Genomic DNA, 280,140 nt, shown 5'->3' on the forward strand with positions numbered 1-280,140 from the left:
GACTACTAAGGGAAAATTGGACTGCTACTCCACAATGGAGGTAAGGAAGGGTATTTCTGGAATTTGAGTGAACCCTTAGAGGGTCTTTTAGTATTACCATGCCCTGTGATAAAAGTTAGCAAAAAATACAACAATCTAACTCAGGCATAATTACTAATGACCTAGACCCTTCAGGGAATAAAGGTTTGGGCCACTACACCAGGTAAAGAACCATGATCAGATGAGGTGCTTGCTGAAGGCAAAGGGAATACTGAGTAGGTAGTGGGAGAAGGTAGTTATAAATACCAGCTACAACCATGTGACCAGTTACAGAAACAACGACTGTGATTGTCATGAATATTTGATCCTGTGAATCTGTGTATATGTATCTTTTATTTATTCCCTCCCTTATTCCCTTATTATGTAACACAATATGTATTGGCTTTACATTATAATATTTGTGTTATTAATTTTATTAATGCTATAGGATATCAATGAGAAGGGTAAACAACACAAGAACTTTATGTCCTCTTCTGGGGAAGGAGTTAGTGTATTTTCAGTTGTATACATAATGGTTGTATCATGTTAGGTGGAATTATGACCATGTTATTGTCTTGGTTTTTGGGGGGTGGGAGATTAAGTGTGGATTAAGGAGATGCATTTGGGTGCCAAGTAGACAAGGGATGGATTTATAATGGTTAATTTTATGTGTTAACTTTACTGTGCCACAGGGTGTGCAGATTAAATATTATTTCTGAGTGTGTCTTTGATAGTATTTCCAGATAAGATTAACAGTTAAATAAATAGACACAATAAAGTAGATTTTTTAAGATTTAATTTTATTATTTTGGGGTGAATTCGGTCTTAGTTGCTGCGCACGGGCTTTCTCTAGTTGTGGAGAGTGGGTGCTACTCTTCGTTCTGGTGCATGGGCTTCTCTTTGCTGTGGCTTCTTGTTGCAGAGCACAGGCTCTAGGCGTGCAGGCTTCAGTAGTTGTGGCGGGGGCTCAGTAGTTGTGGCACGCAGACTTAGTTGTTCCATGGCATGTGGTATCTTCCTGGACCAGGGATTGAATCCATGATCCCTGCATTGGCAGGCAGATTCTTATCCACTGTGCCACCAGGGAAGTCCCATTTTACAGTTGACTTTTTAAATTTATCTTTTATCTTGCAACTTTACTAAATTCAGATATTAGTTGTGGTTTCTGTGAGTTCCTTGAATTTTCTATATAGACAATCATCTTCAAATAGGGGTAGAGATTTTTCCATTTTTAAAAAAATTTTTTAATTATAATTGATTTAAAATATTGTGTTAGTTTCTGGTATACAGCAGTGATTCAGATATATATATATATATATATATATATATATATATATATATATATATATATATATATATTCTTTTTCAGATTCTTTTCCATTATAGTTTATTACAAGATATTGAATATAGTTCCCTGTGCTATATAGTATGACCTTGTTGTTTATCTATTTTATATATAGTAGCTTGTATCTGCTCATCTCAAACTCTAATTTATCCCTCCCCCCTTTCCCCTTTAGTAACCATAGTTTGTTTTCTATGTCAGTGAGTCTGTTTCTGTTTTGTAAATAAGTTCATTTGTATCATTTTTTAGATCACACATATAAGTGATATCATATGATATTTGTCTTTGTCTGACTTAATCGCACTTAGTATGATAACCTCTAGTTCCTTCCATGTTGCTGAAAATGGCATTATTTTATTCTTTTTTATAGTTAAGTAGTATTTCATTATCCGTCCATGGACGTTTAGGTTGCTTCCATGTCTTGGCTATTGTATATAGTGCTGCTATGAACATTGCATGCATTTATCTTTTCAAGTTAGAGTTGCCCCATATATATGCCCAAGAGTGGGATTGCTGGATCATATACTAACTCTATTTTTAGTTTTTTAAGGAAACTCCATACTGTTTTCCATAGTGGCTGAACCAATTTACATTCCCAAAAACGGTTTCTTACTTTCCAATTTATATGCATTTTATTTCCTTTCCTTGCCTTATTGCTGTACCTCAGACTTCCAGCATTGTTTTGAATAAGAGTGGTGGGAGTGAATATACTTACCTTCCACCTTATCTTAAGGGGAAAGCATTCAGTTTTTTATCATTAAGTATAAATTAGCTGTAGATCTTTTGCAGATGCTCTTGATCAAATTGAGGTAATTTCCTCTATTCCTAACTTTCTGAGAGTGTTTATAACAAAATGGGTGTCAAACTTTGCAATTAATTTTTGCATCAATTGTTGTGTTTTGTCTTTCTTAATTTGTTAATTTGGAGGATTACAGTGATTGTTTCTCAAATATTGAACCAGTCTTGCATTCCTGGATTAAACCCACTTAATCATTACACAACTTTTCATATGTATATATAACTCAGTTCTCTTTGCCTACATTCTGTTAAGGATTTTTTTGCACTTATATTAATGAGGAATATTAATCTGTAGTATTATTTCTACATACTATGTGTGATTTGGGTATCAGAGTAGTACTGACTTAATTCAATAAATTGAAAAATATTCCTTCCTCCACTATTTTCTGGATGAAAAAGTGTAGAATTAATGTAATTCTTCATAAATATTTGATAGAATTGCCCAGTGAAAGCTTCTGGACCTGGAGATTATTTTTTTTTTCTGGAGTTAAAATTATGAATTCAATTTCCATAATAGTTATAGTCCTATTCAAATTATGTTTTATATTGGATGAGATGTAGTAGTTTGTATTTTCCAAAGAATTGGTCCTTTTATCCTGAGTTATCAAATGTGAACATAGAGTTGTTCATTGTATTCTTATCTTCAAGGTCTATAGTAATAATTCCTGTTTCATTCCTTTTCTTTCTTTTATTTATTTTTAATTAAATTAAAATTGACATACTGTATTATATTAGTTTTAGGTGTACAACATAGTGATTTGATATTCTTATACATTACAAAGAAGGAACTTCCATATTGTCTTCCACAGTGACTGCACCAATGTATATTTCCACCAACAGTGCATGAGGATACCTTTTTCTCCACATCTAACCAACATTTGTTATTTCTTCTTTTTGATAATAGCCATCCTGACAGGAGCGAGGTGGTGTCTTACTGTGGTTTTTGTTTTGTATTTCCCTGATGATTAGTGATGTTGAACATATTTTTATGTGATTGTTGGCTATCTGTATATTTTATTTGGAAAAGTGGCTATTTTTATTAGATTTTTCTTTTATTTGATATTGAGTTGTATGAGTTTTATTTTTAATTAGTTTCTGCTTTATAACAAAGTGAATCAGTCATACATATACATCTGTTCCCACATCCCTTCCCTCATGCATCTCCCTCCCTCCCACCCTCCCCATCCCACCACTCCAGGCAGTCACAAAGCACCGAGCTGATCTCCCTGTGCTCTGCGGCTGCTTCCCACTATCTATCTACCTTACGTTTGGTACTCTATATATGTCCATGCCTCTCTTTCGCTTTGTCACAGCTTACCCTTCCCCCTCCCCATATCCTCAAGTCCATTCTCAAGTAGGTCTGTGTCTTTATTCCCGTTTTACCCCTAGGTTCTTCATGACATTTTTTTTTTAATTCCGTATATATGTGTTAGCATACGGTATTTGTCTTTCTCTTTCTGACTTACTTCACTCTGTATGACAGACTCTAGGTCTATCCACCTCATTACAAATAGCTCAGTTTCGTTTCTTTTTATGGCTGAGTAATATTCCATTGTATATATGTGCCACATCTTCTTTATCCATTCATCCGATGATGGACACTTAGGTTGTTTCCAGCTCCGGGCTATTGTGAATAGAGCTGCAATGAACATATTGGTACATGTCTCTTTTTGAATTATGGTTTTCTCAGGGTATATGCCTAGTAGTGGGATTGCTGGGTCATGTGGTAGTTATATTTGTAGTTTTTTAAGGAACCTCCATACTGTTCTCCATAGTGGCTGTACCAATTCACATTCCCACCAGCAGTGCAAGAGTGTTCCCTTTTCTCCACACCCTCTCCAGCATTTATTGTTTCTAGATTTCTTGGTGATGGCCATTCTGACCGGTGTGAGATGATATCTCATTGTAGTTTTGATTTGCATTTCTCTAATGATTAATGATGTTGAGCATTCTTTCATGTGTTTGTTGGCAGTCTGTATATCTTCTTTGGAGAAATGCCTATTTAAGTCTTCTGCCCATTTTTGGATTGGCTTGTTTTTTTTGTTTTTTTTTTTTTTGCTATTGAGCTGCATGAGCTGCTGATAAATTTTGGAGATTAATCCTTTGTCAGTTGCTTCATTTGCAAATATTTTCTCCCATTCTGAGGGTTCTCTTTTGGTCTTGTTTATGGTTTCCTTTGCTGTGCAAAAGCTTTTAAGTTTCATTAGGTCCCATTTGTTTATCTAAGTTTTTATTTCCATTGCTCTAGGAGGTGGGTCCAAAAGGATCTTGCTGTGATTTATGTCATAGAGTGTTCTGCCTATGTTTTCCTCTAAGAGTTTGATAGTTTCTGGCCTTACATTTAGGTCTTTAATCCATTTTGAGCTTATTTTTGTGTATGGTGTTAGGGAATGATCTAATCTCATACTTTTAGATGTCCCTGTCCAGTTTCCCCAGCACCACTTATTGAAGAGGCTGTCCTTTCTCCACTGTACATTCCTGCCTCCTTTATCAAAGATAAGGTGACCATATGTGCGTGGGTTTATCTCTGGGATTTCTATCCTGTTCCATTGATCTATCTTTCTGTTTTTGTGCCAGTACCACACTGTCTTGATTACTGTAGCTTTGTAGTATAGTCTGAAGTCAGGGAGCCTGATGCCTCCAGCTCCGTTTTTCGTTCTCAAGATTGCTTTGGCTATTCGGGGTCTTTTGTTTTTCGAAACAAATTTTGAAATTTTTTGTTCTAGTTCTGTGAAAAAATGCCAGTGGTAGTTTGATAGGGATTGCATTGAATCTGTAGATTGCTTTGGGTAGTAGAGTCATTTTCACAATATTGATTCTTCCAATCCAGGAGCATGGTATATCTCTCCATCTATTTGTATCACCTTTAATTCCTTTCATCAGTGTCTTATAATTTTCTGCATACAGGTCTTTTGTCTCCTTAGGTAGGTTTATTCCTAGATATTTTTTTCTTCTTGTTGCAATGGTAAATGGGAGTGTTTTCTTGATTTCATTTTCAGATTTTTCATCATTAGTGTACAGGAATGCCAGAGATTTCTGTGCATTAATTTTGTATCCTGCTACTTTACCAAATTCATTGATTAGCTCTAGTAGTTTTCTGGTAGCATCTTTAGGATTCTCTATGTATAGTATCATGTCATCTGCAAACAGTGACAGCTTTACTTCTTCTTTTCCAATTTGGATTCCTTTTATTTCCTTTTCTTCTCTGATTGCTGTGGCTAAAACTTCCAAAACTAGGTTAAATAAGAGTGGTGAGAGTGGGCAGCCTTGTCTTGTTCCTGATCTTAGTGGAAATGCTTTCAGTTTTTCACCATTGAGGACAATGTTGGCTGTGGGTTTGTCATATATGGCCTTTATTATGTGGAGGAAAGTTCCCTCTATGCCTACTTTCTGCAGGGTTTTTATCATAAATGGGTGTTGAATTTTGTCGAAAGCTTTCTCTGCATCTATTGAGATGATCATATGGTTTTTCTCCTTCAACTTGTTAATATGATGTATCACATTGATTGATTTGCGTATATTGAAGAATCCTTGCATTCCTGGAATAAACCCCACTTGATCATGGTGTATGATCCTTTTAATGTGCTGTTGGATTCTGTTTGCTAGTATTTTGTTGAGGATTTTTGCATCTATGTTCATCAGTGATATTGGCCTGTAGTTTTCTTTCTTTGTGACATCCTTGCCTGGTTTTGGTATCAAGGTGATGGTGGCCTCGTAGAATGAGTTTGGGAGTGTTCCTTCCTCTGAAATTGTTTGGAAGAATTTGAGAAGGATAGGTGTTAGCTCTTCTCTAAATGCTTGATAGAATTCGCCTGTGAAGCCATCTGGTCCTGGGCTTTTGTTTGTTGGAAGATTTTTAATCACAGTTTCAATTTCAGTGCTTGTGATTGGTCTGTTCATATTTTCTATTTCTTCCTGATTTAGTCTTGGCAGGTTGTGCATTTCTAAGAATTTGTCCATTTCTTCCAGGTTGTCCATTTTATTGGCATAGAGTTGCTTGTAGTAATCTCTCATGATCTTTTGTATTTCGGCAGTGTCAGTTGTTACTTCTCCTTTTTCATTTCTAATTCTATTGATTTGATTCTTCTCCCTTTTTTTCTTGATGAGTCTGGCTAATGGTTTGTCAATTTTGTTTATCTTCTCAAAGAACCAGCTTTTAGTTTTATTGATCGTTGCTATCGTTTCATTCATTTCTTTTTCATTTATTTCTGATCTGATCTTTATGATTTCTTTCCTTCTGCTAACTTTGGGGGTTTTTTGTTCCTCTTTCTCTAATTGCTTTAGGTGCAGGGTCAGGTTGTTTACTCGAAATGTTTCCTGTTTCTTAAGGTGGGATTGTATTGCTATAAACTTCCCGCTTAGAACTGCTTTTGCTGCATCCCATAGGTTTTGTGGCATCGTGTCTCCATTGTCATTTGTTTCTAGGTATTTTTTAATTTCCTCTTTGATTTCTTCAGTGATCACTTCGTTATTCAGTAGTGTATTGTTTAGCCTCCATGTGTTTGTATTTTTTACAGATATTTTCCTGTAATTGATGTCTAGTCTCATAGCATTGTGGTCGGAAAAGATACTTGATACAATTTCAATTTTCTTAAATTTACCAAGGCTTGATTTGTGACCCAAGATATGATCTATCCTGGAGAATGTTCCATGAGCACTTGAGAAAAATGTGTATTCTGTTGTTTTTGGATGGAATGTCCTATAAATATCAATTAAGTCCATCTTGTTTAATGTATCATTTAAAGCTTGTGTTTCCTTATTTATTTTCATTTTGGATGATCTGTCCATTGGTGAAAGTGGGGTGTTAAAGTCCCCTACTATGAGTGTGTTACTGTCGATTTCCCCTTTTATCCTGTTAGTATTTGCCTTATGTATTGAGGTTCTCCTATGTTGGGTGCATAAATATTTACAATTGTTATATCTTCTTCTTGGATCGATCCCTTGATCATTATGTAGTGTCCTTCTTTGTCTCTTCTAATAGTCTTTATTTTAAAGTCTATTTTGTCTGATATAAGAATTGCTACTCCAGCTTTCTTTTGGTTTCCATTTGCATGGAATATCTTTTTCCATCCCCTTACTTTCAATCTGTATGTGTCTCTAGGTCTGAAGTGGGTCTCTTGTAGACAGCATATATATGGATCTTGTTTTTGTATCCATTCAGCCAGTCTATGTCTTTTGGTGGGAGCATTTAATCCATTTACATTTAAGGTAATTATTGATATGTATGTTCCTATTCCCATTTCCTTAATTGCTTTAGGTTCGTTATTGTTGGTATATTCCTTCTGTTGTGTTTCTTGCCTAGAGAAGTTCCTTTAGCATTTGTTGTAAAGCTGGTTTGGTGGTGCTGAACTCTCTCAGCTTTTGCTTGTCTGTAAAGGTTTTAATTTCTCCATCAAATCTGAATGAGATCCTTCCTGGGTAGAGTAATCTCAGTTGCAGGTTTTTGTCCTTCATCACTTTAAGTATGTCCTGCCACTCCCTTCTGGCTTGTAGCGTTTCTGCTGAGAGATCAGCTGTTATCCTGGTGGGGATTCCCTTGTGTGTTATTTGTTTTTTTTTTCCCTTGCTGCTTTTAATATGATTTCTTTGTGTTTACTTTTTGACAGTTTGATTAATATGTGTCTTGGCGTATTTCTCCTTGGATTTATTCTGTATGGGACTCTCTGTGCCTCCTGGACTTGATTAACTATTTCCTTTCCCATATTAGGGAAGTTTTCAACTATAATCTCTTCAAATATTTTCTCAGTCCCTTTCTTTTTCTCTTCTTCTTCTGGAACCCCTATAATTCGAATGTTGGTGCGTTTAATTTTGTCCCAGAGGTCTCTGAGACTGTCCTCTGTTCTTTTCATTCTTTTTTCTTTATTTTGCTCTGCAGCAGTTATTTCCACTATTTTATCTTCCACCTCACTTATCCGTTCTTCTGCCTCAGTTATTCTGCTAATGATCCCATCTAGAGTATTTTTCATTTCATTTATTGTGTTTTTAATCGATGCTTGATTCATCTTTAGTTCTTCTAGGTCCTTGTTAACTGTTTCTTGCATTTTGTCTATTCTATTTCCAAGATTTTGGATCTGGGAAATAGAATCTTGGATCATCTTTACTATCATTATTCTGAATTCTTTTTCAGGTAGGCTGCCTATTACCTCTTCATTTGTTAGATCTGGTAGATTTTTATCTTACTCCTTCACCTGCTGTATGTTTTTCTGTCTTCTCATTTTGCTTATGTTACTGTGTTTGGGGTCTCCTGTTTGCCGGCTGCAGATTCGTAGTTCCCGTTGTTTTTGGTGTCTGTCCCCAATGGCTAAGGTTGTTTCAGTAGGTTGTGTAGGCTTCCTGGTGGGGGGGACTAGTGCCTGTGTTCTGGTGGTTGAGGCTCGATCTTGTCTTTCTGGTGGACAGGTCCACGTCTGGTGGTGTGTTTTGGGGTGCCTGTGGCCTTATTATGTTTTTAGTTAGCCTCTCTTCTAATGGGTGGGGTTGTGTTCCTGCCTTGCTAGTTGCTTGGCATAGGGTGACCAGCACTGTAGCTTGCTGGTCGTTGACTGAAACTGGGTGCTGGTGTTGAGATGGAGATCTCTGGGAGATTTTCGCTGCTTGATATTATGTGGAGCTGGGAGGTCTCTTGTGGACCCGTGTCCTGAAGTTGGCTCTTCCACTTCAGAGGCACAGCACTGACTCCTGGCTGCAGCACCAAGAGCCTTTCATCCACACGGCTCAGAATAAAAGGGAGAAAAAGTAGAAAGAAAGGATTAGTAGAAGAAATAAGAGAGAGAGAAAGAAAGGAAGAAGGAAAGAAATGAAGGAAGGAAGAAAGAAAGAAAGGAGGGAGGGAGGGAGGAAGGAAAGAAAAAGAAAGAGTGAAAGGAAGAAGGGAGGGAGGGAGGAAGGAAAGAAAGAGAGAAAGAAGGAAAGCAGGGGTGGAGGGAGGGAGGGAGGAAGGGAAGGTAGAAAAAAGAAAGAGCAGGTAAAGTAAAATAGAATAAAGTATGAAATATAGTAGCGTTATTAAAATTAAAAAGTAATTATTGAAAAAAAATGGACAGATAGAACCCTGGGATATATGGTGGAAGTAAAGCTATACAGAGAGAATCTTACACAGAAGAATACACATACACATTCACAAAAAGAGAGCAGGGTAAAAAAATCAAAAATCTTGCTCTCCAAGTCCGGCTCCTCAATTTGGGATAATTTGTTGTAAAAAGAGGAAAAGGGTGAGAAGTCTGACATCTTGGTCTCTAAGTCCACCTCCTTAATTTGGGATAGTTCGTTGTAAAAAGAGGAAAAGGGGGGAAAGTCTTAAATCTTGTCCTCAAAGTTCACTTCCTCAATTTGGGATGATTCGCTGTCCATTCATGCACTGCACAGACGCAGGGCACATCAAGTGGACCGTGGAGCTTTAATACGCTGCCTCCGAGGCTGCAGAGAGATTTCCCTGTCTCTTCTCTGCTCTCACAGCTCCCGGGTCTCAGCCTTGGACCTGGCCCCGCCTCTGTACGTAGGTCGCCGGAGGGCATCCGTTCTTTGCTCATACAGGAAAGGGTTTAAAGGAGCCACTGATTCGGGGGCTCTGGCTCACTCAGGCAGAGGGGAGGGAGGGGCGCACAGTGTGGGGCGGGCCTGCGGCGGCAGAGGCCAGCGTGACATTGCAGCAACCTGAGGCGCTCCACGCACTTTCCCGGGAAAGCCGTCCCCGGGGCCCGGGGCCCCGGCAGTGGCGGGGTGCACAGGCCCCCCGGAAGGCAGGGCAGACAGTGACCCGCGCTCGCACCCAGGCCCCGCGGCGGCGGCAGCAGCAGCCCCAGCGTCCCACGCCCGTCTCCGGGGTCCACAACTTTAGCCGCGGCTCGCACCTGCCTCCAGCGCTTCCCCAAGCAGCCCTCTTAATGCCCTCTCCTCGCCCACCAGGAAACAAAAGGGAAGAAAACGTATCTTGCCTCTTCGGCAGCTCCAGACTTTTTCCCCGGCCTCCCTCCGGGCTAGCCGTGGTGCACTTCAGGCTCTCTTCCTGCCGCCAGCCCCAGTCCTCTCCCTGCGCTCCGACTGAAACCCGATAACAGCTCCCAGCCCCGCCCGCCCCGGTGGCCGAGCAGAGAAGCTTCTCGGGCTGGTGTGTGCCTGAGGGCACCGATCCTCTGTGCGGGAATCTCTCTGCTTTGCCCTCCACACCCCTGTTGCTGTGCTCTCCTCCGCTACTCCGAAGCTTCCCCCTCCGCCACCTGCAGTCTCCGCCCGCGAAGGGGCTTCTAGTGTGTGGAAACCTTTCCTCCTTCACGGCTCCCTCCCACGGGTACAGGTCCCGTCCCTATCCTTTTGTCTCTGTATATTCTTTTTTCTTTTGTCCTACCCAGGTATGTGGGGAGTTTCTTGCCTTTTGGGGGGTCTGAGGTCTTCTGTCAGCGTTCAGTAGGTGTTCTGTAGGAGCTGTTCCACGTGTAGATGAATTTCTGATGTATCTGTGGGGAGGAAGGTGATCTCTGCATCTTACTCTTCCGCCATCTTCCTCCCGGACCTGTATGAGTTTTTATGTATTTATCAGATATATAAACCCCTTATCAGATATAACCTTTATAAATATCTTATCCCATTCAAGTGGTTCCCTTTATGCTTTACTGGTGGTTTCCTTTGTTCTGCAAAAGATTTTTATCGATAGTTTGATGTAGTCCTTTTGTTTACTTTGCTTTTGTTTCCCTTACGTGAGGACACATATCAAAGGAAAAAAAAAGTTTCTAAAGCCAATGTCAAAGAGATTACTGCCTACGTTTCTTTTAGGATTCTTCTATTTTCAGGCTTTATATTAAGTTTAATCCATTTTGAGTTAATTTTTGTATATAGTATAAGAAAGTGGTCCAGTTTCATTTTTCTGCTTGTAGTTGTCCATGTTTCCCAACACCGTTTATCAAAGAGACTGTTTTTTCTACATTATATATTTTTGCTTCCTTTGCCATAGATTAATTGACCATATAAGTGTGGGCTTATTTCTGGGCTCTCTACTCTGTTCCATTGATCTATATTTCTGTTTTTTTTTTTTTTTGTCAGTACCATACTGTTTCGATTACTATAGCTTTGTAGTATAGTTTGAAATCTGGGCACTTGATAAATCCAGTTATGTTCTTCTTTCTCAAGAGCACTTTGTCTATTTGAGGATTCTGTAGTTTCATACAAATTTTAATTTTATTTGTTGTAGTTCTCTGGAAAATGACATTGATATTTTGATAGGATAGCATTAAATCTGTGCATTGTTTTGTGTAGTATGGACATTTTTAATAATACTGATTCTTCCAATCCATGAACATGATATTTTTCCATTTATTTGTTTCATAAATGTCTTATAGATTTCAGAGTACAGGGCTCTTACCTTCTTGGTTAGATTTTCTCCTAGGTATTTCATTCTTTTTCATGCAACTGTAAATGGGATTTTTTTCTTCATTCATCACTCTGATAGTTTGTTATTAACATATTGAAATGAAACTGATAACTACAAATTAATTTCATATCCTGCAACTTTACTGAATTCATTTATTACTTCCAATAGTTTTTTAGTGGCGTCTTTGGGGGTTTCTATATATAGTATCATGCCATCTACAAATAGTGACAGTTTTACTTCTCTCATTCCAATCCTATTATTTCTTCTTCTTGTCTAATTGCTGTGACTAGGACTTCCAATACTATGCTGAATAAAAGTGATGATAGAGGAAATACTTGCCTTGTTCCTGATCTTACAGGAAAAGCTTTAATCTTTCCTCCATTGAGTATGACGTTAGCTGTGAATTTTTCATATATGGCCTTTATTATGGCGAGGTATGTTTTGATACCCACTTTGTTGAGATTCTTTTTCCTTAAATGGATGTTGAATTTCATCATATGCTATTTAGATGATTATATGATTATAATCAACTGTTTTGTTAATGTGGTGTACAACATTGATTGGTTTTTCAGATGTTAATTCTTGCTTCCCTGGAATATTACTTGATCAACATGTGTGATTTTTTAATATATTGTTGAATTAGGTTTGCTAATATTTTCTTGAGAATTTTTTGCATCTATGTTTTTTAGTGATATTGACCTACAATTTTCTCTTTTTGTACTGTTTTTGTCTATTTTTGGTTTCACAGTAATCCTGGTCTCATAAAATGAGTTTGGAAGCATTCTTTCCTCTTCAAATTTTTGGAATAAATGAGAAGGATAGACATTAAACTTTCCTGAAGTGTTTGGTAGAATTTACCATCTGGACCTGGACCTTTGATTGTTGGAAGAGTTTTTATTACAAATTCAATTTCATTCCTAGGACTCAGTCATTTTAGATTTTCTACTTTTCATGATTCAGGCTTGAAAGATTATGTTTAAGGAATTTATCCACTTCTTCTAGGTTGTCTAATTTGTTGGCATATAGTTTTCATAGTATTCTCTTATGATGCTTATCTTTTCAAAGAACCAACTCTTAGTTTCATTCATCTTTACTATTGATTTCACTTTCTTTTGTTTCATTTTCAGATTTTATTTTCTCAATTTCCACTCTGATCTTTATAATTTCCTTCCTTCTATTAACTTTGGGCTTTGCCTTTTTTCTTTTTGTTCTTTTAAATATAAAGTTATATTTTTTGTTTGTCTCTTCAGATAGACTTGTATTGCTATAACCATTTCTCTTAGAATTCTTTTTGCTCAGTCCCATCAATTTTGGAAAGTTGTGATTTCATTTTCATCTATCTCAAGTATTTTTCAATTTCCTTTTGATATGTTTGTTGAATCATTACTTGTTTAGTAGCATGTTGTTTAGTCTTCACGTTTACTTTTTTCCAGCTCTTTTCTTTTTTTTTTGGAATATATTCTTTTTATTTCCTCTAATTTTAAGAGAATTTTTTTTTTTGGTTTTCAAAGTTTATTTTTATTTTATTTATTTATTTATTTATTTTTATTAGTTTCTGCTTTATAACAAAGTGAATCAGTCATACATATACATCTGTTCCCACATCCCTTCCCTCATGCATCTCCCTCCCTCCCACCCTCCCCATCCCACCCCTCCAGTAATGGTGAGCACTCTGGACTCTGAATCCAGCTCTTTTCTTGTAATTAATTTCTAGTTTCATATCACTTCGTTTGAAAAGATGCTTGATATGATTACACTTTCTTAAATTTAGTGAGACTTGTTTGGTGACATAATGTGTAATCTTTCCCAGAGAATGTTCCATGTGCACTTGAAAAGAATGTGTATTCTGCTGATTTTGGTTGGAAACTTCTGTATTTATATATTAGGTCTATTAGTATAATGAGTTGTTTAAGGTCAGCGTTTCCCTATTGATTTTATATCTGGATGATCTATCTATTGATGTAAGTGGGGTATTAAATTCCTCTACTATTATTCTATTGCTGTCAATTTCTCCCTCTATTTCTGCTAATAATTGTTTTATATATTTAGGTGCTCTCATATGCAGGGCATAAATATTTAGGAATGATATATCCTGTTCTTGCATTGACCCCTTTATTTATTTATTATGTAATGCCCTTATTTGTCTTTTGTTAAATGCTTAGTTTTAAGTATATTTTTATCTGATGTAAGTATTGCTATCCCAACTTTATATTTCAGTTTGCATGGTATATTTTTTCCATCCTTTCACTTTCAGACTGTGAGTTCGTTTTGGTTTAAAATGAGTCTCTTGGAGCTTCTGGTTGGTGAACACTGAGAGATTTGGGAAGAGTGGGGCATTAGCACAGGACATGGAAACTCCATGCCCTTTCCCCATACCTTCCCACTGCGTGTCTTTAACATGGCTGCTCGTGCATTACATCCTTTTATAACCAACCAGTGATCTACCGTGTGGCTGACAGAGTCTTGTTGCTCTGGCCGGGTGTCAACCCTGTGCCTCTGAGGTGGGAGAGCTGAGTTCAGGACATTGGTCCACCAGAGACCTTCCAGCTCCATGTAATATCAAACACTGAAAGCTCTCCCAGAGATCTCCATCTCAACACTAAGACCCAGCTCCACTCAAAAACCAGCAGGCTACATTGCTGGACACCTGATGACAAAAAATTAACAAGACAGGAACACAACACCACCCATTAGCAGAGAAGCTGCCTAAATTCATAATAAGGTCACAAACAACCCAAAACACACCACCAGATGCATACCTGCCCAGCAGAAAGAAGAGATACAGCCTCATCCACGAGAACGCAGGCACCAGTCCCCTCCACCAAGAAACCTACACAACCCGCTGAATCAAACTTAGCAACTGGGGGCAGACACCAAAAACAATGGAAACTACAAACCTGCAGCCTGTAAAAAGCAGACCTCAAACACAGTAAGTTAAGAAAACTGAGAAGACAGAAAAACACACAGCACATGAAGGAGCAAGGTAAAATCCCACCAGACCAAACAAATGAAGAGGAAATCAGCAGTCTCCCTGAAAAATAATTCAGAGTAATGACAGTGAAGATGATCCAAAATCTTGGAAATAGAATGGAGAAAATACAAGAAACATTTAAAAAGGAACTACAAGAAGGAAAGAGCAAATAAACAATGATGAACAACACAATAAATGAAATTTTAAAATTCTCAAACAGAAATCAATAACAGAATAACTGAGGCAGAAGAAAGAATAAGTGACCTGGAAGATAAAACATTGGAAATAACTACCACAGAGCAGAATAAAGAAAAAAGAATAGAGGACACTCTCGGAGAACACAGAGACAATATTAAACACACCAACATTCGAATTGCAGGGGTCCGAGAAGAAGAAGAGAAAAAGAAAGGAATTGAGAAAATAGTTGAAGAAATTTTAGTTGAAAACATACCTCATATGGGAAAGGATGTAGTCAATCAAGTCCAGGAATCACAGAGAGTCCCATACAGAATAAATCCAAGGAGAAACACACCAAGAAAAATATTAATCAAACTATCAAAAATTAAACACAAAGAAAAATATTAAAAGAAACAATGGCAAAAAACAAATAATATACAAGGGAATCCCCATAAGGTTCACAGCTGATTTTTCAGCAGAAATTCTGCAAACCAGAGGAAGTGACAGGTCATATATAAAGTGAAGAAAGGAAAAAAGCTACAACCAACATTGAGCTACCCAGCAAGGATCTCAATCAGATTCGAGGGAGAAATTAAAACCTTTACAAACAAGCAAAAGCTAAGAGAATTCAGCACCACTAAACCAGCTTTACAACAAATGCTAAAGGAACTTCTATGGGAAGGAAACACAAGAGAAGGAAAAGACCTACAATAACAAACCCAAAACAATTAACAAAATGGTAATGGGAACATACATATCAACAGCAACCTTAAATAAAAGGGGGTTAAATGCTCCAACCCAAAGGCATAGACTGGTTGAATGGATAAAACAACAAGAACCATGTATATGCTGTCTAAAAGAGACCCACATCAGACCTGGGGACACATACAAACTTAAATTGAAGGAATGGAAAAAGATATTCCATGCAAACGGAAATCAACAGAAACCTGGTGTAGCAATTCTCATATCACACAAAGTAGACTTTAAAATAAAGACTATTACAAGAGCCAAAGAAGGGCAGTACATAATGATCATGGGACCAATCCAAGAAGAAGATATAACAATTGTAAATAGTTATACGCTCAACATAGGAGCACCTCAATACATAAGGCAAATGCTCACAGCCATAAAAGGAGAAATCAACAGTAACACAATCATATTAGGGGACTTTAACACTCACCTTTCACCAGTGGGCAGATCATCCAAGATGAAAATAAATAAGGAAACACAGGCTTTAAATGATACATTAAACAAGATGGACTTAATTCATATTTATATGACATTCCATCCAAACACAACAGAATACACTTTCTTCTCAAGTGCTCATGGATCATTCTCCAGGATAGATCATATCTTGAGTCACAAATCAAGCCCTGGTAAATTTAAGAAAGTTGAAAATGTGTCAAGTATCTTTTCCAACCACAATGCTATGAGCCAAGATATCAATTACACGAAAAAATCTATAAAAATAAAAACATATGGAGTCTAAACAATACACTACTAAATAACCAAGAGAGCACTGAAGAAATCAAAGTGGGAATCAAAAAATACCTAGAAACAAATGACAATGAAAACAAGACGACCCAAAACCTATGGGATGCAGCAAAAGCAGTTCCAAGAGGGAAGTATATACCAAGACAATCCTACCTAAAGAAACAAGAAACATCTCAAATAAACAACCTAACCTTACACCTAAAGCAATTAGAGAAAGAAGAACAAAAATCCCCAAAGGTGGCAGAAGGAAAGAAATCATAAAGATCAGATCAGAAATAAATGAAAAAGAAATGAAGTAATCAATAGCAAAGATCAATCAAACTAAAAGCTGTTTCAAAATTGAAACGACTAGCCAGACTCATCAAGAAAACAAGGGAGAAGACTCAAATCAGTAGAACTAAAAATGAAAAAGGAGAAGTAAACACTGACACCGCAGAAACACAAAGGATCATGAGAGATTACTACAAGAAACTCTATGCCATTAAAATGGAAAACCTTGAAGAATTGGACAAGTTCTTAGAAAAGCACAACCTTCCAAGACTGAACCAGGAAGAAATAGAAAATATAAGCAGACCAATCACAAGCACTGAAATTCAGACTGTGATTAAAAATCTTCCAAGAAACAAAAACCCAAGACCAGATGATGTCACAGTCGAATTCTAACAAAAATTTAGAGAAGAGCTAACACCTATCCCTCACAAACTCTTCCAAAATATAGCAGAGGGAGGAACGCTCCCAAACGCATTCTATGAGGCCGCCATCACCCTGATACCAAAACAAGACAAAGATGTCACAAAGAAAGAAAACTAAAGGCCAATATCACTGATGAACATAGATGCAAAAATCCTCAACAAAATACTAGCTAACAGAATCCAACAGCACCTTAATATGATCATATACCATGATCAAGTGGAGTTTCTCCCAGGAATGCAAGGATTCTTCAGTATACCCAAATCAATCAATGTGATAAACCATATTAACAAATTGAAGGAGAGAAAACATATGATAATCTCAATAGATGCAGAAAAATCTTTAGGCAAAATTCATCTTCCGTTTATGAAGAAAACTCTCCAGAAAGTAGGCATAGAGAGAACTTACATCAGTATAATAAAGGCCGTATATGACAAACTCACAGCCAACATCATTCTCAAAGGTGAAAAATTGAAAGATTTCCCCTAAGATCAGGAAAAACAAAAGGTTGTCCACTCTCACCACTATTATTCAACATAGTTTTGGAACTTTAGCCACAACAATCAGAGACAAAAAAAGCAATAAAAATAATACAAATCAGAAAAGAAGAAGTAAAGCTCTCCCTCTTTGCAGATGACATGATACTATACATAGAGAATCGTAAAGACTCTACCAGAAAACTACTAGAGCTAATCAATGAATTTGGTAGAATAGCCAGATACAAAATTAATGCAGAGAAATCTCTTGCATTCTATACACTAATGATGAAAATTCTGAAAGAGAAATTAAGGAAACACCCCCATTTACCATTGCAACAAAAAGAATAAAATACCTAGGAATAAACCTACCTAAGGAGACAAAACATCTGTATGCAGAAAATTATAAGACACTGATGAAAGAAATTAAAGATGATACAAATAGATGGAGAGATATACCATGTTCTTGGATTGGAAGAATGAACAATTTGAAAATGAATCTAGTACCCAAAGAAATCTACAGATTCAATGCAATCCCTATCAAACTACCACAAGCATTTTTCACAGAACTAGAACAAAAAATTTCACAATTTGTACAGAAACACATAAGACCCCAAATAGCCAAAGCAATCTTGAGAAAGAAAAACGGAGCTGGAGGAATCAGGCTCCAGACTTCAGACTATACTACAAAGCTACAGTAACCAAGACAGTATGGTACTGGTACAAAAACAGAAATATAGATCAATGGAACAGGATAGAAAGCCCATAGATAAACCCACACACATATGGGTACCTTATTTTTCATTAAGGTGGCAAGAATATACAATAGAGAAAAGACAGCCTCTTCAATAAGTGGTGCTGGGAAAACTGGACAGCTACATGTAAAAGAATGAAATTATAACACTCCCTAGCACTGTACAGAAAAATAAACCCAAAATGGATTAAAGACCTAAATGTAAGGCCTGACAGTATAAAACTCTTAGAGGTAAACAAAGGCAGAACACTCTATGACATAAATCACAGCAAGATCCTTTTGACCCACCTCCTAGAGAAATGGAAATAAAAACAAAAATAAACAAATGAGACCTAATGACAGTTAAAACCTTTTGCAAAGCAAAGGAAGCCATAAACAAGATGAAAAGACAACCCTATGAATGGGAGAAATTATTTGCAAATGAAGCAACTGACAAAGGAAAAATCTCCAAAATTTACAAGCAGCTCAGGCAGCTCAATATCCAAAAAGCAAACAACCCAATCCAAAAATGGGCAGAGGACCTAAATAGACATTTCTCCAAAGAAGATATACAGATTGCCAACAAACACATGAAATGATGCTCAACGTCATGAATCATTAGAGAAATGCAAGTCAAAACTACAATGAGGTATCACCTCACACCAGTCAGAATGGCCATCATCAAAAAATCTGCAAACAATAAATGCTGGAGAGGGTGTGGAGGAAAGGGCACCCTCTTACATTTTCAGTGAGAATGTAAATTGATACAACCACTATGGAGAAAGGTATGGACCTTACTTTGAAAACTAAAAATAAAACTACCATGTGACCCAACAATCCCACTCCTGGGCATATACCCGGAGAATACCATAATTCAAAATGATACATGCACCCCATTGTTCATTGTGGCACAATTTCCAATAGCCAGGACCTGGAAGCAACCTAAATGTCCATCAACAGAGGAATGAATAAAGAAGATGTGGTACATATATACAATGGAATATTACTCAGCTGTAAAAAAAAAAGGACAAAATTGTGCCATTTGCAGAGATGTGGATGTACCTAGAGATTGTCATACAGAGTAAGTCAGAAATAGAAAAACCAGTATTGTATATTAATACCTATATGTGGAATCTTGAAAAATGGTATAGGTGAACTTATTTACAAAGCAGAAATAGAGACTCAGACTTTGAGAACAAACGTTTGGATACCCAGGGGGGAAGTGGGGTAGGATGGATTGGGAGATTGACATTGACATATATACATTACTGTGTATAAAATAGATAAGTAATAAGAACAGACTGTATAGCACAGGGAAACCTACCCAGTGCTCTGTGGTGGACTAAATGCGAAGGAAACCCAAGGAAGAGGAGATTATATATATATATATATATATATATATATATATATATATATATATATATGGCTGTTTCACTTTGCTGCACAGCAGAAGCTAACACAACATTGTAAAGCAACTATACTCCAATGAAAAATAAATAAAATAAACAGCAATCTTTTGATGTTCCTACTACCTGGTCCTTGTTGCAAAACTCCTATATATCCTGGATCCTCCCTTACCTCTTCAGATGAGTCCTTCAGAACTACCTGAGAGGCTAACTCCCAGGCATGAAATCCTCAGAAAGTCCACCAAACGAAACAACTCTTAACTTTTATAGGTTGTGCGTTTTTTTTTCAGTAGACAGTATACTTTGAGAATCACTCTTGTGAATTTCTCTTCCGGGGAAGGCTGTAAGGGTTGTGAAAGTGCTGCAGTGTTTGCTAAGGGGACTTTTGTGTGTAAAGTTTACCAAGCAAGTAAGACATTGTTTTAGGAGAGCTGTCTCAATCCTTTCCAGACTGGACTGTCTAGATTTTATGTGTGGTTTTTATTTGTTTAGGGTTTTGTTTTTACTAGAATTGAGGTATGAGTAGGGGAGGGGGACAGTGTTGGGGTAGCAAAGTATTACGTATCTCACCTGTGGAAACATACTGATTTTCCTTATGGAAAGCTAGGTAAGAAAAGAAAATCAGGAGATAAGATACACAAAAGCAGGGAGAGAATTAACATTGTTATTATATGTATTAGTCACTTAATCCTCACAAGAGCCCTATATGACTCCGTATTAGATCTGTTTCTTTAACTTTAACCTTTGTTTTCTATTGTTTTTGCTACAAGTTAATCATAAAAGGATTTGCCTATAGCTTAAAGTAAACATAATGGCCCATATCTAAGAACCCTCTCCCCCATGCCTGAAAGTAAAACTAAAATACCTTTTCAGCTCACAGGAAACATCCTGAGCTAGCTTACCTGTGAATGGCTACAGGAAAGAAGAAATTAACACATCTCCTGGAGTCTGGCTGAAACCAGGAGACATTTGCAACAACTTATGGCCTTTTTACCTTCCCTTCACACCACCCCCCTCTTTATTCTATAAAAGCAATTAGCATGCAGACCCTGGGAAGATGGTCCTCTAGGACATTTGTCTGCCATCTTCTTGGACTCCTGGTTTTCCGAATAATGTCGTTATTCCTTGCCCCAACACCCCATCTCTTGATTTATTGGCAATGAGTAGAATGAGCTTGGACTCAGTAACAGAGGCAAATGCTATTGATGACCCCAGTTTGTAGATAATGCACAGAGGATTTACACAACTTGCCCATAGCCACCAAGCTACTAAAAAATCTGATTATGCTAGGACTTGAGCTTGGGATTCTGACTCTAAAACCCATGCTCCTTTTTGTACACTATCCTGCCTCCCCGGGGGAAAATTCTTTTCAAGAACATTTTCTAACAGCCCTTCTGCCTAATACTTTCTTTTTCTCTACCCTCTACAATTTCTTCCTCAAAGGTAGCTGAGAGAAGAGAGAAAAGATTTTAAAACATAAGATTTAGGAAAACACTGAAGAACATAAAAACCTACAATACCCAAGAAAACACTTGCAGAGACTCCAAAGCTGACATCAAGGTTAATGGGATATGGGGTTGGACAAAGGGGGAAAAATACTTTTTCAGTGCCAATTATCAGTGACATTGGGACAGGATCCATCTGCGATTTAATTCATTCCTACACACAACAGATATTTATTGGACACCTACTATGTCTTAAGCTCTCTTCTAGGCACTGATCATTTAGTAGAGAATGCAATTGAGAAAGTCCACGAAGGTGGAAATCCTATTCCAGTGCAGAAAATATACAAGCAAAAATAAATAAATGAATAAAAACCAACAATCATGATGCATAGTGCTAACAAGAAACTGTAAAGTTGTATAAGAGGACAGATTGATGGAATGGGTTCTGGTTTAGCTAGAGCTGTTAGAGGAAACTTCTCTGAGCCCTAACACCTAAGGAGAAATTGTGGCTTGGCAACCAAGGCCAGTGGATGCCTAGAGCTTTGTAGAGGAGATTCTGAAAACTAAAGTTAATTAAGGGGGCTCAGTCAAGGCTTCAAAACAGGAGAGTGGGAGAGTCGTTGAATCTAAGCAGAGGCGTTATTACAAAAGGTATTTAGAAACAGGGATAGAATTGTTACCTCCACCCCACCTGCAGGAAGGTAACAGAAATGCAAGAGTGATCTCAGGGGTGCAGCTTTTTTCTTCAAGAGGCATTTAGTCAGGAGAAATGTGGTGAACATGACTGTAAAAGTGTAGATCAGAAAGAGAGAGATTAGATAGATGTATGGATCTTTCCAGAGGTTCATCTAAATAAGTTAAAGGCAAACAGGGGCCAAATCCAGTTCAGTCCTATAACAAATAGGGCAGGTAACCACAAAATGATTATAGGCCATATTCATTTTATTACAGTTTTGAGCATATTTCTCTCCTGAATGTCAGTGCCTTGGAGGGAAACAAAGAAATATCAGGTACCCAAAGGACCTGGGAGAAGTGGACTAGGTACACACCTTTTTCATCATTGGTAACACTGTTGGGGTGGGAAGTTATTGCCACTGATAAAGTTGCTGAAATACTTGGGTCTTTAGCATCAGGAAAAATGCAGTCTAAACCCTACTGTCCTAAACCCTACTGTCACAGAGTCCAGGAGCTGTTAGTTATATAGTCCAGAAGCTTTAAGTGACCTTGTCAGATAAATTCAAATAACAAGGGGCAGTTGAGGCCACTTGAGCTGTCCTCAAATTTAAAGTGCTGTTGAGATAATCAGACATAGACAAACAGAGGGCTATATAGAATCTAGTTTCCTGAAACCTATAATCACACTAGCATATCTTCAAAAGATTAGGGAGTAGGTGTCATTGAGGGATGTAGGGAGAATGGGGAATGCATGAATGAAAGAGCTGGCTATACAATTTGATGAAGGAAACCAACTTGAGTTCTGTACCTCTTTCCATGCAACATGTCAGCATATCACCAATGTTCTTCCACAGATGGTAAATTTACCTTTCAGGATTTTTGGTGGCCATAGATGTGGCATAACATCTCCCAGTGTACTGCTACCTGTGATGTGTACAGGGGCTCAGGGGAGGTGTTATTCTCCTTAGCTGCCAAATGTTTATGTAATTTCTAGGAAATTCATTGTATCATTATAAGAAAAATGATTCTACCTCATTTCAAGTCTCCTGGTGTTATTATAATTCAAAATTAATCACTCTCTTTTTCTCAGATCTGGTATGTGATCCTGTTTTTCTCCAATTACAGGCATGTACTCACTCACATACACATTTTTAATGAACATGTTAGAGTCAATTCCTAAGACAGTTCATCCTTTTCTTTAATAAATCTGAGGTCTATATTTTACAGACCTATATTCATAGACCTATGGGTCTATGTCTACAATGTAGCATAGGTGTCTCTGTTTACATATGTATTAAAGAATATAATGACAATGATCCAGGTGGAATGCCTTCACTGAAAGTCTGTATAGGCTTCTTTACTAATTAAATTTGCATAAACTGGTCCTGCTGGTGAATCAACAAATGACTCAAAGTGACAATTCCTCTTTCATTTATAGATGTCTCAGCTTTTTGCAGAGTCCCATCTTCAAGCTTAGAGATGGAATTTTTGAAATAATCATGTCATCTCTCAGGAGATTAGATTGAATTCAATAATGACTTAATCTCTGACCTTCCTGGCAACCCACAATGCTAACTGCTTTTACTCTATATTTTGATCTTTAAATTATAATTCAGTTCATTAAATATGCACATGGAAAGGTAAATAGTCACACCACAAAGAAAACAAGTACTACCTATCTGTATGACTTTCGGCAAGCCTCATAACTTCTCTAGCCAAGCCAGGAAACGGCATACCTACTGGACCTATAATTCCTAACCAGCAAGGCTATGCATCATCAGAGACTGAATTCATTGGAAAAGTATTTTATTCATTCATTTACTTATTTAATTAGTGCTCATAGAGCACCTACTACATGCTGGATACTTTGCTAGGTTCTGGGAACAAAAATATAAACTAAATGATACCAGTCTTCAAGAAATATACAGTCTAGGAGAGAGGGGAGGATAAGTAGAAAAACAAGGTCAATAAAATCATGAGTGCTATTATAAAAATCTGTACATAGCAATAATAAAAATTATGGCTACTATTTACAGAGTATTTACTACATAACAAATATAGTGCTAAGTGCTAGGTGCTAAGGGTAATAATGCCAAAAACTAAAACTTAAAATGTGCTATTATATCTTCAATTCTGGAATAGTTACTATGCTTATTTCCATTTATAGTTGAAGAAACTGAATCACAGGAAAGTTAAATAATTTACCCTAGGCTGCCAAACAAGAAAGGCTTTTGATCCAAATAGTTGGGCTCTAGGATCTGTGCATTTAACCACTACAATATTTAGCCAAAGACAGAGTCCTGGCACTTAAATGCTTAAGTCTTTCAGAGAAACATATACAGTCAAATAAGATAAATTACACTGTGGTAAACAGAATTCTAAAAGTGTCCTCTCAAGATTTCCATTCCCAACTTATTCAATTAAGCAATAATCCAGGTTCTGCTGTGAAAGCAGGTGTAATTAAGGATACTAATCAGCTGATTTTTAAATAAGGGCTAGTTGGGCTATATTTGTTATGTAGTAAATACTCTGTAAATAGTAGCCATAATTTTTATTATTGCTATGTACAGATTTTTATAATAGCACTCATGACTTTATTGACCTTGTTTTTCTACTTATCCTCCTCTCTCTCCTAGACTGTATATTTCTTGAAGACTGGTATCATTTAGTTTATATTTTTGTTCCCAGAACCTAGCAAAGTATCCAACCCTGGGCTACCTGGGTTGTCCCAAAGGGTCCTTAAAAGCAGAAAAAGAAGTCAGAAGAGTCCATCAGGGAGATTTGGAGGAAGTGGGAAGCAGGAGAGATGAGGTAGAAGGAGAGGTCAGAGAGATTTGAATGAAAATAACTCACATTTCTGGTACTGGCTTTAATAATGGAGAAAGAGCCAAAGAATGCAGGTAGCCTCTAGAAGCTGAGAACAATGTCCAATTAACAGCCAGCAAGGAAATAGAGGCTACATGGAATTTAATTTGGACAACTACATGAACAAGCATGGAAGGGGATTCTCCTTCAGAGCCTCCAGACAAGAGCCAAGGCTGGCAAATACCTTAATTTTGGCCTTGAGGTCAGAAGCAGAGAAACCAGACAAGCCACTCTGTGCCTAGACTTCTGACCTATAGAATTCTGAAATAACATATTGTGTTGTTTTGAAGACACTATGATTTTGGTAATTTTTACAGTAGTGATAGAAAACCTTATGGATACTCTGAAGTTTGCCCTGAGTGAAGCAAAAAGGAAAGTGTAGTCATTTTCCCCTAGAATGTTGAGAGGAAACAACATAACATAAAGGAGGAGTCTGAGTCTCCAAGTTACTACTCCCTAAAATGATAGAAATAGGGAGTTGGGGAACTGTATATTCTCAAAGATCCCTTCCAGATTTAAAATTCCAATTGTGTAATTATATTCAATTTGAAATACTATGATATGTTAATGGCTTTATAATGTTTTGGATTATTGAATCATAATTTCCGAGTAATAGAAGCCTTAAGGTTTATCTAATTCATCCACAGATCTAATACTTGAATGCTCACAGCAACTCCATTTTTTCATGCATTCATGCTCTATTTATTCAATGAATAGATATTAAGCTACTGCAATATACCAGGCCCTGTGGGTAAATGACTCTCTCCCCCTCCCCAACCAAATGATATAGCATTTGAAGCCAGAGGCTGTCATGTTGAAGGACCCTCCAAAGTTATGAAAACCTTGTAAGTATGTCTTAATATGAACAAGTAATATTCCTCTACCCTCTTCTTATACATCAGGAGTCACACATTCAAATGCCTTCAGAGAACATACAGGTAATGTAAATGAGCGAAGGGGAGTAGGTGAACTACAAAAGGGAATGCTAAAGAAAACTGAGGCAAACAGGAGAGCATATGTTTCATCTAAAGAGGCAGACACTACATATCTTCAGCCAAATGTTGCCATGCAGAGATGTGAGCTCAGTATTAACTAAAGAACAAGATAGCATGGTTAAAAGTGTAAACTCTGGGGCTTCTCTGGTGGCGCAGTGGTTGAGAGTCCGCCTGCCGATGCAGGGGTATGGGTTCGTGCCCCGGTCCGGGAAGATCCCACATGCCGTGGAGCGGCTGGGCCCGTGAGCCATGGCCGCTGAGCCTGCGCACCCGGAGCCTGCGCATCCGGACCCTGTGCTCCGCAACGGGAGAGGCCACAACAGTGAGAGGCCTGAGCACCAAAAAAAAAAAAAAAATGTATAAACTCTGAAGCCAGATTCTCCGAATTAGAATCCTGGCTCTGCCATTTACCAGTTGTGTGACAAAATGCCAGTCACTTAGCTTTTCTGTTCCAGTTTCCTAAATTCTAAAATAATAATAATGATGGTATCTTCCACATAGAGCTTGTATGAGATTTGAGTTAATTAGTGCTAAAGGGCTTAGAAGAGTAACTAGTGCATAATAAATGCTCAACACATATCTTCAGAATTTTTGAGAGAAGTCATAGACAAGTTTTCTCAAGAAACCTCTCAATTTTAAAATGTTTACAACTACCAATTTTTACAACCTTTATGTAGGTCTAACAAAATGTATCTATATGCCAGATTTGCCTCCTCAAAGTTTCACTTTGCACACCAAGGCCGTTGGCTCTCCCCTCTTTACATTGGATGATTAGCTTATGCTACTAGGGCAATGTGAGCCGCCTGTTTTGGCATCTCTTCCCCACCATGTCCTCTCTTCTCTATCAGATGCAGCATGTTTTCCTCCTCCAACATCTTCCTCCCATACATTGTCCTTTTAACTTTACACTTCACCCTTCCATTTCAGATATCCACTACCTCATGCATACATATGTATTATCAAGTTGCCACATATGCATAGCCATTGCAACAGTCTCACTTGTCTTTAACTGCCTTCCTCTTTCCTGTGAATCCTCAATGTCTTACAAACTTATCTCAAGGAAGTCTTCTATTCGTTAGTCTTCGATATCACATGGGAGGCATAAACGAACACTGGTAGATAGTACTGACTGAAAAATAATACTGGTATTAGATCAAAGAAATGTAAGCTTTAAGTTTTGAGATAAAATTATTCAAGCACCCAGTTCTTCCAAATCAAAGCAAGATGCCTAAAGGAGGGTCTTGTATACCCAATATTATGTTTGGAGACATATTTGGAGATAATGTGGAAGTAATTTGGACATTACATTTGGAGATTAATGATAGACAGGATATTTATACACCATAGTAAGGTAAAATTTATAAATTCAATGCAAAAAAAATATAATTCAAAGAAAAAATCCAGAAGTACATTGAAAGAATAACATGCCATGACTGAGGAGGATTAATTTCCTACTTATAAAAAAAATCACACAGCTAAGATGCCTGGTTGCACTTAAAATTCAAGACCACAAACCTCAAACTGGTTACTTAGTTCTGTCTGACATCTTACTATGTTTCCCGGTAGGTCAGCTTACCCACTCTTCTCAAATATCTCATCTTCTTTCCCACTCATTCTCAGCTAATGCTACCTCATATTTCATTGAGAAAATAAACAGCATCAAAATTTCCTTTTACTTTCCCCACCTAAATGGAATCTCTAAAACTGCTAGCACCCATCTATTTCTGCTCCTATGAAAGACCAGTTCCAAACTTGTATGCTGGACACTATACCCTCTCATCTTATCAAGAACTTCACTCTGTTCATTAAAGTCCCTCTTTCATATATCACCATTCTGTTCCTTTGTCCTATATCATTACTACTAGCCTACAAATATGGTCTGATATATCCTATCTTACCAAAAAGTAATTTTCTTCAAACTGCACAAACTACTTTAGCTTCCAAGCTATTTTTTTTAAATATTGGAGAGTTATTTCCACTCCTGTTACACTTTATTAGCACACTTTCCCTCTTCAATCCAGTCCAATCTGACTTTCTTCCCAATTACTCCACTGAAACCACTCACAGCAAGGTGATTAATGACTTCTATGTTGTCAAATATATTGATTAAAATTTCTTTCTTTATCTTAAATGCTTAGAAACATTCATTTCAGTGGCCCAGTCTCTCCTTCTCAATCTCTCTCCTCTCTTGGTTCTTGTAATATCAAACTTTACTGGTTTTCTTCCTGACAAGTTGAACACTCCTCGGTCTGTGCTAACTGCTCCTCTTCCTCCAGAACTCTTAGTGTTCCATGACTCAGTCCTGGGGTTTGCCTTTTCTTCTCTTCTTTTTCTTAATTGAAGTATTGTTGATTTATAATACTGTTTTAGTTTCATGTGTACAACATAGTGATACAGTATTCTTGCAGATTATATTCAATGACAGGTTATTACAAAATATTGGGTATAATTCCTCATGCTATAACAGTAAATCCTTTTTGCTTATCTATTTCATACACAGTAGTTTGTACTTGTTAATCCCTGATTTGTAAATACACCTAATTTGTCCATCTCCCATCTGGTAACCATAAGTTTGTTTTCTATGTCCGTGAGTCTGTAGACATAGACTGTGTGAGTCTATGTCTCACAAATAGTGATATTATGTGTGATATATATAAGTGATATTATATAATATTTGTCTTTCTCTGTTTGACTTATTTCAGTGAGCATAATATTCTCTAGGTTGATCCACATTGCTGCAAATGGCAGTATTTCACTTTTATTATGGCTGAGTAATATTCCATTGTATATGTATATCACATCCTCGTAAACACATCATCTGCTGATGGACACTGGGTTGCTTCCATTTCTTGGCTATTGTAAATAGTGCTGCTGCGAACACTGGGGTGCATGTATCTTTTCAAATTAGTGTATTCATTTTCAGATACATACCCAGGAGTGGATTTCCTGAAGCACATATGGTAGTTCTTTTCTTAGATTTTAAGAAACCTCCATTCTGTTTTCCACAGAGGCTGCACCAATTTACATTCCCACCAACAGTGTAGGAGGGTTCCCTTTTCTATAGATCCTTAGCAACATTTCCTATTTGTAGGATTTTTGATTATAGCGATTTTGACCAGTGTGAGGTGATGCCTCATTGTGGTTTTCATTTGCATTTTCTAATAATTAGTGATGTTGAGCATCATTTCATGTGCCTGTTAGCCATTTGTATGTCTTTGGAAAAATGTCTCTTCAAGACTGTTAGCAATGTTTCGATTGAATTGTATTATTTTTATTTTTTATTATGTTAGTTTCATATGTAGAGGAAAAGGATTTGGTTATTTTTTTCAGATTATGTACCAGTATAGGTAATTACAAGACATTGACTCTGATTCCCTGTGCTATACAGTAAACCCTTGCTGCTTATCTTTTTTTATGTAGTTTGTATCTGTTAATAACATACTCCTAATTTGTCTCTCCCTCACTGCCTCTCTGCTTTGGTAACCATAAGTTTGTTTTCTATGTCTGTGCATCTGTTTCTGTTTTGTATACGAATTTATTCGTATTATTTTTATATTCCACACGTAAGCTATATCATATACTATTTGTCTTTCTCTGTCTGACTTATGTCACTAAATATAATATTCTCTAGGTCTACCCATGTTCCTGTAAGTGGCAATATTTCATTCATTTTTATGGCTGAATAACATTCCACTGTATATAAATACCAGTCATCTGTTGAGGGACACTTAGCTACTGTAAATACTGCTGCTATGAACATTGGGGTGCATGTATCTTTTTGAATTAGTGTTTTTGTTTCTTCTGAATAAATACCCAATAGTAGCATTGGTGGATCATATGGTAGCTCTATTTTTAGTTTTCTTAAGGAAACTCCATACTGTTTTCCATAGTGGCTACACAAATTTACATTCCCACCTGCAGTGTACAAGGGCTTACTTTTCACCATACCATCTCTAGCATTTATTATTTGTAGATTTTGTGATGATAGCCATTCTGACTAGTGTGAGGTGATAACTCATTGAGGATTTCATTTGCATTTCTCTAATAATTAGCAGTGTTGACCATATTTTCATGTGCCTCTTGGCCATCTCTATGTTGTCTTTGAAGAAATGTGTATTTATGTCTTCAGCCCATTTTTCAAATGGGTTAGTTGTTATATATATATATAGTTGTGTGAACTGTTTCTATATTTTGGATATTAACCCCTTGTTGTTCATATGGTTTGCAAATATTTTATCCCATTCTGTAGGCAATATTTTAGTTTGGATGATGGTTTCCTTTGTTGTGAAAAACTTTTAAGTTTAACTAGGTCCTATTTGTTTATATTTGCTTTCATTGTCTTTTGCATTGGGAAACTGCACTAAGAAAATATTGGTATGATTTATGACAGAGAATGTTTACCTATGTTCTCCACTAGAAGTTTTATGGTGTCATGACTTATATTTAGGTCTTTAAACCATTTTGACTGTATTGTTGTATATGATGAGAAGGAGTGTTCTAATTTAATTGATTTATGTATAACTGTTCAGCTTTCCTAGCACCACTTGTTGAACAGACTGTATTATCTGCATTGTATATTCTTGCCACTTTGTTGTAGATTAAATAACCATATGTAGGTGTGTGCATCAATCTAGGCTCTGGATTCTGTTCCATTGATGGACATGTCAGTTTATGTGCCAATACCATGCTGTTTTCATTATTTTTTAACATCTTTATTGGAGTATAATTTCTTAGAATGGTGTGTTAGTTACTGCTTTATAACAAAGTGAATCAGCTATACATATACATATATCCCCATATCTCCTCCCTCTTGCATCTCCCTCCCACACTTCCTATCCCACTCCTCTAGGTGGTCATAAAGCAACAAGCTGATCTCCCTGTGCAATGCGGCTGCTTCCCATTAGCAATCTATTTTACAATAGGCAGTATATATAAGTCCATGCCACTCTCTCACTTCATCCCAGCTTACCCTTCCCTCTCCCTGTGTCCCCAAGTCCACTCTCTATGTCTGCATCTTTATTCCTGTCCCGCCCCTAGGTTCTTCAGAACATATATTTATTTATTTATTACAGATTCCATATATATGTGTTACCATACGGTATTAATTTTTCTCTTTCTGACTTAACTTCACTCTGTATGACAGACTCTAGGTCCATCTACCTCACTACAAATAACTCAATTTTGTTTCTTTTTATGACTGAGTAATATTCCATTGTATATATGTTCCACATCTTGTAAATCCATTCATCTATTGATGGACACTTAGGTTGCTTCCATATCCTGGCTATTGTAAATAGAGCTGCAATGAACATTTTGGTACATGACCCTCTTTGAATTATGGTTTTCTCAGGGGATATGCCAGGTAGTGGAATTGCGGGGACATATGTTAATCCTATTTTTGTTTTTTTAAGGAACTTCCATACTGTTCTCAATAGTGGATGTATCAATTTACATTCCCATCAACAGTGCAAGAGGGTTCAGTTTTTTCCACACGCTCTCCAGGATTTACTGTTTGTAGATTTTTTGATGATGCTCATTCTGACTGGTGTGAGGTGATACCTCATGGTAGTTTTGATTTGCATTTCTTGACTGATTCGTGATGTTGAGCATCCGTACATATCTTTGTTGGCAATCTGTATATCTTCTTTGGAGAAATGTCTATTTAGGTCTTCTGCCCATTTTTGGATTGGGTTGTTTCCTTTTTGGATATTGAGCTGCCTGAGCTGCTTGTAGATTTAGGAGATTATTCCTTTGTCAGTTGCTTCATTTGCAAATAATTTCTCCCATTCGTAGGGTTGACTTTTCATCTTGTTTATGGATTCCTTTGCTTTGCAAAAGCTTTTAAGTTTCATTAGGTCCTACTTGTTTATTTTTGTTTTTATTTCCATTTCTCTAGGATGTGGGTTAAAATGATCTTGCTGTGATTTATGTCATAGAGTGTTCTGTCTTTGTTTACCTCTAAGAGTTTTTTAGTGTCAGGCTCTACATTTAGATCTTTAATCCATTTTGAGTTTATTTTTGTGTATGGTGTTAAGGAGTGTTCTAATTTCATTCTTTTACATATAGCTGTCGAGTTTTCCCAGCACCACTTATTGAAGAGGCTGTCTTTTCTCCATTGTATATTCTTCCCTCCTTATCAAAAATAAGGTGACCTTATGTGTGTGGGTTTATCTCTGGGCTTTATCTCCTGTTCCATTGATCTATATTTCTGTTTTTGTGCCAGTAACATACTGTCTTCATTTCTGTAGCTTTATAGAATCATCTGCAGCCAGGGAGCCTGATTCCTCCAACTCTGTTTTTATTTCTCAAGATTGTTTGGCTATTCGGGGTCCTTTGTGTTTCCATACAAATTGTGAAATTTTTTGTTCCAGTTTTGTGGAAAACACCAGTGCTAGCTTGATAGGGATTGCGTTGAATCTGTAGACTGCTTTGGTTGGGTCATAGGGTCATTTTCACAATGGTGATTCTTCCAATCCAAGAACATTGTATATCTCTCCATCTTTTTGTATCATCTTTAATTTGTTTCATCAATGTCTTATATTTTTCTGCATACAGGTCTTTTGTCTCCTTAGGTAGGTTTATTCCTAGGTATTTTATTATTTTCGTTGCACTGGTAAATGTGAGTGTTTCATTAATTTCCCTTTCAGATATTTCATCATTAGTGTATAGGAGTGCAAGAGATTTCTGTGCATTGATTTTGCATCCTGCTACTTTACCAAATTCATTGATAAGCTCTAGTAGTTTTCTGTTAGCATTTTCATGATTCTCTATGTATAGTATCATGCCATCTGTAAACAGTGACACTTTTACTTCTTCTTTTCCAAATTACATTATTTTTATTTCTTTTTCTTCTCTGATTGCTGTGGCTAAAACTTCCAAACCTCTGTGGAATAATAGTGGTGAGAGTGGACAACCTTGTCTTGTTCCTGATCTTAGAGGAAATGGTTTCATTTTTTCACCTTTGAGAACGATGTCAGCTGTGGGTTTGTCCTATATGGCCTTTGTTTTTGTTGAGGTAAGTTCCCTCTATGCCTATTTTCTGGAGACTTTTTATCACAAATGAGTGTACAATTATTTTGGAAGCTTCTTCTGCATCTGTTGAGAAGGTCATATGGTTTTTATCCTTCAATTTGTTAATATGGTGTATCACATTGGTTGATTTTCATATTTTGAAGAATCCTTGCATTCGTGGGATAAACCCCACTTGATCATGGGGTATGATGCGTTTAATGTGCTGTTGGGTTCTGTTTGCTAGTATTTTGTTGAGGATATTTGCATCAATGTTCGTCACTGATATTGGCCTGTAGTTTTCTTTCTTGGTTACATCTTCATCTGGTTTTGGTATCAGGGTGATGGTGGGCTCGGTGAATGAGTTTGGGAGTGTTCCACCCTCTGATGTATTTTGGAAGAGTTTGAGAAGAATGGGTGTTAGCTCTTCTCTAAATGTTTGATAGAATTCGTCTCTGAAGTGATCTGGTCCTGGGTTTTTGTTTGTTGGAAGATTTTTAATCAAAGTCTAAATTTCAGTGCTTGTGCTTGGTCTGTTTATATTTTCTAATTCTTCCAGGTACAGTCTCGGAAGCTTGTGCTTTTTAAAGAAGTTGTCCATTTCTTTCAGGTTGTCCATTTTATTGGCATAGAGTTGCTTGTAGTAATCTCTGTTGATCCTTTATATCTCTGCAGTGTCAGCGTTTACTTCTCCTTTTTCATTTTTTTTATTAGTATCTGCTTTATAACAAAGTGAATCAGTCATACATATACATCCGTTCCCACATCCCTTCCCTCATGCATCTCCCTCCCTCCCACGCTCCCCATCCCACCCCTCCAGACGGTCACAAAGCACCGAGCTGATCTCCCCGTGCTCTGTGGCTGCTTTCCACTATCTATCTACCTTACGTTTGGTAGTGTATACATGTCCATGCCTCTCTTTCGCTTTGTCACAGCTTACACTTCCCCCTCCCCATATCCTCAAGTCCATTCTCAAGTAGGTCTGTGTCTTTATTCCCATTTTACCCCTAGGTACTTCATGACATTTTTTTAAATTCCATATATATGTGTTAGCATATGGTATTTGTCTTTCTCTTTCTGACTTACTTCACTCTGTATGACAGACTCTAGGTCTATCCACCTCATTACAAATAGCTCAGTTTCGATTCTTTTTATGGCTGAGTAATATTCCATTGTATATATGTGCCACATCTGCTTTATCCATTCATCCGATGATGGACATTTAGGTTGTTTCCAGCTCTGGGCTATTGTGAATAGAGCTGCAATGAACATTTTGGTACATGTCTTTTTTTTTTTTTTCTATACACATTAGTTTCAAATATTTTTGTCATGAGCATATTGGCTTTTTTTTCTTTTTCTTTTTTTATTAGTTTCTGCTTTATAGCAAAGTGAATCAGTCATACATATACATCTGTTCCCACATCCCTTCCCTCATGCATCTCCCTCCCTCCCACCCTCCACATCCCACCCCTCCACGCGGTCACAGAGCACTGAGCTGATCTCCCTGTGCCCTGCGGCTGCTTCCCACTATCTATCTACCTTACGTTTGGTAGTGTATATATGTCCATGCCTCTCTTTCGCTTTGTCACCGCTTACCCTTCCCCCTCCCCATATCCTCAAGTCCATTCTCAAGTAGGTCTGTGTCTTTATTCCCGTTTTACCCCTAGGTTCTTCATGACATATTTTTTTTAAATTCCGTATATATGTCTTAGCATACAGTATTTGTCTTTCGCTTTCTGACTTACTTCACTCTGTATGACAGACTCTAGGTCTATCCACCTCATTACAAATAGCTCAGTTTCGTTTCTTTTTATGGCTGAGTAATATTCCATTGTATATATGTGCCACATCTTCTTGATCCATTCATCCGATGATGGACACTTAGGTTGTTTCCAGCTCCGGGCTATTGTGAATAGAGCTGCAATGAACATTTTGGTACATGTCTCTTTTTGAATTATGGCTTTCTCAGGGTATATGCCTAGTAGTGGGATTGCTGGGTCATGTGGTAGTTATATTTGTAGTTTTTTAAGGAACCTCCATACTGTTCTCCATAGTGGCTGTACCAATTCACATTCCCACCAGCAGTGCAAGAGTGTTCCCTTTTCTCCACACCCTCTCCAGCATTTATTGTTTCTAGATTTCTTGGTGATGGCCATTCTGACTGGTGTGAGATGATATCTCATTGTAGTTTTGATTTGCATTTCTCTAATGATTAATGATGTTGAGCATTCTTTCATGTGTTTGTTGGCAGTCTGTATATCTTCTTTGGAGAAATACCTATTTGAGTCTTCTGCCCATTTTTGGATTGGCTTGTTTTTTTTTTTTTTTTTTTTTTGCTATTGAGCTGCTGATAAATTTTGGAGATTAATCCTTTGTCAGTTGCTTCATTTGCAAATATTTTCTCCCATTCTGAGGGTTGTCTTTTGGTCTTGTTTATGGTTTCCTTTGCTGCGCAAAAGCTTTTAAGTTTCATTAGGTCCCATGTGTTTATTTTTGTCTTTATTTCCATTTCTCTAGGAGGTGGGTCAAAAAGGATCTTGCAGTGATTTATGCCATAGAGTGTTCTGCCTATGTTTTCCTCTAAGAGTTTGATAGTGTCTGGCCTTACATTTAGGTCTTTAATCCATTTTGAGCTTATTTTTGTGTATGGTGTTAGGGAGTGATCTAATCTCATACTTTTACATGTCCCTATCCAGTTTTCCCAGCACCACTTATTGAAGAGACTGTCCTTTCTCCACTGTACATTCCTGCCTCCTTTATAAAAGATAAGGTGACCATATGTCCGTGGGTTTAACTCTGGGCTTTCTATCCTGTTCCATTGATCTATCTTTCTGTTTTTGTGCCAGTACCACACTGTCTTGATTACTGTAGCTTTGTAGTATAGTCTGAAGTCAGGGAGCCTGATTCCTCCAGCTCCATTTTTTGTTCTCAAATTGCTTTGGCTATTCGGGGTCTTTTGTGTTTCCATACAAATTTTGAAATTTTTTGTTCTAGTTCTGTGAAAACTGCAAGTGGTAGTTTGATAGGGATTGCATTGAATCTGTAGATTGCTTTGGGTAGTAGAGTCATTTTCACCATGTTGATTCTTCCAATCCAAGAACATGGTACATCTCTCCATCTATTTGTATCATCTTTAATTTCTTTCATCAGTGTCTTATAATTTTCTGCATACAGGTCTTTTGTCTCCTTAGGTAGGTTTATTCCTAGCTATTTTATTCTTTTTGTTGCAATGGTAAATGGGAGTGTTTCCTTGATTTCACTTTCAGATTTTTCATCATTAGTATATAGGAATGCCAGATATTTCTGTGCATTAATTTTGAATCCTGCAACTTGACCAAATTCATTGATTAACTCTAGTAGTTTTCTGGTAGCATCTTTAGGATTCTCTATGTATAGTATCATGTCATCTGCAAACAGTGACAGCTTTACTTCTTCTTTTCCGATTTGGATTCCTTTTATTTCCTTTTCTTCTCTGATTGCTGTGGCTAAAACTTCCAAAACTAGGTTGAATAAGAGTGGCGAGAGTGGGCAACCTTGTCTTGTTCCTGATCTTAGTGGAAATGGTTTCAGTTTTTCACCATTGAGGACGATGCTGGCTGTGGGTTTGTCATACATGGCCTTTATTATGTTGAGGAAAGTTCCCTCTATGCCTACTTTCTGCAGGGTTTTTATCATAAATGGGTGTTGAATTTTGTCGAAAGCTTTCTCTGCATCTATTGAGATGATCATATGGGTTTTCTCCTTCAATTTGTTAATATGGTGTATCACGTTGATTGATTTGCGTATATTGAAGAATCCTTGCATTCCTGGAATAAACCCCACTTGATCATGGTGTATGATCCTTTTAATGTGCTGTTGGATTCTGTTTGCTAGTATTTTGTTGAGGATTTTTGCATCTATGTTCATCAGTGATATTGGCCTGTAGTTTTCTTTCTTTGTGACATCCTTGCCTGGTTTTGGTATCAAGGTGATGGTGGCCTCGTAGAATGAGTTTTGGAGTGTTCCTCCCTCTGCTATATTTTGGAAGAGTTTCAGAAGGATAGGTGTTAGCTCTTCTCTAAATGCTTGATAGAATTCACCTGTGAAGCCATCTGGTCCTGGGCTTTTGTTTGTTGGAAGATTTTTTATCACAGTTTCAATTTCAGTGCTTGTGATTGGTCTGTTCATATTTTCTATTTCTTCCTGATTCAGTCTTGGCAGGTTGTGCATTTCTAAGAATTTGTCCATTACTTCCAGGTTGTCCATTTTATTGGCATAGAGTTGCTTATAGTAATCTCTCATGATCTTTTGTATTTCTGCAGTGTCAGTTGTTACTTCTCCTTTTTCATTTCTAATTCTATTGATTTGAGTCTTCTCCCGTCTTTTCTTGATGAGTCTGGCTAATGGTTTGTCAATTTTGTTTATCTTCTCAAAGAACCAGCTTTTAGTTTTATTGATCTTTGCTATCGTTTCCTTCATTTCTTTTTCATTTATTTCTGATCTGATTTTTATGATTTCTTTCCTTCTGCTAACTTTGGGATGTTTTTGTTCTTCTTTCTCTAATTGCTTTAGGTGCAAGGTTAGGTTGTTTATTCGAGATGTTTCCTGTTTCTTAAGGTGGGATTGTATTGCTATAAACTTCCCTCTTAGAACTGCTTTTGCTGCATCCCATAGGTTTTGGGTCGTCGTGTCTCCATTGTCATTTGTTTCTAGGTATTTTTAAATTTCCTCTTTGATTTCTTCAGTGATCACTTCGTTATTGAGTAGTGTATTGTTTAGCCTCCATGTGTTTGTATTTTTTACAGATCTTTTCCTGTAATTGATATCTAGTCTCATAGCATTGTGGTCGGAAAAGATACTTGATACAATTTCAATTTTCTTAAATTTACCAAGGCTTGATTTGTGACCCAAGATATGATCTATCCTGGAGAATGTTCCATAAGCACTTGAGAAAAATGTGTATTCTGTTGTTTTTGGATGGAATGTCCTATAAATATCAATTAAGTCCATCTTGTTTAATGTATCATTTAAAGCTTGTGTTTCCTTATTTATTTTCATTTTGGATGATCTGTCCATTGGTGAAAGTGGGGTGTTAAAGTCTCCTACTATGAGTGTGTTACTGTCGATTTCTCCTTTTATGGCTGTTAGTATTTGCCTTATGTATTGAGGTGCTCCTATGTTGGGTGCATAAATATTTACAATTGTTATATCTTCTTCTTGGATCGATCCCTTGATCATTATGTAGTGTCCTTCTTTGTCTCTTGTAGTAGTCTTTATTTTAAAGTCTATTTTGTCTGATATGAGAATTGCTACTCCAGCTTTCTTTTGGTTTCCATTTGCATGGAATATCTATTTCCATCCCCTTACTTTCAGTCTGTATGTGTCTCTAGGTCTGAAGTGGGTCTCTTGTAGACAGCATATATATGGGTCTTGTTTTTGTATCCATTCAGCCAATCTGTGTCTTTTGGTGGGAGCATTTAGTCCATTTACATTTAAGGTAATTATTGATATGTATGTTCCTGTTCCCATTTTCTTAATTGTTTTGGGTTCGTTATTGTAGGTCTTTTACTTCTCTTGTGTTTCTTGCCTAGAGAAGTTCCTTTAGCATTTGTTGTAAAGCTGGTTTGGTGGTGCTGAACTCTCTCAGCTTTTGCTTGTCTGTAAACGTTTTAATTTCTCCATCAAATCTGAATGAGATCCCTGCTGGGTAGAGTAATCTTGGTTGCAGGTTTTTCTCCTTCATCACTTTAATTACGTCCTGCCACTCCCTTCTGGCTTGCAGAGTTTCTGCTGAGAGATCAGCTGTTATCCTGATGGGGATTCCCTTGTGTGTTATTTGTTGTTTTTGCCTTGCTGCTCTTAATATGATTTCTTTGTGTTTAATTTCTGACAGTTTGATTAATATGTGTCTTGGCGTATTTCTCCTTGGATTTATTCTGTATGGGACTCTCTGTGCCTCCTGGACTTGATTAACTATTTCCTTTCCCATATTAGGGAAGTTTTCAACTATAATCTCTTCAAATATTTTCTCAGTCCCTTTCTTTTCCTCTTCTTCTTCCGGAACCCCTATAATTCGAATGTTGGTGCGTTTAATGTTGTCCCAGAGGTCTCTGAGACTGTCCTCTGTTCTTTTCATTCTTTTTCCTTTATTTTGCTCTGCAGCAGTTATTTCCACTATTTTATCTTCCACCTCACTTATCCGTTCCTCTGCCTCAGTTATTCTGCTATTGATCCCATCTAGAGTATTTTTTATTTCATGTATTGTGTTTTTAATCGATGCTTGATTCATCTTTAGTTCTTCTAGGTCCTTGTTAACTGTTTCTTGCATTTTATCTATTCTATTTCCAAGATTTTGGATCTGGGAAATAGAATCTTGGATCATCTTTACCATCATTATTCTGAATTCTTTTTCAGGTAGACGCCTATTACCTCTTCATTTGTTAGATCTGGTGGATTTTTATCTTGCTCCTTCTCCTGCTGTGTGATTTTCTGTCTTCTCATTTTGCTTATGTTACTGTGTTTGGGGTCTCCTTTTTGCAGGCTGCAGGTTCATAGTTCCCGTTGTTTTTGGTGTCTGTCCCCAGTGGCTAAGGTTGGTTTAGTGGGTTGTGTAGGCTTCCTGGTGGAGGGGACTAGTGCCTGTGTTCTGGTGGATGAGGCTGGATCTTGTCTTTCTGGTGGGCAGGTCCACGTCTGGTGGTGTGTTTTGGGGTGTCTGCAGACTTTATGAGTTTAGGCCACCTCTCTGCTAATGGGTGGCTTTGTGTTCCTGTCTTGCTAGTTGTTTGGCATAGGGTGTCCAGCACTGTAGCTTGCTGGTCGTTGAGTGAAGCTGGGTGCTGGTGTTGAGATGGAGATCTCTGGAAGATTTTTGCCGTTTGATATTATGTGGAGCTGGGAGGTCTCTTGTGGACCAGTGTCCTGAAGTTGGCTCTCCTACCTCAGAGGCACAGCACTGACTCCAGGCTCCTCAGTTTGGGATGATGTGTTGTCTATTCATGTATTTCACAGATGCAGGGTACATCAAGTTGATTGTGGAGCTTTAATCCGCTGCTTCTGAGGCTGCTGGGAGAGGTTTCCCTTTCTCTTCTTTGTTCTCACAGCTCCTGGGTCTCAGCTTTGGATTTGGCCCCGCCTCTGCGTGTAGGTCGCCGGAGGGCGTCTGTTCTTCGCTCAGGCAGGACAGGGTTAAAGGAGCAGCCTCTTCGGGGACTCTGGCTCACTCAGGCCGGGCGGGAGGGAGGGGCACGGAGTGCGGGGCGAGCCTGCAGCGGCAAAGGTCGGCGTGACGTTGCACCAGCCCGAGGCGCACCGTGCGTTCTCCCAGGGAAGCCGCCCCTGGATCCCGGGACCCCGGCAGTGGCGGGCTGCACAGGCTCCCGGAAGGGCGGTGTGGGCAGTGACCTGCGCTCGCACACAGGCTTCTTGTCAGCAGCAGCAGCAGCCCCAGCGTCCCACGCTCGTCTCTGGGCTCCGCGCTTTCAGTCGCGACTCGCGCCCATCTGTGGAGCCCCTTTAAGCAGCACTCTTAATCCCCTCTCCTCGCGCACCAGGAAACCAAGATGAAGAAAAAGTCTCTTGCCTCTTCGGCAGCTCCAGAGTTTTCCCGGACTCCCTTCTGGCTAGCTGTGGCACATTAGCCCCCTTCAGGCTGAGTTCTCGCCGCCAGCCCCAGTCCTCTCCCTGCGCTCTGACCGAAGCCCGAGCCTCAGCTTCCAGCGCTGCGCGCCCCGGCAGGCGAGCAGACAAGCCTCTCGGGCTGGTGAGTGCCGCTCGGCACTGATCCTCTGTGTGGGGATCTCTCTGCTTTGCCCTACCCAGGTATGTGGGGGGTTTCTTGCCTTTTGGGAGGTCTGGGGTCTTCTGCCAGCGTTCAGTAGGTGTTCTGTAGGAGTTGTTCCACGTGTAGCTGTATTTCTGGTGTATCCGTGGGGAGGAAGGTGATCTCCGCGTCTTACTCTTCCGCCATCTTACCCCTCATTCTCTCATGCATTCTTATACACTAATGATGAAGAATCTGAAAGAGAATATAAGGGAAAACTCCCATTTACCATTGCAAAAAAATGAATAAAATACCTAGGATTAAATCTACCTAAGGAGACAAAATACCTGTATGCATAAATCTATAAGACACTGATGGAAGAAATTAAAGATGTTACAAACAGATGGAGAGATTACCATGTTCTTGGATTGGAAGAATCAACACTGTGAAAATGACTATACTACCCAAAGCAATCTACGGATGAGGTCAATCCCAATCAAACTATGAATGGCATTTTTCACAGAACAAGAACAAAAAATTTCACAATTTGTATGGAAACACAAAAGACCACGAATAGCCACAGCAATCTTGAGAAAGAAAAATGGAGCTGGAGGTATCACGCTCCCAGACTTCAGACTATACTACAAAGGTACAGTAATCAAGACAGTATGGTACTGGCACAAAAACAGAAGTATAACTCAATGGAAAAGGATAGAGAGCCCAGAGATAAACCCACGCACATATTGTCACCTTAACTTTGTTAAAGTAAGCAAGAGTATACAATGGAGAAGAGACAGCATGTTTAATAACCTCTGCTGTGGTAAATGGACAGCTACATGGAAAAGAATGAAATTAGAAGACACCTTAACACCATGCACAAATATAAACTCAAAATGGATTAAAGACCTAGGTGTAAGGCAAGGTACTATAAAAGTCTTAGAGGAAAGCATAGGCAGAACACTCTATGACATAAATCACAGCAAGATCCTTTTTGACCCACATCCTAGAGAAATGGAAATAAAAACAAAAATAAACATATAAGACCTAGTGAAACTTAAAATCTTTTGCACAGCAAAGGAAGCCATAAAAAGACAAAAGGACAACCCTCAGAATCGGAGAAAATATTTGCAAATGAAGCAACTGATAAAGGATTAATCTCCAAAATACACAAGCAGCTCATGCAGCTCAATATCAAAAAAACAAACAACACAATCCAAAATTGGGGAGAAGACCTAAATAGACATTTCTCCAAAGAAGATATACAGATTGTCAACAAACACATGAAAGGATGCTCAACAGCACTAATCATTAGAGAAATGCAAATCAGAACTTCAGCGAGGTATCACCTTAAACTAGTCAGAGTTGCCATCATCAAAAAAGCTAGAAACAATAAATTCTGGAGGAGGTGAGGAGAAAAGGCAACTCTCTTGCACTGTTGGTGGGAATGTAAATTGATACAGCCACTATGGAGAACAGTATGGAGGTTCTTTAAGAAACTAAAAATAGAGCTAACATACTACCCACCAATCCCACTACTGGACATATAATCTGAGAAAACCATAATTCAAAAATAATCATGTACCATAATGTTCATTGCAGCACTATTTACAATAGCCAGGACATGGAAGCAACCGAAGTGTCCATTGACAGATGAATGGATAAAGAAGATGTGGCATATATATATATATATATATATATATATATATATATATATATTACTCAGCCATAAAAAGAAACGAAATTGAGTTATTTGTAGTGAGGTGGATGGACCTAGAATCTATCATACAGAGTGAAGTATGTCAGAAAGAGAAAAACAAATACCGTATGCTAACACATATATATGAAATCTAAAAAAAAAAAAAAAGTTCTGAAGAGCCTTGGGGTAGGACAGGAATAAAGTTGCAGACCTAGAGAATGTACTTGAAGACACGGGGAAGGGGAATGGAAGCTGGGACGAAGTGAGATATTGGCATGTACTTTTATATACTACCAAATGTAAAATAGATAGCTAGTGGGCAGCAGCCGCATAGTACAGGGTGATCAGCTCAGTGCTTTGTGACCACCTAGAGGGGTGAGATAGGGAAGGTGGGAAGGAGATGCAAGAGGGAGGAAATATGGGGATATATGTATATATATGTGTATATATATATATATATATATATATATATATATATACACATATATCCCCATTATACATATATCCCTATATATATATAACATATCAGCTATATACATATATATACATATGTGTGTGTATAGCTGATTCACTTTGTTATAAAGCAGAAACTAACACCCCATTGTGAGCAATATTACTCCAAGAAAGATGTTTAATATTATTTTTTTAAAAAAGAAATATTTGTGCACAAAAAAAGGTAAAAGAATACCCCCATTGGTAATATATGACTATTTACATCTGCTTTTAAATGTTCCAACCTTGGTTTCTGCTAACAATTATTCTAGGATCTTTAATTTGTTTATCCTCAGCTTCAGAAATATTTTCTTTTTCCATTGTCAGGCCTTACACTTAGAAGAAACCTAAATTCTATTGAGTGGACCACTATTTCCCAAAGTGTGTTCTGTGGAACACAAGTTCTACATGATATTATAGAGTCTAATGGTCACATAAATACCACATAGCATGTTTGCCTCTTGTAGAGTTACAATGCACTTTAGAGTGATAAAGAAACTTGTTTGACTGTGTTTGATCCCAGCGTTTCCCAGACTTATTTTGGAATCACTTTTTAAACCTATTAACCTCTCTTATAACACATACACATATGTGTGTGCATATGCACAGGCATGTGTGCATGTATACACACACACACTTTGAGAAACCTTGGAAGGAATACTAACATTGATGCCCTACACAAAAAGTCCTCAAATATTCTCAGAAAGGACCCTCATTCTTTTCTGGAGATAATTTCTGAAGTTCTGATAGGCTAAGAATTCCCCTTATTTCCTTGCTTTGAGCGGTTCTAATGCACTTGTAAACATATGCATGATTTCCTTGTTTGTTGAAAAGTGTGGCCACCCATTTGGTAGAGCTGAGAATACTTAAAAGAATTTTCTAGTGTGGATAAACTAGAAAATACCTGACTACCTGTTTCATTTCCCAGCTTCAGAGTTGGTAATTGCTGTTGCATTTCCTTCTCATGAGACTACTTAGACTCATGTAAACTTAGTAGTGGTATAAAATGAAAGTAAAGTAAACCTAGTTTCATGGTACAAAAATCTTATAGGATGCTTTAGCACAAAAAGTGTTCTGTGGTCTAATAAGTTCAAAGAGCACTGTATAAGAGTGAAGTAAGTCAGAAAGAGAAAAGCAAATACTGCATGCTAGCACATATACATGGAATCTAAAAAATAATAATAAAGTTCTGATGAACCTAGGGGCAGGACAGGAATAATGATGCAGATGTAGAGAATGGACTAGAGGACACGGGGAGGGGGAAGGGTAAGCTGGGATGAAGTGAGAGAGTAGCTTTTACAAATATACACTGCCAAATGTAAAATAGATAGCTAGTGGGAAGCACCCACATAGCACAGGGAGATCAGCTCGGTGCTTTGTGACCACATAGAGGGGTGGAATAAGGAGAGTGGGAGGGAGACACAAGTGGGAGGGGATAAGGGGATATATGTATACATATAGCTGATTCACTTTGTTATATAGCAGAAGCTAACACAACATTTTAAAGCAATTATACTCCAATAAAGGTGTTTTAAAAAATAAGAGACATGTGTTATAATGTAAAGCAGGCCAATCTACATGTAATAGGGATTCCAAAAGGGGAAGAAAGAGAAAATGGTATTGAAAATATATTTGAAGAAATTATGACTGAAAAATTCCCAAACCTAAGAAGGAAACAGATACAGGAAGCACAGAGGGTCCCAGACAAGATGAACCCAAACAAACCTACACCAAAACATATTATAATAAAAATGGCAAAAGTTAAAGAAAGGATTCTAAAGGCAGCATAAGAACAACAGAGAGTTAATTACAAGGGAACCCCCATAAGTCTACCTACTGATTTCTCTAGAGAAACACTGCAGGCCAGAAGGAGTGACAAAATATATCCAAAGTCTTGAAAGAGAAAAACCTGAAACCTAGAATAATCTACCCAGAAAGATTATCATTTAGAATAAGAGGAGTAATAAGGAATTTCTCACACAAGCAAAAACTAAAAGAATACAGCAATACTAAGCGTATCCTTAAAGAAATAGCGAAAGGTCATCTCTAAAGAGAAAAGAAGCAAGAAGATACAGGAAGGTGGAAATCACAATTGGAAAGTAAATCACTTAAATTAGCCAGTATACAGATCAAAAAGAAAAGAAAAAAAATATTTGTGAAAGCAATGATAAACACAAGGAACAGCAAAAGGATAAACATGAAGATATAAAAAGGGACATGAAAATCAAAATGTGAGCAAAAAGATAAGAAAATGCCGATTCTTTTTCTTTCTTTTAGAATGTGTTTCAACCTATATGAATATCAGTCTAAAGCAAGCAGATATAGGAAGAAGTTAACATACTTGAAAAACAGGGCAACCACAAATCAAAACCATACAGAAAATTCAAAACATCTTAAAAAAAAAAGAGAACACAAGCATAAAGTAAAAGGAAATCATCAAATCACAAAAAAAGAAAGAAAAAAGAAACAAAGAGTCAACTGGGAAAACAAGGTTTGAAATGTCAATACATACATATGTATCAATAATTACATTAAATGTCAATGGACTGAATGATCCAATCAAAAGACATAGAGTGGCAGACTAGACAAAAAAAACAAGAGCCTACATTATGCTGCCTACAAGAGACCCAATTAGGTCAAGGGACACACATAGACTGAAAGTGAGGGGATGGAAAAAGATATTTCAGGCAAATGGAAATGACAAGAAAGCAGGAATTGTAATACTCATATCAGGCAAAATGAACTTTAAAGACTATAAAGAAAAATAAAGGACACTATATAATGATAAAATGATGAATGCAAGAAGAGGATATTACACTCATCAACTTATATGCACCTAATATAGGAGCACCCAAATATATAAAACAAATACTAACAGACATAAAGGGAGAAATCAATTGGAATACAATTATAGTAGGAGTCATTAACACCTCACTCACATCAATTGACAGATAGTCCAGACAGAGGATCAATAAGGAAACAGAGATCCTAAATGATATAATAGAACAGTCAGACTTAATTGATATTTTCAGGACTTTACATAGCAAAAAATCCAGAATACAAATTATTTTCAAGTGCACACGAAACATTCTCTAGGACTGACCACATACTAGGGCAAAAAAAGTAGCCTCAACAAATTTAAGAACATAGAAATTATTTCAAGTATCTTCTCTACTACAATGGAATGAAACTAGAAGTCAATCACAGGAAAATAAATTAGAAAAAAATGACTAAATGGAGACTAAGCAAATGCTACTAAAAAATTGTTGGTTCAACAAGGAAATCAAAAAGATACCTTGAGACAAATGACAATGAAAACACAACCATAAAAAATCTGTGGGATGTGGTAAAAGCAGTTCTTAGAGGGAAGTTCACAGCAACACAGGCCTTCATCAAAAAACAAGAAAAATTTCAATAAACAACCTAACTTACCACCTAAAAGAATTAGAAAAAGAAGAACAAACAAAACCTAAAGTCAGCAGAAGGAAGGAAATAATAAAGATCAGGGAGTAAATAAATAAAATAGAGATTTAAAAAATAGAAAAAATCAAGGAAAAATGAGCTCATTATTTGAAAGGGTAAACAAAATTGACAAACCTTTGACCAGGTTCACCAAAAAGAAAAGAGAGTGAACCCAAATAAAAAAAAAATAAGAAGAAGAAATTGAAAAGGAGAAATCTCAACTGATGCCAAAGAACTACAAAAAAGCCATAAATGAATACTATGAACAATTATATGCCAACAAATTTGACAACCTAGAAGAAATGGACAACTTCTAGAAACATACAGCCAACCAAAATTGAATCAAGAAGAAATAGATGATTTGAACAGCCTAATCTCTACAAGTGAAATAGAATCTGTAATATAAAAAAAAAACTCCCTACAAACAAAAGTCCAGGACCAGATGGTTTCACAGGTGAATATTCAGAACATACACAAAAAAAAAATTATACCAATCCTGCTCAAACTCTTCCAAAAGTTTGAAGAGGAGGGAACACTCCCAAAGACATTCTATGAAGGCACCATCACCCTGTACCAAAACCAGAGAAAGACACCACCAAAACAGAAAATTACAGGTCAATATCTTTGATGACTATCAATGCAAAAAATTCTCAACAAAATATTAGCAAACAGAATCCAACAACACGTAAGAAAGATCATACACCAAGACCAAGAGGGATTCATCTGAAGTTCACAAGGATGGTTCAACATTCATAAATCAATGAATGTAACATACCACATAAACAAATGAAAAGTCAAAAACCATACGATCATCTCAATAGATGCATAAAACGCATTTGATAACATTCAACATCCATTCATGATAAAAAAAAAAAACCTCTTACCAAAATGGGTATACAAGGAACATATCTCAACATAATAAAAGTCATTTATGACAAACCCACAGCCAATACTCAATGGTGAAAAGCTAAAATTCTTCCCATTAACATCTAGAACGAGACAAGGATGCCCACTCATCACTTCGATTCAACATATTATTGGAAGTCCTCGCCATAGCAGTCAGACAAGAAAAAGAAATAAAAGGTATCCAAATTAGAAGGGAAGAGGTAAAATTGTGACTATATGCAGATGACATGATACTATATATAGAAAACCCTAAGGACTCCACACAAAAACTACTAGAACTAATAACGAAATTCAGCAAAGTTGCAGACACAAGATTAATATACAGGAATCTGTTGCATTTCTATATATTAATAAAGAAATATCAAAAAGAGGAAGAAAAATATAAGCCCATTTAAAATCACATAAAAATATAAAGGACATTCACAGAAAGATAGACAAGATGAAAAGACAGAGGTCTTTGTACCAGATGAAGGAACAAGATAAAACCCCAGAAAAACAACTAAATGAAGTGGAGATAGGCAACCTCCCAGAAAAAGAATCCAGAATAATGATAGTGAAGATGATAATGGACCTCGGAAAAAGATAGGAGGCAAATATCGAGAAGATGCAAGAAAATTTTAATGAAGACCTAGAAGAATTAAAGAACGAACAAACAGAGATGAACAATACAATAACTGGAATGAAAATTACACTAGAAGGAATCAATAGCAGAATAACTGAGGCAGAAGAACAGATAAGTGACCTGGAAGACAGAATGGTAGAAATCACTGCTGCAGAACAGAATAAAGAAAAAAGAAAGAAAAGAAATGAAGACAACCTAAGAGACTTCTGGGACAACATTAAACACAAAAACATTTGCATTATAGGGGTCCAAGAAGGAGAAGAGAGAGAGAAAGGGCCATAGAAAATATTTGAAGAGATTATAGTCAAAAGCTTCCCTAACATGGGAAAGGAAATAGCCACCCAAGTCCAGGAAGTGCAGCGAGTCCCATACAGGATAAACCCAAGGAGAAACACGCCGAGACACATAGTAATCAAACTGGCAAAAATTAAAGACAAAGAAAAATTATTGAAAGCAGCAAGGGAAAAACAACAAATAACATACAAGGGAACTCCCATAAGGTTAACAGCCGATTTCTCAGCAGAAACTCTACAAGGCAGAAGGGACTGGCATGATATACTTAAAGTGATGAAAGGGAAGAAGCTACAACAAAGATTACTCTACCAGGCAAGGACCTCATTCAGATTCTATGGAGAAATCAAAAGCTTTACAGACAAGCAAAAGCTAAGACAATTCAGCACCACCAAACCAGCTGTACAACAAATGCTAAAGGAACTTCTCTAAGTGGGAAACACAAGGGAAGAAAAGCATCTACAATAAAAACCCAAAACAATTAAGAAAATGGCCATAGGAACATACACATCGATAATTACCTTAGACGTGAATGGATTAAATGCTCCAACCAAAAGACACAGGCTTGCTGAATAGATACAAAAATACGACCCATATATATGCTGTCTACAAGAGACTGACTTCAGACCTAGGGACACATACAGACTGAAAGTGAGGAGATGGAAAAAGACACTCCATGCAAGTGGAAATCAAAAGAAAGCTGGAGTAGCTATACTCATATCAGAAAAAATACACTTTAAAATAAAGAATGTTACAAGAGACAAGGAAGGACACTACATAATGATCAAGGAATCAATCCAAGAAGAAGATATAACAATTATAAATATATATGCACCCGACATAGGAGCACCTCAATACATAAGGCAACTGATGACAGCTATAAAAGAGGAAATCGACAGTAAAACAGTAATACTGGAGGACATTAACACTTCACTTACACCAATGGACAGATGATCCAAAATGAAAATAAATAAGGAAAGAAAAGCTTTAAATGGCACAATAGACCAGATAGAATTAATAGATATTTATAGGACATTCCATCCAAAACCAGCAGATTACACTTTTTCTCAAGTGTGCACGGAATATTCTCCAGGATAGATCACATCTTGGGTCACAAATAAACCCTCAGTAAATTTAAGAAAATTGAAATAATATCAAGCATCTTTTATGACCACAAAGCTATGAGATTAGAAATGAATTACAGGGAAAAAAACGTGAAAAACACAAACACATGGAGGCTAAACAATATGTTACTAAATAACCAAGAGATCACTGAACAAATCAAAGAGGAAATCAAAAAATACCTAGAGACAAATGACAATGTAACACGACAATCCAAAACCTATGGGATGCAGCAACAGCATTTCTAAGAGGGGAAGTTTAGAGCTGTACAAGACTACCTGAAGAAACAAGAAACATCTCAAATAAACAATCTAACCTTACATCTAAAGGAACTAGAGACAGAAGAACAAACAAAACCCAAATTTAGCAAAAGGAAAGAAATCATAAAGATCAGGGCAGAAATAAATGAAACAGAAGCAAAGAAAACAATAGCAAAGATCAATAAAATGAAAAGCTGGTTCTTTGAGAAGAGAAACAAAATTGATAAACCATTAGACACACTCATCAGGAAAAAGAGGGAGAGGACTCAAATCAATAAATTTAGAAATGAAAAGGAGAAGTTACAACAGACACCACAGAAACACAGAGCGTCATAAGAGACTACTACAAGCAACTCTATGCCAAAAAAATGGACAACCTGGAAGTAATGGACAAATGCTCAGAAAGGTATAACCTTCCAAGACTGAACCAGGAAGAAATAGAAAATATGAACAGATGAATCACAAGTAATGGAATTGACTCTGTGATTAATCATTTTCCAACAAACAAAAGTCCAGGAGCAGCTATCTTATCAAGTGTATTCTATCAAACATTTAGAGAAGAGCTAATACCCATCCCTCTCAAACTCTTCCAAAAAATTGCAGAGGAAGGAACACTCCCAAACTCATTCTATGAGGCGACCATCACCCTGATACCAAAACCAGACAAAGATACTAGAAAAAAAGGATGAATATAGATGCAAAAATCCTCAACAAAATACTAGCAACCAGGATACAACAACACATTAAAAGGATCATATCCTTTTAATAAATAAATCCCTGGGATTTATCCCAGGGACAAAAGGAGTCTTCAATATATGCAAATTAATCAATGGGATACAACATATTAACAAATTTAAGAATAAAAACCATATGATCATCTCAATAGATGCAAGAAAGCTTTTGACAAAATTCAACACCCATTTATGATAAAAACTCTCCAGAAAGTGGGCATAGAGGGAACCTACCTCAACATAATAAAGGCCATATATGACAAACCCACAGCAAACATCATTCTCAATGGTGAAAAACTGAAAGCATTTCCTCTAAGATCAGGAACAAGACAAGGATGTGCACTCTCACCACTGTTATTCAACATTGTTTTGGAGGTCCTAGCTATGGCAATCAGAGAAGAAAAAGAAATAAAAGGCATACAAATTGGAAAAGAAGTAAAACTGTCACTGTTTGCAGATGACATGATACTATACATAGAGAATCCTAAAGATGCCACCAGAAAACTACTAGAGCTTATCAATGAATTTGGTAAAGTTGCAGGATACAAAATTAATGCACAGAAATCTCTTGTATTCCTATACACTAATGATGAAAAATCTGAAAGACAAATTAAGGAAACACTCCCATTTACCATTGCAACGAAAATAATAAAATACCTACGAATAAACCTAGCTAGGGAGACAAAAGGCCTGTATGCAGATAACCATAAGACACTTATGAAAGAAATTAAAGATGATACCAACAGATGGAGAAATATACCATGATCTTGGATTGGAAGAATCAATATTGTGAAAATGACTATACTACCCAAAGCGTTCTACAGATTCAATGCAATCCCTATCAAATTAACAATGGCAATTTTTATGGAACTAGAATAAAAAATCTTAAAATTTGTATGGAGTCACAAAAGACCCCAAATAGCCATAGCAGTCTTGGGGGGAAAAAAACAGACATGGAGGAATTCAACTCGCTGACCTCAGACTATACTACAAAGCTACAGTAATGAAGACAATATGACACTGGCACTAAAACACAAACATAGATCAATACAAGATAGAAAGCTCAGAGATAAACTCACGCATCTATGGTCAACTAATATATGACAAAGGAGGCAAGGATATACAATGGAGAAAAGACAGTCTCTTCAATAAGTGGTGCTGGGAAAACTGGACAGCTACATGTAAAAGAATGAAATTAGAACACTCCCTGACACCATACACAGAAATAAACTCAAAATGGATTTGAGACCTAAATGTAAGACCAGACACTATAAAACTCTTAGAGAAAAACATAGGAAGAACACTCTTTGACATAAATCACAGCACGATTTTTGATCCACCTCCTAGAGTAATGTAAATAAAAACAAAAATATACGAGTGGGACGTAATGAAACTTAAAAGCTTTTACACAGCAAAGGAAACCATAAACAACAGCCCTCAGAATGGGAGAAAATATTTGCAAATGAATCAACAGACAAAGGATTAATCTCCAAAATATGTAAACAGCTCATGCAGCTCAATATTAAAGAAACAAACAACCGAATCCAACAATGGGCAGAAAACCTAAATAAACATTTCTCCAAAGAAGACATACAGATGGCCAAGAAGCACATGAAAAGCTGCTCTACATAACTAATTATTAGAGAAATGCAAATCAAAACTACAATGAGGTATCACCTCACACCAGTTAGAATTGGCCTCATCAGAAAATCTACAAACAACAAATGCTGGAGAGGGTGTGGAGAAAAGGGAACCCTCTTGAACTGTTGGTGGGAATGTAAATTGATACAGCCACTGTGGAGAATGGTATGGAGGCTCCTTAAAAAACTAAAAATAGAATTACCATATGATCCAGCAATCCCACTACTGGGCATATACCCAGAGAAAACCATAATTCAAAAAGACACATGCACCCCAGTGTTCATTTCAGCACTATTTACAATAGCCAGGTCATGGAAGCAACCTAAATGCCCATCGATAGATGAGTGGATAAAGAAGTTGTGATACATATATACAATGGAATATTTCTCAGCCATATAAAGGAACGAAATTGAGTCATTTGTTGAGACGTGGATGGATCTAGAGACTGTCATACAGAGTTTAGTAAGTCAGAAAGAGAAAAGCAAATATTGTATATTAACACATGTATGTGGAACCTAGAAAAATGGTACAGATGCACTGGTTTGCATGGCAGAAATTGAGACACAGATGTACAGAACAAGCATATGGACACCAAGGCGGGAAAAACCGTGGGGTTGTGGGGATGGTGGTGTGCTGAATTGGGCGATTGGGATTGACATGTATACACTGATGTGTATAAAATTGATGACAAATAAGAACGTGCTGTATAAAAATATAAATAAAATAAAATTCAAATGTTAAAGACAAAACTAATACTAAACTTTCTTTGGGTTATTTGTATGGAAATATTTTAATATAAATGCTTCAGACATTACATGAAATTCCTAAAAATCTTATATGTTCTCGTATAATGTTATAGGTCATAATTCTAGTTATTACTTTAAAATGTATATCTCAGAAATAACTAAATATATGTCTCAGAAATAACTAAATTTCCTTGTCAATTGCATTATTATGAACTTTCATGAAATCTTTTACTGTGGTCATTTTTAAGTCTTTTGTCATTTACAGACAGTTCTGGGTGTACTCTGATGCTGGGTGTACTCTGGTGTCAGAGTCTTTTCCATGAATTCAAGGAATTCATGGAAAAGACTCTGACAAGTACAGGTTTCTGATAACTGACTATACTGCTGAACTGAATGAATAAGCATTTTCAGAACTCTAATGGAAAACTGATGAATTCATAAAAGTGCTAACAAAAGGTCAAGATGAAAAAAAGATTAATTACATGGGACCCAGTGAACTGATGAGGATGGTTATAACTTTTGTGACATTCTGTTTGAATAAAAAATGTGATATAAATTGATGTATAAAGAACTTAATGTAAAACAAACAAAAAACCCAAATAAAAACAGAAAAAGAAAATAAGTTTAAAAATGCGTGACTGGTAACTTTTAAAAGTTGTGAATCACTGTGCTGTACACCTGAAATGAACATAATGTTGTGAATCAACTCTACTTCAATTAACAACAACAAAAAAAAGAATAAAATGCCTAGGGATAAATTTAACCAAGGATGTGAAAGACCTATACTCTGAAAACTATAAAACTCTGATGAAAGAAATTGAAGCTAAAAAAAAGGGACAATATCCCATGCTCTTTGATTAGAAGAATTAATATTGTTAAAATGGCCACATTATCCAAAGCAATCTCCTATCAAAATACCCATGCCATTTTTCACAGAACTAGAACGAATAATCCTAAAGTTTATATGAAACCACGAAAGACCCAAGATTAGGAAAGCAATCTTGAGTAAAAAGAACACAGCTGCTGGTGTAACCCTCCTATACTTCAGAATATACTACAAAGCTACAGTTTTCAAAAAAGCATGGTATTGGCACCAAAAGAAACACATAGATCAAAGGAAAAGAGAAGAGAGCCTGGAAATAAACCCATGCCTCTATGGTCAATTAATCTATGACAAAAAATGTAAGAATATTCAGTGGATAAAAGACCATCTCTTCAAAAAATGGTGCTGGGAAAATTGGACTGCCACATGTAAAACAATAAGATTAGAACATTCCCTCACACCATACACATAAATAAACTCAAAATGTTTTAAAGACCTAAATGTAAGACAGAAAGCGATAAAACTCTTAGAACATAGGCTGAACGCTCTCTGACATAAATGGCAGCAATATTTTCTTGGATCAGTCTCCTATGACAAATGAAATAAAGGCAAAAATAAGCAAATGGAACCTAACTAAACTTAAAAGCTTTTACACAGTAAATGAATCTATCAACACAAGAAAAGAGTACCTATGGAATGGGAGAAAATATTTGCCATTGATGCATTGACAAAGGGTTAATATTCAAAATATAAAAACAGCTTATACAACTCAATATCAAAAAAAATCAACTCAATTAAAAAATGAGCAGATGACCTGAATAGACATTTTTCCAGAAAAAGACATACAGACGACTAACAGGCACGTGAAAAGATGTTCAACATCACTTTATTGGACAAATGCAAATCAAAACAAAAATGAGATATCACCTGGCACCTTTCAGAACGCCTATCTTCAAAAAGTCTACAAATAACAAATGTTGGAGACTATGTGGAGAAAAGGGTACCCTTGTACTCTCTTGGTGGGAATGTAAATTGGTGCAACCACTATGGAAAACAGTATGGAGGTTATATGGCTATATACCCATAAAAATGAAAACATTAGTTCAAAAAGATACATGCACCTCAGTGTTCATAGTAACACAACTTAGAACAGCCAAGACACAGAAGCAACCCACGTGCCCATCAACATATGACTGGGTTAAGAAGATGTGGTATATACATATACAATGGAATATTAGCCATAAAAAAGAATGAAATGCTACCCTCTGCAGCAACGTGGATGGATTTAGAGAATATGATTCTTATTGAAATACATCAGACAGTAAAAGATAAATACTGTATGGTATCACTTATATGTGGATTTTTAAAAAAATACAAGGGAATGTATATGCAAAACAGAAATAATCTCACAGATATAGAAAGCAAACTTGTGGTTACCAAAAGGGAGAGGGAAGGTGGGAGGGATAAATTCGAGTTATGGGATTAACAGAGACAAATTACTACATATAAAATGTATAAGCAACAGGATATACTGTATATCACAGGGAATTATAGCCATTATCTTGTAATATCCTAATTGCTAAAAATACTGAATACTGAACACTGTACACCTGAAACTAATATAATATTGTAAATCTCCTACACTTCCTTAAGAAATAGTTTGTCATCATATACTTATATTGCAAAAATGTAAATTTTGAAGTATTATGAATACTGACATTTTGAAATAAACTGTTACTCTCTTAAATATACCCAACAGAATCTAAATACTGTAGCAATTTGAGATCAGCTATCATTTTTTTAACATCTTTATTGAAGGATAACTGCTTTACAATGGGGTGTTAGTTTCTGCTGTATAACAGTGAATCAGCTATACATATACATACATCCCCATCTCCTCCCTCTTGAGTCTCCCTACCACCCTCCCTATCCCACCCCTCTAGGTGGACACAAAGCACCGAGCTGATCTCCCTGTGCTATGCGGCTGCTTCCCACTAGCTATCTATTTTACATTTGGTAGTGTATATATGTCAATGCCACTCTCTCACTTCGTCCCAGCTTACCCTTCCCCCTTATCGTTTGTTTTTAAAATACATTAAAATACTTTTATTTAACTATTGGATAATTTATATTGTTTATTTTTTTCCTCTAATGCATAGTTCCATTTATTATCACCCCAGAATTTTTGTCCTAATTTTATATATTTTTGTTCAAAACCTTTCATTGATCACTGTATCATATTTCCCTACCTCAAAAACTATTTAAATTAAAATTAATTTTAAAGGTTAAAAACTGTTCCTTATTAATTTATCATTCGATTATTGTCAGTATATGATTAATCAAAATAATATAAATGCATCACCAGTCTTTGTAAATTTTAAAAAGTAAAAAGTTAAAATTTAATTGAATATTCATTTGAGGGACTTTTTCCCTATTATTTTATTTATCCAAATATGAATAGTACTCATTGCTAGCATTTTTTTCCTTTAATTTTTTAATTAATATAAGCACTAAAATATATAATAAATAAATGAATAGTTGGGAATTAAAGGACTTTATTATAGTAATTTCCTTCCATCTTTAATTTCCTTGCAGGTAATATGCCAAAAATCACATAATTATCCATCTTCATAAATCATTTAAATCATTTATCAGCTGACAATTCAATTAGGTCCTCCTTCAATTTTGTCCAAGACAAAGAATTGGAAATTACAGACTTGCAAAATGATTTATTACATAGTGTTTAGAGTCATTCACTTTCTCAATGTGGACACCAATATGTACTTCAAATTTTCCCTTTGTAAACAAACTCAAGGTTTTCATCCCCAAAGGCAGTGCAATATTGTCAAATCTTCGAAGTAAGACAGAAGTATGCCTTTATTTTGTAAAGCAGGAAAAGGTAAATTGCAAAAAGGGACATTTTCTAGCAGATCAATTTTAGGAAAGAAGCTATATGGAAATTGAGTATCTAGAAATTGATTCTCTTTAAGCTACTATCTTTATCCTCCTACTGTTTGAAAAGACTTTGTGTAGACAAACTCAATTTGAAGACTTGCCATAGATAATACTGCTACCACTGTTATATCTGGTGGAACAACTGATTTTTACCATTGAAACCGAGCAGAACCCTGGGGGCTCCCGGGCACAAAAGCCTTTCTGTGTCCCCTATTTCTTGTTTGTAGGAAATAGGCTTAATTCAACCCCATCTCATATCCTGCTCAACTCCCAGTGTTCAGTTGGAAGTTCCCAGTGTTCAGTTGGAAAGTCCCATAGCTCTGATGGTAAATGACATGGAAAGATAAACTGAAGGAAAAGTAAGTATTGGCTGCTATCATCATCCTCTTCATCGTCACCATCATCGATGGAGTGTTTGTGCCAATACAGACATATTTATACTCCCCCCCAGGGTGAACACCCCACATTCTAATAAAGTGACACAAGTGTGTTCTTGGATTTTGCAACTCACCTCAGTGCCTCAGTGCTTCTACTCTTCAGGAGATAGAATGAGGGAAGGGACGGCTTGAACTCTTCCAGAAAGGGTCAAAAACTCCAATGCCTATGGGACCAACTAGATAAGCAATTTAATAAAGTGGACTTGGTAGAGTCAGAACACATGCCTTGTCTAAAAGGGACAGCCACTTCTCAGCTCCAGTCAAACTGTGGCCCTTCAAGTGTATTAGTCTAATATAGCCATATCATCCAGTTTTAAAAGAAAAGCTTGAAATGTGGATTGGTATGGGAAATTTACCAAGTATTAGGTGTTGGCAGGCCAAAGCCAGTCCATGAGTTGCCAGTTTGTAATTCATGTGCTAAAGTTTAAAGTGGGTATATAGCACCAGAATTTCTGAACATTCAAGAAAGCCTGACTTGTTCATTCTTTTTTATATGCAAGCTAAATGAAAAATAAAGATTATTAGAAGATTACAGGTACTATAGAGTCAGAACAAGAATGATAGATGATTTGAATATACATCTCTAGAACATAATATATATCTGCCAGGTAGACTATCTTTGGTCTGATCCTTTACTGCTTCTTTTTTGCTTTTGTTTCTGTTTCTGTTTCTGGTTTTTTTGTTTTTTCTTTTTTCGGTCATAATTTAACTTACCAAGGGTAAATTTATTTCATTTGTTTTATTTCAGAAGGGAGGGTGTGTCAGAGAAATTGATGTCTCTATCATGTACTTACTACAACTATGAAATGTATGCATGTTAGTCCCAGTTTTGCTGATGAAGAAACTGAGATTCAGAAAAATGAAATGAACTGCACTAAGGTCATACAGCCATAAGTGACCAAGCCAGAGTTGAAATCCTGGTCTTTTTGGCTTAAGTCTAGGTTCTTGCCATTATACCACCCTGCTGTCTCTCTAGTTCTGCTTGTATTATTTGCCCCTATGTGCATCAGTAGGAGTGGGGAGCAACCATAGGATTTCCCTTAAATTCTGTAGATATACTACATTTAATTAGTACAATCACTTCAAGACCCCAACAACAGAAATTTAGGATAAATTCCTAAAGAAGAATTATTCAGTAAAATTGTCTGCATGTTTTATTAAGCTTTCAGTGTTTATTAGCAAATTGTCCTTCAGATAAGTTGAACATACCAAGTAACCTAATTCCCAGTAGGAATGAGGTCCTGTTTCCTCTAATAATAGTAACAATAATATTATTCATATAGTGCTTACTATGAATGGGGCACTGTTCTAAGTGCTTCACATATGTTAATTTATTTGATTTCCAGAAAGCTCATTTCACAGATGACAAATATCAAGGCACAGAAAGGTTAAATTACTTGCCCAACATCATGTAGTGAACAAGTGGAAGTAGTGGAACCAGGATTTGAAGCTAGGCAGTCTAGATGAACTATGTCAGGACTAAATATTATATTGTTCTCTTTAATTTAATAGACAAAATATTTCAGTTATATTAATTTGTATTTTTTTATTTAAAGAAGTTAAATTTTTTTTCTTTTTCTTTCCTCCTTCGCTTTTCCTTCCTTCCTTCCTTCCTTCCTGACCCTTTTTTCCCCTTTTGTGACATTAACATACTAGTTAATGTCTTCTGTCTATTTTTCCCTTATGGTGTTCATTTAAAAAAATGACTTGTGGGAAGTGTGTTATGTCAAGAATATTAAGACTTCATGTACTATAAATGTTGCAATTTCTTTTAGTTTGACTTCAATCTTTTAATTTTTATTGTATTTTTGATATATAGAAGTTTAAAAATCCTTAGGAAATCTGTCTATCTCTCCATTTATTTATTTGTTTGTTTTAGAAAGGCCATAACCAAACTTAGGTTATATAAATATTTGCTATAATAGTTTTCTGCAAATTTTATGATTTCATTTTTTATCTAGCATTTATTTTGGCATTTAAAATGAAGATTCATGGAAAGTTTCACTCTTTCCAACTTTCCAACACATTAGGGATTTATTGTGTTTCTCATGTCATTTTTGTCAGTTCAATGGTATTTGGTAAAGATAGGAGGTAAAAGCATAGGCTTAGTTGCCACCTTGAATAAGAAAGCTGATTTTAAAATAGTTAATTATTTCATTTCTTCTTTTTTTTTTTCTTACAAATTTCTTACGTGACCTGTTAAGGTTTTCTACTTCTTGAATATACTTTGGTCATGTACACCTTCCTAGAAAAGTAATACAGTGATCCGTTTTTCTTTGTCATTAGCAAAGATTTGTACAAAGTCTTTTCTCATAATTCTCAAAAATATACCCTTTATCTGTGATTAAATCTACTCATAGAATTCTACTTTTCATGTAATTATCTTGTTGCTCCTTTCTTAAGTTTCAGCTAATTAATGTTGCACTTCTCACTAACAAAGCCGTGTTCATTTAACTGCTGGAATGCTAATTTTATTTAGTTGTAATTTAAAACATTAAAGTGGATATATTTTGGAATAAAATGCAAAAAATAACATGATTTATAAGATAAATGAAGAGAATTCAAGATAATGTGCTTTTGGCCAAACTCGTTGAAACAGAGGGTAGAATGGTGTTTACTAGGGGCTTGGGGATGAGGGGAATTGGGGAGATGTTGGTCAAAGGCTATGAATTTCCAGTTACGAGATGAATAAGTTCCAGGGATCTAATGTACACCATGGTGATTTTAGTTAATAATGCTGTATTGTATACTTGAACGTTGCTAAGAAAATAGATCTTAAATGTTCTCACCACAAAAAAGAAAAGGTCATTATGTGACCTGATAATGCTGCAATGGTAATCATTTTTCAGTATATACGTATATCAAATCAATGGGCTGTACACCTTAAATTTACACAGTGTTATATGTCAACTATATCTCAATAAATCTGGGGTGGAGAGAGAAAACAATGGTCAAAATAACACTAAATCTCTATCTACTGAGCCCAAACTGTGGTCTTCCTCCGCCGCCCGTGGGGAGACCTCTTTGACAAAGCCTTTCAGTTTCTCAGAAATTACCCTCTATGGAAGAACTCAGGATGATTACTATTTATTGGGTTATTTATTTATTTATTTATTTATTTATTTATTTATTTATTTTTGGCTCTGTTGGGTCTTCGTTGCTTCGTGTGGGCTTTCTCTAGTTGTGGTGAGCAGGGGCTTCTCTTGTTGCGGAGCACGGGCTCTAGGTGTGTGGGATTCAGCAGTTGTGGCACAAGGGCTTAGTTGCTCCATGGCATGTGGGATGTTCCTGAAGCAGGGATCGAACCCGTGTCCCCTGCATTGGCAGGTGGATTCTTAACCATTGCACCACCAGGGATAAAGAGCTTACAGTAGGAAAAGAAATGTGCTTTTAGGAGAATTCAGGAAGAGGATGAGTGTGCTTTTGCCCATGCTGTGTTCCTTGGTGAGACTTGTAAGAGAATCACCTAATTATAATGGTTTATCTATTTGACTTGTTCTTCAAAGACCTTCTTAGATTTTCTTAGCAAATTTCATTTTTTGAGTCTGTTAATTCATTAATGTTTGACTTTTATTATTTTGTAGCCATCACCCTCCTTCCCTCTTTTTTCTGTTGTCCTGTTTATTTGAATGCCTAATTAATTTTTTCTCTCCCTATTCTTTGGTATTTAAGATCTTTGAGTGTATAAATTTGACTCTGAGCTCATTCACATAGTTAAATCAAATACGACTAAACTGAAGCTTGATAAGAATGCAGATTCCTGAGCACCACTTGTATTTTGGGAAGTTTGGAGTGGGGTCTAGAAATCTGTTTTTTTTGTTTGTTTGTTTGTTTTTTGCGGTACGCGGGCCTCTCACTATTGTGGCCTCTCTCGTTGCTGAGCACAGGCTCCGGACGCGCAGGCTCAGCGGTCATGACTCACGGGCCTAGCTGCTCCGCGGCCTGTGTGATCTTCCCGGACCGGGGCACGAACCCGTGTCCCCTGCATCGGCAGGCGGACTCTCAACAACTGCGCCACCAGGGAAGCCCAAGAAATCCGTATTTTTGAATGAGATCCTCAGATCACATATAGGGAAATCCCATCATAATTACGAATGTTTATGTTCTCATTATCATTATTTTTCTAAATTCACTCTAATAAGAACTTTGATTTGCACTTTGTCCCAAAAGTGTTTAATTCTGTTTTAATTTTCAAGTGGTTGAGTTTTTCATTCACAGTTTCATTATTAATATCTAGTTTTGTTCTACTGAGATCAAGGAAGATGACCTGTGATACTTTCTTAATTTTTTCTTTTTTGAGAAAATTAAAAACCTAAAAAAAATATAAAATAGTATTATAACAAATACTCTTATCCCTACCACCTAGAATAAACTCTTGCTATTTTGCCATATTCGCTTCCATTTAAAAGAGGAAATATATTTTTAGAGATTTAATTAAATTTCCTTTTAATTACTGTCTTGTGTCCTATTTCATTTCCTCTTCTTCATGGGTGCAAATTTGGTATGAATCATTCTAGTATATTTTCAATAGCTTCACATACATATGAATGCATCTATAAACACCATAGAGTGTTTTGCTAATTAATTAGGTTTTTGAGATCTATATATATATAAATATATTTAGATCTAGTTCATTCCTTTTATATTCTGTATTCTAATAATCACATTAATCACACTATATTAATCCATCCCCCTATTGAGAGACATCATATACCTATATTTTTTTCTTATCTTGAGATTTACTAAAGCATTTATGGCCTAAATGTTATTAAATGTTGGCTGGATACTAGGGGGAAAAGGTACTTTTTTGCATGGTATAAACCAGAATTATAAATTTATACATAAATTTGAAATTATTCATTCTATTATTCAAGGGCTAGATCTTTATTTCTCCTACTTAATCTGTAACTAAATTAGATACATGTGTTAATAGCTGCCACTACTATTGTGTGCCTGTCAATTTCTACCTTAATTTCTCACCAAAATACCTTCTCATTTTTAAGAATTGTAAACGCAGTGCATACTTATAAAAGTCATCAGAAATTTTAAAATTTTATTTAAAAAAAAAAGGAACAGGGGACTTCCCTGTTGGCACAGTGGTTAAGAATCTGCATGCTGGGCTTCCCTGGTAGCGCAGTGGTTGAGAGTCCGCCTGCCGATGCAGGGGACACGGGTTCATGCCCCGGTCCAGGAAGATCCCACAGGCCGTGGAGCAGCTAGGCCCGTGAGTCATGACTGTTGAGCCTGTGCGTCCGGAGCCTGTGCTCCGCAACGGGAGAGGCCACAACAGTGAGAGGCCCGCATACTGCAAAAGAAAAAAAAAATCTGCCTGCCAATGCAGGGGACACGGGTTCAATCCCTGGTCTGGGAATATTCCACATGCTGAGGAGCAACTAAGCCCTGTGCCACAACTACTGAGCCTGCGCTCTGGAGCCTGCATGCCACAACTACTGAGCCGCCTGCCACAACTACTGAAGCCCATGTGCCTAGAGCCCGTGCTTCACAACAAGAGAAGCCATTGCAATGAGAAGCCCATGCACCACAACGAAGAGTAGCCCCCGCTCGCCACAACTAGAGAAAGCCCTCGTGCAGCAACGAAGACCTAACTCAGCAAAAAAAAAAAGGAACAGTTATTCATAATTTTAGCACCTAGTAATAACCACCATTAACATACTTGTGTATAGTGTTCCAGGTTTCTTTTTATACATACACATACATTGTCTTTAAAGACAGTTTACACATACAAACTGTTTATAACAAATGGTTTTAACATAAAAATATATTTACTGTATTTTTTGGTATTGAAACATGTGATTGTATAATTTCTAATTGTATGGAAATATATAAAACTGAAAGTGAAAATACTCTGTAATTTCCCTGTAACTACCATTTATTTCATGTACACTTTTTATCATACAAATTAACCACCTGTTTCTTAAACAGTGAATATTATTTTTTGTATGGTAATATCATAATATATCTGACCAATCCTGTGTAAAGAGACACTGATTACCTTTTAAAATATTTTTTAAATGCTTCAGTGCATGTACAGTTTATACATATGTATTTTTGTGTCCTTATTCAATTATTTTCATAGGTGAGGTCTCTAAATGAGGCATTTCCAAATAAAGGTGGAAATATTTAAAATGTTTACATATATGTTAAAATTGCCTTAAGATAACAACTTACACTTCAGTTGGCATGACAGTTCATTTTCTCAGCTCTCTCTCAATGATAAGGTTTATTATTATTTTTCAACTTTGCCAATATAAGACAGAAGAATCTCATTGTTTTAATTTGAAATTCTTTTATTGCTAGTGAGCTTAATCATCCTTTTATATGCCCATTGGCCATGTGCACTTCTTTTGTAAAATGCAGGCTCTTGCCCAGTCCTCTTCCCTTCCCCCAAGGGGGGTGTTCATCTTTTCCTTTTTGCTTTGTCAGAGTTCTTTGGTTCTCATTTTTTATCTTTTGCTTCGGGTCGATTTGATTCAGGCTTTCATCTTTTCACTTCACTGCCTGATGGAATATATATAAATATATGAATATATATATATAAATATATATATATATATATATATATATATATATATATATATTCTCCATTAGTCTTTAATGTCCTTTATAGAAGCTGGCTCCCTTTCCCCTCTTCCTCCTTCCTTCCCTCTCTTTTCTCTTGTCTTCTGTTGTCCCTTTGTTTCTTTCTCTCTGTTTCTCTCTCTCCCCCTCATCTTTTTTTCAGTACATAAGTTTTTAATTTTGACCGAGTCGACTCTATCACCCTGGGCCTGGCGCCGCGTCAGCAGAGGGGGGCGGGGAGGCGAGCGCGGAACTGGGGGAGGGGAAGGGGCGGGGAGGAGCGGGCGGAGCAGCTGCGCGAGCTGCTGGGAGACCGCGCGGTGGGATCACACGGCGGCGGCGGCGGCGGCGGCCCAGAGACCTGAACGGCGAGACCTCGGCCCGCGGCCTACTCGGAGCCCTCTCTCCGCCGGAGGACCAGGGATCCGCAGTCTTCAACACAGAGGTACCGTGCTCCGCGCTCCCCGCCCAGCCCGGCCCAGCCTGCTGCGGCGGTGCCTCCTTCCTTCCTTCTTCCCTCGCTCTCTCTCTCGCCCGCCCGCCCGCCCGCGCCTTCCCTGTCTGCCTGCGTCACTGCGGCCGCCATGGCTGAGAACGGCGAGAGCAGCGGCCCCCCGCGCCCCTCCCGCGGCTCTGCTGCGGCCCAAGGCCCTGCCTCTGCCCCGGCGGAGCCCAAAATTATCAAAGTCACTGTGAAGACCCCCAAAGAGAAAGAGGAGTTCGCAGTGCCCGAGAACAGCTCAGTCCAGCAGTTTAAGGAAGCGATTTCGAAACGCTTCAAATCCCAAACGGATCAGCTAGTGCTGATTTTTGCCGGAAAAATCTTAAAAGATCAAGATACCTTGATTCAGCATGGCATCCATGATGGACTGACTGTTCATCTTGTCATCAAAAGCCAGAACCGACCTCAGGGCCAGTCCACCCAGCCTAGTAATGCCGCGGGAACTAATACTACCACCGCGTCGACTCCCAGGAGTAACTCCACACCTATTTCCACAAATAGCAACCCGTTTGGGTTGGGGAGCCTGGGAGGACTTGCAGGCCTTAGCAGCCTGGGCCTGAGCTCGACCAACTTCTCTGAGCTCCAGAACCAGATGCAGCAGCAGCTCCTGTCGAGCCCTGAGATGATGATCCAAATCATGGAAAACCCCTTTGTTCAGAGCATGCTTTCGAATCCTGATCTGATGAGGCAGCTCATTATGGCCAATCCACAGATGCAACAATTGATTCAGAGAAACCCAGAAATCAGTCACCTGCTCAACAACCCAGATATAATGAGGCAGACCCTCGAAATCGCCAGGAATCCAGCTATGATGCAAGAAATGATGAGAAATCAAGACCTGGCTCTCAGCAATCTTGAAAGCATCCCAGGTGGCTACAATGCTTTACGGCGCATGTACACTGACATTCAAGAACCCATGCTGAATGCCGCACAAGAGCAGTTTGGGGGTAATCCGTTTGCCTCGGTGGGGAGCAGTTCCTCCTCTGGGGAAGGTACGCAGCCTTCCCGCACAGAAAATCGCGATCCACTACCCAATCCGTGGGCGCCACCACCGGCTACCCAGAGTTCTGCGACCACCAGCACAACAACGAGCAGTGGCAGTGGATCTGGCACTAGCTCTAGCAGTGCTACGGGGAACACAGTGGCTGCAGCTAATTATGTCGCCAGCATCTTCAGCACCCCAGGAATGCAGAGCTTGCTGCAACAGATAACTGAAAACCCCCAGCTGATCCAGAATATGCTGTCTGCACCCTATATGAGAAGCATGATGCAGTCGCTGACCCAGAATCCAGATTTGGCTGCACAGATGATGCTGAATAGCCCTGTGTTTACTGCAAATCCTCAGCTGCAGGAGCAGATGCGTCCACAGCTCCCTGCTTTCCTGCAGCAGATGCAGAATCCAGACACACTGTCAGCCATGTCAAACCCAAGAGCAATGCAGGCTTTAATGCAGATCCAGCAGGGGCTACAGACATTAGCCACTGAAGCACCTGGCCTCATTCCAAGCTTCACTCCAGGTGTGGGGGTGGGGGTGCTGGGAACGGCTATAGGCCCTGTAGGCCCAGTCACACCCATAGGCCCCATTGGCCCCATAGTCCCGTTTACTCCCATAGGCCCCATTGGACCCATAGGACCCACTGGCCCTGCAGGTCCCCCTGGCTCCACTGGCTCAGGCGCCCCCCCTGGGCCCCCTGTATCTAGCTCTACACCCAGTGAAACTACGAGCCCAACATCGGAATCTGGACCCAACCAGCAGTTCATTCAGCAAATGGTGCAGGCTCTGGCTGGAGCAAATCCTCCGCAGCTGCCGAATCCAGAAGTCAGATTTCAACAACAACTGGAACAGCTCAACGCAATGGGGTTCTTAAACCGGGAAGCAAACTTGCAGGCTCTAATAGCAACAGGAGGCGACATCAATGCAGCCATTGAGAGGCTGCTGGGTTCCCAACCATCATAATTACATTTCTGTACCTTGAAAAAATGTATCTTATTTTTGATAATGGCTCTTAAATCTTTAAACACACATAATTGTACTTTACTTTCACTTTGATTCTTTTAAATCTGTCTAGTTATAAATTTAATATGCATTTTAAGGTGGAGTCCTTTCCTCCCTCTTTGTTTCTTCCCTCCCCCTTCCCTCCTCCCTTCCCTCTTCCCTTCTCCCTCCCTCCCTCCCTCCTTTCCTTCCTTCCTTCCTTCCTTCCTTCTCTGTTTTGAATGGTGGGAATCAATGCTGTTTCACTCAAAGGTGTTGCATGCAAACATTTCTGCTTTTATTGTGATTTTTGGAAACAGGTATCAACCTTTACAGTTGGGTGAACAAGTTTTGTCCTACAGATGTCCAATTTATTTGCATTTTAAACATTATCCTATGATAGTAATTAAATGTAGAATGAAAATATTAAAACATAAGTTAATTGAAGCTCTCTAATTTGTGGTACAATATTGCTTATTGTGACTTTGGCATGTATTTTTGCTAGCAAAATGCTGTAAGATTTATACCATTTGATCTTTTTTGCTATATTTATACACAGTACAGTAAGCACAATTGGAACTGTACATCTAGAAATATTACAACAGAATCTCTGAGCAGAATATGTATAACCAAAATGAGAAACGATATAAGAAATATTTCTGGAGCTCGGTATATCTCACAGTTTTGTAGAATCTTACAGCATCTTTGATAAACTTCTCAGTGGAAATGTTGGCTAGGCAAGTTCAGTTAAAATATAGTAGAAATGTTTATCCTGGTATCTCTACGTATACATTTAATTGTACAGAAAACTTACAGTGTGACATTGTGTCAACATTTGCAAATTGATTGTATATGATCTTAATCTTAGTGCAGCCTGAAGGATCAGTATAGTAATGCCAGGAAAGTGCTTTTTTTAAGACTTCCTTCTCAGCTTCTCCCGTAAAGAGACCCTAATACGCATTTTGATTTGTAATTGGAAATGTAACTTTCACTGAAAATGTCATGTGACGTTTGCATTACTTTTAACTGCTGTGTATAAAGGAAACTGTATCTTTTGACTCTATCAGTTATTTCTCTTGTGCACAGGGAAAAATGCATTAAAAATGACTAAAAAAATAAAAAAAATTAAAAATGGATAAATATTTTCCTTTTTGCCTTCTGGCCCTAGGTTCATGTTTAGAAGGATTGCCAACCCAAGATTATATAAATCTTATCCTGTATTTCTCTAATTTTGATGGTTTTGTTTTTTAAAAAATGTTCCTTTGCCCTGTCTGGAATTATTTTGATGTATAGATTTAGGTATTCTAACTTTTTTTTTCCCCCAAAGGGTAGACAGTTGTTACCCTGTTTTTATCTCATTGTTCTCATCCCCCCCCCATTTGAAATGTCATACATATATATACTTTATACTGTGTTTGAATTCTCTTTAGTACCACTGAACATTGTAGCCCCAGTACACCAGCCTGTAGTTATTGAGTTAGAAATGGCTTCATATCTCTTAGGGCAAGTCCTCCTTTTTTATCTTTTTTATTTTTCACAATTTTCTACTGATTCCGACGTGTTTGTTTTACCAGATGAACTTTACAGTTATTAGATTTCCCTCCCCCCCCACAAAAAAAATAAATTGGGAATTTGATTAGGATTGTCTTAAATTGATATGATAGTGAGAAGTACAGAATTACAGTGCTCTCCAGAAACATGATATATTGCCTCATTTTTAAAAAGCTTTTACATCCTTCAAGAGAGTTTTATTTATCTAAGTCCCATATAATTTGTAATAAATGTATTCCTAGGTAATACAGATATATGGGAAACAATACTGCAATTGGGAGCTCTTATTCAGTGTGTTACCTATGTGGTCATTTTTGCTACATAGGGGAAGAATGTATTTTCATAGATTAATTTTAAGTTGGCAGTTTATTGGAATCTATTAAATTCAGAGACATTCAGTTGATCCTTTTGAGTTTTTCCTGGTAAGGAATCATATCAATGATAAGTTATAATGATAGGTTATTTTCAAAATTTATAACATAGTTTCTGATGGCATGGGTTAAACAATTCCAGAATAGTGCTAAAGAAGAAAAGTGGCAGTGGCATTCTTGTCTTGTTTCTCATTTTAACCAGACTATGTTTGCTGCAGCAATTCTAAATTGCATTTTTGAAAAACCATTCCTCTGGGAGATGGTCAAATAAGTTTGCAAAATGCTGTATACTATAGCCCCTCTTGGAGAGTCATTAGGCAGTAAATTTTGACTAGTATTATTTTGTTTAAAGGAGTATGTTCTTTAAAAGAGTAAAAACTATTTAATCTTATCTAACTCAGCATTTCCTAAACTTATTTGAGTAAAGAACAACTTTTTTCCCTTTTAAACACCCTAATAACATTTGGCATATCATTGTTCCTCAGAACATCAAGTTAGGAAATGGTGATTTATTATTTCACTGCTGTATGATGCTGGGTGTTTATGATAATTACAATAGCAAAGTCTGCCATAATAAATTTAAGAATTTTTATGACATGAAAGATTTTATAGGAAAATCAATATAAAAATAAGCCAGTGACATAGAAAATAGCAAGAAATCAATAGCTATAGGAAAAACTGGATGTTTACTGAGGCCTGGCTGGCTCAGACAATTTAACAGGTACATTTCTTTCAGGCATTCAAGGAACAGAGAATTCCTTAATTACCCTTGCCAAATGTTTCTCTACCTTTTAATACATTTTGTTTTCTCCCTGAAAAGGTCCAAGTCTTTAATTTATTAATTCTATTTTTTGGTTGTATTTTTGCTTTCCAGTTAATTAATTTTTGTTTATAACTTTATTTACCCTTTTTAAAAATTTTTAAAACTGTTCATCTCTTACGTGATATAATTTCCTCTTACTATCTTGCAAGTTCTTTTCATAGGCTCTGTTTTTGTTTTGTGTTTTATCTACTGTTAATTCACAATTTATCCATTTATTCATCGTTGAATAAGAAGGGCACATCCTAACCTGCTATCTCTCTCCCTCCAATAAGAGTGGGGTAATTCTTTTATGCTTTCACTATTTACTTGGTTGTCATCCCCTCTCTAAGCTTACACTAGATGGCTAGATGGTGTGAGTTTATATTACTGTCTCTGTGAGCCAGCAGAATGAGGTAGTGGGGAGGGAGCTAGGGCCAGGGACAATCCCAGCAGGAGATGTTCACCTCAAGTTGGCTTTCTTCATTTGCTCTTTTGGCCTCTACTTCAGGTATGTGATATCATATATACTCGCCACTTGTGTGTGGCCAGTGTGTGTGGGGGTTGGATATAAAACATTGAAATAAGTCCTGCTGGTTTATTAATGAGGACTTATATCAGGTTGAGACCATCATGTTTATTGAGACCATGGTCAGAGACGCTGAGCTTGCCTTCTGAGAAGGGGCAGCCTGCTCCAAAATCTGTTGATGTGCAATGTCAAAATAGCAACAAAAGGAGTAATTCCTGTCAGGGGCTAGCCCAGGGGTTTGGGTTAAGGTATCAGGAGAGCCCTTTGGCCTGTGTTTCATGTTCACAAAACTCAAATTCAGAATTTTAACATTATTCTCAAATGAATTGATTACTCCAGCCATACAGCTAGACTGAGTTGATTGAAAATGTTCATAATACAGCTTAATTTAGTAAATGTAAACCTTTAAAACTATGTGGCAATTTTGATATTTCCAATTTGTATTATTTTATTTAAAAAATGTATTGGGAGGCTTAGATGAAGAACGTTACTCAGGCTTACCTCAGTTTATGAAAGGTTCTCATCCCAGTCTTTTTCACTGCCTGCTCCCACCTTCAGTCCTTGGTCCTTTAAGCTAGATGGTATTAGTGCTTTTCTGCCAGGATTTTCTTGATCTGTCAATATGTCACAGAACTTCAGATTGGTGATATCTTTCAATATGGCCCCATCAGCATCATGTCTTACAGAAATTCCTTGACAATTCTAATGCCCTCATTGTTTGTACAGGTTTTGCTCAATTTTTGTTTCCCTGTGGTCATTTCTATTGATTTGTGGGAGAAAGGGCAAAAATTGGGGACCTTTTCCAATGCTACCATCTTCCCAGAAGTCTGTTAGTAAACTTAGGGGAAAAACAATTTTCTAAAACTAGAAAGGAGAAAAATGACTTGGATTATGATTTCAGACTGAAGCCACCCAAAGAGCAACTTCATCAGGTGGTGTACATTCTTACCAAGGCTTTAGACATTTTGATAATGGGTAAGCACCATTGGCAAAAGCTATTCTAAACCAGCAAACTCCAAAGGTTGGGTAAGCCACTCTCAAATAAGGAATTGTTTGTCCTGACATACATAGGCAGCATTATTCATCAAAAGGATATGTATTGAAGCATATGGCTAGCTAGCCTCAGCTGTACTGAGGTATCTAAACACAGATTTGGGTTCTCTAAGTACTATCAAAATTCAACTTCAGAACTTCTTAGCCCAATGTGTAGATTAGCAAATTTAAGGTAATTTCAGGAAAGATGCCTTAATTAATTATTAAAAGAATAGTTGATGAGCATGAAAGAAAAAGAAGACATGATTACTCAGCTCTAGCTTGGATTTCACAATATTGTTTCTGTTAGATTGGGATGATAATAATAGCTAATGTATTCATGGTTATGTTCAATTTTCATAGCAACCCTATAAGGTAGTACTACTATTATCTTCCCCAGTTTACATATAAGGAAATAAACTAGCAGATTAATTTTCTGGGGTCACACTGCTATTAAGTGACAGAGTCAAAATTTGAACCCAATTCTGAGATTCCAGAGTGCGTGCTTAACCAGTTCACTCTTCTGCTTCCCCCTGAATCTATTAAACTATACTGGTCTATTTATAATAGAGATTTTATAATAAATTATGTACTAACTTGCCTCCTGGGTGTTGTTGTGGAGATACATTAGCTGTTGTTAAATGAATGCATCTCTGCTGCTGTTCACTCTGGTGCAGCTCCCATAAAAATGCATATGTGAGAATCAGCTTTGTCATAATCAAAACTGCAATTTGGTGGTTTGGCTTTCTGACTTTTGAGTTATGGCTAATATTTGAAACTGTCCTTCAGTACATCTGTCCACGGTGTCCTAATACATACGGTATGCCTCCAAATTGGCAGTCACATGGGCCACTTGTGCTTCAGCTGCTCTGGAGGATGCCTGCATTGTGTTGAGCTGCCTCCCAGAGACCTCAGAAGGCAATAAACATTGTGTACCTCACCATGGTATTTGGCAGTTTCTCAAAATGCCCTTAAGAATAAAAATGGAGTAACATGAGCTAGATAATAACAGGCCAGTAGATGGGTTAGTAAGTTGAATTGACAGTGTCAAATGATGTGTCAATATAAACAAGCGGTTTCTAACCTCAGTTCTGTCTCATTGAAGTTATTTTTCAGTAACTAGTATGAAAATATAAAATAGCTTGCCCATCGCATGTCAAATAGAAGGCAGAATAAATGCACTGGATGTGACTAACAAGATCCAAAAGTCCTTAGTAGATCGAAGAAGAACTATAGCCAAATCTAGCAGGATTACATTGAATAGGATAAAATGTAAAGTCTTGTATCAAAAATTCAGTTACTAAAGGAAAGGGGTTATGTGGCTTAAAAAAGCATTTGTGAAAAAGACTCAGTGATTTTAATTTACTATAAGTTTAACATGAGCCCACCATGTGAGATTATAGTTCACACAGGTGTAATAAAGTCTTAGGCTCTATTAATAGAGGCATGGTGTCCAGCACAGAGAAGCCCTTCATAATGTTTTTTTCTTTACTTGATTGTTTATGTTGAGAGATTTGGATCATTTCAGAGCATCACAATTAAGATGGACACAGACAACCTGGAAAGTGACCAAGATGGTAACTCATTTACAAATAGACACAGAACAATTATTAAAAGGATCAAGAATGTTTTAGTCTAAAGACTGGGTGTTGTGGATATATTTTTTTTAATAATTGAGGGCCTTGTCAGAAGAGGCATAACATTTACTTGGGTAGTTTCAGAGGGCAAATCAATTTAAATTTTACAAGAAGTCAGAATTTTGGCTTACTATTAGGAACTTTATAGCAATAAATTGAAGATACCCTTGTCACTGGAGCTGTTTAAATGGAAGCCCATTAGACAGAAATATTCAAAAATGAATTAGAAGACCTTCAAGATTCCTTCCAAAGCTAATATTCTCCCAAATGGGCTTTTCAGCTTCTCACTGAAGTTTCAAGGTCTGGGGTCAAAGTTGTTCCAGGATGAAGTCATGTTACAGACTCCTGCATTTCTTACTTTAATAAATAGCAAATCAGAAGTAGACTGCCACCTTTGTTGACATAACGTCTAGATAAACACATTGTTTTATTTCATAATGGTACACATGGGAAAAGGACTCAAATAAAATTTTAAACTGAATGTCAGCAAGTGCTGAGAGCTTGGGAGGAGGAAATAGGAGCAGATGCCTGAGGTCAAAGGACTCTAGTTTGAGAATGAAGGTTACAGTGCTATTCTGACCTCCTGTTTCTCTTGATAATATTCTCCTCCCCCTGGCATTCACCATGGTTTTGTGAGGAAGCTGAAACTAAGAGTGGTATGTAAGATGTAAGGATATAGCAGTGCGTGTGTGTGTGTGTGAATGTGTGTGTATATATATGTGTATGTGTGTGTATATATATATATATATATATATATATATATATATATATATAGTCGGCCAAAAAGTTCCTTCAGGTTTTTCCATAACATCTAATGGAAAACCTGAATGAACTTATTGGCTGACCCAATATATACATATATGTATATATATATATAATTCCGTACATAATTCTTTACTTAGGGCGATCCTTTTAGAGCAAAAGAAAAGTTTGTACTGTGCTTTACATGATACCTTGGGTTTCATTACATCAAATAAATGACCTTAATATTTTTGAGTCATTATGCTTTGTATTCCTTAGGACTCCAAAGGATTTGGAAAAGAGCATCCTGGTACTGGGTACAGGCTGAAACACATCAGTTTCCTTATTTGAGGAAAGTAAATCGAACCTCAAATGTGTGTGTATGTGTGTGTGTAAAACTTTGTTTTGCTAGCTACATATAGGTCCCCTCCACATACACTTATACTAATGAACTACCGTGATACATTCCCCATGTAGATGTTTGCCTTCTCCATGAGCCTTCACCTGGATTAACCATATATTATGTGACCAGAGGCTATAGGAAAATTGTCTTGGCTTTCTTGCTTTACTCACACCCCTGCTTCCATTTTTGGATGTATTCCTATGTCTAGATGGCTTTAGGCAGTTTCGCTTATTTTTAATTTTTTAACATCTTTATTGGAGTATAATGGCTTTACATTGATGTGTTACTTTCTCCTGTATAACAAAGTGAATCAGCTATACACATATCCTCATATCTCCTTCTTGCACCTCCCTCCCACCCTCCCTATCCCACCCCTCTAGGTGGACACAAAGCACCGAGCTGATCTCCCTGTGCTATGTGGGTGCTTCCCACTAGCTATCTATTTCACATTTGGTAGTGTATATATGTCAGTGCTTCTCTCTTACTTCATCCCAGCTTACCCTTCACCCTCCACGTGTCCTCAAGTACATTCTCTACGTCTGAGTCTTTATTCGTGACCTTCCCCTAGGTTCCTCAGAACCATATTTTTTTAAGATTCCATATATATGTGTTAGCATACAGTATTTGTTTTTCTGTTTCTGACTTACTTCATTCTGTATGACAGATCCTGAGTCCATCCACCTCACTACAAATAATGCAATATCGTTTTTTATGACTGAGTAATATTCCATTGTATATATATGACACATCTTCTTTATCCATTCATCTGTTGATGGACACCTAGGTTGCTTCCAGTCCTGGCTAATGTAAATACAGCTGCAATGAACATTGTGGTACATGACTCTTTTTGAATTATGGTTTTCTCAGGGTATATGCCCAGTAGTAGGAATGCTGGGTCGTATGGTACTTCTTTCTATTTTGGATTTTAAGGAACCTCCATGCTGTTCTCCATAGTGGTTGTATCCATTTACATTCCCACAAAAGGTGCAAGAGGGTTCCCTTTTCTCCACACCCTTTCCAGCACTTATTGTTCGTAGATTTTTTGACAATGGCCATTCTGACCAGTGTGACTGTGATTTTGATTTACATTTCTCTAATGACTAGTGATGTTAAGCATCCTTTCATTTGTTTGTTGGCAATCTGTATATCTTCTTTGGAGAAATTTCTATTTAGGTCTTCTGCCTATTTTTGGATTGGGTTGTTTGTTTTCTGATATTGAGCTGCATGAGCTGCTTGTTAATTTTGGAGATTAATCCTTTCTCAGTTGCTTCATTTGCAAATATTTTCTCCCATTATGAGGGTTGTGTTTTCGTCTGGTTTATGGTTTCATTTGTTGTGCAAGAGCTTTGAAGTTTCATTAGGTCCCTTATGTTTATTTCTGTTTTTACTTCGATTTCTCTAGGAGATAGGTCAAAAAGGATCTTGCTATGATTTGTGTCATACAGTGTTCTCCCTATGTTTTCCTCTAAGACTTATATAGTGTCTGGCCTTAATTTGAGGTCTTTAATCCATTTTGAGTTTATTTTTCTGCATTGTGTTAGGGAGTGTTCTAATTTCATTATTTTCCATGTAGCTGTCCAGTTCTCCCAGCACCACTTATTGATGAGGCTGTCTTTTCTCCATTGTATATTCTTGCTTTTTTTATCAAAGATAAGGTGACCATATGTGCGTGGGTTTATCTCTGTTCCATTAATCTATGTTTCTGTTTTTCTGCCAGGACCATACTATCTTTTTTTGTTTTTTTTTAACATCTTTATGGAGTATAATTGCATTACAATGGTGTGTTAGTTTCTGCTTTATAACAGTGAATCAGTTATACATCTACATATGTTCCCATATCTCTTCCCTCTTGCGTCTCCCTCCCTCCCACCCTCCCTATCCCACCACTCTAGGTGGTCACAAAGCACCAAGCTGATCTCCCTGTGCTATGGGGCTGCTTCCCACTAGTTATCTATTTTACGTTCGGTAGTGTATATATATCCATGCCACTCTTTCATTTTGTCACAGCTTACCCTTCCCCCTCCCCATATCTTCAAGTCCATTCTCTAGTAGGTCTGTGTCTTTATTCCCGTCTTACTCCTAGGACCTTCATGACTTTTTTTTTCTTAGATTCCATATATATGGTGAGCATTAGGTATTTGTTTTTCTCTTTCTGACTTACTTCACTCTGTATGACAGGCTCTAGGTCCATCTACCTCACTACAAATAACTCAATTACGTTTCTTTTTATGGCTGAGTAATATTCAATTGTATATATGTGCCACATCTTCTTTATTCATTCATCTGTTGATGGACACTTAGGTTGCTTCCATGTCCTGGCTATTGTAAATAGAGCTGCAATGAACATTTTGGTACATGACTCTTTTTGGTTTTTTTGCGGTACGCGGGCCTCTCACTGCTGTGGCCTCTCCCATTGCAGAGCACGGGCTCTGGACGTGCAGGCTCAGCGGCCATGGCTCATGGGCCCAGCCGCTCCGCGGCATGTGGGATCTTCCTGGACCGGGGCACGAACCCGCGTCCCCTGCATCGGCAGGCGGACTCCCAACCAATGCGCCACCAGGGAAGCCCCATGACTCTTTTTGAATTACGGTTTTCTCAGGGTATATGCCCAGTAGTGGGATTGCTGGGTCGTATGGTAGTTCTATGTGTAGTTTTTTAAGGAATCTCGATACTGTTCGCCTTAGTGGCTGTATCAATTTTCATTCCCACTAGCAGTGCAAGAGTGTTCCCTATTCTCCACACCCTCCCCAGCATTTATTGTTTCTAGATTTTTTGATGATGGCCATTCTGACCGGTGTGAGATGATGTCTCATTGTAGTTTTGATTTGCATTTCCCTAACGATTAATGATGTTGAGCATTCTTTCATGTATTTGTTTGCAGTCTGTATATCTTCTTTGGAGAAATGTCTATTTAGGTCTTCTGCCCATTTTTCGATTGGGTTGTTTGGGTTTTTTTTGTTATTGAGCTGCATGAGCTGCTTGTAAATTTTGGAGATTAATCCTTTCTCAGATGTTTCATTTGCAAATATTTTCTCCCATTCTGAGGGTTGTCTTTTGGTCTTGTTTATGGTTTCCTTTGCTGTGCAAAAGCTTTGAAGTTTCATTACAGCCCATTTGTTTATTTTTGGTTTTATTTCCATTTCTCAAGGAGGTGGGTCAAAAAGGATCCTAGTGTGATTTATGTCATAGAGTATTCTGCCTATCTTTTCCTCTAAGAGTTTGATGGTGTCTGGCCTTACATTTAAGTCTTTAATGTATTTTGAGTTTATTTTCTATATGGTGTTAGAGAGTTTTCTAATTTCATACTTTTATGTTTACCTGTCCAGTTTTCCCAGCGGCACATATTGAAGAGGCTGTCTTTTCTCCACTGTATATTCTTGCCTCCTTAGTCAAAGATAAGATGACCATATGTGCGTGGGTTTATCTCTGGGCTTTCTATCCTGTTCCATTGATCTATATTTCTTTTTTTTGTGCCAGTACCATACTGTCTTGATTACTGTAGCTTTGTAGTATAGTCTGAACTCAGGAAGCCTGATTCCTCCAGCTCCATTTTTTGTTTTAAAGACTGCTTTGGCTATTCGGGGTCTTTTGTGTTTCCATACAAATTGTGAAAATTTTTGTTCTAGTTCAGTGAAAAATGCCAGTGGTAGTTTGATAGGGATTGCATTGAATCTGTAGATTGCTTTGGGTAGTAGATTCATTTTCACAGTGTTGATTCTTCCAATCCAAGAACATGGTATATCTCTCCATCTACTTGTATCAACTTTAATTTCTTTCCACAGTGTCTTATAATTTTCTGCATACGGGTCTTTTGTCTCCATATGTAGGTTTATTCCTATATATTTTATTCTTTCTGTTGCAGTGGTAAATGGGAGTGTTTCCTTAATTTCACTTTCAGATTTTTCATCATTAGTGTATAGGAATGCCAGAGATTTCTGTGCATTAATTTTGTGTCCTGCTACTTTACCAAATTCATTGATTAGCTCTAGTAGTTTTCTGGTAGCATCTTTGGGACTCTCTATGTATATTATCTTGTCATCTGCAAACAGTGACATCTTTACTTCTTCTTTTCCGATATGGATTCATTTTACTTCTTTTTCTTCTCTGATTGCTATGGCTAAACCTTCCAAAACTATGTTGAATAAGAGTGGTGAGAGTGGGCAACCTTGTCTTGTTCCTGATCTTAGTGAAAATGGTTTCAATTTTTCACCATTGAGGATGATGTTGGCTGTGGGTTTGTCATATATGGCCTTTATTATGTTGAGGAATGTTCCCTCTCTGCCTACTTTCTGCAGTGTTCTTATCATAAACCGGTCTTAAATTTTGAAGAAAGTTTCCTCTGCATCTATTGAGATGATCATATGGTTTTTATCCTTCAGTTTGTTAATATAGTGTATCACATTGATTGATTTGTGTATATTGAAGAATCCTTGCATTCCTGGAATAAACCCCACTTGATCATGGTGTACGATTCTTTTAATGTGCTGTTGGATTCTGTTTCCTAGTATTTTGTTGAGGATTTTTGCGTCTATATTCATCAGTGTTTTTGGCCTGTAGTTTTCTTTCTTTGTGACATTGTTCTCTGGTTTTCATTGTCATTTGTTTCTAGGTATTTTTTTGATTTCCTCTTTGATTTCTTCAGTGATCACTTCCTCATTAAGTAGTTTATTGTTTAGCCTCCATGTGTTTGTACTTTTTACAGATCTTTTCCTGTAATTTATATCTAGTATCATAGCGTTGTGTTCGGAAAAGATACTTGATACAATTTCAAATTTCGTAAATTTACCAAGGCTTCATTTGTGACCCAAGATATGATCTATCCTGCAGAATGTTCCATGAGAACTTGAGAAAAATGTGTATTCTGTTATTTTTGGATGGAATGTCCTATAAATATCAATTAAATCCACCTTGTTTAATGTATCATTTAAAGCTTGTGTTTCCGTATTCATTTTCATTTATTTTCATTTTGCATGATCTGTCCATTGGTGAAACTGGGGTGCGAAAGTCCCCTACTATGATTGTGTTACTGTCGATTTCCCCTTTTATGGCTGTTAGTATTTGCCTTATGTATTGAGGTGCTCCTATGTTGGTTTCATAAATATTTACAATTGTTATATCTTCTTGGATTGATCCCTTGATCATTATGTAATGTCCTTCCTTCTCTCTTGTAATAGCCTTTATTTTAAAATCTATTTTGTCTGATGAGAATGCTACTCCAGCTTTCTTTTGATTTCCATTTGTATGGAATATCTTTTGTCCATCCCCTCATTTTCAGTCTGTATGTGTCCGTAGGTCTGAAGTGGGTCTCTTGTAGACAGCATATATATGGGTCTTGTTTTTGTATACATTCTGCCAGTCTGTGTCTTTTGGTGGGAGCATTTAATCCATTTACACTTAAGGTAATTATCGATATGTATGTTCCTATTCCCATTTTCTTAATTGTTTTTGGTTTGTTATTGTAGGTCTTTTCCTTCTCTTTTGTTTCTTGCCTAGAGAAGTTCCTTTAGCATTTGTTGTAAAGCTGGTTTGGTGGTGCTGAATTCTCTTAGCTTTTGCTTCTCTGTAAATGTTTTAATTTCTCCATCAAATCTGAATCAGATCCTTGCTGTGTAGAGTAATCTTGGTTGTAGGTTTTTCTCCTTCATCACTTTGAATATGTCCTGCCACTCCCTTGTGGCTTGCAGAGTTTCTGCTGAAAGATCAGCTGTTAACATTATGGGGATTCGCTTGTGTGTTATTTGCTGTTTTTCCCTTGCTACTTTGTGTGTGTGTGTGTGTGTGTGTGTGTGTGTGTGTGTGTGTGTGGTACGCGGGCCTCTCACTGCTGTGGATTTTCCCATTACAGAGCACAGGCTCCGGACATGCAGGCTCAGTGGCCATGGCCCACGGGCCCAGCCGTTCCACGTGGGATCCTCTCGGACCGGGGCACAAACCTGTGTCCCCTGCATCGGCAGGCAGACTTCCAACCACTGTGCCACCACGGAAGCCCCCCTTGCTACTTTTAATATATTCTCTTTGTATTTAATTTTTGATAGTTTGATTAATATGTCTCTTGGTGTGTTTCTCTTTGGATTTATCCTGTATGGGACTCTCTGGGCTTCTTGGACTTGATTAAATATTTCCTTACCCATATTAGGGAAATTTTCAACTATAATCTCTTCAAATATTTTCTCAGTCTCTTTCTTTTTCTCTTCTTCTTTTGGGACCCATATAATTCAAATGTTGGTGTGTTTAATGTTGTCCCAGAGGTCTCTGAGACTGTCCTCAGTTCTTTTCATTCTTTTTTCTTTATTCTTCTCTGCAGTAATTATTACCATTATTTCATCTTCCAGGTCACTTATCCATTATTCTGCCTCAGTTATTCTGCTATTGTTCCCTTCTAGAGTATTTTTAATTTCATTTATTGTGTTGTTCATCGTTGCTTGTTTCCACTTTAGTTCTCCTAGTTCCTTGTTAAATATTTCTTGCATTTTCTCTATTCTTATTCCAAGATTTTGGATCATCTTTACTATCATTATTCTGAATTCTTTTTCAGGTAGACTGCCTATTTCCTCTTCATTTGTTAGGTCTGGTGGGCTTTTGCCTTGCTCCTTCATCTGCTGTGTGTTTTTCTGTCTTCTCATTTTGCTTATCTTACTGTGTTTTGGTTCTCCTTTTTGCAGGCTGCAGGTTCGTAGTTCCCATTGTTTTTGGTGTCTGTCCTCAGTGGCTAAAGCTGGTTCAGTGGGTTGTGTAGGCTTCCTGGTGGAGGGGACTAGTGCCTGTGTTCTGGTGGATGAGGGTGGATCTTGTCTTTCTGGTGGGCAGGTCCGCATCTGGTGGTGTGTTTTGGGGTGTGTTTGGCCTTATTATGAGTTTAGGCAGCCTCTCTGCTAATGGGTGGGTTTGTGTTCCTGTCTTGCTAGTTGTTTGGCATAAGGTGTCCAGCACTGTAGCTTGCTGGTCGTTGAGTGAAGCTGGGTCTTGGTGTTGAGATGGAGATCTCTGAGAGATTTTTGCCCTTTGATATTATGTGGAGCTGGGCGGTCTCTTGTGGACCAGTGTTCTGAAGGTGGTCTCCCACCTCAGAGGCACAGCACTGACTCCTGGCTGGGCACCAAGAGCCTTTCATCCACACAGCTCAGAATCAAAGGGAGAAAATGTAGGAAGGAAGGAAGGAAGGAAGGAAGGAAGGAAGGAAGGAAAAGAAAGGAAGAAAGAAAGGATAAAATAAAATAAAGATAAAATAATTGTTAAAATAAGAAATAAAAAATAATTTAAAAAATTTAAGTAAAAAACATAAATAAATAAATGGATGGACAGAACGGTAGCACTAATGGTGAAAGCAAAGCTATACAGACAAAATCTCACACAGAAGCATACACATACACACTCACAAAAACTGCAAATGGGGAAAAAATAATATATCTTGCTCTCAAATTCCACCTCCTCAATTTGGGATGATTTGTTGTCTATTCAGGTATTCCACAGATGCAGGGTACATCAAGTTGATTGTGGAGCTTTAATCCTCGGCTCCTGAGGCTGCTGGGAGTTATTTCCCATTCTCTACTTTGTTCGCACAGCTCACGGGGTTCAGCTTTGGATTTGGCCCCTCCTCTGTGTGTAGATCGCCTGAGGGCGTCTGTTCTTCACACATACAGGACAGGTTTAAAGGAGCAGCTGATTCGGGGCCTCTGGCTCACTCAGGCCAGGAGGGGGTGGGGAGGGAGGGGCACGGAGTGCCGGGGGAGCCTTCGGCGGCAGAGGCCAGCGGGACGTTGCACCAGCCTGAGGTGCACCTTGCGTTCTCCCGGGGAAGTTGTCCCTGGATCACGGGACCCTGGCAGTGGTGGGCTGCACAGTATCCCGGGAGGGGAGGTGTGGATAGTGACCTCTACTCTCACACAGGCTCCTTGGTGGCGGCAGCTGCAGCCTTAGCGTCTCCTGCCCGTCTCTGGGGTCTGTGCTCTTAGCCACGGCATGTGCCCGTCTCTGGAGCTCCTTTAAGCAGCGCTCTTAATCTCTTCTCCTCGTGCACCAGGAAACAGAGAGAAGAAAAAGTCTCTTGCCTCTTCAGCAGGTCCAACCTTTTCCCGGACTCCCTCCTGGCTAGCCGTGCACTAACCTTTTCAGGCTCTGTTCACGCCACCAACCCCAGTCCTCTCCCTGAAATTCGACTGACCGAAGCCGGAGCCTCAGCTCCCAGCCCCCGCCCCTGCCCACCACGGCGGATGAGCAGACAATCCTCTCCGGCTGGTGAGTGCTGGTTGGCACCCATCCTCTGTGCGGGAATCTCTTCACTTTGCCCTCCACACCTCTGTTGCTGTGCTCTCCTCCGCGGCTTTGAAGCTTCCCCCATCCGCCACCCACATTCTCCGCCTGCGAAGGGGCTTCCTAGTGTGTGGGACCCTTTCCTCCTTCACGGCTCCCTCCCACTGGTGCAGGTCCCGTCCCTATGCTTTTGTCTCTGTTTATTCTTTTTTCTTTTGCGCTACCCAGGTGCGTGGGTAGTTTCTTGCCTTTTGGGAGGTCTGAGTTCTTCTGCCAGCATTCAGTGGGTGTTCTATAGGAGCAGTTCCACGTGTATATTTCTGATGTATCTGTGGGGAGGAAGGTAATCTCCGCGTCTTTGGCTTACGCCATCTTCCCGGCCCCCCTCCATACTATCTTGATTTCTGTACCTTTATAGTATAATCTGAAGTAAAGGAGGCTGATTCCTCCAGCTCCGTTTTTCTTTCACAATATTTCTTTGAGTATTCGGGGTTTTTTTGTGTTTCAATGCAAATTGTGAAATTTTTTGTTGTACTTCTGTGAAAAATGCCATGGGTAGTTTGATAAGGATTGCATTGAATCTGTAGATTGCTTTGGGTAATAGAGTCATTTTCACAATGTAGGTTCTTCCAATCCAAGAACATGGTGTATCTCTCCATCGGTTTGTATTGTCTTTAATTTCTTTCATAAGTTTATTATGGTTTTCTGCATAAAGGTCTTTTGTCTCCTTCGGTAGGTTTATTCCTAGGTATTTAATTCTTTTTGTTGCAATGGTAAAAGGGAGTGTTTCCTTAATTTCCCTTACAGATTTTTCATTATTAGTGTATAGGAATGCAAGAGATTTCTGTGCATTAATTTTATATCCTGCTACTTTACCAAACTCATCGAGTAGCTCTAGTAGTCTTCTGGTAGTATCTTTAGGATTCTCTGTGTATAGTATTACGTCATCTGCAAACAGTGACACTTTTCTTTTCCGATTTGGATTCATTTTATCTCTTTTTCTTCTCTGATTGCCGTGGCTACAACTTCCAAAACTATGTTAAATAACAGTGGTAAGAGTGGGCAACCTTATCTTGTTCCTGATCTGAGAGGAAATCGTTTCAGTTTTTCACCATTGAGAGCGATGTTTGCTGTGGGTTTGTCATATACGGCCTTTATGATATTGAAGTAGGATCTTTCTGTGCCCACTTTCTGGACGATTTTTATCATAAATGGGTGTTGAATTTTATCAAAAGCTTTTTCTGCATCTGTTGAGATTATGAAATGATTTTTGCCCTTTAATTTGTTAATATGTTATATCACATTGACTGATTTGCATTTATTGAAGAATCTTTGCATTACTGGGATAAACCCCATTTGATCATGGTGTCTGATCCTTTTAATGTGCTGTTGCATTCTGTTTGCTACTATTTTGTTGAGGATTTTGGCGTCTATGTTCATCAGTGATATTGGCCTGTAGTTTTCTTTCTTTGAGACATCTTTTTCTGGTTTTGGAATCGCAGTGATGGCCTCGTGGAATGAATTTGGGAGTGGTCCTCCCTCTGCTATATTTTGGAAGAGCTTGAGAAGGATAGGTGTTAGCTCTTCTCTAACACATATATATGTTGGAAGATTTTTAATCACAGTTTTAATTTCAGTGTTTGTGACTGGTCTGTTCATACTTTCTGTTTCTTCCTGGTTCAGTCTCGGAAAGTTGTGCCTTTCTAAAATTTGTCCATTTCTTTCAGGTTTTCTATTTTATTGGCATGGAGTTGCTTGTAGTAATCTCTCATGATCCTTTTGTTTCTGCAGTGTCACTTGTTACTTCTTTTTCATTTCTAATTCTGTTGATTTGAGTATTCTTCCTTTTTTTCTTGATGAGTCTGGGTAATGATTTATCAGTTTTGTTTATCTTCTCAAAGACCAGCTTTTAGTTTCATTGATGTTTGCTATTGTTTCATTCATTTATTTTTCATTTATTTCTGATCTGATCTTTATGATTTCTTTCCTTCTGCTAAGTTTGGGCTTTTTTCTTCTTTCTCTACTTGCTTTAGATGTAAGGTTAGGTTGTTTATTTGAGATGTTTCTTGTTTCTTGAGGTAGAATTGTCTTGCTATAAACTTCCCTCTTAGAACTGCTTTTGCTGCATCTCATAGGTTTTGGGTTGTCGTGTTTTTATTGTCATTTGTTTCTAGGTATTTTTCGATTTCCTCTTTGATTTCTGCATTCATCTCTTGGTTATTTAGTAGTGTATTGATTAGCCTCCATATGTTTCGTTTTTTTATACTTTTTTTCCTGTAATTGATATCTAGTCTCATAGCGTTGTGGTCAGAAAAGATTCTTGATACGATTTCCATTTTAAATGTACCAAGGCTTGATTTGTGACCCAAGATATGATCTACCCTGGAAAATGTTCCATGGGCATTTGAGAAGAAAGTGTATTCTGTTGTTTTGGGATGGAATGTCCTATAAGTATACATTAAGCCCATCTTGTGTAATGTGTCACTTAATGCTTGTGTTTCCTTATTTATTTTCATTTCGGGTGATCTGTCCTTTGGTGAAATTGGGGTGTTAAAGTCCCGTACTATGATTGTGTTACTGTTGATTTCCCCTTTTATGGCTGTTAGTATTTGCCTTACGTATTGAGGTGCTCCTCTGTTGGGTGCATAAATATTTACAATTGTTATATCTTCTTCTTGGATTGATCCCTTGATCATTATGTAGAGTCCTTCTTTGCCTCTTGTAATAGTCTTTATTTTAAAGTCTATTTTGTCTGATATGAGAATTTCTAATCCAGCTTTCTTTTGATTTCCATTTGCATGGAATATCTTTTTCCATCATCTCATTTTCAGTCTGTATGTGTATGTATGTCTGAAGTGGGGCTCTTGTAGACAGCATATATACATGTCTTGTTTTTGTATCCATTCAGCCAGTCTGTGTCTTTTGGTTGAAGTATATAAGCCATTTACATTTAAGGTAGTTATCAACATTTATGTTCCTATTACCATTTTCTTAAATGTTTTGGATTTGTTTTTGTAGGTCTTTTCCTTCTCTTGTGTTTCCTGCCTGGAGAATTTCCTTTAGCATTTGTGGGGTTTTGGGTTTTGTTTTTTGTTTTTTTTTTTTTGTGGTACATGGGCCTCTCACTTTTGTGGCCTCTCCTGTTGTGGAGCACAGGCTCCAGACGCTCAGGCTCAGCGGCCATGGCTCACGGGCCCAGCCGCTCTGAGGCATGTGGGAATTTCCCGACCGGAGCATGAACCCGTATCCCCTGCGCCAGCAGGCGGACTCTCAACCACTGCATCACCAGGGAGGCCCTAGCATTTGTTTTAAAGATGGTTTGGTGGTTCTGAATTTTCTTAGCTTTTGATTGTCTGTAAAGGTGTTAATTTCTCCGTCGAATCTGAATGACATCCTTGCTAGGTGGAGTAACCTTGGTTGTAGGTTTTTCCCTTTCATCACTTTAAATATGTCCTGCCATTCCCTTCTGGCTTGCAGGTTTTCTGCTGGAAGTTTAGCTGTTAACCTTGTCGAGATTCCCTTGTATGTTTTTTGTTGCTTTTCCCTTGCTGCTTTTAATATGTTTTCTCTATATTTAATTTTTGATAGTTTGATTAATATGTGTCTTGGCATCTTTCTCCTTGGATTTTTCCTGTATGAGTTTCACTCACTTCCTGGAGTTGATTATTTCCTTTCCCATATTAGGGAAGTTTTCAACTACAATCTCTTCAAATATTTTCTCAGACCTTTTTTTTTTCCTCTTCTTCTGGGTATCCTATAATTTGAATGTTGGTGCATTTAATGTTGGCCCAGAATTCTTGAGACTGTCTTCAATTCTTTTCATTCTTTTTTCTTTATTCTGCTCTATGAAAGTTATTTCCACTATTCTACCTTCCAGATCACTTATCCGTTCTGCCTCAGTTATTCTACTATTGATTCCTTCTGCAGAATTTTTAATTTCATTTATTGGGTTGTTCATCATTGTTTGTTTTTTCTTTACTTCTTCTAGGTCCTTATTAAACGTTTCTTTTATTTTCTCCATTCTATTTCCAAGATTTTGGATCATCTTTACTATCATCATTCTGAATTCTGTTTCAGGTAACCTGCCTATTTCCTCTTCATTTGTTTGGTCTGGTGAGTTTTTACCTTGCTTCTTCATTTGCTGTGTATTTCTCTGTCTTATTTTGTTTAACTTACTGTGTTTGGGGTCTCCTTTTCACAGGCTTCTGGTTCATAGTTCCCGTTGTTTTTGGTGTCTGCCCCCAGTTGGTGAGGTTCGTTTAGTGGGTTATGTAGGCTTCCTGGTGGAGGGGATTGGTGCCTTTGCTCTGCTGGGTTGGGCTGGATCTTGTCTTTCTCCTGGCAGGACCACATCCAGTGGTGTGTTTTGGGTTATGTGTGAACTTAGTATGAATTTAGGCAGCCTCTCTGCTAATGGGTGGAGTTCTGTTTCTGTCTTGCTAGTTGTTTCACATTGGGCATCCAGCATTCAAGCTTGCTGCCCATTGGGTGGAGCTCGGTCTTAGTGTTGAGACAGAGATCTCTGGGAGAGCTCTCCTCTATTGATATTACATGGGGCTGGGAGGTTTCTGTTAGTCCAATGTCCTAGACTCGGCTCTCCCACCTTGGAGTCTCAGGCCTGACTCACGGCTGGAGAACCAAGACCCTGTCATCTACACTGCTCACAAGAAAAGGAAGAAAAAAAGGAATAAAATAAAATAAAATAATAATAAAATTTAAAAAATTATAAAATAAAAAGTAATAAAATTTTAAAAATAAATAAAAATTTAAAAAAGAGATCAACCAAACCAATAAACAAATCCACCAATAATAAAAAGCACTAAAAACTAAAGTTAGATAAACAATCAGAAACAAATCAGTTGCAGACAGCATTCCCCAAGTCTACAGTTGCTCCCAAAGTCCACTGCCTCAATTTTGGGAACATTCATTGTTCAGGTATTCCACAGATGCAGGGTACATCAAGTTGATTGTGGGGATTTAATCCACTTCTCCTGAGGCTGCACGGAGCAATTTTCCTTTCTCTTCTTTGTTTGCACAGCTCCTGGGGTTCAGCTTTGGTTTTGGCCCCACCTCTGCATGTAGGCTGCCCTCAGACATTTGTTCCCTTGCCAGACATCAGGGGGTTAAAGCAGTGGCTTATTAAGGCTCTCTTGCTATCTCAGGCCAGGGAGACAGAGGGGTACAGTAGTCATCATTGGAATGCGGGACGAGCCTGTGGTGGCAGAGGTCAGCATGACTTTGCAACAGCCTGAGGCACGCCATGTGTTCTCCCGGGGAAATTGTCCCTGGATCGTGGAACCCTGGCAGTGGTGTGCTGCACAGGCTCCCAGGAGAGCTGTGAGTAGTGACCTGTGCTTGCACACAGGATTTTTGGTGGCAGTGGCAGTGGCAGCAGCATTAGCATTTCATGCCTGTCTATGGTGTCTGCCCTGATAGCCATGGCTCACGCCCATCTCTGGAGCTCATTTAGGTGGTGCTGTGAATCCCCTCTCCTCCCACACCCTGAAACTATTGTCTCTTGCCTCTTCGTCAGGTCCAGACTTTTCCCTGACTCCCTCCTGGCTAGTTGAGGTGCACTAGCCCCCTTCAGTCTGTCTTCACACAGCCAACCCCAGTCCTCTCCCTGAGATCTGATCTCCAAAGCCGGAGCCTCAGCTCCCAGCCCCCACCCATCCTGGTGGGTGAGCAGACAAGTGTCTCAGGCTGGTGAGTGCTGGTCAGCACCAATCCTTTGTGTGGGAATCTCTCTGCTTTGCCCTCGGCACATGTGTTGCTGTGCTCTCCTCTCTGGCTCTGAAGCTTCCCCCCCCCACCCCCGCTACCCCCTGTCTCTGCCAGTGAAGGGGCTTCCTAGTGTGTAGAAACTTTTCCTCCTTGACAGCTCCCTCCCAGAGATGCAGGTCCCATCACTATTCTTTTGTCTCTGTTTTTTTTATTTTTTCTTTTACCCTGCCCAGGTACATGGGGACTTTCTTGCCTTTTGGGAAGCTGAGGTCTTTTACCAGCATGCAGTAGGTTTTCTGTAGCACTTGTTCCACATGTAGATGTATTTTTGATGTATTTGTGGGGAGGAAGGTGATCTCCATGTCTTACTCCTCTGCCATCTTGATAGTCCCCCCCCTTTGACTTATTTTTAAATAAACTTTTTATTTTAAAATATGTTTTTGATTACAGAAAAACTAGGAAAACAATAGAGTTCTCGTATACCCCACACCAAGTTTCCCCTATTTTTCACATCTTACATTAGTATGATATATTTTTTACAATTAATGAAGAAATATTGATGCATTATTATTAAGTCAAGTCCATCCTTTATTCAGATTTTCTTAGTTTTTATCTAATGTCCATTTTCTCTTCCAGTTAGCCCATCCATGATACCACAGTTACATTTAGTCATCATTTCCTTAGGCTCCTCTTGCCTGTGACAGATCCTCAGACTTTTCCTTGTTTCAGAAGATCTTGATAGAATGAGGAGTATTGGGCAGATATTTTCTAGAGTGTACCTGAATTGGAATTTGTTTTGATATTGTATTTGATATTTTCCTCATGATCAACCTGGAGTTATGGATTTTGAGTTGGAAGATCACAGCAATAATGTGCCATTTTCATCACATCATATCAAACATGCATACTGTCATTATGACTTATAACTGTTCATATTGATCCTGATCACCTAGCTTGAGGTAGTGTATATCAGTTTTATCCACTGTGAAGTTACTCTTTTTCCCTCCTTTCAGTACTGTACTCTTTGGAAGGAATTTACTACATGCAGCCCACACGTAGGTGGAGAGTTATGTTCCACCTCCCTGAAGGTGAAGTACCTACACAATTCATTACGAATTATTCTGCATGAGATATTTGTCTCTCCCATCATTTGTTTATTTAATAATGTATTTATATCAGTACAGACTCATGAATATTTATTTTATACTTTGGATTATAATCTGATATTACTTTATTTTGTTACTCAAAATTGTTCCAGCTTTGACCATTGGATGCTTTTTTAGGTTGACTCCCAACGCCTTTTGACATACCTCCATAATTTTTTTTGAGCATTTCCTTACTTACTGGCACCATAAGATGCTCCAAGCTCAACTGTATTTCTTGGCTCAGGTTCATCTGGGAGCCATAGTTCCATTTATTGGAGAATGACATTAAAAACCAAGACATGGGTGTTAGGTGCACTCATTATTACTAGGACTTCATTGCTTCTAGGCCCTCTCAGCTGACTGAGCAAGGAAATAAGTATACATATACTAACCCACATATATACACATATCTATAAATATTTATTCCATATGTAATAATCTGTATCTATATATAAGCGAAACATGAGATATTGCTGATGTCAATTCTAATCCATTACCAAAAGGAACATTAATAATCCATATGTATCATTCATGTCACCCGCCCCCTTACTTATCTGTAACATTCCACTCCAAAAGTGAGAAACTTGGCTCCCACCACCTGCCATCCATTTATACAATTGTTTAATTCCTGTATACATGTACAGCAGTATCTCAATTGTTAACCCCATCCCTGTGGGAAAAACTTTGTTAGCTAGAGTACAGTGCTTATATATAGTTTATTTTGCCTTTAGTATTACAGACTACTCATTTCCAAAGTTACTTAAGTCAGCACCATTCTCCTCATACCGTTCAGTGAAGTTGTTTCATACATTTGTAATACAATTATATTGTTTTGTCACATTCTACCTTCCATCCTGGCATCCCCCAACCTCCTAAGTGATTTTTATAATTTGCATACATTAAGATTCACCATTACAGTAAAATGTAGAATAGTTTTCCTTCCCTAAAAATTCTGTGTGTGGTCTATTCAGTCCTCTGAGCCCCTGGCAACCATTATCACTACACATACTTGGAATCATACAGTATGTAGCCTTTTCAGAGTGGTTTCTTTCACTTAGCAATTTGCATTTAATAATTTAAGATTCATTGATGTCTCTTTTTGGCTTGATAGATCACTTGTTAGATCACTCCCTAACACCATACAAAAATAAGCTCAAAATGGATTAAAGACCTAAATGTAAGGCCAGAAAATATCAAACTCTTAGAGGAAAATATAGGCAGAACACTCTATGACATACATCACAGCAAGATCCTTTTTGACCCACCTCCTACAGAAATGGAAATAAACACAAAAATAAATGGAACTTAATGAAACTTAAAAACTTTTGCACAGCAAAAGAAACCACAAACAAGACCAAAAGACAACCCTCAGAATGGGAGGAAATATTTGCAAATGAAGCAACTGACAAAGGATTAATCTACAAAATTTACAAGCAGCTCATGCAGCTCAATAACAAAAAAACAAACAACCCAATCCAAAAATGGGCAGATGACCTAAATAGACATTTCTTCAAAGAAGATATACAGATTGCCAAAAAAACACATGAAAGAAAGCTCAACATCATTAATCATTAGAGAAATGCAAATCAAAACTACAATGAGATATCATCTCACACCAGTTAGAATGGCCGTCATCAAAAAATCAAGAAACAATAATTGCAGAGAGGGTGTGGAGAAAAGGGAACACTTGCACTGCTGGTGGGAATGTGAATTGGTACAGCCACTATGGAGAACAGTATGGAGGTTCCTTAAAAAACTACAAATAGAACTACCGTATCACCCAGCAATCCCACTACTGGGTATATACCCTGAGAAAACCATAATTCAAAAAGAGTCATGTACCAAAATGTTCATTGCAGCTCTAATTACAATAGCCTGGAGATGGAAACAACCTAAGTGTCCATCATTGGATGAATGAATAAAGGAAATGTGGCACATACATACAATGGAATATTACTCAGTCATAAAAAGAAATGAAATTGAGCTATTTGTAGTCAGGTGGATGGACCTAGAGTCTGTCATACAGAGTGAAGTAAGTCAGAAAGAGAAAGACACCATATGCTAACACATATATATGGAATTTAAGAAAAAAATGTCATGAAGAAACTAAGGGTAAGACAGGAATAAAGACACAGACCTACTAGAGAATGGACTTGAGGATATGGGGAGTGGAAGGGTAAGCTGTGACAAAGCAAGAGAGAGTGGCATGCACATATATACACTACCAAACGTAAAATACATAGCTAGTGGGAAGCAACTGCATACCCCAGAGAGATCAGCTCGGTCGGTGCTTTGTGACCACCTAGAGGGGTGGAATAGGGAGGGTGGGAGGGAGAGAGACACAACAGGGAAGAGATATGGGAACATTTATATATGTATAACTGATTCACTTTGTTATAAAGCAGAAACTAACACACCATTGTACAGCAATTATACTTCAATAAAGATGTAAAAAAAAGAATAAAAAGAAACAAAAAGAGCAATACTCACTTAGACGCCCACCAAAAATGTAGAATTTCTTTTTTTTACATCTTCATTAGAGTATAATTGCTTTACAATGGTGTGTTAGTTTCTGCTTTATAACAAAGTGAATCAGCTATAAATATACATATGTCCCCATATCTCTTCCCTCTTGCATCTCCCTCCCTCCCACCCTCCCAATCCCACGACTCTAGGTGGTCACAAAGCACCAAGCAGATCTCCCTGAACTATTCAGCTGCTTCCCATTAGCTATCTATTTTACATTTAATAGTATATATATGTATATATATGTCCATGCCACTCTCTCACTTTTTCCCAGTTTACCCTTCCCCCTCCCCATATCCTCAAGTCCATTCTCTAGTAGGTCTGGGTCTTTATTCCTGTCTTACCCTAGGTTCTTCATGACGTTTTTTTTTTTCTTCTTAGATTCCATATATATGTGTTAGCATACAGTATTTGTTTTTCTCTTTCTGGCTTACTTCACTCTATATGACAGTCTCTAGGCGCATCCACCTCGCTGCAAATAATTCAGTTTCTTTCCATTTTATGGCCGAGTATTATTACATTTTATATATGTGGCACATGTTCTTTATCCATTCATCTTTTTTTTTTTTTTTTTTTTTTTTGCAGTACGTGGGCCTCTCACTCTTGTGGCCTCTCCCATTGCGGAGCACAGGCTCCGGACGAACAGGCTCAGTGGCCACGCTCACGGGCCCAGCCGCTCCGTGGCATGTGGGATGCTCCTGGACTGGGGCATGAACCTGTGTCCCCTGCATTGGCAGGCAGACTGTCAACCACTGAGCCACCAGGGAAGCCCTATCCATTCATCTATTGATGGATACTTCGGTTGCTTCCATATCCTGCCTATTGTAAATAGAACTGCAATGAACATTTAGGTACATGACTCTTTTTGAATGATGGTTTGCTCAGGGTATATGCCCAGTAGTGGTATTGCTGGGTGGTATGGTAGTTGTATTTTTAGTTTTTTAAGGAACCTCCGTACTGTTCTCCATAGTGACTGTATCAATTTACATTCCCACCAACAGTGCAAGAGGGTTCCCTTTTCTCCACACCCTCTCCTTTCTTTTTTTTTTTTTTTTTTTCGGTATGCAGGCCTCTCACTGCTATGGCCTCTCCGGTTGCAGAGCACAAGCTCCGGATGTGCAGGCTCAGCGGTCATGTCTCACGGGCCCAGTTGCTCCGCGGCATGTGGGATCTTACTGGACCGGGGCACGAACCTGTGTCCCCTGCATCAGCAGGCGGACTCTCAACCACTCCACCACCGAGGAAGCCCCACATTGTAGCTTTGACTTGCATTTCTCTAATGATTAATGATGTTGAGCATTCTTTCATGTGTCTGTTGGCAATGTGTATATCTTCTTTGGAGAAATGTCTATTTAGGTCTTCTGCCCATTTTTGGATTGACTTGTTTGTTTTTTAATGTTGAGCTGCATGAGCTGCTTGTAAATTATGGAGACTAATCCTTTCAGTTGCTTCATTTGCAAATATTTTCTCCGATTCTGAGGGTTGTCTTCTCGAATTGTTTATGGTTTCATTTGCTGTTCAAAAGCTTTTAAATTTCATTAGGTCCCATTTCTCTAGGAGGTGGGTCAAAAAGGATCTTGCTGTGATTTACGTCAAAGGGTTTTCTCCCTATGTTTTCCTCTAAGAGTTTGACAGTGTCTTGCATTACATTTAGGTCTTTAATACATTTTGAGTTTATTTTTGTGTATGGGGTTAGGGAGTGTTCTAATTTCATTCTTTTACATGTAGCTGTCTGGTTTTCCAAGCACCACTTATTGGAAAGGCAGTCTTTTCTCCAATGTATATTCTTGCCTCCTTTATCAAAGGTAAGGTGACCATATGTGCATGGATTTACCTCTGAGCTTTCTATCATGTTCCATTGATCTATATTTCTGTTTTTGTGCCACTACCATACTGTCTTGATTACTGTAACTTTGTAGTATAGTCTGAAGTCAGGAAGCCTGATTACTGCAGCTCCATTTTCTTCCTCAAAATTACTTTGGCTATTCGGAGTCTTTTGTGTTTCCCTAGAAATTCTGAAATTTTTTATTCTCGTTCTGTGAAAAATGCCAGTGTTATTTCATAGGGATGTCATTGAATCTGAAGATTGCTTTGGGTAGTATACTCATTTTCACAATGTTGATTCTTCCAATCCAAGAACATGGTATATCTCTCCATCTTTTTGTATCATCTTTACTTTCTTTCATCAGTGTCTTATAATTTTCTGCATACAGGTATTTTTTCTCCTTAGGTACATTTATTCCTAGGTATTTTATTCTTTGTGTTGCAAAGGTATGTGGGAGTGTTTTCTTAATTTCACTTTCAGAGTTTTCTTCATTAGGGTATAGGAATGCAAGAGATTTCTGTGCATCAGTTTTGTATCCTGCAACTTTACCAAATTCGTTGATTACCTATAGTAGTTTTTTTTTTCTTTCTGTTTCTTTTTTTTTTTTTTTTTTTTTTTTTTTTTTTTTTTTGCAGTATGTCGGCCTCTCACTGTTGTGGCCTCTCCCGTTGTGGAGCACAGGCTCTGGACGCGCAGGGTCTACGTCCATGGCTCATGGGCCCTGCCGCTCCGTGGCATGTGGGACCCCTCCGGACCGGGTCATGCACCCGTGTCCCCTGCATCGGCAGGTGGACTCCCAACCACTGCGCCACCAGGGAAGCCCCCTCTAGTACTTTTCAGGTAGCATCTTTAGGATTCTCTATGTATACTATCATGTCCTCTGCAAACAGTGATAGCTTTACTTCTTCTTTTCTGATTTGGATTCCTTTTATTTATTTTTCTTCACTAATTTCTGTGGTTAAAACTTCCACAAGTATGTTGGAAAATAGGGGTGAGAGTGAGCAACCTTGTCTTTTTCCTGATCTTAGTGGGAACAGTTTCAGTTTTTTCACCATTGAGGATGATGTTGGCTGTGGGTTTGTCCTATATGGCCTTTATTATGTTGAGGAAATTTCCCTCTATGCTTACTTTCTGGAGGGTTTTTATCATAAATAGTTGTTGAATTTTGTCTAAACCTTTCTCTGCATTTATTGAGATGATCGTATCGTTTTTCTCCTTCACCAGGTTAATATGGTGTATCACGATTGATTAGCCTATATTGAAGAATCCTTGCATTCCTGGGATAAATCCCACTTGATCATGGTGTATGATCCTTTCAATGTGCTGTTGGATTCTGTCTGCTAGTATTTTGTTGAGGATTTTTGCATCTATGTTCATCAGTGATTTTGGCCTGTAGTTTTCTTTCTTCGTGACATGTTTGTCTGGTTTTGGTATCAGGGTGATGGTGGCCTCGTAGAATGAGTTTTGGAGTGTTCCTCCCTCTGCTACATTTTGGAAGAGTTTGAGAAGGATGGGTGTTAGCTCTTCTCTAAATGTTTGATAGAATTCACCTGTGAAGCCATCTGGTCCTGGGCTCTTGTTTGTTGTAAGATTTTTCATCACAGTTTCAATTTCAGTCCTTGTGATTGGTCTGTTCATATTTTCTGTTTCTTCCTGTTTTATCTCAGAAGGTTGTGCATTTTTAATAATTTCTCCAATTTTTCCAGGTTGTCCATTTTATTGGCATACATTTGCTTGTAGTAATCTCTCATGATCCTTTGTATTTCTGCAGTGTCATTTGTTATTTCTCCTTTTTCATTTCTAAATGTATTGATTTGAGTATTCTCCCTTTTTTTTCTTAATAAGTCTCGCTAATGGTGTATCAATTTTGCTTATCTTCTCCATGAACCAGCTTTTAGTTTTATTGATGTTTGCTATCATTTTCTTCATTTCTTTTTCACTTATTTCTGATCTGATCTTTATGATTTCATTCCTTCTGCTATCTTTGGGGTTTTTTGTTCTTCTTTCTCTAATTGCTTTAAGTATAAGGTTAGGTTGTTTATTTGTGATGTTTCTTGTTTCTTAAAGTGGGTTTATATTGCCATAAACTTGCCTCTTAGAAATGGTTTTGCTGCATGCCATAGGTTTTGGGTCGTCGTGTTTTCATTGTCATTTATTTCTAGGTATTTTTTGATTTCCTCTTTGATTTCTTCAGTGATCTCTTGGTTATTAAGTACTGTGTGTTTAGCATCCATGTGTTTTTATTTCTTACCAGTTTTTTCCTGTAAGTGCTATTTAATCTCATAGCATTGTGTTTAGAAATGATACTTGATACGATTTCAATTTTCTTAAATTAACCAAGTCTTGATTTGTGACCCAAGATATGATCTATCCTGGAGAATATTCCATGAGCACTTGAGAAGAATGTGAATTCTGTTGTTTTTGGATGGAATGTCCTATAAATATCCATGAAATCCATCTTGTTTAATGTATCATTTAAAGCTTGAGTTTCCTTATTTATTTTCATTTCGGATGATCTGTCCATTCGTGAAAGTGGGGTGTTAAAGTCCCCTGCTATGAATGTGTTACTGTTGATTTCCACTTTTATGGCTGTTACTATTTGCCTTATGTATTGAGGGGCTCCAATGTTGGGTTCATAAATATTTACAATTGTTATATCTTCTTCTTGGATTGATCCGTTGATCATTATGTAGTGTCCTTCTTTGTCTCTTCTAATAGTCTTTATTTTTAAGTCTATTTTGTCTGATATGATAATTGCTACTCCAGCTTTCTTTTGATTTCCATTTGCATGGAATATCTTTTTCCATCCCCTTACTTTCAGTCTGTATGTGTCTCTAGGTCGGAAGTGGGTCTCTTGTAGACAGCATATATATGGGTCTTGTTTTTGTATCCATTCAGCCAATCTGTGTCTTTTGGTGGGAGCATTTAGTCCACTTACATTTAAGGTAATTATTGATATGTATGTTCCTATTCCCATTTTCTTAATTGTTTTGGGTTCGTTATTGTAGGTATTTTCCTTCTGTTGTGTTTGTTGCCCAGAGAAGTTCCTTTAGCATTTGTTGTAAATCTGGTTTGGTGGTGCTGAACTCTCTCAGCTTTTGCTTGCCCTAAAGGTTTTAATTTCTCTGTCAAATCTGATTGAGATCCTTGCTGGGCAGAGTAATCTTGGTTGTAGGGTTTTTTCCTTCATCACATTAAATATGTCCTGCCACTCCCTTCTGGCTTTCAGAGTTTCTGCCGAAAGTTCAGGTATTAACCTTATGGGGATTCCCTTATGTGTTATTTGTTGTTTTCCCCTTGCTTCTTTTAATATTTGTTCTTTGGATTTAATTTTTAATAGTTTGATTAATATGTGTCTTCACATGTTTCTCCTTGGATTTATCCTGTATAGCACTCTCTGTTCTTCCTGGACTTGATTAACTATTTCCTTTCCCATATTAAGGAAGTTTTCAACTATAATCTCTTCAAATATTTTCTCAGTCCCTTTCTTATTTTTCTCTTCTTCTGGAACCCCTATAATTCGAATGTTGGTGTGGTTAATATTGTCCCCGACGTCTCTGAGTCTGTCCTCAATTCTTTTTTTTTTTTCTTTAAACTTCTCCACAGTAGTTATTTTCAGTATTTTATCTTCCAGGTCACTTATCCATTCTTGTTATTCTGTTGTTCCCTTCTAGAGAATTTTTAATTTCATTTATTGTGTTGTTCATCATTGCTTGTTTCCTCTTTAGTTCTTCTAGGTCCTTGTTAAACGTTTCTTGTATTTTCTCCATTCTATTTCCAAGATTTTGGATCATCTTTACTATTATTAGTCTGAATTCTTTTTCAGGTAGACTGCCTATTTTCTCTTCATTTTTTAGGTCTGGTGAGTTTTTCCCTTGCTCCTTCATCGGCTGTGCATTCTCCCAGGGAAGTTGTCCCTGGGTCATGGGACCCTGGCAGTGGTGGACTGCACAGGCTCCCGGGAGGGGCAGTGTGGATAGTGACCTGTGCTTGCTCACAGGCTTCTTGGTGGCTGCAGCAGCAGCCTTAGCGTCTCATGCCCGTCTCTGGGGTCCGTGCTGATACCCGCGACTCGCCCCCGTCTCTGGAGCTCCTTTAAGTGACGTTCTTAATCCCCTCTCCTCTTGCACCAGGAAACAAAGAGGGAAGAAAAAGGCTCTTTCCTCTTGAGCAGCTCCAGACTTTTTCCCGGACTCCATCCCGGATAGCTGTTGTGCACTAGCCCCCTTCAAGCTGTGTTCACGCAGCCAACCCCAGTCCTCTCCCTGGGATCCGACCTCCGAAACCCAAGCCTCAGCTGCCAGCCTACACCTGTCCCAGTGGGTGAGCAGACAGGCCTCTCGGGCTGCTGAGTGCAGGTCGGCACCGATCCTCTGTGCGGGAATCTCTCCACTTTGCCCTCCGTACCCCTGTTGCTGTGCTCTCCTCCACGGCTCCAAAGCTTCCCCACTCTGCCACCCACAGTCTCCGCCCGCAAAGGGCCTTCTAGTGTGTGGAAACCTTTCCTCCTTCACAGCTCCCTCCCACTGGTGCAGGTCCCGTCCCTATTCTTTGTCTCTGTTTTTCTTTTTTATTTTACCTTACCCAGGTACATGGGGCGTTTCTTATCTTTTGGGAAGTCTGAGGTCTTCTGCCAGCGTTCAGTAGGTGTTCTGTAGTAGTTGTTCCACATGTAGATGTATTTCTGATGTATTTGTGGGGAGGAAGGTCATCTCCGAGTCTTACTCTTCTGCCATCTTGAAGCTCTCCTAGAATTTCTTTTTTAAGATTTTCTCTTTTCATCAGTGACCATTTGATATGTAAACAAATACCTGTGTATTGTTCCACTTTCCGTGTTTTTGATAGCGTGTAAGGTGAATAATTTTATATATGTTCAATGACTTTTTACATTTCTCCTTATATGAATAGACTGTTTATACTCAGTTTTTCTATTAAGTGATTTTTTGCATGAATAAAAAGACATCATCATAAATTAAGTATATTAGTACTTTCTTGGTTTTTTTTTTTACTTTTTTAAAATCTTCCCACTACCAGGTGTGGAAATAGTTCCAGTTTTGAATTTTTTTATGTTTAAACTTTTATTTATTCTGTATTTTCTTTTGGTGTATGGTAAGTTGTGGAGATTTAATATTTGTTCCTAAGGTATAGCCAATTTTCCTAAATGATTTATTGGCAACATATCATTTCCCTAGTGATTTGTAATCACATATTCATCTTAAGGTGAATTCCTATATATGTGTACCTGTTTCTGGAGTTTCTGTTCTCTTTTAGTGATATATTTGTCTGTTTTTCTCCCAATTGCAGACTGTTGTAATTTTTGTGATACTAGTTTTAATATCTGGTAAGGGAAGTGCCCTCTCAGTAGTTCATCTGCTAAATCTTCTTCTTTTTTTTAACATCTTTATTGGAGTATAATTGCTTTACAATGGTGTGTTAGTTTCTGCTTTGTAACAAAATGAATCAGCTATACATATACGTATATTCCCATATCTCCTCCATCTTTTGTCTCCCTCCTATCCTCCCTATCCCACCCCTCTAGGTCGTCACAAAGCACCAAGCTGTGCTATTCAGCTGCTATTCAGCTGCTTCCCACTAGTTATCTATCTTATATTTGGTGGTGTATATATGTACATGCCACTCTCTCACTTCATCCCAGCTTAACCTTCCCCCTCCCCGTGTCCTTATGTCCACCTTCTACATCTGCATTTGTATTCCTGTCCTGCCCTAGGTTCTTCAGGACAATTTTTTTTCTTATTTTTTTTAGATTCCATATATATGTGTTAGCATACTGTATTTGTTTTTCTCTTTGTGACTTATGTCACTCTGTATAACAGAATCTAGCTACATCCACCTCACTACATATAACTCAGTTTTGATTTTTTATAGCTAATACTCCATTGTATATATGTGCCACATCTTCTTTATCCATTAATCTGTCGATGGACACTTAGATTGTTTCCATGTTCCAGCTATTGTAAATAGAGCTGCAATGAACAGTTTGGCACATGACTCTTTTTGAATTATGGTTTTCTCAGGGTATATGACAAGCAGTGGGATTGCTGAGTCATATGATACTTCTACTTTTAGTTTCTTAAGGAACCTCCATACTGTTCTCCATAGTGGCTGTATCAATTTACATTCCCATGAACAGTGAAAGATGGTTCCCTTTACTCCACGCCCTTTCCAGCATTTATAATTTGTAGATTTTTTGATGGTAGCCATTCTGATTGGTGTGAAATCATACCTCATTGTAGTTTTGATTTGCATTTCTCTAATGATTACTGATGTTGAGCATCCTTCCATGTTTTTGTTGGCAATCTGTATGTCTTCTTTGGAGAAATGTCTATTTAGGTCTTCTGCCCATTTTTGGATTGGGTTTTTGTTTTTTAGATATTGACCTGCATGAGCTGCTTGAAAATTTTGGAGACTAATCCTTTGTCAGTTGCTTCATTTGCAAATATTTTCTCCCATTCTGAGGGTTATCTTTTCATATTGTTTTTGTTTTCCTTGCTGTGTAAAAACTTTTAAGTTTTATTACATCCCACTTTCTTATTTTTGTTTTTATTTCCGTTTCCCTAGTAGGTGGGTCAAAAAGGGTCTTGCTGTGATTTATGTCATAGACTGTTCCACCTATGTTTTCCTCCAAGAGTTTTATAGTGTCTAACCTTACATTTAGATATTTAATCCATTTTGAGATTATTTTTGTGTATGGTATTAGGGAGTGTTCTAATTTCATTCTTTTACATGTAGCTGTCCAGTTCTCTCAGCACCATTTATTGAAGAGGCTGTCTTTTATCCATTGTATATTCTTTCCTCCTTTATCAAAAATAAGGTGACCATATGGACATGGGTTTATCTGTGGGCTTTCCATAATGTTCCATTGAACTATTTTTCTGCTTTTCTGTCAGTACCATACTGTCTTGATTACTGTAGCTTTCTAGTATAGTCTGACGTCAGGGATCTTGATTCCTCCAGCTCCGTATTTCTTTCTCAAGATTACTTTGGCTATTTGGGGTCTTTGTGTTTCCATACAAATTGTGAAATTTTTGTTCTAGTGTGTGAAAAATGCCATTGATAGTTTGATAGGGATTGCATTGAATCTGTAGATTGCTTTGGGTAGTAGAGTAATTTTCACAATGTTGATTTTTCCAATCCAAGAACATGGTATATCTCTCCATTTGTATGTATCATCTTTAATTTCTTTCATAAGTGTCTTACAGTTTTCTTCATACAGGACTTTTTTCTCCTTAGGTAGGTTTATTCCTAGGTATTTTATTGCAATGATAAATGGGAGTGTTTCCTTAATTTCCCTTTCAGGCTTTTCATCATTAGTGTATAGGAATCCAAGAGATTTCTGTGCATTTATTTTGTATCCTGCTACTTTACCAAATTCATTGATTAGCTCTAGTAGTTTTCTGGTAGCATCTTTAGGATTCTCTATGTATATTATCATGTTATCTGCAGTGACAGTTTTACTTCTTTTCAGATTTGGATTCCTTCTATTTTTATTCTCTGATAGCTGTGGTTAAAATTTGCAAAACTATGTTGAATAATAGTGCTAAGAGTGGAGAACTTTGTCTTTTTCCTGATCTTAGAGGAAATGGTTTCAGTTTTTCACCATTGAGGACAATGTTCACTGTGCGTTTGTCATATATGGTCTTCATTTTGTTGAGGTAAGTTCTCACTCTGCCTACTTTCTGGAGAGTTTTTATTATGAACAGCTGTTGAATATTTTTGAAATTTTTTCTGCATCTATTGAGATAATCATATGTTTTTTCTGTTTCAATTTGTTAATATGGTTTATCACATTGATTGATTTGCCTATATTGAAGAATCCTTGCATTCCTGGCATAAACCCCCTTTATCATGATGTATGATCCTTTTAATGTGCTGTTGGATTTTGTTTACTTGTATTTTGTTTGGGATTTTTGCATGTATGTTCGTCACTGATACTGGCCTGTAGTTTTCTTTCTTTGTGGCATCTTTGTCAGGTTTTGGTATCTGGGTGATGGTGGCCTCATAGAATGAATTTGGGAGTGTTCCTCCCTCTGCTATATTTTGGAAGAGTTTGGGAAGGATAGGTGTTATCTCTTCTCTAAATATTTGATAGAATTCACCTGTGAAGCCATCAGGTACTCGGCTTTAGTTTCTTGGAAGATTTCTAATCAGTCTGCATTTCAGTGTTTGTGATAGGTCTGTTTATATTTTTGATTTCTTCCTGGTTCAGTGTCAGAAGGTTGTGCTTTTCTAAGAATTTGTCCATTTCTTTCATGTTGTCCCTTTTATTGGAGCAGAGTTGCCTGTAGTAATCTCTCATGATCCTTTGTATTTGTGCATTGTCAGTTGTTACCTCTTCTTTTTCATTTCTAATTGTATTGATTTGGGTCTTCTCCCTTTTCTTCTTCATGAGTCTCACTAACAGTATATCAATTTTGTTTATCTTCTCAAAAACCAGCTTTTTGTTTTATTGATGTTTGCTCTTGTTTCCTTCATTTTGTTTTCATTTATTTCTGATCTGATCTTTATGATTTCTTTCCTTCTGCTAACTCTGGGGGATTTTTGTTCCTCTTTCTCTAATTGCTTTAGGTGTAAGGTTAGGCTTTTTATTTGAGATGTTTCTTGTTTCTTGAGGTAGGACTGTATTACTATAAACTTCCCTTTTAGAACTGCTTTTTCTGCATCCCAAGATTTTGGGTCGTAGTGTTTTCTTTGTCTTTTTTTTCCTAGGTATTTTTCAATTTCCCCTTTGATTTCTAAGTGATCTCTTGGTTATCTAGTAATGTATTGTATAACCTCCATATGTTTGTATTTTTTACAGATTTTTTTCCTCTAATTCATATCTAGTCTCATAGCGTTGTGGTCAGAAAAGATACTTGATATGATTTCAAGTTTCCTAAATTTACTAAGGCTTGATTTGTGACCCAAGATATGATCTATCTTGGAGAATGTTCCATGAGCGCTTGAGAAGAAAGTGTATTCTGTTGTTTTTGTATGGAATGTCCAATATATATCAATTAAGTCCATCTTGTGTAATGTGTCATTTAAAGCTTGTGGTTCCTTATTTATTTTCATTTTGGATGATCTGTCCATTGGTGGACGTGGGATGTTAAAGTCCATTAATATGATTGTGATATTGTCAATTTCCCCTTTTCTGGCTGTTAGCATTTGCCTTATGTAGTGAGGTGCTCCTCTGTTGCATGCATAAATATTTACAATTGTTATATCTCCTTCTTAGATTGCTCCCTGATCATTATGTAGTGTCCTTTTTTGCCTCTTGTAATAGTGTTTATTTTAAACTCTATTTTGTCTGATATGAGAATTGCTACTCCAGCTTTCTTTTGATTTCCATTTGCATGGAATATCTTTTTCCATCCCCTCACTTTCAGTCTGTATGTGTCCCTAGGTCTGAAGTGGGTGTCTTGTCAACAGCATATATACGGGTCTTGTTTTTGTATCTATTCAGCCAGTCTGTGTCTTTTGGTTGGAACATTTAATCCATTTATATTTAAGACAGTTATGGATATGTATGTACCTATTATCATTTTCTTAATTGTTTTGGGTTTGTTATTGTAGACCTTTCCCTTCTCTTCTCTTTCCTGCCTAAAAAAGCTCCTTTAGCATTTGTTGTAAAGTTGGTTTGGTGGTGCTGAATTCTCTTAACTTTTAGTTGTTTGTGAAGCTTTTAATTTCTCCATTGATCTGAATGAGATCCTTGGTTAGTAGAGTAATCTTGGTTGTACATTTTCCCTTTTCATCACTTTAAATATGTCCTGCCACTCCCTTCTGGCTTGCAGCATTTTGCTGAAAGATCAGCTGTTTAACCTGATGTGGATACCCTTGTATGTCATATGTTGTTTTCCCCTTGCTGCTTTGAATATTTTTTCCTTGTATTTAATTTTTGATAGTTTGATTAATATGTGTTTTTGCATCTTTCTCCTTGGATTTACCCTGTATGGGACTCTCTGACCTTCCTGGACTTGATTGACTATATCCTTTCCCATATTAGGGAAGTTTTCAACTATAGTCTCTTCAAATATTTTCTCAGTCCTTTTTTTATTTCTCCTTCTTTTGGTACCCTTGTAATTTGAATATTGGTACATTTAATGTTGTCCCATAGATGTCTGAACATGTCCTAAATTCTTTTCATTCCTTTTTCTTTATTCTGCTCTGTGGTAGTTATTTCTACTATTTTATCTTCCAGTTCACTTATCCGTCCTTCTGCCTCAGGTTTTCTGCTGTTTATTCCTTCTAGCAAATTTTTAATTTCATTTATTGTGTTGTTCATCTTTTTTGTTTGCTCTTTAGTTCTTCTTGGTCCTTGTTATACATTTCTTGTGTTTTCTCCATTCTATTTCCAAGATATTGTATCTTTACTATCATTACTCTGAACTCTCTTTCTGGTGGACTGCCTATTTGCTCTTCATTTGTTTGGTCTGCTGGGTTTTTACCTTGCTCCTTCATCTGCTCTGTGTGTCTCTGTCTTCTCATTTTGCTTAACTTACTGTGTATGGGATCTCCTTTTTGCATGCTGCAAGTCCGTAGTTCCCTTTATTTTTGGTGTCTGCCCCCAGTGACTAACTTTGCTTTAGTGGGTTGTGTAGGTTTCCTGGTGGAGGGGACTGGTGCCTGTTTTCTGGTGGGTGAGGCTGGATCTTCTCTTTGTGGTGGGCAGGACTGCATCTGATGGTGTGTTTGGGGGTGTCTCTGAACTTATTATAATTTTAGGCCACCTCTCTGCTGATGGGTGGGGTTGTGTTCCTGTCTTGCCAGTTGTTTGGCATAGGGTGTCCACCACTGTAGCTTGCTGCTTGTTGAGTGGAGCTGGGTCTTAGTGTTGAGATGGGGATCTCTGGGAGAGCTTTTGCCGTTTGCAATTACATGGAGTCAGGAGGTCCATGGTGGACCAATGTCCTGAACTCGGCTCTCCCACCTCAGAAACACAGGCCTGACACTCAGACAGAGCACCAAAACCCTGTCAGCCACACGGCTCAGAATAAAAGGAGAAAATTAGAATGAAGGAAAGAGGGGTTCCCTGGTGGTGCAGTGGTTGAGAGTCCACCTGCCGATGCAGGGAACACGGGTTCGTGCCCTGGTCTGGGAAGATCCCGCATGCTGCGGAGCGGCTTGGCCTGTGAGCCATGGACGCTGAACCTGTGCATCCGGAGCCTGTGCTCTGCAATGGCAGAGGCCACAACAGTGGGAGGCCCGCATACCCCCACCCAAAAAAAATAGAATGAAGGAAAGAAAAATAAAATAAAATAAAATAAATTATTAAAATTTAAAAAATTATGTAGAATTAAAATTTAAAAATTATTAAAATAATAAAAAACAGAGAGAACCCTGGGACAAATGGTAAACGCAAATCTGTACAGACCAAATCACAGAAGGAAGTGCATACACATACACTCTCACAGAAAGTAAAAAAAGATATATATATATATATATATATATATATATATATATGAGGGGAACCCAATCAATAAACAAATCTACCAATGATAATAAACTCTAATTTCTAAACTATGATAAACACAAGACAAGAAACAAATTAGATGTAGAAAGCAAACCCCAAGTCTACAGTTGCTCCCAAACTCACTGCCTCAATTTTGGGATGGTTCGTTTTCTATTCAGGTATTCCAGAGATGCAGGGTACATCAAGTTGATTGTGGAGATTTATTCCACTTCTCCTGGGGCTGCTGGGATAAATTTCCCTTTCCTCTCTTTGTTCGCACAGCTCCAGGGGTTTAGCTTTGTATTTGGCCCCGCCTCTGTGTTTAGGTTGCCTGAGGGCCTCTCTTCTTCTCTTAGACAGGACAGGGTTAAAGTAGCAGCTGAGTAAGGGGCTCTCGCTCACTCAGGGGTTTCGTAGCGGTATAGAATGCGGGGAGAGCCTGCAGCAGCAGAGTCTAGGACGTGACATTGCAACAGCCTGTGGTGCACTGTGCGTTCTCCCTGGAAAGTTGTCCCTGGATCTCGGGACCCTGGTAGTGATGGGTTGCACAGCTCCCGGAAGGGGAGGTTTGGATAGTGGCCTGTGCTTGCACCCAGGTTTCTTGGTGGCTGCAGCAGCAGCCTTAGTGTTTCATGCCCATCTCTGGTGTCCGTGCTGATAGCCGTGTCTCGCGTCAGTCTCTGGAACTCGTTTAGGCGGTGCTCTTCATCCCCACTCATCATAAACCCCAAAACAATGGTCTCTTGTCTCTTAGGCAGTTCCAGACTTTTTCCCAGACTCCCTCCCGGCTAGCTGTGGCACACTAGACCCCTTCAGGCTGTGTTCACGCAGACAACCTCAGTCCTCTCCCTGGGATCTGACCTGCGAAGCCAGAGCCTCAGTTCTCATCCCCCATCCATCCCGGAGGTGAGAAGACAAGCATCTCAGGCTGGTGAGTGCTGGTCTGCACCCATCCTTTGTGTGGGAGTCTCTCCACTTTGCCTTCTGCACCCCTATTGCTGCACTCTCTTCCGTGGATCCGAAGCTCCCCCCCCCCGCCCCAACCACACTCCGTTTCCCCCAGTGAAGGTGCTTCCTAGTGTGTGGAAACTTTTCCTCTTCACAGCTCCCTCCCAGTGGTGCAGATCCCGTCCTTATGCTTTTGTCTCTGTTTTTCCTTTTTTCTTTTGCCCCACCCAGGTATGTGGGGAGTTTCTCGCCTTTTGGGAGGTCTGAGGTCTTCTGCCAGCGTTCAGTAGGTGTTCTGTAGGAGTTGTTCCACATTTAGATGTATTTCTGATGTATTTGCGGAGAGGAAGGTGATCTCCACGTCTTACTCCTCCGCCATCTTGAAGGTCTCTGCTAAATCTTCTTGAAAAATTCTGCATTTTTTTTCTTCCAGAGGAAGTTTAGAATGAATATAATATACCCCCAAAATCCTATTGGATTTTGAGAAGAATTTCATTAAATATGTAGATTGATATAGAGAGAATTGACATTTTTGCAGGACTGGATTTTCCCCTGAGGAATATGGTTTCTCCGTTTGTCTTGTTTTATGTACCTCAGTTAAGTTTTATAATATTCTTTATATATTTATTGTACTTTTATTGTTAGGGTTTGAACTTTCAGAACAATGTTGCATAACAGTGGGAATAGGTGACAACCTGGTCTTGTTCCTGACTTTGCTAGAAATGGATTTGGTGTATCATCTTTAAATATACTTGCAGATGACTTCTTATAAATGCTATTTATCATGTTAAAGAATTCTTTTTAGTTTCAGAATTTTTTTTTCAATTCATTGATAAACTTTGAATTTTGTTAATTTTAGGGGGTAACTCAGAATAATCATATGACATTTTTTTACATACTACTGTGTTGAATTACATTATTGGTTTGTTGACTCATCCTTGTGCTTTTGGCCTAAACTCTACTTCACTATGGTGTATTCTTGAAGTATGCTCCTGGATTTGATTCACTAATATTTCACTTAGAATTTCTGCACTTAGAATTATTTGTTTAATTTTTCATTCTCCTCAAACATCTAGTGAGTTTTTATCAATTGCTTATATTCATAAATCCAGATTGATTAGTATACAGCTGGTATGGGAAACTCAGAAATCATGAAAGTCAGTTTTCAGGACCCTCCACTCTTCTTCCATGGAATGCAACCAACTCGTCTAGGGAGAAGTATCCGGCAAAAAAACCCACTTAAATAATTGAAACCAACTTGGACATACCATGATCTACTGATCTGCATGTGATATTTTAATGGTGTTGCCCAAGTCCTGAGATTTTTGTCTTTGTCCCCCTTATTCCTAGGCTAATTCTAGTAAGGAAACATGTCCCTGCTTAGTGGAGTGTTTTCCAACTTCTTTTCCAGAATCTATCTCAACTTTTCTTGATGAATGTTACTGGGGCTGAGGGAGAGCATAGGAGAGATAGTGTCAGACATCAAATTAAGTGTTCTCTGTTGCTCTGGAAGCTCACTCAGGCTTCCACCTCTCCCTCATCTTAGGGGATGTTTTAGTATTGTCTTCATTTTTTACCTTCTACACTTCAGTAGATGTAATTTTCCTATTTTGGATTCTTATATATTTTTCCCAGTAGAAACTGAGGAGAAGAGTTCTTATTTTGTTGTCCTCCCCCCATAAAACCTCTTTGTACTGAGGAAGGACGTTAGCATCCCCAGTTTGGCTTCTAGTGTTCCTTTGGACATGACTCATCACACTCCTGATCGTGTTCGATAGACAGTTCATGTTACTCAACTATGTCCCCTAGGATCTTAACTCTGTTACTAGGGCACCTGGTTAACTCCCTGGTTGGGAAATAGTTACCCTGAGAGATAAAGCTATGATATCAAAACGTAATAGATGAGATTGGATGGGACTAATAGATTCCAAGGCTGCGATTAAGTGACATCTTTAACATGTCTATAAGGAGAATGTATAACATGTCACTCAGATGGTTTGGTGAGTCAAAGAAGCATGAAAGAGAGATTCACTGAGGCAAGAGACAGTGCCCATTAGGAGAGACAATACCTTCACCCATAAATCTCTGTTTGGGCATTTAATGTTATTAGATCCCAATGCCATTAGATGTTAAAATCATATAATTCACTCCCCTAGTTCTGAATTTATACTCTCGAAGAATCTTTCAGACTAGGAAAAAATGAACTGATCAGGTGGGGGCAATAAGGATGCCCTTCCATGAGCTATATTTCACGTCGTAAATTTGAAAACGAGGACACTAGTGTAAATACATCACTACCCTCTAAGTTCTGTCAGCCTGATAGACTTCTGAGCACCATGAAACCTAAAGCACTAACTCATTCAATCAAATATCCAGATCTACAGGGAGAGGAAAGGCCCTTGACCTCAGTGTGCTCACCTAGATAATGCCAGTCTGGAAAGCTTTGTGGAGTAGGCCAACTAGCCTTCCCTCAAGACATGCAGACCTCACCCTAAATCTTTCAAATTGTTATAGTTGCTATGTCTGTGATTTGAAGCAAATCATAAGTCATAGATTCCTTAGGCTATGAAAGATCATCTTCTCAAAACACCCACCTGATGCTTCAATTTTATCTGTCACAGAACTTAAAAATCTCCAATTTCAAGTAACTCACAACACTTATTTAGGCACAATTTTAATAGAAGTATAACATACATACAGAAAAATACCCTACAGCTCAATTAATTTTCAAAAAGTGAACAAATCCACCTAAATGAGCACACAGATAAGGAAACAATTATTACTAGCACCCCAGAAGCCTCTCATGCCCCTTCCAGTCATTATCTCTTAACTGTTACCACTATTTTGACTTCTAACAGAAGTTTTGCCTGTTTGTGAACTTTATATAAGTGGAATAATCAAGGGTTTATTTTTTTGTGTCTGGCTTCATTTAATCACCATCATGTTTGTGAGATTCATCCATTTTGTTGGAATTTGCTGCGTTTATTATTATTGAGGTGAAATTCACATAACATAAAATTGGTCATTTTAAAGTACCAGATTCAGTGGCATTTAGTGTATTCAGTGTTGTGCAACCATCATATCTATCTCATTCCAAAGCATTCTTGTCACCCCAAAAGGAAATTCTCTATCCATTAACCAGTCTGTCTCCCTTCCCCACTCACCTGTTACCTCTGGCAACCATTAATCTGTATCCTGTCTCTATGGACTTACGTATTTTGGATATTTCATATCAATGGAAACATAATATGTGACTTTATATGTCTGGCTTCTTTTCACTTATAATGTTTTCAAGATCCATTCATGGTGTAGCATAAATTCCTTTTCATAGCTGAATATTCCATCATATAGATATATAACACTTTCTTTATACATTAATCAGTATAAGGGTAGACATTTGGATGGTTTCCACATTTTAACTATTGTGAATAGTGCTACTATGAACATTTATGTACACATTTTTTTAATTTTAATTTTTTTTTTATTTTGGCGGCATTGGGTCTGTTGTGTGTGTGGGCTTTCTCTAGTTGCATCAAGTGGGGTTTACCCTTCATTGCAGTGTACGGGCTTCTCATTGCAGTGGCTTCTCGTGTTGCAGAGCACAGGCTCTAGGCATGTGGGCTTCAGTAGCTGTGGCATGCGGGCTCAGTAGTTGTGTCTCACGGGCTCTAGAGCACAGGCTCATTAGTTGTGGCTCACGGGCTTAGTTGCTCCACGGCATGTGGGACCTTCCCAGACCAGGGCTCAAAGCCATGTCCCCTGCATTGGCAGGTGGATTCTTAACCACTGTGCCCCCAGAGAAGCCCTGTGTACACACTTTTATTTGAACACTTATTTTAAATTATTTGGGGTTTATACCTAAGAGTGGAATTGTGTTTCTCTGTGTTCTCATTTTGCTTATCTTACTGTGTTTGGGTTCTCCTTTGTGCAGGCTGCAGGTTCGTAGTTCCCATTGTTTTTGGTGTCTGTCCCCAGTGGCTAAAGTTGGTTCAGTGGGTTGTGTAGGCTCCCTGGTGGAGGGGGCTATTGCCTATGTTCTGGTGGATGAGGCTGGATCTTCTCTTTCTGGTGGGCAGATCCATGTCTGATGGTGTGTTTTGGGGAGTCTGTGGTCTTATTATGTTTTTAGGCAGCCTCTCTGCTAATGGGTGAGTTGTGTTCCTGTCTTTCTAGTTGTTTGGCATAGGGTGTCCAGCACTGTAGCTTGCTGGTCGTTGAGTGAAGCTGGGTGCTGGTGTTGAGATGGAGATCTCTGGGAGATTTTCGCTGCTTGATATTATGTGGAGCTGAGAGGTCTCTTGTGGACCAGTGTCCTGAAGTTGTCTCTCCCACCTCAGAGGCACAGCACTGACTCCTGGCTGCAGCACTAAGAGCGTTTCATCCACCCGGCCAGGTACGTGGGGACTTTCTTGCCTTCTGGGGGGTCTGAGGTCTTCTGCCAGCGTTCAGTAGGTGTTCTGTAGGAGTTGTTCCACGTGTAGATGAATTTCTGGTGTATCTGTGGGGAGGAAGGTGATCTCCGCGTCTTACCCTTCTGCCATCTTCCTCATTAACAATTAAATTATCTGTCTGAATCAAGGTCCTAGAGTGACACCCCACTGTGTATGGCAGAGGGCAGGCAGGACACAAGGCAGTCTTTGCTCCCAGGGGCAGAGATATACAACATTATTTTATATGGCTAAGTAATATTCCATTATATATATATTCCACATCTTAAGCAATTGTCTGATGATGGGAACCTGAATTGTTTACATTTCTTGGCTACTGTAAATAGTGCTGCTAGGAACATTGGGGTTCATTTATTTTTTTGAATTAGAGCTTTTGTCTTTTCCAGATATATGCTCAGTGGTTGGATTACTGGATCATATGGTAGCTCTATTTTTAGTTTTTTAAGGAACCCCAATAGTGTTTTCCATAGTGGCTGCACCAAATTACATTCCCACCAACAATGTAGGAGGGTTCCCTTTTCTCCACACCCTCTCCTGCATTTATTTGTAGACATTTTGATGATAGACATTCTGACTATTTTGAGGTTATATCTCATTGTGGTTTTGATTTGCATTTCTCTAATAAGTAGTGATGTTGAGCATCTTTTCATGTGCCTGTTGATCATCTGTACATCTTCTTTGGAAAAATGTCTATTTAGGTCTTCTGCCCATTTTGTTAAATTGGGATGTATGTTTTATCGGTACTGAGTCATAAGAGCTCTTTTTATATTTTGGATATTAACTGCTTGTGTATTGCATCATTTGCAAATATTTTCTCCTAGCCTTTATGTTATCTTTTTGTTTCGTTGATGGTTTCCTTTGCTGTGCAAAAGTTTATAAGTTTGGTTAGGTCCCATTTGTTATTTTTACTTTAATTTCTTTTGCCTTTGGAGATCAATCTAAGAAAATATTGCTACAATTTATGTCAGAGAGTATTTTGTCTATATTCTCTTCTAGGAATCTTATGATGTCATGCCCTATATTTTGGTTTTTAAACCATTTTGATGTTATTTTTGTATATGGGATGAAGAAGTGTTATCCTATCATTGATTTTATGTAGCTTTTCAGCTTTCCCATACCACTTGTTGAACAGACTTACTTTTCTCTGTTGTATATTCTTGTCTCCTTTGTTGTAGATTAATTGATCATTAGTGATTGGGTTTATTTCTGGGCTCTCTATTCTGTTCAAATTATCTACATGTCTGTTTTTGTTCCAGTACCATGTTGTTTTACTTACTATAGCTTTGTAGTATAGTCTGAAGTCAGGAAGGGTTATGCCTCCAGGTTTAGTCCTTTTTCTCAGGATTGCTTTAGGAATTCTGGGTCTTATTTGGTTCCAAATAAATTTTAGAATTATTTGTTTTAGTTTTGTGAAAAATGTCATGGGTGTTTTGATAGGGGATATCATTATATCTGTAGGTTGCTTTGGGTAGTATGTCAATTTTAACAATATTCATTCTGATCCAAGATCATGGGATAACTTTCCACTTCTTCGAATCACTTTCAGTTTCCTTTATCAGTGTTTTATAGTTTTCAGCAAATAGGTCTTTCACCTCCTTGGTTAAGTTTATTTCTAGGTATTTTATTATGTTTGATGCCATTTCAAATGCGATTTTATTTCTTTCTCTGATATTTCATTATTAGTGTAAAGAAATGCAACAGATTTCTGTATATTAATCTTTTATCCTTCTAACTTGCTGAATTTACATATTAGTTCTAATTGTTTTTGTGTGAAGGTTTTAGGGTTATTTATATAGAGTATCATGTCAACTGCAAATAGTGGCAGTTTTACCTCTTCCCTTCCAAGTTATATACCTTTTATTTCCTTTTATCATCTGAGTGCTGTGGCTAGGACTTCCAATGCTATGTTGTATAGAGGTGGTGAGAATGGGCATCCCTGTCATGTTCCTGAATTTTGTGGGAAGGCTGACTCTTCATCATTGAGTATGATGTTAGCTGTGGAATTGTTGTATATGGCCATTATTATGTTCAAGTATGTTCTCTCTATACTCCGTTTCTGGAATTTTTATCATAAGTGGATGTTAAATTTTGTAAAAAGTTTTTCTGCATCTATTAAGATAATCACATGGATTTTATTCTTCAGTCTGTTAATGTGGTATATTACATTGACTTCTCAATATTGAAAAATTTTTGCATCCCTGGGATAAATACTAGTTGATCTTGGTGAACAAGCCTTTTGATGTATTTTTGGATTCAGATTGCTAATATTTTTTGAAGATTTTTGCATCTATGTTAATCAGTGATATTTGCCTGTGTTTTTTTTTGGGGGGGTGATGTCTTTGGTTTTGATATCAGGGTGATGCTGGCCTCATAGTAAGAGCTTGGAGGCGCTCCTTCTCTGAAGTTTTTTGCAGTCATTTGAGAAAAATAGGTATTATCTTTGCTCTAAATGTTGGCAGAAATCACATGTGAAGCCATCTGGTCCTGGACTTCTGTTTGTTGGACATTTTTTCATTACTAGTAATTGTTCTGTTCACATTTTCCATTTCTTCCTGGTCCATTCTTTAGAGAGTATACATTTGTAGGAGTATGTCCTTTACTTCTAGGTTTTTCATTTAATGGGCAAATAGTTGTTAGTAGTAATTTCTTATGATCCTTTGTACATCTGTCATGTTGATTGTAATTTCTTCTTTTCATTTTTGTGTTAATTGATTTGGACCTTTTCTGTCTGTCTGTCTGTCTCTCTCTTTCGATGAGGCTGGCTAAAGTTTTATCAATTTTTTTATCTTTTCTAAGAACCATCTCTTAGTTTTATTCTATTGTTAGAACTACTGATCTATTGTTTTTTTTTTAATATTTATTTATTATTTATTTGGGTTGCACCACATCTTAGCTGCAGCACATAGGATCGTTAGCTGCAGCAGCTGGACTTCTTAGTTGCAACATGCAGACTTCTTAGTTGCAGCATGTAGAATTTCAGTTGTGGCATGCACACTTCTTAGTTGCAGCATGCATGTGGGATCTACTTCCCCAACTATGGATTGAACTCGAGCCCCCTGCACTGGGATCATGGAGTCTTACCCACTGGACCACCAGGGAAGTCTCTGTTTTGTTTTGTTGGATTTTTCTTAGTCTCTTTCATTTATTTCTACTCTGATTGTTATGATTTCTTTCCTTCTACTAACTTGGAGTTTTGTTTGTTCTTTTTATAGCCCCTTTAGCTGAAAGTTTAGGTTGTTTATTTGAGATTTTTTTATTTTCTGAGGTAAGCTTCTATTTATATAAACTTTCCCCTTAGAACTACTTTTGCTGCATCCCATAGATTTTGTATCATTGTCTTCTGTTTTCATTTGTCCCCAGGTATTTTTTTTCACCTTTTATTTCATCAGTAACCCATTTTTGTTTATTTAATTGCATATTGTTTAGCCTCCATGATTTTTTTTGCAGTTTTTGTCCTTGTAGTTGATTTCTAGTATCATAGTGTTGTAGTTGGAAAAGACACTTGATTTGATTTTAGTTTTCTTAAATTTGCTGAGGCTTGTTTTGTGGCCTAGCATATGATCTATCCTGGAAAATGTTACATGTGCACTATAAAACAATGGGTATTATACTGCTTTCAGATGGAATGTTCTATATAACTCCATGTGCTCTAATCTGTCATTTAAGGCCAGTGTTTCCCTTTTGGTTTTATGTCTGGATGATCTGTGCATTGATGTAACCTGGGTGTTAAATTCCCTAACTATTATTGTGTCACTGTTCATTTCTCCCTGTATGTCTGTTTAAATTTCCATAATGTATTTAGGTGTTCCTGTGTTGGCTGCACATATATTTACAATTGTTTTATCTGCTTCATCAGTTGATCCTTTGATCATTATGTATAGTGCCCTTCTTTGTCTCTTGTAATAGTGTTTATTTTAAAGTCTATTTTGTCTGATATAACTATTGCTACCTTAGCTTTCTTTTGATTTCCATTTCCATGGAATTCCTTTTTTGATACCCTTACATTTAGTCCATGTGTATCTTTATATCTGAAGTGTGTCTGGTAGGCACTGTATATATGGGTTTAGTTTTTGTATCCATTCAGCCACTCTATGTATTTTGAATTGAGCATCTAGCTTATTTACATTTAAAGTAGTATCAAGACGTGTATGCAGAAAATTATACGACACTGATGAAAGAAATTAAAGATGATACAAATAGATGGAGAGATATACCATATTCTTGGATAGGAAGAATCAACATTGTGAAAATGACTCTATTACTGAAAGCATTCTACAGATTCAATGCAATCCCTATGAAACTACCACTGGCATTTTTCGCAGAACTAGAACAAAAAATTTCACGATTTGTATGGAAACACAAAAGACCCCGAATAGACAAAGCAGTCATGAGAATGAAAAACGGAGCTGGAGGAATCAGGCTCCCTGACTTCAGACTATACTACAAAGCTACAGTCATCAAAACAATATGGTAATGGCACAAAAACAGAAAGATAGATCAATGGAACAGGATAGAAAGCCCAGAGATAAACCCATGCACATATGGTCACCTTATCTTTGATAAAGGAGGCAGGAATGTACAGTGGAGAAAGGACAGCCTCTTCAATAAGTGGTGCTGGGAAAACTGGACAGGGACATGTAAAAGTACAAGATTGGAGCACTCCTTAACACCATACACAAAAGTAAGCTCAAAATGGATTAAAGACCTAAATGTAAGGCCAGACACTATCAAACTCTTAGAGGAAAACATAGGCAGAACACTCTATGACATAAATCACTGTAAAATCCTTTTTGACCCACCTCCTAGAGAAATGGAAATAAAAACAAAAATAAACAAATGGGACCTAATGAAACTTCAAAGCCTTTGCACAGCAAAGGAAACCATAAACAACACTAAAAGACAACCCTCAGAATGGGAGAAAATATTTGCAAATCAAGCAACTGACAAAGGATTAATCTGCAAAGTTTACAAGCAGCTCATGCAGCTAAATAAAAAAAAAAAAAAAACCCAATCCAGAAATGGGCAGAAGACCTAAATAGACATGTATCCAAAGAATATACACAGACTGCCAACAAACACATGAAAGAATGCTCAACATCATTATGTTGAAAAATAAAAATAAAAACTAAAGTAGTATCAATATGTATGTTCTTGTTTTTTTTTTAATTTTTTTAACATCTGTATTGGAGTATAACTGCTTTACAATGGTGTGTTATTTTCTGCTTTATAACAAAGTGAATCAGTTATACATATACATATGTTCCCATATCTCTTGCTTCTTGCGTCTCCCTTACTTCCACACTCCCTATCCCACCACTCTAGGTGGTAACAAACCACCGAGATGATCACCCTGTGATATGTGACTGCTTCCCACTAGCTATCTATTTTACATTTGGTAGTGTATATATGTCCATGCCACTCTCTCACTTTGTCACCGCTTACCCTTCCCCCTCCCCATATCCTCAAGTCCATTCTCAAGTAGGTCTATATATTTATTGCCATCCTGCCCCTAGGTTCTTCATGATCCTTTTTTTTTCTTAGATCCATATATAAGTGTTAGCATACAGTATTTGTTTTACTCTTTCTGACTTACATCACTGTGTATGACAGACTCTAGGTACATCCACCTCACTACAAATATCTATATTTCATTTATTTTTATGGCTGAGTAATATTCCATTGTATATATGTGCCACATCTTCTTTATCCATTCATCTGATGATGTAGACTTAGGTTGCTTCCATGTCCTGGCTATTGTAAACAGAGCTGCAATGAATATTTTGGTACATGACTCTTTTTGAATTATGGTTTTCTCAGGGTATATGCCCAGTAGTGGGATTCCTGTGTCTTATGGTAGTTCTATTTTTAGTTTCTTTAAGGAAACTCCATACTGTTCTCCATAGTGGCTTTATCAATTTACATTCCCACCAACAGTGCAGAAGAATTCCCTTCTCTCCACATCCTCTCCAGCATTTATTGTTTGTAGATTTTTTTGATGACGGCCATTCTGACGGGTGTGAGATGATATCTCATTGTAGTTTTGATTTGCATTTCTCTAATGATTAATGATGTTGAGCATTCTTTCATGTGTTTTTGGCAATCTGTATATCTTCCTTGGAGAAATGTCTATTTAGGTCTTCTGCCCATTTTTGTATTGTATTGTTTGTTTATTTGTTATTGAGCTGCATGGGCTCCTTGTAAGTTTTGGAGATTAATCCTTTGTCAGTTGCTTCATTTGCAAATATTTTCTCCCATTCTGAGGGTTGTCGTTTGGTCTTGTTAATGGTTTCCTTTGCTGTGCAACAGCTGTTAAGTTTCATTAGGTCCCATTTGTTTATTTTTGTTTTTATTTCCATTTCTCTAGGAGGTGGGTCATAAAGGATCTTGCTGTGATTCATGCCATAGAGTGTTTTGCCAATGTTTTCCTCTAAGATTTTGATAGTGTCTGGCCTGGCATTTAGGTCTTTAATCCATTTTGAATTTATTTCTCTGTGAGGTGTTAGGGAGTGTTCTAATTTCATACTTTTACATGTACCTGTCCAGTTTACCCAGCACCACTTACTGAAGACACTGTCTTTTCTCCACAGTATATACAGCCTCCTTTATCAAAGATAAGGTGACCAAATGTCCGTGCGTTTATCTCTGGGATTTCTGTCCTATTCCATTGATCTATATTTCTGTTTTTGTGCCAGTACTATACTTTCTTGTTTACTTTAGATTTGTAGTATAGTCTACAGTCAGGGAACCTGATTCCTCCAGCTCTGTTTTTCTCTCTCAAGATTGCTTTGCCCTTTTGGGGTCTTTTGTGTTTCCACTCAAATTGTGAAATTATTTGTTCTAGTTCTCTGAAAAATGCCAATGGTAGTTTTATAGGGATTGCATTGAATCTGTGGATTTCTTTGGGTACTAGATTCATTTTCAAATTGTTCATTCTTCCAATCCAAGAACATGGTATATCTCTCCATCTATTTGTATCATCTTTAATTTCTTTCTTCAGTGTCTTATAATTTTCTGCATACAGATATTTTGTCTCCTTAGGTAGGTTTATTCCTAGATATCTTATTCTTTTTGTGGAAATGGTAAATGGGAGTGTTTTGTTAATTTCACTTTCATAATTCGTGTACAGAAATGCCAGAGATTTCTGTGCATTAATTTTGTATCCTGCTACTTTACCAAATTCATTGATTAGCTCTACTAGTTTTCTGGTAGCATCTTTAGGATTCTCTATGTATAGTATCATGGCATCTGCTAACAGTGACAGCTTTATTTCTTCTTTTCCGATTTGGATTCCTTTTATTTCCTTTTCTTCTCTGATTGCTGTGGCTAAAACTTCCAAAACTATGTTGAATAATAGTTGTGAGAGCGGGCAGCCTTGTCTTGTTCCTGATCTTATTGGAAATGGTTTCAGTTTTTCACCATTGACGACGTTGGCTGTGGGTTTATCATATATGGCCTTTATTATGTTGAGGTAAGTTCCCTCTCTGCATACTTTCTGCAGGGTTTTTATCATAAATGGGTGTTGAATTTTGTCGAAAGCTTTCTCTGCATCTATTGAGATGATCATATGGTTTTTATCCTTCAATTTGTTTATATGGTGTATCATGTCAATTGATTTGTGTATATTGAAGAATCCTTGCATTCCTGGAATAAAGCTCACTTGATCACGGTGTATGATCCTTTCAATGTGCTGTTGGATTCTGTTTGCTAGTGTTTTGTTGAGGATTTTTGCATCTATGTTCATCAGTGATTTTGGCCTCTACTTTTCTTTCTTTGTGACATCCTTGTCTGGTTTTGGTATCAAGGTGATGGTGGCCTCATAGAATGAGTTTCGGAGTGTTCCTCCCTCTGCTATATTTTGGAAGAGTTTGAGAAGGATAGGTGTTAGCTCTTCTCTAAATGCTTGATAGAATTCACCTGTGAAGCCATCTGGTCCTGGGCTTTTGTTTGTTGGAAGATTTTTAATTACAGTTTCTATTTCTGTGCTTTTGATTGGTCTATTCATATTTTCTGTTTCTTCCTGATTCAGTCTTGGCAGGTTGTGCATTTCTGAGAATTTGTCCATTTCTTCCAGGTTGTCCATTTTATTGGCATAGAGTTTCTTGTAGTAATCTCTCATGATCTTTTGTATTCCTGCCGTGTCAGTTGTTACTTCTCCTTTTTCATTTCTAATTCTATTGATTTGAGTTATCTCCCTTTTTTTCTTGATGACTCTGTCTAATGGTTTATCAATTTTTTTATGTTCTCAAAGAAACATCCTTTAGTTTTATTGATCTTTTCTCTCATTTACTTCATTTCTTTTCCATTTATTTCTGATCTGATTTTTATGATTTCTTTCCTTCTGCTAACGTTCGGGTTTTTTGTTCTTCTTTTTCTAATTGGTTTAGGTTCAAGGTTAGGTTGTTTATTCGAGATGTTTCCTGTTTCCTAAGGTAGGATTGTATTGCTATAAACTTCCCTCTTGAAACTGCTTTTCCTGCATCCCTTAGGTTTTGGGTCGTCGTGTCTCCATTGTCATTTATTTCTAGGTATTTTTTGATTTCCTCTTTGATTTCTTCAGTGATCACTTCGTTATTAAGTAGTGTATTTTTTAGCCTCCATGTGTTTGTATTTTTTACAGATCTTTTCCTGTAATTTATATCTAGTCTCATAGCATTGTGGTCAGAAAAGATACTTGATACAATTTCAATTTTCTTAAATTTACCAAGTCTTGATTTGTGACCCAAGATATGATCTATCCTGGAGAATATTCCATGAGCACTTGAGAAAAATGTGTATTCTGTTGTTTTTGGATGGAATGTCCTATAAATATCCATTAAGCCCATCTTATTTATGTATCATTTAAAACTTGTGTTTCCTTACTTATTTTCATTTTGGATGATCTGTCCATTGGTGAAAGTGGGGTGTTAAAGTCCCCTACTATGAATGTGTTACTGTCGATTTCCCCTTTTATGGCTGTTAGTATTTGCCTTATGTATTGAGGTGCTCCTATGTTGGGTGAATTAATATTTACAATTGTTATATCTTCTTCTTGGAGCGATCCCTTGATCATTATGTAGTGTCCTTCTTTGTCTCTTTTAATAGTCTTTATTTTAAAGTCTATTTTGTCTGATATGAGCATTGCTACTCCAGCTTTCTTTTGATTTCCATTTGCATGGAATAACTTTTTCCATCCCCTCACTTTCAGTCTGTATGTGTCCCTAGGTCCGAAGTGGGTCTCTCGTAGACAACATATATATGGGTCTTCTTTTTGTATCCATTCAGCCAGTCTGTGTCTTTTGGTGGGAGCATTTAATCCATTTTACATTTAAGGTAATTATCGATATATATGTACCTATTCCCATTTGCTTAATTGTTTGGGGTTTGTTATTGTAGGTCTTGTCCTTCTCTTTTGTTTCTTGCTTAGAGAAGTTTCTTTAGCATTTTTTGGAAAGCTGGGTTTGTGGTGCTGAACTCTCTCATCGTTTGCTTGACTGTAAAGCTTTTAATTTCTCCATCAAATCTGAATGAGATGCTCGCTGCGTAGATTAATCATGGTTGTAGGTTTTTCTCCTTCATCACTTTAAATATGTCCTGCCACTCCCTTCTGCCTTGCACAGTTTCTGCTGAAACATCAGCTGTTAACCTTATGGGGATTCTCTTGTGTGTTATTTGTTGTTTTTCCCTTGCTGCTTTTAATATGTTTTCTTTGTATTTAATTTTTGATAGTTTGATAAATATGTGTTGGCATGTTTCTCCTTGGATTTATCTTGTACCAGACTCTCTGTGCTTCCTGGACTTGATTAACAATTTCCTTTCCCATATTAGGGAAGTTTTCAACTATAATCTCTTCAAATATTTTCTCAGTCCCTTTCTTTTTCTCTTCTTCTTATGGACCCCTATAATTCGAATGTTGATGCATTTAATGTTGTCCCCAATGTCTCTGAGACTGTCCTCAATTCTTTTCATTGTTTTTTCTTTATTCTGCTCTGCAGTAGTAATTTCCACTATTTTATCTTCCAAGTCACGTGTCCGTTCCCCTGCCTCAGTTATTCTGCTATTGATCCCTTCTAGAGTATTTTTAATTTCAATTATTGTGCTTTTCATCATTGCTTGTTTCCTCTTTCATTCTTTTAGGTCCTTCTTAAATGTTTCGTGCATTTTCTCTATTCTATTTCCAACATTTCGGATCATCTTTACTATCATTATTCTGAAATTTTTTTCAGGTAGACTGCCTATTTCCTCTTCATTTGTTAGTTCTGGTGGGTTTTTATCTTGCTCCTTCATCTGCTGTGTGTTTTTCTGTCTTCTCATTTTGCTTAACTTACTGTGTTTGAGGTCTCCTTTTCACAGGCTGCAGATTCATAGTTCCCGTTGTTTTTGGTGTCTGTCCCCAGGGGCTAAGGTTGTTTCAGTGTGCTGTGTAGGCCTCCTGGTGGAGGGGACTAGTGCCTGTGTTCTGGTGGATGAGGGTGGATCTTGTCTTTCTGGTGGGCAGTTCCACGTCTTGTGGTGTGTTTTAGCGTGTCTGTGGTCTTAGTATAATTTTAGGCAACCTCTCTGCTAATGGGTGGGGTTGTGTTCCTGTCTTGCTAGTTGTTTGGCATAGGTTGTCCAGCAATGTAGCTTGCTCGTCGTTGAGTGAAGCTGGGTCTTGGTGTTGAGATGGAGATCTCTGGGAAGTTTTCGCCATTTGATATTATGTGGAGCTGGGAGGTCTCTTGTGGACCTGTGTCCTGAAGTTGGCTCTCCCACCTCAGAGGTACAGTGCTGAGTGCTGGTTGGAGCACCAAGAGACTTTCATCCACACGGCTCATTATGAAAGGGAGAAAAAATAGAAAGAAAGAAAGAAAGAAAGAAAGATGATAAAATAAAATAACATAAAGTAAGATAAAATAAAATCAAGTTATTTAAATAAAAAATAGTTATTAAGAAAAAAAATTGTTTAAGTAAGAAAACCAAAAAAAAAAAAAAAACGGACATACAGAACCCAAGGACAAATGGTGAAAGCAAAGCTATGCAGACAAAATCTCACACAGAAGCATACACATACACACTCACAAAAAGAGGAAAAGGGTAAAAAATAATATATCTTGCTCCCAAAGTCCACCTCCTCAATTTGGGGTGATTTGTTGTGTATTCAGGAATTCCACAGATTCAGGGAGCATCAAGTTGATTGTGGAGATTTAATCCGCTGCTCCTGAGGCTGCTGGGAGTGATTTCCCTTTCTCTTCTTTGTGCGCCCTGCTCCCGGGTTCAGATTTGGATTTGGCCCCGCCTCTGCATGTAGGTCGCCTGAGGGCATCTGTTCTTCACTCAGACACGACGGTGTTAAAGGAGCAGCTGATTCGGGAGCTCTGACTCACTCAGGCCAGGGTGAGGGAGGGGTACGGATGCGAGGTGAGCCTGCCACGGCAGAGGCCAGCGTGATGTTGCAGCAGCCTTAGGTGCACCATGCGTTCTCTCGGGGAGGTTGTCCCTGGATCACGGGACCCTGGCAGTGGCGGTCTTTCCAGGCTCCGGGAGGGGAGTTGTGGATAGTGACCTGTGCTTGCACACAGACTTCTTGCTGGCATCAGCAGCAGCCTTAACATCTCATGCCTGTCTCTGAGGTCCACGCTGATAGCCGCGGCTCACGCCCATCTCTGGAGCTCCTTTAAGCAGCGCTCTTAATCCCCTCTCCTCCCGCACTAGGAAACAAAGAGGGAAGAAAAAGTATCTTGCCTCTTTAGCAGGTCCAGACTTTTTTCCTGGACTCCCTCCCATCTAACCGTGGTGCACTCGTCCCTCCAGGCTGTGTTCATGCCGCCAACCCCAGTCCTCTCCCTGAGATCCCACCGAAGCCCCAGCCTCAGCTCCCAGCCCCCGCCCGCCCCGGCAGATGAGAAGACAAGCCTCTCGGGCTGGTTAGTGCTTTTCGGCACCAATCCTCTCTGCGGCAATCTCTCCGCTTTGCCCTCCACAGCCCTGTTGCTGTGTTCTCCACCGCAGCTCTGAAGCTTCCCCCCTCCGCCACCCACAGTCTCCACCCTCAAAGGGGCTTCCTTATGTGTGTAAACCTTTCCTCATTCACAGCTCCCTCCCACTGGCCCAGGTCCCGTCCCTATTCTTTTGTCTCTGTTTTTTCTTTTTTCTTTTGCCCTACCCAGTTACGTGGGGAGTTTCTTGCCTTTTGGGAGGTCTGAGATCTTCTGCCAACATTCGGTGGGTGTTCTATAGGAGCAGTTCCACGTGTCGATGTATTTCTGATGTATTTATGGGGAGGAAGGTGATCTCTGCGTCTTACTCTTCCGCCATCTTCTCCGACCAGCCCCAATATGTATGTTCTTATAGCCATTTTGTTTATTGTACTTTGTTTTTGTAAGTCTTTTTTGTTCCTTTCTTATTTTCTTCTCTTCCCTTATGATTTGATGGCTATCTTTAGTGTTATTTTTGGATTTCATTTTGGTTTTTTGTTTGCATATATTATTAATTTTTGGTTTGTGGTTACCATGAGTTTAAATATAGCAATCTACATATATATGTGATTGTTTTAATTTTCTGAACTCTTAATTCCAAATGCATTTTAACAAGCCTGCATTTGTAATCTCCTGCCCGCACAATTACTGTTTTGATATCATATTTTATATGTTATCTAATTGTATTATCTCTTATCTGCTTAATGTGGATATAGATGATTTTACTACTTTCATCTTTTAACCTTCCTAGTAGCTTTTTTCATGGTTGATTTCCTACCTTTTCTATATGTTTGCCTTTACCAATGACATTTATCTGTTCTTAATTTTTATGTTTCTAGTTTTGACCTTTTCTTTTTCACGTAGAGTAGTTCCTTTAACATTTCTTTGAATGCTGGCTTGATGGTGTTGAACTCTTTCAGCTTTTGTTTGTCTTTAAAGCTTTTGATCTCTCCATCAAATCCAAATGAAAGCCTTGCCAAGTAGAGTATTCTCAGTTGTAGCTTTTTCCCTCTCATCACTTTAACTATATTTTGCCACTCCCTTTTGGCCTGCAGAGTTTCTGTTGAAAAGTCATCTCATAGCTATATGGAAGTTCCCTTGTATGTAATGTGTTGCTTTTCCCTTGCTGCTTTTAATATTCTCTAGCTTTTGTTTTTGCCACTTTAATTACAGTGTATCTTGTTGATTTCCTCTTTGTGTTAATCCTACTTGGGACTCTCAGTCCTTCCTGGACTTTATGTCCTTTTTTTTTTCCACATTAGGGAAGTTTTCAGCTATTAAGTCTTCAATTATGTTCTCAGCCCCTTTCTCTCTCTTCTCCTTCTGGGACCCCTATAGTGTAAATATTAGTGCTCTTGATGTTTTCCAGAGGTCTCTTAAACTGTCCTCATTTCTTTTCATTTTTTTCTTTTCTCTATTCAGCATCAATGTTTTCTGTTACTCTATTCTAACTCACTGATCTTTTCCTCTGTATCATTTAATGTACTATTATTTCCTTCTAGTGTATTTTTCTTTGCAGTTGTTGTATTCTTCATCTTTCGTTGTTTTATATATTTTCTAAATCTTTGTTAAAACCTTCTAACTTCTCTCTCTGTGCATCCATTCTTCTCCTGAATTTTTTGTTCATCTTATTGATCACTATCTTAAACTCTTTCTTGGATAGATTGACTATGTCCACTTCACTTATCATTCTGAGTAGGTTGCTCTATAATCAACTGTAGGTTACACAAACTTCTAACTGCTACTAGGGGAAGGTTAAGTAGAAATACACAGGTGAGAGACTATGGTGGAGATGAGTAGTTGCAGTCTTTGGGCATTCAGCAGAAAGTCCACAGAACATGTTTCAAATGGAGTGGTAGTGATATTGGTGGATCAAGGCTCTATGTGCCATAAAAGTTTGCAATATATAGCAATTCAAAGCATCTGGTCAAGGTAGTACTATAAGGACCAGTATCACAGTATCAGCAGCAGCTGGGAGACGCTTTGTTATTTTTTTTTTTAAGTACATCAGGATTCCAAGTCAGAGGGCACTGTTTTTCAAAATTCCAATTAGATATATTATTTTATTGGAGACATTTCTGTGGGTGACGTGCATGGTATGGCATAAAAGGGGTTGAGTTTTCTGTAGTTTGCAGGCAGAGTAAGTATCCATTTTTGTTTTCTTTCCAAAGACAGGGTCCTGAGAGGGCAGACTCTGAGAACCTAAGACAAATCAGTTTATCACTGTACTTCTCAGGAATAAGGCTGCCTACTTTATTCTGTACAGGTGGGGCCCCTGCCTTGGAAGAGAATTTGTATAGATAGCTAGCTTAGGCAAACATATAGAATGCATGGACTCTTTATATTGTATGGAAATCCAGCTAACTCATTTAACAGAGAACCAAAAATTGGATCTATGGTATGAGGTTGGGTCTGTATAGTATATTGAAATTATGTTTGTTGTTATGTAACAGTGAAATTGGGGGATAAAAATGGTAAAACAGGAGTTTTATGTTAAGAATTTTCTATATAGTGCACGTTGATTTTTTTCTCACTTTAGAGAAATTGGAACAGAGTACTAATAAATTCAGTTAAGAGATTAAATTTTGACTCAAACTATACCATGTATCAAAGATAATATGGTCAATATAACCCAGCCAGTAAAATTATTTTTATTTGTTATATTATGATACAGGAAATATTTTTCCTTTGTTGCTTCTTCCCATATCTAGAGTTGCACTATTACAATTAATTTTATAGAGAGCTATATATGTGATCAATTGCCTCAAGATGTTTAGCCATCATTAATTCTGTTGGATGTCTGGCTACACACTGGGTAATGCAAGAGACAACAATCTTATAAAATAGGATATAAGTAATACAGTTAGTAACATCAATAAGGTTATAGTACAGCAGAGAAATTATGAACACTTTCAAAACAACAAAGAGAGGACAAATTAAAACAATGTATAGCTAGTTGTAATCTGGATCACAATAAGCCATCAAATCCAGAGGGAAGCCAGCTGGAGAAGTCAAATTCTGGAGGGATTAGGTAAAGAGAAGAAGATAAGTGTTTCATATCTGTTTATAAAGGTATAATTTATCACCTTGCTGTAGGTCATAGTTAACATAAGAGGTAAGGTTTTCTGGAAAGCAAATATTAAAAGACAGTAATATTTCAGACCAAAAGTCATAAATTGTAATTCATATTTATCAGTTCTTTCAGTCCATGTAATTAAATTTTGTTGGTCTGGATGAAGCCATTAAGTTTTCCAATAGTTTTGTAATTTCTTACCCAGTTCAATGGTATGATCTAAAAGTCATCAGAAACCTATAATTTTCAAAAAGTCCTTTTCAAAAATACCTTCTTGAAGATCTTCACTTTTGTTAAAGCATCAGAGTAAAATAATAACTGTCTATAAATGACAAAAGACTTAAAATAGCATAAAGATCTGATTACAATGTAATTGACAAACAGTTATTTCTGTGACATACAATATTTTAAGATAATAACTAGAACTATGACTGATAACATTATACTAGGATAAACCAGATTTTTAGGAATTCCATATAATTTCTAGACTATCTATATTAATGACATTTACCCATGCAATTTGATGATGTTTCCCATTGTAACTTAACATACCAGATAAACTTTATTATTTTAATACCTCTTTGATGTTTCAGGGGCCCTCTGAAGCATCCCAAGGTTAGCTAGAGGTCAAAAGAACTTCATTTAGAATTTGACTTCAGGAAGTATTAAAGATATCAAAAGGTTTTAAAACACTTGGTCAAAATAGGCTCATAGGTCACCATGAAACAATACTTATTCACTCAATCAAAGTGACAAGAAAAGAATTTAAAGGCAAATACTGAAAGTTACAACAGATTACTTAGAAGATAAACTTTACAACCTGTTATTAAAAGTAGATTAATATTTTTTAAAAGAATTCATTCTCTTAAAACAAAGAGCAAACCAATTCTAGTTTTGTACTGGCTTGCTTTTTTTAATGTTATAAAACTTTCTTTCTTTCTTTCTTTTTATTTATTTTTTTTATTAGTTTCTGCTTTATAACAAAGTGAATCAGTTATACATATACATCTGTTCCCATATCCCTTCCCTCTTGCTTCTTCCTCCCTCCCACCCTCCCTATCCCACCCCTCCAGGTGGTCACACTGGCTTACTTTTAATATTAAAATTTATTTACTCAATTAAATTTTCTTCTAATCTTAACTATTCCTGACCATCCACAAAACTCTTGTTTCAGGGTTCTTATCCCACAAACCTTCTATAATTTCCCACTTTACCTTCAAGTTTTGTCCTATGCCCCCCCCCCCTTTTTTTCTCTCCAGGACAAATTTACTCTTTTCCCTTAACAGACTGCATTTCCATTCCTTATATCTTTTTTCCTTTCATACAAAGGTGTTTTCCTTATTAATTTTATTACTTTTAATTACATATATGAGTTAGAATTCTTAACTTTCAAAAACCTTTCCCCTTTTTTTTGTTTGGTTTTATATTCTACCTGAGTTAATTAGGTTCTCTCAAGTCCTTGTGGACTGTACTTACATTTCTGATTTGTAGAGATTGGCAAGACAAATATATTTGCTTTTAACTTCCCAAAGAACTCTGCTACCTAAGTGATATTAAAAGACTGATTTGCCCAACTATATTTTCTTTAATTTGTTTCCTTATATCAGCAAGATTTCTAACTAAACTGGGAATCAAGAATTCTATGTTCAAGAAATTTGGGGTTCAATTTATCATGCCTTTAAAAGTTTGCACAAGGCATTCAACAATGGCCCTCTTTCTGCGTGCACAAGTTAAACCCAGAGCAGATTGCCCTAGGGGCAAAAAAACTCCATTATTGCTTTTATTAGCCCCTTAATATTAGCCACCAGTTTTTACTTCATATTCTCTGGGCTCAAGTAACCCTGTTGGTTTCCTTTAGTATGTTTAATTAATATTGCCTGAGGGGCAGATTTATATGCCTTGTCTTATAATACCAGACAGGGGAATCATTCCCCAGTGAGACATAATGTCTATCCCAAAATACAATTAGGCAAAAGAGATGTAACCATCTTATATAAAGCCCATTCAAATATACAAATTTTTGTAAACTTTCATCTCAATTCTACCAACTCTTATACCTTTAACTTTAGCCTCCATTATGACCCCACCAACAAGTCTTGGTCTTACAAGGAATCCCAGAAACTTTCCTTGTTATCCCCTGGCCATTTTATCTATTTATGTATAAAAGACTTTGGGGTCCCTGTCAACAACAAATTGGCATTTGCCAACTACCTCTACAAGGATTAAATCATGTGCTGCTGCAGCTGCTGATTTTAACACCCCCCTGAAAGGAGTTCAGGGTGGAGAGCAGAAATGAGGCACTCTGTTCTCTGGGAAAAACTAGCAGAACAGGTCTTCAGATAGTTTGATATTTTCAGGAGCCAATTTTATGAGCCCAATTCTTTCACCTCTTCATATATAGAAAAGCACTAAAATCCTTCATGGTGATGACTGCTCCTCGTAACCTTCTGCTAAGAAAAAAATGTGCCTGATTGTATGTACTCCCCTGTCACCAAAATCACATATATACCGATCTTCCCCCCTACCTCTTTGGAGCAGTTCCTCAGAACTATCTGAAATGCTGTCTCCCAGTCTATAGTCTCCATTTTGTTGCAGGAAGGGGGACCCCTTCCAGGGCCCAAGAGTGGGGTCTTATCTAACACTCAGAAATGAATCATCCGAGGAGACACACGTGCTGACAAAGCAAGATATTTTTGGGGAAGGGGCACCCGGGTGGAGAGCAGCAGGGTAAGGGAACCCAGAACTACTCTGCCACATGGCTCGTAGTCTCGGGTTTTATGATAATGGGGTTAGTTTCCAGGCTGTCTCTGGTCAATCATCCTGACTCAGGGTCCTTTCTGGTGACACACACAACCACTCAGCCAAGATGGATTCCAGCGAGGAGGATTCTGGGAGGTTGGTAGGACATGTACACTGGCGTCTCCTTTCTCCTTTTGAACTTTCTTCTGCTTGGCGTTGGCTTGTTCGTTCCACGCTCCTTACCAGGATCTCCTGTCATAAAATAACTCATGCAAATTGTTACTGTCTTTGCCTGGACAGGGTGCGTGGTTTCAGTCAGTGTTTCTCCTAGCAATTTTGACCCAAATAAAACGTGAGTCACAATTCTCATGTGCAATTATTTTAAGTCAACATCCCCAGTGAGGGGTCAAGCCAAGGCACCCAATCCCTTTTGTCAGTCATTAACTTAATTAACCAACCTAACTTTGTTCCAAGCAATTGCTTGTCAGGTACCTCAGTGTAATTTTCTTTAAGCTTTTTAATTTTTAAAAAACTGGGGTAAATAAAGCAGACTTGTTTGGGGCCTTTTAATGTTGGAGGGACCATTTGGGGGACACTTTTGCCATCCAAACTTAGGTTGTGTTTGTTTTGATCCCATCAGTGTCCATTTTATTTATCCCATTTCATAAAAACCATGTAAGATTTCTATCCTGTTGGGACGAGTCACTTTAAAATTTCCACTTTGTTTGGAAGAAGTCGTTTGACCTTCCCCTCAACTTCCTCCAATTCCCTTGTTAATCAACCTAATTAACATTAATTAACCTAGTATTTTTATTAACATCCATAAGACCCATTAAGGGGAATCCAAGACCACAAGTAAGGTTTCCCAGACCATTGTTTGTTTCTTTGTTTGTTTTAATCTAAGGGAGTTCTTAAGCTGTTATATTTTTGCATCCAGATTTTAATTTGGTCTTTCAATAGGTCCCAATAAAACAGCTGTTTATAATGAGAGCTCTCTATAGATTTATCAATTTAGAAGTTTTTCCAATTTAAAGGATCCATAGTCTGGCCATTGATGAGTAGTATCTTAATAGCAACCCAAACCAATAAGATGCAAGATGTGTCCTTACAAGAGAGTGCAAAAAGTACAGTTTTCACAAGGTCCAGAAACTTTACTCCCCAAAATAGTCTAAGAAAGTAAAGGCCTTCATTGTACAGGGGGACACAACGAAGATTGAGATGGAAAAGGTCCCTTATGGGCTGGAATCCCTATGACAAATTTCCCTGAGAGCTGGCATAGCCAAAGAGACTGCTCAGAATCCCTGTCTATTCAACTGGCTGCCAAATCTACACCATATGTGTACCTTCTGGATGGCAAATACCATTCTCTCAAAACACAGAGCAAAACATCTAAGAAGATCTAGTAGAACATTTACATTTCAAAGGCACAGGAAGAGAAATGCAAGCTCCTCCTAGAAAGGATTTTGTTCCTTTAAGGTCAGAATTCTGAAAAGATGTTCCTTTCAAGCCAGCTTTCTCTGTGTACAGAAAATCCAATTTGGGAATGTGAAAAAGAGCCCCATCTTGGCCATTTTTAGCGTTAGATTTTCTTAGTTCCCAATTAAGTAAGTCCTTGCAAGTATAAGTTTCATATATATTGTACATGAACCTGGCTGTGGTGTTAGTTGAAGGCTGGCTCTCTGATGACCCTTGTTTAGGGAAAACGTGAGGCCAGTTTCCTACCTAATCACCCAGTCCAGGCTACTCAGTGTTTTTCAACAGAGCAAATCCCAGTATCTTCCAACTGGGTGAATTTTCCCTGGTGTCTTTTTAACACAATATCTTTCAAATGTGGGGACGGGTAGCTCTTCTTGAAACTAAGTTTAAGGAAAACCTCCTTACAGCAAGTAGTTTGTCCACCATCAAATAAAACTTAGGATCATCAGCCAATAACGGGAGATCTAAGACCCAGGAGAGTTTCACCCAATTTTCTGGACACACCAAGGAGGCAAATGGGCACAAGTGACCCTTGCTGGTACCAAGGCTCTGGACCCTTATACAGTGCAGGCAAAACAGAAGGTACTCTGGGCCCCATTGTGGTTTCCAAAACTGTCAACTGAAACAAAAATACACAATGTAAATGTTGTGAGTTACTGACGACTTTCGACCAGGAGACAGCTTCTCAGACAGCTCTGAGGAACTACTCTGGAAACCTAAGGGAGGAGCCGGGAAATATATGAACTTTTTTGCTGGGAAAAGCACGAGGTCAAGCACAAAAACTTACTGCTAATAACAAATAACAGACATCTCAAGTTAATGATTTTTAGTGTGTTGATACATATGGGAAAATGCAAGGATCTGAGGTCACTGAAATTTTCCCTTAGATATATATCTTAACAATCTAGGGGTCAGTATATCCAAAGCACAAATTGGAAGCATTTTGCTTCCAGTTTTTCTCCATCTTCAATTCCCCTCAGGATACACTGTTTGTGGGTGAATGTAGTGGTTAATGGTTTGATTTTTGTAGAACTGGAATGGCACGTAAATTTTTCTTTCCTTACACTCTTTAAAAATAGGACTTATAGGTCCCAACTAAACCTACTAAATCAGAATGTCTGGGTAAAGATAAGAGGAATCTGTATTTCTAACAATGATTTTAAGTGATTTTTATGATGGGGAAAGTTTAAAGAAAATGAGTATACTGAAAAGAGCGTATGTTTTAGAAAAGTTGTTTTCAACCTCAGCTGAACATTGGAATTATATAGGGATTTTTATTTATTTATTTATTTATTTATTTTTAAAGCACCTTTATTCAGAATAGGCCAAAGCTACAAACAATCCAGATGTCCCTCAGCGGGTGAATGGTTAATTGTGGTATATTCATACCACGGAATACCACTCAGAAATAATATTTCTTTTTTTAAACATCTTTATGGGAGTATAATTGCTTAACAATGGTGTGTTCCTTTCTGTTTTATAACAAAGTGAATCAGTTATACATATATATATATATATATATATATATGTCCCCATATCTCTTCCCCCTTGCGTCTCCCTCCCTCCCACCCTCCCTATACCACCCCTCTATGTGGTCACAAAGCACCTAGCTGATCTCCCTGTGCTATGCGGCTGCTTCCGACTAGCTTTGTATTTTACATTTGGTAGTATATATATGTCCATGCCACTCTCTCGCTTTGTCCCAGCATATCATTCCCCCATCCCGTTTCCTCAAGTCCATTCTCTAGTAGTTCTGTGTCTTTACTCCCGACATGCCCCTAGGTTCTTCATGACTTTTTCTTTTTCTTTTTTTTTTCTTTAGATTGCATACATATATGTTAGAATACAGTATTTGTTTTTCTCTTGCTGACTTACTTCACTCTGTACGACACACTCTAGGTCCATCCACCTCACTACAAATAACTCAATTTCCTTTCTTTTTATGGCTGAGTAATATTCCATTGTATATATGTGCCACATCTTCTTTATCCATTCATCTGTTGATGGAAACCTAGGTTGCTTCCATATCCTGGGTATTGTAAATAGAGCTGCAATGAACATTTTGGTACATGACTCTTTGAATTATCGTTTTCTCAGGGTATATGTACAGTAGTGGGATTCCTGGGTCGTATCGTAGTTCTATTTGTAGTTTTTTAAGGAACCTCCATACTGTTCTCCATAGTGGCTGTATCAACTTATATTCCCACCGACAGTGCCAGACGGTTCCCTTTTCTCTACACCCTCTCCTGCATTTATTGTTTCTAGATTTTTAAAAACATCTTTATTAGAGTAAAACTGCTTTAAAGTGGTGTGTTACTTTCTGCTTTACAACAAAGTGAATCAGTTACACATATACATATGTTCTCATATCTCTTCCCACTTGCATCTCCATCACTCTCACCCTTCCTATCCCACCCATCTAGGTGGTCACAAAGCACCTAGCTGATCACCCTGTGCCATGCGGCTGCTTCCCACTAGCTATACACCCTATGTATGCTAGTGTATATATCTCCATGCCACTCTCTCACTTTGTCACAGCTTACCCTTCCCCCTCCCCATATATTCAAGTCCATGCTCTAATAGGTCTGTGTCATTATTCCCGAACTACCCCTAGGCTCTTCATGCCATTTCTTTTTAGATTCCATATATATGTGTTAGCATACGGTATTACTTTTTCTCTTTCTGACTTATTTCACTCTGTATGACAGACTCTAGGTCCATCCAAATCACTAAAATAACTCAATTTCATCTCTTTTTATGGCCAAGTAATATTCCATTGTATATATGTGCCACATTTTCTTTATCCATTCATCCGATGATAGACACTTAGTTGCTTCCATCTCCTGGCTATTGTACATAGAGCTGCAATGAATATTTTGGTACATGACTCTTTTTTTTTTTAAACATCTTTATTGGAGTATAATTGCTTTAAAATGGTGTGTTACTTTCTGCTTTATAACAAAGTGAATCAGTTATACATATACATATGTTCCCATATCTCTTCCCTCTTGCATCTCCCTCCCTTTCACACTCCCTATCCCACCCCTCCAAGTGGTCAAAAAGAACTGAGCTGATCTCCCTGTGCTATGTGGCTGCTTCCCACTATCTATCTATTTTACGTTTGGGAGTGTATATATGTCCATGCAACTCTCTCACTTTGTCACAGCTTACCCTTCCCCCTCCCCATATCCTCAAGTCCATTCTCTAGTAGGTCTGTGACTTCATTCCCACCTTACCCCTAGGTTCTTCATGACATTTTTCTTCTTAGATTCCATATATATCTATTAGCATATGTATTTGTCTTTCTCTTTCTGACTTACTTCACTCTGTATGACAGACTCTCGGTATATCCACCTCACTACAAATAACTCAGTTTCATTTCTTTTTATGGCTGAGTAATATTCCATTGTATATATGTGCCACATCTTCTTTATCCATTCATCCAATGATGGACACTTAGGTTGTTTCCATCTCCGGGCTATTGTAAATAGAGTTTCAATGAACATTTTGGTACGTGACTCATTTTGAATTATGGTTTTCTCAGGGTATATGCCCAGTTGTGGGACTGCTGGGTCATATGGTAGTTCTATTTGTAGATTTTAAGGAACCTCCATACTGTTCTCCATAGTGGCTGTACCAATTCACATTCCCACCAGCAGTGAAAGAGTGTTCCCTTTTCTCGACACCCTCTCCAGCATTTATTGTTTCTACATTTTTTGATGATGGCCATTCTGACCGGTGTGAGATGATATCTCATTGTAGTTTGGATTTGCATTTCTCTAATGATTAAAGATGTTGAACTTTCTTTCATGTGTTTCTTGGTAGTCTGTATATCTTCTTTGGAGAAATGTCTATTTAGGTCATCTGCCCATTTTTGGATTGCATTCTTTGTTTTTTTGTTATTGAGCTTCATGAGCTACTTGTAATTTTTGGAGATTAATCAGTTGTCAGTTGCTTCATTTGCAAATATTTTCTTCCATTCTGAGGGTTGTCTTTTGGTCTTGTTTATGGTTTCCTTTACTGTGCAAAGCTTTGAAGTTTCATTAGGTCCCATTTGTTTATTTTTGTTTTTACTTCCATTTCTCTAGTAGGTGGGTCAAAAAGGATCTTGCTGTGATTTATGTCACAGAGTGGTCTGCCTAACTTTTCCTCTAAGAGTTGGATAGTTTCTGGCCTTACATTTAGGTCTTTAATCCATTTTGAGTTTATTTTTGTGTATGGTGGTAGGGAGTTTTCTAATCTCATACTTTTACATGTACCTGTCCAGTTTTCCCAGCACCACTTATTGAAGAGGATGCCTTTTCTCCACTGTATATTCTTGCCTCCTTTATCAAAGAGAAGGTGACCAAATGTGCGTGGGTTTATCTCTGCACTTTCTATCCTGTTCCATTGATCTATATATATATATTTTTTGCAAGTACCATACTGTCTTCATTACTGAAGCTTTGTAGTATAGTCTGAAGTCAGGGAGCCTGATTCTTCCTGCTCCATTTTTCGTTCTCAATTTTCCTTTGGCTATTCAGGGTCTTTTGTGTTTCCATAGAAATTCTGAAATTTTTTGTTGTAGTTCTGTGAAAAATGCCAGTGGTTGTTTGATAGGGATTGCATTGAATCTGTAGATTGCTTTGGGTACTAGAGTCATTTTCACAATGTTGATTCTTCCAATCCAAGAACATGGTATATCTCTCCATCTGTTTGTATCATCTTTAATTTCTTTCATCAGTGTCAGATAATTTTCTGCATACAGGTCTTTTGTCTCCTTTGGTAGGTTTATTCCTAGATATTTTATTCCTTTTGTTACAATGGTAAATGGGAGTGCTTTCTTAATTTCAGTTTCAGATTTTTCATCATTAGTGTTTAGGAATGCCAGAGATTTCTGTGCATTAATTTTGTATCCTGCTACTTTACCAATTTCATTGATTAGCTCTTGTATTTTCGGGTAGCATCTTTGGTATTCTCTATGTATAATATCATGTCACCTGCAAACAGTGACAGTTTACTTCTTCTTTTCCAATTTGGTTTCCTTTTATTTCTTTTTCTTCTCTGATTGCTGTGGCTGAAACTTCCAAACTCGGGTTTCCCTGGTGGCGCAGTGGTTGAGAGTCTGCCTGCCGATTCAGGGGACACGGGTTCATGCTCCGGTTTGGGATAATCCCACATGCTGCAGAGCCGCTAGGCCCGTAGGCGATGGCCACTGAGCCTGCGCGTCCGTAGCCTCTGCTCCACCATGGGAGTGGCCACAACAGTGAGAGGCCCGGGTACCGAAAAAAAAAATTCCAAATCTATCTTGAATTATAGTGGTGAGAGTGGGCAACCTTGTCTTGTTCCTGATTTTAGTGGACATGGTCTCAGTTTTTCACCATTGAGGATTATGTTGGCTGTGGGTTTGTCATACATGGCCTTTATTATGTTGAGGAAAGTTCCCTCTATGCCTAGTTTCTGCAGGGTTTTTATCATAAATAGTTGTTAAATTTTGTAGAAAGCTTTCTCTGCATCTATGGAGATGATCATATGGTTTTTCTCCTTCAATTTGTTAATATGGTGTATTTCTTTGATTCATTTGCATGTATTGAAGAATCCTTTCATTCCTGAGATAAACCGCACTTGATCATCATGTATGATCCTTTTAATGTGCTGTTATATTCTGTTTACTAGTATTGTGTTCAGGTTTTTTGCATCAATGTTCATCAGTGATATTGGCCTGTAGTTTTCTTTCTTTGTGACATCTTTGTCTGGTTTTGGTATCAGGGTGATGGTGGCCTCGTAGAATGAGTTTGGGAGTCCTCTGTCCTCTTCTATATTTTGAAAGAATTTGAGAAGAATAGGTGTTAGCTCTTCTCTAAATGTTTGAGAGAGTTCACCTGTGAAGGAATCTGGTCCTTGTCTTTTTTTTTGTTGGAAGATTTTTAATCACAGTCTCAATTTCAGTTCTTGTGATTGGTCTGTTCATATTTTCTATTTCTTCCTGATTCAGTCTTGGCAGGTTGTGCATTTCTAAGAATTTGTCCATTTCTTCCAGGTTGTCCATTTTATTGGCATAGAGTTGCTTGTAGTAATCTCTCATGATCTTTTGTATTTCTGCAGTGTCGGTTGTTATTTCTCCTTTTTCATTTCTAATTCTATTGATTTGAGTCTTTTCCCTTTTTTTCTTGATGAGTCTGGCTATTGGTTTATCAATTTTGTTTATCTTCTCAAAGAACCAGCTTTTAGTTTTATTGATCTTTGCTATCGTTTCCTTCATTTTTTTTCATTTATCTCTGATCTGATCTTTATGATTTCTTTCCTTTTGCTAACTTTAGATATTTTTGTTCTTCTTTCTCTAATTGCTTTAGTTGCAATGTTCGGTTGTTTATTTGAGATGTTTCCTGTTTCTTAAGGTGGGATTGTATTGCTATACACTTCCCTCTTAGATCTGCTTTTGCTGCATCCCATAAGTTTTGGGTAGTCATGTCTCCATTGTCATTTTTTTCTACGTATTTTTTTATTTCCTCTTTGATTTCTTCAGTGATAGCTTCGTTATTAAGTAGTGTGTATTGTTTAGCCTACATGTGTATGTATTTTTTACATATCTTTTCCTGTAATTTATATCTAGTCTCATAGCGTTGTGTTCGGAAAAGATACTTGATATGATTTTAATTTTCTTAAATTTACCAAGGCTTGATTTGTGACCGAAGATATGATCTCTTCTGGAGAATATTCCATGAGCACTTGAGAAAAATGTGTATTCTGATGTATTTGGATGGAATGTCGTATAAATATCCATTAAGTCCATCTTGTTTAATGTATCATTAAAGCTTGTGTTTCCTTCTTTATATTCATTTTGGTTGATCTGTCCATTGGGAAAGTATGCTGTTAAAGTCCCCTACTATGAATATGTTACTGTCGATTTCCCCTTTTACGGCTGTTAGTATTTGCCCTATGTGTTGAGGTGCTCCTATGTTTGGTGCATAAATATTTACAAATGTTATACTTTCTTCTTGGGTTGATCCCTTTGATCATTATGTAATATCCTTTTTTGACTCTTGTAATAGTCTTTGTTTTAAAGTCTATTTTGTCTGATATGAGAATTGCTACTTCAGCTTTCTTTTGATTTCCATTTGCATGGAATATCTTTTTGCATCCCCTCACTTTCACTCTGTATGTGTCCCTAGGTCTGAGGTTGGTCTCTTGTACACAGCATATATACGTGTCTTGTTTTAGTATCCATTTAGCCCGTCTATGTCTCCTCGCTGGAGCCTTTAATCTGTTTACATTTAAGGGAATTATCGATATATTTATTCCTATTACCATTTTCTTAATTGTTTTGGGTTTGTTACTGTAGGTCTTTTCCTTCTCTTGTGTTTCCTGCCTAGAGAATTTCCTTTATCATTTGTTCTAAACCTGCTTTGGTGGTGCTGAATTCTCTTAGCTTTTGCTTGATGTAAAGGTTTTAATTTCTCCATCAAATCTGAATGAGATCCTTGCTGGGTAGAGTAATCTTGGTTGTAGGTTTTTCTCCATCATCATTTTAAATATGTCCTGCCACTCCCTTCTGGCTTGCAGAGTTTTTGCTGAAAGATCAGCTGTTAACCTTATGAGGATTCCCTTTTGTGTTATTTGTTGTTCTTCCCTTGCTATGGTTAATATTTTTTCTTTGTTTTTTAATTTTTGATAGTTTGATTAATATGTGTGTTGGCATGTTTGTCCTTGGATTTATCCTTTAATGGACTCTCTTTTCTTCCTGGACTTGATTAACTATTTCCTTTTCCATATTAGGGAAGTTTTCAAATGTAGTCTCTTCAAATATTGTATCAGTCCCTTTCCTCTTCTCTTTTTCTTCTGGGACCCCTATAATTCGAATGTTGGTGTGTTTAATGTTGTCCCAGAGGTCTCTGAGACTGTCCTCATTTCTTTTCATTGTTTTTTCTTTATTCTGCTCTGCAGTCCTTATTTCTATTATTTTATATTCCAGTTCACTTATCTGTTCTTCTTCCTCAGTTATTCTCCTTTTGATCTCTTCTAGAGAATTTTCAATTTCATATATTGTGTTGTTTATCACTGGTTCTTTGCTCTTTCATTCTTCTAGATCTTTGTTAAACGTTTCTTGTATTTCCTCCATTTTTTTTTCAAGACTTTGGATCATGTTTACTATCATTATTCAGAGTTCTTTTTCAGGAAAACTGCCTATTTCCTCTTCATTTATTAAGTCTGGTGTGTTTTTGCCTTGCTCCTTCATGTGCTGTGTTTTTCTCTCTCTTCCCATTTTGTTTAACTTACTGTGTTTGGAATCTCCTTTTTTCTGCCTGCAGCTTCGTAGTTCCCATTGTTTTTGATGTCTGCCCCCAGTGGCTGAGGTTGGTTCAGTGGGTTGTGGAGGCTTCCTTTTGGAGGGGACTAGTCCCTGTGTTCTAGTGGATACAGCTGAATCTTGTATTTCTTTTGGACAGGTCCACATCTGGTGGTGTGTTTTGTGGTGTCTGTGACCTTATTGTGATTTTCGGCAGCCTCTCTGCTAATGGATTGTGTTGTGTTCCTGTCTTGCTAGTTGTTTGGAATAAGGTGTCCAGCACTGTAGCTTGCTGGTCGTTGAGTAGAGCTGGGTCTTGGCTTTAAGCTGGAGATCTCTGGGAGATTTTCGCCATTTGATATTATATGGAGCTGGGAGGTCTCTTGTGGACCAGTGTCCTGAACTTGGCTCACCCACCTCAGAGGCACAGCCCTGATGCCTGGCTGGAGCACCAAGTGCCTGTGATCCACACGGCTCAGAATAAAATGGAGGGAAAAAAAGAAATAAAGAGAGAAGGAGGTAAAATAAAATAAAATATTTAAAATAAAAAATAAAAACTAATTACCAAAAAAATTTTTAAGTAATAAAAAAAGAAAGAAGATAACAATGAAACCAAAGACAAATCTACCGAAGATAACAAGTTCTAAATACTACCGTAAAACAAAAACAAAAACAAAATGGACAGACAGATCCCTAGGACAAATGTTAAAAGCAAAGCTATACAGACAAAATCACACACAGAATCATACACATACACACTCAAAAAAAGAGAAAAAGGGGAAAATATATATATATATATAGTTGCTCACAAAGTCCATCTCCTCAATTTGGGATGATTCGTTGTCTATTCAGGTATTCCACAGATGCAGGGTACATCATGTTCACTGTGGAGATTTAATCCGATGCTCCTGAGGCTGCTGCGAGAAATTTCCCTTTCTCTTCTCTTTTCGCACAGTCCCTGGTGTTTAACTTTTGGTTTGGACCCGCCTCTGCATGTAGGTCTCCTGAGGGCATCTGTTCTTTGCTCAGACAGGACAGTGTTAAAGGAGCAGCTGATTCAGTGCTCTGGCTCACTCAGGCCGGGGGCAGGGAGGGATATGGAATGTGGGGCGAGCCTGTGGCTACAAAGGCAGGCATGACATTGCACCAGCCTGAGGCATGCTGTGTTTTCTACTGGGGAATTTGTCCCTGGGTCACGGGACCCTGGCAGTGGCAGGCTGCACAGGCTCCCGGGAGGAGAGGTGTGGATAGTGACCTGTGCTTGCTCACAGGCTTCTTGGTGGCTGCAACAGTCTTAGCGTCTCATGTCTGTCTCTGTGGTCCTCGCTGATAGCCGCAGCTCGCACCCATCTCTGGAGCTCCTTCAAGCAACGCTCTTAATCCCCTCTCCTCATGCACCAGGAAACAAAGAGGCAAGAAAAGGTCTCCTGACTGTTCGGCAGCTCCAGACTTTGTCCCAGACTCCCTTCCGGCTAGCTGTGGTACACTACCCCCTTCAGGCTGTGTTTCACAGCCAACCCCAGTCCTCTCCCTGGCATCTAACTGAGGCCCGAGCCTCAGCTCCCAGGCCCCAGCCATCACAGCAGTGAGCAGACAAACCTTTCGGGCTGGTGAGTGCTGGTCGGCACCGATCCTCTGTTCAGGAATCTCTGCACTTTGCCCTCCACACTCCTGTTGCTGTGCTCTCCTCCGTGGCTCCAAAGCTCCCCCCACCCTCTGCCACCCACATTCTTCACCTGGGAAGGGGCTTCATATTGTCTGGAAACCTTTCCTCCTTCACAGCTCCCTCCCTCTGGTGCAGGTCCCGTCCGTATTCTTTTGTCCCTGTTTTTTTTCTTTTTTCTTTTGCCCTACCCAGGTACGTGAGGAGTTTCTTGCCTTTTGGTAGGTCTGAGGTCTTCTGCCAGCGTTCAGTAGGTGTTCTGTAGGAGTTGTTCCATGTGTAGATGTATTTCTGATGTATTTGTGAGGAGGAAGGTGAACTCCATGTCTTGCTCTTCCGCCATCTTGAAGCTGACTCCTATATAGGAACCTTTAAAAAATATATTGGTGCCTGTAATCCACAACCCAAGCCTTCTACACCTATTCTGATTTGATTGGTGTGAGCACTGGTCTAAGCATCTGAATATTTTTAAAAGCCCCCCTTGGTAATTCCCTGGTAGTTCAGTGGTTAGGATTTCATGCTTCCACTGCAGGGGGCAAGGGTTGGATAAGTACTTATCAGCAAAGCTTATAAGTAATTTTAAATCAAATTACTTAATGTATCAGGAGAAAGATAATATTATTACACAAACCATTTTCACTGTGAAATTTCCAACTTATTAATTTTACTGAAGGGAAAGAATGTAATACTGTTATTAATGCTGTGTAACTGTTTTAATTACTTTGTTCCTCTAATCTCCATATTCTCAACTTTGCAAATAAATCCCTCAGGAAATGGATCTCAACTGTTCTACAGACATCATCTTTGCTGGGAATAAGAAGGAAAGCAATTGAGACTTAAAGGAACATGTCAATTCATAAATATACAATTAAATAATTTTATTATTGAGTAAAACAAATACCTAGATGTATGCAGATAGCCAGCAAGTGACTACAAATTTTTAGTAGATTTTCAGTTCATTTTTTTAAACATTTTATTTTATTTTACAGTTGTTATATAACATTCCTTCTTTTAGTAAACAGTCAACAGGTACTCAATTTATGTCAGAAGTTTTACTGAGCTTCCTTTGTCATGCTGTTTTCTATAATTCTTTATCAGGCTTACTCCAATATTTGTTCTTCATAATTCCTTTATCAGTACCTCCTACAGTTGCCCTTAACAGTGTATCTAGCACATATGATAAGTCCCATTCTTTAGCATTCCTCAGTAAGGTTAGGTAAGTTTACTTTTCTCACAATTATGCCCCCTTTTGATAAAATCTGATTTCAGAGGTTTGATATAATTTACATTACATGGCTGATTTCTCTTTGGGATGTTCTTAATTTTCTGTGTATCCAACAAGGCCCAACCAACATATCTAACAAAGTATTGATTAATATTATTACTGGATGAATTTAAAAGAAAATTAGCTTTAGGTGAGTAGCCTTTGAAGATATCATACCAGTTATGTATAGTTAGAGTGGGTTCTTGATTAGCAACAAACAAGTTATCCATCATCCTATAACAACTTTATATAATAAGTTGGTTTGGTTTAGCAGCTTGTTTTTCTAAGTGCTTTACAATTTCAGAGTTATTCTTCAGTTTTATTTTCCAATTGATACCTAATGTATAATCAACATGTGGAGCTTAGAAGGTAAGATATATTATTCCTACACATTAAACCACAGGCAATAAGAATACTTCCATCTTCCCAAGTCATGTTACAAATATAATAAACAAATAGTCTACCAAGTCCATTATCCATTATTGTTTTAATTAAAGATTTTATTTTTCTAGAGCAGTTTTAACCTCACAGTAAAATTAAGAAGGTACAGATATTTCCCATATATCCCGTGCCCCACATGCATACCTTCCCCCATTATTAACATTCCTCACTGGAGTGGTGCATTTGTTACAATTGATTGAACCTACATTGACACATCATAATCGCCTGTCAGCGACAAATTTGCACTTGCCGTCTACCTCTACAAGGATCAAGTTAACCGCTGCAGCTGCTGACCTTCAACACCCCCTGAAAGGAGTTCAGGGTGGAGATCAGGAATGAGGCACTCTGTGCTCTGGGAAAAACTGGCAGAACAGGTCTTCAGATAGATACTTTCAGGTCTTTCAGATAGATATTTTATGAGCCCAATTCTTGCATCTCCTAATATCTAGAAAAGCACTAAAATCCTTCATGGTAATGTCTGTGCCTCGTGACTAGCAGTAACCTTCTGTAAAAAATATGTGTTTGATTACATGTTCTTCCCCTTCACCAAAATCACATATATACTGACCTTCACCCCTACCTCTTTGGAGTAGTTTCTCAGAGCTATCTGAAATGCTGTCTCCCAGGTTATAGTCCTCTTTTTGCCCCAAATAAAACTTAACTCACAACTCTCATGTTGTACATTTTTTTCAGTCAACAGTTATGGTGACCACAGATATGGGACCCAGAGTGGACTTATCTCCTTTACCTGAACTGTACGAGGAACCAGAGCTTGTGCCCGTGTGCCTCCTCAGAGAGTCCAGACGAATTTGGGTAAGACTCTCCTGGGTCTTGGATCTCCCATATTAGTTGATTATCCTGAGTTTTATTTGTTCATGTATAACAGGTACTGTCCTGCTCCCCCAGTTGAAAGGTACTGGGGAGAGCAGATGAAAGGTACCAGGGAATACCCACCCAGTTGAAACATACTGGGGGGGGGTGGTGATTTGTTGAAAGATACCGAGGAATACCGACCCAGTTGAAAGATACTGATGGGGGGGGGTGGTTGAAAGATACCGGGGTTTGCTCAGTTGTAGGAGACTGAGTGGTCTGGGCTGAGTGGTTATGTAAGAGGCTGATCTGACACTTTTCCTCAGTTTGCCTGCCTTAATAGAATTTGTTGGGATAAAAGTGAAGATATTACATGAGAGCCTTTCTCTGAAGAAAAGGGACAAGACTCCTCCTGGTTGGTTATGACTTTCTCAGAAGACTGAGACATTTATGTGAGTGATGGAAGCAGAGTCCTCATACCGTGAAGTGTTCCCATAGGGAAAACCACTCATTAATTAAAAGACTTGCTAATACAGAGGTCACTATAAGAATTGGCCATTCAGTGATCCAAGCACCTGTGGTGGTCTTAGACCACCAAAGGGAAAAATTGAGACACGTTAAGAGGGCTGAAACCGCTCTAGGGTGACACCTAGAGGAGTTAAGCTGACAAGCAGCACAGTGGCCCACTACACAACTTCATTAGTAAATTTTATCCCCAAGTTCAACTTTAAAATAGGAAATAGAGCCTTTCAAACACAGAAAAAAGGGGCATCAAAAAACCAGCCTCTGACAAACACCCTAGCCAGGTTTATGTACATACAAAACTCATACTTACAAATACCTACTTAATTTGGGAAATTATGCTAAAAGATCTCAACCTGAAACGGCCAAATATTGGTTCTTTTGATATTCGAAAGTTGCTATTTTCTCATGCACAGTTAGAAAAAGCCAGCTGTAAGATCAAACAGACTGAATGGAATGCTTACATTGATTTCTGTCTAGAAGCTTCTAAAATAGGAAATGAGGGGGAGTTGAGGAAGATGGTGAAAGAGAAAGACGTGGAGATCGCCTTCCTCCCCACAGATACATCAGAAATACATCGACACATGGAACTGCTCCTATAGAACACCCACTGAACGCTGGCAGAAGACCTCAGACCTCCCAAAAGGCAAGGAAGTCCCCATGTGAGAACGGAGACCGTGTTTCCACAGAGCTGGAACTCCAGGCTCGGGGTCTCTTCCCTCCGCTGTCACGGAGGTGCCCCAGAGCCCGAGGGGAGGGCGGCCTCACTGAGGCTGCCAGCTCTGGAGGGGCCCCGGCGGCTGAAGCCGTGACATTCGTGGGGACGGCGGGCCAGTTGTTTCAACAAATAACATAAAGACAAAATGGAAAAACAAGGACGTTTGTGCCTGAGATCATGTTGATGCAAAACTAGGGATGGCCACCTTGTCCCAGCCGTGTGGATGAAAGGCTCTTTGTGCTGCAGCCAGGAGTCAGTGCTGTGCCTCTGAGGTGGGAGAGCCAACTTCAGGACACTGGTCCACAAGAGGCCTCCCAGCTCCACATAATATCAAACGGTGAAAAACTCCCAGAGATCTCCATCTCAACACCCGCACCCAGCTTCACTCAACGACCAGCAAGCTACAGTGCTGGACACCCTATGCCAAACAACTAGCAAGACAGGAACACAACCCCACCCATTAGCAGAGAGGCAGCCTAAAATCATAATAAGGCCACAGACACCAAAACACACCACCAGACGTGGACCTGCCCACCAGAAAGACAAGATCCAGCCTCATCTACCAGAACACAGGCACTAGTCCCCTCCACCAGGAAGCCTACACAACCCACTGAACCAAACTTAGCCACTGGGGACAGACACCAAAAACAATGGGAACTACGAACCTGCAGCCTGCAAAAAGAAGACCCCAAACACAGTAAGATAAGCAAAATGAGAAGACAGAGAAAGACACAGCAGATGAAGTAGCAAGATAAAAAAGCACCAGACCTAACAAATGAGGAGGAAATAGGCAGTCTACCTGAAAAAGAATTCAGAATAATGATAGTAAAGATGATCCAAAATCTTGGAAATAGAATGGAGAAAATATAAGTAACGTTTAACAAGGACCTAGAAGAACTAAAGAGCAAACAGAGATGAACAACACAATAACTGAACTTAAAAATTCTCTAGAAGGTGAACTAATTTTGTTTATCTTCTCAAAGAACCAGCTTTTAGTTTTATTGACCGTTGCTATCGTTTCCTTCATTTCTTTTTCATTTATTTCTGATCTGATCTTTATGATTTCTTTCCTTCTGCTAACTTTGGGGGGTTTTTGTTCTTCTTTCTCTTTAGATGCAAGGTTAGGTTGTTTATTTGAGATGTTTCCTGTTTCTTAAGGTAGGATTTTATTGCTATAAACGTCCCTCTTAGAACTGCTTTTGCTGCATCCCATAGGTTTTGGGGTGTCGTGTCTCCATTTTCATTTATTTCTAGGCACTTTTTGATTTCCTCTTTGATTTCTTCAGTGATCACTTCGTTATTAAGTAGTGTATTGTTTAGCCTCCATGTGTTTTTATTTTTTACAGATCTTTTCCTGTAATTGATATCTGGTCTCATAGCGTTGTGGTTGGAAAAGATACTTGATACAATTTCAATTTTCTTAAATTTACCAAGGCTTGATTTGTGACCCATGATATGATCTATCCTGGAGAATGTTCCATGAGCACTTGAGAAAAATGTGTATTCTGTTGTTTTTGGATGGAATGTCCTATAAATATCCATTAAGCCCTTCTTGTTTAATGTATCATTTAAAGCTTGTGTTTCCTTATTTATTTTCATTTTGGATGATCTGTCCATTGGTGAAAGTGGGGTGTTGAAGTCCCCTACTGTGAATGTGTTACTGTCGATTTCCCCTTTTATGGCTGTTAGTATATGCCTTACGTATTGAGGTGCTCCTACGTTGGGTGCATAAATATTTACAATTGTTATGTCTTCTTCTTGGATCGATCCCTTGATCATTATGTAGTAAATTCTTTTTTGGTATACTGCATATTTCCTCTTCATTTCTTAGGTCTGGTGGGTTTTTGCCTTGTTCCTTCATCTGCTGTGTCTTTCTCTGTCTTCTCATTTTGCTTAACTTACTGTGATTGCAGTCTCCTTTTCGCAGGCTGCTGTTTCGTAATTTCCATTGTTTTTGTTGTCTGTCCCCAGTGGCAAAAGTTGTTTCAGTGGTTTGTGTCGGTTTCCTGGTGTAGGGGACTAGTGCCTGTGTTCTGGTGGATGAGGCTGTGTCTTGTCCTACTGGTGGGCAGGTCCACATCTGGAAGTGTGTTTTGAGGTGTCTGTGGCCTTATGATTTTAGGCAGCCTCTGTGCTAATGGATGGGGTTGTTTTCCTGTCTCACTAGTTCTTTGGCATAGGGTGTCTTGCACTGTAGCTTGCTGGTCGTTGAACTGAGTTGGGTCTTGGTTTTGAGATGGAGATCTCTGGGAGATTTCACCGTTTGATAATACATGGAGCTGGGCGGTCTCTGGTGGACCACTTTCCTGAACTTGGCTCTCTCACCTCAGAGGCAGAGCCCTGACTCCTGGCTCCAGCACCAAGAGCCCATCATCCATACAGCTCAGCATAAAAGGGAGAAAAAAAAGAAAGAAAGATAAAGTAAACTGAAATAAAATAGGTATAAAATTAAGAACAAAAATAAGTATTAAAAAAAATTAAGTACTTAAAAAAGAAGGAAAGAACAACCAAACCAAAAAACAAATCCACCAATGATAAAAAGTGTTGAAAACAATACTAAAAAAAGTGGAATTACAAAACCCTAGGACAAATGGTAAAAGCAAAGCTATACAGACAAATCACACAGAAATGCATATGCATACACACTCACAAATAGATAAAGAGGGAAAAAAATATATCTATATTGTTGTTCCCACAGTCCACCTCCTCAATTTGGATCATTCGTTGTCTATTCAGGTTTTCCACAGATGCAGGGTACATCAAGTTGACTGTGGAGATTTAATTTGCTGCTCCTGAGGCTGCTGGGAGAGATTTCCCTTTCTCTTCTTTGTTCGCACAGCTCCTGGGGTTCAGCTTTGGATTTGGCCCTGCCTCTGCGTGTAGGTCGCCTGAGGGCATCTGTTCTTCTCGCAGACAGGACGGGGTTAAAGAAGCAGGTGCTTCTGGGTCTCTGGATCACTCAGGCCAGGGGAAGGGATGGTTACGGTGTGCGGCACGAGCCTGCGGCAGCAGAGGCCACTGTAACATTGCAACAGCATTATGTGCGCTGTGTGTTCTCCTGTGTAAGTTGTCCCTGGACATGGGACCCTGGCATTGCCGGGCTGCACAGGCTCCTGGGAGGGGAGTTGTGGATCATGTCCTGTGCTTGCACACAGGCTTCTTAGTGGCTGCAGCAGCAGCCTTACTGTCTCATGCCCGTGTCTGGGGTCCACGCTGATTGCTGTGGATCTTGCCTGTCTCTGGAGCTCCTTCAAGCAGCGAACTTGTGTGTGTGTGTTTGTGTGTGTGTTTTAACATCTTTAGTAGAGTATAATTGCTTTACAATGGTGTGTCAGTTTCTCCTTTATAACAAAGTGAATCAGTTATACATATACATATGTCCCCATATCTCTTCCCTCTTACATCTCCATGCCTACCACCCTCACTGTCCCACCCCTCTACGTGGTCACAAAGCGCCAAGCTCATCTCCCTGTGCTACAAGCAGAGATCTTAATTCCTTCTCCTCCCACACCAGGGAACAAAGAGGCAAGAAAAAGTCTCTTGCCTCTTTGGCAGTTCCAGACATTTTCCCGGACTCCCTCCCAGCTAGCTGTGGTGCACTAGCCTCCTTCAGGCTGTGTTCATGCAGCCAACCTCAGTCCCCTTCCAGGGATCAGACCGAAGTCAGATCGTCAGCTCCCAACCCCGGCCCACCCCAGCAGGTGAGCAGACAAGCCTCTTGGGCTGTTGAGTGCTGGTGGGTACCAATCCTCTATGCAGCAATCTCACCGCTTTGCCCTCTACACCCTGTTGCTGAGCTCCCCTCGGTGGCTCCAAAGATGCCCCCCTCTGCCACCAGCAGTCTCCACCCACGAAGGGGCTTCCTAGTGTGTGGAAACGTTTCTAACTTCACAGCTCCCTCCCACTCTTGTAGGTCCCGTCCTTATTCTTTTGACTCTGTCTTTTCTTTTGGCCTACCCACATACGTGGGGAGGTTTTTTTTCCTTTTTAGAAGGTCTGCGGTATTCTGCCACCATTCAATATGTGTTCTGTAGGAGTTGTTCCACATGTAGATGTATTTCTGATGTATTTTGTGGGGAGGAAGCTGATCTCCACATCTTACTCTTCCACCAACTTGAAGTTCTTCCCATGACTATTTTTGACTTATGGTTTTCTCAGGGCATATCCCCAGTAGTGCAATTGTGGGGTCATATGGTAGCTCTATATTTAGTTTGTTAAGGAACCTCCATAATTTTCTCAATAGTGGCTGTATCAATTTACATTCCCACCAAGAGTGCAAGAGGGTTCCCTTTTCTCCACAACCACTGCAGCTTTTATTGTTTGTAGATATTTTCATGATGGCCATTCTGACCAGTGTGAGGTGATAGCAAATTGGAGTTTTTATTTACATTCCTCTAATGATTAGTGATGTTCAGCATTCTTTCATGTGTTTGTTGGCAATCTGTATAACTTTTTTGGAGAAATGTCTATTTAGTCCTTCTTCCCATTTTTGAATTGGGTTGTTTGTTCTTTTTGCTATTGCGCTGCATGAGCTGCTTGTATATTTTGGAGATTAATCCTTTGTCAGTTGCTTCATTTGCAAATATTGTCTCCCATTCTGAGGGTTGGCTTTTCATCTTGTTTATGGTTTCCCTTGCTGTGGAAAAGCTTCTAAGTTTCATTACATCCCAGTTGTTTATTTTGTTTTTATTTCCATTTATCCAGGAGGTGGCTCAAAAAGGATCCTGCTGTGATTTAAGTCATGGAGGAGTCTGCCTAGATTTTCCTCTAAGAGCTTGACAGTGTCTGGCCTTACACTTAGGCCTTTAATCCACTTTGAGTTTATCTGTGTGTATGGTGTTATGAAGTGTTCTAATTTCATTCCTTTACATGTAACTGTCCAGACTCCCCAGCAACATTTATTGAAGAGTCTGTCTCTTCTCCATTGTATTCTTGACTCCTTTATGAAAGATAAGGTGACCATATGTGTGGGGGTTTACCTCTGGACTTTCTATCCTATTCCATTGATCTATATTTCTGCTTTTGTGACACTACCATACTGTCTTGATTACTGTAGCTTTGTAGTATAGTCTGAAGTTTGGGAGCCTGATCAATCCAGCTCCATTTTTCTTCGTGAAGATTGCTTTGGCTATTCGGTATCTTTTGTGTTTCCATACAGATTGTGAAATACGTCTTCTACTTCTCTGAAAAATGCCATTGGTAATTTGATAGGTATTGCATTGAATCTGTAGATTGCTTTGGGTAGTATAGTCATTTGCACAATGGTGTTTCTTCGAATCTGAGAACATGGCATATCTCTCCATCTGTTTGTATGATCTTTAATTTCTTTCATCAATGTCTTATAGTTTTCCGCATACAGGTCTTTAGTCACCTTAGGTAGGCTTATTCCAATTTATTTTATTTTTTTGTTGCAATGGTAAATGTGAGTGTTTCATTAAAGTCTCTTTCAAAATTTTCATGATTAGTGTATAGGGATGCAAGAGTTTTCTGTGCAATAATTTTGTATCCTGCTACTTAATCAGATTCATTGATTAGCTCTAGTAGTTTTCTGGTAGCATCTTTAAGGTTCTCTATTTATAGTATCATGTCATCTGCAAACAGTGACAGCTTTACTTCTTTTCCGATTTGGATTATTTTTGTTTCTTTTTCTTCTATGATCTCTGTGGCTAAAACTTCCAAAACTATGTTGAATAATAGTGGTGAGAGTGGACAACCTTGTCTTGTTCCTGATCTTAGAGGAAATGGTTTCAGTTTTTCACCACTGAGAATGATGTCGACTGTGGGTTTCTCATATATGGCCTTTATTATATTGACGTAAGTTCCCTCTATGCCACTTTCTGTAGGGTTTTTAACATAAATGAGTGTTCAATGTTGTTGAAACCTTTTTCTTTTTTTCATAACATCTTCATTGGACTATAATTGCATTAAAATTGTGTTAGTTTCTGCTTTACAACAAACTGAATCAGTTATACATATACATATGTCCCCATATCTCTTCAGTCTTGCATCTCCCTCCCTCCCACCCTCCCTATCCCACCCCTCTAGGTGGTCACAAAGCACAGAGCTGATCTCCCTGTGCTATGCGGCTGCTTCCCACTAGCTATCTATTTTATGTTTCATAGTGTATATAGTCCATGCCACTTTCTCACTTTTGAACAGCTGACCCTTACCCCTCCCCATATCCTCAAGTCCATTCTCTAGTAGGTCTGAGTCTTTATTCCAGTCTTGCTTCTAGGTTCTTCATGACCACTTTTTTTTTCCCTTACATTCCATATATATGTGTTAGTATACGGTATTTGTTTTTCTCTTTCTCACTTACTTCACTCTGAATGACAGACCCAAGTCCACCACCTCACTACAAATAACTCAATTTCGTTTCTCTTTATGGCTGAGTAATATTCCATTGTATATATGTGCCACATCTTCTTTAGCCTTTCATCTGTTGATGGACATGTAGGTTGCTTCCATGTCCTGGCTATTGTAAATAGAATGGCAATGAACATTTTGGTGCATGACTCTTTGAATTATGGTTTTCTCAGGGTATGTGCCCAGTAGTGGGATTGCTGGGTCATATGGTAGTTCTATTTTTAGTTCTTTAAGGAACTTCCATACTGTTCTCCATAGTGCCTGTACCAATTAACATTCCCACCAACAGTGCAAGAGGGTTCCTTTTTCTCCACACCCTCTCCAGCATTTATTGTTTGTAGATTTTTTGACTATGGCCATTCTGACAGGTCTGAGATAACATCTCATTGTAGTTTTGATTTGCATTTCTCTAATGATTAATGATATGGAGCATTCTTTTATGTGTTTGTTGGCAATCTGTATATCTTCTTTGGAGAAATGTCTATTTAAGTCTTCTGCCCATTTTTGCATTGGATTGTTTGCTTTTTGACATTGAGCTGCATGAGCTGCTTGTAAATTTTGGAGGTTAATCCTTTAACAGTTGCTTCATTTACAAATATTTTCTGTCATTCTGAGGGTTGTCTTTTTGTCTTGTTGAAGGTTTCCTTTGCTGTGCAAAACCTTTTGAATTTCATTAGGTCCCATTTGTTTATTTTTGTTTTTATTTCCATTTGTATAGGAGGTGGGTAAAAAGGATCTTGTTGTGATTTATATCCTAGAGTGTTCTGCCTATGTTTTCCTCTAAGAGTTTGATAGTGTGTGGTCGTACATTGAGGTCTTTAATCCATTTTGAGTTTCTTTTTGTGCACGGTGTTAGGGAGTGTTCTAATTTCATTCTTTTACATATACCTGTCCAGTTTTGCCAGCACCACGTATTGAAGAGGCTGCCTTTTCTCCACTGTATACTTTTGCCTCCTTTATCAAAGATAATGTGAACATATGTGCGTGGGTTTATCTCTGGGCTTTCTATCCTGTTCCGTTGATCTATATTTCTGTTTTTGTGCCAGTACAGTAATGTCTTGATTATTGTAGATTTGTAGTATAGTCGGAAGTCAGGGAGCCTGATTCCACCAGCTCCAATTTCTTTCTCAAGACTGCTTTGGCTATTCAGGTTCTTTTGTGTTTCCCTACAGATTGTGAAATATTTTATTCTAGTTTTGTGGAAAGTGCCAGTGGTAGTTTGATAGGGATTGCATTGGATATATAGCTTGATTTGCCTAGTAGAATTATTTTCACATTGTTGATTCTTCTAATCGAAGAACATGGTATATCTCTCCAGCTATTTGTATCATGTTTAATTTCTTTCATCACTGTCTTATAATATTCTGTATACAGGTGTTTGCCTCCTAGGTAGGTTTATTCCTAGATATATTATGCTTTTTTTTACATCTTTATTAGAGTATAATTGCTTTACAATGGTATGTTAGTTTCTGCGTTATAACAAAGTGAATCAGTTATACATATACATATTTTCCCATATCTCTTCCCTCTTGTATCTCCCTCCCTCCAACCCTCCCTATGCCACTCCTCTAGGTGGTCACAAACCACCGAGCTAATCTCCCTGTGTTATGCGGCTGCTTCCCACAATATATCTATTTTATATTTGGTAGTGTATATATGTCCATGCCACTCTCTCACTTTGTCACAACTTACCCTTCCCCGTCCCCATATCCTCAAGTCTATTCTCTAGTAGGTCTGTGTCTTTTTTCCCATTCTGACCCTAGGTACTTCATGATACTTTTTTTTCTTAGATTCCATATATATGTGTTAGCATACGGTATTTGTTTTTCTCTTTCTGACTTACTTCACTCTGTATGACAGACTTTAGGTATATCCACCTCACGAAAAATAACTCAATTTCGTTTCTTTTCAGAGCTGAGTAATATTCCATTGTATATATGTGCCACATCTTCCTTATCCATTCATCTATTGATGGATACTTAGGTTGCTGTCATGTCTTGGTTATTGCAAACAGAGGTGCAATGAACATTTTGGTACATAACTCTTTTTGAATTATGGTTTTCTCAGGGTATATGCCCAGTTGTGGGATTGCTGGGTCATATGGTAGTTCTATTTTTAGTTCTTTAAGGAACCTCCATACTTTTTCCATCGTGCCTGTACCAACTCACATTCCCACCAGCAGTGCAAGAGTGTTCCATTTTCTCCACACCCTCTCCAGTATTTGTTGTTTCTAGATTTTTTGATGATGGTCATTCTGACCAGTGTGAGATGATATCTCATTGTAGTTTTGATTTGCATTTCACTAATGATTAATGGTGTTGAGCATTCTTTCATGTATTGGTTGGCAATCTGTATATCTTCTTTGGAGAAATGTCTATTTAGTTCTTCTCCCCATTTTTGGATTGTGTTTTTCGTTTTTTGATATTAAACTGCATGAGGTACTTGTAAAGTTTAGAGATTAATGCTTTGTCAGTTGCTTCATTTGCAAATATTTTTTCCCATCGTGCAGGTTATCTTTTGGTCTTGTCTATGGTTTTCTTTGCTGTGCAAAAGCTTTTAAGTTTCATTATGTCCCATTTGTTTTTTGTTTTTTTTTTTTGTTTATTTCCATTTCTCTAAGAGGTCGGTCAAAAAGGATCTTGCTATGACTTATGTCAAAGAGTGTTCTGCCTATGTTTTCCTCTAAGAATTTCATAGTATCTGGCCTTACATTTAGGTCTTTAATCCATTTTGAGTTTCTTTTTGTGTATGGTGTTAGGGAGTCTTCTAATTTCATTCTTTTACATGTAGCTGCCCGGTTTTCCCAGCACCACTTACTGAAGAGACTGTCTTTCCTCTACTGTATATTCTCTCCTCCTTTATCAAAGGTAACGTGACCATATGTGCGTGGGTTTATCTCTTGGCTTTCTAGCCTGTTCCATTGATCTATATTTCTGTTTTTGTGCCAGTAACATACTGTCTTGATTACCGTAGCCTGTAGTGTAGTCTGAAGTCAGCAAGCCTGATTCCTTCAGCTCCATTTTTCATTTTCAAGATTGCTTTTGCTATACGGGGTCTTTTGTGTTTCCATACAAATTGTGAAATTTCTTGTTCTAGTTCTGTGAGAATTGCCAGTGGTAATTTCATAGCGATTGCATTTAACCTGTAGATTGCTTTGGGTAGTAGATTTATTTTCACAATGCTGATTCTTCCAATCCAGGAACATGGTATATCTCTCCATCTATTTGTATCATCTTTAATTTCTTTCATTAGTGTCATAATTTTCTGCATACAGGTATTTTGTCTCCTTAGGTAGGTTTATTCCTAGATATTTTATTCTTTTTGTTGCAGTGGTAAATGAGGGTGTTTTCTTAATTTCACTTTCAGATTTTTCATCATTAGTGTATAGGAATGCCAGAGATTTCCATGCATTAATTTTGTACCCTGTTACTTTACCAAATTCATTGATTAGCTCTAGTAATTTTCTGGTAGCCTATTTAGGATTCTCTATGTAGAGTATCATGTCATCTGCAAAGAGTGACAGCTTCACTTTTTTTTTCTGTTTTGGATACCTTTTGTTTCTTTTTCTTCTGATTGCTGTGGCTAAAACTTCCAACACTTTGTGGAAGAATTGTGGTGAGAGTGGGGAACCTTGTCTTGTTCCTGATCTTAGTGGAAATGGTATCACTTTTTCACCATTGAGGATCATGTTGACTGGGGGGTTTGTCATATATGGCCTCTATTAAGTTGAGAAAAGTTCCATCTATGCCTGCTTTCTGGAGGATTTTTATCATAAATAGGTGTTGAATTTTGTCCAAACCTTTTTCTCCATCTATTGACATGATCATATAATTTTTCTCCTTCAATTTGTTAATATGCTCTATCACTTTGATTGATTTGCATATATTGAAGATTCCTTGCATTCCTGGGATAAACCCCACTTGATCATGGTTTATGAGCATTATAATGTGCTGTTGGTTTCTGTTTGCTAGTATTTTGTTGAGGATATTTGCATCTATATTCATCAGCAATATTGCCGTGTAGTGTTCTTTCTTTGTAACGTCTTTGTCTGGTTTCGGTATCAGGGTGATGGTGGCCTTGTAGAATGATTTTGGGAGTGTTCCTCCCTCTGCTATATTTTGGAAGAGTTTGGGAAGCATAGATATTAGCTCTTCTCTAAACATTTGATAGAATTCACCTGTGAATCCATTTGGACCTGAGCTTTTTTATCTTGGAAGATTTTTAATCACAGTTTCAATTTCATTCCTTGTGATTGGACTGTTCATATTTTGTATTTCTTCCTATTTCAGTCTCGGAAATTGGTGCATTTCTATGACTTTGTCCATTTCTTCCAGGTTGTCCATTTTATTGGCTTAGAGTTGCTTTTAGTAATCTCTCATGATCCTTTGTATTTCTGCAGTGTCAGTTGTTATGTCTCCTTTTTCATTTCTAATTCTATTGATTTCAGTTTTCTCCTTTTTTTTCTTGATGAGTCTGGCTAATGGTTTATCAATTTTGTTTATCTTCTCAAAGAACCAGCTTTTAGTTTTATTGATTTTTGCTATCATTTCCTTCATTTCTTTTTCATTTATTTGTCATCTGATCTTTATGATTTCTTTCTTTCTGCTAACTTTTTGGTTTTTTTGTTCTTCTTTCTCTAATTGCTTTAGTTGCAAAGCTACGTTGTTTATTTGACATGTTTCTTGTTTCTTAAGGTAAGATTGTATTGCTATATACATCCCTCGTAGAACTGCTTGTGGTGCATCCCATGGATTTTGGGTCATCGTGTTTTCATTCTTATTTGTTTCTAGGTATTTTTTAATTTCCTCTTGATTCCTTCAGTGATCCCTTGGGTATCTAGTATCATATTGTTTAGCCTCCATGTGTTTGTATGTTTTACACATTTTTCCTGTAATTGATATCTAGTCTCATAGTGTTGGGTTTGGAAAAGATACTTGATGTGATTTCAAATTTCTTAAATTTACCAAGGTTTGATTTGTGACCCAAGATATGATCTATCCTGGAGAATGTTCCATGAGCACTTGAGAAGAAAGTGTATTCTGCTGTTTTTGGATGAAATGTCCTATAAATATCAATCAAGTCCATCTTGTTTAATGTATCATTTAAAGCTTGTGTTTCCTTATTTATATTCATTTTGGATGACCTGTGCATTTGTGAAAATAGGATGTTAATATTCCCATACTATTATAATGTTACTTTCTATTTCCCCTTTAAGGCTGTTATTATTTTCCTTATGTTTTGAGGAGCTCCTTTCTTTGGTGCATAATTATTTACAATTTTTATATCTTCTACTTGGATTGTTCCCTTGATCATTATGTAATTTCCTTCTTTGTCTCTTATAATAGTCGTTGTTTTTAACTCTATTTTGTCTGATATGTGAATTTCTACTCCATCTTTTTTTTTCTATTTGCATAGAATATCTTTTTCCATCCCCTCACTTTCAGTCTGTATGTGTCCTTAGGTCTGAAGTGGGTCTGTTGTAGACAGCATATATACGGGTCTTGTTTCTGTATCCATTTGGCCAGTCTATGTCTTTTGGTTGGAGCATTTAATCCATTTACATTTAAGGAAATTATCGATATGTATGTTCCTATTACAATTTTCTTAAATGTTTTGGGTTGATTACACAGTCACAGAAAAATAAAAGAGTTATATATATATATATCTTTGCTCCCAAAATCCAATTGGGACTTCTCAATTTTGGATGATTCATTGTCTATTCAGGTATTCCACAGATGCAGGGTACATCAAGTTGATTGTGCAGATTTAATCCTCTGCCCCTGAGGCTGCTGGGAGAAATTTCCCCTTCTCTTCTTTGTTCCCACATTTCCCGGGGTTCAGCTTTGGATTTGGACCTGCCTCTCCATGTAGGTCGCCTGAGGGAATCCTTTCTTCTCGCAGACAGGACGAGGTTAAAGGAAAAGCTGATTTGGGGGGCTCTGGCTCACTCAGGCCTGGGGAAGGGAATGGTACGGATGCACAGCAAGCCTGAAGTGGCAGAGGCCAGTGTGACTTTGCCAGCCTGATGTGCGCCATGCGTTCTCCCAGGGAAGTTGTCCCTTCATCCCGGGACCCTGGCAGTAGTGGGATGCACAGGCTTCCGGGTGGGGAGGTGTGGACAGTTACCTGTGCTTGCATACAGGCTTCTTGGTTGCTGTAGCAGCAGCCTTAACATCCCATGCCCGTCTCTGTAGTCCATGCTGATAGCTGCAGTTTGCGCCGATCTCTGGAGCTCCTTTAAGCGGCGCTCTTAATCCCCCCTTCTCACGCACCAGGAAACAAAGAGGCAAGAAAAAGTCTCTTGCCTATTTGGCAGCTCCAGACTCTTTTCCAGACTCCCTCCCAGCTAGCCGTGGCGCACTAGCCCCTTCAGGTTGTGTTCACGCAGCCAACCCCAGTCCTCTCCCTAGGATCCAACTGAAGCCCGAGCCTCAGCTTCCAGCCCCACCATCCCAGCAGGTGAACAGACAAGTCTCTTGGGCTGGTGAATGCTGGTCGACACCGATCCTCTATGCGTGCGTCTCTCCAGTTTTCCCTCCACGCACCTGTTGTTGCGCTCTACTCCGTGGCTCCGAAACGTCCCCCCCTCTGCAACTGGAGTTTCCGCCCACAAAGGGGCTTCCTAATGTGTGGAAACCTTTCCTCCTTCACAGCTCCCTCCCACTGGTGCAGGTCTCATCCCTATTCTTTTGACTCTGTTTTTTTCTTTTTTCTTTTGCCCCACTCAGGTACGTGGCGAGTTTCTTGCCTTTTGAGAGGTCTGAGGTCTTCTGCCAGCATTCAGTATGTGTTCTGTAGGAGCGGTTATACATGTAGATGTATTTCTGATGTATTTGTGGAGAGGAAGGTAATCTCCGCATCTTACTCTTCCACCATGTTGAAGTTCCTTCAAGGGTTCCCTTTTCTCCCCACCCTCTCCAGCATTTATTGTTTTTGGATTTATTAATGATAGCCATTCTGACCGGTGTGAGATGATATTTCATTGTAGTTTTTATTTGCATTTCTCTAATGATTAATGATGTTGAGCATTCTTTCATCTGTCTGTTGGCAATCTGTATATCTTCTTTAGAGAAATGTCTATTTAGGTCTTACGCCCATTTTTGGATTGGGTTTTTTGCTTCTTTAATATTGAGCTTCATGAGCTGCTTGTAAATTTTGGAGATTAATCCTTTGTCAGTTGCTTCATTTGCAAATATTTTCTGCCATTCTCAGGGTTGTCTTTTCGTCTTGTTATGGTTTCCTTTGCTCTGCAAAATCTTTTAAATTTCATTTGGTCCCATTTGTTTTATTTTTGTTTTTATTTCCATTGCTCTAGGAAGTGGGTCAAAAAGGATCTTGCTGTGATTTATGTCATAGAGTGTGCTGTCTATGTTTTCCTCTAAGAGTTTGATGGTGTCTGGCCTTACATTTAGGTCTTTAATCCATTTTGAGTTTATTTTTGTGTAGGGTGTTAGGGAGTGTTCTAATTTCATTCTTTTACATGTAGCTGTCCTGTTTTCCGAGCACCACTTATTGAAGAGGCTGTCTTTTTTCCAGTGTATATTCTTGCCTCCTTTATGAAAGATAAGGTGACCATAAGTGTGTGGGTTTATCTCTGGGCTTTCTATCCTGTTCCTTTGATCTATATTTCTGTTTCTGTGCTAGTACCCTAGTGTCTTGATTTCTGTAGCTTTGCAGTATAGTCTGAAGTCAGCGTGCCTGATTCCTCCAGCTCCACTTTTCTTTCTCAAGATTGCTTTGGCTATTTGAGGATTATTATTATATCATATATAATATATTATTAATTAAATTATAATATTTAATAATAAATAATATTTAATATATATTAATATATTATTATATCAAGAAGGTAATTATTGATATGTATGTTCCTATTACCATTTTCTTAATTGTTCTGTGTTTTTTTATTGTAGGTTTTTTCATTCTCTTGTGTGTCCTGCCTAGAGAAGTTCCTTTAGCATTTGTTGTACAGCTGCTTTGGAGGTGCTGAATTCTCTTAAGTTTTGCTTGTCTGTAAAGCTTTTAATTTATTTCTCAAATCTGATGAGATCCTTGTTGGGTAGAGTAATCTTGGTTGTAAGTTTTTCCCTTCCATCACTTTAAATATGTCCTGCTACTCCCTTCTGGCTTTCAGAGTTTCTGCTGAAAGATCAGCTGTTAGAGTGAAGTAAGTCTGAAAGAGAAAAACAAATACAGTATGCTAACATATATATATTTGTAATCTAAAAAAACCAAAAAAAATGGTCATGAAGAACCTAGGGGCAAGACAGGAATATGGACACACACCTACTAGAGAATGGACTTGAGGATACAGGGAGGGGGAAGTGTAAGCTGGGACAAAGTGAGAGAGTGTCATGATCATATATACACTACCACATGAAAAATAGTTAGCTAGTGGGAAGCAGCCGCATAGCACAGGGAGATCAACTCGGTGTTTTGTGACCACCTTGAGAGGTGGGATAGAGAGTGTGGGAGGAAGGGAGATGCAAGAGGGAAGAGATATTGGGATATATGTATATGTATAACTGATTCACTTTGTTATATAGCAGAAACTAACACACCATTGTAAAGCAATTATATTCCAATAAAGATGTTTAAAAAAGAAGAAGAAGATTAGCTTTTAACCTTACGGGGATTCCCTTGAATGTTATCTGTTGCTTTCCTTGCTGCTTTTAATATTTTTTCTTTGTATTTAATTTTTGATAATTTGATTAACATATGTCTTAACGTGTTTCTCCTTGGATTTATCCTCTATGGGATTCTCTGTAATTCCTTTACTTGATTGACTTCCTGAAATTGATTGACTATTTTCTTTCCCATGTTTGGGAAGTTTTCAAATATAATCTTTTCAAATATTTTCTCAGTCTCTCTTTTTTCTTCTTCTTCTTCTGGGACCCATATAATTCAAATGTTAATGCCTTTAATGTTGTCCCAGAGGTCTCTTGGCTTGTCCTCAATTCTTTTCGTTCCTTTTTTATTTTATTTTATTTTATTTTTATTCTGTTCTGTGGTAGTTATTTCTACAGTTTTACCTTCCAGGTCACTTTTCAGTCCTCTGCCTCATTTTTTCTGCAATTGATTCCTTCTAGAGAATTTTTAATTTCACTTATTGTGTTTTTAATCATTGTTTGTTTTGCTCTTTAATTCTTCTAGGTCCTTGTTAAACATTTCTTGTATTTTCTCCATTCCATTTCCAAGAATTTGGATCATCTTTACTATTATGACTCTAAATTCTTTTTCAGGTAGACTGCCTATTTGCTCTACATTTGTTTGGTCTGATGGGTTTTTACATTGCTCCTTCATCTGCTGTGTACTTCTCTGTCTTCTCATTTTGCTTAACTTACTGTGTTTGGGATCTCCTCTTTGCAGGCTGCAGGTTCATAATTCTTGTTGTTTTTCATGTCTGCCCCCAGTGGGTAACGTTGGTTCAGTGGGTTGTGTAGGCTTCCTGGTGGAGGACACTGGTGTCTGTGTTACGGTTGATGAGGCTGGATCTTGTCTTTCTGGTGGGCAGGGCCATGCCCAGTGGTGTATATTGGGGTTCTCTGAACTTATTATGAATTTAGGCAGCCTCTCTTCTAATGGGTGTGTCTGTGTTCCTGTCTTGCTAGTTGTTTGGCATAGAGTGTCCATCACTGTAGCTTGCTGGTCATTGAGTGGAGCTGGGTGTTAGCATTGAGATGGAGATCTCTGGGAGAGCTCTTGTTGTTTGATATTACGTGGAGCCAAGAGGTCTCTTGTGGCCCAATGTCCTCAACTCAACTCTCCCACCTCAGAGGCTCAATCCTGACACCTCGCTGGAGCACCAATACCCCATCGGCCACACAACTCACGGAAAAGGGAGGAAAGAAAGAAGGAAAGAAGGAAAGAAAGAAAGAAAAGAAAATTAAAAATTTATTAAAATAAATATTAAGAATTTTAAAAGTAATAAAATAAAAAGATAGAAAGAAAGAAGAGAGCCACCAAGCCCAAAAACTAATCCACCAATGTTAAAGAGGCACTAAAAACTATACTAAAAAAAAAAAAAAAAGATAGACAGAACCACAGAACCCTAGTACAAATGGTTAAAGCAAAGCTATACAGACAAAATCACACAAAGAAGCATTCACATCCACACTCACAAAAGGGGAAAAAGGGAAAAAAATATGTATATATATTTGTAAAAAGAAAAATAAGGAAGAGAGCAACCAAATCAATAAACAAATCTACCAATGACAATAAGCTCTAAATACTAAACTAAGATAAACATAAAACCAGAAAAAATTAGATCCAGAAAATAAACCCCAAGTCTACAGTTGCTCCCAAAGTCCACAGACTCAGTTTTGGGATGATTCATTGTCTATTCAAGTATTCCGCAGATGCAGGGTACATCAAGTTGATTGTGGAGGTTTAATCTTCTGCTCCTGAGGCTACTGGGAGAAATTTCCTTTTCTCTTCTTTGTTTGCACAGCTCCTGGGATTCAGCTTTGGATTTTGTCCCCCTCTGCATGTAGGTCACCTGAGGGCATCTGTTCCCCACCCGGACAGGATGGGGTTAAAGTAGCAGCTGATTGGGGGCTCTGGCTCAGTCAGGCCGGGGGGGGGGGAAGGGGAACGGAATACGGGGCAAGCCTGTGGTGGCAGAGGCCGGCATAACATTGTAATAGCTTGAGGTGTGCTATTTCTTCTCCCGGGGAAGTTGTCCCTGAATCACGGGAACCTGGCCGTGGAGGGCTGCCATATTCTTGTATAGCCTTCTGTACCTGGCCTATGTTTATAATGTATTTAAGATGAGCCTGGATTTCTGGGTCAGTTAGCATGTCCAGAGTAAGGAATGACCTTCCATATGTCATTTTAAAAGGGCTCAACGTAGTGGTTGTTTTGGGCCTGCCCTGACCCTTATGAGGGCTGTTGGCTACAGGCAATACCACAACTATGACATTTCTTGACAGAGTTTGCCCAAGGTTTTTTTTGAATATGATTAGCCTGTTCTACTTTTCCTGAGGACTGAGGTCTCCAGGATGAATTGAGGTGGTATTTAATTCCTAAAGCCTGTGAAAGCTGTTGAGTGACCTTTGCTACAAACGAAGGTCCATTGTCACTCTGACGGTGAAGGGGCAGCACGAACCTAGAAAAAATTTCCTTTAGGAGCACCGTAACCACTTCATTGGCCTTCTCTGTTCTAGTGGGGAAGACATCTACCCATCCAGTAAAAGTATCTATAAACACTAGTAAGTATTTGAAGCCCTGAAAAGAGGGCATCTGAGTGAAATCTATTTCCCAGTCCTTTCCTTGGTAAGCCCCACATAGCTGGACTGGGCTAACAAGAGGGGGAGGCTTGAGGTTGCCTCCTTGATTATGGGTGGTGCAAAGGGTGTAGGCTCAAGTAACTCTTCTGAATCTCTGGGATCACTTTCCCTGTAAAAAGAGGGAAAACAATTGTAGACATTGCATCTCTCCCCAGATGGAGAGAATCATGTACCCATTTAATAATTTTCCATTGGTCAGAGAGAGGTATGAGCAATTTCTGATCTGTGTGCCACCAGCCATCTCTTCCCTTAGTTCCTCCTCTGTCTCATGCCAAGTTCTCTTTGGAAGTTGAGTATCTAGGTATAATGCTAGAAGGGGTAAGGGATGGGATTAATGCCATTCCTGTTATGGGCATCAAAGCTGCTTTCTTCACTTCCCTATCTGCCCTGTTGTTTCCTTGGGAAATTTGAGAAATTCCCTTTTGATGCCTACAGCAGTGAATGACTACTACCTGTTTTGGTATTTGAACCGCTTCTATGAGATGTAAAATCTCAGCCCCATATTTTATAGGGGAATTTCTTGCATTTAGAAGTCCTCTCTCTTTCCAGATAATGGTATGGACATGTAAAATAAGGAGGGCATATTTTGAGTCTATGTATACATTTACAATCTTTCCTTCCCCTAGGGTTCAGGCTTGAGTTAGAGCTATCAGTTCAACCTTTTGGGCTGAGTTGTTAGGTGGCAAAAGTTTTGCTTCTATGATGCTATGAGCACTCACAATGGCATACTCTGCCCTCTTGACTCCATCTTTAATGGAACTACTGCCATCAGTAAACCATTAGTCCTCAGGGTTTTCTATGGCCTGGTCTGTTAGATCAGACCTACAGGCATAGACCTGGTCAAGAGTTTTGAGGCAAGAATGTGTTAGATCTGGGCTTTCAGCAGGCATAAATGTAGTGCGGTTAAGAGTGTGGCACGTTTTGAGGGTTAGCTCTGGGGAGGGAGTCGAGGAGCAAAGCATGGTACTTAATAAGCCAGCCTCCAGTTAGCCAGTTGTGGCCTTTTATCTCTAGAATCCCTTGCACTTGATGAGGGGTCTGCACTTCCAGTGGCTCTCCAAAGGTAAGCTTGTTAGCTTCCTCCACTAATAAAGTGGTGGCAGCTACTGCCCAGAGGCAGCCAGGTCAACCTTTGACCACGGAATCTAGTTGCTTGGAAAAATAGCCTATAGGCTAGTGAACTTCCCCTAGCTTCTGTATAAGGACCCCCAGAGCTTTCCCCTGCTCTTCAGCCATGTACAAGATGAATTGCTTTTTCAAACTGGGGAGACCCAGAGCAGGGATTCTGGTGAGGGCCTGCTTGATATCCTTAAAAGCCCTTTCCTATTCCCCATTCCAAAGTAATGGTTCTGTATCTGGACCTTTAGTAGCTCCATATAGGGACTTAGCCATTAGCCTGAATCCTGGAATCCAAATTCTACAGAATCTTGCTATGCCCAAAAAAGGTACAGAGATGTTTCTTTCTCTTTGGAGTACTTAGGTCTAATGTAGCTTTTTTTCTATCTGGACATAACTATCTACTTCCAGGGTTTATAATATATCCCAGGTATTTAACTCATTGCTTTGAGCTTTCTGCCTGTGTCTGAGAGACTCTGTAACCCTGCGCCCCAAGGAAATTAAGGATTTCAATAGTATTTTCATCTGAGGCTTCCATGGAGGGACTACATATAAATATATCATCTATATACTGTAGAATAGCCCCTTCTTTTAGGTGTATTTCCCTTAGTTCTTTTCCTAGGGCCTGGGCAAACAAGTGTGGGTTGTCCCAAAACCCCTGAGACAATACTGTCCAGATATATTGTTGCATTTGCCCTGAGTTAGGGTTAGTCCACTCGAAGGGAGACAGATATTTTGATGAGAGATGAACTGGGATGATAAAAAAAGAAGAAAAAAAGGCATGCTTGAGGTCAAACACAGTAAACCATTTAGCGTCCTCAGGGATTTGGGCTAATATGTTATAAGGATTGGCCATGAGGGTATGTGTAGAGATCACTGAAATTTTTACTGCTCTCAGGTCTAGTACCATCGTGTATTCCCCATTTGGCTAAACAACTGGCAAAATAGGGTATTGCATGGAGACTGGCAGGATACCAAGAGGCCGTGTTTTAAGAAGTTATCTATGAGGGGTTGTAAACCATTCTTTGCTTCCAACTTTATAGGGTATTGTCTCTTGTTAGGGTAGGTGGCTTCTGGCCTAAGGCTAATTCTTAAAGGTTGGGCGTTTATGACCCTTCCGAGGATTCCTTTGTCCCATACTGATGGGTTCACTGCTTGTAGAATATGGCTGGGAATAGAACCGTGTTCTTCCATCTGGTCTGTCTTAGTCAGAGTCAACATAAGGGGCTGTTTGGGACCTCCTAATTGTAGTATGGTCCTGAGGGAGCTCAGAAGATCTCTCCCCAGTAGTGGGCTAGAACATTCAGGAACAACTAAAAAGGCATGCAAAATCAACCACTGCTCAAAATTGGCAAGTGAGAGCCCAGTAAAGTAATGGGTGTGAGGCGTTCTGTCAACACCAGTCACAGTACAGCTTTGGGAGGAAACAGGTCCAGTGTGAGAAATTAGGGCAGAGTAATTGGCTCCCATATCAATTAAAAAATCAGTCTTCTCACCTGCCATATCAAGGACCACTCAAGGCTCCCCGATGGAGATAGACATCAGGTTGCGGCAAGCTGCTGGACTCCTTGGGCAACCTCAGTCTTTCAGCATGGCCATCTCGGGAGCAAGGGACCCCCTTCCCCTTCAGGACTGAGGGCAGTCCCTCTTCCAATGACCTCTTTGTTTGCAGGCTGGGCATGGCCCAGGGTGCTCTTTCTGGCAGTCGGGCTTAGTAGCAAGTTGACTTGCATTTGAAGCATTCCCCCTTGTTGGTCTTACCTCCAGAAGGATAGTTGAACTTTCTCGGCCCCCTTGGGTTGTCCTCAGGTCACAGCGCATGGCTGACAGCAACGGCTATCAATTTTGTATGAGACCTGGCCTGTCTTTTCTCATGTTCAGTTCTCTCTTCTTCCTCAGCTTTATCTTGATTATTAAATACCCCAAAAGCCACACCTAAGAGTTTGGGCATGGAGGTTTGTGGGCCTAATTGTAACATTTGGAGTTTTTACCTAATAGCAGAGGCAGACTGGCTGATAAAGTGTTGTCCCATCAGGGACTGACCTTCAGAAGTGGAATGATCAATGTTAGTGTACTTTCTGAAAGCCTCCACAAGCTGCCCATAAAAGAGGGCCAGATTTTCCTTTTCGCCTTGGGTCACTCCTTTAACCTTTTCATAGTTAACTGACTTTTGGATACACTTTCTGATCCTTTCTAATACAAAATGGATCATATGCCTCCTGGCTTCGCTTGCCTCCCAGGAATTAAAAATCCAAGGGGGTTCATGATTTGGGACTGTGTCTCTACCCATAGCATAATGTTCAGGTTGGTCCCTGACAAACTAGTCAGCATGCCCGTGGGCTGCTATTCAAAATCTCTATTTTTCCTCAGGAGTACAGCAAATAGATACAACTACTTGGACATCCTTCCAAGTTAAATCATACATCACAGTTAGGGCCTGAAACCCTTCAACAGACTAACTAGGATCCTCAGAAAATTGGCCCAGTCTCTGTTTGCATTGGGCTAAGTTGGTTAAAGAGAAGGGCACATTTACACTGATCTTACCTTCACCATTTGCCACTTCCCTAAGAGGGCGTAATTTCCCTGATCCTGGATGATAAGAAGCTCCATTATGAGTTACCCCAGAGAGCCTAGTCTCTCTTTCTTGGGGTAATGGAAGGTATGGAGGGACATGAGTTGGAGTTTGGGATTGGGCAGAGGGACCAGGAAAAGTAGGTGACTCTGGAGAAGTAGGTGGTTCCAGAGAAGTAGGGATACTGTCAGGAGTAGGGTGAGGTCAGTTTTCCCCATGAGAGATGGGAGAGCTTAGAAGGAGATAATCTAAAATGTCAGAGAGTATGGAAACAGAAAAGACCCTGAATACCCAAAGCAAACTTGAGAGAGAAAACATAGCTGGAGGAATCTGGCTCCTGGACATCAGACAATACTACAAAGCTACATAATCAAGACAGTATGGTACTGGCACAAAAACAGAAATATAGATCAATGGAACAGGATAGAAAGCCCAGAGGTAAACCCACGCACATATGGTCACCTTATTTTTGATAAAGGAGGCAAAAATATTCAAATGAGAAGACAGCCTCTTCAATAAATGGTGCTGGGCAAACTGGAGAGCTACATGTAAAAGAATTAAATTAGAACACTCCATAACACCATACATAAAAATAAAACCAAAATGGATTAAAGACCTAAATGTAAGGCCAGCTACTATAAAACCCTTAGGGGAAAACATAGGCAGAATACTATATGACAGGAGAGGGGGAAGATGGTGGAAGAGTAAGATGCGGAGATCAACTTCCTCCCCACAGATACATCAGAAATATATCTACACGTGGAATAACTCTTACAGAACACCTACTGAACACTGGCAGAAGATCTCAGACCTCCCAAAAGGCAAGAAACTCCCCACGTACCTGGGTAGGGCAAAAGAAAAAAGAATGAACAGGGACAAAAGAATAGGGATGGGACCTGCACCAGTGGGAGGGAGCCATGAAGGAGGAAAGCTTACCACACATTAGGAAGCCCCTTCCCGGGTGGAGACTGCAGGTGGCGGGGGGGGGGGCTTCGGAGCCGCAGAGGAGAGCGCAGCAACAGGGGTGCAGAGGGCAAAGCAGAGAGATTTCTGCACAGAGGATCAGTGCCAACCAGCACTCACCAGCCCCAGAGGCTTCTCTGCTCACCCGCTGGGGCGGGCGGGAGCTGGGAGTTGTGGCTCAGTCTTCGATCGGAGCGCAGGGAGAGGACTGGTGGCCTGAACAGAGCCTGAAGGGGTTAGTGCACCACAGCTAGCTGGGAGGGAGTCCGGGAAAAAAGTCTGGACCTGCCTAAGAGGCAAGAGACTTTTTCTTCCCTCTTTGTTTCCTGGTGAATGAGCATAGGGAATTAAGAGCACTGATTAAAGGAGCTCCAGAGGAGGGAGTGAGCTGCGGCTAACAGCATGGACCACAGAGACAGGAATGAGACGCTAAGGCTCCTGCTGCCTCCACCAAGAAGCCTGTGTGCGAGCACAGGTAACTCTCCACACCTCCCTTCCGGGCAGCCTGTGCAGCCCGCCATTGCCAGGGTCCCGGGATCCAGGGAGAACTTCCCTGGGAGAACGCATGGCGCGCCTCAGGCTGGTGCAACGTAACACCGGCCTCTGCTGCTGCAGGCTCACCCTGCACTCCGTACCCCTCCCTCCCCATGGCCTGAGTGAGCCAGAGCCCCCGAATCAGCGGCTCCCTTAACCCCATCCTGTCTGACCGAAAAACAGATGCCCTCTGGCGACCTACCCTCAGAGGTCGGGCCAAATCTAAAGCTGAAACCTGGTAGCTGTGCGAACAAAGAAGAGAAAGGGAAATCTTGCCCAGCAGCCTCAGGAGCAGTGGATTAAATCTCCACAATCAACTTGATGTACCCTGCATCTGTGGAATACCTGAACAGACAACGAATCATCCCAAATTAAGGAGGTATACTTTGAGAGCAAGGTTTATTATTTTTTCCCCATTTCCAATTTTTGTGACTCTGTATGTGTATGGTTCTGTGTGAGATTTTGTCTGTATAGCTTTGCTTTCACCATTTGTCCTAGGGTTCTATCCGTCCGGATTGTTTTTCTTGTTGTTGTTTTTTTTTACTTTTTAATTTTTTTATCTTGTTAATTATTTTTTATTTTAATACTTTTACTTTAACTACCTTATTTTCTTTTATCCTCTTTCTTTCTTTCTTTCTTTCTACTTTTTCTCCCTTTTATTCTGAGCCGTGTGGAGGAAAGGCTCTTGGTGCTGCAGCCAGCAGTCAGTGCTGTGCCTCTGAGGTGGGAGAGCCAAATTCAGGACACTGGTCCACAAGAGACCTCCCAGCTCCACATAATAAAAAATGGCAAAAATCTCCCAGGGATCTCCATCTCAACACCAACAACCAACTTCACTCAACAACCTGTAAGATACAGTGCTGGACACTGTATGCCAAACAACTAGCAGAACAGGAACACAACCCCACCCATTAGCAGACAGGCTGCTTAAAATCATAATAAGTACACCGGCACCCCAAAACACACCACCAGACATGGACCTGCCCACCAGAAAGACAAGATCCAGCCTCATCCACCAGAACACAGGCTCTAGTCCCATCCACCAGGAAGCCTACACAACCCACTGAAACAACTTTATCCACTGGGGACAGACACCAAAAACAGTGAGAGCTGCGAATCTGCAGCCTGCAAAAAGGAGAACCCAAACACAGTAAGATAAGAAAAATGAGAACACAGAAAAACACACAGCAGATGAAAGAGCAAGATAAAAACCCACCAGACTGAACAAATGAAGAGGAAATAGGCAGTCTACCTGAAAAAGAATTCAGAATAATGATAGTAAAGATGATCCAAAATCTTGAAAATACAATACAGAAAATGCAAGAATCATTTAACAAGGACCTAGAAGAACTAAAGAGGAAACAAGCAATGATAAACAACACAATAAATGAAATTGAAAATACTCTATAAGGGATCAATAGCAGAATAACTGAGGTAGAAAAATTATAAGTGACCTGGAAGAAAAAATAGTGGAAATAACTACTGCAGAGCAGAGTACAGAAAAAACAATGAAAATAACTGAGGAAAGTCTCAGAGACCTCTGGCACAACATGAAATGCACCAACATTTGAATTATAGGGGTTCCAGAAGAAGAAGAGAAAAATAAAGGGACTGAGAAAGTATTTGAAGAGATTATAGTTGAAAACTTCCCTAATATGGGGAAGGAAACAGTAAATCGAGACCAGGAAGCACAGAGAGTCCCATACAGGATAAATCCAATGAGAAACATGCCAAGACACATATTAATCAAACTGTGAAAAAATAAATACAGAGAAAACATATTAAAAGCAGCAAGGAAAAAACAACAAATAACAAACAAGGTAATCCACATAATGTTAACAGCTGATCTTTCAGCAGAAACAGTGCAAGCCAGAAGCGACTGGCAGGACATATTTAAGTGATGATGAAGGAGAAAAACCTAAAACAAAGATAACTCTACCCAGCATGGATCTCATTCAGATTTGATGGAGAAATTAAAATCTTTACAGACAAGCAAAAGCTGAGAGAGTTCAGCACCAACAAATCAGCTTTACAACAAATGATAGAGGCAAGAAACACAAGAGTAGGAAAAGATGTATAATAACAAACCCAAAACAATTAAGAAAATGGGAATTGGAACATACTTATTGATCATTACCTTACATGTAAATGGAATAAATGCTCCCACCAAAAGACACAGACTGGCTGAATGTATAAAAACACAAGACCCAAATATATGCTGCGTACAAGAGACCCATTTCAGACTGAAGACACATACAGATTGAAAGTGAGGGGATGGAAAAAGATATTCCATGCAAATTGAAACCAAAAGAAAGATGGAGTAGCAATTCTCATATCAGACAAAATAGACTTTAATATGAAGACTATTAGAAGAGACAAAGAAGGACACGACATAATGATGAAGGGATCAATCCAAGAAGAAGATATAACAATTGTAAATATTTATGCACCCAACATAGGAGCACCTCAAAATGTAAGGTAAATACTAACAGCCATAAAATGGGAAATCGAGAGTAACACTTTCAAAGTAGGGGACTTTAACACCCCACTTTCACCAATGGACACATCATCCAAAATGAAAATAAATAAGGAAACACAAGCATTAAATGATACATTAAACAAGATGGACTTAATTGATATTTATAGAACATTCCATCCAAAAACAACAGAATACACATTTTACTCAAGTGCTCGTGGAACATTCTCCATGAGAGACCATATCTTGTGTCACAAATAAAGCCTTGGTAAATTTAAGAAAATTGAAATTGTATCAAGTATCTTTTCCGACCACAACGCTCTGAGACTAGATATCAATTACAGGAAAAGATATGTAAAAAATACAAACACATTGAGGCTAAACAATACACTATTTAATAATGAAGTGATCACTGAAGAAATCAAAGAGGAAATTAAAAAATACCTAGAAACAAATGACAATGGAGACACGACGACCCAAAACCTATGGGATGCAGCAAAAGCAGTTCTAAGAGGGAAGTTTATAGCAAAACAAACCTACCTTAAGAAGCAGGAAACATCTTAAATAAACAACATAACATTGCACCAAAAGCAATTACAGGAAGAAGAACAAAAAATACACCAAGTTAGCAGAAGGGAAGAAATCATAAAAATCAGATCAGAAATAAATGAAAAAGAAATGAAAGCAAAGATCAATAAAACTAAAAGCTGGTTCTCTGAGAAGATAAACAAAATTGATAAACCATTAGCTAGACTCATCAAGAAAAAAGGGACAAGAGGCAAATCAATAGAATTAGAAATGAAAAAGGAGAAATAAAAACTGACACTGCAGAAATACAAAAGATCATGAGAGATTACTACAACACTATGCCAATAAAATGGACAACCTGGAAGAAATGGACAAATTCCTAGAAATGCACAACCTACAAAGACTGAATCAGGAAGAAATAGAAAATATGAACAGACCAATCACAAGCACTGAAATTGAAACTGTGATTAAATATCTTCCAACAAACAAAAGCCCTGGACCAGATGGCTTCACGAGCAAATTCTATCAAACATTTAGAGAAGAGATAACAACTATCCTTCTCAAACTCTTCCAAAATATAGCAGAGGGAGAAACACGCCCAAACTCATTCTAAGAAGCCACCAACTCCCTGATACCAAAACCAGGCAAGGATGTCACACAGAATGAAAAATACAGGCCAATATCACTGATGAGCATAGATGCAAAAATCCTCAACAAAATGCTAGCAGACAGAATCTGACAGCACATTAAACGGATGATGCACCATGATCAAGTGGGATTTATTCCAGGAATGCAAGGATTCTTCAATATATGCAAATCAATCAACGTGATACACCATATTAACAAACTGAAGGAGAAAAACCATATGATCATCTCAATACATGCAGAGAAAACTTTTGACAAAACTCAACACACTTTTAGGATAAAAACCCTCCATAAAGTAAACAAAGAGAGAACTTTCCTCAACACACTAAAGACAATATATGACACACCCACAGCCAACTTCCTCCTCCATAGTGAAAAACTGAAACCATTTCCACTAAGATCAGGAACAACAAAAGCTTGCCCACTCTCACCACTCTTATTCTACACAGTTCTGGAAGATATAGCCAGAGCCATCAGAGAAGAAAAGGAAATAAGAGGGATCCAAATTGGAAAAGAAGAAATAAAGGTGTCAGTGTTTGCAGATGACATGATACTATACATAGAGCATCCTAAAGATGCTACCAGAAAGCTACTAGAGCTAATCAATGAATTTGGTAAAGAAGCAGCATACAAAATTATTGCACAGAAATCTCTGGCATTCCTATACACTAATGATGAAAAATCTGAAAGTGAAATCAAGAAAACACTCCCATTTACCACTGCAACAAAAAGAATAAAATATCTAGGAATAAACCTACCTAAGGAGACAAAAGACTTGTATGAAGAAAATTTTAAGACAGTGATGAAAGAAATTAAATATGATACAAAAAGGTGGACAGACATACCATGTTCTCGGATTGGAAGTATCCACATTGTGACAATGACTCTACTACCCAAAGCAATCTACAGATTCAATGCAATCACTATCAAACTACCACTGCCATTTTTCACAGAACAAGAACAAAAAATTTCACAATTTGTATGGAAACACAAAAGATCCCGAATAGCCAAAGCAATCTTGAGAATGAAAAATGGAGTGGCAGAAATCAGCCTCCCTGACTTCAGACTATACTACAAAGCTACAGTAATCAAGACAGTATGGTACTGGCAAAAATTAGAAATATAGATCAATGGAACAGGATAGAAAGCCCAGAGATAAACCCACGCACATATGGTCACCTTATCTTTGATACAGGAGGCAGGAATTTACAGTGGAGAAAAGACACCCTCTTCAATAAGTGGTGCTGGGAAAACTGGACAGGTACATGTAAAAGTATGAGATTAGATCACTCCCTAACACCATTCACAAAAATAAGCTCAAAATGGATTAAAGACCTAAATGTAAGGCCAGAAACTATCAAACACTTAGAGGAAAACATAGGCAGAACACTCTATGACATAAATCACAGCAAGATCCTTTTTGACACACCTCCTAGAGAAATGGAAATAAAAACAAAAATAAACACATGGGACCTAATGAATCTTCAAAGCTTTTGCACAGCAAAGGAAACCATAAACAAGACCAAAAGACAACCCTCAGAATAGGAGAAAATATTTGCAAATGAAGCAACTGACAAAGGATTAATCTCCAAAATTTATAAGCAGCACCTGCAACTCAATAGAAAAAAACAAAAAAAACCCAATCCAAAAACGGACAGAAGGCTTAAATAGACATTTCTCCAAAGAAGATACACAGACTGCCAACAAACACATGAAAGAATGCTCAACATCATTAATCATTAGAGAAATGCAAATCAAAACTACAATGAGATATCATCTCACACCGGTCAGAATGGGCATCATCAAAAAAATCTAGAAACAGTAAATGCTGGAGAGGGTGTGGAGAAAATGGAACACTCTTGCACTGCTGGTGGGAATGTGAATTGGTACAGCCACTATGGACGACAGTATGGAGGTTCCTTAAAAAACTGCAAATAGAGGGCTTCCCTGGTGGCGCAGTGGTTGAGAGTCCGCCTGCCGATGCAGGGGACACGGGTTCGTGCCCCAGTCCGGGGAAATCCCACATGCTGCGGAGCGACTGGGCCCGTGAGCCATGGCCGCTGAGCCTGCGCGTCCGGAGCCTGTGCTCCGCAACAGGAGAGGCCACAACAGTGAGAGGCCCGTATACCGCAAAAAAAAAAAAAAAAAAAAAAAAAAAAAAAAAAAAACCTGCAAATAGAACTAGTATAGGACTCAGCAATCCCACTACTGGGCATATAACCTGAGAAAACCATAATTCAAAAAGAGTCATTCACCAAAAGACTCATTGCAGCTCTATTTACAAGAGCCCAGAGATGGAAACAACCAAACGTTCCATCATCCAATGAATGGATAAAGAAGATGTGGCACATACATAAAATGGAATATTACTCAGCCATAAAGAGAAACAAAATTGAGCTATTTGTAATGAGGTGCATAGACCTAGAGTCTGTCATACAGAGTGAAGTAAGTCAGAAAGAGAAAGACAAATACCACATGCTAACACATATATATATTGAATTTAAGAAGAAAAAAAGTCATGAAGAACCTAGGGGTTAAACAGGAATAAAGACACAGACCTACTTGAGAATGGACTTGAGGATATGGGGAGGGGGAAGAGTAAGCTGTGACAAAGCGAGACAGAGGCATGGACATATATACACTACCGAACGTAAGGTAGATAGCTAGTGGGAAGCAGCCACATAGCACAGGGAGATCAGCTCGGTGCTTTGTGACCGCCTGGAGGGGTGGGATAGGGAGAGTGGGAGGGAGGGAGATGCAAGAGGGAAGGGATATGGGAGCAGATGTATATGTATAACTGGTTCACTTTGTTATAAAGCAGAAACTAATATACCATTGTGAAGCAATTATACTCCAATAAAGTAGTAAAAAAAAAAAAGTCATGTACCAAAATGTTCATTGCAGCTCTATTTACAATAGCCCAGAGATGGAAACAACCTGATGGACACATCATCGGATGAATGGATAAAGAAGTTGTGGCACATATATACAATGGAATATTACTCAGCCATAAAAAGAAACGAAATTCAGCTATTTGTAATAATGTGGATGGACCTAGAGTCTGTCATACAGAGTGAAGTAAGTCAGAGAGAGAAAGACAAATATGGTATGCTAACACATATATATGGAATTTAAGAAAAATTATTGTCATGAAGAACTTAGGGGTAAGACAGGAATACAGACCCACACCTACTAGAGAATGGACTTGAGGATATAGAGAGGGAGAAGGGTAAGCTGTGACAAAGCGAGAGAGTGGCATGGACATATATACACTACCAAACTTAAAATAGACAGCTAGTAGGAAGTAGCCGCATAGCACAGGGAGATTAGCTCGGTGCTTTTTGACCACCTCGATGGGTGCGATAGGGAGGGTGGGAAGGAAGGAGATTCAAGAGGTAAGAGATATGGGAACATATATATATGTTTAACTGATTTACTTTGTTATAAAGCAGAAACTAATACACCACTGTAAAGCAATTATATTCCAATAAAGATGTAAAAAAAATAAAGATAAATCTTCCAACAACAAAAAAAAAAACCCAGGGCCAGATGGCTTCACAGGCGAATTCAATCAAACATTTAGAAAAGAGCTAACAACTATACTTCTCAAACTCTTCCAAAATATAGCAGAGGGAGGAACACTCCCAAAATCATTCTATGAGGCCACCATCACCCTGATACCAAAACCAGAAAAGGATGTCACAAGGAAAGAAAACTACAGGCCACTATCACTGATGAACATAGATGCAAAAGTCCTCAACAAAATACTAGCAAACAGAATCCAACAGCACATTAAAAGGATCATACACCATCACAAAGTGGGATTTATTTGAGGAATGCAAGGATCCTTCAATATATACAAATCAATCAATGTGATACACCATATTCACAAATTGAAAAAGAAAAACCATATGGTCATCTCAATAGATGCAGAGCATGCTTTCGACAAAATTCAACACCCATTTATGATAAAAACCCTCCAGAAAGTAGACATAGATGGAACTTTCCTCAGCATAATAAAGACAATATACGAAAAACCCACAGGCAACAGCATCCTCAATGGTGAGAAACTGAAAGCATTTCCAGTAAGATCAGGAAAAGACAAGGTTGCTCACTCTCACCACTCTTATTCAACATAGTTTTTGAAGTTTTAGCCACAGAAATCACAGAAGAAAAGGAAACAAAAAGAATCCACATCGGAAAAGAAGTAAATCTGTCACTGTTTTCAGATGACATGATTCTATACAAAGAAAATCCTAAACATGCTACAAGAAAACTACTAGAGCTAGTCAATGAATTTGGTAAAGTACCAGGATACAAAATTAATGCACAGAAATCTCTCACATTCCTATACAATAATGATGAAAAATATGAAAGTGAAATCAAGAAAACACTCCCATTTACCACTGCAACAAAAAGAATAAAACATCTAGGAATAAACCTACCTAAGGAGACAAAAGAAATGTATGCAGAAAATTATAAGACACAGATGAAATAATTTAAAGATGATACAAATAGATAGAGAGATATGCCATGTTCTTGGGTTGGAAGAATCAATATTGTCAAAATGACTCTACAACCCAAAGCAATCTACAGATTCACTGCAATCCTTATCAAACTACCACTGGTATTTTTCACAAAACTAGAAAAAATAATTTCACAATTTGTATGGAAACACAAAAGACCCCGAATAGCCAAGGCAATCTTGAGAATGAAAAATGGAGCTGGAGGAATCAGGCTCCCTGACTTCAGACTACACTACAAAGGTACAGTAATCAACAAGGTACAGTACTGGCACAAAAACAGAAATATAGATCAATGGAACAGGATAGAAAGCCCAGAGATAAACCCATGCACGTATGGTCACATTATCTTTGATAACGGAGGCAGGAAAATACAGTGGAGAAAGGACAGCCTCTTCAATAAGTGGTGCTGGGAAAACTGGACAGGGACATGTAAAAGTATGAGATCAGATCACTACCTAATACCATACACAAAAATAAGCTCAAATTGTTTAAAGACCTAAATGTAAGGCCAGAAACTATCAAACTCTTACAGGAAAACATAGGCAGAACATTCTATGTCATAAATCACAGCAAGATCCTTTTTGACCCACCTCCTAGAGAAATGGAATACAACCAAAAATAAACAAATGGGACCTAATGAAACTGCAAAGCTTTGGCACAGCAAAGGAAACCATAAACAAGACCAAAAGACAACCCTCAGAATGGGAGAAAATATTTGCAAATGAGGCAACTGACAAAGCATTATTCTCCAAAGTTTACAACCAGCTCATGCAGCTCAATAACAAAAAAACAAAAACCCAGTCCAAAAATGGGCAGAAGACCTGAATAGACATTTCTCCAAAGAAGATATACAGATTGCCAACAAACACATGAAAGAATGCTCAACATCATTAAATATTAGAGAAATGCAAATCAAAAGTACAATGAGATATCATCTCACACCGGTCAGAATGACCATCATCAAAAAATCTAGAAACAATAAATGCTGGAGAGCGTGTGGAGAAAAGGGAACACTCTTGAACTGCTGGTGGGAATGTGAATTGGTACAGTAATTATGGAGAACAGTATGGAGGTTCCTTAAAAAACTACAAATACAATTACCATATGACCCAGCAATCCCATTACTGGGCACATACCCTGAGAAAACCATAATTCACGAAGAGTCATGTACCAAAATGTTAATTGCAGCTCTATTTACAATAGCCAGGACATGGAAGCAACCTAAGTGTCCATGAACAGATGAAAGGATAAAGAAGATATGGCACATATATACAACGGAATATTGCTCAGCCATAAAAAGAAACGAAATTGAGTTATTTGTAGTTAGGTGGATGGACCTAGAGTCTGTCATACAGAGTGAAGTAAGTCAGAAAGAGAAAAACAAATACTGTATGCTGACACATATATATGGAATCTAAGAAAAAAATAAATATCATGAAGAACCTAGGGTTAAGAAGGGAATAAAGACACAGCCCTACTAGAGAATGGACTGGAGCATATGGGGAGGGGAAGGGTAAGTTCTGACAAAGTGGGAGAGTGGCATTGACATATATACACTACCAAACGTAAAATACATAGCTAGTGGGAAGCAGTCCCATAGCACAGGGAGGTCAGCTCGGTGCTTTGTGACCACCTAGAGGGGAGGGATAAGGGGGTTGGGAGGGAGGGAGACGCAAGAGGGAAGAGATATTGTAACATATATATATGTAAAACTGATTCACTTTGTTATAAAGCAGAAACTAATGCTCCATTGTAAAGTAATTACACTGCAATAAAGATGTTAAAAACAAACAAACAAACAAACAAACAAAAACAATAGTGCAGCCTTCGGACAGGATCCTGGTTCCCACTCAAAAGATACACATATCAATATTTTTTATCTCTTTTGCAGAATTAAAACCCCCAACAAATGGAAGATTCTAACTACTTGATGAAGCATTCTTCATTCCAGAGAGAAGGTCACAATTTGATAACCTGAAGAAAGGCAGAAGCTCACCAGTAGACCCCCTGAACCCAGATTAAAGAAATGCAGGCCCTGCACACACCCAGATTCTTATCAGCAACCCCACCCTTGAACCATTGCTATAAAACTCCTCACCAAATTCCTCCAGGTTGGGACACAAAGTTTTGAAGAGCATGAGCCCGCTGTATCTACTTTGCCTGGCAAAGCAATAAAGCTAATATTTTCTACTTCACCCCCTCCAAAAAAATAAGAATGCTCAGCATCACTAATCATCAGAGAAAGGCAAATCAAAATTACAGTGAGGTGTCACCTCATGCTGGTCAGAATGGTCATCATCAAAAACTCTACCCACAGGGCTTCCCTGGTGGTGCAGTGGTAGAGAGTCTGCCTGCCGATGCAGGGGACATGGGTTCATGCCCCGGTCTGGGAAGATCCCGCATGCTGCGGAGCGGCTGGGCCCGTGAGCCATGGCTGCTGAGCCTGCACATCCAGAGCCTGTGCTCCACAACAGGAGAGGCCACAACAGTGAGAGGCCCGCGTACCACAAAAAAAAAAAAAAAGAAAAAAAAGAAAATCTACCCCCAATAAATGCTGGAGAGGGTATGCAGAAAAGGGAACCTTCTTGCACTGTTGGGAGGAATGTACACTTATACAGCCACTATGGAGGTTCCTTAGAAAACCAAAAATAGAACTATCATATGACCTCACAATCTCACTGCTGCACATACACCCTGAGAAAACAAAATTCAAAAAGCATCATGTACCACAATGTTCATTGCAGCACTATTTACAATAGCTAGGACATGGAAGCAACATAAGTGCCCTTCAACAGATGAATGGATAAAGATGATGTGGCACATATATACAATGGGATATTACTCAGCCAAAAAGGAAACAAAATTGAGTCATTTGTAGTGAGGTAGATGGACCTAGAATCTATCATACAGAGTGAAGTAAGTCAGAAGGAGAAAAATAAATACCATATGCTGACACATATATATGGAATCTAAAAAAAACAAAAAACAAAAAGCAATGGTTCTGAAGTACCTAGGGGTAGGAGAGCAATAAAAACGCAGATGTAGATAATGGACTTGAGGACATGGAGAGGGGGAAGGGTAAGCTGGGACATAGTGAGAGAGTGGCATGGACATATATACACAACCAAAATAAAGTAGGTGGCTAGTGGGAAGCAGCTGCATAGCACTGGGAGATCAGACAGTTGTTTTGAGACCATCTAGAGTGGTGGGATAAGGAAAGTGGGGTGGAGACACAAGAGGGAGGTAATAAGTGGATATATGTATCCATATAGCTGATTCATTTTGTTATACAGCAGAAACTAACACAACATTGTAAATCAATTATACTCCTTAAACATGTTTAAAGTATCAAAAAAATCTAGATATGTACATAATAAAGAAAAGGAATACAAACAACACTAAACATAGTCATCAAATCACAAGAGAAGAGAACAAAACAGGAAAGGGAAAAAAAGACCTACAAAAACAAATCTAAAAATTAATAAAATGGAAATAAGAATATACTATTATATATATTTTTAAATATACATATTAATTACCTTATATATAGATGAATTAAATGCTCCAACTGAAAGACATAGACTTGATGAATGGGTACAAATCCACAATCCATATATATTATGTCTCCAAAAGACCCATTTCTAATGTAGATACACATACAGACTGAAAGTTAAGGGATGGAATAATGTATTCCATGCAAATGAAAATCAAAAGAAAGCTGGAGTAGCAATATTCATATCACACAAGATAGACTTTAAAATGCGGACTGTTGCAAGAGACAAAATGGGTACTACATAATGATCAAGGGATCAACTCAAGAAGAAGATATAACAGTTGTTAATATATATGCATCCAACATAGGAATACGTCAATATATAAGGCAAATATTAACAGACATAAAAGAGGAAATTGACAGTAACACAATAGTAGTGGGAGACTTTGACACCCTACTTACATCAATGGACAGATCATCTAGACAGAAATCAATAAGGAAACACAGGACTTAAATGACATATTAGACCCGAAGGATTTGATTGTTGTTTATAGAGCATTCCATCCAAAAGCAGCATATACACATTCTTTTCAAGGGTATGTGGATCATTCTTCAGGATAGATCACAGTCTGGGAGACAAAGCAAGCTTCAGTAAATTTAAGAAAATGTGAAATCATATCATCAGGCATCTTTTCCATCCACAACACTATGAGATTAAAAATCAAATAGAAGAAAAATACTGCAAAAAACACAAACACGTGGAGGCCAAACAATATGCTACTAAATGACTAATGGATTGCTGAAGTAATCACAGAGGAAATACAAAATATCTACAGACAAATGAAAACAAAAAACACGATGATCCTAAACCTATGGGACACACAAACGTAGTTCAATGAGGGAAGTTTATCGTGATACAAGTTTACATCAGGAAACAAGAAAAATCTCAAGTAAACAACCTAAGTTTACACCTAAAGCAACTAGAGAAAGAACAAACAAAAGCAAACATTACTAGAAGGAAAGAAATCATAAAGATCAGAGCAGTAGTAAATGAAATAGAGACTAAGAAAACAATAGAAAAGATAAATGAAACTAAAATCTGGTTCTTTGAAAAGATAAACAAAATTGATAAACCTTTAGCCATACGCATCAAGAAAACAATGGAAGGGGCCCAAATCTGTAAAATTACAATCAAAACTGACTTACAACGAACACCACAGAAGTCAAAAGGATCATAAGAGACTACTACAAGAAACTATATGCCACTAAAATGGACAACCTAGGAGAAATGGGAAAATTTTTAGAAAAGTGCAATCTTCCATGACAGAAGCAGGAAAAAAAGAAAATATAAACAGATCAATTAGAAGTACTGAAATTAAATCTGTGATTTAAACAATGCCAGCAAACAAAAGTACAGGACTCGAAGGCTTCACAGGCAAGTTCTACCAAACATTTAGAAAAGAGTTAACACCTATTCTTTTTTGTTTTTTACTCAATAAATGATTTTATTATTGTGCTGTTTGTAAACCATAAGCTTGTGTCTTATTCACTCAGAACAGCTTTAGTACCTGGTTTGTGCGGAAAATGTAATATATGCTCAAAGAAAAACACTTGCAGAATGAACGGATGGTTAGAAGAAATGTGTTATTCCCACACCACCTTTTCCCTCGTTTTTAAAGGGGTTTAATTCTATTTCAAAACAGAATTGAGTCTTTCTTTGAACTAAGTGATCTATCAAGAGCTTCACATATATCAACTCATTTAATTCTCATAACCACTCTAAGAGGTGGTTGTCATTCTTATTTTATAGGTAAGAAAATGATGTCATAGCCATAGCAATAATAAAGAGCAGAACTCTGACTCAAATTCAGGACTGGCTTACTCCAAAGGTGTTCAATAGTTGTCACTAGAAAAATAAACCTTTCCTCAGGTTGTATCCTGAAGAGAAGGATGGACGCATATGTGGGTGGCAAATCATGCCTGTATGGGTGGCATTTCAAAGCTTCTCCTGGGTGTCTGTGTAGCTGAGGGTAGTTATGAAGTGGTCTGTGCCTCATTATTGGACCCATTTCCTCATGGGTTTAGACTGTGAGTCTTTGAGATGATGTTTATTCACGGCATAGGTGTGGGTGTATGTGTATGTGTATATACCTGCTGGGTACCTGGCTTGTAATCAAGCCCATCTGTAGCTCACGTTGATGGAGCAGCTGCACACAGAACCTTTAGAGAAGGACTGGAAAAGCTTAAATGCACTTCTCAATAGGAGCTTGTTTGTAGGACCATCTATCTAATCATAGAGCCCAGGAGCCCCAGGTCATGATGAAAAGCAGTGACCCTGTGGCCATGGCAGCCTGGGTGCAGTGCAAGGGCCAAGATTCAGAGAATAACTGGGTGTTGGTCAACCTAGGAGCAAATAAGACACGCTTTGCTCTAAACATACTGGTGATGTATCTTAGGAGCATGCTAGAGGGTAAGGGGCTGATCAATATTTTATTGACACTAAAAGTAATTTCAAACCTGTCTTTAGCATTCATACAGCTAGGATTGGAAAGACAAATTGTTACTGTTTGGGAATGACTGGGAGGCTCGTCCCCCAGATCCCTTCGATTAATGAACCAAGACAATCACATACCAGCCGCCCTGCCTTCTTCCATCTTCCTGTGAGATCAACCCAGTCTATCCAGTGTTGTTTGGCTGGTGGATGGCTTTGGCTATGAGTAAGGACACTTTTATGAAAATCAGGTTAGAAAATGTTTTCAGTGATTGTAATGAGCTAACTGGAGATAGAGCAAAAAGGGGGTTCAGAGAAAGAGGTGCGAGAAAACACCCAGACTGGGGGAAGACGGTAGGCAAGGTCCCTACTGTGAATACTGAGACCTACAGTGATTGGTGAGGAGAGCAGCTGAGTTAGGTCAGGGACAAATGAGTCTGCTAGTGGGATAATCCATAGCCTGGAACTTGAATGTAGGGATTGCTGAGGGCATGCTGGTATCAAGTCCTCAACTCTAGCAACAATTACTGATTTCTTTATAAACTTCCTGCCCCCAAAACACACCCTGGTGCTGGGTGACAGCCAGGAGGGGACAAAGCCTATGGATGGAAGACGGATGCTCTAAATATAGCCAATATTGGCAACATCGTAAGGCAAAAAAATAACAAAAATAAACACCTCTCTCAAAGAAGCCGGCCAGGGTTAAATAATAGCATACCTAATAGCTAACTGAATAAGGAAAAGTGTACTTCATCTTCCCAGTCCATATTTCAAAATGTTCTTTTTCAATTAGTATCTGTGAGAGGTAAGTTATCTCAACCTTCTAAATAAACTATCAATTATTAACTGAAACATGGATCCCAGTACTTTATGAGTTACTGTAGTAGTGGTGTCTCTGCAGGTTGCCTTTTCCTTCTGCTGACACAAATAACTCCCACATCTTTCTATTGTCCAGGGAAATCTTACTTCTTCAAACTCTGCCCTAGAAAACTGGTGTGCACATCATGTACCATACTTACCTGTTTTTATCGGATTTCAATATAAGATGTCAGTGATTAGTGAGCCCTGCGGAAAAATGGGGTTGTTCCAAGCATGGGGCCCACAGCGCACAAACAGTTCTTCACCTTGTAAAATGGTTGGCTATCCTGGTTTCAGGTTTTGCTTCAATGATAATTTACATTGCTAGACTTTTCCAACTTTAGAGGGGGGAAAATAGGATGCATATGCAGAACCAGCATATCTACAGTCTTCACATAGACAAGGAACCAAAAATGAGGGCCTTTGTGTGTAGGACAGGGTAACCTAAACAGAAACATGGAACCAGGATAGCCCAAAGTTTTGCAATGTGAAGAACAGTCCCATTTTTCCTCGGGATTCACCAATCACTGAAATGTGATAGAAACAGGTTAGTGTGGTTATAGGAAAACTTTAATTGGCAATTATACTGTTTCAAGACAGCAACATAAACTGAAACTATTGGTAGTTTACTGCATTTGTCAAATCAGTCATTTCCTTAAAAGTTGAAATGAAAAGGAGACTTCCTTTGCCTTGTCAATATAACTGTGCTACACTGAGAGTAGTAGAAAGCACAGAGAATGAAGCATAAACATGTTTATGCCAAAACTGAAGTCTGACATTCTGTTCATTAGAATTCATCTTTTCTTTGTTCTTCAGGATCACTTAGGTAGGTTCATGGTTTGATTGTTAAGGTGAAGGGAGATTGAAAGAGATGTACTTTCTCAATCTTCACTTGAAAGTCAACTATAGTGTAATGATACTTGATAGATTTTTTTTGGTTGAGGGGTTTTTATTTCTCAAAACCAATCAATGGAAAAAAAAAATGAAGTACAACTTTCTTTATGCAAGAACTTCTGATTGCACCATTCACTTTCAAAATTCCAGAGACTCAGGATCAAGAAGGAACAAGGTATCTGACAGGCCAATTTTGCACTCTGAGAATTTGCTGCCCTCTTCGTCAGTGGAAATGTGACTTGAAAAAACTGTACAGTGCCCCACTTTCAAATTCCTTATCTTTTTTGAGCCACTTCTTTCTGTTTATATAACTTCAGGATTGGAATGCCGTTGGCTAATTAAGGAAAGGGGAAAAGTGACTGATGGAAATATAGAGACTACCAGTATGGCTATGGCTGGATTTAAAATTTTACTCTGTACTAATCCTTGACTCACCATTGTACTGCATCAGAGAGTTGACTGGACTAATCCTTGGGTAGTTATTAGATGGCTGGAAAAGACCGACACCCTCTGGGCATGTTTAGTACTACAACTGCTTCTCCCCCAAGGTGCCCCAGTTTGTACACTTCCTAGGGGCTACCCTGGATACAGGATAAGGTGTGTATGCTATGTGTGGATTTTATTTTATTTTTTGGAATATTTAAATTGCAGTAGAGTTGATGTACAAATTTTCAAGTGTACATCAAGTGATTCAGCAATATATATATATATATATATATATATATATATATATATATATATATAAACTTTCTCTGATTCTTTTCCATTAAATGTTACAACAAGATATTGAATATAGTTCCCTGTGCTATACAGTAGGTCCTTGTTATTTCTTTTATATATAGTAGTCTGTATCTGCTAATCCCAAATTCCTATTTTTCCCCCCGTTTCTCCTTGGGTAAACATTGAGTGTTTTCTATATATGTGAGTTTGTGTTTTGTAAATAAGTTCATTTGTATCATCTTTTTAGCTTCCACATATAAGTGGTATAATATGATACTTGTCTTTCTCTATTGACTTACTTAGTATGATGACCTATGGCCATCCATGGTGCTGCAGATGGCATTATTTAATTTTTTAACATCTTTATTGGAGTATAATTGCTTTACAATGGTGTGTTAGTTTATGCTGTATAACAAAGTGAATCAGCTATACATATACATATACCCCCATATATCCTCCCTCTTGCATCTCCCTCCCACCTTCCGTATCCCACCCTTCTAGATGGACACAAAGCACTAAGCTGATCTCCCTGTGCTATGCAGCTGCTTCCCACTAGCTATCTATTTTACGTTTGGTAGTGTATATATGTCCATGCCACTCTCTCACTTTGTCACAGCTTAGTTATTTGTAGTGAGGTGGATGGACCTAGAGCCTGTCATACAGATTGAAGTAAGTCAGAATGAGAAAGACAAATGCCGTATGCTAACACACACACATATATATATATGGAATCTAAGGAAAAAAATAGATCATTTGGTTTTTATTCTTCAATTTGTTGGTATGGTGTATCACATTGATTGATTTGCATATACTGAAGAATCCTTGCATTCCTGGGATAAACCCCACTTGATCATGGTGTATGATTCTTTTCATGTGCTGTTTGGTTCTGTTTGCTAGTATTTTGTTGAGGATTTTTGCATCTATGATCACCACTTATATTGTCATGTAGTTTTCTTTCTTTGTGACATCTTTGTCTAGTTTTGGCATCAGGGTGATGGTGGCCTCATAGAATCAGCTTGGGAGTGTTACTTCCTCTGCTATATTTTGGAAGAGTTTGAGAAGTATAGGTGTTAGCTGTTCTCTAAATGTTTGATAGAATTCGCCTCTGAAGGCATCTGGTCCCGGGCTTTTGTTTGTTTGGAGATTTTCAATCACATTTGTAATTTCAGTGCTTGTGATAAGTCTGTTTATATTTTCTATTTCTTCCTGGTTCAGTCTCGGTACATTTTGCTTTTCTAAGAATTTGTCCATTTCTTCCAGGTTGTACATTTTATTAGCATATAGTTGCTTTTAGTAATCTCTCATGATCTTTTGTATTTCTGCACTGTCAGTTGTTAGTTCTCATTTTTCATTTCTAATTCTGTTGATTTGAGTGTTCCCCCTTTTTGTCTTGAAGAGTCTGGCTAACGGTTTACCAATTTTGTTTATCTTCTCAAAGACCAGCTTTTAGTTTTATTGATCTTTCCTATTGTTTCCCTCAATTCTTTTTCATATACTTCTGATCTGATCTTTATGATTTCTTTCAGTCTGCTAACTTTGGGGGTTTTTTTTGTTGTTGTTCTTTCTCTAATTGCTTTAGGTGTTAGGTTAGGTTGCTAATTTGAGATGTTTTTTTGTTTCTTGAAGTAGGATTGTATTGATATAAACTTCCATCTTGGAACTGCTTTTGCCGCATCCCATAGGTTTTGAGTCATCGTCTTTTCATTGTCATTTTTTTCAGGTATTGTTTGTTATTGTTTGTTATTTCTAGGTATTGTTTGTTATCTAGGTAATGTTTGTTATTGTCATTATTAAGTAGTGTATTTTTTAGCCTCCATTTGTGTATATTTTTTACAGATTTTTTCCTGTAATTGACATCTAGTCTCATAGCACTGTGTTCGGAAAAGATACTTGATACGATTTCATGGTTAAATGGTTAAATTTACCAAGGATTGATTTGTGACCCAAGATGTGATGTATCCTGTAGAATGTTCCATGAGCACTTGGGAAGAAAGTGTATTCTGTTGTTTTTGGATGGAATGTCCTATAAATAAGAATTAAGTCCATCTTGTTTCATGTGTCATTTAAAGCTTGTGTCTCCCTATTTATTTTCATTTTGGATGATCTGTCCATTGGTTAAACTTGGTGTTAAAGTCCCCTACTATGATTGTGTTACTGTCGATTTCCCCTTTCATGGCTGTTAGCATTTGCCTTATGTATTGAGGTGCTCCTATGTTGGGTGCATAAATATTTACAATTTTTATATTTTCTTCTTGGATTGATCCCTTGATGATTATGTAGTTTCCTTTTTTGTCTCTTATAAGAGTTTATTTTAAAGTGTATTTTGTCTGATATGAGAATTTCTACTCCAGTTTTCTTTTGATTTCCATTTGCATGGAATATCATTTGCTATCCCCACACTTTCAATCTGTATGTGTCCCTAGGTCTGAAGTGGGTCTCTTGTTGACAGCATACAAACAGGCCTTGTTTTTGTATCCATTCAGCCAGTCTATGTCTTTTGGTTGAAGCAGTTAATCCATTTACATTTAAGGTAATTACAATATTTATGTTCCTATTACCATTTACTTACTTGTTTTGGGTTTGTTATTGCAGATCTTTTCCTTCTCTTGTTTTTCCTGCCTAGAGAAGTTCTTTTAGCATTTGTTGTAAAGCTGGTTTGGTGGTGCTGAATTCTCTTAGCTTTTGCTTGTCTGTAAATGTTTTAATTTCTACTTCAAATCTGAATGAGATCCTTGCTGGGTAGAGTAATCTTGGTTGGAGGTTTTTCCCCTTCATCGCTTTAAATATGTCCTGCCACTCCCTTGTGTCTTGCAGAGTTTCTGCTGAAAGATCAGCTGTTAACCTTATGGGGATTCCCCTGTATATTATTTGTTGTTTTCCCCTTGCTGCTTTTAATATTTTTTTCTTTGTATTTAATTTTGTTAGTTTGATTAATATGTGTCTTAACGTGTTTGTCCTTGGATTTATGCTGTATGGGACTCTCTGTGCTTCCTGCACTTGATTAACTATTTCCTTTCCCATATTAGGGAAGTTTTCAACTATAATCTCTTCAAATATTTTCTCAGTCCCTTTCTTCTCCTCTTCTTCTTCTGGGACCCCTATAATTCGCACGTTGGTGCATTTATTGTTGTCCCCGATGTCTCTGAGACTGTCCTCAATTCTTTTCATCCTTTTTTCTTTATTCTGCTCTACTGTAGTTATTTCCATTATTTTATCTTCCAGGTCACTTATCTGTTCTTCTACCTCAGTTATTCTGTTATTGATTCCTTCTAGAGAATTTTTAATACCATTTATTGTGTTGTTCATCATTATTTGTTTGCTCTTAAGTTCTTCTAGGTCCTTTTTAAACATTTCTTGTATTTTCTCCATTCTATTTCCAAGATTTTGGATCATCTTTACTATCATTACTCTGAATTCTTTATTCAGGTAGGCTGCCTATTTACTCTTCATCTGTTTCATCTGGTGCCTTTTTACCTTGCTCCTTCATCTGCTGTGTGTTTCTCTGTCTTCTCATTTTGTTGACTTACTGTCTTTGGGTTGTCCTTTTTACAGGCTGCATATTCGTAGTTCCCGTTGTTTTTGGTTACTGTCCCCAGTGGCTAATGTTGGTTCAGTGGGTTATGTAGCCTTCTTTGTCGAGGGGACTAGTGCCTATGTTATGGTGGATGAGGCTGGATCTTCTCTTTCTCATGGGCAGGCCCATGTCTGGTGGTGTGTTTTGGGGTGTCTGTGACCTTATTATGATTTTAGGCAGCCTCTCTACTAATGGGTGAGTTGTGTTCCTATCTTGCTAGTTGTTTGGCATAGGGTGTCCAGCACTGTAGCTTGCTGGTCATTGAGTGGAGCTGTGTTGCAACATTGAGATGGAGATTTCTGGGACAGCTATTGCCATTTGATATTATCTGGAGCTGGGAGATCCATGGTGGGCCAATGTTCTGAACTCAGCTCTCCCACATCTGAGGCACAGGCCTGTCAGCTGGCAGGAGCAGCAAGACCCTGTCAGCCACACGGCTAAGAATAAAATGGAGAAAAAAAGAAAGACAGAAAAAATAAAATAAAGTTATTAAAATAAAAAGTAAAAAATAAATATTAAAATAAAAGATAAAAAGTAATAAGAAAGAAAAAACAAGAAAGAAAGCAAGAAGAGAGCAACGAAACCAAAAAACAAATCCACCAACGATAACAAGTGCTAAAAACTATACTAGAAAAAAGAGAAAAAGAAAAATCGGACAGACAGAACCCTAGGATAGATTGTAAAAGCAAAGCTATACAGACCGATCACACAAAGAAGCATATGCATACACACTCAAAAAAAGTGAGAAAGGAAAAAATATATATATATCATTGTTCCCAAAGTCCACTGCCTCAATTCTGTGATGATTTGTTGTCTATTCATGTATTCCACAGATGTAGGGCACATCAAGTTGGTTTTGGAGGTTTAATCCGCTGCTCCTGAAGCTGCTGGGACAGATTTCCCTTTATCTTCTTTGTTAGCACAGCTCCTGGGTTCAGCTTTGGATTTGGTCCCGTCTCTGGTGTAGGTAGCCTGAGGGCGTCTGTTCTTCGCTCAGACAAGACGGGGTTAAAGTAGCAGCTGATTAGGGAGCTGTGGTTCACTCAGGCTGGAGGGAGGGAGGGGTACGGAATGCAGGGCGAGCCTGCGACAACAGAGGTCAAGTGACATTGCAACATGCTGAGGCACGCCATGTGTTCTCCCAGGGAAGTTGTCCCTGGCACCGGAACCTGGCAGTGGCGGGCTGCACAGGCTCCCGAGAGGGGAGGTGTGGATAGTGACCTGTGCTTGCACACAGGCTTCTTGGTGGCTGTAGCAGCAGCCTTAGCGTTTCATTTCCGTCTCTGGTGTCTGCGCTGATAGCCGCAGCTCGCGCCCGTCTCTGGAGCTCGTTTAGGCAGTGCTCTGAATCCCCTGTCTTTGTGCACCCTGAAACAGTGGTTTCTTGCCTCTTAGGCAGGTCCAGACTTTTTCCAAGACTCCCTCCCAGCTAGCTGTGGTGCACTAGCCCCATTTAGGCTGTGTTCACGCAGCCAATCCCAGTCTTCTCCCTGGGGTCTGATCTCCGAAGCCGGAGCCTCAGCTCCCAGCCCCCACCCATCCCACCGGGTGAGCAGAGAAGCCTCTCGGGCTGGTGTGTGCTAGTCGGTACTGATCTTCTCTGTGGGAATCTCTCCGCTTTGCCCTCTGCAGCCCTGTTGCTGCGCTCCCCTCTGTGGATCTGAAGCTTCCCCCCGCCACTCCCCATCTCCACCAGTGAAGGGGCTTCCTACTGTGTGGAAACATTTTCTTCTTCACAGCTCCCTCCCAGAGGTGCAAGTCCCATCCCTATTCTTTTCTCTCTGTTTTTTTTTTTCTTTTTTTGTTTTGCCTCACCCAGGCACATGGAGATTTTGTTGCCTTTTGGAAGTCTGAGGTCTTCTACGAGCATTCAGTAGGCGTTCTGTAGTAGTTGTTTCACATGTAAATGCATTTCTGATGTATTTGTTGGGAGCAAGTTGATCTCCACGTCTTCATCTTCTGCCATCTTGAAGGTCTCCCACTGGTACTACTCTAGAAAATACAAGTTGCTCACCAACCACAGCATAAACATCTGAATGTTCTTTCTATGATCACCCTGTCCAAAGAATGGGGACAGTAGACATCCCTCTCTCTTCGAAAAAAGGGCTTCTAATAATAGCTGTTGTCAAATTAAGGTCTGCATGGCTTCTTTGGAAAAATGTCTATTTAGGTCTTCTTTCTGCCCATTTCTTAATTGGGTTGCTTTTCTTTCTTTTTTTTTTTATATATTGATCTGCCTGAACTGTTTGTACATTTTGGAGATTAACCCTTTGTCAGTTGCTTCATTTGCAAATATTTTCTACCATTCTGAGGGTTGTCTTTTCATCTTGTTTAGGGTTTCCTTTGTTGTGCAAAAACTTTTAAGTTTAATTAGGCCCCATTTGTTTATTTTTATTTTCATTACTCTAGGAGTTGGGTCAAAAATGATCTTGCTGCAATTTATGTCAAGAGTGTTCTGCCTATGTTTTCCTCTATGACTTTTATAGAGCCCAGCCTGACATTTAGCTCTTTAATCCATTTTGAGTTTACTTTTGTGTATGGTATAAGGGAGGGTTTTAATTTTATTCTTTTACATATAGCTGTCCAGTTTTCCCAATGCAAATTATTGAAGAGACTGTCTTTTCTCAATTGTGTATTCCTGCCTCCTTTTTCATACATTAGGTGATCATAGGTGCGTGGGTTTATCTCTGGGATATGTATCCTGTTCCATTGATCTATATTTCTGTTTTTGTGCCAGTACCATATTGTCTTGATTACTGTAGCTTTGTAGTATTGTCTGACGTCAGGGAAGCCGATTCCTCCAGCTCCCCTCTTCTTTCTCAAGATTGTTTTGGCTATTTGGGATGTTTGGTCTTTTCATACAAATTGTAAAAGTTTTTGTTCTAATTCTCTGGAAAATGCCCTTGGTAATTTCAGAGGAATTGCATTAAATCCATGGATTTCTTTGGGTTGTCTAGTAATTTGGACAATATTGATTCTTCCAATCCGAGAACATGGTATATGTCTCCATCTGTTTGTGTCATCTTTGATTTATTACATCATTATCTTACAGTTTTCTGATTACAGGCTTTTTGCCTCCTTAGTTAGGTTTATTCCTAGGTATTTTATTGTTTTTATTGCAATGGTAAATAGGATTGCTTTCTTAATTTCCCTTTCTGATCTTTCATTGTTAGTGTATAGGAATGCAAGAGATTTCTGTGTATTAATTTTGTATCCTGCAACTTTACCAAATTCTTTGATTAGCTCTAGAAGGTTTCTGCTGGCATCTTTAGGATGTTCTATGTATAGTATCATGTCAACTGCAAACAGTGACAGTTTTACTTCTTCTTTTCCAATTTGAATTACTTTTATTTCTTTTTCTTCCCTGATTTCCATGCTAGGACTTCCAAAGCTATGTTGAATAAAAGTGGCGAGAGTGGATATCCTTGTCTTGTTCCTGAGCTTAGAGGAAATGCTTTCAGCTTTTCACCATTGTGAATGATGTTTGCTGAGGGTTTGTCATACACGACTTTTATTATGTTGATGTAGGTTCCCTCTATACCCACTTTCTTGAGAGTATTTATCATAAATGGGTGTTGAATTTTGTCAAAAGCTTTTTCTGCATCTATTGAGATGACCATATGGTTTTTATTCTTCCCTTTGTTAGTAAGGTGAATCACATTGATTTATTTGTGTATATTGAAGAATCCTTGCATACCTGGGATAAATCCCACTTGACCATGGGGTATGATCCTTTGAATGTGTTGTTGGATTCCATTTACTAGTATTTCCTGAGGATTTTTGAGTCTGTTTATCAGTGATATTGGCCTGTATTTGTGTGTGTGTGTGTCTGTGTGTGTGTGTGCACGTGTGTATGTGATATATTTGTCTAGTTTTGGTATCATGATGATGGTGTCCTCTTAGAATGAGCTTGGGAGTGTTCCTCCTCTGAAATTTTTTGGAAGAGTTTGAGAAAGATAGGTGGAATCTCTTCTCTAAATGTTTGATAGAATTTTCCTGTGAAACCATCTGGTCCTGGAATTTTCTTTGCTATAAAATTTTAATCACAGTTTCAATTTCGTTACTTGTGTTTGGTCTGTTCATATTTTCTATTTCTTCCTGGTTTTGTCTTGGAAGCTTGTACTTTTCTAAGAATTTTCCATTTCTTCCAGGTTATCCATTCTATTGGTATATAGTTACCTGTAGTAGTCTCTTACGTTCCTTTGTATTTCTGCAGTGTCAGTTGTAACTTCTCCTTTTTCATTTCCAGTTTTACTGATTTGAGTCCTCTCCATTTTTTTCTTAATGTGTCTTGCTAAAGTTTTATCCATTTAGTTTATCTTCTCAAAGAGCCAGCTTTTAGTTTCATCGATCTTTTTATTGTTTATTTTAGATCTCTATTTCAATTATTTCTGCCTTGAACTTTATAATTTCTTTCCTTCTGCTAACTTTGGGTTTTGTTTGTTTTTTCTCTAGTTGCTTTAGGTGTAACTTTAGGTTGTTATTTGAGACTTTTCCTGTTTGGTGAAGTCGGACTGTATTGCTATAAACGTCAACCTTAGAACTGCTTTTGCTCAATCCCATAAGTTTTGTGTTGTGTTTTTATTGTCATTTACTTCTAGGTATTTTTTTCATTCCTCTTTGGTTTCTTCAGTGATCCATTTGTTATTTAGTAGCACAATATTTGTCCTCCATGTGTTTGTGTTTTTAAAGTTTGTTTTCTTGAAATTGATTTCGAGTCTCATAGCATTTTGGTCAGAAATGATGCTTGATATGATTTCAATTTTCTTAAATTAACTGAGGTAGGATTTGTAACACAAGATATAATCTATCCTTGAGAATGTTCTATGTGTGCTGGAGAAGAAAGTGTATTCTCCTATTTTCGATGGAATGCCTATTTATATTAATTAATTCTATCTGTTCTAATGTGTCATTTAAGCCTTGTGTTTCCTTATTAATATTCTGTGTGGATTATTTGTCCATTGGGGCAAGTGGAGTATTAATGTCCCCACTATTATTGTGCTACTGTCGATTTCTCCTTCTATGGCTGTTAACATTTGCCTTATGTATTGAGGTGCTCCTATGTTGAGTGCATCAATATTTACAATTGTTACATCCTCTTCTTGGATTGATCCCGTGATCATTATGTAGTGTCCTTCTTTGTCTCTTGTAATAGTCTTTATTTTAAAGTCTATTTTGTCTGATATGAGAATTTCTAATCCAGCTTTCTTTTGATTTCCATGTGCATGGAATATCTTTTTCCATCCCCTCACTTTCAGTCTGCATGTGTCTCTGGCTCTGAAGTGGGTTTCTTGTAGACAGTATATGTTCGGGTCTTGTTTTTGCATCCATTCAGCCAGTCTATGTCTTTTGTTTGGAGCGTTTAATCCATTTTCATTTAGGGTCATTATCAATATGCATGTTCTTATTACCATTTTCTTAATTGTTTTGGGCTTGTTTTGGTAGATCTTTTTCTTCTCTTATGTTTCCTGCCTAGAGAAGTTCCTTTAGCATTTCCTTTAAAGCTGGTTTGGTGGTGCCAAATTCTCTTAGCTTTTGCTTGTCTGTAAAGCTTTTGATTTCTGCATTGAATCCCAATGATATCCTTTCTGGGTAGGTTAATCTGGGTTGTACATTTTTCTGTTTCATCACTTTAAATATATCTTGCCACTCCCTTCTGGCCTGCTCAATTTCTGCTGAAAAATCAGCAGATAATCTTATGGGGATTCCCTTGTATGTTATTTGTTGCCTTTCCCTTGCTGCTTTTTATATTTTTTCTTTGTATTTAATTTTTGTTAGTTAGATTAATATGTTTCTTGACATGTTTCTCCTTGGATTTATCCTGTACGGGACTTTCTGTGCCTCCTGGACTTGAGTGACTATTCCCTTTCACATGTTAGGGAAGTTTTTGACTACAATCTCTTCAAATATTTTCGTAGGCCCTGTCTCTTTCTCTTCTTCTTCTAGGACCCCTATAATTTGAACGTTGGTGCTTTTAATACTGTCTCATGGGCCTCTGAGACTGTCCTCGTTTCTTTAGATTCTTTTTTCTTTATTCTCCTCCTTGGCAGTTATTTCCACCATTCTATCTTCCAGCTCACTTATCCATTCTTCTGTCTCAGTTATTCTGCTCTTGATTCCTTTGAGTGTAGTTTTCATTTCAGTTATTGTGTTGTTCATAATTGATTGTTTGTGCTTTAGTTCTTCCAGGTCCATTCAAACATTTCTTGTACCTTCTCAATCCATACCTCCAGTCTACTTCTGTGATCTTGCATCATCTTTACTATCATTACTCTGAATTATTCTTCATGTAGATTCCCTATTTACTCTTCATTTTTTTGGTGTTGTAGAATTTTACCTGCCTCCTTTGTCTGGAATATATTTCTGTGTCGTCTCATTTGTCTAACTTTGCTTGTGGTCTCCTTTCCACAGGCTGCAGGGCCATAGTTCCTCTTGCTTCTGGTGTCAGCCCCTTTGTGGGTGAGTTTGGTCCAAGGGTTTGTTTAGGCTTCTTGGTGGGAAGGACTGGTGCGTGTGCTCTTGTGGGTGGAGCAGATTCTTGTCCCTCTGGTGGGCAGGGTTGCGTCAGGTGTTGTGTTTTGGGTTGTCTGTGAGCTTAGTACAACTTTAGGCAACGTGCCTGCCGGTAGGTGGGGCTGTGTTCCTGTCTTGCTGGTTGTTTGGTATTAAGAGTCCAGCACTGATGCGCGCAGGGAGTTGGGTGGAGTCGGGTCTTTGTGTCAATGTGGAGACCTGCAGGAGAGCTGACGCTGTTTAATATTCCCTGGGGCCAGGAATTTTCTGGGGGTCCAGCATCTTGGACTCATTGTTCTTACCGCAGAGGCTAAGTCCTGATCCCTGGCTGGGGAACCAAGATCATACAAGTGATGCAGCACAGCCAAAAAAAGAAAGAAAGAAAGAAAGAAAGAAAGAAAGAAAGAAAGAAAGAAAGAAAACAAACAGAAAAACAAAACCCAAGACAAATGATAAAATCAAAACCAACCAAAAATGAAAAAAAACAGAAAAATAAACAAAGAAAACAAGAGAACAACCCAACAAACAAAGAACCCAGAAAGAAAAACAAAAAATAAAATCAAGGGGTGAGGCTACCATTGCAACTCCCTGCCCTACCCACCAGCCCCTGCCTCCATGGGCACTGGGAAGGGCACCCATCTGAGCAGCCGTGTCCACTCCTCAATCCAGGGCCCCCTCCTACTCTGTAGGTTCCAGGGTCCCAAGCACCACCACCCCCAAAACCTTCTTTCACCACACAGGCACTGGTGGGACTGTGCATGTCACCCCCGGCAAAGCCTCCTCTGTAATCAGACCTGGGTTTCCCGGCCTGAGATGGGAAGCTGCCAACGCTGGTAGGGATGAGTGCTACAACGTGGAGTTAAGAGAGAGGTTCCGGGAAGAAGACCATTGTTGGCTGAACAGAGAGAACCTGAGGGGACAGGAGTGAGGGGCTCCAAGGCCAAGAATGCTCCTAGAGGAAGTGTGGTCTGCCTTGGAAATGAGGTGCCATTGTCGAGTGGCACACAAGTGGTGGGGCTTCCGTCTCAACTCCCTTCCCCATCCGGCAGCCCTTGTCTCCATGGGCACTTGGAAGGACTCCCACCAGAGTGGCATCTCCCAGTCTGTTGAAACTCCTGCCGGTCTCTCCTGGCACAAGCGCTTCATGCACACCCCAGTTGCGGCTACCTTACCCATCTCTGTTATGAACGAGTAAGTGCCCCAATCACTCTAAGTGCCCCAATCAACAACTGCTTTTGCCCCATCTGGCCTGGGGAGGAAACAGATACCTGAGGATCACTCACACATAGAGGTGAGGCTAAAACCAAAACTGAGCCCCAAAGGCCCCAAAGGCCACGTGACTAAGGAAGAGGAACAGAATCTGTTCCTGTAGCTGCACAAGGCACAGATTAAATCCCTCTGGTCTGCTTGCTAAACCCTGAGTCTGTGGAATATCTGAATGGACAAGGAGTGGTCCCCAAACTGAGATTGATCTAGCTTTAGCAGCTAGCTTTGGGGGCAATTACACATGGGAGTTGGGTCAGGTGAGAGTCCAAGCTGCCCCCACAGTGCCTTCAGTTGGTCCAGAGACCTACCTAGAGGTATTGGAGGGCCTTGTGGGAAAGCAGGGAGTTGGCTGTGGCTCACTGTGGGGGAAGAACACTAGAGTGGAGCCTTCAGGAAAATGTTATTATTTCTATTATTTTTGTTTTGTTTTTTGTTTCATTTTGTTCTGTTGTGGTTTTTTTTCAATGTTTTATTTTGTCTTTTATCCCTCTTTTAAAATGTTTAGTGTATTTTTATTTTTCTATTTTTACTTTACTTTTTTGTTGTCTTCAGTTTTTTCTTGATTCTGTTTTTGTTCTTTGTTTTGCATTTTGTTTTTCTTGATTTTATTTTTTTTAATTTTTAAAATTTATTTATTTATTTTATTTTATTTCTTGTATTTTAATTATTTTATTTTTGGCTGTGTTGTGTCTTTTTTGCTGCACTCAGACTTTTCCCTAGTTGTGGCAAGCAGGGCCTACTCTTCATTGCAGTGCATGGGGTTCTCATTACGGTGGCTTCTTTTATTGCAGAGCACAGGCTCTAGGTGTGTGGGCTTCAGTAGTTGAGGCTTGCAGGCTCGAGACTGTAGGCTCAGTAGTTGTGGTGCATAGACTCAGTTGCTCCGTGAAATGTGAGATCTTCCTGGATGAGGGCTCAAACCCATGTCTTCTGCATTGGCAGGCAGATTCTTAACCACTGGGCCACCAGGGAAGTGCTGTTTTTCTTGATTTTCTTTATCGTTTTTGTGTTAGGCTTATGTTTCCTTTGCTTTTCTTTTAGTTTGCTTTCTGTTTTTGTGTTACTTTTTGTTTTTGTAACTTTTGATTTTATTTTTTGTTTTTCTTTCTGGGTTCTTTGTTTGTTGGGTTGTTCTCTTGTTTTCTTTGTTTATTTTTCTGTTTTTTTTCATTTTTGGTTGGTTTTGATTTTATCATTTGTCTTGGGTTTTGTTTTTCTGTTTGTTTTCTTTCTTTCTTTCTTTCTTTCTTTCTTTCTTTCTTTCTTTCTTTTTTTGGCTGTGCTGCATCACTTGTATGATCTTGGTTCCCCAGCCAGGGATCAGGACTTAGCCTCTGCGGTAAGAACAATGAGTCCAAGATGCTGGACCCCCAGAAAATTCCTGGCCCCAGGGAATATTAAACAGCGTCAGCTCTCCTGCAGGTCTCCACATTGACACAAAGACCCGACTCCACCCAACTCCCTGCGCGCATCAGTGCTGGACTCTTAATACCAAACAACCAGCAAGACAGGAACACAGCCCCACCTACCGGCAGGCACGTTGCCTAAAGTTGTACTAAGCTCACAGACAACCCAAAACACAACACCTGACGCAACCCTGCCCACCAGAGGGACAAGAATCTGCTCCACCCACAAGAGCACACGCACCAGTCCTTCCCACCAAGAAGCCTAAACAAACCCTTGGACCAAACTCACCCACAAAGGGGCTGACACCAGAAGCAAGAGGAACTATGGCCCTGCAGCCTGTGGAAAGGAGACCACAAGCAAAGTTAGACAAATGAGACGACACAGAAATATATTCCAGACAAAGGAGGCAGGTAAAATTCTACAACACCAAAAAAATGAAGAGTAAATAGGGAATCTACATGAAGAATAATTCAGAGTAATGATAGTAAAGATGATGCAAGATCACAGAAGTAGACTGGAGGTATGGATTGAGAAGGTACAAGAAATGTTTGAATGGACCTGGAAGAACTAAAGCACAAACAATCAATTATGAACAACACAATAACTGAAATGAAAACTACACTCAAAGGAATCAAGAGCAGAATAACTGAGACAGAAGAATGGATAAGTGAGCTGGAAGATAGAATGGTGGAAATAACTGCCAAGGAGGAGAATAAAGAAAAAAGAATCTAAAGAAACGAGGACAGTCTCAGAGGCCCATGAGACAGTATTAAAAGCACCAACGTTCAAATTATAGGGGTCCTAGAAGAAGAAGAGAAAGAGACAGGGCCTACGAAAATATTTGAAGAGATTGTAGTCAAAAACTTCCCTAACATGTGAAAGGGAATAGTCACTCAAGTCCAGGAGGCACAGAAAGTCCCGTACAGGATAAATCCAAGGAGAAACATGTCAAGAAACATATTAATCTAACTAACAAAAATTAAATACAAAGAAAAAATATAAAAAGCAGCAAGGGAAAGGCAACAAATAACATACAAGGGAATCCCCATAAGATTATCTGCTGATTTTTCAGCAGAAATTGAGCAGGCCAGAAGGGAGTGGCAAGATATATTTAAAGTGATGAAACAGAAAAATGTACAACCCAGATTAACCTACCCAGAAAGGATATCATTGGGATTCAATGCAGAAATCAAAAGCTTTACAGACAAGCAAAAGCTAAGAGAATTTGGCACCACCAAACCAGCTTTAAAGGAAATGCTAAAGGAACTTCTCTAGGCAGGAAACATAAGAGAAGAAAAAGATCTACCAAAACAAGCCCAAAACAATTAAGAAAATGGTAATAAGAACATGCATATTGATAATGACCCTAAATGAAAATGGATTAAACGCTCCAAACAAAAGACATAGACTGGCTGAATGGATGCAAAAACAAGACCCGAACATATACTGTCTACAAGAAACCCACTTCAGAGCCAGAGACACATGCAGACTGAAAGTGAGGGGATGGAAAAAGATATTCCATGCACATGGAAATCAAAAGAAAGCTGGATTAGAAATTCTCATATCAGACAAAATAGACTTTAAAATAAAGACTATTACAAGAGACAAAGAAGGACACTACATAATGATCACGGGATCAATCCAAGAAGAGGATGTAACAATTGTAAATATTGATGCACTCAACATAGGAGCACCTCAATACATAAGGCAAATGTTAACAGCCATAGAAGGAGAAATCGACAGTAGCACAATAATAGTGGGGACATTAATACTCCACTTGCCCCAATGGACAAATAATCCACACAGAATATTAATAAGGAAACACAAGGCTTAAATGACACATTAGAACAGATAGAATTAATTAATATAAATAGGCATTCCATCGAAAATAGGAGAATACACTTTCTTCTCCAGCACACATAGAACATTCTCAAGGATAGATTATATCTTGTGTTACAAATCCTACCTCAGTTAATTTAAGAAAATTGAAATCATATCAAGCATCATTTCTGACCAAAATGCTATGAGACTCGAAATCAATTTCAAGAAAACAAACTTTAAAAACACAAACACATGGAGGACAAATATTGTGCTACTAAATAACAAATGGATCACTGAAGAAACCAAAGAGGAATGAAAAAAATACCTAGAAGTAAATGACAATAAAAACACAACACAAAACTTATGGGATTGAGCAAAAGCAGTTCTAAGGTTGACGTTTATAGCAATACAGTCCGACTTCACCAAACAGGAAAAGTCTCAAATAACAACCTAAAGTTACACCTAAAGCAACTAGAGAAAAAACAAACAAAACCCAAAGTTAGCAGAAGGAAAGAAATTATAAAGTTCAAGGCAGAAATAATTGAAATAGAGATCTAAAATAAACAATAAAAAGATCGATGAAACTAAAAGCTGGCTCTTTGAGAAGATAAACTAAATGGATAAAACTTTAGCAAGACACATTAAGAAAAAAATGGAGAGGACTCAAATCAGTAAAACTGGAAATGAAAAAGGAGAAGTTACAACTGACACTGCAGAAATACAAAGGAACGTAAGAGACTACTACAGGTAACTATATACCAATAGAATGGATAACCTGGAAGAAATGGAAAATTCTTAGAAAAGTACAAGCTTCCAAGACAAAACCAGGAAGAAATAGAAAATATGAACAGACCAAACACAAGTAACGAAATTGAAACTGTGATTAAAATTTTATAGCAAAGAAAATTCCAGGACCAGATGGTTTCACAGGAAAATTCTATCAAACATTTAGAGAAGAGATTCCACCTATCTTTCTCAAACTCTTCCAAAAAATTTCAGAGGAGGAACACTCCCAAGCTCATTCTAAGAGGACACCATCATCATGATACCAAAACTAGACAAATATATCACATACACACGTGCACACACACACACAGACACACACACACACAAATACAGGCCAATATCACTGATAAACAGACTCAAAAATCCTCAGGAAATACTAGTAAATGGAATCCAACAACACATTCAAAGGATCATACCCCATGGTCAAGTGGGATTTATCCCAGGTATGCAAGGATTCTTCAATATACACAAATAAATCAATGTGATTCACCTTACTAACAAAGGGAAGAATAAAAACCATATGGTCATCTCAATAGATGCAGAAAAAGCTTTTGACAAAATTCAACACCCATTTATGATAAATACTCTCAAGAAAGTGGGTATAGAGGGAACCTACATCAACATAATAAAAGTCGTGTATGACAAACCCTCAGCAAACATCATTCACAATGGTGAAAAGCTGAAAGCATTTCCTCTAAGCTCAGGAACAAGACAAGGATATCCACTCTCGCCACTTTTATTCAACATAGCTTTGGAAGTCCTAGCATGGAAATCAGGGAAGAAAAAGAAATAAAAGTAATTCAAATTGGAAAAGAAGAAGTAAAACTGTCACTGTTTGCAGTTGACATGATACTATACATAGAACATCCTAAAGATGCCAGCAGAAACCTTCTAGAGCTAATCAAAGAATTTGGTAAAGTTGCAGGATACAAAATTAATACACAGAAATCTCTTGCATTCCTATACACTAACAATGAAAGATCAGAAAGGGAAATTAAGAAAGCAATCCTATTTACCATTGCAATAAAAACAATAAAATACCTAGGAATAAACCTAACTAAGGAGGCAAAAAGCCTGTAATCAGAAAACTGTAAGATAATGATGTAATAAATCAAAGATGACACAAACAGATGGAGACATATACCATGTTCTCGGATTGGAAGAATCAATATTGTCCAAATTACTAGACAACCCAAAGAAATCCATGGATTTAATGCAATTCCTCTAAAATTACCAAGGGCATTTTCCAGAGAATTAGAACAAAAACTTTTACAATTTGTATGAAAAGACCAAACATCCCAAATAGCCAAAACAATCTTGAGAAAGAAGAGGGGAGCTGGAGGAATCGGCTTCCCTGACGTCAGACAATACTACAAAGCTACAGTAATCAAGACAATATGGTACTGGCACAAAAACAGAAATATAGATCAATGGAACAGGATACATATCCCAGAGATAAACCCACGCACCTATGATCACCTAATGTATGAAAAAGGAGGCAGGAATACACAATTGAGAAAAGACAGTCTCTTCAATAATTTGCATTGGGAAAACTGGACAGCTATATGTAAAAGAATAAAATTAAAACCCTCCCTTATACCATACACAAAAGTAAACTCAAAATGGATTAAAGAGCTAAATGTCAGGCTGGGCTCTATAAAAGTCATAGAGGAAAACATAGGCAGAACACTCTTGACATAAATTGCAGCAAGATCATTTTTGACCCAACTCCTAGAGTAATGAAAATAAAAATAAACAAATGGGGCCTAATTAAACTTAAAAGTTTTTGCACAACAAAGGAAACCCTAAACAAGATGAAAAGACAACCCTCAGAATGGTAGAAAATATTTGCAAATGAAGCAACTGACAAAGGGTTAATCTCCAAAATGTACAAACAGTTCAGGCAGATCAATATATAAAAAAAAAAAGAAAGAAAAGCAACCCAATTAAGAAATGGGCAGAAAGAAGACCTAAATAGACATTTTTCCAAAGAAGCCATGCAGACCTTAATTTGACAACAGCTATTATTAGAAGCCCTTTTTTCGAAGAGAGAGGGATGTCTACTGTCCCCATTCTTTGGACAGGGTGATCATAGAAAGAACATTCAGATGTTTATGCTGTGGTTGGTGAGCAACTTGTATTTTCTAGAGTAGTACCAGTGGGAGACCTTCAAGATGGCAGAAGATGAAGACGTGGAGATCAACTTGCTCCCAACAAATACATCAGAAATGCATTTACATGTGAAACAACTACTACAGAACGCCTACTGAATGCTCGTAGAAGACCTCAGACTTCCAAAAGGCAACAAAATCTCCATGTGCCTGGGTGAGGCAAAACAAAAAAAGAAAAAAAAAAACAGAGAGAAAAGAATAGGGATGGGACTTGCACCTCTGGGAGGGAGCTGTGAAGAAGAAAATGTTTCCACACAGTAGGAAGCCCCTTCACTGGTGGAGATGGGGAGTGGCGGGGGGAAGCTTCAGATCCACAGAGGGGAGCGCAGCAACAGGGCTGCAGAGGGCAAAGCGGAGAGATTCCCACAGAGAAGATCAGTACCGACTAGCACACACCAGCCCGAGAGGCTTCTCTGCTCACCCGGTGGGATGGGTGGGGGCTGGGAGCTGAGGCTCCGGCTTCGGAGATCAGACCCCAGGGAGAAGACTGGGATTGGCTGCGTGAACACAGCCTAAATGGGGCTAGTGCACCACAGCTAGCTGGGAGGGAGTCTTGGAAAAAGTCTGGACCTGCCTAAGAGGCAAGAAACCACTGTTTCAGGGTGCACAAAGACAGGGGATTCAGAGCACTGCCTAAACGAGCTCCAGAGACGGGCGCGAGCTGCGGCTATCAGCGCAGACACCAGAGACGGAAATGAAACGCTAAGGCTGCTGCTACAGCCACCAAGAAGCCTGTGTGCAAGCACAGGTCACTATCCACACCTCCCCTCTCGGGAGCCTGTGCAGCCCGCCACTGCCAGGTTCCGGTGCCAGGGACAACTTCCCTGGGAGAACACATGGCGTGCCTCAGCATGTTGCAATGTCACTTGACCTCTGTTGTCGCAGGCTCGCCCTGCATTCCGTACCCCTCCCTCCCTCCAGCCTGAGTGAACCACAGCTCCCTAATCAGCTGCTACTTTAACCCCGTCTTGTCTGAGCGAAGAACAGACGCCCTCAGGCTACCTACACCAGAGACGGGACCAAATCCAAAGCTGAACCCAGGAGCTGTGCTAACAAAGAAGATAAAGGGAAATCTGTCCCAGCAGCTTCAGGAGCAGCGGATTAAACCTCCAAAACCAACTTGATGTGCCCTACATCTGTGGAATACATGAATAGACAACAAATCATCACAGAATTGAGGCAGTGGACTTTGGGAACAATGATATATATATATTTTTTCCTTTCTCACTTTTTTTGAGTGTGTATGCATATGCTTCTTTGTGTGATCGGTCTGTATAGCTTTGCTTTTACAATCTATCCTAGGGTTCTGTCTGTCCGATTTTTCTTTTTCTCTTTTTTCTAGTATAGTTTTTAGCACTTGTTATCGTTGGTGGATTTGTTTTTTGGTTTCGTTGCTCTCTTCTTGCTTTCTTTCTTGTTTTTTCTTTCTTATTACTTTTTATCTTTTATTTTAATATTTATTTTTTACTTTTTATTTTAATAACTTTATTTTATTTTTTCTGTCTTTCTTTTTTTCTCCATTTTATTCTTAGCCGTGTGGCTGACAGGGTCTTGCTGCTCCTGCCAGCTGACAGGCCTGTGCCTCAGATGTGGGAGAGCTGAGTTCAGAACATTGGCCCACCATGGATCTCCCAGCTCCAGATAATATCAAATGGCAATAGCTGTCCCAGAAATCTCCATCTCAATGTTGCAACACAGCTCCACTCAATGACCAGCAAGCTACAGTGCTGGACACCCTATGCCAAACAACTAGCAAGATAGGAACACAACTCACCCATTAGTAGAGAGGCTGCCTAAAATCATAATAAGGTCACAGACACCCCAAAACACACCACCAGACATGGGCCTGCCCATGAGAAAGAGAAGATCCAGCCTCATCCACCATAACATAGGCACTAGTCCCCTCGACAAAGAAGGCTACATAACCCACTGAACCAACATTAGCCACTGGGGACAGTAACCAAAAACAACGGGAACTACGAATATGCAGCCTGTAAAAAGGACAACCCAAAGACAGTAAGTCAACAAAATGAGAAGACAGAGAAACACACAGCAGATGAAGGAGCAAGGTAAAAAGGCACCAGATGAAACAGATGAAGAGTAAATAGGCAGCCTACCTGAATAAAGAATTCAGAGTAATGATAGTAAAGATGATCCAAAATCTTGGAAATAGAATGGAGAAAATACAAGAAATGTTTAAAAAGGACCTAGAAGAACTTAAGAGCAAACAAATAATGATGAACAACACAATAAATGGTATTAAAAATTCTCTAGAAGGAATCAATAACAGAATAACTGAGGTAGAAGAACAGATAAGTGACCTGGAAGATAAAATAATGGAAATAACTACAGTAGAGCAGAATAAAGAAAAAAGGATGAAAAGAATTGAGGACAGTCTCAGAGACATCGGGGACAACAATAAATGCACCAACGTGCGAATTATAGGGGTCCCAGAAGAAGAAGAGGAGAAGAAAGGGACTGAGAAAATATTTGAAGAGATTATAGTTGAAAACTTCCCTAATATGGGAAAGGAAATAGTTAATCAAGTGCAGGAAGCACAGAGAGTCCCATACAGCATAAATCCAAGGACAAACACGTTAAGACACATATTAATCAAACTAACAAAATTAAATACAAAGAAAAAAATATTAAAAGCAGCAAGGGGAAAACAACAAATAATATACAGGGGAATCCCCATAAGGTTAACAGCTGATCTTTCAGCAGAAACTCTGCAAGACACAAGGGAGTGGCAGGACATATTTAAAGCGATGAAGGGGAAAAACCTCCAACCAAGATTACTCTACCCAGCAAGGATCTCATTCAGATTTGAAGTAGAAATTAAAACATTTACAGACAAGCAAAAGCTAAGAGAATTCAGCACCACCAAACCAGCTTTACAACAAATGCTAAAAGAACTTCTCTAGGCAGGAAAAACAAGAGAAGGAAAAGATCTGCAATAACAAACCCAAAACAAGTAAGTAAATGGTAATAGGAACATAAATATTGTAATTACCTTAAATGTAAATGGATTAACTGCTTCAACCAAAAGACATAGACTGGCTGAATGGATACAAAAACAAGGCCTGTTTGTATGCTGTCAACAAGAGACCCACTTCAGACCTAGGGACACATACAGATTGAAAGTGTGGGGATAGCAAATGATATTCCATGCAAATGGAAATCAAAAGAAAACTGGAGTAGAAATTCTCATATCAGACAAAATACACTTTAAAATAAACTCTTATAAGAGACAAAAAAGGAAACTACATAATCATCAAGGGATCAATCCAAGAAGAAAATATAAAAATTGTAAATATTTATGCACCCAACATAGGAGCACCTCAATACATAAGGCAAATGCTAACAGCCATGAAAGGGGAAATCGACAGTAACACAATCATAGTAGGGGACTTTAACACCAAGTTTAACCAATGGACAGATCATCCAAAATGAAAATAAATAGGGAGACACAAGCTTTAAATGACACATGAAACAAGATGGACTTAATTCTTATTTATAGGACATTCCATCCAAAAACAACAGAATACACTTTCTTCCCAAGTGCTCATGGAACATTCTACAGGATACATCACATCTTGGGTCACAAATCAATCCTTGGTAAATTTAACCATTTAACCATGAAATCGTATCAAGTATCTTTTCCGAACACAGTGCTATGAGACTAGATGTCAATTACAGGAAAAAATCTGTAAAAAATATACACAAATGGAGGCTAAAAAATACACTACTTAATAATGACAATAACAAACATTACCTAGATAACAAACAATACCTAGAAATAACAAACAATAACAAACAATACCTGAAAAAAATGACAATGAAAAGACGATGACTCAAAACCTATGGGATGCGGCAAAAGCAGTTCCAAGATGGAAGTTTATATCAATACAATCCTACTTCAAGAAACAAAAAAACATCTCAAATTAGCAACCTAACCTAACACCTAAAGCAATTAGAGAAAGAACAACAACAAAAAAAACCCCCAAAGTTAGCAGACTGAAAGAAATCATAAAGATCAGATCAGAAGTATATGAAAAAGAATTGAGGGAAACAATAGGAAAGATCAATAAAACTAAAAGCTGGTCTTTGAGAAGATAAACAAAATTGGTAAACCGTTAGCCAGACTCTTCAAGACAAAAAGGGGGAACACTCAAATCAACAGAATTAGAAATGAAAAATGAGAACTAACAACTGACAGTGCAGAAATACAAAAGATCATGAGAGATTACTAAAAGCAACTATATGCTAATAAAATGTACAACCTGGAAGAAATGGACAAATTCTTAGAAAAGCAAAATGTACCGAGACTGAACCAGGAAGAAATAGAAAATATAAACAGACTTATCACAAGCACTGAAATTACAAATGTGATTGAAAATCTCCAAACAAACAAAAGCCCGGGACCAGATGCCTTCAGAGGCGAATTCTATCAAACATTTAGAGAACAGCTAACACCTATACTTCTCAAACTCTTCCAAAATATAGCAGAGGAAGTAACACTCCCAAGCTGATTCTATGAGGCCACCATCACCCTGATGCCAAAACTAGACAAAGATGTCACAAAGAAAGAAAACTACATGACAATATAAGTGGTGATCATAGATGCAAAAATCCTCAACAAAATACTAGCAAACAGAACCAAACAGCACATGAAAAGAATCATACACCATGATCAAGTGGGGTTTATCCCAGGAATGCAAGGATTCTTCAGTATATGCAAATCAATCAATGTGATACACCATACCAACAAATTGAAGAATAAAAACCAAATGATCTATTTTTTTCCTTAGATTCCATATATATATATGTGTGTGTGTTAGCATACGGCATTTGTCTTTCTCATTCTGACTTACTTCAATCTGTATGACAGGCTCTAGGTCCATCCACCTCACTACAAATAACTAAGCTGTGACAAAGTGAGAGAGTGGCATGGACATATATACACTACCAAACGTAAAATAGATAGCTAGTGGGAAGCAGCTGCATAGCACAGGGAGATCAGCTTAGTGCTTTGTGTCCATCTAGAAGGGTGGGATACGGAAGGTGGGAGGGAGATGCAAGAGGGAGGATATATGGGGGTATATGTATATGTATAGCTGATTCACTTTGTTATACAGCATAAACTAACACACCATTGTAAAGCAATTATACTCCAATAAAGATGTTAAAAAATTAAATAATGCCATCTGCAGCACCATGGATGGCCATAGGTCATCATACTAAGTAAGTCAATAGAGAAAGACAAGTATCATATTATACCACTTATATGTGGAAGCTAAAAAGATGATACAAATGAACTTATTTACAAAACACAAACTCACATATATAGAAAACACTCAATGTTTACCCAAGGAGAAACGGGGGGAAAAATAGGAATTTGGGATTAGCAGATACAGACTACTATATATAAAAGAAATAACAAGGACCTACTGTATAGCACAGGGAACTATATTCAATATCTTGTTGTAACATTTAATGGAAAAGAATCAGAGAAAGTTATATATATATATATATATATATATATATATATATATATATATATATTGCTGAATCACTTGATGTACACTTGAAAATTTGTACATCAACTCTACTGCAATTTAAATATTCCAAAAAATAAAATAAAATCCACACATAGCATACACACCTTATCCTGTATCCAGGGTAGCCCCTAGGAAGTGTACAAACTGGGGCACCTTGGGGGAGAAGCAGTTGTAGTACTAAACATGCCCAGAGGGTGTCGGTCTTTTCCAGCCATCTAATAACTACCCAAGGATTAGTCCAGTCAACTCTCTGATGCAGTACAATGGTGAGTCAAGGATTAGTACAGAGTAAAATTTTAAATCCAGCCATAGCCATACTGGTAGTCTCTATATTTCCATCAGTCACTTTTCCCCTTTCCTTAATTAGCCAACGGCATTCCAATCCTGAAGTTATATAAACAGAAAGAAGTGGCTCAAAAAAGATAAGGAATTTGAAAGTGGGGCACTGTACAGTTTTTTCAAGTCACATTTCCACTGACGAAGAGGGCAGCAAATTCTCAGAGTGCAAAATTGGCCTGTCAGATACCTTGTTCCTTCTTGATCCTGAGTCTCTGGAATTTTGAAAGTGAATGGTGCAATCAGAAGTTCTTGCATAAAGAAAGTTGTACTTCATTTTTTTTTTCCATTGATTGGTTTTGAGAAATAAAAACCCCTCAACCAAAAAAAATCTATCAAGTATCATTACACTATAGTTGACTTTCAAGTGAAGATTGAGAAAGTACATCTCTTTCAATCTCCCTTCACCTTAACAATCAAACCATGAACCTACCTAAGTGATCCTGAAGAACAAAGAAAAGATGAATTCTAATGAACAGAATGTCAGACTTCAGTTTTGGCATAAACATGTTTATGCTTCATTCTCTGTGCTTTCTACTACTCTCAGTGTAGCACAGTTATATTGACAAGGCAAAGGAAGTCTCCTTTTCATTTCAACTTTTAAGGAAATGACTGATTTGACAAATGCAGTAAACTACCAATAGTTTCAGTTTATGTTGCTGTCTTGAAACAGTATAATTGCCAATTAAAGTTTTCCTATAACCACACTAACCTGTTTCTATCACATTTCAGTGATTGGTGAATCCCGAGGAAAAATGGGACTGTTCTTCACATTGCAAAACTTTGGGCTATCCTGGTTCCATGTTTCTGTTTAGGTTACCCTGTCCTACACACAAAGGCCCTCATTTTTGGTTCCTTGTCTATGTGAAGACTGTAGATATGCTGGTTCTGCATATGCATCCTATTTTCCCCCCTCTAAAGTTGGAAAAGTCTAGCAATGTAAATTATCATTGAAGCAAAACCTGAAACCAGGATAGCCAACCATTTTACAAGGTGAAGAACTGTTTGTGCGCTGTGGGCCCCATGCTTGGAACAACCCCATTTTTCCGCAGGGCTCACTAATCACTGACATCTTATATTGAAATCCGATAAAAACAGGTAAGTATGGTACATGATGTGCACACCAGTTTTCTAGGGCAGAGTTTGAAGAAGTAAGATTTCCCTGGACAATAGAAAGATGTGGGAGTTATTTGTGTCAGCAGAAGGAAAAGGCAACCTGCAGAGACACCACTACTACAGTAACTCATAAAGTACTGGGATCCATGTTTCAGTTAATAATTGATAGTTTATTTAGAAGGTTGAGATAACTTACCTCTCACAGATACTAATTGAAAAAGAACATTTTGAAATATGGACTGGGAAGATGAAGTACACTTTTCCTTATTCAGTTAGCTATTAGGTATGCTATTATTTAACCCTGGCCGGCTTCTTTGAGAGAGGTGTTTATTTTTGTTATTTTTTTGCCTTACGATGTTGCCAATATTGGCTATATTTAGAGCATCCGTCTTCCATCCATAGGCTTTGTCCCCTCCTGGCTGTCACCCAGCACCAGGGTGTGTTTTGGGGGCAGGAAGTTTATAAAGAAATCAGTAATTGTTGCTAGAGTTGAGGACTTGATACCAGCATGCCCTCAGCAATCCCTACATTCAAGTTCCAGGCTATGGATTATCCCACTAGCAGACTCATTTGTCCCTGACCTAACTCAGCTGCTCTCCTCACCAATCACTGTAGGTCTCAGTATTCACAGTAGGGACCTTGCCTACCGTCTTCCCCCAGTCTGGGTGTTTTCTCGCACCTCTTTCTCTGAACCCCCTTTTTGCTCTATCTCCAGTTAGCTCATTACAATCACTGAAAACATTTTCTAACCTGATTTTCATAAAAGTGTCCTTACTCATAGCCAAAGCCATCCACCAGCCAAACAACACTGGATAGACTGGGTTGATCTCACAGGAAGATGGAAGAAGGCAGGGCGGCTGGTATGTGATTGTCTTGGTTCATTAATCGAAGGGATCTGGGGGACGAGCCTCCCAGTCATTCCCAAACAGTAACAATTTGTCTTTCCAATCCTAGCTGTATGAATGCTAAAGACAGGTTTGAAATTACTTTTAGTGTCAATAAAATATTGATCAGCCCCTTACCCTCTAGCATGCTCCTAAGATACATCACCAGTATGTTTAGAGCAAAGCGTGTCTTATTTGCTCCTAGGTTGACCAACACCCAGTTATTCTCTGAATCTTGGCCCTTGCACTGCACCCAGGCTGCCATGGCCACAGGGTCACTGCTTTTCATCATGACCTGGGGCTCCTGGGCTCTATGATTAGATAGATGGTCCTACAAACAAGCTCCTATTGAGAAGTGCATTTAAGCTTTTCCAGTCCTTCTCTAAAGGTTCTGTGTGCAGCTGCTCCATCAACGTGAGCTACAGATGGGCTTGATTACAAGCCAGGTACCCAGCAGGTATATACACATACACATACACCCACACCTATGCCGTGAATAAACATCATCTCAAAGACTCACAGTCTAAACCCATGAGGAAATGGGTCCAATAATGAGGCACAGACCACTTCATAACTACCCTCAGCTACACAGACACCCAGGAGAAGCTTTGAAATGCCACCCATACAGGCATGATTTGCCACCCACATATGCGTCCATCCTTCTCTTCAGGATACAACCTGAGGAAAGGTTTATTTTTCTAGTGACAACTATTGAACACCTTTGGAGTAAGCCAGTCCTGAATTTGAGTCAGAGTTCTGCTCTTTATTATTGCTATGGCTATGACATCATTTTCTTACCTATAAAATAAGAATGACAACCACCTCTTAGAGTGGTTATGAGAATTAAATGAGTTGATATATGTGAAGCTCTTGATAGATCACTTAGTTCAAAGAAAGACTCAATTCTGTTTTGAAATAGAATTAAACCCCTTTAAAAACGAGGGAAAAGGTGGTGTGGGAATAACACATTTCTTCTAACCATCCGTTCATTCTGCAAGTGTTTTTCTTTGAGCATATATTACATTTTCCGCACAAACCAGGTACTAAAGCTGTTCTGAGTGAATAAGACACAAGCTTATGGTTTACAAACAGCACAATAATAAAATCATTTATTGAGTAAAAAACAAAAAAGAATAGGTGTTAACTCTTTTCTAAATGTTTGGTAGAACTTGCCTGTGAAGCCTTCGAGTCCTGTACTTTTGTTTGCTGGCATTGTTTAAATCACAGATTTAATTTCAGTACTTCTAATTGATCTGTTTATATTTTCTTTTTTTCCTGCTTCTGTCATGGAAGATTGCACTTTTCTAAAAATTTTCCCATTTCTCCTAGGTTGTCCATTTTAGTGGCATATAGTTTCTTGTAGTAGTCTCTTATGATCCTTTTGACTTCTGTGGTGTTCGTTGTAAGTCAGTTTTGATTGTAATTTTACAGATTTGGGCCCCTTCCATTGTTTTCTTGATGCGTATGGCTAAAGGTTTATCAATTTTGTTTATCTTTTCAAAGAACCAGATTTTAGTTTCATTTATCTTTTCTATTGTTTTCTTAGTCTCTATTTCATTTACTACTGCTCTGATCTTTATGATTTCTTTCCTTCTAGTAATGTTTGCTTTTGTTTGTTCTTTCTCTAGTTGCTTTAGGTGTAAACTTAGGTTGTTTACTTGAGATTTTTCTTGTTTCCTGATGTAAACTTGTATCACGATAAACTTCCCTCATTGAACTACGTTTGTGTGTCCCATAGGTTTAGGATCATCGTGTTTTTTGTTTTCATTTGTCTGTAGATATTTTGTATTTCCTCTGTGATTACTTCAGCAATCCATTAGTCATTTAGTAGCATATTGTTTGGCCTCCACGTGTTTGTGTTTTTTGCAGTATTTTTCTTCTATTTGATTTTTAATCTCATAGTGTTGTGGATGGAAAAGATGCCTGATGATATGATTTCACATTTTCTTAAATTTACTGAAGCTTGCTTTGTCTCCCAGACTGTGATCTATCCTGAAGAATGATCCACATACCCTTGAAAAGAATGTGTATATGCTGCTTTTGGATGGAATGCTCTATAAACAACAATCAAATCCTTCGGGTCTAATATGTCATTTAAGTCCTGTGTTTCCTTATTGATTTCTGTCTAGATGATCTGTCCATTGATGTAAGTAGGGTGTCAAAGTCTCCCACTACTATTGTGTTACTGTCAATTTCCTCTTTTATGTCTGTTAATATTTGCCTTATATATTGACGTATTCCTATGTTGGATGCATATATATTAACAACTGTTATATCTTCTTCTTGAGTTGATCCCTTGATCATTATGTAGTATCCATTTTGTCTCTTGCAACAGTCCGCATTTTAAAGTCTATCTTGTGTGATATGAATATTGCTACTCCAGCTTTCTTTTGATTTTCATTTGCATGGAATACATTATTCCATCCCTTAACTTTCAGTCTGTATGTGTATCTACATTAGAAATGGGTCTCTTGGGCTGGAGAGGGGAAGATGAGGAAGAGTAAGATGCAGAGATCACCTTTCTCCCCACAGATATATCAGGAATACATCTACATGTGGAACAACTCCTACAGAACACCTACTGTACGCTGGCAGAAGACCTCGGACCTCCCAAAAGGCAAGAAACTCCCCCACGTACCTCTGTAGGGCAAAAGAAAAAAGAATAAACAGAGACAAAAGAATAGGGACGGGACCTGCACCAGTAGGAGGGACCTGTGAAGGAGGAAATGTTTCCACACACTAGGAAGCCCCTTCACGGGCGAAGACTGGGTGGCAGAAGGGGGGAGCTTTGGAGCCGCGGGGAAAAGCGCAGCAACAGGGGTGCAGAGGGCAAAGCGGAGAGATTCCCACAGAGAGGATCAGTGCCGAACAGCACTCACCAGCCCGAGAGGCCTGTCTGCTCAGCAGCCAGAAGGCGGAACTGGGACCTGAGGCTCGGGCTTCGGTCAGAGCGCAGGGAGAGGACTGGAATTGGCTGCGTGAACACAGCCTGAAGGGGTGAGTGCACCACGGCTAGCCGGGAGGGAGTCCGGGAAAAGTCTGGAGCTGCTGAAGACGCAGGACCCTTTTTCTTCCCTCTTTGTTTCCTGGTGTGGATTAAGAGTGCTGCTTAAAGGAGCTTCAGATACGGGCGCGAGCCGCGGATAACACCGTGGAACACAGAGACAGGCATGAGCCGCTAAGGCTGCTGCTGTCACCAACAAAAATCCTGTGTGTGAGCACAGGTAACTATCCACACCTCCGTTCTGGGGAGCCTGTGCAGGCCACCACTGCCAGGGTCCCGGGATCCAGGGACAAATTCCCCAGGTGAACGCATGGCACGCCTCAGGCTGGTGCAATGTCACGCCAGCCTCTGCTGTCACAGGCTCGCCACGCACTCCGTAACCCTCCCTCCCCCTGGCCTGAGTGAGCCATAGCACCCGAATCAGCGCCTCCTTTAACCCCGTCCTTTCTGAGCGAACAACAGATGCCCTCTGGCGACCTAAACCCAGAGGTGGGGCCAAATCCATAGCTGAGCCCCGGGAGCTGTGCGAGCAAAGAAGAGAAAGGGAAATATCTCCCAGCAGCCTCAGGAGCAGCAGATTAAATCTCCACAATCAACTTGATGTACCCTGCATCTGTGGAATACCTCAATAGACACCAATCAACCCAAATTAAGGAGGTGGACTTTAAGAGCAAAATTTATTATATACTCCCCTTTTCCTCTTTTTCTGATTGTGTATGTGTATGCTTCTGCATGAGATTTTGTCTGTATAGCTTTGCTTTCACCATTTATCCTAGGGTTCTATCCGTCCATTTTTTTTGTTGTTTTGGTTTTTTGTTTTACTTAAATATTTTTTCCTTAAGGATTACTTTTTATTTTAATAACTTTATTTTATTTTACCTTATTTTATTTTGTTTTATCCTCTTTCTTTCTTGCATGCTTGCTTTCTTCTTTCTACTTTTTCTCCCTTTTATTCTGAGCCATGTGGATGAAAAGCTCTTGGTGCTGCAGCTAGGGGTCAGTGATGTGCCTCTGACGTGGGAGAGCCACCTTCAGGACACTGGTCCACAACAGACCTCCCAGCTCCAAGAAGTATCAAATGGCGAAAATCACCCAGAGATTTTCATCTCAACATCAGCATCCTGCTTCACTCAACGGCCAGCAAGCTACAGTGTTGGACACCCTATGCCAAACAACTAGCAAAAGAGGAACACAACCACACCCATTAACAGAGAGGCTGCCTAAAATCATAATAAATCCAAAGACACCCCAAAACACACCACCAGACGTGGATCTGCCCACCAGAAGGACAAGATCCAGCCTCATCCACCAGAACACAGACACTAGTCCCCTCCACCAGGAAGCCTACACAACCCACTGAACCAACTTTAGCCACTGGGGAAAGACATCAAAAATAATGGGAACTACGAACCTGCAGCCTTCAAAAAGGAGACCCCAAACACAGTAAGATAAGCAAAATGGGAAAACAGAAAAACACACAGCAGGTGAAGGAGCAAGATAAAAAGCAACCAGACCTAACAAATGAAGAGGAAATAGGCAGTTTACCTGCAAAAGAATTCAGAATAATAATAGTAAACATGATCCAAAATCTTGGAAGTAGTATACAGAAAATGCAAGAAATATTTAACAAGGACCTAGAAGGACTAAAGATGAAAAAAGCAATGATGAACAATACAATAAATGGAATTAAAAATACTCAAGAAGGGATCAATAGCAGAATAACTGAGGCTGAAGAACGGATAAGTGACCTGGAAGATAAAGTAGTGGAAATAACTACTGCACAGCAGAATAAAGAAGAAAGAATGAAAAGAACTGAGGACAGTCTCAGAGACCTCTGGGACAACATTAAACGTGCCAATATTCGAATTATTGGGGTTCCAGAAGAAGAAGAGAAAAAGAAAGGGACTGAGAAAATATTTGAAGAGATTATAATTGAAAACTTTCCTAATATGGGAAAGGAAATAGGTAATCAAATCCAGGAAGCACAGAGAGTCAAATACCTGATAAATAAAAGAACAAACACGCCAAGACACATATTAATCAAACTGTCAAATATTAAATACAAGGAAAATATATTAAAAGCAGCAAGGGAAAAACAAGAAATAACACACAAGGGAATCCCCATAAGGTTAACAGCTGATCTTTCGGCAGAAATTCTGCAAGCCAGCAGGGACTGGAAGGACATACTTAGAGTGATGAAGGAGAAAAACCTACAACAAAGATTACTCTACACAGCAAGGATCTCATTCAGATTTGATGGAGAAATTAAAATCTTTATAGACAAGCAAAAGCTGAGAGAGCTCAACACTACCAAACCAACTTTACAACAAAGGCTAAAGGATCTTCTCTAGGCAAGAAACACAAGAGAAGGAAAAGAAATACAATAACAAACCCAAAACATTTAAGAAAATGAGAATAGGAAAATACATATCGATACTTACCTTAAATGTAAATGGATTAAATGCTCCCACCAAAAGACACAGACTGGCTGAATGGATACAAAAATAAGACCCATATATATGCTGCCTACAAGAGACCCACTTCAGACCTAGAGACACATACAGACTGAAACTCAGGGGATGACAAAATATTCCAAGCAAATGGAAACCAAAAGAAAGCTGGAGTAGCAATTCTCATATCAGACAAAATAGACTTTAAAATAAAGACTATTAGAAAAGACAAAGAAGGACACGACATAGTGATCAAGGGATCAATCCAAGAAGAAGATATAACAATTGCAATATTTATGAACCCAACATAGGAGCACCTGAATACATAAAGAAAATACTAACAGCCATAAAAGGGGAAATCGACAGTATCAGATTCATAGTAGGGGACTATAACACCACACTGTCACCAATGGGCAGATCAATCAAAATGAAAATAAATAAGGAAACACAAGCTTTAAATGATACATTAAACAAGACGGACTTAATTGATATTTATAGGTCATTCCATCCAAAAACGACAGAAAACACATTTTTCTCAAGTGCTCATGTAACATTCTCCAGGATAGATCATATTTTGGGTCACAAATAAAGCTTTTGTAAATTTAAGAAAATTGAAATTGTATCAAGTATCTTTTCCAAACACAATGCTATAAGACTAGATATCAATTAAAAGAAAATATTTGTAAAAAATACAAACACATGGGCTTCCCTGGTGGCGCAGTGGTTGAGAGTCCGCCTGCCGATGCAGGGGACACGGGTTCGTGTCCCGGTCTGGGAGGATCCCACATGCCGCGGAGTGGCTGGGTCCGTGAGCCATGGCCGCTGAGCCTTGCGCGTCCGGAGCCTGTGCTCCGCAACGGGAGAGGCCACAACAGTGAGAGGCCCGCATACCACAAAAAAAAAAATACAAACACATGGAGGCTAAACAATACACTACTTAATAACGAAGTGATCACTGAAGAAATCAAAGAGGAAATCAAAAACTACCTAGAAACAAATGACAATAGAGACACGATGATGCAAAACCTATGGGATGCAGCAAACGCAGTTCTAAGAGGGAAGTTTAGAGCAATACAATCCAACCGTAAGAAACAGGAAACATCAAAAATAAACAACCTAAACTTTCACCTAAAGCAATTAGGCAAAGAAGAACAAAAAATCCCTAAAGTTACCAGAAGGAAAGAAATCATAAAGACCAGATCAAAATAAACGAAAAAGAAATGAAGGAAACGAAAGCAAAGATCAATAAAACTAAAAGGTGGTTCTTTGAGAAGATAAACAAAATTGATAAACCATTAGCCAGACTCATCAAGAAAAAAAGGGAGAAGACTCAAATCAATAGAATTAGAAATGAAAAAGGAGAAGTAACACCTGACACTTCAGAAACACAAAAGATCAGGAGAGGTTACTACAAGCAACTCTATGCCAATAAAATGGACAACCTGGAAGAAATGGAAAATTCATAGAAATGCACAACCTGCCAAGACTGAATCAGGAAGAAATAGCAAATATGAACAGAACAATCACAAAAACTGAAACTGAAACTGTGATTTAAAATCTTCCAACAAAAGCCCAGGACCAGATGGCTTCACAGGTGAATTCTTTCAAACATTTACAGAAGAGATAACACCTACCTTTCTCAAACTCTACCAAAATATAGCAGGAGGAATGCTCCCAAACTCATTCTATGAGGCCACCATCACCTTGATACCAAAACCAAACAAGGATGTCAAGAAGAAAGAAAACTACAGGCCAATATCACTGATAAACATAGATGGAAAAATCCTCAAAAAAAATACAAGCAAACAAAATCCAACACCACATTAAGAGGATCATACACCGTGACCAAGTGTGGTTTATTCCAGGAATGCAGGGATTCTTCAACAGAAGCAAATCATTCAACGTGATACACCATATTAACAAATTGAAGGAGAAAATCCATATGGTCATCTGAACAGATGCAGAGAAAGCTTTCGACAAAATTCAACACCCATTTATGATAAAAACCCACCAGAAAGTAGGCATAGAGGGAACTTTCCTCAACATAATAAAGGCCATATATGACAAACCCACAGCCAACATCATCCTGTATCGTGAAAAACTGAAACTGTTTCCACTAAGATAAGGAACAAGACAAGGTCGCCCACTCTCACTACTCTTATTCAACATAGTTTTGGAAGTTTTAGCCACAGCAGTCAGAGAAGAAAAGGAATCCAAATCAGAAAAGAAGAAGTAAAGCTGTCACTCTTTGCAGATGACATGATACTGTACATAGAAAATCCTAAAGATGCTACCAGAAAACTGCTAGAGCTAATCAATGAATTTGGTAAAGTAGCAGGAAACAAAATTAATGCACAGAAATCTCTGACATTCCTATACACTAATTATGAAAAATCTGAAAGTGAAATCAAGAAAACACTCCCATTTACCACTGCAACAGAAAGAAAAAAAAATATCTAGGAATAAACCTACCTAAGGAGACAAAAGACCTGTATGCAGAAAATTATAAGACACTGATGAAAAAATTTAAAGATGATACAAATAGGTAGAGAGATATACCATGTTCTTGGATTGGAAGAATCAACATTGTGAAAATGACTTTACTACCCAAAGCAATCTACTGATTCAATGCAATCCCCACCAAACTACAACTGGCATTTTTCACAGAACTAGAACAAGAAATTTCACAATTTGTATGGAAACACAAAAGACCCCGAATAGCCAAAGCAATCTTGAGAATGAAAAACGGAGCTGGAGGAATCAGGCTCCCTGACTTCAGACTATACTACAAAGCTACAGTAATCAAGACAGTATGGTACTGGCACAAAAAGAGAAAGATAGATCAATGGAACAGGATAGAAAGCCCAGAGATAAACCCACGCACATACGGTCAACTTATCTTTGATAAAGGAGGTAGGAATGTACAGTGGAGAAAGGACAGCCTCTTCAATGAGTGGTGCTGGGAAAACTGGACAGGGACATGTAAAAGTAGGAGATTAGATCATTCCCTAACACCATACACAAAAATAAGCTCAAATTGGATTAAAGACCTAAATGTAAGGCCAGAAACTATCAAACTCTTAGAGGAAAACATAGGCAGAACACTCTATGACATAAATCACAGCAAGATCCTTTTTGACCCACCTCCTAGAGAAATGGAAATAAAAACAAAGATAAACAAATGGGACCTAATGAAACTTCAAAGCTTTTGCACAGCAAAGGAAACCATAAACAAGACCAAAAGACAACCCTCAGAATGGGAGAAAATATTTGCAAATGAAGCAACTGACAAAGGATTAATCTCCAAAATTTATAAGCAGCTCATGTAGCTCAATAGTAAAAAAAACAAACAACCCAATCCAAAAATGGGCAGAAGGTTTACATAGGCATTCCTCCAAAGAAGATATACAGACTGCCAACAAACACATGAAAGAATGCTCAACATCATTAATCATTAGAGAAATGCAAATCAAAACTACAGTGAGATATCATCTCACACCAGTCAGAATGGCCATCATCAAGAAATCTAGAAACAATAAATGCTGGAGAGGGTGTGGAGAAAAGGGAACACTCTTGCACTGCTGGTGGGAATGTGAATTGGTACAGCCACTATGGAGAACAGTATGGAGGTTCCTTAAAAAACTAAAAATAGAACTACCATATGACCCAGCAATCCCACTACTAGGCATATACCCTGAGAAAACCATAATTCAAAAAGAGACATGTACCAAAATGTTCATTGCAGCTCTATTCACAATAGCCCGGAGATGGAAACAACCTAAGTGTCCATCATCGGATGAATGGATAAAGAAGATGTGGCACATATATACAATGGAATATTACCCAGCCATAAAAAGAAACGAAACTGAGCTATTTGTAATGAGGTGGATAGACCTAGAGTCTGTCATACAGAGTGAAGTTAGTCAGAAAGAGAAAGACAAATACCGTATGCTAACACATATATATGGAATTTAAAAAAAAATGTCATGAAGAACCTAGGGGCAAAACGAGAATAAAGACACAGACCTACTTGTGAATGGACTTGAGGATATGGGGAGGGGGAAGGGTAAGCTGTGACAAAGCGAAAGAGAGGCATGGACATATATAGAGTACCAAACGTAAGGTAGATAGCTAGTGGGAAGCAGCCGCAGAGCACAGGGAGATCAGCTCGGTGCTTTGTGACCGCCTGGAGGGGTGGGATGGGGAGGGTGGAAGGGAGGGAGATGCATGAGGGAAGGGATGTGGGAACAGATGTATATGTATGACTGATTCACTTTGTTATAAAGCAGAAACTAAAAAAAAAAAAAAAAAAAAACCGGAAAAAAAAAAATACCGTATGCTAACACATATATATGGAATTTTTAAAAAAATGTCATGAAGAGCCTAGGCGTAAAACGGGAATAAAGACACAGACCTACTTGCGAATGGACTTGAGGATATGGGGAGTGGGAAGGGTAAGCTGTGACAAAGCGAAAGGGAGGCACGGACTTATATACACTACCAAACGTAAGGTAGATAGATAGTGAGAAGCAGCCGCAGAGCACAGGGAGATCAGCTCGGTGCTTTGTGACCGCCTGGAGGGGTGGGATGGGGAGGGTGGGAGGGAGGGAGATGCATGAGGGAAGGGATGTGGGAACAGATGTATATGTATGACTGATTCACTTTGTTATAAAGCAGAAACTAATAAAAAAAACTGCAAAAAAAAAACACAGGTCAATATCTTTGATGAGTATAGATGCAAGAATATGCCACAAAATATTATCAAACCAAATCCAACAACACATAAAATGTATCATACACAATGACCAAGTTGGATTTATTCTAAGGTCACAAGGATTGCTCAACATTCACAAATCAATAAATGTGATACACTACATTAACAAAATTAAAAATAATAATTCCATGATCATCTCAGTAGATGCAGAAAATCATTTGACAAAATTCATCATCCATTCATGATCAAAATTCTCATCAAATTGAGTATAGAGGAGACATCTCAACATACTAAAGTCATTTACAAGAAATCTGAAGCCAACACCATACTCAATGGTGAAAAGCTGAAAACATTCCTGCTAAATTCAGAAACAAGAAAAGGATACCCATTCTCATCAATTCTATTTAAGGTAGAGTTAGAAGTCTTAACCACAACAATCACACAAGAAAAAGAAATTTAAATGTTATACAGATTGGAAGGGAAGAAGTAAAGCTGACACTATTAGAAGATGACATGACACTATATAGAGAGAACCCTAAAGTCTCCACCCCAAAGCTATTAAACTAATAAATGAATTTAACAAGTTTGCAGGAAAATAAATATACAGAAATCAGTTTTGTTTCTTTACACTATTAATAAAATATCAGAAAGATAAATTTTAAATATTCCATTTAAAGTCACATTGAAAAGTAAATGATACCTAGGAATAAACTTAACCAAGAAGGTAAAAGACCTAGACTCTAAAACCATTGGTGATGGATATTGTGGATAATAAAAGAAATGAAAAGATGTCCAGTGCTCTTGATGGGAATAATTAATATTATTAAAATGGCCATGCTAATGAAAGAAATATACAGATTCAATGCAATTTCTATCAAAATACTCATGACATTTTTCAAAGAACTAGAACGATTAATCCTAAAATTTAGTTGGAAACACAAAAGAACCTGAATTGCCAAACAACCCCGAGGGGGGGAAAAAAAAACTGAAGGCATAACCATCCCAGACTTCAGAATATACTACAAAGCTATAGTAATCAAAACATCATAGTATTGGCACAAAAAAGGACACATACATTGATGAAAAAGAATAGAGAGCCAAAAAATAAACCCACACATGCAAGGTCAATAAATCTGTAACAAGGCAAGAATATACAATGGAGAAAATATGGTCACTTCAATAAATGGTACTGGTAAAACTGGAAACGTACATGAAAAAAATGAAATTAGAACATTTCTAACACCATATACAAAAATAAACACAAAATATATTAAGAACCTTAATGTAAGACTGGATTCTGTAAAACTCCTAGAGGAAAATATAGGCAGAACACTCTTTGACGTAAATAATAGCAATATATTCTTAGATCAGTCTGCTAAGAGGAAGAAATAAAAGTAAAAATAAACAAATGGGACCTACTTAGATTTAAATGCTTTTGAACAGCAAATGAAAGAAACAACAAAATGAAAAGACAATCTATGGTATGTGAGAAGATATTTGCAGATGATGAGACTGACAACATGTTAATATCCAAAATATAGAGGTAATAAAATTCAATATCAACAAAACAGACAACACAATCAAAAAATGGGGAGAGCACCTAAATAGACATTTTTCAAAAGAGGACATACAGATGGCAAAGCAGGCACAAGAAATGATGATCAACGTCACTAATTATTAGAGAAATACAAAATGAGATATTACCACACACTTGTCAGAATAGCTATCATCAAAAAATCTACAAATAACAACGCTGGAGAGGATGTGGAGAAATAAAATCCATTGTACAGAGTAGGTGGATATGTACATTGGTGCAGCCACTATGGAAAACACGGAAGTTTCTCAAAAAACTAAAAGTAGAATGAATAGGATGTACCCTGATAAAAGCAAACATACATGAAATGTAAGAAATCATCCTCAATGCAAATATAATATCAAAACCAGTAATTGTGAGAGGACGAGAGTACAAATGCAGGATATTTAAAATGCATTTGAAATTAAAAGATCAGCAACCAGAGTCTGGGAAGATGGCGGAAGAGTAAGATGAGGAGATCACCTTCCTCCCCACAGATACATCAGAAATACATCTACACGTGGAACAACTCCTATAGAACACTGACTGAACACTGGCAGAAGACCTCAGACCTCCCCAAAGGCAAGAAACTCCCCACGTACCTGGGTAGGGCAAAAGAAAAAAGAATAAACAGAGACAAAAGAATAGGGATGGGACCTGCACCAGTGGGAGGGAGCCGTGAAGGAGGAAAGGTTTCCACACACTAGGAAGCCCCTTCGCGGGGGGGCGGAGGGGGGAAGCTTCGGAGCCACGGAGGAGAGCACAGCCACAGGGGTGCAGAGGGCAAAGCGGAGAGATTCCCGCACAGAAGATCGGTGCCGACCTCCCAATGAGGCAAGAGATTTTTTCTTCCTTCTTTGTTTCCTGGTGCACGAGGAGCGCTGGAAGAGCGCTGCTTAAAGGGGCTCCAGAGACGGGCGCAAGCCACAGCTAACAGCGCGGACCCCAGAGACGGGCATAACACGCAAAGGCTGCTGCTGCCACCACCAAGAAGCCTGTGTGCGAGCAGAGGTAACTATCCACAACTCCCTTTGGGGAGCCTGTGCAGCCCGCCACTGCCAGGTTCCCGGGATCCAGGGACAACTTCCCCGGGAGAACACACGGCGCGCCTCAGGCTGGTGCAACATCTGGCCGGCCTCTGCCGCCACAGGCTCGCCCCGCACTCCGTGCTCCTCCCTCCCACCGGCCTGAGTGAGCCAGAGCACCTGAAACAGATGCTCCTTTAACCCCGTCCTGGCTGAGCGAAGAGCAGACACCCTCCGGCGACCTACACGCAGAGGCGGGGTCAAATCCAAAGCTGAGCCCCAGGAGCTGTGGGAACAAAGAAGACAAAGGGAAATCTCTCCCAGCAGGCTCAAGAGCAACGGATTAAATCTCCACCATAAACTTGATGTACACTGCATCGGTGGAATACATGAATAGACAACGATCATCCCAAACTGAAGAGGTGGACTTTGAGAGCAAGATTTTTTTCCCCTTTTCCTCTTTTTGTTAGTGTGTATGTGTATGCTTCCATGAGAAATTCTGTCTGTATAGATTGCTTTAACCATTTGTCCTAGGGTTCTGTCCGACCGTCCGTTTTTGTTTTTTTGTTTGTGTATTTGTTTGTTTCGTTTTTTACTTAAAAAATTTTTTTCTTAATAATTACTTTTTATTTTAATATCTTTATTTTATTTTATTTTACTTTATTTTCATTTCTTTTATCCTCTTTCTTTCATTCTTTCTAAATTTTCTCCCTTTCATTCGGAGCTGTGTGGATGAAAAGCTCTTGGTGCTGCAGCCAGGAGTCAGTGCTGTGCCTCTGAGGTGGGAGAGCCAACTTCAGGACACTGGTCCACAACAGACCTCCCAGCTCCAAGTAATATCAAATGACAAAAATCTCCCAGAGATTTGCATCTCAAAACCAGCACCCAGATGCACTCAACGACCAGCAACCTACAGTGCTGGACACCCTATGCCAAACAACTATGAAGACAAGAACACAATCCCACCTATTAGCAGAGAGGCTGCCTAAAATAATAATATGGCCACAGACACCCCAAAAACACCACCAGACATGGAACTACCCACCAGAAAGACAAGATCCAGCCTCATCCACCAGAACTGAGGCAGTAGTCCCCTCCACCAGGAAGCCTACACAACCCACTGAACCAACCTTAGCCATTGGGGACAGACACCAAAAATAACGTGAACTACGAACCTGCAACTTGCAAAAAGGAGACCCCAAACACAGTAAGATAAGCAAAATGAGAAGACAGAAAATCACACAGCAGATAAAGGAGCAAGATAAAAACCCACCAGACCTAACAAATGAAGAGGAAACAGGCAGTCTACCTGAAAAAGAATTCAGAATAATGATAATGAATATGATCCAAAATCTTGTAAATAGCATAGAGGAAATGCAAGAAACATTTAACAAGGATGTAGCAAAACTAAACAGGAGACATGCAATGATGAACAACACAATAAATGAAATTAAGAATCTAGAACGGACCAATAGCAGAATAACTGAGGCAGAAGAATGGATAAGTGACCTGGAAGATAAAATAGTGGAAATAACTAATGCAGAGCAGAATAAGGAAAACAGAATGAAAAAAAACTGAGGACAGCCTCAGAGACCTCTGGGACAACATTAAATGCACCAACATTCGAATTATAGGGGTCCCAGAAGAAGAATAGAAAAAGAAAGGGACTGAGAAAATATCTGAAGAGATTATGGTTGAAAATTTCTGTAATGTGGGTGAGGAAATAGTTAATCAAGTCCAAGAAGCACACAGAGTCCCATACAGGATAAATACAAGGAGAAACACGCCAAGACAAATATTAATCCAACTGTCAAAAATTAAACACAAAGAAAACATATTAAATGCAGCAAGGGAAAACAAGAAATAACACACAAGGGAATCCCCATAACGTTAACAGCTGATCTTTCAGCAGAAACTCTGCAAGCCAGAAGGGACTGGCAGGACATATTTAAAGTGATGAAGGAGAAAAACGTACAACCAGGATTACTCTCCCCAGCAAGGATCTCATTCAGATTTGATGGAGAAATTAAAACTCTTACAGACAAGCAAAAGCTGAGAGAGTTCAGCACCACCAAACCAGCTTTACAATTAATGCTAAAGGAACTTCTCTAGGCAACAAACACAAGAGAAGGAAAAGACCTACAATGACAAACCCAAAAGAATTAAGAAAATGGGAATAGGAACATACATATTGATAATTACCTTAAATGTTAATAAATTAAATGCTCCCACCAAAAGACACAGACTGGCTGAATGGATACCAAAAAAAGACCCATATATATGCTGTCTACAAGAGATCCACTTCAGACCTAGGAACACATACAGACTGAAAGTGAAGGGACGGAAAAAATATTCCATGCAAATGGAAACCAAAAGAAAGCTGGAGTAGCAATTCTCATATCAAACAAAATAGACTTTAAAATAAAGACTATTACAAGAGACAAAGAAGGACACTACATAATGATCATGGGATCGCTCCAAGAAGAAGATATAAAAATTGTAAATATTTATACACGCAACAAAGGAGCACCTCAATACATAAGGCAAATACTAAGAGCCATAAAAGGGGAAATCAACAGTAACACACTCATAGTAGGGGACTTTAACACCCCACTTTCACCAATGGACAGATTATCCAAAATGAAAATAAATAACGAAACACAAACTTTACAAGATACGTTAAACAAGGTGGACTTAATTGATATTTATAGGACATTCCATCCAAAAACAACAGAATACACATTTTTCTCAAGTGCTCATGGAACATTCTCCAGGATAGATCATATCTTGGGTTAAAAATCAAGCCGTGGTAAATTTAAGAAAATTGAAATTTTATCAAGTATCTTTTCCGACAACAATGCTATGAGATGAGATATCAATTACAGGAAAAGATCTGTGAAAAATACAAACACATGGAGGCTAAACAATATACTACTTAATAACGAAGTGATCACTAAAGAAATCAAAGAGGAAATTAAAAAATACCTAGAAACAAATGACAATGGAGACACGATGCCACAAAACCTATGGGATGCAGCAAAAGCAGTTCTAAGCGGGAAGTTTATAGCAATACAATCCTACCTTAAAAAAACACGAAACATCTTGAATAAACAACCTAACCTTGCACCTAAAGCAATTAGAGAAAGAAGAACAAAAATCCCCTAAAGATAGCAGAAGGAAGGAAATCATAAAAATCAGGTCAGAAATAAATGAAAAAGAAATGAAGGAAACGAAAGCAAAGATCAATAAAACTAAGAGCTTGTTCTTTGAGAAGATAAACAAAATTGATAAACCATTAGCCAGACTCATCAAGAAAAAAAGGGAGAAAACTCGAATTAAAAGAATTAGAAAGGAAAAAGGAGAAGTAACAACTGACACTGCAGAAACACAAAAGATCATGAGAGATTACTACAAGCAACTATATGCCCATAAAATGGAAAAGCTGGAAGAAATGGACAAATTCTTAGAAATGCACAACCTGCCAATATTGAATCAGGAAGAAATAGAAAATATGAACAGAACAATCACAAGCACTGAAACTGAAACTGTGATTAAAAATCTTCCAACAAACAAAAGCCAAAGACCAGATGGCTTCACAGGCGAATTTTATCAAACATTTAAAGAAGAGCTAACACCTATCCTTCTCAAACTCTTCCAAAATATAACAGAGGGAGGAATACTCCAAAACTCATTCTATGAGGCCACCATCACCTTGATACCAAAACCAGACAAGGATGTCACAAAGAAAGAAAACTACAGGCCAGTATCACTGATGAACATAGATGTAAAAATCCTCAACAAAATACTAGCAAACAGAATCCAACAGCACATTAAAAGGATCATACACCATGATCAATTGCAGTTTATTCCAGGAATGCAAGGTTCTTCAATATATGCAAATAAATCAACATGATACACCATATTTACAAATTGAAGAAGAAAAACTATATGATCATCTCCATAGATGCAGAGAAAGCTTTCGACAAAATTCAACACCCATTTATGATAAAAACCCTGCAGAAAGTAGGCATAGAGGGAACTTTCCTCAACATAATAAAGGCCATATATGACAAACCCACAGCCAACATTGTCCTCAATGGTGAAAAACTGAAATCATTTTCACTAAGATCAGGAACAACACAAGGTTGCCCACTCTCACCACTCTTATTCAAAATAGTTTTGGAAGTTTTAGCCACAGCAGTCAGAGAAGAAAATGAAATAAAAGGAATCCAAATCAGAAAAGAAGAAGTAAAGTGGTCATTGTTTGCAGACCACATGATTCTATACATAGAGAATCCTAAAGATGCTACCAGAAAACTACTAGAGCTAATCAATGAATTTGGTAAAGTAGCAGGATACAATATTAATGCACAGAAATCTCTGGCATTCCTATACAGTAATGATGAAATATCTGAAAGTGAAATCTAGAAAACACTCCCATTTACCATTGAAACAAAAACAAGAAAATATCTAGGAATAAACCTACCTAAGGAGACAAAAGACCTGTACGCAGAAAATTATAAGACAGTGATGAAAGAAATTAAAGATAATACAAATAGATGGATTGATATACCATGTTCTTGGATTGGAATAATCAACATTGTGAAAATGACTCTATACCCAAAGCAATCTACATATTCAATGCAATCCCTATCAAACTACCACTGGCATTTTCCACAGAACTTGAACAAAAAATTTCACAATTTGTATGGAAACACAAAAGACCCTGAATAGCCAAAACAATCTTGAGAACGAAAAACGGAGCTGGGGGAATCAGCCTCCCTGTCTTCAGACGATACTACAAAGCTACAGTAATCAAGACAGTATGGTACTGACACAAAAACAGAAAGATAGATCAATGGAACAGGATAGAAATCCCAGAGATAAACCCACACACATATGGTCACCTTATCTTTGATAAAGGGGGCAGGAATGTACAGTGGAGAAAGGACAGCCCCTTCAATAATTGGTGCTGGGAAAACTGGACAGGTACATGTAAATGTATGAGATTAGATCACTCCCTAACACCATACACAAAAATAAGCTCAAAATGGATTAAAGACCTAAATGTAAGACCAGAAACTTTCAAAGTCTTAGAGGAAAACATAGGTAGAACACTCTATGACTTAAATTACAGCAAGATCCTTTTTGACCCACGTCCCATAGAAATGGAAATAAAAACAAAAATAAACAAATGGGACCTAATGAAACTTCAATCCTTTTTCACAGCAAAGAAAACCGTAAACAAAACGAAAAGACAACCCTCAGAAAGGGGGGAAATGTTTGCAAATGAAGAAATTGACAAAGGATTAATCTCCAAAATTTATAAGCAGCTCATACAGCTCAATAAGAAAAACAAACACACAAACAAACAACCCAATCCAAAAATGGGCAGAAGACCTAAACAGACATTTCTCCAAAGGAGATATACAGAGTGCCAGCAAACACATGAAGGAATGCTCAACATCATTAATCATTAGAGAAATGCAAATCAAAACTACAGTGAGATATCATCTCACACCAATCAGAATGGCCATCATCAAAAAATCTAGAAACCATAAATGCTGGAGAGGGTGTTGAGAAAAGGGAACCTTCTTGCACTGCTGGTGGGAATGTGAATTGGTACAGCCACTATGGAGAACAGTATGGAGGTTCCTTAAAATACTACAAATAGAACTACCATATGACCCAGCAATCCCACTACTAGGCATATACCCTGAGAAAACCATAATTCAAAAATCGTCATGTACCAAAATATTCATTTAGCTCTATTTACAATAGCCAGGAGATGGAAACAACCTATGTGTCCATCATCAGATGAATGGATAAAGAAGATATGGCACATATATACAATGGAATATTACTCAGCCATGTACAGAAACGAAATTGAGCTATTTTTAATGAGGTGGATGGACCTAGAGTCTGTCGTACAGAGTGAAGTAAGTCAGAAAGAGAAAGTCAAATACTGTATGCTAACACATATGTATGGAATTTCAGAAAAAAATGTCATGAAGAACCTAGGCGTAAGACAGGAGTAAAGATACAGACCTACTAGAGAATCGACTTGAGAATATGGGGCGTGGGAAGGGTAAGCTGTGACAAAGTGAGTGTGTGTCATGGACATATATACACTACCAAACGTAAAATAGATAGCTAGTGGGACGCAGCTGCATAGCACAGAGATATCAGCTCGGTGCTTTTTGACCAACTAGAGGGTTGGGATGGGGAGGGTGGGAGGGAGGGAGATACAAGAGGGATGAGATATGGGAACATATGTGTATGTATAACTGCTTCACTTTGTTATAAAGCAGAAACTAACACACCATTGTAAAGCAATTATACTCCAATAAAGATGTAAAAAAAAAAATGAGGTTTCCCTTTTCTGCACACCGTCTCCAGCATTTATTATTTTGTAGATTTTTCTATGGTGGCCATTCTGACTGCTGTGAGGTGATACCTCACTGTATTTTTGATTTGAATTTCTCAAATGATTAGTCATGTTGAGCATTCTTTCATATGATTGAAACCAATATATTTATCTTTGAAGAAATGTCTATTTAGGTTTTCTGCTGATTTTGGATTGGATTGTTTTTTTTATATATATATATTGAGCTGCATGAGCTGCTTGTAAATTTTGGAAATTAATCCTTTGTCACTTGCTTCATTTGCAAATGTTTTCTCCAATTCTCTCTTTTCGCCTTGTTTATGGTTTCCATTCCTGTGCAAAAGCTTTTAATTTCTTTAGGTTCCATTTGTTTTTCTGTCCATTTCTCTAGGAGGTGGAACAAAAAGGATCTTTCTGTGATTTATATCATACAGTGTTCTGACTATGCTTTCCTTTAAGAGTTTTATAATGCCTGGCCTTACATTTAAGTCTTTAATCCATTTTGAGTTTATTTTTGTATACTGTGTTAGGGAGTGTTCTAATTTCATACTTTTACATGCAGCTGTCCAATTTTCCCAGCACCACTTATTGAAGAGACTGTCTTTTCCCCACTGTATATTCTTGCTTCCTTTATCAAAGATAAGGTGACCATATGTGCGTGGGTTTATCTCTGTGCTTTCTATCCTGTGCCATTTATCTTATTTTCTGTTTTTGTTCCAGTACCATATTGTCTCTATTACCATAGCTTTGTAGTATCGTCAGAAGTCAGGGAGGCTGATTCCTCCAACTGCGTTTTTCATTCTCAAGATTGTTATGGCTATTCAGGTTCTTTTATGTTTACATACAAATTGTGAAATTTTTGTTCTAGTTCTGTGATAAGTGTCATTGGTAGCTTTATAGGAATTACATTGAATCTGTAGATTACTTTGGGTAGCACAGTCATTTCACAGTGTTGATTCTTCCAATCCAAGAACATGGTATGTCTTTCCATCTGTTTCTGTCATCTAAAATTTCTTTCATCAGTGTCTTACAGTTTTCTGCATACAGGTTTTGTCTCCTTAGGTAGGTTTATTCCTAGATATTTTATTATTTTTGTTGCAATGGTAAATGGGAGTGTTTTCTTGATTTCACTTTCAGATTTTTTATCATTAGTGTATAGGAGTGCCAGAGATTTCTGTGCATTAATTTTGTATCCTGCTACTTTAACAGATTCACTCTTTGCTCTACTAGTTTTCTGGTAGCATCTTTGGGATTCTCTATGTATAGTATCATGTCATCTGTAAACAGTGACAGCTTTACTTCTCCTTTTCTGATTTGGATTCCTTTTATTTCTTTTTCTTCTCTGATTGCTGTTGGCTAAAATATCTATGTTGAATAATAGTGGTGAGAGTGGGCAACCTTGTCTTTTTCTGATCTTAGTGAAAATGGTTTCAGTTTTTCACTATTGAGGTTGATGTTGGCTTTGGATTTGTCATATATAGCCCTTATTATGCTGTGGAAAGTTCCCTCTATGCCTACTTTCTGGAGGGTTTTTATAATAAATGAGTGTTGAATTTTGTCGAAAGCTTTCTCTGCATTTATTGAGATGATCATATGTTTTTTTCTCCTTCAATTTGTTAATATTGTGTATCACATTGATTGTTTTGCATATATTTAAGGATCCTTGCATCCATGGGATAAATCCCACTTGATCATGGTGTATAATCCTTTTAATGTGTTGTTGGATTCTGTTTGCTAGTATTTTGTTTAGGATTTTTGCGTCTATGTTCATCAGTGATATTGGTCTGTAATTTACTTTTTTTGTAGTACCTTTGTCTGATTTTGGTATCAGGGTGATGGTGGCTTCATAGATTGAGTTTGGGAGTGTTCCTTCCTCTAAAATTGTTTGGACGAGTTTGAGAAGAATGAGTGTTAGCTCTTCTCTAAAGATTTGATAGACTTCACATGTGAAGCCATCTGGTCCTGGACTTCTGTTTGTTGGAAGATTTTTGTGTGTGTGTGGTACGTGGTCCTCTCACTGTTGTGGCCTCTCCCATTGCGAAGCACAGGCTCCAGATGCACAGGCTCAGTGACCATGGCTCACATTCCCAGCCACTCCGCGGCATGTGGGATCCTCCCAGACTGAGGCATGAACCTGTCTCCCCTGCATTGACCGGCGGACTCTCAACCACTCTGCCACCAGGGAAGCCCTGGAAGATTTTTATTCACAGTTTCAATTTCATTACTTGGGATTTGTCGGTTCATATATTCTGTTTCTTCCTAGTTCAGTCCTGGAAAGTTGTGCTTTTCGAAGAATTTGTCCATTTCTTCCAGGTTGTCCATTTTTTTGGCATAGATTTGCTTGTAGTAGTCCCTTATGATTCTTTGTATTTCTGTGGTGTCCGTTGTAACTTCTTTTTCCTTTCTCATTTTATTGATTTGAGTCCTTTCCCTCTTTTTCTTGGTGTGTCTGACTAATGGTTTATTAATTTTGTTTATCTTCTCAAAGAACCAGCTTTTAGTATGATTAATCTTTGTTATTGTTTTCTTTGTTTCTATTTCATTTATTTCTGCTCGATATTTATGATTTCTTTCCTTCTACTCACTTTGGGTTTTGTTTGTTCTTCTTTCTCTAGTTCCTTAAGGTGAAATGTTAGAATTTTTATTTTTTTTCTTTTTTCTTGATGTAGGCTTGTATTGCTATAAACTTGCCTCTTTATACCAAACTGCTTTTGCTGCATCCCTTAGGTTTAGGATCGTCGTGTTTTCATTGTAATTTGTCTGTAGGTATTTTATTGATTTCCTCTGATTTCTTTAGCGATATCTTGGTTATTTAGTAATGTATTGTTTAGCCGCCATGTGTTTGTGTTTTTTATGTTTTTTCCCTGTAATTGATTTCTAATCTCATAACATTGTGGTCGGAAAAGTATCTTAATATGATTTCAATTTACTGAGGCTTGATTTGTGACCCAAGATGTGATCTGTCCTAGAGAATGTTCCGTGCGCACTTGAGAAGAAAGTGTAATATGCTGTTTTGGATGGAATTTTCTATAAATAACAATTAAACCTATCTGGTCTACTGTGTCATTTAAAGCCTGTTTTTCCTTACTAATTTCCTTTTGGATAATCTGTCCATTGGTGTAAGTGAGGTGTTAGGTGTCCCCCACTATTATTGTGTTACTGTTGATTCCCTCTTTTATAGCTGTTAGCAGTTGCCTTATGTATTGAGGTGTTCCTATGTTGGGTGCATATATAATTATAATTTTTATATTTTCTTCTTGGATTGATCCCTTGATCATTATGTAGTGTCCTTCCTTGTGTCTTTTAACAGTCTTTATTTTATTTTATTTTTTATTTATTTATTTTTTGTGTGTGGTGCCTCTCACTGCTGTGGCCTCTCCTGCCACGGAGCACAGGCTCAGATGCGCAGGCCCAGCGGCCATGGCCCACGGGCCCAGCCACTCCGCGGCATGCGGGATCCTCCCAGACCGGGGCACGAACCCACGTCCCCTGCATCAGCAGGCGGACTCCCAACCACTGTGCCACCAGGGAAGCCCAACAGTCTTTATTTTAAACTCATTTTATCTGATATAAGTATTGCTATTCCAGCTTTCTTTTGATTTCCATTTGCATGGAATATCTTTTCACATCCTCTCATTTTCAGTCTCTAAGTGTCCCTAGGTCTGAAGTGGGTCTCTTGTAGACAACATATATATGGGTCTTGTTTTTGTATCCATTCGGCAAGCCTGTGTCTTTTGGTTGGAGCATTTATTCCATTCACGTTTAAGGTAATTACCCATATGTATGTTTCTATTACCATTTTCATAATTGTTATGGGGTTTTTTTGTAGGTTCTGTTCATCTCTTGTGTTTCCAAATTAGATAAGTTCCCTTAGCATTTGTTGTAGAGCTGGTTTGGTGGTGCTGAATCCTCTTAGCTTTTGCTTGTCTGTAAAGCTTTTGATTTCTACATCAAATCTGAATGAGATCCGTGTTGGGTAGAATAATCTTGGTTGTAGGTTCTTCCCTTTCATCACTTTAAATATGTCATGTCACTCCCTTCTGGCTTGTAGAGTTTCTGCTGAGAAATCAGCTGTTACCCTTATGGGAGTTCCTTTGTATGATTTTTGTAGTTTTTCCCTTGTTGCTATCAGTAATTTTTCTTTGTCTTTAATTTTTGTCAATTTGATTACTATGTGTCTTGGCATGTTTCTCCTTGAGTTTATCCTGCCTGGGACACTCTGCATTTCCTGGACTTGATTAACTATTTCTTTTCCCATGTTAGGGAATCTTTTACTATAATCTCTTCAAATATTTTCTCGGGTCCTTTCTCTCTCTCTTCTCCTTCTGGGACCCCTATAATGTGGGTGTTGTTGCTTTTAATGTTGTGCCAGAATTCTGAAGGCTGTCTTCATTTCTTTTCATTCTTTTTTCTTTATTCTATTCCGTGGCAGTGAATTCCACCATCTGTCTTCCAGGTCATTTTTCCATTCTTCTGCCTCAGTTATTCTGCTATTGATTCCTTCTAGTTTATTTTTCACTTCAGTTATTGTATTATTGATCCCTGTTTGTTTGTTCTTTAATTCTTCTGGGTGTTTGTTAAACCTTTTTGCATCTTCTCGATCTTTGCCTCCATTCTTGTTCTGATGTCCTGGATCATCTTCACTCTCATTATTCTGAATTCTTTTTCTGGAAAGTTGCCTATATCCTCTTCATTTAGTTGTTTTTCTGGGGTTTTATCTTGTTCCTTCATCTGGTACATAGCTCTCTGCCTTTTCATCTTGTCTATCTTTCTGTGAATGTGGTTTTTGTTCCACGGGCTGCAGGATTCTAGTTCTTCTTGCTTCTGCACTCTTCCCTCTGGTGTATGAGGCTATCTAAGAGGCTTGTGCAAGTTTCCTGATGGGAGGGACTGGTGGTGGGTAGAGCTGGGTGTTGCTCTGGTGGGAAGAGCTCAGTAAAACTTTAATCTGCTTGTCTGCTAATGGGTGGGGCTGGGTTCTCTCCCTGTTGGTCGTTTAGCCTGAGTCGACCCAACACTGGAACCTACCCGGACTCCTCAGTGGGGCTAATGGCCGACTCTGGGAGGGCTCATGCCAAGGAGTACTTCCCAGAACTTCTGCTGCCAGTGTTCTTGTCCTCACATTGAGCCACAGCCACCCTCAGCCTCTGCAGGAGACCCTCCAACACTAGCAGGTAGGTCTGGTTCAGTCTCTATGGGGTCACTGTTCCTTCCCCTGGTCCCAATGAACACAAAACTTTGTGTGTGCCCTCCAATAGTGGAGTCCCTGTTTCCCTCAGTCCTGTCAAAGTCGTGCAATCAAATCCCACTAGCCTTCAAAGTCTGATTCTCTAGGAATTCCTCCTCCCGTTGCTGGACCCCCAGGTTGGGAAGCCTGATGTGGGGCTCAGAACTTTCATTCCAGTGGGTGGACTTCTGTGCTATATGTGTTCTTTGTGAGTCACCCACCCAGTAGTTATGAGAGTTGATTTTATTGTGATTGCGCCCCTCCTACCATCTCACTGTGGCTCCTCCTTTGTCTCTGGATGTGGGGTATCTTTTTGATGAGTTCCAGTGTCTTCCTGTTGATGACTGTTCAGCAGTTAGTTGTGATTCTGGTGCTCTCATAAGAGGGAGTAAGCGCACGTCCTTCTACTCCACCATCTTGTTATTTCTATGATTCCATTTATATGAAATATCCAGTATAGTCAAATCCATTGAGACAGAAAATAGATTAGTGGTTTCTAGGGGCTGTGGGATGGAGGATTGGGAGTGACTGCTAATGGGTACATGTTTTCTTTTTGAAGTGATGAAGATATTCTGGAATTAGATAGTGGTAATGGATGCACAATTTTGTGTATACTTTAAAATGCTGAATTGTATACTATAAAAAGGTGAATTTATGATATATGGATTAATTTTCAATTTTAAAAACTGGAAACAACCAAAGTATCCACAAACATCCATGAATAGATAATTATTTAAATAAAAAAATTATGGTAAGTCCATACAATGGGTTTGTGTGCAGCCATTAAAAGGACCTTTAAAAATGAGAATAAAGAACATGTTACATGGAAAAATCACCAAGTTACATGGTTAACTTTAAAAAGACACCCTACCAAAATGGTGAATGTATGATCACCTTTGTGAAATGAAAAGCAACACATATGCAGGTAGATGCAACTCTCACACACATATCTGTGTGTATGTGTGTGTTTGTGTAAACATATACAAATTTATATTCTGCTCTTCTCCACACTACTATTGAATCATGACTATAATGGCCAACTTTGGACATTTTTACTTTTCATTTGATCTTTCTGCAGTATTATTTTTTTCTAACCTTACACTATTTTATCTCTTTTACTTATTTAATCTTTTGAATGTTTATAGAGTTAATCTAGATAGAGAGATAATAGATCTTCTTACTTTCTTCTTTGTGTTTCATAGAATTCTAAAAAATTCTTAGTGAAATATTACATTAAAAACCTGAAGTAAGGGCTTCCCTGGTGGCGCAGTGGTTGGGAGTCCGCCTGCCAATGCAGGGGACGTGGGTTCGTGCCCCGGTCCGGGAGGATACCGCATGCCACGGAGCAGCTGGGCCCATGAGCCATGGCCGCTGAGCCTGCACATCCAGAGCCTGTGTTCCACAGCGGGAGGGGTCGCAGCAGTGACAGGTCTGCATGCCGAAAAAAAAAAAAAAACCTGAAGTAAAACACACACACAAAAATACATGTAGTCTCCCTCCAAATCATTCTTATTTTTCATTTTATGAGAATGTTACAGGGACTCCATGGTTCTTATCCTTAGATTTGTACCTAAAAAAAATTAACAGAGAAGTCCTTTATATTTGTTCAAGGAAGAGAAAAATTCTTGGCCTTAAGATGAAAGCTAATTTCCAGAAGAAACACAATGAATCAACGAACTCCTCAATTAAAAAACCCTAAATGAAAACAGATTACGATCGCCCAGAGGGTTCAGTTTTGTTCTCTGTTGTCATCCTTTGAGCACTTGAAATTATGAAAGAAATTCAGATCTATAGTCCTTCACCTTAGCAGTGCCCTCTTCTTGTTCCATGTTTCACATGCAGCTAGTTCATCAATGTTAAAAAAAAAAAATTTTTTTTAAAAAGGTCGAACTTGGAAAAAATGATGGGGAAAAATCATTTTGAAACCTAGAAGTAAAAGGCTTTAGTTTTCCATTCTAGTATAACAAAAATAAACGAAAATCCAGTTCTGAGTATAATGGTGGTTGACAGGGCTGGGGAGAGGGGAAAATGTGAAGTTGTTTAATGGGTATAAAAAATGCTGGACTTTGGTTGTACAACTCTGTGAATATACTTAGCATGACTGACCTGTACACTTAAAAAAGGTTAAGATGGTCAATTTTACGTTATATGCATTTTAATGCAATTTAAAATAAAAATAAATAAATCCATTTAAAGTATAAATGGTTCGGGTTGATGTCAGCACTGTAAGCTGGGATTGTTTTCAACTCAAGTCAAATGTTTCCCATAAATCAAACCCACCTGGATTTGGTACAATTTTTAATTCCAGTCATTTTACTAAAATAGGCACATATTTCTCTTAATTTACTAAAACTATATCTATAGCTATAAAACAACTTAATTTCCACTTTTACTCTTAAAGTCTTTCGTCTTGCAAGATTTAGAGACCCCTGTAAAAAGATTGTGAAAATATTACTACATTTACTTTGGGAAATAATAAAATAGTCTGATATACATATATACACACACACACACACACACACACACACACACACACAAAACTCCAAGGTTTGACTTGTACAACTGGGTAGAAGTGTGACATTCACTGAAATGAAGAGTAGGAACGGAGCAAGTTTGGAGGATTAGGGCTAGACCAACTGTTCTCAAAAGGTATGATTTCCCCCTCAGGGGACATTTGGGAGTACCTGAAGACATTTCTGGTTAGCACCTGGAGGCAGTTGCGGGATGTGGGGGGCATGCTATTGGCCTGGGTTGGGATACTGTTAAACATCCTGCAGTGCACAGGACAGTCTCCCACCAGAAAGAGTGATCTGTCCTCAAATGTCAATAGTGCCAAGAGTGAGAAATCTTGGGTTGGCATCCTCTTTTCTGAATCTGGCCACTCTTTCTCAGCCTTTGCAGCAGGCTTCTCCTCTTCTGACTCTAATTGCTCAATAGTCTGCCTTTAACAGCCCACTTCTCTTTTCCTCTACATTTTCTCTTGGGAACATCACTCATGACTTCAACTACCACATCTATGTTGCTAACTCCCACATCTTTATGCCTAGTCCCAACTGTTCTTCTAGCTCTAGAGCATTTTTTCTTTGTATTTCCCTTCACATCTTTTCATTAACTTACTGCTACGTTTCTTGTCTTTATAAGTAGCATCTGGTAGAAAACCACAGGGTCATTTATTTCCCAAACATTTACTGAGTATCTAGTTTGTGTAAAGGGCAGCACTAGTATTTGGAAGAAGATGGTGATGTTGGAGATGAGAGGTAATCATAGTAAGTGCCTTAAATGCATTATCCCTGATTATAGCAATAGTTTTACAAGGAAGAAATTATTATCTCCTGGACGAAAGCTTCAAGTGTTTAATCAACTACTTAAATATCACAGAGCTTGTAAATAGCAGAGTATTTTAAAAGTTACTTCTATTTTGACATTAAGGATTGAACTCTCTACATTAAAAAAACACTGGAGACAGTGCTGGAAAAGTGTGTCCATAGCCAAAGGGAGATGGATGTGAATGATGAAGGTCTAAGAAATTCCAATAGCCTTTTATTCTAAGCCACAGTGCACCCTCTTCCGGTTGCTTACCGTATATCCCAGAATATAATACACCAGCTATAGGAGGATGAATCATTGTTTTCCTTACCTCTAGAAAAGATAAAAAAATTGACAACGAAAGTATGACATACCATCAATTGTCAGAGATTTCCTAGATGTTGAAATATTTTTTAAAAGATAAGCCTTCAGAGATTTTTAATTTGTTAAAATATGAAGAAGAAAGTGATCTTAGATTCTATGACGTACGATGAATTTGTTTTCTACATTCAATTTCCACGGTCAGTGCTGGTGGCTGGTGTGCTATTCTGCACTTTAGTCAACTAAGACGTTTGTATATTGCTTTCTAAATGGTCGTAGATTGTTTCATGGCTCTATGTTGTGCTTCTGCAACTAGGTCGTAAAGCTTTTAGCTCTTCAATCACCTCTTTGTTCTCATTCCCCACCCCCGCCCCCATACCAAGCGCCTTTCAACAGTCTATGCAGAGTTTACCACTTAGGAGTAAACCTGAATTTCTTGTAACTTCGAATTTCATAGATAGTATAAGACTGTCCACAGATTTAGTTACACTGGGGGGCGGGATAGGGAAAACATTATATTAAATATGAGCATCGTTTTTTTTAAGACCCATCCTTGTAGAAACGTTAAAATGTGGTGGGGTAGCGAGCGAGGGTGGAGGCGGAGAGGGGATATACGTCTCAGGATACAGGAAATACGGAAAAAGCGAAACCGGGAGGAAGCTCTGTGCCTGGAGGGGACCCGCCGCCATCTCCGGTCTCTTGGCTTCGCTAGGGCCCACCGGAGAGAGCTGACACCCGGGTCCTATAATCCTTATGGGGGACCAACCTTGTGCCTCCGGGAGATCCACGCTCCAGCCTGGAAACACGCGGGAAATCAAGCCTCCAAAAAAGCGCTGCCGCCTAGCTCCACGTTGGGATTATCCAGAAGGAACCCCCAACGGAGGTAGTACCCCTCTCCCTTCCACACCTCCTCCAGCATCACCGGGCCTGAAGTCGCACCCACCTTCTCCGGAGAAATAGTACAATATACTTCTCTCAACCCAAACCAGGTCAGATTCTTTCGCATTTGGGATATCCAGGCTCTCTGAAACTTAATTATATATTTTCCCAGATCTCCTTCTCCCTTCCCCTATTCTCTCCACGATTTCAAAGTTGAAGAAAGAACATGCAGGCATTAAATAGCTCTTTCACAAAATATATGGGGGTGAACTTATGGATATTTAATAACATTAAGTAATTATTTTAATATATTAGCTATGACAATCGTGGTTATATTTTTAAGAAGTAGACTTAATCTTTTGATATGCTTGAAAGTAATTTAGTAGGGCCCAGGTGAAGGGTACAAAAAAATGAGTTGATCATTGTTAAAGCTGAGTGATGTATACATGGGGATTCATTAAACTGTTCTTGCTACTTTTGTGTATATTTGAAACTTTTCCATTCAAAAAACGATTGGTTCAAGATCAATAACAACATTATATTGAAGGCCTAATTCCTATGGCTAGCACTGTGCTAACAGTATTGTAAGGTGAGACTTCAGAGGTGTGTGTTTCTCTGTCTATGACAGGAGAATTTAATTAGTAAAAAAAAAAAAAAGTTACAATATGGTAACTCAAACCCAAGTGCCATAATGTTTGCTTGTTCAAGGTATTTAGGAAGCACGGGGGGTGGGAGGGGGGCAAGATGGACCAAATCATTCTGCCTGGTAGTAATCTTGAGCCATCAAAGAGGAAGGGGTAACTCTGGATGGGCCTTAAAGGGTGAGTGACATCTGCCATGTGGAGGGGGAGATAATGCTTTTCTGGCTTACCTTTCCCAAGGCAGGCTTGTTCTAGGAAAACTTGGCTATAACTCTGAATGTATGAGAAGAACTAGGAGGTGAGATAGAGTGCTGCAGGGCCTTAAATGTTATGCTAAGGAGTATGCAGTTTAATCCATAAACAGTGGAAACCACTGAAGATTTTCAAGGAAGTATTGTATTTTAGCAGTCCAGTTTTTGCTATCAGGAAAACGATCTTCTATTTAGATGAGCTTATAGAATGCAAAAATAAACTCTGACCCAAACCTCACAGATTCTTGTAATCCAAAGGAGACAGGACATCCTTTCTTCATTCATGCAACAAACCTTTAAGAAGCCCTTGCAATGGACTAGGCATTATGCTGGGAGCCGTAGGGGATGGATAAACAAAGCACATAGGACTGAAACAGATATTTGAATAAATAGGTCAATGAATGATGGGATAACAGCGGCAACTAAGGGAGGTCTGGACTTGGGGCTTGGTGGTAGTGCATAGAAAAAGAATGAGCTCTATTGTGTTTGAAAGCATCACCCAGTCATTCCTTACTGCCTGATTTCCCTCAACTTTACCTCTTTGTTCAAAGGGGTAGAGTTGGGGCTGGGAGGCACCATAGGGATAGCAATGCTCAAACAGAAAACAAAGAAGGTTGTACTGGGCAAAAAGTGCAAGAGCTACATAATTTCCTCCAGTGACTCAAATCATTGAAAATTATAATAATAGCAGATATTTACTGAACATCTTTATGTGCCAGACACTGTTCTACAAAGCTTCCTACAGTCTCTGCTCATAATTGCTATGCAATAGATCCCTTCTAATACTGTCTGTATAACTGTTTTTCACGAATATATAACTGCAATGGGGGTATGGTAAAGCATAAGGACTTGAGGAGCCCAGGAGAAAGAGATGAACAGTAACAGAAGAAATGATTTAATGTTATTTTATTATTTTTCAGTCTTTGAGGGTATGACTCCATTTACTTGGTGCATCCATACAATAGTTATTCAGTGAAGACAATGAAGATTATTGACAACGCTACCCTGCTTTTCTGATGTCCTGCTTCAGGAAGTTGTGATTTTTAAGGTAATCTCTTTACCAAAAACTTTTTAAGGAAGGAGGAGGAATAAGAGTTGATTATGACACATTAAATATAACTAGCCAAACAAAAAACAAAAAGCTAGCACCAAATGATAAATTGAAACCATTTTCTACGTTATATGAAAGCATATATACCATATAATAATAATGTTATCTATAAGCTGTTTTGCTATATTCATTCCTAATTACCTTATAGTTCCTGCTATTACTGTGAAATGTATCTTTTAAACCACATTTTCAGATTATTGTCTGTAAATGGGAACATGATTGACATTTTTACATACTGATTTTATACACTGTAACCTTTCTGATTTATATCTGTTCTAATAATTTGCAGGTTCTCTGTATTATCTGTTAATTTATTATATTGTGAATAATGGCAGTTTCTTCCTTTCCAATATTTATTTTTTAATTTGTCTTACTGGACTAGCTAGGATCTTTGGTAAAATGAGAAATAGTGGCAGTGACAGAGGATTTCCTTGTCTTGCTCCTGAATTTACAAGGAAATTCTATACGTGTTTCACCATTTTTAGTAGATTTTCTTTTTTGGGTTAAAGAAATTCCTTTGTATTCTTAGTTTGCTGAGAGCTTTTATTCTGAATGAGTATGAAGTTTTTTCTCCAAATACTTTGTATCTACTGCCATGACCATATGGGGGTTTTTTCCTCCATTAATATGACACTGTGACTGTGTGATAAATTACAGTATTCAGTTTTCTAATGTATTTCCTGCTTTTGGTTTCATCAGGCCTCACCATTGAATATTGTGTCCCCTATTTTTATAATTTTTCCTTTTATATTCATTTTTTCTTTACTTTCTTTTTGTTTGCTCTTTTTCTAATTTATTTATTTGGACCATTAGCTCAGTAATTTTAAATCTTCTTTCCTAAAATAAGAATTTATAATGAAGTTTTCCACTACATACCACTTTAGAAGAATTTCACAGGTTTTTATGTGTATTTTTATTATTATTCAATTATTATTATCTAATTGCTCTTATGATTTCTTTTTTGACTCATGAGTTATTTGGGTTTTTTAATTTACATACATATGATCTCTTTTTTAGAAATCATATTGTGAAATCATTAATCCAGTTACAGTTAAGCTTCATCTTTATTATTCTTCTGGTAGCAAAAAGCAAAATTATACACTGGCTCCTCATCCCAATAGAGTTCAGCAATATAAAACTTTTTCTTTCATTAAATACATAGGGAAACTGTGATTACGCTATTCAGTGAAGTGAAGTGAATCAGAATCAGCTATATGTATACCAATATTCCCTCCCTCTTAAACCTCCCTCCCACCCCTCGCCCCATCTAGGTCGTCACAGAACACTGAGCTGAGCTCCCTGTGCTATACCGCAGGTTCCCACTAGCTATTTTACACATGGTGGTGTATTTATGTCAAACCTAATCTCCCAATTCGTTCCACCCTCCCTTTCCCCCACCATGTCCACATGTCCTTTCTCTATGTCTACGTCTCTATTCCTGCCCTGCAAATAGGTTAATCTGTACCATTTTTCTAGGTTCCAAATATATGTGTTAATATACGATATTTCTTTTTTCTTTCTGGCTTACTTCACTCTATATGACAGACTCTAGGTCCATCCACATCTCGACAAAAGACCCAATTTCATTCCTTTTTATGGCTGAGTAAAATTCCATTGTATATATGTACCACATCTTCTTTATCCATTCATCTGTCATTGGACATTTGTTTCCATATCATGGCTATTCTAAATAGCACTGCAATGAACATTGTGGTACATGTGTCCTTTTTTTTTTTTTTTTAATAAATTTATTTATTTTTATTTTTGTCTGTGTTGGGTCTTTGTTGCTGTGCGCAGGCTTTCTCTAGTTGTGGTGAGTGGGGGCTACTCTTTGTTGCGGTGCTCGGACTTCTCATTGTGGTGGCCTCTCCTGTTGTGAAGCACGGGCCCTAGGCATGCAGGTTTCAGTAGCTGTGGCACGCAGGCTCAGTAGTTGTGACTCACGGGCTCTAGAGTGCAGGCTCAGTAGCTGTGGCACATGGGCTTAGTTGTTCCATGGCATGTGGGATCTTCCTGGACCAGGGCTCGAACCCATGTCCCCTGCATTGGCAGGCGGACTCCCAACCACTGTGCCACCAGGGAAGTCCCACATGTGTCCTTTTGAATTATGGCTTTCTCAGGGTATATGCCCAGTAGTGGGATTGCTGGCTCATATGGTAGTTCTATTTTTAGTTTTTTTAAGGAACCTCCATACTGTTATATTTGACATATAACATTGTAAGTTTAAAGTGTACAGTGTGATGATTTGCTACATGTATATATTACAAAATGATTACTCACGATAAGATTAGTTAACACATCAATCACCTCATATAGTTACTAAATTTTGTGTGTGGTGAGAACTTTTAAGATCTACTCTCCTAGCAACTTTTAAGTATACAATACAGAATTGTTAACTATAGTCATTATACTATAGTATTAACTCTACTATAACTATAGTTATATAACTATATATACTATAACTATAGTATTAATTACAGTATAATATACATCATGCTTTATATTAGATCCCCAGAACTTATTCATGTTACAACTGAAAGTTTATATCCTTTGACCACCTTCACCCGTTTCCCCTAACCTACCACCCCTGGAAACCACCAATATACTCTCTGTTTCTATGAGTTCAGGTTTTTTTTAGATTCCATGCATAAGTGAGAGCATACAGTATTTATCTTTTTCTGTCTGAATTATTTCACTTAGCCTGATGCCCTCAAGGTTTATCCACTATGTCAGAAATGACAAGATTTCCTTTTTTTTTTATAGCTGAGTAATGTTCCAATGTGTATATATATATTTTTTTCTTTGTCCATTCATCTGTCAATGGACACTTAGTTTGTTTCCACATCTTAGTTACTGTAAATAATGATGCAGTAAACATAGGGGTTGCAAATATCTCGAGATCATGATTTCATTTCCTTTAGATATACCCAGGAGTGGAATTGCTGGATCATATGGTAGCTCTATTTTTAATTCTTTGAGGAACCTCCATACTGCTTTCCATAGTAGATATTTCAGTTCACATTCCCATCAAGGGATGTGCAAGGGTTCACTTTTTCTCTATATCATCACCAGCATTTGTTATCTCCTGCTTTTATTAATAGCCATTCTAAAAAGTGTGAGATATCTCCTTGTGGTTTTCATTTGTATTTCCCTGATGATTAGTGATGTTGAGTACCTTTTCATATGCCTGTTAGCCAGATATGTCTTCTTTGGAAAAATGTCTATTTAAGTCTTTTGCACATTTTTGAATTAGATTACTTGTTTTTCTGGTATTGAGTTGTATGAGTTCCTTATATATTCTGGATATTAATTTCTTATCAGATATGTGTTTTAAAAATATTTTCTCACATTCCATAGTTTGCTTTTTCATTTTGTCAATCATTTCTTGTGCTGTGCAGAAGCTTTTTAGTTTGGTATAGTCCCATTTGTTTATTTTTTGCTTTTGTTGCTTATGCTTTGGGTGTCATATCCATAAAATCATTGCAAAGACAAATATCAAGAAGATTTTTCTCTGTTTTCTTCTAGGAATTTCATGGTTTCAGATCCTTACCTTTAAGTCTTTAATCTATTTTGAATTAATTTTTGCAAGTGGTATAAGATTAGGCTCCAGTTTTATTCTTTTTCATGTGAATATTCAGTTTCCTCAGCATTATTTATGAAATAGACTATCTTTTCTCCATTAAGTACTCTCAGATCTCTTGTCAAATATTAGTGGACTGTATATGCAACATTTTATTCTGGGCTCCTGATTCTGTTCCAAGGTCTGTATGTCTATTTTTATGCCAGCATCATACTCTTTTGATTACTATAGCTTTGTAGTATATGAAATTGGTGTTCCAATATTATTATCTAGGCCATATTCCAATTTCACCTATTTATCCCAATAATGTCTTTTATAGCTATTTTCTTTTCCTGATCAAAGTTTCAATCCAAGATGATGCATTGCATTTAGTTCTCATGTCTCTTCAGTTTTTGTTTTTGTTTTTTTATTGACCTGGAACAGTTCAACATTTCTTTGTCTCTCATGACATTGACAATTTAAAAGATTACAGAACAATTATTTTGTAGATTGTTCCTAAGTTTAAATTTGCATGTCAGTTCCTCATTATTATGTATAGATTATGCATTTTGGCAGGAATGTCAGAGAAGTAATATATTGTTCTTAGGGTAGCATATCAGTGGCTCATAATGTTGATTTGACCCCTTAGAAGAAGTGTTAACCTTGATTACTTGGTTCAGATGTTGTTTGCTAGATTAATCCACTCTAAAGTTCCATTTTCCTCTTTGTAGTTAATAATTTTGCTGGGGGTACTTTGAAATTGTGTAGATATCCTATTCCTCATCAAACTAAAATCCACTGGCCTTAATATCCATTGATAATTCTTGACCAAATCAGTTATTACTATGAAGGCTGCAAAATGCTCATTTTCAAACATCATCATTTTTACTACATTAGTTTGTATTCTACTTCAAGGAAGAGCTTTTTTCCCCCTCCATCTATTTATTTATTTATCTTAGTTTGGCACACAGATTTTTTTACTTTATTTCATGAATACGTTATTGCTATCATAATTTATTTTAATGCTCAAATAGTCCCAGTGGCAGACCATTCAACCTGGATTCTCTGTTTATTTGACATATTCCCATCATTCTTTGATATATACTTTGACTTCAACATTTCCTTACTTTTTTACTTTCACGTTTGTCTGGTATTTCCTGACTCATTGACCATTTCTCTATAGATCTCTGGTACCATTTAGTGGAAGACAGTATTTGGAAACCAATACATGGGTACATGGATTTTTTTTTTACTTTTAAAAAATGTTTTCATATAATTGTAAAGGTTACTTTCCATTTACAGTTATTACAAAATATTGGCTATATTCCCCATGTTATACAACACATCTTTGAGCCTATCTTATACCCAATGGTTTGTACCTCCCACTCCTCCACCCCTATGCTGCCCCTCCCCCTTCTCCCCACTGGTAACCACTAGTTTGTTCTCCATATCTGTGAGTCTGCTCCTTTTTTGTTATATTCACTAGTTTGTTGTATTTTTTAGATTCCACATATAAGTGATATCATCCAGTATTTGTCTTTCTCTGTCTGACTTATTTCACTTAGCATAATGCCCTCCAAGTCCATCCATGTTGCTGTAGATGGCAAAATTTCATTCTTTTTTATGGCTGAGTCATATTCCAGTGTGTGTGTGTGTGTGTGTGTGTGTGTGTACCCAATTTTATCCATTCATCTGTTGATGGACACTTAGGTTGCTTCCATATCTTGGCAATTATAATGCTGCTAGGAACATTGGGATTGCATGTATCTTTTTGAATGACTGTTTTTGTTTTTGTTGGATATATAACCAAGAGTGGAATTGCTGGGTCATATGGTAGTTCTATTTTTAGTTTTTTGAGAAACCTCCATACTGTTTTCCACAGTGGCTGCACCAATTTACATCCCCAACAAGAGTATAAAATGGTCCCTTTTTTCTGCATGCTCACCAACATTTTTTATTTGTGCCCTTTACAATGATAGCCATTCTGATAGGTGTGAAGTGATATCTTGTGGTTTTGATTTGCATTTCCCTGGTGATTAGTGATGTTGAGCACGTTTTCATGTGCCTGTTGGCCATCTGCATTTCCTCTTTGAATAAATGTCTATTTAGTTCTTCTGCCCATTTTTTAGATGGGCTGTTTTTATGATGTTCAACTGTATGAGCTGTTTATATATTTTGGTTGTTAATCCCTCATAGGTCATACCATTTGCAAATATTTTCTCCCATTCACTAAGCTGTCTTTTCATTTTGTCGATGGTTTCCTTGGTTCTTCAAAAGCTTTTAAACGTGATTAGGTCCCATTTGTTTATTTTTGCTTTTATTTCCTTTACTTTAGGAGACAGATCCAAAAAAATATTGCTGTGATTTATGTCAAAGAGTATTCTGCTTGTGTTTTCCTCTAGAAGTTTTATAGTATCCAATCTTACATTTAGGTCTTTAATCCATTTTGAGTTTGTTTTTGTATATGGTGTTAGAGAATGTTGTAATTTCATTCTTTTACATGTAGCTGTCCAGATTTCCTAGCACTACTTACTGAAGAGACTGTCTTTTCTCCACTGTGTATTCTTGCCTCCTTTGTCATTGATTAATTGACTGTGAGTGTGTAGGTTTATGTCTGGGCGTTCTATCCTGTTGCATTGATCTACATGTCTGTTTTGTTCTAGTACAATATGATTTGGATTAGTGTAGCTTTGTAGTATAGTCTAAAGTCAGGGAGAATGATTCCTCTACCTCTGTTCTTTTTTCTGGAGAATGTTTTGCCTATTAGGGGTCTTTTGTGTCTCTATACAAATTTTATGATTTTTTTCTTCAGGTTCTGTGAAAAATGCCACTGGTACTTTCATAGGGAATGCAATGAATCTGCAGATTGCCTTGGGTAGTATGGTCATTTTAACAATATTGATTTTTCCAATCCAAGAACATGGTATATCTTTCCATGTTTTTATGTCTTCAATTTCTTTCGTTAGTGTCTTACAGTTTTTGGAGTACAGGTCTTTTGCCTCCCTAACTAGGTTTAGTCCTAGGTATTTTATTCTTTTTGTTGCAATGGTAAATGGGAGTATTTCCTTAATTTCTCTTTCAGATTTTTCATCATTAGTGTATAGGAATGCAAGAGATTTCTGTGCATTAATTACTTGACCAAATTCACTGATTAGCTCTACTATTTTTCTGGTAACATTTTTAGGATTCTCTATGTGCAGTATCGTGTCATTTGCAGTGACAGCTTTACTTCTTCTCTTCTGATTTGAATTCCTTTTATTTCTCTTTCATCTCTGATTGTTGTGGCTAAAACTTCCAAAACTATGTTGAATAATAGTGGTGAGAATGGAAAACCTTTTCATGTCCCTGATCTTAGAGGAAATGGTTTCAGTTTTTCACCATTGAGAATGATGTTGGCTGTGTGTTTGTCATATATGGCCTTTATTATGTTGAAGTAAGCTCCCTCTATACCTACTTTCTGAAGGGTTCTTATCATAAATGGGTGTTGAACTGTGTCAAAAGCTTTTTCTGCATCTATTGAGATGATAATATGGATTTTCTCCTTCAGTTTGTTAATGTGGTTTATCACATTGATTGATTTGCGTATATTGAAGAACTCTTGCATTACTGAGATAAACCCCAGTTGATCATGGTGCATGAACTTTTCATGTGTTTTTGGATTCTGTTTGCTAGTATTCTGTTGAGGATTTTTGCATCTATGTTCATCAGTGATATTGGCCTGCAGTTTCTTTCTTTGTGACATCTTTGTCTGGTTTGGATGTCAGGGTGATATGACCTCGTAGGATTAGTTTGGGAGTATTCTTCCATCTGCTATATTTTAGAAGAGTTTGAGAAGGATGGGTGGTAGCTCTTCTCTATATGTTTGATAGAATTCACCTGTGAAGCCATCTGGTCCTCGGCTTTTGTTTGTTGGACGATTCTGAATCACAGTCTCAATTTCAGTGCTTGGATTGCTCTGTTTATACTTTCTATTTCTTCCTGATTCAGTCTTGGAAAGTTGTGCTTTTCTAAGAATATTTCCATTTCTTCCAGGTTGTCCAATTTATTGGCGTATAGTTGATTGTAGTAATCTCTCATGATCCTTTGTGTTTCTTCAGTATCATGTGTTACTTCCCCTTTTTCATTTATAATTCTATTGATATGAGCCTTCTCCCTTTTTTTTCTTCATGAGTCTGGCTACTGGTTTATCAGTTTTGCTTATCTTCTCAGTGAACCACCTTTTATTTCATTGATCTTTGTTATTGTTTCCTTCATTTTGTTTACATTTATTTCTGTTATGATCTTCATGATTTATTTCCTACTGCCAACTTTGGGGGGGTTGTTCTTCTTTCTCTAATACTTTAGGTATAAGCTTAGGTTGTGTATTTAAGATGTTTCTGGTTTCCTGAGGTAGGATTGTATTGCTATGATCTTCCCTCTTAGAAATGTTTTGCTGCATCCCATAGGTTTTGGGTTGTCATATTTTCATTGTAATTAGTTTCTAAGTATTTTTCTGATTGCCTCTTTGATTTCTTCAGTTATCCCTTGGTTATTTAGTAATGTATTGTTTAACCTCCATGTGCTTGTATTTTTTAAAGATTTGTTCCTGTAATTGATATCTAGTTTCATAGTGGTGTAGTAGGAAAAGATACTTGATATGATTTCAATTTTCTTAAATTTACCGAGGCTTGATTTGTGACCCAGGATATGATCAGTCGTGGAGAATGTTCCATGAGCACTTGAGAAGACACTGTATTCTGTCATTTTTGGAGGAATCTCCTATAAATATCAATTAACTCCATCTTCTTTAACGTATCATTTAAAGATTGTGTTTCCTTACTTATTTTCCTTTTTTTCATACTTTTCTTGAATTTTATTTTGTTTATTTTTTTATACAGCAGGTTCTTATTAGTTATCCATTTTATACATATTAGTGTATATTTGTCAATCCCAATCTCCCAATTTGTCACACCAACATCCCACCACCCACCACTTTCCCCCTTTGATGTCCATACGTTTTTTCTCTACATCTCTGTCTCTATTTCTGCCCTGCAAAACGCTTCATCTGTATCATTTTTCTAGGTCCCTCATATACACATTAATATATGATATTTGTTTTCTTCTTTATGACTTACTTCACTCTGTATGTCAGTCTCTTGATCCATCCATGTCTCTGCAAGTGACCCAATTTTGTTCCTTTATATGGCTGAGTAATATTCCACTGTATATATGTACCACATCCTCTTTTTTTTTTTTTAATCTTTATTGGAGTATAATTGCTTTACAATGGTGCATTACTTTCTGCTTTATAACAAAGTGAATCAGTTATACATATACATACGTTCCCATATCTCCTCCCTCTTGCGTCTCCCTCCCGCCCACCCTCCCTATCCCACCCCTCCAGGCGGTCACAAAGCACCGAGCTGATCTCCCTGTGCTATGCGGCTGCTTCCCACTAGCTATCTACTTTACGTTTGGTAGTGTATATATGTCCATGCCGCTCTTTTGCTTTGTCACAGCTTACCCTTCCCCCTCCCCATATCCTCAAGTCCATTCTCTAGTAGGTCTGTGTCTTTATTCCTGTCTTACCCCTATGTTCTTCAGGACATTTTTTTTTCTTAAATTCCATATATATGTGTCAGCATACAGTATTTGTCTTTCTCTTTCTGACTTACTTCACTCTGTGTGACAGACTCTAGGTCCATCCACCTCACTACAAATAGCTCAATTTCATTTCTTTTTATGGCTGAGTAATATTCCATTGTATATATGTGCCACATCTTCTTTATCCATTCATCCGATGATGGACATTTAGGTTGTTTCCATCTCCGGGCTATTGTAAATAGGGCTGCTATGAACATTTTGGTACATGACTCTTTTTGAATTATGGTTTGCTCAGGGTATATGCCCAGTAGTGGGATTGCTGGGTCATATGGTAGTTCTATTTGTAGTTTTTTAAGGAACCTCCATGATTTTTTGATGATAGCCATTCTGACTGGTGTGAGATGATATCTCATTGTAGTTTTGATTTGCATTTCTCTAATGATTAATGATGTTGAGCTTTCTTTCATGTGTTTGTTGGCAGGCTGTATATCTTCTTTGGAGAAATGTCTATTTAGGTCTTCTGCCCATTTTTGGATTGGGTTGTTTGTTTTTTTTGCTATTGAGCTTCATGAGCTGCTTATAAATTTTGGAGATTAATCCTTTGTCAGTTGCTTCATTTGAAAATATTTTCTCCCATTCTGAGGGTTGTAATCATCTATATTTTAAAATCTATTTTGTCTGATATGAGAATAGCTACTCCAGTTTTGTTTTGATTTCCATTTCCATGGAATATCTTTTTCCATACACTCACTTTCAGTCTATATGTGTCCTTACGTCTGAAGTGGGTCTCTTGTGGACAACATATATTGGATCTTGTTTTTGTATCCATTCAGCCAGTCTATATCTTTTGGTAGGAGCCTTTAACCTATTTGCATTTAAGGTAATTATCAATATGTATGTTCCTATTAAAATTTTCTTAATTGTTTTGGGTTTGTTATTGTAGGTCTTTTCCTTCTCTTGTGTTTCCTGCCTGGAGAAGTTCCTTTAGCATGTGTTGTAAAGCTGGTTTGGTGGTGCTGAATTCTCTTAGCTTTTGCTTGCCTGTAAATCTTTTAGTTTCTCCATCAAATCTGAATGAGATCCTTGCTGGTTAGTGTAATCTTGATTGTAGGTTTTTCCCTTTCCTCACTTTAAATATGTCCTGTCACTCCCTTGTGTCTTGCAGAGCTTCTGCTGAAAGATCAGCTGTTAACCTTCTGGGGATTCTGTTGTATGTTATTTGTTGTTTTTCCCTTGCTGCTTTTAATACTTTTTCTTTGTATTTAATTTTTGATAGTTTGATTAATTTTTGTCTTGGTGTGTTTCTCCTTGGATTTAACCTATATGGGACTCTCTGTGCTTCCTGTTCTTGATTGACCATTTCCTTTCCCATATTAAGGAAGTTTTCAACTATAATCTGTTCAAATATTTTCTCACACCCTTTCTTTCTTCTTCTTCATAGACCCCTATAATTCGAATGTTGGTGCGTTTAATGTTGTACCAGAATCTCTGAGACTCAATTCTTTTCATTCTTTTCTCTTTATTCTGCTCCGTGGTAGTTTTTCCACTATATTATCTTCCAGGTCACTTAGCCATTATTCTGCCTCAGTTATTCTGCTATTGATTCCTTCTAGGGAATTTTTAATTTCATTTATTGTGTTGTTCACCACTGTTTGTTTGCTCTGTATTTCTTCTAGGTCTTTGTGAAGCATTTCTTGTATTTTCTCCATTCTATTTCTGAGATTCTGGATCATCTTTACTATCATTACTCTGAATTCTTTTTCAGGTAGTCTGCCTATTTCCTCATATGTTTGGTGTGGTGTGTTTTTACCTTCCTCCTTCATCTGCTGTGTGTTTCTCTGTCTTCTTATCTTACTTAACTTACTGTGTTTTGGATCTCCTTTTCACAGGCTGCATATTCATAGTTCCCATTGTTTTTGGTGTCTGCCCCCTGTGACTAAAGTTGGTTCATTAGGTTGTGTAGGCTTCCTGGTGGAGGGAACTGGTGCCTGTGTTCTGGTGGCTGAGCCTGGATCCTCTTTTTCTGGTGGGCAGGACCATGTCTGGTGGTGTGTTTTGGCGTGTCTGTGACATTATTATGATTTTAGGCAGCCTCTCTGCTAATAAGTGTGGTTGCATTCCTGTCTTGCTAGTTGTTTAGCATAGGGTGTCCAGCACTGTAGCTTGCTGGTCGTTGAGTGGATCTGGGTCTTCGTGTTGAGATGCAGATCTCTGGGAGATCTTTCGCTGTTTGATAGTACGTGGAGCCCGGAAGTTCTGGTGGACCTGTGTCCTGAACTCGGCTCTCCCACCTTCAGAGGCACAGTCCTGTCACCCAGATGGAGTACCAAGACCCTGCCAGCCACACGTCTCAGAAGAAAAGAGAAAAAATGAAAGAAAGAAAGAAAAATAAATAAAGTTATTAAAATATTTTTTAATATTACAATTTAAAATATTTAAAAGTTATGAAAAAAAGGAAAGGAAGTAGAGAGCAACCAAACCGAAAAACAAATCCACCAATGATAACAAACACTGAAAACTATACTAAGAAAAACAAAAATAAAAACAGACAGAACTCTAGGACAAATGGTAACAGCAAATCTATACAGACAAAATCACACCAAGAAGCATACACATACACACTCACAACAAGAGAAAAATGAATAAAAAAATAATATATATATATTAAAAGAAAAGAAAAGAAAGGAAGAGAGCAACCAAATCAATAAACAAATCTACCAATGATAATAAACTCTAAATAATAAACTAAGATAAACATAAAACGAGAAACAAATTAGATACAGAAAGCAAACCCGAAGTCTACAGGTGATTCCAAAATCCACTGCTTCAACTTTGGGATGATTCGTTGTCTATTCAGGAATTCCAGAGATGCAGGGTACATCTAGTTGATTGTGATAATTTAATCTGCTGCTCCTGAGGCTGCTGGGAAAAATTTCCCCTTCTCTTCTTTGTTTGCACCACTGCTTGGGTTCAGCTTTGGATTTGACCCCATCTCTGTGTATAGGTTGCCTGAGGGTGTCTTTTCTTCACTCAGACAGGACGGGGTTAAAGCAACAGCTGACTAGGGGGCTCTGGCTCACTCAGGCTAGGGGTGAGGGGAGGGGTACGGAATGTGGGACGAGCCTGTGTCAGCAGAGGTGGCGGTGTGAGCTTGCAACAGCCTGAGGTATGCCATGTGTTCTCCTGGGGAATTTGTCCCTGGATCACGGGACCCTGACAGTGGCAGACTGCAGAGGCTCTTGGGAGGGGTGGTGTGGATAGTGACCTGTGCTTGCACACAGGCTTCTTGGTGGCTGCACAAGCAGACTTAGCATTTCATGCCCATCTTTGGTGTCTGCACTGATAGCCACAGCTCGCACCTGTCTCTGGGGCTCATTTACGTGGTGCTCTGAATCCCCTCTCCTCGCGCACCCTGAAATAATGGTCTCCTTCCTCATAGGCTGTTCCAGACGTTTTCCCCGGACTCCTTCCTGGCTAGCTGTGGCACACTAGTCCCCTTCAGGCTGTGTTCACGCAGCCAACCCCAGTCCTCTCCCTGAGATCTGACCTCTGAAGCTGGAGCCTCACCTCCCAGCCTCCACCCACCCCGGTGGGCTTTCTCAGGCTGATGAGTGCTAGTCGGCACTGATCGTCTGTGTGGGAATCTCTGCTTTGCCTTCTGCACCCTTGTTGCTGTGCTTTCCTCCATGGCTCTGAAGCTTCCCCCTGCCACCCCCCTTCTCCGCCAGTGAAGGGGCTTCCTAGTGTGTGGAAACTTTTCATCCTTCACAGCTCCTTCCCAGAGGTGCAGGTCCCTTCCCTATTCTTTTGTCTCTGTTTTTTCTTTTTTCTTTTGCCCTACACAGGTACATGGGGAGTTTCTTGCCTTTTAGGAAGTCTGAGTTCTTCTGCCAGCATTCAGTAGGTGTTTTATAGGAGTCGTTCCACATGTAGATGTATTTCTGATGTATTTCTGGGGAGAAAAGTGGTCTCCACGTCTTACTGCTCTGCCATCTTGAAGGTCACATGGATATTTTTTAGCTTAATATTTTGTTACTCTTTTCCATTTAATTGCACTTAGTACAGACAACATGGTTTACATAATACTGATTGTTAGTATATGTTGAGATTTGCTTTACATTCTAGAGAACATGATGAATTTATAAGTGTTTCATTTGTGCCTGAAAATATTTTGTATATTCTAATTGTTTCATGTAGCATTCTATAAAAGTCCATTAAACTTGTTAATTGTATTGTTTGTCTTCTATATTACTATTAATTCTGTTTGTTTGCCACATCTATCCATTATTGAAAGCAATTAAAAATCTCCCACTGTAATTGTAGATTTGTCAAATTCTTGTAGTTCTGTAAGTTTTTGCTTTATATATTCAAGGCTTTATTATTATGTGCATACTAGTCTAAAATAGATACACCTTTTATCTTTTTTAGTGACTCATTTGATGTTTTTGCATTTAAAGTCTATTTTGTTTGATAGACTTTGTTTTGGATGATATTTGTTTTACTTACTTAATTTCTTTTTTCCCTTTCTTTTATTTTTCAGAAAAATTTTTGCCAAAAAAATTGAATGCATTGGTTTACTTCTGAATTTACCAGTAGGATTTATAATTAGAATTAAGGATAAACTTCATAGCTCCAAACATTATTTTCTTCACCAATTTTTTATTTTATGAAACTTCAACTCTTCAGGAACATCAAAAGCCATGCTTCATGTAGATACATCAATTGTTTATTTTTCTACATACTTTTTTCTCTTTGTAGATATATATATATATACACTTTTTTTGCTGAACCTTTTGGAAGTAACTTGCAGCTATTGTGACACTCCAACCTTAAACACTTTGATATGTATCTCCTAGGAACGAGTGCATTACTATTATCACACTCAGAAAAATTCAACATTGATGCAATTATCTAATATACTATTCATGTCAATGTTCTCCAGTTGTCCTAACAATATCCTTTATATCTTTTTATTTGTTTTGATCCAGGATCCAGTCAAGAATCATGCACTGTATTTATCTGTCATGCCCCTTTAGTCTTTTAAAATCTCGAATCTCACCTTCCCATCCTTTTCTTTTAATTTTTCATTACATTGGCATTTTGGATGAGTCCAGGCAGTTCTCCTACAGTCATCCCACAATCCAAACTTGTCTGCTTTCCCAAGATTAATTTGAGCATTTTTAGTAAGAAGTCTACATAGGTGATGCTGTGTCCTTGTTATTGCATCACATCAGGAGGCAGAAAATGTCATTTGGTCCCATTCATTATTGACGATGCAAAGTTTGTTGACCTTGTTTAAAGACTTTTTAAGAGCAGTTTTAAGTTCACAACAAAATTGAGAGGAAGGAACAGTGATTTCCCATATGCCCACTGCCCCTACACATGCATAGAGCCTTCTCCATTATTAACATCTCGTACCAGGGTGGTACATTTGTCACATTTGATGAACGTACATTGACATATCATTATATTTCAAAGTCCGTAGTTATATTTTTACTCTTGAACAATATATATTCTCGCTGTTATACATTCTATGAGTTTACACAAATGTATAATGACATGTATTCATCGTACAGAGTATTTTCAGTGCCTTGAATATTTTCTGTGCTCCACCTATTCATCCCACCCCCTCAACCCCTGGCAACCACTGATTTTTTTAGAGACTCCATGGTTTTACCTTTGCCAGAATGTCATGTAGTTCGAATCATACAGTATGTAGCCTTTTCAGATTGGCCTCTTTCCCTTACTAATATGCATTTATGCTTCCTCCATGTCTTTTCATGACCTGATAGCTCATTTATTTTCAATGCTGAATAACATTCCATTGTCTGGATGTTCCAATTTATTTATCCATTCATCTACTGAAGCCTGCATCCAAGTTTTGGCAAGTATGAATGAGGCTGCTATAAACAGCCATGTGCAGGTTTTTGTGTGGATATAAGTTTTCAACTCCTTTGGATAAACATCAAGAATCATGATTTTTTATATTTTATATTTATAGTTATATTTATACATTTATTTCTTCTTTTATATGTACACATATTTTTTAAACATTAGACAATAAGTTGCCTCATGACTCAAAAACACTTCGGTATGTGTTTCCTAAAGACCTTATTTATTTTTTACCAATTATGCCAATAAATGTCCTTTAGATAAAGAGAAAGAAAAGAAAATCTGGTCCAGGATCCACTCCAGAATCATATGTTGCATTTAGTTGTCATGTCTGTTTGGTTTTCTTTAATCTGCAATAATTTCTTAGACTTTCTTTGTCTAAGAAAAAAATGTTTTTGAAGATATAACACAGTTATTTTATAGAATTTCCTTCGATTTCAGTTTTCTGATGTTTCCTCATGGTTAAGTTCAGCTTATGTACTTTTGTCAAGGAATACCACTGAAATGAGGTTTTTTTTCTTCTCAGTGTTTTATATTAGGTGGTGCACAATGTCAAATTGTTCTTTAACTTTCAATTTCTTCTTACAGAATGCTGTTCAGGAGACTTCAGAATGTAAGGCTTTGATGCCCTTCAGTGACTTTATGAATAGCTATCTGGGTACTTTTTACTTTCTCCTTGGGAAATAGTCACACTTTTTTGGACACAGGTGGAATTATAGTTTATAAATAGCATCGTATTCCTTGTCTACGTTTATAGAAGTGCTCAGCATTAAAGGGAGTTCTCATGTCTATTCTGCCATAATATTTTCCTTCCTCAGAGCATTTATCTAGTAGCCTGGTTGGTTGTCTGTCCATTTCTCTCTCCCAGAAGAGGTTGGTTTTTCCATTTCTCTCTCCCAGAAGAGGTTAGTTTGTTTTCTGTTGTTTTTTTGTTTTTGTTTTCGTTTTTTAAGTGAAAGAAGGTTTATTCAAGGAGATGCACACTCCATAAACAGAGTTTGGGCCATTTCAGAAGGCAAGAGGCCACGAAATATGGGGTGGTCAGTTTTTATGGGCTGGATAATTTCATAGGTTAATGAGTGGGAGGATTATTCCAACTATTTTGGCAAAGGGGCGGGGATTTCCAAGAATTGCGCCACTGCCCACTTTTCACCTTTTATGGTCAGCCTCAGAACTGCCATGGCACCTGTGGGTGTGTCTTTAACATGCTAGTGTATTACAGTGAGCATATAATGAGGCTCAAGGTCTACTGGAAGTTGAATCTTCTGCCATCTTGGACCTAGGTGGTTCTAACCAGTTTATGTCATATCCTCAAGGGCTATGTCATTCTTTTAGAGGTTATGCCATGCCTCCTTCTCTCCTGTTTCCTTCCCCCCCTCAGAGATTTTACTCCCATAATCTGGGAAGCAGAGGGGTGATGGTCCCTCTTCTGTAGCTGCTTCAGAGCTGATTAGGGGTGTAAACCCTGCCTGTCAGGGAGTAAAACTCTCTGGATGCCTGATCTAGGGACCCCAGTGGCAGGGTGGCTTCTTGTTTTGAGCCAGAGGGTAGTAAGGAGTGGAATCCTGGAATCCTCATGTAGCCAACATCTTGAGGTGGAACTGTTGTAACTGCTTCTGTAGCCTTCCTATCAATCTTCTTGAAGATGAAGCACTTTTTGCAACAGCATCAGTACAACAATAATTATTTATAAATGACAAAAGACTTTAACATGCATGGTTAAACATCTGATTACAGTGAAATTGATAAAGAAACTTGGTTACTGTTGTGACATACAACATTTTAAGATAACAACTAGAACTATAGCATTATACCAGGACATATCCAAATTTCAGGAATTTTATATAATTTTTAGAATGTCTATATTAATGCCATTCATCCATACAATGTATTTTAAGTAGGTTTATTGCTCATGTGATAATGTTCTCCATGTACTTTAACATACCAAATAATACTAGTTAAATATTTTTCATTAAGATACCTCAGGGGCCCTCTAAAGCATCCCAAAGTTAGCTGGAAGTCAAAAGAAATTTAATTAAAATGTGTTACTTGGGAAGTTTGTGAAAAACTTTCAAAACACTTGGTCAAATAAGATCATAGGTCACTGAGAGACAATACTTATCCCTTAACCAAAGTTAAAAGAGATCTCAAAAGCCAATACAGATCACTTAAAGGCAAAGAAACTCATACAATCTGTTATTAAAAGCAGCATTTTAAGAAAACTTTGAGGGGAGAATACAAATCCATTCTTGCCCAGGCCAATCCCCCAAAAAATCCATTTACCCAACTAAATTTCCTTTTCCTTTTCCACAAACCTTTTATAACTTTTTGTATCTATGTTACTTTGTCCCTTTTCTTTCCATTTAGGAGCAACCAGCTGCTGGACAAAAATTACTCTTTTGCTTAAGAGAATGTAATGCCCTTCCTCATACATTCCTTTGTTTAAAACACACACCCTACTTTCCTTAAGCAACCATAAACTGTGTTCTACACCAGGACTTTGTAGATTGGTAAACATAAATACTAATGATTTCTAAAAACATATGCTTTCTTATAGAGAATATCTCAGGGTGGCACCAAACATTTATCATTAGTGCTAAATACCTTTAGTTTCTCTGTTCAGTAATTTATATCTCAGTATCTTATTTTATTTGGGAATAACCTAGCTATCCAATAAACTTCCATCACTTAATTTAGAACAATTCTAAATATCAAGTAAATTTCCAAATATCTGGAGAGATTTTTTAAATTAATTTTTAATGGAGTATAGTTGATTTAAAATGTTGTGTTAGTTTCTGCTGTACAGCAAAATGGATCAGTTATATACATATACATATATCCATTCTTTTTTAGATTATTTTCCCATATAGGTAATTACAGATTATTGAGTAGAGTTCCCTGTGCTATGCAGTACGTCCTTGGTGGTTATCTATCATATATAATAGTGTGTATATGTCAATCCCAGTCTTCCAATTTATCCCTCCCCCATCCCCCTGGTTAACCATAAATTTGTTTTCTATATCTGTGACTCTATTTCTATTTTGTAAGTAAGTTCATTTGTACCATATTTTTAGATTCCACATATAAGCAATAGCATATGATATTTGTCTTTCTCTGTCTCACTTACTTCACTCAGTATGACAATCTCTAGGTCCACCCATGTTGCTGCAAATGGCATTACTTCATTCCTTTTTATGGCTGAGTAATATTCCATTGTATATATGTACCACGTCTTCTTTACCCATTCCTCTGTTGATGGATACTTAGGTTGCTTCCTTGTCCTGGCTATTGTAAATAGTGCTGCAGTGAACCTTGGGGTGCATGTATCTTTCTGAATTATGTTTTTCTCCAAATATATGCCCCAGAAGGGGATGACTGGATTATATGGTAACTCTGTTTTTAGTTTTGTTCTCCATAGTGGCTGTACCAATTTACATTCCCACCAACAGTGTAGGAGGGTTCCCTTTTCTCCACACCCTGGACAGATTTTTTTTTTTTTTTTTTTACGGTACGCAGGCCTCTCACTGTTGTGGCCTCTCCCATTGTGGAGCACAGGCTCCAGATGTGCAGGCTCAGCAGCCATGGCTCACGGACCCAGCTGCTCCACGGCATGTGGGATCTTCCCGGACTGGGGCACAAACTCGTGTCCCCTGCATCGGCAGGCGGACTCCCAACCACTGCGCCACCAGGGAGGCCCTGGACATATTATTTTTAAGTACACATTCCTAAAACATAATTATTCCTAAAAAGTTCATCCAGATTGGGGAAGATGGTGGAAGAGAAATACGCAGAGATCACCTTCCTCCCCACATATACATCAGAAATACATCTACACGTGAAACAACTCCTACAGAACACCCACTGAACACTGGTAGAAGACCTCGGACCTCCCAAAAGGCAAGAAACTCCCCACTTACCTGGGTAGGGCAAAAGGAAAGAGAATAAACAGAGAAAAAAGAATAGGGATGGGACCTGCACCAGTGGGAGGGAGCTGTGAAGGAGGAAAGGTTTCCACACACTAGGAAGCCCCTTCGCAGGTGGAGACGGTGGGTGGCGGAGGGGGAAGCTTCGGAGCCACGGAGGAGAGCGCAGCAACAGGGGTGCAGAGGGCAAAGTGAAGAGATTCCCGCACAGAGGATCAGTGCCGACCGGAACTCACCAGCCCGAGAGGCATTTCTCCTCACTCGGCGGGGCGGGCAGGGGCTGGGAGCTGAGGCTCGGGCTTCGGTTGGAGTGCAGGGAGAGGACTGGGGTTGGCGGCGTGAACACTGCCTGAAGGGGCTAGTGCGCCACAGCTAGCCAGGAGGGAGTCCGGGAAAAAGTCTGGACCTACCGAAGAGGCAAGAGACTTTTTCTTCCCCCTTTGCTTCCCAGTGCATGAGGAGAGGGGATTAAGAGAGCTGCTTAAAGGAGTTCCAGAGATGGGCACAAGCCAGAGCTATCACTGTGGAACACAGAGACGGGCATGAGATGCTAAGGCCACTGCTGCAGCCACCAAGAAGCTTGTGTGCAAGCACAGGTCAATAACCACACCTTCTCTCCTGGGAGCTGGTGCAGCCCGTAACTACCAGGGTCCCGGGATCCAGGGACAATTTCCCCAGGAGAACGCACAGCACGCCTCAGGCTGTTGCAACATAATGCAGGCCTCTAATGCCCCAGGCTCGCCCTGCACTCTGTGACCCTCCCTTCCACCGGCCTCAGTGAGCCAGAGCCCCCGAATCAGCTGCTCCTTTAAAACCGTCCTGTCTGAGCAAAGAAGAGACGTCCTCCAGCGACCTAAAGGCAGACGCGGGGCCAAATCCAAAGCTGAACACCGGGAGCTGTGCGAACAAAGAAGAGAGAGGAAAATTTTTCCCAGCAACCTCAAGAGCAGCGGATTAACTCCCCACAAACAACTTGATGTACGCAGCATTGGTGGAATACCTGAATAGACAAAGAATCATCCCAAATTGAGGAGGCGGACTTTGAGAGCAAGATATATTATTTTTTCCCCTTTTCCACTTTTTGTGAGTGTGTATGTGTATGTTTCTGTGTGAGATTTTTTCTGTATAGCTTTGCTTTCACCATTTGTCCTAGGGTTCTGTCCATCCGTTTTTTTCCTTGTTTGTTTACTTAAAAAATATTTTTTCTTAATAATTATGTTTTATATTAATAACTTTATTTTATTTTATCTTTATTTTATTTTATTTTATCCTCTTTCTCTCTTTCTTTCTTTCTATGTTTTCTCTCTTTTATTCTGAGCCATGTGGATGAAAGACTCTAGGTGCTGCAGCCAGGAGTCAGTGCTGTGCCTCGGACGTGGGAGAGCCAACTTCAAAACACTGGTCCACAAGAGACCTCTCAGCTCCACATAATATCAAATGACAAAAATCTCCCAGAGATCTGCATCTCAACACCAACACCCAACTTCACTCAAAGAAAGGCAAGCTACAATGCTGTACACCCTATGACAAACAACTAGCAAGACAGGGACACAAATCCACCCATTAGCAGAGAGGCTGCCTAAAATCATAATAAGGCCACAGACACCCCAAATCACACCACCAGACGTGGACCTGCCCACAAGTAAGACAAGATTCTGCCTCATCCAACAGAACACAGGCACTAGTCCCCTCCAGCAGAAAGCCTACATAACCCACTGAACCAAACTTAGCGACTGGGAGCAGACACCAAAAACAAAGGGAACTACTGCAGGCTGCCAAAAGGCGACCCCAAACACAGGAAGATAAGCAAAATGAGAAAACAGAAAAACACACAGCAGAGGAAGGAGTAAGATAAAAACCCACCAGACCTAACAAATGAAGAGGAAATAGGCAGTCTACCTCAAAAAGAATTCAGAATAATGAAAGTAAAGATGATCCAAAATCTTGGAAATATAATAGAGAAAATGCAAGAAACATTTAACAAGGACCTAAAAGAACTAAAGAGGAAACAAGCAATGATGAACAACACAATAAATGAAATTAAAAATACTCTAGAAGGGATCAGTAGCAGAAAAATGGAGGCAGAAGAACGGATAAGTGACCTGGAAGATAAATAGTGGAAATAACTACTGCAGAGCCGAATAAAGAAAAAATAATGAAAACAACTGAGGACAGTATCAGAGACCTATGGGACAACATTAAACACACCAACATTCAAATTATAGGGATAACAGAAGAAAAAGAGAAAAACAAAGGGACTGAGAAAATATTTGAAGAGATTATAGTTGAAAACTTCCCTAATATGCGAAAAGAAATAGTTCAAGTCCAGGAAGGACAGAATGTCCCATACAGGATCAATCCAAGGAGAAACACGACAAGACACATATTAATCAAACTATCAACACTTAAATACAAGGAAGACATATTAAAAGCAGCAAGGGAAAAACAACAAAAAACACAGAAGGGAATCCCGGTAAGGTTAACAGCTGATCTTTCAGCAGAAACTCTGCAAGCCAGAAAGGAGTGGCAAGACATATTTAAAGTGATGAAGGAGAAAAACCTACAACCAAGAATACTCTACCCAGCAAGGATCTCATTCAGATTTGATGGAGAAATTAAAAACTTTACAGACAAGGAAAAGCTGAGAGAGATCAGCACCACCAAACCAGCTTTACAACAAATGCTAAAGAAACTTCTCTAGGCAAGAAACACAAGAGAAGGAAAATACCTACAATAACAAACACAAAACAATTAAGAAAATGGGAATAAGAACATACATATCAATAATTACCTTAAAAAATAATAATTACCTTAAATGTAAATGGATTAAATGATCCCACCAAAAGACACAGACTGGCTGAATGGATACAAAAACAAGACTCATGTATATGCTGTCTACAAGAGACCCACTTAAGACCTAGGGACACGTACAGACTAAAAGAGAGGGGATGGAAAAAGATATTCCATGCAAATGGACATCAAAGGAAAGCTGGAGTAGCAATTCTCATATCACACTAAATAGACTTTAAAATAAAGACTATTAGAAGAGATAAAGAAGGACAATACATAATGTTCAAGGGATCAATCCAAGAAGAAGATATACCAATTGAAAATATTTATGAAACCAACATAGGAGCACTTCAATACATAAGGCAAACACAGCCATAAAAGGGGAAATCAACAGTAACACATTCATAGTAGGGGACTTTAACACCCCACTTTCACCAAAGGACAGATCATCCAAAATGAAAATGAAAAAGGAAACACAAGCTTTAAATGATACATTAAACAAGATGGACTTAATTGACATTTATAGGACATTCCATCCAAAAACAACAGAATACACATTTTTCTCAAGTGCTCATGGAATATTCTCCAGGATAGATCATATCTTGGGTCACAAATCCAATCTTGGTAAATTTAAGAAAATTGAAGTTCTATCAAGTATCTTTTCTGACCACAACGCTATGAGACTAGATATCAATTACAGGAAAATATATGTAAAAAATAAAAACACATGGAGGCTAAACAATACAGTACTTATTAACTACGTGATCACTGAAGAAATCAAAGAGGAAATCAAAAAATCCCTAGAAACAAATGACAATGGAGACATGAAGACCCAAAACCTATGGGATGCAACAAAACAGTTCTAAGAGGGAAGTTTATAGCAAAACAATACGACCTTAAGAAACACGAAACAACTCGAATAAACAACCTGACCTTGCACCTAAAGCAATTAGAGAAAGAAGAACAAAAAAAACCCAAAGTTAGCAGAAGGAAAGAAATCATAAAAATCAGATTCGAAATAAATGAAAAAGAAATGAACCAAACGATAGCAAAGATCAATAAAACTAAAAGCTGGTTCTTTGAGAAGATAAACAAAATTGATAAATCATTAGCCAGACTCATCAAGAAAAAAAGGGAGAAGACCGAAATCAATAGAATTAGAAAAGAAAAAGGAGAAGTAACAACAGATACTGCAGAAATACAAAAGATCATGAGAGATTACTACAAGCAACTCTATGCCAATAAAATGGACAACCTGGAAGAAATGGACAAATTCTTAGAAATGCACAACCTGCCAAAACTGAATCAGGAAGAAATAGAAAATTTGAACAGACCAATCACAAGAACTAAAATTGAAACTGTGGTTAAAAATCTTCCAACAAAACCCAAGAACCCGTTGGCTTCATGGGCAAATTCTGTCAAACATTTAGAGAAGAGCTAACACCTATCCTTCTCAAACTCTTCCAAAATATAGCAGAGGGAGGAACACTCCCAAACTCATTCAACAAGGCCACCATCACCCTGATACCAAAATGAAAAAATGATGTCACAAAGAAAGAAAACTACAGGCCAATATCACTGATGAACATAGATGCAAAAATCCTCAACAAAATACTAGCAAACAGAATCCAACAGCACATTAAAAGGATCATACACCATGATCAAGTGGGGTTTATTCCAGGAATGCAAGGATTCTTCAATATATGCAAATCAATCATTGTGAAACACCATATTAACAAATTTAAGGAGAAAAACCATATGATCATCTCAATAGATGCAGGGAAAGCTTTTGACAAAATTCAACACCCATTTATGATAAAAACCCTCCAGAAAGTAGGCATAGCGGGAACATTCCTCAACATAATAAAGGGCATATAGTACAAATCCACAGCCAGCATCGTCTTCAATGGTGAAAAACTGAAAGAATTTCCACTAAGATCAGGGACAATAAAAGGTCGCCCACTCTCACCACTCCTATTCAACATAGCTTTGGAAGTTTTAGCCACAGCAGTCAGAGAAGAAAAGGAAATAAAAGGAATCCAAATCGGAAAAGAAGAAGTAAAGCTGTCACTGTTTGCAGATGCCATGATACTATACATAGAGAATCCTAAAGATGCTACCAGAAAACTACTAGAGCTAATCAATGAATTTGGTAAAGTAGCAGGAAACAAAATTAATACACAGAAATCTCTGGCAGGCCTATACACTAATGATGAAAAATCTGAAAATGAAATCAAGAAAACACTCCCATTTACCATTGCAACAAAAGAATAAAATATCTGGGAATAAACCTACCTAAGGAGACAAAAGAACTGTATGCAGAAAATTATAAGACACTGATGAAAGAAATTAAAGATAATACAAATAGATGGAGAGATATACCATGTTCTTGCATTGGAGGAATCAACATTGTGAATATGACTCTACCACCCAAATCAATCTACAGATTCAATGCAATCCCTATCAAACTACCACTGGCACTTTTCACAGAACTAGAACAAAATATTTCACAATTTGTATGGGAACACAAAAGACCCCGAATAGCCAAAGCAATTTGAGAACAAAAAACGGAGCTGGAGGAATCAGGCTCCCTGACTTCACACTATACTACAAAGCTACAGTAATCAAGACAGTATGGTACTTGCACAAAAACAGAAATATAGGTCAATGGAACAGGATAGAAAGCCCAGAGATAAACTCACGCACATATGGTCACCTTATCTTTGATAAAGGAGGCAGGAATATACAGTGGAGAAAGGACAGCCTCTTCAATAAGTGGTGCTGGGAAAACTGGACAGCTACATGTAAAAGTGTGAGATTAGATCACTCCCTAACACCATACACAAAAGTAAGCTCAAAATGGATTAAAGACCTAAATATAAGGCCAGAAACTATCAAAGTCTTAGAGGAAAACATAGGCAGAACACTCTATGACATAAATCACAGCAAGATCCTTTTTGACCCACGTCCTAGAGAAATGGAAATAAAAACAAAAATAAACAAATGGGACCTAATGAAACTTCAAAGCTTTTATACAGCAAAGGAAACCATACACAACACCAAAAGAGAACCCTCAGGATGGGAGAAATTATTTGCAACTTAAGCAACTGACTAAAAATTAATCTCCAAAATTTATAAGCAGCGCATGCAGCTCAATAACAAAAAACCAAACAGCCCAATCCAAAAATGGGCTGAAGACCTAAATAGACATTTCCCCAAAGTAGATATACAGACTGCCAACAAGCACATGAAAGAATGCTCAGCATCATTATTCATTAGAGAAATGCAAATCAAAACTACAATGAGGTATCATCTCACACAGGTCAGAATGGCCATCATCAAAAAATCTAGAAACAATAAATGCTGGAGAGGGTGTGGAGAAAAGGGAACACTCTTGCACTGCTGGTGGGAATGTGAATTGGTACAGTCACTATGGAGAACAGTATGGAGGTTCCTTTAAAAAGTACAAATAGAACTGCCATATGACCCACCAATCCCACTACTGGGCATATACCCTGAGAAAACCATAATTCAAAAAGAGTCATGTAACAAAATGTTCATTGCAGCTCTATTTACAATGGCCAGGAGATGGAACCAACCTAAGTGTCCATCATCGGATGAATGGATAAAGAAGATGTGGCACATATATACAATGGAATATTACTCAGCCATAAAAAGAAACGAAATTGAGCTATTTGTAATGAGGTGGATGGACCTAGAGTATGTCATACAAAGTGAAGTAAGTCAGAAAGAGAAAGACAAATACCATATGCTGACACATATATATGGAATTTAAGGGAAAAAATGTCATGAAGAACTTAGGGGTAAGACAGGAATAAAGACACAGACCTACTTGAGAATGGACTTGAGGATATGGGGAGGGGGAATGGTAAGCTGTGACAAAGCGAGAGAGAGGCATGGACATATATACACTACCAAACGTAAGGTAGATAGCTAGTGGGAAGCAGCCTCATAGCACAGGGAGATCAGCTCGGTGCTTTGTGACCGTCTGGAGGGGTGGGATAGGGAGGGTGGGCGGGAGGGAGACGCAAGAGGGAAGGGATATGGGAACAGATGTATATGTATAACTGATTCATTTTGTTATAAAGCAGAAACTAATAAAAAAAATCTGAAGTCATAAAAAAATGTTTGTTGTTATTTATTTATTTATTTATTGGCCAAACTGTGCAGCTTCTTGGATCTTATTTCCCTGACCAGGGATCAAGCCCTAGGCCCTTGGCAGTGAAGGCAGGGAGTCCTAACCACTGGACTGCCAGGGATTTCCCTGTTGTGGTATAATTGAAAAATAAAATTGTAAGATATTTGAAGAGTAAGTCATGGTGATTTGTTATACATACACATTGTGCAAGGATTCCAATCATCTAGTTAATCTGCACGTTTATCACCTCGCATTTTTTTTTTTTTTTGGTGAGAGCATTTAAGTTCTAGTCTCTTAGCAAATTTCAATTATGTAGTACAGTGTTATCAACTATAGTTAACATGTTTTACAGTCGATCCTCAAACTTTCTTCATCTTATAGTTGAAAATATGTAACCTTTTACAAACCTCTCTTTATTTCCTCCAAACCCTAGCTCCTAGCAACTATTTTTCTACTCTCTGTTACTAAGAGTTTGACTTTTTTTTTTTTTTTAGATTCCACATATAATTGATAACATGCAGTGTTTGTCTTTCTCTCTCTGGCTTATTTCACTCAGCATAATGTCAAAATTTATCCCTTATGTCAGAATGTCAGAAATGTCAGAATTTCCTTCTTTTTCATGGCTGAGTATATATATATATATATATAATATATATATATAATATATATATATAATATATATATAATAACTTCTTTATTATATCAGCCGTTGATGGACACTTAGGTTGTTTCCATATCTTGGCTCTTGTGAATAATGTTGTAATGAATATGGGAGTGTAGCTATCTTTTCAATGTCCTGTTTTTATTTCTTTGGGATATATATGCAGAAGTCTCCATTTTCTTTTATCTTCCCATCTCTCTGATTCTCCTGAGGAAAAATTATCTGCTTTAAGGGACTCATGCAAATACAGTGTGACCACCTAGGTAATCCAGAATATTCTCCCCCACCTCAAGGTTCTTAATCACATCAGCAAAGTTCCTTTTGCCATGGAACTAGGCTGTGAATATCTTTGGATAGCCATAATTCATAGGAACCAACCTGATATCCAGAGCATGATCCATCTATCCTTTCATTCAATCAATAAAAATATATTGAGCATCTTTTTAATTCTAGGTATTTTTCTAGATGCTAGGGTTACAAAAATAAGACACCTAACTTACCCAAGGAGTTCATAAACTGATTTGGTAAGTGCTATAAGTAGAAATTGGAATAGAGTGTTATAAGTGAAAAGAGGAGGGCGTATACTAGTGAGGTCTGGGATGACCTCCTGTGTGAATCAATGTCTAAGCAGAGTCTTAATAAAAAGAGTAGAAGTATTAAGTTAGGATGGGGGATGGTAGAGAGACAAATAGATGGAAGAACTTTAAGCAATGAGAATAGAATACCAAAGGTACAGAAGTTTGATATAGCCTGTTCTTGTTGGGGGATGGAGGTGGATGGTAAGCATATCTACAAGTCAAATAGGTTTCCTAGAGTGGAGAGATGAAACTAGATTAGCAAGCTAGAGCATGAACGTGAAGACCTTATGTGCCATGCTAGATAGGTTTAAGATAAATCTGTAGGAAATGAGAAGTTATTGAAGATTTTTAAAGAGGGTACTATGTTCCCATTTATATTTTATATAGATCATACTAGTGGTCATATGGAGGATGGTGTAAAGATTGGGGTGAGAAGACCATTTAAGATGCTTTTGTGATAATCCTAACAAGAAATGATGAGGGCCTGAACTCAGTCAATCATAGTTGAGATGGGCTTCCTTGGTGGTGCAGTGGTTGAGAGTCCGCCTGCCGATGCAGGGGACACGGGTTCGTGCCCCAGTCTGGGAAGATCCCACATGCCGCAGAGCGCCTGGGCCCGTGAGCCATGGCCGCTGAGCCTGCGCATCCGGAGCCTGTGCTGCACAACGGGAGAGGCCACAACAGTGAGAGGCCCGCGTACCGCAAAAAGAAAAAAAATCATAGTTGAGATGAATAACAGAGGAACTGATTTGAGAAAGGTTGATGAAGTATTACTAAATACATGGCATATCAATCAAGGTTAAACTAGAGAAACAGAACCAGTAAGAGATACATATTAAGAAATTTATTGCAAAGAATTGACCTATGTGATTTTGGGGACTGGCTAGGTAAGTCTGAAATCCACAGAGCAGTCTCTCAGGAATTTCAGGCTGGACCTCTGGCACAAACTGAAGTTGGTGTTCATAGGAGATATTTCTTCTCCAGGAAAGTCTCAGGTCTGCTCTTAAGGCCTATCAACTGATTGAATCAGGTACACCCAGATTATCTAGGATAATCTCCTTTACTTAAAGGAGATTACAGACATTAATCACTTGTACAAAATGGTTTCACAGCAATACCTAAATCTGTGCTTGATTGAACCACTGGAAAATCTAACCTAGCCAAGTTTACACATTAAAAGACCATCACAAATGGGATGGGGGCCAGTGGAGACAGAATAATAAAGAATGATTCTTAAGTTTCTGGCTTGAGTATTAGGTGAAATCTCTAACCGAGATATAGAATACAAGAGGAGCAAGTTTTGGACGTTTTGAATAAGATATATCTGTAAAGTTATGAGATTGCAGAACTAGCAGGTAAATACATTTGGAAACCATCAGCATAAAGGTGATAGTTGAACCAGGTGAGTAAGATAGATAATCTAGTAGAGTGTGTATATAGGGAAAAGTTACTAGCTGAGGAGGAAATTCTGGGGACCACCAACATTAAGGGATTATCTAGAAAAAGATGAAAAGCTAAAGTATAAACAGGATGAGAGGAGGATCCAGAAGTTTTTGATGGCCAGTTTTAAGAAAACATGTAGTGAACAGCAGTAGAGGGTTCAGTAAGTTTAGTGCTGAAATATAAACATTAATTTGTGAATTAAGTTCATTAGTGAATTTAACATTAATGGTTTCAATGTTGTTGTTAGAACAAAAGTCATATTGCAGCGGGTTAAGGAGTGACTAGGAGGTGCCAAATTGAAGCTAGTTGGTGTAGACCACTCATAGGAGATGTTTAGATGAGAAGGGGAAGATAAAAATTAGATGATATAGAAAATGGTAGAAATTTGAGAAAGTGTATTGGCTGAAAGTAACAAGAAAAGAGGGAGAGATTGATGATCTAGGAGAGAAGACAATTCATAATAACTGAGAAGGAAAAGAAATAGGCCTAGTTGTTAGAGGGTGATACAGTGCCAAGGGAAGCACTTGTTTTCTTCTTTGGACAAGAATAGAGTAATGACTCTCAATGAAGGTAGTATAAACCCAAAGGATGGTTTGAAAGTTTGTGAGAAGCATTTTAGAATATCATAATGGGGACTTCCCTAACAGTCCAGTGGTTAACACTCCGCGCTTCCACTGTAGGGGGGCGCAGATTCAATCCCTGGTCGGGGAACTAAGATCCCACATGCCACGTGGCATGGCCAAAAAAAAAAAAAAAAGAATATCATAATGATGGAGGGCTTCCTGGCATATCGTAGGCAGGGTCAAGATTCCTAAATGTCCTGCAATATGCAGGACAGACTGCACAAAAATTAATTTTTTTATATCCCATACAACTTGAATATCCCATTGGATATTCATATAGATGAAAAGTATGTTTATGTTGATCTAGGCCTTGAATTAACTCCATTTTATATACAAAGAAGAAAGTTTTAATATACACTGACTTTTCCCAGAATACAACTACCATGTAAACCAACTTAAGATCTTACTTTGTTTTGTTCATGATGTTACCAAGAATGTTCATAATTTTGGAAAATCATGTCACATACAAAAATGCTGCTCTTGGATATTTGAAATAACAGTAATAACACACCTGTATCAGTCATCATTTGTAGTTGCCACATTTACAGGCATTTTCTGTATATTTTTCTGCATGTCTTCTAATGTTATGTCCCAGCATTTACATATTGAAATACATCTTATTTCTTTATAAACTACTTTATTTGGATTTCTCTTTCATATTATTGATAACAAATTTTTGAAATTTTGTGTATTTAATTTCATGATATTAGAATAGGCATTAAAATATTTAAGAAAGTGGGCTAGATAGGATTGAGAAAACTAACCAGAGGAAAGAAGATAAAAATGGGTGAGAATGTTAATAAACTTTATGTAGAGATGCAGGAATTTGTGAGAATGGCCATGCATTATGCTTTGTGGTAGAGGTTACCATAACTCTAATTGACAAATCTAGTGAATTGTTTTCAGTCCTTATCTTGACCTTCTGTGACATTTAAAATTATCTCCTCTCTTCCTTTCTATGACACCCTTCTCTTCCAGTTCTCCTCTTTCATTGTTTTCTCACTTTCCTTTTCTGAATACTCTATCTGGATCCTTAGATTTGGTGGTTCCTGAATCTCCTTGGCAATCTCACTCACTTACTTTTTTTTTTTTTTTTTTTTTTTTTTTTTTTTTTTTTTGCGGTACGCGGGCCTCTCACTGTTGTGACCTCTCCCGTTGCGGAGCACAGGCTCCGGATGCGCAGGCTCAGCGGCCATGGCTCACATGCCTAGCTGCTCCGCGGCATGTGGGATCTTCCCGGACAGGGGCACGAACCCGCGTCCCCTGCATCGGCAGGCGGACTCTCAACCACTGTGCCACCAGGGAAGCCGTCACTCACTTCCTTGAGTTAAATTAAACATTATGCAAATGACTCCCAAATCTGTATCTCCAACACAAGTCGTTATGCCAGGCTTCAGACTCATGAAGCCAACTGCCTGCTGGCTTTTTCTATGTAGATGCCTTACCAGCACCTCAAACTGAACACAGCTAAAACTGAACTTTTCATGGCTCCACCAGCAGCACCACAAACCTTTTTCTTGTTGGTATTAATACTCCCAAGGCAAAAACTAGGTCACCATGTCATATTTCTCCTTTCTCACTTCCACAGTTTAATCTGTCACAAAATCACAATTATTATTCCTTCAAAATATCTCATGAATTTGTTTTCTTTCCCATTCCCAAATCTCCATTCCCATACCCTGGTTTGGACCCTTACCATTTTTCTCCTAATTGACAATAATAGTTTTCTAACTGATCTCCAGCTTGTTCCACTACTGCTGTTGACCCTTGGTACAGCCTCTAGAATTAGTATCTAACCATATTTTTACCTACTTAAAATCCTTTCATGACTTCCTCTTTTCTATGTTAAAATGTTAGCATGACCTAAAAGATTCTCTATGATAATCCTCTTACTCAAGCCTTGCTTGTTGCCTCTAATTCCTACCCACCATCCCAGACTTCTACAACCCTCTTCTTGTATTTTATATTCCACTAGGCTTTCCTTGAACTTTGTTATTTCATTCCCATTTCTTTGTACAGTTGGCTCCCTCTAATATCTTTAGGCCCTTGTCTACCTCATGAATTTTGTTCTTCAAAGCCCTTCTCAGTTGTCCTAGTCTCAGAAAAATATTCCCTCATTTCCTGTCCTCAGTCTCTAGATGTGACTAATTCCACTTTGCTTCTTCTCTGCCTGGTATTTGTCTATTACTGCACATATCATATACACACTTGGTAGATGCACATTGATTTGAGTTGAATTCTCAGTGTAGTGTCTTTCCATCTGGTTGATTAGGATTGTTAAAAAAAGGAATAAAGTACACAACAGAAGTTCATTGGTTTGTTTTCTTTGTTTTGCTTATTAATTGAGATATAACTCATAGTAAAGTAATAAATCTTAAGTATATAGCTCGGTGAATTTGTATATGTATTTATACACTTGTGTAACTACCACCACTTAAAACAAAATATAGAACATTTCCAGTAACTCAAAAGACCCATTTGTGCCCCTTCCAAGTCAGTACCCTCAAGAAGTAACCACTATTGTGATTTCTATCACCATTGGTTAATTTGGCCTGTTCTTGAACTTTGTATAAATGGAATCACAGAGTATGTGCTCTTTTGACTGACAGGTTTTTGTATGAACCCTTATAAAAACCTTAGAACTCTTGGGCACCCTAATGGTGCCTATGAGGAAATAAGATACTGAAATAGCCCATGAAGGTAATGTTCCAAGAGGGAAACAAAGACTTCAACAACTCTTCAGTCAGAAAAATCAGAAAGTCTATGCCCATTTGGATGGTTATCCTCACAATAAAATAAAATGTTGTAGCACATATATTATCTATGACAATGCAAAATGAAATATCAAGAATTTCGAAGAAACTGAAGGGAGGAATAGACAATAATAGTTGGAGACAAATACTGTACTTTCAATAATGGATAGGACATGTAGACAGAAGGCCAATAAAGAAATAGCAGACTTAAACAACACTATAAACATGTAGACCTAACAGACAAGTATACCACACTCCGTCCAACTATAGTAGTGTACACATTTCTCTCAACTGCCAGGAACATTCTCTAGGATAGGCCATGTGTTAGTCCACAAATTTAAATCATACAGTGTATCTTCTCCCACCAAAATGGACTGAAGTTAGAAATTAATTACAGGAAAACTGGAAAATTTACAAATAGATGGAATTAAATAGCACATCCTTAAACAGCAAATGGGTCAAAGAAGAAATCATGAGGGAAATATAATATAATACTGTGAGATAAATTAAAATGAAAACACAATATACCAAATGTATACATTTGGTAAATGTCAACATTAAAAAAGAAGAAAGATCTCAAAACCTGACTTTATAACTTAAGGAACCAAGAAAAAAAAAAACCAAACCCAAAGATAGCAGAAGGAAGGAAATAATAAAAATTAGAGTGTAAATAAAATAGAGAATAGAAAAACAATAGCACAAGCAAAATCAAAAGTTGGTTCTTTGAAAAGGTCAACAAAATTGAGAAAACATTCCCTGGACCAAGGAAAAAAGGGATAAGACACAAATAACTAAAACAATAACTAAATCAGAAATGAGTGGGGACATTACTACCTTACAGAAAAAAAAAAAGATTATAAGAGAGTACTGTGAATAATTGCATACAAACAGGTTAGTTAACCTAAATGAAATGGGCAAATTCCTAAACATACACAACTTACTGAAACCTACTTAAGAAGAAACAGAGGGGCTTCCCTGGTGGCGCAGTGGTTGGGAGTCCGCCTGCTGATGCAGGGGGCGCGGGTTCATGCCCCGGTCCGGGAGGATCCCGCATGCCACGGAGTGGCTGGGCCCGTGAGCCATGGCCGTTGAGCCTGCACGTCCAGAGCCTATGCTCCACAACAGGAGGGGCCACAGCAGTGAGAGGCCCACGTACTGCAAAAAAAAAAAAAAAAGAAGAAGAAGAAGAAGAAGAAGAAGAAACAGAAAATCTGAATCAGTAATCAAGAATCTCTCTGATCTTCACTGATGGATTCTGCCAAATATTTAAAGAAGAATTAACACCAATCCTTCACAAACTCTTCCAAAAATAGAAGAGGAGGGAACACTGCCTGTTAACTTATGAGGCCAGAATTACCCTGATGTAAATGCCAGACAAGAAACCACAGGAAAAAAAAATACAGACCAATATCCTTTATGAATATAAATACAAATATCCTTAACAAAATACTAGCAAAGTGAATCCAACACTGCATTATATATATGGGGTGAGGGGGGAGAAATAGATTGATTATACACCATGACCAAGTAGGATTTATCTCGGAAATGAAAAATGGTGGTTCTATATAAGAAAATCAATCAATGTAATACACCACACTAGTAAAATGAAGGAAGGAAATACATAATCTCAATTGATGCAGAAAAAGCATTTGACAAAATCCAATACTATTTCATGATTTAAAAATCAGAAAACTAAGAATAGCGAGAATTTCCTCAATGTAATAAAAGACATCTATGAACAACAAACAGCTAACACAATACTTAATGATAACTGAGTTAAAGCATTCCTCTTGAGACCAAGAAGGCAAGGAGGCCTTCTTTCACCACTGTGGTTCAACGTTGCACTGGAAATTTTAACAAGAGCAGTTATGAAGAAAAATAAATAAATAAAAGGCATCCAAATTGGAAAGAAAGAAGTAATGCAGATCACATGATCCCCTATATATTAAAATCCCAAAGGATCCACATACCAAAAAAACCTACAAGGGCTAATAAAAGAATTCAGTAAAGTTGCAAGATACAAAATCAACACACAATATTCAGCTATGGTTCTATACACCAGCAGTGAATAATCCAAAAAGAAAATTAAGAAAAGAGTCCCTTCTCTACACCTGCGTCTTTATTCCTGTCCTGTCCCTAGGTTCTTCAGAATTTTTTTTTCTTTAGATTCCATATATATGTGTTAGCATACGGTATTTGTTTTTTTCTTTCTGACTTACTTCACTGCTAGTTTCTGCTTTATAACAAAGTGAATCAGCTATACATATACACATATCCCCATATCTAACACACCACTGTAAAGCAATTATTCTCCAATAAATATGTTAAAATAAATAAACAATTTTTTAATTAAAAAAAGAAAACAGTCCTATTTACACGACTATCCAAAAGAAATAAATACCTAGTAATACATTTAACCAAGTAGGTGAAAGACCTGTATACTGAAAGCTACAAAATATGGATGAAAGAAATTAAAGAAGACAAATGAACAGAAAGACAGTCCATGTTCATGGATTGGAAAACTTAATATTGTTAAGAAGTCCATACTACTGAAAATGATATACAGATTCAATGCAGTCCCTATCCAAATTCTTGGGCTTTTTTTTTTTGCAGAAATAGAAAAAACTCATCCTAAAATTTATATGGATACTTAAGGAACCCCAAATAGCTAGAACAATTTTGGAAAAGAACAAAATTGTAAGACTCACACTTCCTGATTTCAAAACATATTACAAAACTACAGTAATCAAAACAGTGTGGTATTGGCATAACGACAAATAGACTACTAGCATAGACAAGTGAGCCCAGAAATAAACCTATATGGTCAAATGAACTTCAACAGAGGTGTCAAGACCACTCAATGGAGTAAGGACAGTCTCTTCAACAAATGGTGTTGGGAAAACTGGATATCCACGTGCACAAAATAATATAAGAAATTCAACTCAAAATGAATCAATGACCTAATTACAAGAGCTAAAACATAAAACTCTTAGAAGCAAATGTAAATCTTCTTTACTTTGGATTTGATAGTGAATGTTTGATTATGACACCAAAAGCAGGAGCAATGAAAGAAAAAAAATAGGTGGATTTCATCAAAATTGAGAACTTTGGGGTAGCAAAGGACATAAAGAAAGGGAAAACAACCTACAGAATGGGAGAAAATATTTGCAAATCATATATCTGGTAAGGGCCCATATCCAGAATATGAAAAAAACTCTTACAACTCAACAACAAAGAGACAAACAGCCCAAATTTAAGAAGGACAGAGAAACTGTTTTGTTTTTGTTTTTGCTTTCAACATCTTTATTGGAGTACAATTGCTCTACAATGGTGCGTTAGCTCCTGCTGTATAACAAAGTAAATCAGCCACACATATACATATATCCCCATATCCCCTCCCTCTTGCTTCTCCCTTGCAACCTCCGTATCCCACCCCTCTCGGTGGTCACAAAGCACTGAGCTGATCTCCCTGTGCTATGCGGCTGCTTCCCACCAGCCATCCATTCTACATTTGGTAGTGTATATATGTCCATGTCACTCTCTCACCTCATCCCAGCTCACCCCTCCCCCTCTCCATGTCCTGAAGTCCATTCTCTACATCTATGTCTTTATTCCTGTCCTGCCCCTACGTTCTTCGGAAACTTTTTTTTAGATTCCATATATATGTGTTAGCATATGGTATTTGTTTTTCTCTTTCTGACTTATTTCACTCAGTATGACAGACGTTAAGTCCATCTACCTCACTAGAAATAACTCAATTTTGTTTCTTTTTATGGCTGAGTAATATTCCATTGTATATATGTGCCACATCTTCTTTATCCATTCATCTGTCGATGGACGCTTAGGTTGCTTCCATGAAGGATGGAGAAGCTTGAATAGACATTTCTCTAAAGAAGATATACAAATGGTCAATAAGAACTTGAAAACATGCTGAACATCATTGGTCATAAAGGAAATGCAAATCTAACCAGAACTCTACAAACCCACGAGGATGGCTATAATTGGGGGCAAATAAAGGTAATAAGTGTTGGTGAGGATGTAGAGAAATTGGAATACTGGTACAATTGGTGATAGAAATGTGAAACGGTGCAGCTGCTATGGAAAGAGTTTAGCTGTTTCTCAAAAAGTTAACATAGAATTACCATACAACCCAGAAATTCCATTCCTATATATACACCCAAAACAATTGAAACAGGCACTGAAACAAATTCTTACACACTACTATGCATAGCAGCACTTTTAACAATAGCTAAAATGTGGAAACAACCCAAATCAAGGAAATAATTGATAAAGAAATTGTGGTATATATATAAAATCAACTATTATAATATTCAGCCATAGAAAGCAATGAAGTCCTGATACATGCTAAACATGGATGAACCACAAAAACATTCTAAGTGAAAGAAAGTAGACAGAAAAGGTCACATACTGTATAATTCCATTGATATGAGATGTCCAGAATGGGTAAATCTGTAGAGGTGAAAAGCAGCCAGAGGCAGGCAGTTAGTAGGGAAGTGGAAAACTGCTTAATGGGTAGAGAATTTCCTTTTACTTGCTGCAAATATCTTGAAATTTGATAGAGATGGAGGTTGCACAGCACTGTGAAAGTGATAGATGCCACTGTTCACTTTAAAATAGTCAATTTGGAGGTATCACCTCACACCATTCAGAATGGACATCATCAAAAAAAATCTACAAACAGTAAATGCTGGAGAGGGTGTGGAGAAAAGGGAACCATCTTGCACTGTTGGTGGGAATGTAAATTGATACAGCCACTATGGAGAACAGTATGGAGGTTCCTTAAAAAACTAAAAATAGAACTACCATATGACCCAACAATCCCACTACTGAGCATATACCCTGAGAAAACCACAATTTAAAAAGAGTCATGGGGCTTCCCTGGTGGCGCAGTGGTTGAGAGTCCGCCTGCCGATGAAGGGGACACAGGTTCGTGCCCCGGTCCGGGAAGATCCCACGTGCCGCGGAGTGGCTGGGCCCGTGAGCCATGGCCACAGAGCCTGTGCGTCCGGAGCCTGTGCTCCGCGATGGGAGAGGACACAACAGTGAGAGGCCCGCGTACTGTAAAAAAAAAAAAAAAAAAAAAAGTCATGTACCGCAATGATCATTGCATCTATATTTACAATAGCCAGGACATGGAAGCAACCTAAGTGTCCATCGACAGATGAAAGGATAAGGAAGATGTGGCATATATTTACAATGGAATATTACTCAGCCATAAAAACAAATGAAATTGAGCTATTTGTAGTGAAGTGGATGGACCCAGAGTCTGTAATACACAGTGAAGTAAGTCAGAAAGAGAAAAACAAATACCATATGCTAACATATATGGAATCTAAAAACAAAGGTTCTGATAAATCTAGGAGCAGGACAGGAATAAAGATGCAGAAGTAGAGAACGGACTTGAGGACAAGGGAAGGGGAAGGGTAGGCTGGGATGAAGTGAGAGTGTGGCATGGACATATATACACTACCAAATGTAAAATAGCTAGCTAGTGGGAAGCAGCCACATAGCACAGGGAGATCAGCTCTGTGCTTTGTGACCACCTAGAGGGGTGGGATAGGGAGGATGGGAGGGAGGGAGATGCAAGAGGGAGGAGATATGGGGATATATGTATATGTATAGCTGATTCACTTTCTTATAAAGCAGAAACTAACACACCATTGTAAAGCAATTATACTCCAATAAAGATGTTAAAAAAAAAATCTGGCTACCAATGCAGGGGACACGGTTTCGAGCCCTGGTCCGGGAAGATCCCACATGCCACGGGGCAACTAAGCCCATGCTCCACAACTACTGAGACTTCACTCTAGAGCCCGCGAGCCACAACTACTGAAGCCCATGCGCCTAGATCCCGTGTTCCGCAACAAGAGAAGGCACCTCAGTGAGAAGCCAGTGCACCACAATGAAGAGTAATCCCCGCTCGCGGCAACTAGAGAAAGCCCACACGCAGCAATGAAGACCTAACACAGAAAAAAATAAATAAATAATAAATAAATAAATAAATAATTTTTTAAATAAAATAAAATAGTTAATTTCACGATACTTGAATTTCACCACAGTTGAATAAAAGAGGAAATAAAATAATAACTCTTCATTTGGAAAAGAATACTCTCAAGTCTGATACATAAATCAGAAGTCAAAAAAGACAAAAAATAACATAATTAACAAGATAAAATATGAGAATATTTATTCTGCAAAATGCCATAAGAAAAGGCCAACTAATAGGAAAGAGTTAAAGTCATGTCAAAAGTTAAAATATGGGGCTTCCCTGGTGGCGCAGTGGTTGGGAGTCCGCCTGCCGATGCAGGGGACGCGGGTTCGTGCCCCGGTCCAGGAAGATCCCACATGCTGCGGAGCAGCTGGGCCTGTGGGCCTTGGCCGCTGGGCCTGCGAGTCCGGAGCCTGTGCTCCGCGGCAGGGGGGACCACAGCAGTGAGAGGCCCGCATACCGCAAAAAAAAAAAAAAAAGTTAAAATATGTCGAAATTAATCTCATAGTGAAAGAGAAACCAATACATTAGTGGAGTTTGTGAAAAAAAAGACAGACAAGTGGAAAAATTAAAATATATATAAGATTTTTTTAAATAAATTTATTTATTTGTTTCTATTTTTTGCTGTGTTGGGTCTTCGTTGCTGTGCAAGGGCTTTCTCTAGCTGCAGTGAGCGGGAGCTACTCTTCGTTGCGGTGCGCGGGCTTCTCATTGTTGTGGCTTCTCTTGTTGCAGAACATGGTATCTAGGCACGCGGGCTTCAGTAGTTGTGGCTCGCGGGCTCTAGAGAGCAGGATCAGTAGTTGTGGCACAAGGACTTAGTTGCTCCGCGGCATGATTGATCTTCCCAGACCAGGGATTGAACCCGTGTCCCCTGCATTGGCAGGCAGATTCTTAACCACTGCGCCACCAGGGAAGCCCATATGTAAGATGTTAAAATTTAAAAGAATCTAGACTGTCTCTAGACACATGTTAGTGCTTGGGTGATAAAAATGATTTTAAAAGGAGATCCTCATATGACCCCTGTAAGACTGACTATTATTTTAAATATTTTTTTTTAAAACCCACATTTATCTATTTTTATTTTTGGCTATGTTGGTTCCTCACTTCTGTGCGAGGGCTTTCTCCAGTTGTGGCAAGCGGGGGGTCACTCCTCATCGCGGTGCGCAGGCCTCTCACCATCGAGCCTCTTTTGTTGCTGGAGCACAGGCTCCAGACGCGCAGGCTCAGTAGCCGTGGCTCACGGGCCCAGTTGTTCCGCGGCACGTGGGATCCTCCCAGACCAGGGCCCGAACCCGTGTCCCCTGCATCAGCAGGCAGACTCCCAACCACTGCGCCACCAGGGAAGCCCTATTTTAAATATTAATGATACCAATTTTCAGTAAGAATAGCTCTCTCACACATGGGTAGTATGAGAATACATTGGTGAAGAAATACTGGATGTAATATGCTAAAACTTTCCCACATTAGAATTTGTTGTCCACTTAGGATACAGTCGGCCCTCAGTATCGGTGGGTTCCACATCCAAGGATTCAACCAGCTGAGGACTGAAAATATTGGGGAGAAAAGTTTCCACAAAGTTCCAAAAAGTAAAACTTGTATTTACACCTCACCAACAAATTTTTACATTGCATTTACATTGTATTTGGTATTCTAAGTAATTAAGAGATGTTATAAGGTATTCCTGAGGTTATGCTTAAGTTACAGAAAAATACTACACCATTTTATACAAGGGATGTGAACATCCCCATATTTCTATACATCTGGGGGGGTCCTATAAATATCGAAGGAAGACTGTATATAACATTTCATGTTGCATTAATTTTTTTCGATGTTTTCCTTATTTTGACAAATCAAAGTTGCATATATTTAAAGACTGCAGAGTAATATTCCATACATTGTAAAATCAAGACAATTAACACATTCTTCACCTCACAGACTTAATTTAAAGTTTATCTTCTATTCTCTTACCAAATTTCAAGAATATACTATATATATATATTAGTATATTAATTTCAATGATTATTAACTATAGTCATGGTGCTATATATTAGATATACAGAATCATTAACCTTACAGATGAAAACCTTATAGCCTGTGACTGACATATCCCCATTTCCCCAAAACCAAGGTGCCTGATGACCACCATTCTACCCACTGCATCTATAAGTTCAGCTTTTTTAGATTCCACATACAAGTGAAATCATGCAGTATTTATAATTCTGTATCTGGATTATTCCAATTAGCATAACATGTTCCAGATTAACAACATTAGCAGAGATGACAGGATTTTCCTTATTTGAAGGCTAAATAAGTTTCCATTTTATAAATGTATATAAATTTTTCTTTTCTTCATCCAACAATCATTCAACTGACACATGGGTTATTTCATACTTGACGAATGTCAATAATACTACAATGAACCTGGGAATTGAGATGTATCTTACACACACTAATTTAATTTGTTTTCGATATAAACTTAGAAGTGGGATTGTTGCATAATATGGTAATTCTCTTTCAACTGTTTGAACAACATATGAGCTATAGGGTTGGCCAAAATGTTCCTTCAGATTTTCCGGTATATCTTAAAGAAAAACCAGAACAAATTTTAAGCCAACACAATATTTTATCAAACTTTTCTTTCCCTACATCTAAAGGAGAGTAAGGAGATAAAAATAAGGGAGAAACAAAAAAAGAAAAACATAACTTACACTATGAACATTCAAAGAACATTCCAGAAATGAAGAACTGTAAAAGCATTGAAAAAATTTCATAATGAGACCTCTACATTCAGAAAGAACCACAATTAAACACAGTCTATTTCTCAAAAAAGAACCAGGAACACATGAACTCAAAAAAACAAACAAACAAAACAAAACATATCATACCACTAAAAAACTAAAACAAAAAACTAATTTTTGAAAACCCACAGAACCATTCACACAAAAAAAGGTCTATCACAAATTCACAGACAACAATAAACAAGACAAACAAGCACAAATAGGAAACACATATTCCAACAGGGGGGCTCAAAAGTGAACAACAGCACTTCTGTGTTTCATGAGTGAAAATATTTATAGACTTTCAATTCTATGCAACTACCAGCGAGAAAACGGGTCACTTGACTCCAGTGTGGCCGCAGGCAGGGCACCCGGGCACTCCCCAGCAGGGACACCGGAGGAGAAGTTGCAGAATTCCTCTGGGCCCACCCCCAAGATGGCTGACGGGGGAAGCTGCGCTCCCTGGGCTGGACAGTCTGGGAGCTGCCTGCTGTGTCCGGGGCCCCCAGAGCTCATGATTTTCCCCACACAGTCGCACTGGCAGCCACGCGGCCCTCAGAGGCCTCTGAGACCCCGTAGAGGAGACCTCCTGCACCTTGGGCAGAACCCATTCGGCCCAGCACAGCCTCGCTGTTCCCTGCGAAGGGCAGAAGACACAGCTCGGCTGCCTGGGCTTTTCACATAACGCCTTCCGCTGGATGGTACTCTGGCCACAGAAATGGCAGTCACCCTTTTCCCTGCCCCCACCGAGCATTCGCGAACGCCTTTAGCTACCAAGGAGAGGACGTTGTGCAGTGGTGGCTGTGAAACTATTAGATCACCTTCCTCTTCTTCCTCCTCCTCCTCATCCTCCTCCTCTTCCTTTTTCTCCTCCTCCTCATCTTCATTATCATCATCATCAACAGCAGCAGGAGCAGCAGCCACAGAGGCACCAATATCCCATTATCCTCATCCCCACTCATAGCCCAGCTCACAGACCACCCATCTCAACTTCAGCTGGGCTCTTCACCAACTTGGCCATTTTCTGCGAAACACGCAAGTGTAGCTAGGCAGTTCCTGATTCCCTTGATGCCCTGGTTCACTATGAGCATCGCTGCCAATGACACTGCAGAGATCCAACCAGTGAACTTTGAGTGCCTTCTTTGTATCTTCTGACTCTTGCTGGACTGTGGCTTGTCTGCACCGCATCTCTTCCTAGTGAGCAACTTCTGTTCTGCTCAAGTTGAGTGCTTCACTGGGACAAAGATCCGGTGGGGCAGTGGCAGGCACACTCCGGAAAGGTTTCGAAGGTTGTGACCCCTTCTTTACTTGAATCACAGGGGTCCAGAAGAGTCCACGGCGCTGCATCCCTGTGTGGAACCCCCGAGCATTCTTTGTGCGCAGGGTTGGGACTTCTGGGGATGGCATGGGTCACACAGGTGGGTCTACTTTCGGAAGGCCACTTAGCCTCGCCTACATTTGTCCAAATTTTCGCTACCACCGGGGTCTTTCTGCCCACACGCCTCGAGAGCCAGGCTCTCAGGTTTCAGTTCTGTGCCAGAAGACCGTGCACATATCATGCTCAATTTTTCCAGGTGCCCCTGTGAATTTTTATCCTTTGGGAGAAGGTGGAGTACAGGGCAGAGGGGTAGGGGATGTGGGTCTTGGGGTTTGGAGGGTCATGTGGAGGAAGGGAGCATTTTGGGTTAGTTAGCCATGGAGATCTCTCTGCTTGTCAACCTAACCACTGACACTAGACTAGTGTTCTCCCTGGAAGACCCGTGAGATCTTGCAGGGGAAATTATGGATCCCCGGAAAACACACACACTAACAAACTCACCCACGGACAAACACATATGCACATGCACACATCTCAGAAACCACTTCTGAA

At 38.4% G+C, this 280,140-nt stretch overlaps 3 protein-coding genes across 6 annotated transcripts; all 3 read left to right on the forward strand.

Annotated features, from left to right (window-relative positions):
* Nucleotides 1-11,948: 11,948 nt before the first annotated feature.
* On the forward strand, nt 11,949-177,764 carry LOC309796175 (uncharacterized protein; the record flags this gene model as incomplete). Its single annotated transcript, XM_082609233.1, has 4 exons — nt 11,949-11,956; nt 63,151-63,406; nt 140,368-140,487; nt 174,630-177,764. 4 exons carry the CDS (start codon nt 11,949-11,951, stop codon nt 174,633-174,635), a joined length of 390 nt encoding a protein of 129 aa, XP_082465359.1. The 3' UTR covers nt 174,636-177,764.
* UBQLN2 (ubiquilin 2) lies at nt 63,400-66,494 on the forward strand. Its single transcript, XM_082610194.1, has one exon. The coding sequence runs from the start codon at nt 63,546-63,548 to the stop codon at nt 65,418-65,420; it is 1,875 nt and encodes a 624-aa protein (XP_082466320.1). The 5' UTR covers nt 63,400-63,545; the 3' UTR covers nt 65,421-66,494.
* A 57,533-nt stretch (nt 177,765-235,297) lies between the features above and the next one.
* NBDY (negative regulator of P-body association) lies at nt 235,298-275,715 on the forward strand. Of its 4 annotated transcripts, none has more exons than XM_082609556.1 (3): nt 235,298-235,623; nt 237,326-237,453; nt 275,221-275,715. In XM_082609556.1, the coding sequence occupies exon 1, from the start codon at nt 235,388-235,390 to the stop codon at nt 235,592-235,594; it is 207 nt and encodes a 68-aa protein (XP_082465682.1). In that variant the 5' UTR covers nt 235,298-235,387; the 3' UTR covers nt 235,595-235,623; nt 237,326-237,453; nt 275,221-275,715. The 4 variants fall into 4 exon arrangements, with proteins under 4 accessions (XP_082465682.1, XP_082465681.1, XP_082465684.1 ...); XM_082609555.1 differs by lacking the exon at nt 275,221-275,715 and adding an exon at nt 257,792-263,252; XM_082609558.1 differs by lacking the exon at nt 275,221-275,715 and adding an exon at nt 256,301-257,785.
* Nucleotides 275,716-280,140: the final 4,425 nt, after the last annotated feature.

The sequence above is a fragment of the Mesoplodon mirus genome, assembly GCF_964341445.2.
Source record: "Mesoplodon mirus genome assembly, chromosome: X".
NCBI classification, from domain to species: domain Eukaryota; kingdom Metazoa; phylum Chordata; class Mammalia; order Artiodactyla; family Ziphiidae; genus Mesoplodon; species Mesoplodon mirus.

Excerpts from the sequence above, each read along its gene's own strand:
- UBQLN2 (XM_082610194.1), top strand. The coding sequence starts at position 63,546 with ATGGCTGAGAACGGCGAGAGCAGCGGCCCCCCGCGCCCCTCCCGCGGC.
- NBDY (XM_082609556.1), top strand. The coding sequence starts at position 235,388 with ATGGGGGACCAACCTTGTGCCTCCGGGAGATCCACGCTCCAGCCTGGA.